The 288,358-nt window shown below is 42.0% G+C and overlaps 1 protein-coding gene across 1 annotated transcript; it reads right to left on the reverse strand.

The window, feature by feature from the left end:
• Nucleotides 1–72,627: 72,627 nt before the first annotated feature.
• Nucleotides 72,628–190,565, reverse strand: MCTP2 (multiple C2 and transmembrane domain containing 2). Its single transcript, XM_041469302.1, has 24 exons — nt 190,490–190,565; nt 175,956–176,053; nt 174,554–175,141; nt 169,321–169,383; nt 168,064–168,172; nt 156,554–156,696; nt 155,670–155,746; nt 154,449–154,560; nt 152,546–152,581; nt 144,062–144,226; nt 142,600–142,730; nt 135,953–136,139; nt 135,120–135,213; nt 131,260–131,362; nt 129,502–129,604; nt 120,401–120,502; nt 119,403–119,477; nt 118,500–118,619; nt 95,413–95,535; nt 92,522–92,563; nt 82,304–82,413; nt 79,851–79,960; nt 77,341–77,438; nt 72,628–75,138 (listed from the first exon to the last, which is right to left on the reverse strand). Exons 3-24 carry the CDS (start codon nt 175,076–175,078, stop codon nt 75,070–75,072), a joined length of 2,697 nt encoding a protein of 898 aa, XP_041325236.1. The 5' UTR covers nt 175,079–175,141; nt 175,956–176,053; nt 190,490–190,565; the 3' UTR covers nt 72,628–75,069.
• Between the last annotated feature and the right edge of the window lie 97,793 nt (nt 190,566–288,358).

Below are 288,358 nucleotides of genomic sequence, written 5' to 3' on the forward strand. Positions count from 1 at the left end.
TAAATTCAAACAAACAGTAAAAGGTAACAAAGGACTAGCAGTGACTCATTTAGGAAGATATATTGTTTGTTCTAATTTTTACCAGGTACAAGACAAACCCTCTGGTTGGGAAAATGACCATCATAAGAGACCTCCATGACCTATTTAAAATACTTAGGACAAGGAAAACAGGTAGCAGAGGTCTGGCTGCACCAGCAGTAATCCATCTACTTACTGCTCCTGGCTTCCTCCATAGTGACTCATTGTCCTTTAAAACCTTCAGAGTGTCATGACAGTATTAAAACCAAGGCTCAGATCTGAGAAATATAACATATTCAAAGAACATATTAGATACCAAAGTACTAAGATTATTATTTTTAGATGCATCTTATGAACACCCTACATCTTGTTTTGTACTTTTTGGCTACTGTTGCCTAGCGTCCAGGAAAACTCAAGTCCTTTTTCGGTTCTTTGGAACATTTTCCCCATGTTTCTTGTTATTAAAGAAAATAAACATTAGACAAAAGCAGACTTTATTGTATCTATAAATAATTTAATGCAGATGAATTCATGGAAAATACTAGGAGGCAGATTTTTGGAGAGAGAAAGAAAGAAAGAAAGAAAGAGAGAAAGAAAGAGAGAAAGAAAGAGAGAAAGAAAGAGAGAAAGAGAGAAAGAGAGAAAGAAAGAAAGAAAGAAAGAAAGAAAGAAAGAAAGAAAGGAAGAAAGGAAGAAAGGAAGAAAGGAAGAAAGGAAGAAAGGAAGAAAGGAAGAAAGGGAATGGTCTAAGGTTAGATGGTGAGGAAACAGAAAGAGTCAAGCAGCAAGAAACTACAAGATGTGATGAGTAGACACAAACAAGAAGGTAACTAATAAAGGGTAGCTGAACACAAAGATGTCTTGGAAAGACAACTCAATCTCTTTAAAAACAGATTATCCTTTAGTAATTACTTCTGCTACAAAGGAAAAGAAGGCATTTGCTACGTGTCTTGGTAGGGTACCAGAGACTTACACTTAATCATCTCTCATATGGACATGTTACCTCCCCTAAATTTTCCTTCTGGGGACAGGTGGCAGATGATGACAATGTTGTGATGATTATTTAATAATGTATCCCTCCTTTATGACCTATCACAGGATCCTGTGGACTTAGAAGAGTGTGTGGATGGATGCCTGAAATCTCGTTGATATTCAATGTTCTGTCTCATCCTAGAAGAAAGCCTATTGCATTAGAACATGGAAGGTTATATGAAATGAACATTGAAAAAAGTTTGGCTGTAGATAGGAGGAGCTGGTGAATAAATGAGTGGTAGGAAGGAATAAGAGCATTTTTAGGAGGAATGGAGCAGCTCTGCTTGATTGCAAACAGCAATTCCTAAGCCACCAATTTTTGCTGATGTTGCACCAGAAAAACCTTCCTTGAGGTATTGCTTCTGCCAGGCAAAGTGGAATAAAAGGCAGTTAAGAACTCAGCTGGAGCCATTGAAGCAAACATAAAGCAAAATCCTGTGCTGTATGGGATTCCTCCCTGCACCGTGTAAGACATACGAGGCCTCTTTGTCCAGCCACTGCTTGGACAGGGATTGCATTTTTGTGATGTGCCTTGGCTTTTGTATCTGTGCATAAGCAAAAGGCAATGGGCACTGAAGTGGAAGGCAGAGGAGCTGTAAACCAGGTCTGTGACCAGAGCTGAACGTGTCTCTGCTCCCCAGGAGTGCTTTTGGGAAAGGTGCTGCAGCACTGAGCTATCTTCTGCCAACACAGGACATCAGGGGAGGGAGACAGGGAGGTTTCCAGGGAAGAGAACCACCCACCCACAGGCAGGAAGAAAGGTTTACTTCAGACATTAGAGGAACAGAAGAAGAAGTCCAGGGAGAAATCTTCTTCTTGCCATTCTGCTGCCTTGCCACATGCTGGGGGAGCAGCACATTGTTCTCCAGCTGAACAATGCCCAGTTCCCACCACGTGCAAAGGGAAAAGAATGTGAGCTTTGCTTTGCTTTATTATCAACTTGTGCAGTGCAGAGATAACTGCACAGGCTGCTCGGTCCCCGAAAAGCAAAGATGAATTTTGATCAAAATTGGATTACAGGGCATTTCATTTCTACTTAAGAATGGTTCTGAATTGGTTTCCCATTTACTCAATATCCACAAAAATAACAAAATAAAAACTGTCAAGACAGAATAATGCTGCTGAAAAGAAAAAATAAAGCTCAAAATTTGCGAAAAAATAATTGGACTGAAACAGCTCCAAGTCAGATTAGCATTAAATCTTCTTAAGAATGATGAAGGCTCTTGCAACCAAAGGCAAGTTATTTCATTAGGCTGAATCTGCATATTTAATTCTCAGCATGCCAATTTAATGTAATATTTTTTTGGTTATCAGGGATCGTTCTTTCTTGATATATAATAATGACATTGCATTTGGTTTAAAAGTAGAAGTCCACAATCAAGGCAATCACAGACTATTAAGTGCTCAGTCAAATCCCAATCAAATTGTGTTCAAATGGGTTAAAGGGAGATGGTCAGAGCTGCCAATCCCAAAATACAGCCCAGCCCTTCAGGCCATCCTGTGGCCAAAGGAATAGTACTCTCTTGACTTCAGCAGACTCTGTGATGGAAAATATTTCTGTCCAAAACAAAATTGGCCTGTAATCTGGGTAAGCTATTCAGAGCAAACAGTGGCAAATTTAGCCTTTTCTCCTGTTCACAAATCATCCATGTACGGAGTTTGTTGTTTTAATGCCTTTGCATGTATTTGTCTGACAAATACTAAATATAGAAATAGCTCAGCAGCCTGGTGACATTGATTATATCTTGTATTATCTATGGTAGATTTTCGTATATGACTGGTCCTTTAGGTTACGCTGCAATTTAGCCATAGAGCAAATATGTCAAAATACCAGTGTAAAACGTACTAAATCAGATCCTCATGAATTTTAAAGCCTGGAGTCTGAAGCTCATCCTCAATCTGTTTACCAAATCAGTGTGGCTGCTCTCAAATTAAAGCGCAGTGCCCCATAAGCAAGATCAGGCTTATGAGCCATCATAAACCCACTCTGCACTTGTAAATGGCAGCTGATTCAGCTGTAACCTGAAAGCAGCTTGTGGGACCAGAGCATTAAACATTCCCAAAAGTTTCTTACCATTGTCAACCTTCTAGACTCTTTCAAAATCATCCAGCACGCCAGGCTGCTGGTTCTGAGTTGAGTGAAGTGTCTGTCCTCAGTAGGCACCTACTGAAATGCAACAGCAATTTCTCCTTTGTTTTAAAATGTTTGGTTTATAACAACACACGTTTGTAAATGTGTGTGTATGTGAAGGGATTGATTGAAAACAAGGTCATATACTGAAAAGAGGAAAATCTGCATTTTTGCCAAACAATGTAGAAATGTTGCGTGTGAGGGTCATATATGGAGGCAAATTCCATTTAGAGGGTTGAAGGCTCAGTGTGATGGCACAGAGACCAATGTCAGTGTTTGCTACTCTGAGCCTATTTTTGTCAGAAATTGCTGCTTAAGGACCTCAGGTGTCATCTCTCCATGGAGGACATAATGTACATCTTATGGTTTACTCTTTTTCTGGTGCCAAAAGGGCAGAGCCAGGGCTGGAAATGTCTCCAAAACCAGACTAGAGAGGACTGAAGCCTACCCGTAGGCACAGGCTGCCCAGAGAAACTGTGGATGCCACATTCCTGACTGTGCTCAAGGCCAGGTTGGACAGGGCTCTGAGCAATCTGGTCTTGTGGAAGGTGTCCCTGCCAGTTCTGGGCGGTTGGGCTGGGTGATTTTTGGAGGTCGCTTTGAACTCAGACCTCTCTCTGTGAGATGACTGAAAGATATCCTTATGCCCTGAGTGGACATTCAGCCAAGAGAGTACTTTTGTTCTATAGTTACACAAAACCTATTTATTACCTGTGAGAGATCTGATCCTCAAGTATGTGCCAGGGAAAGGAAAGTATTCCCTAGGTTACGTTGTCTCCTCTTGTCTCGGATGTTTTGCAGTATTTCTCTCCAAGAAAACTTTTCTTGCTGATGTGCCAGTCTCTTGAAAAAAAATAAGAAAAAAAACCAAAAAAAGACAAAAATTCCCCTTCTGCCGACATTCCCTTCCGAGTCTGGGAACCTCTATTGTCTTTTCTCTGGTAATAAATGATAATAATTAAAGGCAAATACACAATAATTAGTCACACTAGGTTTATCCATCTGGCATACCTGTATCTCATCACTGTGTCTTTGAAACAGATGACAAGCACCATATTGCACAACATCCTGCTAATGGGTCTGAGCAGGGAAAAAGAAGGTAAAAGGGTTACCACAAAAAAAAAAAAAAAAAAAAACAGTAAAGAAAGTAAAAGAAAAAAAATATTAGCAACAGGGACTGGCTGACATTATAAACATTATAGAACATTTAAAGAAATAGTGGCAGCTGACTCTCACGTTATAAACCACTCAGTGGCAGATGGGTTTTCAACTGGGGGTCAGGAAAACATTGAAATATGCAGCCCTTGGCTTAAACTACCTCCTTAAAATACCTGTACCTGACATACCTACTGTTGAAACAAAGATCACTTCCTGGAAGATTTTAGCTGGGCATGCAGATGGATGAGGAAAACAAGCCATTCTAAAAGCTAACTGAAAATCTGGTTTTGTTCTGAGTTCTGAGGATAAGACATTACAGACCCAGTAATCAGCTATTTTGGTCCCTCTTCTCTGGGTTGATTGATGCACACCAGGAGTCTCTCCATCGCTATCAGGGCTGCCTGAGAGAAGGCAGAGAAAAATTAATACAGCAAAGAATTTTCAACAAATATTTACTTCTTTTTAAAAAAAAATGATCATACAAGTCTGGCATTTGATTTCTGGGAACTTGTGAGAAGCAGAGATTTACTTGTATAAATAATCACAGGGAGCCAATTTCAGTCACATGCATTCAGATTTCGATTAAACCTCCACAAGTGCTTCAACTCCCTTTCACAGAAAAAACAGACCCTGGCATGCTCTGAGAGCTGATTGCCTGGTTGTAATGATTTTTGGGTTGCAGTGCAGTCATGCCCAAGATACCCTCTGTGGAGCTGGGCCCAGCTATGTTACCTAGCTGCATAAAAACAAAGAAAGCAAACAAAGGCAGTGCCTGACCAAAAGTCTCCACAACCGTGGTGTAAAATGAGCATAAAGCACAGAAGTGATTTTGTGCTTCCCCAGGTCTAACCTTCATGTGCCTTGCAGAGCTGATAGCTGAAAGGTACCAGATGGCACTCTCTAAAGCAATAATATTATTTTTTAAAGTATACTAGATTATAATAGATTTATAATAGACTTATAATAGATTCTGAGGTGAAAAAAAAGTCATTTGTAATTTTCACCAACTATCCATCCAAGCTTCAAGGCAAAATCTTCCTTCACAAACATCAAGCAGCTCTGTCACTCGCACTCTGTGAAGATTTTTACCTGGCTGGGATTTAGGGAACATCTCAGTTCTGCCTTTGCAATAAAGGTGCCTCTTCTGTAGGTGTTATTGAGCTGAAACCCACCACAAGTCATGGCTGGTTGATGTGATGCCAGCAGCTGTACTGTTTTCTGTTGAACATCCCGACCTCAGGAAGAGTAACCATGACCCTGGCCAAACTTCTGTGCACTCAGAAAATGCAGCCAGGTGTTTGTAAAAATGGACATAGGGAATGCATCATTAACTGAGGTGGGAGAACGGATTTTTTTTATATATATATACACCTGGAGCTTATCTTGCACAATTTTGCCTCCCAGAAGCATTTCAGCTAAGCTAAGCCCACTGGCATACATCACACACAATAAGCTGTGATGCTCTTGCAGTAGTCTAGAAATGCAAAAAAATGTATTGGTCTGCAAATGAATTGTCTCCCTCAGTCTGGGAAGAACCATGAGGCTCTGGGAAGGGAAACTTATATAAAACCAGAGCAAAACCATGGAGTTTGTCATTAATTCTTCCTAGGTAAATTAACTGGGGACAAGCTTTTCAAAATACTTCCTGTACATATTTTCTATACAAAGAGACCTTCTCTTGTTTGTTTCTCTCTTCCTCTGGACAGTCCCTAGTGATGATTTTCACAGCTCTTATGGAAGCAGCTCATTGTTCTGCAGAGACTTAATTAAAGTGTACTTCCATGTGAAATTAGGCTATTGTATTTATTTAATCTTTATGGTAATTGCTGTAGAAGGGCTGTGACTGTCTGCATCCTACTCTCACACCCACGTCCCTCCCTACCCCACAGCCACCACTCCCTGAAGGAAATGGCAAGTTGTTCTGCCCTGGTTGAACTCCTCATCTGCTCAAGTGATGCATTTGAACTTTAACCCACAGACAGCAATATTTGCTCACCATGCCAGCGTCGTTCACAGGCTGAAGGTGTGCTGGAAATGCTCTGCAGAGAGAAACAGGTTTGTGGCTTTCTTCTCCCAGGTATCAGCTGGTACTGCATTGACTTCTTACAACTCCACTGACTTATTAGCAGAGCTCATGTGGTATTTCACACTTTTTGTGCCAGTCCATAGGTCTTTCCTAGGCTGAATTTCATCTTGAAACTATGCACTCCATTGTCGTGGGAAAGCCTTTTCTTAAAATTACAAACTACATGTCTATGAGTCCGGTTTAATCACCTGAAATATTAAAAATAAAATGTCAATGAGCATACAATTGCCAGGTATCATTTATGTCCAAATATTATCCAAGGAAATTATAAAATAAAGCTCTGGCACTTGATTGCTCTTGTTGGGGGTAGAAGGAATTGTTTCAGTTTATTTCTACAGTGAGATGGGTCTGTTTTCCAAAGAGATATTGGTAAACTGAAAACAACATCAGGTTTCCTTGACTCCACTGTGCCTGAAAACAGATGAGTAGAGCTGCAGTGAGGAATAAAAATCAAACAAATGTAATTAAAGCCTCCAAATGGTGAGATGCCAATTTGATTGGCATTTTTTATTTTGTCCTCAAATAAAAAGCTGAGCTCCCAAAAAGCTTTTGTCCTGAGATGCACCAGCAGACAGGTGATCTGGCCCCCTCTCAGACCATACCTAAAGTTCAAGTCTGACTCAAGAGAGTCACATCACAGGAAGAGGAAAATTGAGGTCTCTGGCTGATCACTGTAAAGATGAAATTGTATTTTCTGCCATGCTCTAACATCCTGTTTAAATTACTATTGCTGCAATCCTCTCACACAGAGAGAGAGGATTCATATTTAACATAATTTTTCAGACTGGTTGAATAAAACACAGGAATCCAGCTTTTCATAAATCAGTTGTCTGAAGGACAGATTATAATCCAAAGCATTTCCAGAAATTCTCTCATCTGTCTTCTGCCAGGTGTGTATTTTATGCAATTGATAACCTCCACTTTGTTTCCATATGAACTGACTATTCTCTTTCATTCTGTCCCACAGGGCTCTGTGCTGGCCCTGGTGCTTCTGAAGCTCTGAATTGGCTTCCTCTTCTAAATCAGCATGAGGAGTGAATTATTATTGCAACATCACATCACTATCACTCAGATTCACTTTGATTTATCTGCAGGCTGATCCCAACAGCCCAGCTCTGCTTTCTTGCTGGGTTGATGCAGCTATTGTTTCAAATCTGGTAGTAGAGACACCGTATCTGTGCTCTTTCTTTGCAGTTTGCCTTTCTGGGTGGTGGGCTGTGTAACTCCATCCTGACATAAGGGACACGTCCACCACTTTGGAAGAAGATATGAGAAACCACTCACTAGGCAAAAATGGAATAATTCATCTCCACTGCACTGCAAAAGCTTTAACCTAATCCTTTGGGCACAGAGAATTGCTTCAACTCGAGGTTTTATGGCCATTCAAACTTTTAGTGTTAACCCTGACTATTCCTCTTCTCCATGTAACTATCTGATGGCTGTATCCCACTGAAGTCTGACTCTGGGGAAATCTTCCCACAAAATTAACTTTTCTGACACTAATACCTGAGCTAGTATTTCTTATTCTGTTTCATTTTTTGTTGCAATGACAACAACAAGGTAAAGAAAGGATGATTCATAACTTCTCAAGAGGCATAATATTCAAATATCTGGAAGCTCTGGATGGGGTTTGAGGATGACCCTTCATAGGTGTTGTGTTTGGATGTCAAATGACACATATTGCAGTCTGAGAGTCTTCCCATCTTAGGAAAACACCAGATTTATTAGGTACCTAAAACAACCAAAGGTGTTAAAAAATGAGTAATTTGCTCTTTTGCTTGTTTTTCCCTGGAGCAGGCTCAGTTTTTAGGTAATCTGGGGGATTGTTAGTGGGACTTCAATTTGCCTTGGTTTTGCTCCATAGCTGTGACCTCAGCTATCTGCAATCTGTTCCTACACATTCCCCCTTGTGCAGGTCTAGAAAATGTGAGCATGAGCTCAGCAACTCAAACGACCTTCCACCTGCAGCCCCTCCTGACCATATCTCCTTAGACCTCCACCCTATTTGGAATTCCTTCTTTTCTACAATATCTCCTTTCCTCAGAGAATTGCTCTTTTATTGAGCTTATTTTTGGACTCCAAAGGTGCTGTCAGGAAAGGCAGAGATGACAGTTCTCTTTGATGCAAACTGGGTAATACCACTGCACTTGCTGGCATGTTGTACCTACAGGAGTGTAGGGAAAGCATCTGAGGGGATGTTTGATCTTCCATGACTATCTCTTACAATCCCCTTTTTTATACGGTTTAGATACACTCCACGTGTGTCCAGGCACTGCAGCACCAAGGACTGATCTCAAACAGAGCATGGCTCTGTTTAAACTGGCCAGTGTTATCCTCCAACCCCTGAAAAATCCATGGGGCCACACCTCACAGGGCCTAAAGGAAAGAAACAAGGAAAACAAAACAAAAAGCCCAGTGACTATGAACGGGCAGAAACTTCAGCTCCATTATCACTCCCCTTCATCTGCTCAAAAACCCTCGCTGCAGGGGTTGTCATGGTGATGCAGGTTTGACCTCTCACTTTTTACTCTTCCAGGAGCTAAAAAGGTAAAAATGAGCCATTCTGTCTCGAATGAAAATCAACCTTCCTCAGTCAAAGGACGCCAAATTGCTTTTTCCCTTTGTCAAACCCGAATGTTTCCATAGGCGACACAGAAATATATAAATAACCAGCACCAGCATCAGGGAGCACCCGTGGGATGTGGCAGTGGACATGGTGGATGGGGCTCAGCAGGAATGGCCCATCCCTAAGTTTCCTAGAAGTCACAAGGTGCCACATCCCACATTTCCCCTTTGCCACCTCGTTCTGTCTCTACAGCCAGCTCCTTACTCAGCCACTTCAGCGTGGGGTTCCTGCTTGTGCCAGCTCTAGGGCAGAAAAATCAAATTATTGATTGAACTGTGCAGCAGCCTCATAAGGCATTATTAGCAGCCTGCTATGAGCAGGACCAGAAAGGGTAAAACCATTTATTTTTATTAATATTCTTGAGAGCTGGGCTTTAGCAAACCCACCATTTCCCTGGGTTGGCAGCAAAGTTATTGCACCATCTTCTTGTCTCTGGATGAAGCTGGCAATGCACATGGAGGTCCTCCTGTTTGTGTGAGGGGTGGCCTAATGTATTGGGATAGAGCCCTTGTCTGAACTATGAGCAGAAGTAATCTCCTTCTGTCGATTACTATTGAGTCTAAGTCCCCTGCTTTGATAACCAAATCCTTCCCTGCTTGCTCATTCCTCCCATCCAGTCTCTCCTCCCACCACTTTCACACAGTGCCAGGGTAGCTTGACATGTGAAACCAGCATGACTTCAAATCAAATATTCAGGTTAACTACAAGCTGGCCTTGAATGAAACATTTGAAGAACCTCTGATGCTAATTCCCTGATGCTTAACACGGTTCCATCAAATCTCTTCCTGCACGAGACTCTCTCTACCAGTCCTACCTTAAACAAGAGCTACTGAATTCATTTGACAGAATCAAAACAATTTAAGGTATATATATAAATACACACATACATATATATATTTTGCATGTGTGTGTGTATTTATATATGTCATATATATATATAAAGTGCCAGCCTTAAAATCCTACTAAACTGCAGCTGAAGTCTGGAGTCATCTAAAGTTCAAATATTTCCCATGATTTTGGTATGGAAGGTTCTGAGAACAAGTGTTTTTGGATGGTGCACCAATGTAGGAGGTCCTCAGAGCACCAGACAACAGGAGTTCAGCTACTCTCCAAATACCATTGTCCTCAAACCAGGAACCATCTCTTTGAAGATCCTTCACTCCCACATCCCTGCTTCCACTTTTCCCTGCTTACAGATGAATCTTTAGTAAAATTTGTTCAACAGACAGGGTCTGACAGTCCTTCCTCCCACCCCATGTGCACTCAGCAACCCCCAGACACACTCCAGTGCCCTCGAAGGTTTGATGCCTGAACCCCTGAGGTGTTTCAGCAGAATAAAGGTGCTTGTGCCTCCCATACACTCCAGTAGCAGAGCTGTGCTGGACACCAAGTGCCTCCAGGCCAAGCCTATCTCCCAGACCCAGCCATGGGACCTTCTTAGACATTCCCTTTTGCTCCTTTGCAAATCAGCCACACTCATTGAGGCACTAAGGCCTTGCCCACCATCTCAGTGAGTAACTTCAAGCATTTTGAGAGCTGAAGAATATGGGCAGCCTCTGCCATGACCCACCTTCCTCATTTGCCTCCCTGCCTGGTGTGTGTAACACCTTCCCTCTCCTCATCCACAGAGCAGCCTGGGCTGTCCTTGTCACAGGGCTCATGCTGCACCTCTTGCTCATTTCTGGAAACAGCCAGACTTTCCCTTCAAATCCATCATCTCCTCCAGCTCCAGCAGTGACCATCTCTACAGGAGCCACCACGACCTCCTGATTCATTCAGAGGAGGCATGTCACGAAGGGACACAGTAGATTGCTTCAGATGATGCCCTGAATTATGAAAACAGACAGTATTAGTGACAACATTTTAAGAGTATCTTGTGGAAGGGCATTCCACAGGTTAATTATATCTCTGAAACTTTTCCTTTAAAACAGTACAGCCCAGTGAGTCTGATTTGCCTCTATAAAAGGGGCTGTCATATTCCACGCAAGCCATTTCTCTAGCACAAACAAGCATTCTTTAAGAGTGAGATTTACAGGGAAAAAATAAATATTTTCTCAGACACACCATTTCGTCTTAATTTCGGTTATACCAAAAGTAAATGCACCTCTACTTAGACTTACTTTGGGGTGAGAGGACTGAAATAGTGCCCAGATCCCATTGTTTTTGTACTGTAACATTCTGGATATAAGTGAGGGGGTGTTATGAAGGTGTTAATTTCTGTATATTTATGCTCAGAAGTTCAGCCCTGAAATGCAAATTAAAAAGAACTTACCACCACTTTTTTCTCTCTCTCTCTGTTATCCTGCATTTTCCACAGCCTGAAAGATATAAGTCATTAGATAAATGACTGCCAGTGGAATGCTATAGCTGCAATGTAAACTATGAAGACAAAATTCATAACAACAACAACAAAAAAATAACGCCTCCCTCAGAGAAAAGTTCTGCTTTTCACATTTAAATGTACTAGTTATCAGTTATTCCTGTTCACAGGGCATTAAAATACATGCTGTTTCCTAAGCACTGGTGCAGCTCTAACTAGACTCAAGCTTGGATCTAAAATAGAACATTTTTTACCAAGGAGTATAATGTAAAACTGTTGTCTAAACATCTCTCCTCCTTACTAGGTCTCTCTAGAGTTTTCTCCAGAGAACCCTGCTTTTTCTTTATAGCACCATCATTTATGTCTTTGTTTATTAGTGGAACGAACTTGTCAGTAATTCTCTTCCCACCAGCCAACCTTTGTCCCAGCTCCCTACGTGCTCATCTCTCCAGCTTGGATCAGACACAATGGAGAGAGCTCCTGCCAAAGTCATTTCAACATCAGCTGCTCAGCCTGCTGCAGGGCAAGGAGGTCATCCCTGGATCCTCGCCGGTGGCCTCCGGAGCCCAGGGCCACTGTGGGACCAGTGAGCACTGTACAGGGCTGCAGTGCTCGTGCCCAGTGGTCCTGGTGTTCACAAGTGGCACTGTGAGGTGGAAGGGACCTTGCAGGGTGCCCTGGACACTCAGCCATAGACCCAACACAGGCATGGAGTGGGAAGGGGCATCTCATGGAATTCCCAGGACAGGCAGATTCCATGTGGAATTCCTTACTGGGCTGTAAGGTGCTGCCGTGACGCTGGAAGCAACTTTAGTGCCCCAAACCCCTGAGATATGAGGGTGATTCTCAAATTCTAGGACTCATCTGATTTCACCACTCTAATTCAGCAGTTTAACCCAGACACTGCCTGGACACATCCTGCAGATGCTCCATTCTTCAAAAAGACAAAGTTTATCTCCCCCCAATATTTTGCTTTTAACTCACAACTTCTGCTTTCAAGGATACTTGAGTCTGACTTTGAGTCCTGCCAGAGATTTCCTTCTGTGATTTTTAGGTAAACCAGCTGGGGAAATTAGTGACAAATAAACTCTTGCCTAAAGTTGGAGCAGATGAGCAGCAGGGCGCCCATGGACGGCTCCTCACCGAAGGGCAGATTCGCTGCGGGTTGAGAAGTTGCTACGTGTCAGCTGATCCATGGCAACTGCCTGTCCATGGCAAATGTGAGATAATTTAAGGGAGTTTAATCCTTTTTCTTTGCCAGTCCACATGATGAGTTCGTGCGGGGTGGTTGGTACACAGTAAATTCACACCGTAATTTACTGCGCACTAATTTCCCAAAGCTTTTAATTTCACAGTGTCTCAGTTTCCTCATCTGTAAAAGAGAGATAATAAATACTTTCCTTTCTGGCAGGAGTGCTCTAGATCCTTCAGCAGTAAACATAAAAGGAAACATTTTAAAATAGTTACTTACAGAAACTTAATTTTTTGTGTAAACAGTTATTTGGGTCTGATCTTATACTACAACAGCATGAGACTACATATAGGAGCAAATAAAATTTGAAAAGTAAATAACTTCTGTTAAAAACAACTAGGATACTGACCACAATATTATTTATATGCAAATGGAATTGCAAATATTTTATTAAAGCTTTCTGTTTCAATCCATCTGTGATTCCTTACAAAGAATAACTAAAATGATGTATTTGCCATAAAGAAGCACTAGACTGTTTTCCTTAAAAAAAGAAGCAACATGTGTCATGAAGGCCTAAACCTTGTATTTCTCAGGAGGCCCTAAAGTTCTTTTTGAGGGAGTGATGCATGATCAGACCCAGAAAACAGTGTGGTTTTATTTCAGATTTTTCTAGACTGTAATAGCCCAAGGGTATGTGCTATAAACTGGAGGAGTTGAAGGAGACCTGTTTTTAAGAGGAACGTGGTTAGGTTTCTGTTTCTGATTGGAATGTTTGTTTTAAACTTTTCTTTTAGGGGAACATTTCAGAACTAGTTGCAGTTTCAATGATGACTAAATTCACATCGCAATCCCAGTCCCTGGGAGTTGTCTTATTCTTTCTGGTGCGGCTGAGACGTCAAGAAAGGGAAATTTGCCTTTAAAAATTATTCTTCCTGCTGAAATGATGAGTATAGTATTAAAACCTAAAGAGTGTGGAGGTCAGGAAGCAAAATGAAAATCAGGAACTTTTTTTCATTAGCATCCATATACTGAAAATTCAGATTAACATATAAAAAGGAAACACTTGATACTTGTGTATATGGATATAAGATTCTCTTTTTTCCCCCCTCAGCTGCTGAAGGAAACTTTTAGATCTGTTCCTGCTCTAGTAACAAAGCAGTTTAAATTGAAAATGCTTTCCATTTCTCCTTTTCTAATTCTTCAGGTATTTCTGAGTGATATTTCACACAGGCAAAGAACAGCTAATTCCAATCAGCGGTTGCCTCCTTGAGAGAGTTACAACGAGGTGCAATCAGCTCTGCTCTGTTCCGTGGTACTCAACTGCCATCCACTGGAGGAGAGAGGCAGAGGCAGGAGCTCTTTTTAGCTATTTAAGTCGCAGCAAAAATAAAAAAGAAAGTATGAGCTTGGGCTGTACTTTGCTTATTTATCTGTTCTCTAGCGTCTCCCTAACATGAAGCACAATTGAAGTTAGTAAGTCTAAGAAAATACAGCTGACAAGAAAATCCTTTCGCTTTCTTGACCAAGCAAATGCAGTAGTGACTGTCCTTCAGCATTGTCTATAAATCCAACAATTCTTAATAGCCATATGAAGAGGAAGAAAAGGAAAGGAGTGAAGGAAAACTACGGTTTTAAGATGAGAACAATGTTTGATCCAGTCTAGGGCAAGTAAGGATACTTAGAGTACAGTCTTTTACACTAAGAAGCACACAAGAATCTCCTTTAGTATGCTTCTGTAAATGTTAAATTCTCAAAATATCACTGATTAAATAAAAAGCACTTACAATAAAAGTCTCTAATTTTTGACTGCCACGAGAGTAACAGCAGAAAACAGGCTGGCTGCAGCCAAGGGATCTTGTCCATCTGCCCGACATTTTGATGCCTCAGCTGACTTGAATTAGGAGAGAATAACTTGGAAGATTTTTTGATGCATCCAGCCCCAAGTTAAGAGAGTCCTCTGAAGCAGTGACTTATATTGCTTAAGATCACGCAGGGAGCTCCCGGTTGTGCTCTTGATGGCTTTATTAGAAACACAGTGGTGGATCTGTGAGATACAAAAACCATCCAGGGGAGACCTTCAACACCTGACCCCCCCTTTGCAAGGCACAGAAATATTTGGGTGCAAGGGGGATTAAAAAAATAGCTGCAAGTGCTTCACCATTCCTGGTAACTCGCATCACTGTGCCCTTTCCCCCAAAGACGTGCCTCCCATGTAACACATGTTGGGGTGAACTTTAGCTCCTTGGAAAACGGGACGACACAGTTCCCTGTGCATGCATTTCCCTTGGATTCCTGCAGCTCCACACTGAAGGATGCTGTGTTGGATAAGGTGGAGATCCTTGGTACCCTGAGATCCTCGGTACCCTGAGGTTGAGCTTTTCGTTTCTGGCGAGGCCCTTGACAGCGGAGATGGGCAGCTCTTGTTTGATGTCATTCTCCATCATACTCAGGGAAAGCAGGACTGGAAAGATGGGTAGAAATATCCTTCACTGCCTTCCCTTCTGCAGGAGCCTGACTTGAGCTTCACTCGTGTTCTGCAAACGCCGCAGTCCTGGCGTAGACAAAATCCTACCAACTCAGAGGTTTAGTTTGTCTGGCTAAAGGCTGCAGGATTTGACCTCTGGAAGCTCATGCTAAGTCCTCGCAGCTCTGATTTTGAGTTTAAGCTTTGGCCTGGAATAACAATGACTGTGAGGGAAGCAATAGGTTATGAGCTGGGTTAAATGATACCTGCTTCTTGCCAGAAAGTCTAACCGTATTCAAGCAACTTCTGTCCTCATTTTCCTTTAAATAAATATATAAAGATGTTCAAACTTCCTATCTGAGCTACAATAATGAAAATCATGTGCACATTAATTTGTACAGGGGTCACCGAGTCTCCCCAGCTCAACGGTTTTCAAACAGAGTGCGTAGTAAGCCCATAAAACATTTATTTTTCATAATTTATGAAGCATTACATATTGTGAGTCCACAATGCCAGCTGACGTAATACGTGATAAATTTGAAATAACAAAACATTTCTCATGTATTTTCCTCCTGATGTGACAATGTGGGACATAAATTTAAAAGCAAGTTCCCTTAGAAGACAAAAGCAAGGCAAAAGAAAAGACTGCTCTTAAATCAATAAATACTTATATTACACCAATTTACTGAGCCATTCCCCCACTCCAAGGCTGTGGCTCCCAGCTTTTTGAAGCCTCTTGCTGCCCCTGCTTCAAAGCTGGAATGAAAGGCTGCTGGGGTGGGTCACTGGTGCCCCCCACGAGTCGCGGGGGTGGCGGCGATGCCGCAGCTGCCAGTGCTGCCCTGTCCCTCCACGGCCACCAGCACGGGCTCCCAGCACAGCTGCTCCCTGTCCTGAGCCTGGAAAAACCTACCCAGGAATGATGACAGGCAGCAGGGCACAAAATCAATACCGTGTAAAGGTAATTTTCCTCCGTAACAATTATCATCCCTGTATTCCCAGGAAGAGCAGCAGTGAAAGGCTTTGCACTCTTGAAGATAACTTTCTAGTGCTAATTTAGTAGGCATGCAAATATGTAATTGCAGTTTTATAATACAGAGCACAGAGCACTGCAGAAAACACTTAAAACTCACCTATGTGGCTCTGAAAGCCAGCTGATAAATTCTCATATTACAGGAAACACCTTATGGGTTGAAGGTTGAGACTCTCAGAATCTGTAAAATTGCCAAGTGGCTCCTACCAAGAACTGAGTACCTGGTGCTGAGCACTATTTGGTTTCATTTTGTCTTGTTTTGTTCAATTCAGTGCACCAAAGCAATATCTGCTTCAAGAAAACCCTGCAATCCAAGGAAGTGAAAAAATGTGAAAGTTATTTGAATGCATGACGCAGAACAGGAGTGAAGGACAGAGCAGGGTAAAGAGGTTCAGGGACTTTGTCTGGTGTCAGTACTCTGCTTTATAAACAAACACAAAAATATCTAAAGATTGTGAAAAGGAGGCTTTGCAATAAAATAATGATCTTTCCTTTTAAGTTCAGCTTTTATATTTGTAGAGATTGATTAAACTTTACTCCAGAAGCCCAGATGAGAGGGGAAAAAATTAAAATCCATATGAAAAATACCCAACAGGAATGATGTGAAGTTCAGTGTGTTGGAAGTCAGTTTTCCCAGGAAAAGACACAGCACATCCACCACAGCCAGGCATGCAGGGACATCTACTGGCAGAGCAGCCAGACCTGGCCTTGATGAGTACAAAAATCTCGTTTCACTCAAAAAACCCCATCAGTTTTAGTGACAGCAGAAGGTTTTGGCTGATCTAGTAAGAGGAATGTGTACAGAAAAGGGAGAAAATCTACTGGCTTGTCCCAGGGTTGAAATTAAGCTTTTGCACAACCCATCTCAGGATGGGGTGTCCTCAGCTCAGCAACCCTGGCTGCAAAACCATGCGCCTGGGAGGGATGCTGGGCACAGAGTCAATCTCACCCTTTCCAACACTATTCCTGCATCCTTCTCATGCTGATTTGGCCCTGTACACAGGGGAAGCAAGGCTCAGGTCTCACCACAGAGTTCTCCTGCATTAGCCTTGGGGACAGCAGTGAGGTTTGGCTGCTGTTTCCTCCCTCCACCCCAGGCAGAACATTCCCAGAAGTAAAAGGATCCTTGCCTCCTCTCTGCCCTTTAATATAACCACAGCAGACAAGACACATTTAATCCCTTCTGGAAAGATATGTACACCAGACTGATGAGATAGAGCAGGAACCAGCCTGACCCCAACATTTGAAACACTGACTACCCTTCTTGAGACAGGGTAAGGATCACAAGCCAAGCAGCCTTACTGTAAAAAGATAAGAAGTGTTTGTTTTTCTCATCTCCAGATCAAGACAAATTTCTCAACTCCTTGTAGGAGTCCTGATTCTATAACTCATAAATGGAAATATCTCCCTACCCCCACCCATGGCATGTTCTCCACATACTGTTTTCTGCCCTCAGGGTATCTGTTCTATACTTCCAAAAAAAGTCCATCTGGTTATTTTACTGTAACACACTTACCAGAACTGTAAGATCATAGAAAAAACATTTGAGAAGGACCTCTGGAGGTTTCTAGGCCAGCCTCCTTCTTCTTGGAGCTTCATTAACATAACACCAGACCAGACCGGGGATGCTTTTTGTGTAGGTGATCCCTGAAAGTCACCAAGGAGAGAAATCCCACCACTGCCATGAATGACATGCCCTAGGGTGGTACTGCACTCCAGGTAAAGAAGTTTAATTCTAGTTTTAGGCATAAGACATTAGTCTTGAAATGAAACACTCATCCTTAGCAGCTGAACTTTGTTCAGCAATATTGAAATTCCAGCTTGTATCTGGATTTCAAACAACCCATTGGGTTATTTACATTTCAATTTTAGTTTAAACCATCGTTCCCTCCAGCATGGACCCTCAGAAAGGCCACAATTGGATGAAATTCAGATTTCTAATATACCTCCACCAAGCAGTGTGGGAATAAAAAGTTTGAGATGGGTTGACAGATCAGGCAGGAGAGCTGGGAAGCAAGGGACCATAATGATGTACACTGACAATGACATAGAGACCTAAGATGGGACTCTTATAAATACCATGGACATGTGCTACCTTTAAGTCCCATTTCATCCACCCTAAATATACTCACTTTTACTTTGATTACACAGGACTTTCAGCATTTTTTGGCTCTTCCCAAAAGCAGCTGTTAAAATCCAGCTAAGTGTTTCTTTAGAAGTAAAGCACCTACAAAATCTTTCACTTAGCTGACATTATGAAATCAGAAAATGATACATTCGATTGCATTCCTTACAGTTATATACTTCATTTAAAACATTTCACCTGCTTTTATTTTTTTTTTCTTTCCTTTTTTTTCCCAGTCATTACACAACATCTGAAAGATAAGAGAGGGAAATCATTTTGTTACTTTAAATACTTATCTCAAGCTCTCATTTTGAGTACATTGAATACATGCACTGTGCTAAAAAATGCACAAGGGAAAAAATTCCAAGGATACAGCTAAGAGATTGTGAGAAGAAAAAAAAACCAGAAAACAACAACAGCAGATCATAGAAGAAGTGTCTAAAAAATGAGAAACAACAAAAAAAGGGACAGAGCTATAGCATGGTAGAAGAAAAAAATAAATATACCACATAATTTATTGCAGGGAGAGTTCTGAAGAAAATGTCTTGTGAAATAAATATAATGCTCATGAGGACAAGAGATCTCATTCATATCCAATCTGTCTTGTGTAAAGAACTAGGCAATAATGTTCAAGTAAGTGAGTCACTGCGAGCTCTCCCAGTTCGGCTGAAGATTGCTCAATAGAAATAATAACAAGCCTCAGAAAAAAGACAGTGTAAGTACAGGTGGGAAAGGGAGACAAACTCAGAGCAATAAGTACATACAAAATATCGAGATTGCTGCACAAAGTAGAGGCATGATATGTGTCATTCTCTTCCTTCCAGACTATTCCTTCTGTGCCAGTGAAGATCTGTGCCCAGGCTGACAGCTTCCCTCTGCCTGTGCTTGAGACAGCACAGATGTGAGCAAGTTTCATAAAGGGTGATTTATTTATGGATGCAGAGCCAGGGATTTCTCAGTAATGGACCTTCAATTCCATATTCTGTTCCTCATAATGGGCCATGGATGTCCAAGTCCCAGAAAATGTCAAGTGCCCTTTGATGCTACCACTGTCCTGTTGGCAGAGGATCTGGTGAGGATCAGGAAAGGGCTAGCTCAGGATGCAGGTGCTTTGGTAAATGAGAATTATATAAATTTGCTATGAATTAGCTACATTTAAGCTTTATAAAGGGGAATAATCTTTTGTGTCCATGTGGTCTTCCACAGACAAACTGAGGACCTTTGAAGTAAGTCATGGCCAAAGGGGATATGGGCTTTATAAAGGGGAATAATCTTTTGTGTCCATGTGGTCTTCCACAGACAGACTGAGGGCCTTTGAAGTCATGGCCAAACAGGGTATGGGCAACCCTGGCAGTGCAAACTGCTCCTGGACACATCAGGAGAGCCTTGGGAGACACATCCTTGGGAGAACCCGGCTTGGGCAGGACAGGAACAGCATCACACAGCCCTAGGACTGCCCAAGGACAGCGTGCTGGCACAGTGACCTGCCAAAGGCAGGAGGGCCTGCCTGTGGTGAGAACAGGGGGCACAGCCATTCCTGTTCCCCTGCAAACTGGCCCTGCCTGCCAGGAGCACAGCTGGATCCTCACAGAGCCCACAGCCCCTGTCTGGGCACCTTGTGCAGGCAGAGGAGAAGAAACAGGAACCTTCAGCAAGTGATTCATCGTGCTCTAAAATCTGAGCCTTGTGGGAATGCTTCAAAACATACAAGTTCATTTCCTCCCAAAATGCAGCATAACTGGGTTTATTTTTTCCTTAACTGCTTCTGTCCCTGCAGGTCTCTCAAAAAAGTTGGGATTCCATACTTTTGATGTAAACCTGCTTTGGCAGGTGTGAGGTGGGAAGGGAGAGGGGATTAACAGGATGGCAGAAAGATCCACTGATGACTGCATCTGAATATGGCTTTTTCCAGCCCAGGATTACAGGTTCAGTGAAGTGATCTCCTTGCTGCTTTTAGCTGCTACAAATGTTTGCATAGCCAGGCTAAAATACAGTAAGAAAATTATTTTGTTCTGGTTTTGCTTCCACTTCTTCCTGAGTTATTGGAGGTGAGGCAGCAAGGAGACAGCACCATGTGAAAACTAGCTGTGGGGAGAAGCAGGGAGGATGTAGGGGATGGGACAGGACTGAGAGGGAAAGGGCATCACTATCCAGCTATTGGTCATCTGCAGTGAAACCATCTTCGCCCCTGGAGCAAAACACCACTGGAGTACAACTCTGCCTGCTGGGTGGTCCAGCATGTCCAGGAGTTCCCAGCAGGAGCCTGAGTTGCAAATTTAAATACTAAAAATTTCTGATAGCCCAAACTATTTACAGAGAAAAAGGCTATCAACTCACATTTGGAAAAAAAATGTCCTCTTGTCTGCACAACTCTACAGTTTTCAATCTAAATTTGGAGTTTTGGCTACTGTGATTTTTCAGGGTATGAGATGTGGGTGGGTATTTTTGTACAAGATAATGTATATCCAAAATGATACAGACTGTTGCTAGAGCCAGAAAGATGTTACAATGTCAGAATTGTGAGGAGAACAAAATATGCATTTTAAAGACTATGAAATAGAGAACAACAACACCATCTAAGTGACCTGACCGAGGTTAGAGCATGAGTCACTCACGGAGGCAGGCAGGGAACTTGCTTCTGTAATCCAAGTCAGAAGCACTTGGAATTCACTCACTGTAAAAAAACCTCAGCAAGGAGGGTCCTGGGGGTTAAAAAAACCAGAATGGTAAGATTTACCATGGTCTATAGGTGCAAACAGTGGCTTAAATGGACACCCTGATGTCACTGAAGCAGTTGTCACCAAGGGAATGCATCTACAGCTGTGCATCAGTAAACAGAACTACAGAAGCCCTGGACTTTTTTAAAGCAATTAATGGATCATTTTTCCTTCTATAACTCTATAAGATCTTTCATCCTGCTCTCCAGCCCTTGCAAATGTTTCTCTGGCAGTGGAGACATTGCTGTGCTCTACAAACAAACTTTGGCTGGTCTTACTCTTATAAATTCCAAGGATTAGGGAACATACAGTCAGTTGGTGTTGTAACATCTCAATTGATGTTACATCTCAACTACAAAACTACACAATAGTCAAGGAATCACCTGGTGACATTAAAATCATCAGCCTGACTCTTGATATCATGGAATTAAATGAGAGAATAAGCATTTGTGAGGTCTTGTTATAAAAGAATATCCCACCACCACCTTACACAAGTGACGTGAATGCCAACTGAAGAACCAAAAAACACAGCAGAAAAAGAAAATTCTTGAAATTAATTTTAAACATTTCTGATTCTTTCAGCCCGACTTCATGCTTTTAGAGAGCTCTGTGATGACAATACAAACAGTAGCTCATTTCTCAATCAAATTCCACCCACATCAGTGTGTCACACTTGTGCCTGATGAGCAGGAAAGGGGTAGTGGTGGGGTGCTACATACCCAGGGGCATGTAGATACACAGAAATACTGCAAGTCTCTTTTCAAGCTTTTTAGTGCTTGCTCTAGTCCTAGATACAGGGCTGGGCTGGCAGCAAAGCAGATTACCAACATTGTTCATAACAATACCAGAACCTTTTGAAATTTCAGAGGGGAAATGTTTATAAGTCACATATTTAATTATGCTTTCTGATTTGTCTCTGAAATGAATTCAGTGACTGTGATGATTTCTGTCTTGACAGTGGGCAAACTGAGGCTGACTGACCTGATCTGCCCCCAGCCACCCTTCTGAGACTGCTGGGACTGAGCTCCGAGCCCCCTCTCCTCTCACAGCCACCACGCCCCGCTCTTTTCCAGGGCGTAATTGCCACATCAGTAACGATGAGAAGATTTTATTTGACTGAAAGGCTGCTCTAAGTGCCCAGCCTGCAGGTTACAGCTCACCTGCAGGAACTTAGGGGCTCTACAGACATTCGATTTCATGATTCATTTAAAGCGATACGAAATGCTGCTTTGAAGCTCCCCCCCCTCCCCGTTCCCTCTGCACATCCGGCGACTGCACAGTGAAGGGAATTATGCTCAGCATGTCAGTGGACAGAGATGGTTTGTAAAAGCTGATAAGCCTCGTTAGGGTTTGCAACTTTGTATGAACTTCGGTGATAAATACTGCGTTCGTGAAATGCCAAATACTGCTGGAATGTTGGCGTGAGCACGACAGAGATTACAGCTAATGTGGGAGCGCGTAGGTACACTGTGCAGGAAATTACAGGCATGATGTGCAGCCACTTTCTGTGGAAAGTGGTGGGGTTTGAGGCAGGGGTATTTCCTGCAGCACAGTACACAGGGATCTAATAGAGCTAACAGCTTGGAGTGAAATTAATGGAGCGGGGATGATATGACGAGGATCCTGAATGGGTACGGAAGGAAGAGACAATATTTGTCAATATTTGTTCATGGTTCTCACTCATGGGTTACCTGCTCTGGTGAGGGTGTGAGTTTATGAACATACCCAGCCAATGGCTAATGGCTAAAGAGACTCCTTTTTCCTTCATTTTAACAAAGAAATTACAACTCCCATCAAGAGCAAACTTTCAAATTGTCTTCTTTTCTTTTTTTTCCTCCATGATCAAAAGGAATTTCAGAATGATGTCCCGCACTCAGATGAAAGCAAAGTTTGATGTTCTGAAGTGCTAAACTTTTCTGCTTTGACCTGCACGATTGAGATGAAGGAGAAATTTGTCTGTAGTAATTAACATGACAAATAACTGTGAATGGGAACTTGCTGTTCTGAATGACAGCGTTGTCTTCTGCTTCAGGGTGAGAAACCCAGGGCCAGGATCCTGGCGATGTATCCCTTGCTTCCATCTGACTCTTAACAGGTTTGAAAATCCCTGTCTCTCACCTGATGGAGACAAGAATGGAGGGGAGTGTCCTGCAGGAGCACAGCACCTTCAGATGCATCCTGCTACATGCTGCAAGATATTGCAGGGGTGGGGGGCAGAAGAGCTGATTGCCCAGAAAAAGAATAATCACCAGTGATTAAAGGTATTTCATGAGCCCTGCCTTTCATGCTGACAGTTCTGCTATAATCATTCCCAGCATACTGCTCTGCTTCTGTGCGTATTCATCTGTTGCCAATTGCCTTGTAGTTACTTTGTGAGTGTGTTAGTTGGGGACTCTTCTCTTGTTCTTTGTTTTCACAGCCCTCAAACGCAAGGGATCCTATGAGCAGGATCCTGGATGCTTTGAGGCACCTAATAAATAATTGCTAGCATTCCAATACCCGAACTATGCTTTGCAGTATCAGGAAGCCTGTACAGCAAGGAGATAACTGATATTAGCTAATTGTTATTGAGTGGCTTTCAGGCAATAGATCATGGAGGTTTTTCTTTGTTTTCAAGTTGGCTGCTTTTTGCTATTTTTTTTTAAATTAAAGTATGAAAATGCAATGCATTTTATCACTAATTTGATAGTAGATGGCTCCAGCAGAGAATCCTAAAACTTTCCAAGCCACAGAAAGAGATTGAGCTGGGTTAAGCTGTATTATCAGTGTGGAGGGGGACGTGTCCTGCTGTCTATGCTACACCCACTCTGCACAAGGCATTTGTATCTTCAGACATATCATTCTGGCTTTGCTCATCAGATCAGCATTATCTACAGGAGACACTCCTCAGAAATGCAGCAATCCTCACCTCATTCATTTCTCCCTTCTGCTGGCTCGTGCCTGGTGGGAAGCGAGCAGCTCCTGAATCCCTGCCCCAAGCTGCTGGTAGCGGCAGCGTCTGTGGAGCCGTGTGGGAGGAGAGCAGAATCATCCTCACCCTTCCCAATTAAAACTTCATCACCAGCACCAAGATAACAATGCGACAGAAAAAACACTGAATGCTGTTCTCACTGGTAACCGACATGACCTCCTAGCTCAAAAAAACCCAGTGCCCTCTTCTTCTCCTGCTATTCCCCTACAGCCTCACCCACGGCGCCCATCAAACAATCAGTCACGGACCCCATCTGTCAACACGGGGTCTGCAGTTCATGGAATCTGCCCGACCGTGGTGTTCTATTACTGAGACTCTCTGTAAACAGAGGTGCTTTGAATGACTTGTCGTCTCTTACAAATTGCACGGGGAGAATGAAGGCTACAGGACTGAGTGACATAATTGTAAGACAAAAATTACAAAGGCTCTTCTTTCACTTACCCTGGCAGTCTTAGAACTGAGCTAGACTTTCACACGCAGTGCCAGGGCCGATCAAAGCTGCCTTGAAAAGTTTTTTCTTTCTCGTTGGGGTTTTTTTGTTTTCTTTTTTGGGGCTTTTTTGGATTTTTTGTTGGTTGGGTTTTTTTTGGGTTTAGTTGTTTTTTTGTTTTTTTGGTTTTTTTTTGTTTTGTTTTTTTTGCTAAGGATGCTTGATGCTAAGTAAATTTGCATCAAGGTTGCTTTGTACATCACAGTCCTGTGTATTGTGATGGCCAAGTTTTCCCACTCCAATGGCAGTTACTAATTGTGATGTTTAGCGTGAAGCTTGACAAAATAAAAATTCTTAACATTATATTCTGTGGTTTGGTTGTATTTTGTGTTTATATCTTCTCACTTACATATCTTCCACCCCTTTCTTCATCTCATCCTTTAAACAAAATTCACAGTACCTTGAGGCTCTTGTCTGAAGATCCTGGGGAAACCTCTGCTCTCATATTCAGTCAAACCAGTCACATCCTGTTGAAGAAGCTCTTCTGTATCCCAGTCCTGTCCCTGGGAAGCAAAGGTCACGGTTACACTAAGTGTCCAGATGTCAGAACAAAGGGACCACATTTGTTTAATGGATTACAGAGTCCAGAGAGATATTTGGGATCTAGTGATACTTCCAGTGGGTCCATGTATTTATCGTGTTTTCCATCTAAACAACATAGAGTCTAGTTAGATGCCATTGGGATGGGTGGCTGATAGCTGTGTGAAATAAATAATTTTTAAAAAGCAGAAATCAGTTACATTACCAAAAAATGAGTCTGGCTTCTGGATGTTTTTTGTGTCCCTATATGTAATGCTGTAAAAACTTTTTTTGCTCACATGAAAAAGATTTGAGACTTTTGTAAAGTAGAAATCAGTACCACCAAAGGCTTAATTATATAATGTAACATTCTCGAAGCCCTCACATTAGCTCACTGATGCTTAGTGAAAAAAGCATTACCTAGCAACAGTCACTTACAAATCACAGGAAAAGTAATGGAGATTATATGCTATACCACTCCATAGAGTCAAAATTGTTAGCAGGACGTGCTTGCCCTTTCATTTCATGTGGAAAAATCCATTGTTTACAGGTGTGAGGGTGTAAGGGATGCACTTCAGGAGGAAAACAGGCCTGTTTATCCATCATTAAAAAGTAATCTTTAAATGAAGCCCAAAGATGGAGCGAGACACATTAGCGTGGCCAGAGAAAACAAACTACAGCACAGACACTAGAAAAATTATCTCCAGTTTTCTTTCTTTCCAAAGAAATTGCTCTTCATATGTCATTCACTCTCAAGTGCTTAATTAAAACAATTAACCCATTTTTAAGTGCTGACAGGCTTGGGTTCCCCAGCACCAGTGTCCTGCACATGACTCAGACAAGTTACTCACGTCAAGGTGTTCAGCAGTTCCTCAACCACCAAGATTTGGTGGGCATTGCCTCTGTATTTTGTTTCCATCCCACTTCTGTGCACCACAGTGGCAAAAACTCTTAGAAACTGCAGGAGAAATACATTGGTATTTAAGAGACAGAGTTATTAGAACCAGCTCCATATTGCAAATGCAGCTAGCAAAGAGAGAGCTGGGTTTTATTCCGAATTATGCTTTGTTAACAAGTTGTTAACTAAGTTCTCACTCCAGAATATTTAGAGCCAGCTAAATAATATGTGTCAAATCATTGATCTGACAAGTTTCACAACTTTTTTTTTTCCACTTTAAATTTCAAATATCTATTCAAAAAATAGCATGTTCAGTTTTTTCGCTCAGTTTTAATTACTGGCGACAGCAGGGGAGGGAGAAAGAACAAAGCTGAATGCACAGATCCCAGAGGGAGTTTGCCATCTCTGACCATTAGGGGAAAAGAGAAAAAACAGGATCTTTTCACTTGGAAACTGAGCCCACTTAGTGTGGAGGTCCTGGGAAGAGAGGAAACACACAGTCCTCCCAGTGGAAGAATCCTCCTTTGCTGTCGCTTTGCTGATCATTCCTGTAGGCGGCTGCTATGGCACAAAACCTGGTACAACAGCACTGTTGGACTGAGGCAGGAGTTCTGCAAGGGTGCAATGTTTGTTGAGTTGGGAATTATACAGCTGGCACTGGGGACAAAGGGAAAAGTTACAGCACAGAGCTGTGCTCATTATACAGAAAACTGTTCAGAGACAGGTGGCTTCAAAGGATTGTGATTCTGAGGGATGAAACTTTGCCTTTTGCATGTGTGTGTGTGTGTATATGCAGGCACACACATCGATGAAGATTCGTCTCAAAAAGCAATGAAAGTGTTTCTGGTTTCCCTGGGCAGTGCTCAGGCAGTCAGCTGTGGCTCAGAGCAGGCATGTGTGAAGAGAGACCCCCATCTCCCCTCATCTCATTCACCAGTCCAAGATTTTGATGATGATGTCAAAAGCAATGTCCGTGAGACTGTGCTCGAGATTATGCTTTGGGACTCCTCTCATATCACAGAGGGAGTAGCAGGATTTCTATCTGGACCTGAGAAATAAAGATGTCTTTTCTAAGTGAAATACCTTAATCTAGTTTGCTTGATACAACTGAAAGCCCGTCAGTGGGCACAGACCATTAGCAGATCCAGCTGGAGAGAAGTTTAGGCAAGGCCATAACTCACATATCAGTAAAGACTTGTGCTCTGTGACAATCTTCTTTTCCACTTTTGGAGATCTCAGACCAAACAGGGCTGCTGTGGATACGAGGCTGTCAGTGCATGTTCAAGTAGCACAACTGGATTCCTACCAGCTCCAGTAATTATCAGGTATACACGAAAGAGCCAATCAAGCACCCAAAAGGACAGGCTGCCCTCTGCTCCCCCCGGGTGCAGCTGGCTCCTTATTTCAAGCATAATCTTAAATTACAAGGAAAAAGGATTTGCTGCAGAAGCAATGTTGTTTGGTATCAAAAAAGATTCCTCCTTCCTTCTGCCACCTCCCCCCATCTGCTTTTCATGTTTTATACAAAACTTGCTGCTCTGAACACTCCTGGATTTTCTCCCCTTCTAATAATAAAGAAGTGAATCTGATGTCTCCCACTGATGGCTTTCTAACCTTCAAAAGCATGTGTTTATCATGAGTTTCAGCTATCCAAAATAGTTTTGACCTGAGGTTACCATGCAGGCTCAGCCTGCTTCGAAGCGGGTTAAATGGATGATAAGCAAACATTTCATTACAGACCCTTAGTTGTTGTAAGGATGTGCAAATCCCTGAGAAAGATTTTCAGCATATCCTCCTGAGCAGAGTGGGGCTTTGGATCTGGGAGGTTCACTCAATCAGAGCCCTGCTGTCACTTTGCAAATATCTGCGCTGACTGTGCCCTGCATCATCACTTTGTGAAGCCCTGGGTGAGCCGCAGGGCTGGGGAGAGATTCCTCCCACCTGATGCACTGTGAGGGATGAGATTTTTAAGTCTTAATTGAAAACACTCTTTTTTTGCTATCCTGTCCCTTCTCTGGTTTCTGTCTGAGCAGAGGATGTGGAGAGGTGCTGATGGAGAGCTGGGTGGCCCTGGGGGAGATCAGTGCTGCTCCCAGCCCCTGCCTGCTGCCTCACATCTCAGAGCCACATGCATCCAGCAGCTCCAAACCTCCTGCCAAAACTGTTTTGAGCAGCACTATTGCTGGGCTACCTGTGTCAAGTGAAAACAGTCCAGTGTGGACATAACACAGCCTCACCCCAGCAGAAGGCAAATCAGCTCTGCTCAGAAAGCAGTGCTAATTCTTAATTTTCCTCAAAATAAAAAATATTGCAGCCCTAGTGGCTAAGGACACCCAATCCCAGAAAGGCACATCTATGAAGCACCAGGTACTTTGCCTCTCTCAGCTCTAGCTCTTTCCTACTTTAATCAGCCTTTTATGAGTCACCACTTGCTTTAATCCTGAGCAGGATTTGCAGCCCCAGCTGTCCAGCCAAGGACCGTGCCCCATTTTCTTTATTCCTGTCTCTCTTCTGTACCCATCCAGCTCAAATGTTCTCAGCGCAAGAGCCTGGGCTGATTAAGGACAGGTGACAGAGAAAGGTGAAGCCTGGGAGAGAATTCACAGTGTGCACCCAGAGTGGACACATCTCACGTCTCTGGTTCCAGCAGCACAGGGGATGGAGGAGTGCAGGGCACCGTGTGCTTGCTCCATGTGCTCCAGCTTCATTATCCAGCCAGCAATCGTTGTTCTCAGTCAAGTTTCTGATAATTTCATGAAGAATACTGCACTGCTGAGGATGGAGCTTCCCAAATCTCTAATTCCAGCCTAACCTCACCAAGGAAATCAGTACCTCTGCTCGGAAACTGCATGAGTGACATGCTGACATAGCTGGGCTATGCAGCTTAGTTTCATCTGTCCTCAGCTGGTCTCCAGAATTATTTTCCTTCAGTCCCAATCATTCCTGGTGTTGGGGACAGTGTTCAGTACAGCCCCTTATTTCTATGGTATCTCTGGGATTAGCATGGATTTACCTATTTTTTTTAAGAAAAGTGTGCAGGAATACGTCTAATTATGCTTTGCTAAGTATGAAATGTCCTTCTATTTAGCAGATGCTTGGGCCCTACTTTGACCTAACACTGAGTGTTTCAAGTAAACTGCCAGCAGCCCCGTCAAACTGTTGTGGGTAATTTGGAGTATGAAATGTGTTAAATTATTCAAAGAGCTGAATAAGCATAAACAGGCAGTACAACAGGAGAGATATGCATACCCAGCGATGCTGGTGTGACATTTAATACATCATATTAGCACTCCTGTTAGTACAAAGAGCTGGATGCCTAGCACAGCAGCTTGCAAATTCACAGGCAGAGCACAGCCTAGCTGCATTTTGTCCCCCATATAGCCTTCCTCCAATGGTTTTCCTTTGAAAAGCAAAATACTGCTTGTCTATAACCAAAGGTGAAAGCTGGGAAGCAAAATCTGATTCCCTCCTGAAATGCAAAGTGCATGAGGTCCATCTAACCCACCTCTGCTTCATGCTGGTGTCAGTCATCCTGCTGAGAGCAACTGTATGATTTAGAACAGTGGTGCAAAAATCAGAATCAAGCTTAAAATTCCCTGATGCTGGAAAGTGGAACCCAAGACTCTGCTTAGCTGAAGCAGCAGAGAACACACACAGGATCACAACACATGTCCACTCAGAAATACATATAAAACCCCATGTCCTAGTAAAAGCTGACACTAATTCAACACAAAACCCCCCTTTTACCTACTGTGGAAGCAGTCCATTATTTCTTATCCTTCAAAACAAAGAGTGTTTTCAGGTTATGGAGTATTTCTGAGTTCTCAAGAGATTACACTTCAGGGGATGAATGAGAGATGCTTCTGTAGTCAGGGTTTCGTGATGGTGAGCAGCAAGGGGGAGGTGATTCTACTTTGAAAGCTTTTTCCCATTCTCAGAAAAGAAAAAAAAATCCAGCCTGTGCTGTGAAGAAGTTTGGGCCTGGCAACCCAATCTTTACTGCTTGGTTTGTCAATGAAAATAAAAATAAAACTTAAAAAAAAAATCCATACAGCCAACTCATAACAAATAAATGGAATGATCTCTCCTGAGAGCAGATGGAAGCTCCAGTGATGGAGGTAAAGTAGCCTGGACAAAGCACTCATGGATGTGAAAATACTGTCAGCAGCATGCCTGGATCAGCAAGGGATGGACTAGCTGACCTTAAAGGCCTTTCCTTTTCTTTTCATTTTTCCCCTTTTTCTTTTTCCATCTTCCTCCCTACAGTTTTAAGCGAGGGGCTGTGGGGCAGCAGAATTCCCTTGTGCCAGGGGGAATTCTGATTTTAAGTGGTTCTGGAGATAGTTTGCTAACTAGCCTAGAGCCCCAGTTCTGTCCCGTTTGGTTTATGCTAGAATTTGATTTTAACATTCTCTTAGAAGGTGAGAAGAGACATTGGTACAGTTTTTTTTCACACTTCCTTGGGACAAATACATTGCAGGGTGTCTCTTGGCTCTCTTCTTCTTGCTTACAAACTCCATTTAGTGATAACATGGTATTGATGAATCTAACTTCATGAAAAATGTTTACTAGCTTTGCTATCATGAGTGCTGAGTGATACTAAAAGGAGCATAACTCAGTTTTTAGATGGTGAAGGGGAGCTTGTAATATAGGCACTTGGAAAAACTGTATTTGAATTTATAATCTCAGCCAATTTTCATTCCTTTTGGAGTGAACTACAGAAAAAAAATTAAATGTCAACTTGCCAAAAACATGACTTCTGCCTATAAACACAATGGAGACGGACAAACATTGTGTGGGGAAATGTCAATTCAAATTCAAATCTTAATATAAATTTGGGGTTTGCAAATACTTTGAGACATACAAGTTGGCTGTTTCCCTAGGAAAATGTATCAATTATTTAGGAGTGTTTGTGAGAAGCCAGCTTAAATTCCTAACAAGCCTATCAGTTCAAGAAATATTAATCCAAACATCAAGTTCACTAAGTCAGGCAACAAAACCAAACCAATCTCTGGATCCAAACTGAACCAACATCTAGAACCTACCTAAATATGTGAGAACCATTTGAAATTATGAGTTGATACAAAGAGTTTTTTGCCTTCTCATAAATATCTCAAAAGCAAAAAGGAGGGGGGGAAAGCCTGTATTCTCCACTTCCCCTGTTGCTTTCACCACTCTTTCTGATTTAGGGAGGATCACATCTCTGAGCCAGCTCCTCTTCCTCATAAGGCAGCTGGGAAGAGGGAAACGTAGGCTGAGTCTATATTTGTATATCTGTTTGGATTAGAAATGTGCTTTTATCTCCCAGTCACCCCCACAGTCTGCACTGTGGTGCGTGTTACACAAGGTCAGATAAAAATAACAAAACTTGAGCCCAAACTGTTGAAGGAAATTCATTTGATGGGACCATAGTGGAGGAGGCAAAAAACAAACCATCCCCCAAATATGTATGGCACAGAAATCAGGCCCACAGCATCAGCTATGACCCTCCTTGGAGTAGCTCATAAGGTGACGGATGATTTATTGATATTGATGCCATCACAGGAGGGGCAAAACCATCTGGGGAAAGACTGGGAAAGGCAGCGAGGGGCTAGTTGACATAGCTTGGGAGCCAAAGTGAGCTCCCAGGTTCATCCACTTCCCAGCACCTCAGCAATAAAAATAAATCCTATTAACTTCCATCACAATTGAATTCTTGTTCAACTCTGCCACAGTAGCCAACTCTTATTAGAGAGAGGGCACGTCAAGAGCCTGCGCTTAATCCCTGCTCCCAACTCTGCATGGCACCCATCGACATCCTCTGGTAGTGAGAGACTCAACAGGCTTGTGAGATCCTGGAAATTGGTTCAAAGAGGCTGGAGAACACTTTTCTGAATCTAGCTGCCTGCACACAGGAGCTGAGTCCCTTTTCCTTGCTGACTTCACGTGCAACAAAACCGCTGCGTAAAGCGCAATGTATTTATTAAGAAATAAGTAAGTGCAAATTAGTTCCTTCTAAACATTTCCTCCTGTACCAGTTCTAGTAATAAAAGCTAAAGCCAAAACATTTGAAAAACTTCATTACCAGAGAAAAAAAACTTTAACGGTCATTGCTGTGGTTTAAATTAGAAGAATTGGGAGGGTGTGGAGAGATTGCTTTGAAGTGCCTTCATCCTCCAAGGAATATGACTATTGTTGCAATTTTTTGCTGATGTTCATTCTTATAAGCCCAGCTATTTTGTGAGTCACCTTGAACTGGTTTAAAATTTTAAATATTACAGTCTAGAAGTCTTATTTCATCTAACCTTGCTGCAGCTTTCTTAGTTCTTCCAAATGACTTCTACAGCTCTGCAGGGCTTTGTTTTGGATTGGGTTTTTACTTAATTTTTGGTATATGTGTGTGTTATTTTTCAAAAAAAAGTTCTTCCTGCAAAGTACTCCTCAAAGCAAAAGCCCCCACCCTTTATTTTTTTCTTAGATATCAAACTATTTGTGTCATTCTTGTGCATGCTACATGAAATATGATCAAAGAGAAGTCACAAAGCTAAAAAAAATGTTAACTTTCTCTTTTCTGCCTGCTTTACTTTTGTAGTAGATTTTGCAGTTCTCTGCAATAGCCAAGGAGCACTTACTGTTTTCTTTACTTTCCAATTGCTGATGTCAGTGATGCCTTCATATACACTTCATCTAGCCTAGAAGAGTGCAAGAAGAGCCAAAGCTGAAAAAAAAAATACTGAAAGCTTTCATAACAGCCTTTATCCAGCAAGTTTCAAAGAGGGTTCATTTTGCACTTTCCCTGTATTTAATGAAAACAATTTCAAAGTTGAATTGTCCTCAAGCACTTTCAGTTTTGTTTTCTTCCTCTCATTCTCCTTTCTTGTTCCCCATCGCTGAATGGATTCAATAGCAGTAGAAAGCCAAAATACTCAATCATTGTGCCCTTTCAATGGGCCATAATGATACTAAGGCTGCATAGAGTATTAGGCAATACAGTGTGAATAAAACCCTCTCTTTATATAATAATCTGGATTTTACAGGTCATTCCTGGGAAAACTGTACACTCATCTGTGCAAGTTTTCCGCAGGAGCATACAGAACTGTTATAATTTGCCAGAACTTTCTCATTTTAGTCCTAGAACTGTCACTGTCAAACCAATCCTGTGTTTCCAAATGACTGAGAGGTAGCAAGAATCCATACTGAAAGCTCTCCAGGGCCTTTAAAAGGTTTGTGTGTTTGTAACAGCACATCTACCTAATCTGCAATGGTCTGCTCATTTAAGAGCACTAACTGGTAGAGATAAGCACAGTTTTCCAGTTCCTTACCTGCAGGGCAGTGGTTAGGTGGTTTATAGTCAAGATGACCTCAGGTTGTCGCCAAATTTGTCCTGTTATTCTGGGTGCTCACATAAATGTCTGAAGTTGTACCTGTCATATTAGCAGCCACCTGAAGGCTGGATGTGCTATCCATTCTCCTCCTCCACAGAAATGGGGGAGAAAGCAGTGGGAATACATCCAGTGCTTTCAGCAAGTGCTAAAGGGGAAAGAGGAGAACAAAGAGAGCAACACAGTGACTTCATTAATAGATTTTCATGCACTAAATCAGTTTGCCCTCAAGAACCAAGAACAGAAAATCTGAGTCCATGAGCATCATGCAGAAAGAGTGCAGATCAACTGAAGGGATTCTTGATAATTTTAAAAATATTTTGTATAGTCTATTTAGATTATTTGAGAGTTTTCACCAAAGCAAATGAACTGCCTTACCTGATGTGTGATGTTTCCAGATTCTTCCCTGTTCCTCTGTCCATCCATCCATCCCATATGTCAGTGCAGTGTGGCTGTGTCAGACCACTTCTACATCCAATGGAAAGTTGTTGAATACAGAAAAAAAAACCACAAAATCAGGACAATCAGGTTAAACTGGGACCCCTAAATCTATCAGCTGGAGGATTTCATATTGCTTTAAAGCCCAAGGCAGTGTTATATATTTTTCTGCTATAATCTGGCCAGAGTCATATCAGTCTCTGGTGGCACTTCAGCAGCATCACACCACAAATGCGTGACCCTGAGGTGATACAGCCTCATGCCTGGGTGCAAGGAGAAGAGTGGATCTGACTTTAGGGTTTTGCAGCTTTAACACTTAGATCAACCCCCACTCCATTAATAAATGAAAGTTCACCTACAAGAAGACACACCCCACACTTAGTACACCAAGTGTCTGCTTTGCTAATCAAAATTAAAAAGTACTTGTGATTAATTTGGAAAAGTAGCATCAGGCAGGTGACTGTGGCATCTGTTTGACATATTTCCCATTCCTTTTCTATCACATGATGAAGACTCTCTGTACTAGTAAAGCAAGGTATTATAAATTCAATATCCAAATTTTCCACCACGCCAGCAATTGTTTTAAGCCTGCTTCTTGTGCCTTTTATCTCTCTTACAAATCTTGAAGGGAATCGGATTCATCATTACACAAATGGCCTTTATTTCTGGCTGTTAAAAACCTGATGATGAGCAACATTTCCAAGGAAGAAAAAGCAGTCAATTTCCGAAGCATGTGCAGAGTTAATGTCTGCAGTAATTGCGACTAAGTACGGTAGAGCAGAGATGCTCTGCCAGCTGGAGCCAGGGATTAAAAAGGAAACATCTGTGCTGAGATTATAGGAACAGAGGAAGCTGTGGGAAGGAAGGAAGCGAGAATGCCCATGTAGGTCCACCTACCTCATTTGAACTTCTCCTTCTCCCCATGGTTTTGTTTTCCTCTCACTAAATTCTATGTATTTACCACCATGAGTGCAAAGAGAAACCTGTCTGATTTCTCTGCTGTTTGACCTTTCCTTTAGACCACGGCCACCCATCTTACCAGAATGTCTTAAGAGCAGGAGTTGGGCATGGCCTTAAAACTGAGCATTTTCTAAAGTGATTTGCGGAGGAAATCAACACCTCAACACCTTTGAGCATTATGACTTTAGATAAAATTTTGGGCCTCAACCAACAAACTACTTATAGAAAGTAACTAACTTTAGGAAGACAAGAAACTCCCTTAGTCTCAGCGGGACTATACACAGTCTTAAATTTACATGAGTTTAATTATGCAGTTAGACTAGGAGCTACACAAGCAGGAAGATTACAGTCCAACAGCAAAGTATTGCCCATTATATCAGAACCAAAATGCATCATTGTAGATGTTGAATACTGACTGTATGCTTAATTCTGCATCCAATAAAACATGCTGAATGTAATGAATGTTGTGTTCTTTTCAGGTATCAGAATTTTAAAACCTGTTCTTCCTTTAGGAATTTTTTTCCCTTCATTCTTACTTAAATAGTGAATGAAAGCTACAGGAGATGCATTCCAATAAAATAATAATAAACTCTGGTGGCTAGGTAAAGAATATGAGACATACTTAAAAGCAAGGAGAAAATTCTATACATGCACAGACACACATTTAGCTAGTCAGCTTAAATTCTAATGAAATGTTTTATGTTGCTTTTATCCTTCCCAGTACTGAAGATTTACAAGTTTGCAGCAGATTTGCAGAAATTGCCCTTTGTACAGGAAGGTCAAAAAGAGATTAGAGAACTCTTCACATTCACAATATTTTGTTTTTATTTTTATTTCTACTCCAATTGCCTTTGAACTCGTGTTCCTCTGGTGAGGTGAAAACTCAGGAGTGAAGGAATTGAAGGTGGGGAGGAGGAGGGAGGAGAGGAAGAAGAAAAGCTAGAAGGGAATTACTCCTTTCAAAAATAAATCAATCAATAGAAAAAGCACAGAAGTATTACTTAAAAAAAAAAAATTCCCAGAGCCAGCACACACACTCCATTTCTACTAATTGGATTGTGATGTGTTTGCCTTTAATACGTGCAGCCAGCCCCTATGCCCTGCCTTGTGCACATGTCATGTCCTTTCAACATCAGCAGCCACTGGCCTGATTCTCAGTCCTTGATAACATGTTCCCAAGTAGTATCGTGTAACGAGGGGGAACGCAGAGGGAGAGGTGGGGGAGAGCAGCCAAAGCCTGCACAAGCCATTGGTGGCCTTGCTGAAATGCTACAGACAATTCTCTCCTAATCGCTGACCCTTCTGTTTGATTTCAATTCTTTGTTTCTTGTTGATATGTCGAGGAAAGGCCACATTGGCCATAAAACAAAAGGATGGATTCGAGCAGGGCTTTTCCTTAATCCGCTCTTCTCCTTTCTCCCTGACGCTGCTTTCAGCAGATTTTCAATATCATTAGTTTCTCTGAGTGTTCGCATTTTGCTGTTCTTGTTTAGAAAGGGAGGAGCTCTCAAAGACCACAAAAACTGTATTGGGTTCAAACCACAGAAGTTTGAGATGCTGCAATAGCATTGATGAAATCCTAAAAGACAGTGGAGCTATGATGGGCAAGGTGAGGACACTTGCTTGCTCCATCCTCTCTCAGACCAAGTTCCCTCTTGCTACTACACCTTTACACTCAATATTTAATCTATTTATTTTAAGCAATTTGCTGAAATAACTTGCAAAGGTCCCCTTTACCTACCTGGTGGGACAACACATCTTTCATAGAGGAGCCCTCTGTGTTACATGGGCACCAGAAAAATCAGAAGAAATTTATGAGCTGCCCTGCCATAATATTTTCCTTTCTTTTCATTCATTGACTCAGTAAAAGGCATTATAGAAAGCTTTATATGCAAGTATATATATGCTTTATATGCTTATATGCTATATATGCTTTATATATAAGCTTTATTTGCCAGTTCTTTGAGGAGAGAAGCAGGTCAGCCACTTAACTCTATTGCTCTTTTAGTGAGATTGCCCAGACAGGACATTCAAAATAAAGGATTTTTAAAATAATTCACTTGCACCATCTCTAAAAGTGAAATACACTTGAATAACACTGACCTTCTTTTAAAGTGTGTAAATGCTTCTGCACAGGTTAAATGTCAGATTAAAACCTACATGGACTTTTTGAGTGGCATGTGAGCAGAAATCAGACAAGACCCAGACACCACAGAACAGACTTTGCACTTATTCTGGGACCACATCTGAGTGCCTGATCATTTTGCCTGATTTTTTCCATTTGATTTATAAAAAGAGAGCAGTGAAGTTGGGCTGGGATACATCAGACTGCAAATTACTCCGGACTTTGAGGTCTCACTGGTTGACTCTCCAGGGCTTATCTGAACTAAGTGCACATTGGGTTTGCTCAATGGAACCTTCTCCTAAATGTAGTTTCTCACCAGGTTCCTGATGTGTCCATACTGGTGTGAATAAGAGATACCTTCTGGTTCAGTGGAGACACAAGTGTGCCTGCAGAGTTACTCAGTCAACATCTCCAGTGTTTACTTTCTGCTTTAAAGTGAACTAGCGCACTTTTTGGACTCGTTATTTCCTGAAAACTGAGATGATGCTTTGCCTAGAGATCAGCCCTTGAATATGCTGAAAAACAGTTAATAAAAGCAAAATTTCATCCAGCAGGGACAAAAAGAGAAATCAGATTCACAAACCCAAACTAGAAAAGTGAGTATATTGCCTTTCTTATTTAAGTCATAACAAATACCAAACTCTGTATATTCCATCTCCTCAAAAAAGGCTTTATGGGACTATTCTTTGTCACACAGGTGATGGTGTGCAGTGGGGTAGCACAGAGATCAGCCTGACTTTCCTGTTTTGGATTCCTCAGCTATCCCAGATCAACAGCTAGGTGACAGGTACCTGCCCTTAGCCTCTCTCATTGTGCTACCTGTTAAAAACAGAAATCCAGCAGCAGCAGCTTTAAAATTTTGTGAAAAGAAATCTTATGGTTGACCCTCTAGGAACAGATGCAGAATTTTAACCTGTAGCTTTTACTACTTTACATAGCTGAGCCATTTGTTTCCTTACTGCCCATGTCTTTGGACAAGAGCAGGTAATCCAAAGCCTTCAGTAAATGACAGACCCTACAGAGAATAAAAGAGCACCAGCACAGACCATTTCAAAGAAAACCAATGCAAACTTAAAATATTCTTGGAAAGGGGGAAATAAAGTAGCACATAGGAACTCAGCACTTTGCTCACTTTCCTTAAAGAAATACTAAAAGCAATAAAAATGCCAAACTATCGAGAGCTCCAGAAAAACCAAAAAAACAAAAACCAAACCAAAAAAAAAAAAAAAAAAAGGTTGATGCAGCTTATTTCCCCCTTGACCTCTGTTTGATTAGCACATGCACATGCTGAACTCTGAAACCTCTCCTGCACCCTAACTGTGTGCCACTCCATGCTCCATCCCAGCTCTGCTGCTGTGGGTTTCAGTGGCACTGGTACAAGCTGCTGACAATCCCTGAGCCCATGCTGTGCCATGCACCAGTCAGTTGTGCAGCTTACCAGCGTGTTACTGCGAGCAAAACCCTGTAATGTAGCAGCTTGGCAAGGGAATAGTTTCCCTTTTATCTCTTATTAAAGGGGATCAGGTGTTTGCCCATGAGAACTGCACTCTAAGCGACATGATTCCTTTTTTTTCTTTTTTCCCTGGAATATGCCCATAAACTAGATATGTGTCTGTTTAAATAAGCATAAAATTATGAGTATCCTGCAGCAAAAATGAGACAGCAGCATTCAGGAGTAATGTGGATAAAAAAGCTCATTCTTTTCCCCTTCCATGACTTTGGGGGTGAACTTTGAGCCTATGGAGAATTTTCAAGGACACAGAAGAAGGGTCCCTTCAGCTGACAAAGCCTTTTTAGAATAAGCTTTTCAATGTATTTGATTGAGAAGCAGCAGTATAAAAGCTGTGATCTGTATTTATGTGCACAGATAATCCTCAGTATGCTGGCAGCTCGCTGTGTTGAGGAGCAGCGTCTCCCTCAGGTTTGCCATACACCCTCCACTTCTCCAGACAACAGAGAGGACTTTACTGCTCTCTGAGTTGAGACCAAAGAGCTTTATTAGTTGCACTGGCTGCAGGATTCCCATGCTCTTGAGCCCTCTTATTTTAAAGCCTTTCATTTCCCAAGACAGCTGCAAGGTGTCCCTTCAAGGATTTTGCTTTTTTGATTTATACTTTTATACACTCAAATCTCAATCGAGATATCCCAGGCTCATTCCACTCCTGACCTCACGTTATCAAACCGGACTGACCCTCCATCTCTCAGGCCTGGGCTGGATTCCAGCCCAGGTTATGGAAGCATTGGGGCAGAGCTGCCAAGCAGCCCATCAGCTGAATCCCAGGGAGACACTTCACCCAGAGCTGCTGCCGGCCACGTGAGCCCGCTCAACTCTCCACCCTCTGAACTTCTGACTCCAGCCTTGTTTTCAGCCTAGGGTTCGTCCTGGGTTCACTTTGTTTTTCTGAGAAAATCCTGACCAAGCTGAGCGTGGCGATCCCACAGATGGCATGGAAGTGGATGACATGGGGCTGAGAGCTGCAGACAATACTGAGAATTGTCTTTTTTTTCTTTTTTCTTTTTTTTTTCTTTTTTTTCAAAAAAAGCAGCAATTTCAGCTAGGAGTGAGCTTGTTGGCAGTGATTTGGAGTTCCTGAGAGCCAAGGCACCTGCTTCTGGTCATTGTTCTCCATCTACCACACCTGTAAGAGTGAGGATATCCAGGTATTCGATAAGCCCCAACCTCAGCCAAGAAGACCCAGCCTGCAGACAGGCTACACCCAGGGGTTGACACTTTTGTGTCACAAATCTGCAAGTGGAACACACCCAAATGAAATAAATACCTTCATGTTACATCATCTTGCTTTTTTTAACTTTAAAAGAAAGGGAAAAAAGGAGATGCTTTACTGGAATAACCTTACTGTCAGAATCAGACTGGAAAAATGCAGCTGCTGAGTAAACCTCTTGCTGAAAATCTTTTCACTGTCAGAAAGCCCCTGTTCTGCACAATATATTTCTCTTAAATTAACACCTTAAAAAGAAAAAAAAAAAAAAACAACACACAGTAGAAGTAAGAAAAAAGCAGCTCTTATTCAGGAGAAACTGAGGCAATTTGAGCCAGTATAGGCTGGATTAGCTTCCAGCATGGAAGCCATTTAAATAAACCTCTAAACAGTCCTTAGTACTTGCTTAAATAATAAAGGGGGGGAAAATAGAGGTTTTAAAGCTGGAGGTCTATAAAATCTCTATTCCTGCCCTATTCAAGAGCCACCCTTAGCTGCTGCTGATGAGAGCAAAATTGGGAGCAAATAATACTACCATCCTGCTTCCTCAATAATGCCTTTAAAACATATAAGTGCCAGTTGAATTAGCCTATTTATAAGACTTCTTTTTTTCCCCTGACTGTAAACTCCTAATGACTCTCCGTTACACAATGCAATTCAATATGACTCAAGCTTCCAGGGGTCTTGATCCCCTCTAGATAGTGTACCACAAAAGTGATTTATAAACTACAGTCTGAGAAAGTCACAGAGACTGAAGTGATTTGAGAAAATAGTTCAGGCTTGTAAGTGAATACAAGTGCTATGAATTCCAATGACAGAATAATACCCCCTCCCCAAATCTTTTTTTAGCTCATTTCATACAACAGAGAGAAAGGTAGTGTTGAAGGAAAGAGAGGAAAGGAATAAAAAGCCCAAAGGGGATAAGAAAATTGAGAGCTGTATGGTGAGGGCTAATCAGGCACACACGAAAGTAAGATTTATTTTTTTTTTTAAGTATGAAAAAGTGTAATGAGAGCCTGTTTGCATTGCAGATCATATCTCTGAAACCAAGCAATTCTGAATGGAGAAGTCTGGCTGGAGGAGGCAGGGAAAGAGCTAATAAAAGCAGAGACCACTGATAAGCTGAACTCAGATATCAGGTGTATCACTGGAGGAGAAAAATACAAATTTGTCATCCTTCCTTCCCCCCAAAACAAGTGGGCAGCAAACCTAGGTTCTTGTATTTTACTTCTCAAGAAGGACTCAGTATCTCAAAAGTTATTTTGGATTGAACTGGGGTGGCGGGGGGAGGGGGAAACAGAAAGAATCCCAAAGCATACAGTTCCTTCTCACAACACAGATTTTCCTACCCAAATTTCAAAAGGGGCTGTTATTTTGGAGCCTGTTCCCTTCCCCCTCCCCTTATCGCCTCTCCCAGTCTTTCATATTGAGGCGTTTGGTCTAAAGACAACCAGGGAGCTAAATATATATTAATTAGAACTCTTGAGGCTGCCATCAATGAGATACAATTATCCCAAACTGTTGCTATTACAGGCTCTGATAGCTTCATTTAAATTCCTGAATAAAACATGAAATATCTTTAATGAGAAATGAATATAGTTGTCAGGAGGGAGTAGTTGTGATATTGTTACTAGTTGAGATATAGAAGATGAAGACATAATATGAATACCTCCGAATTTATATAAAAATGATGGCTGTTAGCAAAAGACAGATACTCCTTCAGAGACTCCATTTGGGCTGCATATAAAAAAACATGGAAAATAGCAACATATCTCTTGCAAGGAAACTCTGCTATCCAAAAGGCAGCTGGGACTCCTGTCATGCTGCAAACCATATCAGCTACAAGGTGTAACACTGGTCTAAAAAATTCTTTACCATTGAGGGGAATGTAAACAAATCATGTGAAGCCCAGTGAGGTATTCCTTTTGTCTTGTTATTCCAAGGATGACCAGGGGGTTCAGTGTGGAAAACTCCCACACACAACCACACACTCTGTTGTTTTTCTTCCCTTTTTTTGTCTTTTTTTTTATTTTTAAGACAAATGCCAATGAGGGAGCAGAGACACGGTTCTCTCCCTTTCAAGGCAACTGAAAGGCACAAGGCCAGGCTAGCAAAGAGCAGCTCTTTAAATCACACTGTCAGAGAGAGAGGAGCTGCAGCACCTCTTCATTCCTCCACAGCTGCTTGATGGACTGCACCAGATGTACTAAAAATTCACCCCTAAGCTGCAGCCGAGGTTTCCTCACCTGCTGTTGCTTCACTGCATTTAATGACTCTCTCCTCCTTTCCACACTTGTGTATTAGTCCCTTTTTTTCCTTAAAGTGAGATCTCCTGCACATTTTAGACTTTCCATGCAGGAGAATTTCTGAAATAGCTTACAGAGAAGGGGCAGCTCTGGCTCCACCACTGGAGTCCCTCACTTTCCTTGGTTCCACCAGATGACAAAGCTCTCCCACTCTGGCATCACTCCTGGAAAACAGTGGCTCCTGGGGTGGAGTATAGCAGCTATTTAACATCATGTACCATCACTTACACTTCAGTGTAGGTCGCAAACTGGAGATGATTACCATACTAATTGAAAGGGCATGGGAAACATTAAGGAAGCAGAACATAATTATCCAAACTGGAAATTGCCAGGTCGTTCCCATTCTTGAAGGATCCTCTAGTGACCACAGAGAATGGTCAGGACCTCAATTTAAAGTCTCAGCACAAGTTTGCATCAAGCTTTTTTACATTAAATCAATTAATATGCATGTCCTGACTATTATTTTTGAGACACTTGTAGTGTAGTGCCTCTGTTTCTTCTCCAAGCATTGGTGTTGCCTATATTCTCTAGACACAGAGACAGAAAATTATCTCAGGGATACAATTCAATTTCTCTTAATCAACACCTCCTTGCTTCATCGAGTAAAGCATGCTTAATCCATTTAAAGTTAGTTGTCAAGGAACACACACTCTAATTAATATTTTCCTGAAGATGTTCATACATGACAGTATAATAAATTAAACAAAGAAAGTGAAGGATTGAAGAGGTCTTAAGTGCCTCTTTCAGACTGGACCAGAAGGGAGACCTCCATGGATTCTGTTTTTCCTCCATGCAAGATAAGACCTTATAAGAAGTAAAGGGAATTCATACAACTAATATATCTTCTATTTTTGGAAGCCCTCAGGGCTAAGTACGCTGCAGTTAAGGCAATGAATTGCTGTGCCTCAAAACTTGCCCTTCCAGAAATGGATCAACAATTATTGGCAGATTCCTGGGATGAGAGAAGAGCTTCCCAATCTATTGCAAAGCTTATTCTGTCCTTACACTTGCCATATTTGTTATTTTGAAGGCTCACAAGCTGACATGTATGTATTCACACCCCACAATAAGAAAATAGTTATAATTCAACACCAAAACTGTCCATAAAGTACCTTGGAAGCAGAGAGGTGCAGTCACAGGACCAAAAATACAACGCAACCTCAACTGCAACACAACCAAGAGCAAAATACAAATACCTGATTCTCAGCCTGAATATTTATGCCACGTTCACATGTGTTAGATTGATATGAATAACAACCATTCCTGGGATCAAAAGCCAGCTATAAGGTGAAATATTACAACCAAAAAGCAAATAGGTTGTATTAACAAGCGAGCTCCTTTCCTTTACAGCAAATTTGGGATCCCCTTGAGGTAGTCAAACTTGCTGAAGCAAACACTCACTCCTGACTGCATAAGTCATCCTTAAGGAACAGAATTAAGGGCCTCAGAGCCTGACACCATGAACATCAAGTGCAATTTACAGCCCTAGAATCAATGGTACCAGAGCGATATCCAATTATACTCATTTTATTTATGTAGTTTATTTCCTCCAAAAATTAATTTTATGTTCCAAAAAATTGCTGGATTAATAGTCCTAGTAACTGAGGCCATCCATCAACACAAAATATACAAGGCAAACAGTGACTCTGCAGATTTTACCTTTCATTTTAAAGCAGGACTTGGCCAGAGCACGTTTGGAGAGTGACAAGAAAATCTAGAGACTTGTTCAATATTTTTGCCCTTTTCTAAGATGACATCTATGGTGTCAGCCAGCTATGACCAGCTGCAGTGGTGTTATTTCTGATGGGAACAGGCATTTTTTCCAGGAGGCAGCTGACAGCAATGACTTTTTGACTGGCCCCTTCCAGTTGCTCAAATCTTAAGCTGTGGTTAAATGGCAAAAAAACAAGGAAGAAAAAAAATTATTGTTACCCAAAAGATGGATGTTTACTTCAAAATCATAAGTTGTTTTCTCCCTGCACTAGATTTAAGCCAAACTCTCCTTTTTTAACTCATCCCAGCACTGCTGTGTTTAGGCCCTGGCAGCTTTTGTCCATATTCCTGCTATATCCTGGGCAAGGCAGGGAAGTTTTCTGGGAGAAAGAAACATGAACATGAGAAAAAAAAGAGAAGCCAGGCTGTGGCACTGTGATCTCAAGGGTGCTGACAGACATAAAAGCTAAGATATTTAAGCTGTATGCACAGCAGCAAATCTGACAGTTTACCACTGGGTGTGGTGACAATAATTTGTGTATGTTATTTGTACCAAAATCTTGGCTTCAGATCTCCTCCAAACTCAGACTTCACCTTCCACTCCCATTGCAAATTCCTCTCCCAGATTCACCCCTTGGTCCTGGGGCTCACTGGCACCAGTGGGAGGGGGCAGAGTGCTCAGATAAGACACCCACCTTTGTCCCCATTTCAGCAAGACGTTGGTTTTCCCCTCTTTTCTTCCATTGTTCTCTTAATTCTTAAAATAAAATCCCTTCTGACTGAAGGTACCTGTTTGTTCCTATATCCTGAGAAGCCAAACAACAAAGCACTTGGAATTACTTATTGTTATGGCTTGGGGACAAGATTACATCTCTAAGTTTATAAAGCAGCAGCTACATTTGCCACTAAATACAAATGATTTTAATAATCAGTATTATATTTGCTTCCTTCAGCAGGGTGCCTTGTCATTACTTTAACGATAATAATACTCGCTTTTCATTTGCTAAGTGTTATTATGATTATTATTCAGAAGCTTTACTATAATTAACTAACTGAGCCTCACAACACCCCTGTGAGTCAGGTAAAGAATTATGACTCCTTGCTTTTTTACCTGGAATTGCTGCAACAGGGAAGCTGAGTATTGGAACAGAGAAGAGGCTTGGATTAAAACCAGCAGTTCTTACCTCAAAATCCCATACACAACCCACACCCTGAATTCCCTGCCTGCAGTTCACCATCTAGTGATGCTGTCAATTCAAATTCTCCAAGATGACATTTTGGAGAGGCAAGAAAAAAAGAAGGAGAAGGAAGAAGAGACGTGGCAATCCCTAACAACGCTGAGACACTTTGCTCTCCGCAGCTTTAACAACCTCCTCTGGCAGCTCCCGCTCCCGGCTGGTGTCAGTTCCCAAATCCTGAGCACTCATGTTCAGTGCATGCATTACACACATCTGTATCTATACAGGCGACAGCTTCTGTCTATAATAGCCACCTGTGAGACCAGGGGAGGGGCATTAAAAATTAAAGAACTGCAGAGTAGATTGGAAGCCAATCTTGGGTTTTATAGACAGGGAAGCGTTTGACAGGTGGTCTCTGCAAAAGAAGTGGCCTTAGAGACACATTTCTCTTGATTTTATTTTTTAATTAACTTTTATTCTCAGTATTATCATGTCCTCCACACACACACTTCCTTCCCTCCTCTTTTTCAGCCTGAAATGCTGATTAACTCGCCAGACTCTCACCACAGTGCAATTATAGGTACCTTCAGTGCTGAAATCCAGCAGGAATGTTTTAAATATCTTTTCATCTATCTACATCCTGATGCCATCCATCTACCCAACAAGCCCAAAGACCTTGACAACCACACATAGTCAAACTGCAGTGCTTATCATCAAATTAAGGCAAGTGGCTTATCCTGTAACTCACTGTAGTGACTGTCCAGCAAAGCCTGTAATTACAGGGCTGCTCGGTGATGAGCAATCCAAGCCCTGGGTCAAGCATGTGCCTGTTAAGCTCTTCCACATGTGCCATTCAGACCCTTCCTGTTTGGGTTTCGTGTACTGGCTTTGCACCTCTCCCCTCACATAAAACCAGATGACCTCAGAGAGACCAGAAGGGCCATCTCCATCACTGTCTGCAGGGTAGACTTCACCTCCTGCCATAAAAACGCTTCCTCACCTTCCCTCCTGCTCACCCCTCGCATTCCCGCTTTCAAGTTAATTGGAATAACACATCTGCAGCCCAACAACAGAACCCAGTGCATCCCCTCCAGGCCCCCCCTGCCCTCTCCACCCCCCCAGCCCCGCTTTGCTTCATTGACTCCTCCAAACCCACCGCATTTCGACAGGAGCACTTAACCTTCTGCGGAATATCTTTATGCTCCATTTTCCTTTCCATTAGGAAGGAGATGAAAGCAAGCAGAGGATGCTTTTGTACAGCTGCTGCTGCTGCCAGCAGATGTGCTCTCCCAAACCTGGATGTGTTTTAAGCATAGGCTTGAATACTTTGGGGTGTGGGGGGTTTTGGTGTGGAAGGGATCCTTGAAGCAACTTTAAACAATGGTGCGTTTAACCCAAATGCAATGATTTACACCCAAATCGGAGTAATTTGTATTCATGCTGTCCTCCACGTTCTTAGCAGAGACTCTGCTAACCAGAACTGCTGCACTTGCTGTACTTTGAGTTCCATTTTCCAATTTCTACATGTATAAAGTCAAGACTCAAACTGAGACTAATCATAGGCCTTTACCACCTGAGGAAAAGATCTGTTATGAACCTGCTAAGCTTAACTGTGGGATCCACTTCTTTACTTCCAAATTAAAAATCACTTCTGAGGTTTTCTTCATAAAAATTAATTCATGGCAACAATGGGAATACATCCATGTGTATATATATATATATATATATATATATACATATATATATAAACCACTTTCTACATAATTTTTAGAAAGATAAAAACAAGAGCTTCTACACTGAGAGAAAAATATCCTGCCCAAGTGACTGATGAGCAGTAACTTTCTGTTCATGTGTGTTCCTGAAAAACCCTGTTGCATCCAACTGAGAACCAGTTCTGAATGAAACCTTGGGAAGCTCCAAGTGCAGGAAAACTGGCTCTAATAAAACTGTCAAAATTGTGTCCTCCCAGGAGTCATTTCACCCACCAAAGATGTAAGCACATCTGGGGTAGGCAGCAGCTGAACATAAATATAAAATAGAGGGAAATGATGAGCCTTTTCTGCACCTGAACTGCCAAATGTGTTTCAGGAAGATCCTGTTTGGAAGCTGCTCAGTCCTGTGTCTGCTCTTGCTTGTTTGCCATGCTTTAAAGCACGCCTGGATGTGACCTCTCTTTTCCATCTCAGGTTGGAGGAAGGAGAATGGTGTGGGGATGGGCAGGGGTTAGTTCAGGATCTGTTTCCCCAGCTCAGTCCTTTGCTCTGTACAGTCTTTGTGGATGTCTTGGGGCAAGTCAGTTAAACTCAATTTCCCCTCTCTACACTCACAGAATTATTGCAAGTGCAAATATTGCTGGGCCCAAGTCACCATTGCAGCAGCAAGCATCACTGTGATAATGGACTGTAAGGAAAGTGTCCCTCATTCTCTGATACCCAACCTGAGCCGGCTTGAGGTGGTGTTAATGATGCTGTAGCATACTCAGGGTTTGGGAAAGGCATGTTCTGGTTACAGATTTCAGGCAGAAGCTGTCCTGCCGCAGGCCATGGGGGGACTGTAGCAAGCAGGGCAGTCAAAGACCCCTCAAAAACCACTTTGGTGACTTGCCCAGCTCCAACAAAAACAATCACTCCTCCGTCCTTAGTGCCATCAGGACCAAATCAAAGCTACATGAATCTGTCATTCTGTCCCTTCCCTTATTGAACCAGAGGCTCAGAGAGCCTGGCTCTGCCTTACCAGTCTCATTGTATTAGCTTGATAAACCATCCATTTACCTATAATTCAACAGACTGTAAAAATCCTTGTGGCTATTGCACAATAAGGAAAATAAATAATAATATGCCTTAACAAGCATTAGTTGAAATAACCAGGATTTGATGGACCCGGCGATAAACAGCAGATTTACTTTCCCGGGAATGCAGACAAACTAATCAGATTTATTTGGCAGCTATGAAAACACAACTGATGGGAGGCTCAGCACCAGCTCACACAATCCCCTCCGTCCCTGCGAACGCAGAGGGGCATGAAAGGAAGGGACATTAAAAAGATATCATATCCTCGTGTCCCTGTGCTGCATGCAATGCCCTGGCACGCTGACAGCTGGCTGGCAGCTTTCCATCCCTGGGAAGGGGGATACTGGTCTGCAGAGCCCAGACAGCAGTTTAACCCCAGGGTCAGAGGCCAGTCAGGCGTTATCTACCGACTGGGCGCATTTCCTCCGCATCTGTGGCTTCAATATTCCCGAAAAAAAGACACTGACAGGAGGATGAAAGCTAATGGGAGCTCCTCTGGTATTTAGAAATTTAAAGGCCTACATTCATTTTTAATGACCTTGGAAACTCAGAAATAAATAAATAAATAAATACCTAAAAAACAAACAAACAAATAGTCAAAAGCAATTTATGTTTTGTGAGAGGAAGAAAATTACTCCCAGCCTGCCTTCCCTACCTGGTTGTTCAGGACTTCTAGCTGTCAGATGAGGGGAGAATTGCTGTGTGCTTTGTTAACTAAAACCTAATTTTCAGGATAACATTCTGACTACGAGATGAATTGTACAGCTGTGCCTTGCATGTACACCATTAAGCTTTTATTGCACAGGATGAAAATAATTCCTACCTTAGCAAGGTAAAAACCATCATTATCTCCTCCCTGTTCTTCTGCACAGGTAGATTTTGACAGACCCTTGTCAGTCTGCATGAGGCATCGGGCCAGTTTTTTGAGCTAAGCACTTATTTGGTACATCTCTGTGATGCTTTAAAGCCGCTCTTGCTTTCCAGCTGTCTTGGAGGCACCAGTGCTGTATAAATTGGAGCAGCCCCTAAATCTGATCACATTTATGGTGCCCGCAAAAGCAACAGGGAGCTGCTCCAATACCTCACTGCCAGGCAGGCAGACGGGGTCCTTGATTGTGCCCCATCTGCCAGGCACCAGGATGGAGAGGGCAGAGCTGTCCCCAGAGCCCTCCTGCTCTGCCAGGGACATTCTGCTGGTGGGTGTCCCACCTCCCACCGGGGTGGCAGCTTTGTGGCAGCAAGGGCCACCAAGCAGCTGCTGATGCTGCCACACACCACAGGGCCAAGGTGTGCCAAGAGAGATAAAATAAAGCCCTTTCCCATTACCCAGGTGGAGTTGAGCTCCTTTTATTGATTATGCTGCAGCATTAGTTCTAGAGGAATGCAGCTCTGGATGGAGACAAGATGACTGTCTCCAGTGGACGACACTCCAATGTTTTCAGGTGTACTGCAATTTAATCTTTTTTCTTTTGTTATCTTTCATGATGATGAAATCCAAATGCTACCTGATTGGGCACTATAAATGGACCAAATAGCTTTTCCCATGTGCTTGATTATTATACAGACCTCACCACAAAAATAGTGACCAAAAGACACGTCAAGAGGTCCTTTTTGCCAGTTCTTATGAGTCACTGATATTTACTGTCTCCTTCCCAGCCCTATCACAAAACCATCTCAACAATTAATATCTTTACTGGCATCCTCTGTGGAGTGGTAGCCAACACCAACATAGCCTCTGCATTTTAAAGGTGACAGAGATGGATGAGGTCATTTTCCCATCCCTCGTGTCATTTCCCTCTCTGTCTACAAGGATGCTCCTTGGGAGAATATCCTAATGGAGGGTTTGTCTAGACTAGCCTTTAATTGACTCTAGCAACAGGACTTCCTCCATTTCTCCAGGGAGACCATTCCACCACCCGACAGACCTCACTGCCAGGAAATGCTTCCTGATATTCACCCCACCAACTCCTTCCTCAGTGTTACCCCTGGAGCTGTGCTCAGACAATGTTATGTACAACCAAAGCTGAAGATCCCACCCATCTCACGAGGGTATTCCCACATGGACCACACTTCCAACAGGCCTGATAACTTTCTGCTTGTCAATTTTTTCCTTTCAAAACCCTAGATCAACATAATTATTTTAGTTTTCTGCCTTGGCTGCACATTAATTTGATTAGTTTATGGAAAGGGGTTTTGATAGCAGTGGCAGAGGAAATACCACATTTTGGGTAGCCATTATAAACAGTCAAATATTTTTAATTTACTACAGGAACAAAAAGGTGCTCACGTGTATTCTTTAACAAATTCCGAATTCAGAGTGCGGAAGAATGATTTTTCCAAATAAATGATTGTTTAAAAAGAAATCAGATTAATTTACTGCCCGAGCAATCACATAAATAGTGAACAACACATTAATAAGGCAATAATAGATATATCAATAATGAGTAAATCGATTGTTATGGGCTGTTCAATACTGTGCTTATTGGCCAGGTTTATATTCATCTACACTACTAGAACTGATAGGCTTTAAATAATCTATAACATGTTATTCATGACTTGGGTATTCTTCTCTATTAATAATTTACTAACAGTTTATAAACTATTCATAATTGCATTCTTCATCTCAAAATATGATCTTTGATCTAAAAGTGAATTATGACTTAGGACAGTCTCCACTGGCCTGACCTTACCACACACAGGGGAACCACCCTGGAGCTGCTGAAGCACCACCTGAGCAATTCCCACAGTCCCCACCACTTCCTTCAACTTGTGTTGTGGCTGTTAGGAAACCTGATAGGCAACACAAATTTGACTTGTACTTTTGCAAAACTCAGTAGCAAAAACTGCTTAGAGTATGGCTAAGCAATTAAATGCTCTCATTGCATTTGCAAATCCCTTTTCATCTGCTGGTTTGGAAACACATGAGGAAAACAGGGTTAAGAGGGGCTCACCTAGACTACCATGCAGGTATTATTACTATTACCATTATTATTATCATCACGGCCATGGGATTTGTATTCATCTTACCAGTTCTGTCGAGGCACAGAAAAAAGCCCTGCTCTGCCTGGAGCACAAGTTGTGCAGAAAATGGCTGAAGAGATGCCAAGAAGAAATGGAGTTTTAAGATTTCACCAACAGGAAAAGGTCCACAACCAAAGCTCTGGCTTCCTCAAAGTGGAATTTTCACATCTGTACTCTTCCAAAGATTCACCAGGTCCTGGAAAGAGAGATGCCAAAAGCTTGGAAAAAAGTAATCCAATAGGTGCCACAAAGGAAAGAAGGAATCTGGCTTATTGGTCATTCAGGAAATGGCTAGACTGTGCTTGATATGGTTTTGATATAAAGCTATCAATGCTCAAAGCATTGGTGAAAACTTGTAAATATTCCATCTAGTTCTGGTATTTAAGAAAAGACACCTTACTGGGACAAGTGCAGAGCAGGGTATGAATATGTGACAGGAATACACTGGCTCCCTCATGAAGAGGTTAAAGGACTTTGTCATATTTAAACACCTAAAGATTGAAAAGAGCCTGTGATGATTCTTCTTAAATGCATTCAGGATTCAGGATGGTGAGACCAGGGGAACAGTAAAGAAAGATTATGTAATTTGAGGGGCAGCATTTGAACTAGATCAGTTAATTATAGATCAACCAAGAATAATCTCACCATGAAAATAAAACAACACAAGTATTTATTATTTGAGTACTGAAACTCTGTTATCATTTTCTAAAATTAAACACAGGGGAATCTGAACTGAAATTTGATAAGCCTTTGAAAGAGGCTGTATTGCCAAGGAGACATGAATCCTGCATGTCAGTATAACCCCAAAGGGCCGAAAGGAGACTGGATTCCTCTTTATTTGCATTGTATTTATCTTATGCATCAGGTTTCTGTGGTTACTTCTGGAGAGCAAAAAGGATTTATCCCCTTCTCACCCTTTTTGTCTTCTGACAGGCCTGTGGGGCTTGTCTGGGTCCAGTTTGTGCCTTTCTTTGAGCCCAAATTGCTGATCAGCCATCATAATGAACAGGATGTAGAAAGATGCAGTGATATACTTACTTACAGATCCACATGTCCCCAGCTTAGATGGAGGCTGAAACTGATGGATGAACTCTTGAGAGAGGAATAAAGTTTGCTGAATATACCTAGATGACATAAACATGCTTTATTTCTTTAGATAACTCAATACTACAATATATGAGTGATGGGGCAAAATAGAAAATGGAAAGAAAATTCTTCAGGGTATTTGTAGTACCTAGATTTGATTTTGAACTCAATCCCCACATGCTTGCTAGATGGTCTGTCTTAGTTTGTGTCTGAATGACCTTTGAAGGCTTGAATATCCTGGACCCCTCAGAATCAAGTTTGGGGCTGCAATCCTCCCTCTCTGGAGGAAAAATAATTTCAGAAAGAGCTGGAACAGAAAAAAAGATTTGTTATGGCTTGTAGATTGGGTGATTTATCCAGTTTGGAAACAGCGACAAAAGCGCTATCTCCTGTTTCCCCAGAATAAGTCTGAATGGTGGAGAAAATTAGCCACCTTTTTTCAGTTCTTTTTTCCCCTTAATTATTATTATTGCCAGCTCAGCCCCATCATTCGACTACACTTAGGAGCTTAATTTTTTTTATTTTTTTTTTACCCTGCAAAGTACTTTCTAACAATACTTATTAATTTTGCCGGAGGAGTGGCCCAAGTAACTGGAGTATTCTCCTGTTCTGTCCTCCCACACACAACTCAATCTTCCCCCGTGCTCGTGGAGGAACAGCAGCCTCCTCTTTCATGCGTCTGTGCTAAAAGTGGAAAGAGGATTTGACTTAAAGGCACACTGACGACTGGTTGAAAATCTTGAGTTAATTTGGTGTCAAAGTAATTTTTATAATAAAACTTGGGGGTTTCGTTAGAGTGACGAGAGAGTGAGAGATTTGTTAAATTAAGAGAGAATGAATTATTCCCAGCCATTACTGAAAATGCAAACACAACCTGGGTTGCGTTAGAGCAAATGAAATTGATTTTAAACAAAAGTGAACCTGACCATTCGTGTTTCACTGCCTGCTCTGTAGCACTGACAGCCACGCTTCTCCAAGGTGGGCTGGCCTCTCCAAACTTCACTTCTTGTTTCGCAGAATTAAGTATTAATCTGGCCACTTTTAGAGAAGGCTGAACGATAACCCTGTTTGCTCAGACTGTCTCAGCTGATTAAGTCTTGCTTCCAAACTGATTGGGAAGACATATGATGGTGACAAGCTTTTGTCTTGCTGAGATCTTCATGCTTGAAGTCTGTAAATTCTCATCTCTCTCTTGCCACTCCTGTTCTCCATTTAAGCAGACACAAACCGAAACAACAAACCTGAAATTTAGGAACTGAACAGAAAGCTCTAGCTTTTCCCTTCCCCAAAGCCTTTCTAAATATTTCTGGCATGTTTTTCTTAATCTGCCACTTGATGTTATTCCTTTCCTGCTAAAAGATATTAGGATACAGGTTTTGTTGTTGTTTGTTTTTCAGGAAAAACATACTTTTAAATCTATTTGCATAGAAAACCGACACAGCAGTAAAAGCAGAGTGGGGGGTTGCTAAATGCTGATGAGTGCTGAGGCACATTAACCAGGTATGAATATGCTGCTCTATTTTCTGGCTTTGAAATCATTGCTAACAGGCTTCAAACCTGCTCTCTCACGGCCTATAACATAGAGAGGTGCAGAGGAATGCAATTAACTCCTCATTGGCTATTCCTTGCCTCTGTAGCTGAATAAGGAAGGATGGTGTGAGACTGATTCAGTTATTCCATTAAAAACAAAAAAAGATGGTGAAATGAAACCTCTCCTGGCAGGTGTTTCCAGCCCCAGAGGACCCCACAGAGACACAAGCCCTGCTCAGGGGGTGATGTGAGGCATCAGGGGGGCAAGTGGAGAGGCAGCAGCAGTGTGAGGCATGTGGGATGGTGCAGGACAAACCCCTGGCTTGTAACCCTACCAGCACATTTTCCATCTATCCAAAGCCAGAGAACATATCTATCCTACATAAAAAGAGAGAGATGGTCAGGGGATGTTATCCAAGGCCACAGAAAGAACAGTCAGAGGAATTCAGAGGAACTTTGAGGATGGCTTAGCTTGAGCTCATGGCACACTGCTGACATAACAACAAATTCAGTGGCCATTGCATCAAAAGAGCTCCAAGGCACCTTGGAACCTTCATCAAGGCCAGGCTTGCCCCTGACAGAAGGGAGAGCTATGCTCCCCACCTGTGACACTTCACACAAGCAGATACAATCTCTCCTGACAGGGAATTTCACAAAGCATTTTCCACCGGGCACCAGCACCTTTTTAAATATTAACCAGTGAGATCTGCTGGCTGCCCCTCTGGAATTACCATCCCTGGTACTGGTGATCCCAGCGTGGCAGCAGAGCTCAGCAGCCAAACCCTGCCTCTCAGCGAGCGACTTGCAGATGTGGATTTTAATTAAAAATATTTAATTTTCAGCTCTGAGTTCCATTGGCTGTACCTGGCATTGCAGTTTGTGGTGCTCATCACACAGACCGCTGCTGTGTTGCTGTGTGGAAAGCTCAAGCCTATGGCAGCTCCACCAAATGGCCCTGCTGAGCCCTATTTTGTGTTCAGCCATAACAACCAAAATAGAGCTGGAAAAAATGAAAGTCATTTGTGGCTCAGAACCTACCTTACACTGGAACAATTCCCTCAGAGATCAGCAATATGGAAACAGCACCTTTCTCGTCCCACCAAGACACATCCCTGTAGAATCTCTTTATTGTTTTTCATCTGCAGGAGGCTGAAAACTCCAGGCATTGCTCACTTCTAGGGGAAAAAAGTTAAATTTAAATTGGCACCTCAGGCTCATATCACATTCACATCTATCTCCAAAGCCCCCCTCATCCTGTGGCCATTTTTCCTTGAGATGAGATGCTGCATTCCCAGAGCTCCTGCATTTTCCCAGGATGGACCTCACATGGTCCAGTGGGACCTTACATAGCTCCTTCATTGTCCTATTGTCCTTGTAAAAAAAAGTTAAGACAGTTGTTGAGTAAAAAGTTGCTATTTCACTATTTATTGCTCATCACTTAATTTACCTCTTTTCAAGTCATTTAGTCAGTAACTTTATATCTATTTTCACTAGTAGGTTTCTACATCTACAGACATGTACTCAGTGAATCCTTAACTGAACATTGTGGAACAAGATTTAGTGCAGGTCCTACTCACAAAAGAGGTTCTGCCTTTGTCCTCTGATTGCCCCCTACAAACAACATACAGAGCATTCTTCCATAGACAAACACTTCTTCAGAATTCAGCAGGGAATTTTCAGCATTTTGAAAGTTCTACATTATGGTTGATAAATAACTGAAAACTTATTTTGAGTTTACTGTTTAGGTCCCAGGTTTTTAAAGAATGTGGAGGAAGCATGTGGAAAAAAGGGGCAGAAAGCAAGAAAACAGCTCCAGGGCAAATAAGCTTCCTTATATTAAATATCCAAATATAAATTTACTTGGAGGATTTTGAGGTATTTATAATTATTATTAATTTTGATTATGGAAAATATTTTTAAATATTATTTCACCTTTTATGTCCTGATTTACCTCCAATTAAGAGGTTCATGAGAGAAATAAGGAATCCTCCAGCCTCTAAAGAAACTCCTGTTACAGGGCATGTACAAGTCAGTGACTGCAGAGCCAGTGAGGGCTCATCCTCACAGAAAGACTTTGTGAACTGTTTGTGGGAAGGACAGTACAGGGTTGTATGGCACCTGATGCGAGGGAGGCATGACATATGACCCTTACTGCAAATGGAAAAATAAACATCAACAAGACAGATTGAAGAACACATCAGAAACAGTAAAAATAAAGTTAAAAATAATCTCTGATAACATTTAGCCTGGAGTGCTTTTCGCTTTGTTATTCTATATTGGCAATCCCACCTACAAACGGGTCTCTAAGACTTTTTGACTTGTAGACAGCCCGGTTTGCTCTGCAGACCCCAACATACCCATTGTCACCCATGGGAGGGCCCCAGGGCCTTTCCTATGCTGCATCTTTGGGGACGGATCAAATGGCTCCCAGACGAGAACAGAAGCAGACATTTTCTAACCAAATACCTCTCAGGTCACTGAGCAATGCTCTGGTGGCTCTGCCTCGCCAGCAAATGCCCACGCTGAGGCACGTCAATGAGCAGCTTTGCCTGAGGAACCTTCCTGCCTCCTCCAGGCTTTCTGTGCTGATGGCAGGAGCGACGTGTGCCCTGCTTTGGCCGGCACCAGCACGGGCCAGCGAGCTGGCAGAAACCTCAGACACGGGCTGGGGGTGTGCTGAGATCCCAGTCTGGGAACTGGGGCACTGGCAGCTCACACGGAGGTTCTGACCCACCAGAACCACTGCTGAGGTGGTGAGGGAGTGAGTGGAGCTTCCACTGTACGAGGAAGTTAGAGAAGGTGCAGGTGGTGAGAGAGAGAAAAGGAGGAGCAGAAAAGCTCCCCTAATTGCCACAGCTCCACAGTCAGTGCTGGTGAGCACTACCACCCATGGCAGGGCACAAAGGAGTGCCTGAAGGAGTTTCAAACTGGCCTTGGGGGTGAATTGCACCCGCCTGTTGCTGCTCTGAAGTCCCAGACACCAGAGCCCCTGTGCCAAATGATGTAAAGCCAAAACAAAGCCCAGTCCCTGATTACAACAACTTACAGCCTTGGGACATGCAATTATTCATTCAGATGAAGCTTTGTGTCAAGAGCTACCGGCTTACAAGACAATTGGGTATTGCTGCAGATGACTGCCACAGCAAGGACATTTAGGAAATCTCTCAAAATCACCCTGTGAGTGCTGCCATAGGATCCAGAGCACAGCTGCTTCATCACTCTGCTCTAGGCTGTCATGTCGAAGGATAGCAAAATAATGTCAGGTAGCTGTTTCTGCTCCATGGAAATGAGCTGTTACCTCTACAGGGGGACAAATCTCTTCTATAGCTGAACCAGCCAGGTTTTGCAGGACACCAAACCCCCATCCCCAGCCGTCTCTGTGACACACTGGGCACTGGAAGTTATGCCATGTCCCATGCTCCACACGACAGGCTCCCACGAAGACCCTCTGACAAGCACTGCTAGCTTTTCTTTCCTTGTGTCTTGAAGAGTCCACCAAAAGTGATGGATTGGGGTGGGCAAAGCTTGTCAAATGACACTTTGGATATCAGACACTTTCCCATCCCTTTGAAGTAGCTCCAGAACAGGAGCAAAGATGAACTGCCCAAGTCCCTCTACATTAAAGTCTCCAGGCTGATTTCCAAAGATCCTTGAAGCAGTCAAAAAGAAGTACACTAAGGTGTCAGAGGTAGAAAAACATTTCCCTTCCCCTTCACCCCTTGCCTGCCTCATCACAGTGATTTCAACATCTCTCCTTCCTCACCATCCATGGCATGAGGAGCAGACCATGTACCCAGCAAACCCAGGAAAGGGCAGCTCCTGTCCAAATCCAAGCAGTTTCTCCTACCCCAGTCCGAAGTGGCATGAGTTTATGGTAATGGTGTTCTGCATGAACTTGTTCACCAAACAAGGACCAGCTTGTCATCAGACAGAAATGGAAAAGGGTCAACCTTGCCTGCCCTTTCTGCACATAACAATTCCTCCTTTCAGGGGGGAATGGCTTGAAAGCTCCAGTCATTGAAGCTTGTTCTCCACAGAGTGACACCTCCAGACCCAGACTCCTCCTCTCCCTTTTTTAGGCTATGAACAAGTCCTTGGTGTTTTGGCCAGGCCACTTCTCCAATGCAGCTTCTGTCTTTAGGAAAAGGAAAAAAAAAAAAAGGAGGGGAGGGGGATTAAAAAAAAAAAATCTCTGCTTTTTTGGGGAAAGTTCTGTAAATATCGTATGCTTCCTCTTTCTTTTTTCTATTTTTTATATTTTTTCCTTTCTTACATTCACACAAGCAAAACAACAAGAGGGTCCTCTGATGAATGTGGCAGATCGCCATGGTTACGGTTCAGAGATGCAGCAAAAAGCAATTATGGTGGGACAGAGTAGAGAAAAAAAGAAACAAAAAAAAAAAAGAGAGAAACGCACCTCTTTGTCAGAATTTCAGAACAGCTGTAATAACACTTCTGCACCCCAACCACTGCAAAGTAACTGAAATATTGTGGCATGCTAAATGCCAACGCATTAAATACCAGGATTTCAATGTCACATTATTTAAAAAGACAGGAAGCATTAATTTCCAGCTGCACTTTCAGCTTGTTAAGTCATCTAGGGGGAATAGGGAAAAAGGAGCAAGTCCATGGCACAGGGCCTCACATTTTGAGGTGTGAAATAAAACACTGTTCAGCAAGGCAGTGGAATGCACTTGTAACAGATTTAATCTGACAGCAGCTGCGGTTTCCTATTTAAGCTTTGTGTGATTTATTTTTCCCCTTGGTGTTGGAGCTCCTGGAAGAGACAGCGATGCTCCCCTGACCTTTCCCAGTCAGAGGATCTCAGAACTCTTCACCCCCCTGCACCCAGTGCTGCTGCCTGTGATGGGCAGGGGAGCTGGGCTCTCCCTGTCCTCACAGAGTGGCTGAGACTTGCTCAGGTCTGACCTGCCAAGGCTCACACGTGGTTTGTCTTGGTCTGGGCTTCTGCAGTGACTGGAAGAAGAAGGAAATTCTCCTTTTACATGGTGTTGTTTTAATATTGTATTGGAAAAAATAAAAGCTGCATGTCACAGGTTGGGATTATCTGTCCCTAACATTTATTTCTCTGCAGCTAATAAAAGAGTAAGATTCACCTGTGCTCTCTCTTACTTGTATTTAATCTTGATGGTTTCCATCACTGGTCTTACAGATCTATTTTTGGTGATAACAGCAGCATAAAATATTTCCCTTCCTTTTCATACCTGTTGCATACTGCAGCCTCCAGCTGTGTTCTTGTCATCCTGGCTATGAATCACAACAGAGATGAGATCCTGCTGAATTTTAGACCATGGAAAGAGGCATAAGGTGAGAAATTACTAAAATGGATCTATCTCTCATCCTGTTCACCAAGATGTAGCAAATTGTAGTGCCCAAGGGTAGAGGGAATCATGAAAGGGACAAATGGTGCTGTGTTGGGTACACTTTGGGAGCAACAAAAACAAAGGATGGACAGAGTAATACAACAATGAACAGATAAAAAAGCCCAAACAGGACAAAGACTAAACACTTCTCAGGTTATTTACCTCTTTTCTGAATGTTTCCCTCCAGTTTTGTTTCTTGTCTCTTCACAGAAAGAGCTCTCAGGTCAAATATCCCATTCCAGCTTTCCTCCATCTGACCACAAGAGCAAGCTCCTCCATCCAGCCAACATTTACTCTGTCAAAGGACTGAGACAAAAATTAGGTTTCCCCATCATAGCAGAGGTCCACTGTTCCTCTCTTCTTCTTTCTATTCTATGCCCAGCAAAATCAGAGCTCCAGACTTGCTTCCTCACAAAAGAAATCTGAGAAAACCTGTGCATGAGAAGAAGACACTAAATTTGAAGGAAAATGAAGTATTGCCAAGTCTTGTGGTTATATATCACAAGTCTATTGATATTTTGACTTTTTTAATTGCTTTTTATAGCGCTGTCTTCTAAAATCAAAAATCATCATGAACCTCTTATGAGAACAGTGGAGAAATCATGAATAATAGAAAGAAGGGACTGCTAAAGGTTTAGCAGTGAGAAGGAGCCTAAAAAAACCCAGAGCTTGAAATTTCCTTGCTTTTTAAAAGCAATTCATGTTTTAGACAAACCTGTTGCAACTTCTCAACACATGTATACATCGAGTTAGATAATGCACCTTTCCCTTGACAATTCACATCTTTGGAGATTTGGTTTCCACCTCATTTTCTCCTATCTCAGAGCAATTCCCAAATCAGAGGTAACCAGCCCAAGCAGTGTGGCAGGCTGGATGTCTCTCAGCCAGCATGGAGCATCAAGAGTGTGGTACATGGGCAGAAACATCAGAGCCAAAGACACTGATGAGGTACCAAGCAGGAAGGGTGGCAAGGCAGGTGAAACAAGCTCAGTTTCTACGTGAGACTTCAGGTGAAACTGTTTGCAAAAATGTGTCAAATTGTGAGAAAAACTATGGTCTGGGGGAAAAAAAAAAAGGCTGGAAGTATAAACTGCTTTAGGAGTTTCAAAATCCACTTCTCTTTCCAAGAAAGGTTAGAGAGCAAAGCCTGGAAATCTGAAAAGTAATTTAGGAAGCTCTGGTTTTGAACCTGGTGATGCTTCTGCCCAGCCCCTGAACCAACCATGGAGAGCTCCAAGGAGGAAAGATCATTAAGGTGAATGAAAGCCAAACTGCAGCTGCAGACCCAGCCCTGAAAATGCTGAACTACCCCAAACCAGCAGGATCTACAAGCACACAGAGCCATTTCTATCAAACACCCTGTGCCCAAATGGGAACTCCCTAGGGATGGAAAGAGATCAGAATAACCAAAGTGCCCCAATCCTCTGCAGCAGTGAGTGGCATTGCCAAGGCATCCTTTGTGCACTTGACATTTATATGAGAGAAGATAAAAGAAGGAAGTTTAAAACAAAGGTTTCATTGCAGATTGCTACTTTCTCATTGCTTTATTATTTGTTATTTGCACATGTCAGATAACTGGACTTGCAAATAGCCTTAATTAGAAATGCAGATTACACTGGGCCAGAACACAGTGGACACTTTCACTCCAGCAATCCTGCTGGGAAAACACATGACCAGTTTGCTAAGAAACAGACTGAAAGTCAAAGTTAGATTCATTTTTAGGCTGTGTCCTGTTCATAATCCAGCAGCTGTGAATAATTCTTCATTCTTAAAGAATTTAATTGAAGAACTGTGTTTCCAGTAGAAACTCCCACAAAAAGAGATCTGCAGCTCCTTGTAGTGGTTGTATGTGTTGAGGTAGAATCAGACATGATCAATCCTGAACTTGAGAGCTGCAACCAGAAAACCATTGTGTTGTCTCAGACCTGACAACAGGCTTCAATACTTGAGAGCTTGTCTCCTTGCCCACAACTGAGATTAGTGTGTCAAATAAAAGATATTACCTTGGCTCAGCTGTTTACTAACACTCCTGCTAAGAGTCGAACTTCTCCCTCTGAACTTGATGATACATCTAAGTATGATTGCACAAAAGCTACCAGTTCCTGGAATAAATGGCCATTTAAAATCCTTCTGGCCATTTGATGTTTTGCAGGTGATTTCTTTGAGATTGGCCCATTGCTTCTTTTGATTTTAGCAATGCCTAAAATCCTCCATGTATTACTCGAGATGTGACTGTTTTCCCAGCTGCTGCTTTGCAATCATTACCAAGTTCAGAAGCAAGCAACAATGGACAAAGTAAGGGATGAAAATAAGATGTTTCATGTCATCACACACACTTCATTATACAGGACACTCACCAGCAGGATAAAAGCTGCTCCAGTCCATCACCTGCTTCTAGGCAGGAGCTCTTGGCTGTTCTACTCCTGGGCATCAGGTGGCAGAGCTGCAAGATGGGTCCACAACACAGTGAAGTCCAGCTTAACCTGAAGACCAAATCTGGAAAAATAGCACTAATAAAGAGGCTGTAGAAATATATGTCTTAAAAAAAAAAAAAAAAGGTTGCTTGAAGGGATGGTGTCTATAACTGACTAGCTTTCAGCTCAAAAAAAAAAAAAAAAAAAAAAAAAAAAAGGCTGCTTGAAATTACTGGCTTTGGATGTGGATATGGGGGATATTTTTGCTTTTTTTAAGTATTTATTAATCTTTGTGACTTTGTTCAGTGTTCACTGAATAAATGTAAATATTTCACTGAAGACAAAGATAAAAAGTATGCAATGGGTTTCAAATAAACCACTAAGCATGTGAACCTGAAAAGAAATATGGATGTACATCCAAAAACTCTGGTGTGAAGATCAAGCCCATTCTCACAGACTCACAATTATACAGAAATCCTCATCTCCACTGGTAATGTTGTATGGGTTTGTGAGTGGCAAAAAAAAAAAATCAGTAATCTGCTCAAACAGATGCTATCATGGTTACAAAAGGCCACAACTTGATCCCTAGACATGTCACAGCTGTTTTGTGTGACCTGGGCAATCTGGTCAGATCCATTTCAAGAGGAGTTAACCCTGCTGCACCTCCAACTCCTCAGACTGATACTGCAGCCCACACTGAGTTCCCACAGCAGAAGTGCAGACAATGACTTGATGCTCTCAAGTAAAGCTGAAATTCAGGTGAGAACTGGTATCCTGAGTTTATCTAATTTGCACTTGGGTTGATATAATTTTGCAGTCATGAATCAGAGTTTTAAATGTAATGGACTGAATTTCAGACCTGGACCTGGTCAATCACACCTTGTAAATGTGTCATTTAATGCAACAACTGTGAGAAGAATTGGCAGGTGGACAGGGGGTGAGAAGAGAATTAGCAAATCTTCTAAAAAAAGAAAAGGTACAAGACTTCCAGCATGGAAGAGAGAGCTGTGAGAGAAAGCTCAAGGATTCAGAATGGCCTCCACGCTCCAAAATACATCCCCTTCCACAAGGCTGTGAAGGAAATTTCTGACTTTGAAACTCTCCCCTTTATTTATTACCTACATTTGTTAATCCAGGGAGGTCTGTTGAGAGGATGTGCTTGCTCCAGAGCTTGGAAAGGAAAGAACAGAGCAGGAGAAGGGAGTGCAGTGAGCACTGGAAATGTACAGACACGTCACTGAAATCCTGACCTTTCTGACAGCTCCGTCGGAGCCAGGATATCACATTTCAGCCCCTGCATGGCCTGCAGCACAGCAGCAACTTCTTTATAATCTCTGCATTCTGCTTTTTCACTGCATCACGATGGCACCTGGGCTGATATTTTTAGAGGGGGGTGCAAGCAGAGAAAGAGAACCTCAGCTGTGGAGCTGCTCAATTCAGGTTAAATGGAACTGGTCTAGTTTATTGTAACTCAGTTTCAATCCAACATCCACCAACGACTCAACTACTCCTCTCTGCTAATGCAAAAATAAGGGGCTAAACATTTCTTCCCTTCAAGTCAATGACAAAACTCTTTTTGCCTATGGTGGGAGTAAAATGCCATTAAAGTTTTCTAATACTGCTTCTAAGAAAAGGTTTGGGTGGGAAGGATAATTGTTGAGAATTTTTTTTCTGTGATATCTTACATTGACTTACTGTCAGAACTATTGCACTGTTACAAAATATTTTCCAAAGTCTTGCAATAAAACGTAGCTGGGGATGTAAATAAAACATAAAACTAAGTTTGTGACTTTCCAATTTAGAAATGGCAAGAAGGCCTCAGCATTTCAGAGAAATGTATAAATTTGTATCACAGTACTTATTATCAGGTTATGAACTGATTTTATCTTTATAAGTATCTCCAATGTATACACTCCACTAAATTTCACAAAGCATCAGGTCTAGGTGAGGGTTTTAAACAATGTTTTTCAGATATTTCAATTCACTTAAATTGCTTCAGTGGTGCTGATGCATCTTGGGTGTTTTATAGGGTCAATTTTAGAGGGAGAGAATTTTATGTGAAGTGAGAAGATTTTAGACACTGGGAAAATATAAGCAGCCACTAGTTAACATCAGTGGCAGAAACATGACTTCAAAAATGTACTCAAGAAGCCAAAAATCTCCCCAAGCAGATAATCTCCACAAGTGAATGTTACATGAAATGCAGGTGGAACTGGCTATGAACAGCTGAAGAACTTCTTTACCTCAGAGTCCAGGACCATGACATTTCAGGTTGCTCATGAAAATCCATCAGGACAATATCTCCATGGGACATCATTTAGCATTTTCAAATGTTCATTTCACAAAGTTCTGAAAAATACTTTCCAAGCTTGATCAACAGATTATATAAAGGAAAAATCTAAATTATACTTTAAAAACTATTAATTTCTATGGACTGTGCCAGCAAACCTGCACAGGTCTCTCTTTGGACAGGACCATGAGCTCTGCCCTGGCTGGTGCTCAGTAATTCTCTTTTCCCCCCATCTGATGTTTCAGATCACCAGGCTGCACTTTGGTGGCTGTGGTGGTTGGGGAGGGAACCACTGGAGCCCTCCAAAGGACATAAATTCATTTCTCATCAGCATTGCTTGAGAGAAAGCTTTACCCCATGAAGTCAATTGTTAGATTTTTGGACAACAGGCTCCCCACCTGGGAGGGCAGCTGCTCTCAGCACTGGTATTTTAACTTGTGGAGGATGGAAAACATGCTAGCAGAGAGTTTGTTTTGGCCCCACAATACAGGGATGGCTGAGCTCTGCATCCAGCAGAAGATTGTTGTTCCAACAATGGAAAGCGGAAGGGGGGAAAGAGATGAACTCAGAGCAGGCAGCTCACACCAAAGCCAAAACACACATTGCAGACGTCTCTGCTGTGGTGGGATACACAGGTTAAGCCAAGACAATGCTCTGCAAGTCTAAAAACTCACCCTCCAACAAGCATCTGCCCTCGGTAGACCTGGGCAGAGCAAAGGTTTTTACTCTGGCAAAGCGACCAGTGGAGGGGAAGTGTGAGGTTTTTAATAAGTTGCTCCTAAGATGATTTAATATCATATCTCCTCCTCTGCTGCATTCCCCTCTCGCAGCCTGCCCCTCCCAGGAGGCTGTGCAGAGTTAAGTCATTTGGCCGCGAGACAAAGGAAGAGGAGGGTAAAGAGCAACTGAGGGAGCAGAAGATGAGAGAGGTGGGAAGGCAACGGAGGCAAAGGAGAATGCTCTCCCAGGGATGCAAGGGAGCTGCTGAGGGCAAAGACTGCAGAGAGATCACACAGGAGAAGCCACTGGCATGAGCAGCTTGTCCTCCCCCAGCTCCACACCTCAGTCACAATACAAGGATGTCTGGAGCAAGTCCCTCTGGAAAACACAGACACTCAGATTCACTGGTGGCAACGCCAGAGGAGCTGCTCGGCTGTGGCTCACCTGGCTCTGTCGGTGGGAGCAAACCCGGGGGCGTGCAGCCCTGGCAGAATGCGGGGCTGTAAATGGCCAGGGGCTGTGTCCAGCTGCTGCTCAGCCACAGGCAGGGGCAGGATTGTCAGAGCAGCCCCCCTGAGCAGGTCAGCACACCTGAGCCTCTGCCTGCCCCATTCCCCTGTGGCAGCACAGAACCAGCAGTGCCCTTGGACCGGGGTATCCCAACCTCTTCCTTCCCTAGCTGAAGTTCAGGAGAGATGATTAAAGCAGAACAGTGTTTTTTCCCCTTCTTCCTCTTCTAAACAAAGAGTGTGAGTTGAGCCTTAGATATATCAATTTCTTCAGCCCAGAGGACAGGACTGTGTGCTTTAGCACTACACATACCCTGGATTTTATACCTCACTTCCTTCTTTGCCTTTGCTCCTTCACTCTCTCATTCCATCCTTTCCACTGAAATCAGTTCTCCTTCCCCCCCATCCTTTCTCAGAACCTTTACTTTGTCCTCCATGCTGTTACCAAACCTGATCCAACATCCCAGCATCAGCTGAGTTCAAGCTAAAGCACTCAAATATACTACTGTGAATTGGATGCAAACACAAGCCTGGGAATTCTGCATATCCTCCATGTATTTAGCTTGTATAAACAGCAGTAGATATTTCTGTCCCTTCTACACAAGCACACACATGCTCCTGCTGCTCCCAACCCTACAGGCATTCCCCAAAAGCCATCTAAAATGATTGCAAATGCAACACCACATTATGGCTTCTAAAAATTAAGAAAAAAAAAAAGGAGTAAACAAAATAAAACATAAAAAAATAAAATAAAATAAAATAAAATAAAATAGAAAAAAAATAAAATAGTCCTGGTGTACCTCCAGAGAGGAAAGCATCAAATCTCAGCTGGTAAATAAGATGTTACTGTGAAGCTTGTAAAGCCAACGTTATTTCTCCTTTGTAAAGGCTCTACCTGCATAACATGAAGGGGGCTCAGTGACAGACACATTAAAACACCATTAAACTGTGAAATAGAACACAGTGTGAAAATAGATTTAACCTTCACAGCATATTGATCTCTACCCCGCGCCGTGCCTAAGTTCTTGGACAACTGTTTTATAATAGGTTTTACTTATTTTCCTGTTGCTATTCTGACTTCCTCAGAGGAGGGTGTTATTTCTAAAAGCTCCTGACAGCTAAGGGAAAAGTGGGCTTGTTTCTTAGTCATCGCTCAGTGCTCAAGCCTTGCTGCTGCCAGCTGCTCCATAAACAGAAATCAGTTTTGTGCGAGTGAAGGATGGGTCTGGGCAGCAGTGATTGCAGTGGGATGGGAGGAGGAGGAAGGGGAAGCGGAAAGGGAAGAGGAGACGGGCTGTGTGCAAGGACTCTGCTGAATAAAACTCCGCAGGATGCAGGCAACCAGGCTGAACCCAAAAATGCCTCCTGGAAAGGACGGTGCCAAGATTTATTTAAGCGCGCAGGGACACGGGCTCTGTTTGTGAAGATAGGTAAAATAATTGTGCACACATCTGCATATTCAGACGGGAAATCCTTCTGATGAATTGGCTGCCACAGATCATGCTGCTGCCAGCCAGTCCTCAGACTTTCACTGGGAGACAGGGATTTCTCACAGTGATGAGTTATGCCACAGGACCTCTGACCCACCCGTCACCTCCCTCTGACCATTCATCCATCTCCCAGAGCCTTATGCTAAGAGTTCAAACCCTTTCAAATGGCCAGGTATTTTTCTTTTTCACATCAGCTCAACAAAAATGTTCCACCCACCTCTCCACTAGGATTTCCTTTCTGACCATCCCAAAATAAACCCAGCCGGAACACAGGACAGATAATGTCCAGCCACTTCCCGTAGCCCTGAACAGGGGTTTTGTAACATCCATGCACAAACTAGATAAATTTTTTGGGGTGTGGAGGGGTTATATTTATGGAAATATTTCTGATGCCTTCCCCACTGTGGTCATCTGGCAAATTCTGGCCTGGCTGGAGATCTCTAAACACATGTGAAAGGGAGGTTGAGCCCATCCATCAGACATCCCTGACATGCTGCACAGCAATCAAAGCTCCACACTGGCTGCTGGGCACGGCTGAAGCACCCCTGGAGCAGGGTGTTGGATCCGTGTACCCAGGCCTTGCCAGTAAATTAGCACCATACCAGACACAGTTCATGGGCAATTTGCAAATTATCTGTGAGGCGACCGTGCAACTGCCACAGGGGTCACCACTCAGCAAGGGTGTCCAGGGCTAATTTCAGAAAAACAGCATTGACTTCAGCAGGACTGGGATGGTGCTCACTGAATTTAAGGCAAATTCCCACTGAAAATCTCAGTGTACTTCCCCCCTCTGGTTAAGTCATCCAGTTTTTCATAACATAGAGCATTTCAGTGTAGCATGGATGCCAACTGTTCCCCAAAAATCTGCAGTCAAACAAAAAGTATGACAATGTTAAATTTATCTCATACACCTGAACTCTAATAATAAGAGTAAAAAAATGGAAAAACTCACCTCACAATCTGGCAATAGGAAGAATTATTTCTCATAAAAATTTCTGAGGCTTTTACAGGAATGTCCTGTTTTGAATTATCTTAATCCAAGTCATACTGTGATGATGGAAATGACTGAACATGTGAGAAAACAGAAAATAATTTTGGAAAGAGATTCCCTGCAAAGAAGCCTAACACTCTGCATATGCAATAGAAAAACTGCCAAAATCCCACTCCACAGACCCCTCACTTTCTGAGCACGTTCACACCTTGCACCCCTGAACCCTTCAGAGCTTCAGGGGACAAGCAAAATCCCCCAGAACCCCTTCCCTCTGCGGAAGGAGGGAGCTGACAAGTGGAAAAGGGGTAAGACTGAATTTTCTGTTGCATGGGGTAAGCCAGGAACAAGTGCTGGGATCATCCAGGCTCTGCTGGCACAAGCAGAACGATGGTGCCCTTTCTACTATTAGTGCTCAATGCTGCAGGGGAGGACAGAACAAGCCACTGCTGCAGAATGTGACCCATGCAGGAGCTCTTTCTTAGACTGATTCTATGAAAAGAGGTTCATTCAGAGTATTCTCAGCAAGCTTTTAACCTAGAGATGCTCAGAAGCTGCCAGATCTTCTGTGCTGCCCCATGCTAACCCTGGGCAGAAGGGTTTTGGCTGCCTGACAGGAGCTGCATCACATCATGCACTGGGCACTGGCACTTTCTGTTGGTTTGTTATGTAGTAAACTCACACAGTTTCGGTCTTAATGGGTCTAAATTAAAGTATTTCCTCTCTCCTGTAGTGGATCTGGGCATGAGGTCTCCTAATCCTAACATCAGCAGAATCATTTCCATGGAACGCTGTGTAACTGTGAGGAATCCTCTTTCAGAGCATCATCATCCTCTCAGCATTAGGGGCACCTAGTTTATCAGCAGCAAATTTGGTGACTGTTTATCCCTTTCACAGAGTTTTGAATACTGATTTTGAAGACCTTTGAGCTCCACAGGCATTTGATTCCAGTGCACTTCAGGTGTAGCTCATGAAGAACACCACTTTAGTACAGCAATGCAAATGCAAAACCTCAACAGCTCATTGCTTTTTCATGCAGAGAAGTGGTTATATTTACCTACAGGAATCCTGACACTGCTTCTATTCCCTGAAAGGAATCTACTCTTTCCATGTGCTTTAGAGAGGGCAAACTCACCCTCACCAGCACAGCGGAAGAAGTTGTTTCCATTTCTGATGATGTTGGATCAGAAGGACAAGCCATTCAGCTGTTTGACTTAAGAGGAAGGGAAAAGAAGACTTTTACATTCCATACGCCTCATTCATTCACGGACATTCCCACTCTGCTTATAGAAATTCTCCAGAAGCTTCTGTCTCACCACACAGTTTCTTACACCCCACAGCTCCTATGGATCACGGGAGGGTGGTACAACCAGTTTGCCCCACAAGCAGGACAAAATGTAAAAACAATGCATTGGACAGCTGAGACTAGGAAAGCCTAAATCAAAATAATCCAGGTGGCTTTTTCTGCCACATACTTGCTCAGTGACCCTGGGCAAATGCTCCTTCAGGAAATGGCTGGAGTTTCTCCACTTGCCCTCTGGCCTTCTGATCAAAATACCAAAATCTTCAGGGTAGCACCTGAAGGTTACTCATTGTGTTTGGATCTCCAAGTTCAATCGTTTAATAAACCCATTTAACAGTAATCTCAAGTGCAAAACCTGAGATACAAACACCTCATTCAAAAACATATTTTGAAGCAACAGTCACACATGGCTATGGAAAGATGATGATAATTGTGACTGCTTACATCAAATGGTATTGCCCAAATTGGTATCATATTCTACTCAAAAGGTCTGAACAGAAGCATCTGGGCCATCACAGTAGAGTTAAAAACAAGCCCATCGAAAATGGATAAACAATTAAAAATGTATTGAAAGAAAAAAGAAAAAGAGAAATCATTCCTAATTAATTCTAGTGCCCTGTACAACCCCAGACTATTTGTAATCCTACAGGGAACATCTTTATTGATCTGGGGGACGCTGCAGCAGACTTCTGATGCTTATCTCAGCATAAAAATAGGCTCTTGTGATGAGCAGTGATTTAATTACATGACAATCACTGCTAACAATGCATGGCGAATACCAAAAATATGCAGAGCAAGAGTGGCAGTGATAAATGCAAGGGAATGGCATTGACTTTCAGTAAAGTCGTCTATTGCCAGAGCTGGAGGGAGACTTCACCCCCCTCCCAGCCCTTCTTCTCAGGTTGTAGCTGCTGTGTGGTTTCAGACACTCACTCTGGAACGAGCTGACCACAGACAGAGAGAAGATGGAGGGAGAAAGCAGACAGCCATGTTCAAAGCAAAATTTAGCACACAAGTCACTGAAACTAACAGGCTTTTTTTGTCTGTAGGAACATATGCTCTTTCCACTGTGCATCTCCTCTTGAAAATGAGGATGAGAGATATTCTTTACTTTGGAAGGTGGCAGTACTGAGCAAGTGAAAAATATGTGGTTTAGCTGTGTACAGATACAGGCCCATAAAATCAATTACCCTATCCCCATATATGAAAACCCACACTTTACTATCCCCTTATATGACACCCAGACCCATGCACCAAAACAGCACAAAATAAATAAAAACACCCAAAAAAATAGAAAGCTAAAACCCAAAGTATTGTGATAGAGATCAAAGACCAGTCAAATCTCATGTTCCACATACAGCAGTTAGGATAGAAGTAGCAGCATTTGCTCAAGAAATAGAAATAATTTTGTTTGTTTCTTTCCATGCGATCTCATTGAAAAAAATTACCCAGGGTAGAAATAAAGAGTAGTGTCCCTAGGACACCCCCCCTTATATTCACTTACCAGTACTGAGTATGAAATTGAGGTATTCACCCGCATCTCTGAAGGCACTGTAATGTTACTGGTGAGCAGACTTTGCACTGTCCTGAAGGCATTTGGATCCTTTGGGACTGAAGGGGAATCGAGGCTGATCGTGCAGTTGGAAGTGGCAGGCCCAAGTCCTTGGGTTTTATCACCTTCAGTTTGCAGATGACATCTCAACATTTAATGTTTTATCCCACCATAAGAGGAACTTACCAAAAAGCAGAGATTGACAGCAAAAAAATTAATTCTTTCATCTGCTGAAAGTCTGATCACAACAAATCCAGCACAGAGGAGAGATCCCCAGCTAAGCAGTCCCTAGGATCCCTGGGGAAGCATTCCCTAGCACAGGCTCCCTACCCATACCCATCCATCTATGCCCCAAACCACTGAGGGCCAGGACCTTCTGCTTCCTTCTTGGGCTGAAAGCCACTCTTTTAATGTGCTGGCTGAGCCATCCTCGCAGACAATGATTAAGAATGAGAGGCAAGATCTGTTGACCATCTAAACCTGACCCTGTGAGACCCAGAACCAGATGTATGTGCCCAGTCCATGAGGCTGCCCTACCTCCCTTCTGCAAGAAGTCCTCAAGAGTTTAGATGGCTGGTTGCACTAGGACATCAGCACAAATTTTACACCAGCAAGTCTTCCAGCTCTTACTTTCTTTCTCTGCAAGAGGCACACCATCATGCTCAGCCCAGAGGGAATTTGCAGGTGTTCAATCCAACACGCAGGAACCGACTGGCAACGTTTGTTCACGTAAAATTTAACAAGAATCACCAGCCCTCAGGTTAAAGCCACGCTGAGAATTTGAACTTGTGCCCGCCCAGGTGCTGGTGCTGTTGCAAACACTGAGACCTGGATGCCATCTCCTGCTTCCCTGTGCTCAGTTTCATGATTTATGTCAGTTGAGCAGGTCTTTCATGCAAAACAAAATGACCCTCTAAATTCTCTTGAAATGCTGTGTTGTTCTCAGTCAAAGCATCACAGAGAAAAGTAAACTGAAAATGCTATAATGTCAAAATACTTTTCTTTCTTTCACTCCAACAATATTTCTAAATGCTGGTGAATATTTACATTAATCATAAATATATCCTTTGCTCACATTTACCTTGAATTACTCAGTTACTGCTGAGAGTCTTCCCCTCTGATAAACTCTCAGGCAGATATACTTTGTCCCAAAATCATATTTCACCTGGCTTAATTGACCCAAATTTGAGAATGATTAAAACACTCTATCTGCAACAAACCAACAATAATTTGGAGTATCTCAGCTTCCTTCTGAGCTGGTAACTCTCAGGATGCAGAGGAGCAGATATTCTTATCAAGCCTCTGTGAGATTTACAGGGATAGAGGCACCAGGGCCCTGACACCTGGAGCCTTACAGATAAAACACACAATATTAAAATCAGAAGAGGATTCACTACTAACACATGCCATAGTCTCTAAAGCCAAAGCTACCATTTCCAAAACAGTCTAAGAGCTTAGTTAAAGGATGGAAAATCTAAAGGTTAAGGTTTGGTTAGAGTGTATTTTGTCAATTTTTCAATCAAGGTACCAGAGAAGCCAAAGTCCTTCCTGGTGTGAACCTACTGGTCTGATGGGAAAATAACTCCAGTTCCACTTGTGGTAACACCTGCAGAATCAGGCCCTCCAAATTAAAAATATAAAATAAAACATAGCCCCATATAGAGCACAGGAAATTAAATGGCAAGCCTCTGTTTTCTAGTGGGACAGCCCAGTTCAGGGAGTTGTGCTCTTACCCCAGGCAGGGAATTAGCAGCAGCCAGTTTAATTTCCAGGGGAGAACCATGCAGAGGGGTGCTGGTCTGCTGGGCAGGCTCTCCAGTGGGATCCCTGGGCAGCAGGACAAAGCCTGGGCTCTACTCTGCTTTGTGGGTGGCTCAGGAGGTGACTGAGGGGGAAGCAGAGCTGTGGCTGAAGGTTAAAATCAGAGATTTTCAAGCAGAGAAAAAGGAAAGATGTGTGGCATTTCCAGCTGTGCTTTACTCAGTTATTTGCTTCCTTCCCACAAGGTGTGCTTCATGATTGACTTTTAGTAACAATGATCCATAGGGAAGCCAAGTCCTCAGTCTATTCATGAATATTCCAAAAACCAAACCTTCAGCAGCACCTCATGTTTGGGCAAATGTGAGTAAATATTTCATTTGTACATACAAGTCAAACCCAGTTATCTATACACTGTACAGTCAGTGGACATGCTTCACATTCCCTTATCTCCATGATTCTACAACCCAAAAGACCCAAAGTTAGACTGGAATAAACTCCTGAATGGCTTCTGGCCTTAGAGACTTTAGACTTCAAATGCCCTGAAACAAGCACCTTGAAGTAAAAATGTACGTTTTTAATTTCTATGCTATACATTAAATGATTTAAAAATGTAAAACCTGATAATTTGCAGAGGAAAATGAACATAGAAAGATAGTCTTGCTTTAAGAATCTCATGACAAATCTGAATATAGAGTTTGATAAGTGGACTGTGCAGCAAGAATACGTAACCCTTCTTTCCTTGAAGTAGAGACTAGGAAATCCCACTAAAGAGTTGCAGGCAGGTGAGATGAGGCTTCACCTCATTTCCCGCTGCAGCAGGAGATGCACTTCCCCTCCTTACTCCAAGCAAACTCCAGTGTGAATGGTTACACTGCACTGCCAAGGGATGTCCTTGCTTACCTAGTCAGATACTAAATGTTATAGCACAGCATTTTGCAAAGAATGTGAAACAAATCTCCTAATCCAGACAAATTAAAAGCATCAGCTTAACCTCAAATGTTTATTGCATTTCAAACAGCATTTATCAAAACAAAGAGCTCATCACAACATATATAGGTACTGGATCATCCAAATCCCTTCATTTGGTATGTCTCCAGCAAAACAATTAACACAAATTATTCTGAAACCAAACATATCTACACCAAAAAAAATAAAAATAAACCCCCCCCAAAAAAAAAAAAAAAAAAAAAAAAAAAAAAAAAAGAAGAAAAAGAAAAAGATATCACCCTGTCTCCTGAACAGAAATCAGTTCCACGTGGAAAAACCTAAAGAAAAACCCCCAAACTACCCAAGCATCAATCTGAATTTCTGAATAAATAAACAGTTTTTCCTGCAGTTGAATGTTTTCACTCAAATCAGCAATCAGATCCCACACGCCTGCTTAAATATGCCTGACTTTGGTCCTTGCAAAATGACAAGATTACAGTATGATAAACCAGATGATAGTTTGAAGCGAGACAATGAGGCATTGTTTACAGAGAAGATTGAGAAACTGGTTTAACAAAAGGGTTCCGTGGACATCTATTGTATGTACAAGAAGGAGATTTACTGGAGATTTTGTAATTTCTACAAGGCTCTTTCCAACCAGCTTCATTAAGTTGAAGTAAATCAAATCATGCAGAGATCTGGCTCAGCCAGAGAGACATGCCGGGAAAGATACAAAATGAAGAAGAACAGACGCGAGATGATAAGCTTTAGAATCTTTGGCATTTTTCATAAACATTTTCAAGGTTTTTAAATCTGTATATTCACCCATTTTCCCCCACACACTCGCCTATAAATACATTATACATGTACTCTTTATACACAACTCTGTATATGCATGGGTACACAAGCACACGTGCAAACAAAGAGGCATTTTTGTGGCTTTTTAAACCAGGATAATCTTTCCTCAATCCTTCCATTTGCAGCTACACACAGCTTTGCATAAGCAAAATACATTCTTTAGCCAATCAAGTATATGAAAATGTGCCTGTCCTTATTCAAAGGCACAGTGGGACTTTGAAAAATAAACTTATGAAAAACTACTGAATCTGGCTAATAACCCAGTGGACTACAGTCTGCTGTCAGTTTTCCTTCTTCAAATTCCTGGAACAAGCCCACAAGATTGTGCTATGGAACCACACACAACTCCATCCATTTTACCTTTTATTAGATGACTTTCAAAGCCTTTTTTTTTTTTTATTTTTTCCAAAAAAGAATCCTATCTCTCAGGTTTCTGCATTTCTTTGTACTGTCAAATATCCCACGGAATGTTGGTGGTAATCCTTGCCTAGGAATCATAAGCAACAAATCCAGCTCTTGTGCTACCAATGACTTGTGGTGACAAATCACTCCCAAAACGTCCCACAGCACCTAAAGGACCGAGGGCTGCAGTATCAGCAAAATTAAGCAGGTTTTACACATGAGTCTGTGTTTTACTTTCTCCAGTCAAACAACCTTACTAATGCTGGTTTTCTGAAATACATAAAGCAAATGCACAATTGCTAGAAGATTGGTAAGCAAGCAAAAAATCACATTCTCCACAGAACACAAAATGGGGTCCTTTCTCCTGTCTTTCCATTGCTGTTTCCACTTGACTTCACTTTTGGATCCTCTCCTTGTGAACCACCAGGAAAGACTGCAAGAAGACATCAGTAGTGGACCAAAGCCTGCACACTATTGCACAACCACTTCTTTGGGCACATGCTCTCTTTCTGCACAAGCACTTGTTTCTTTAAGGCTACAAAGTGTTCGTTTTTGCTTTTCCTCTTGGATCTGTAGTGTTGACCCCTCTGGATTTAGACAGGAAAACAACAGCAATGCTGAAAATATCTGATGAGATGGAATTATAAAAGGCAAGCCAACAGAGTCTTTTCAGGTCACTGAGTTAGCCTTTTCTCTTAATCCTTTCATGGCATAAGGTTTTCATGCATCCATTGCCAGCAATGGATCTCCGATGATTCCAGTATACAAAGAGTTAACCACAGGCTGGGCTTAAAAAAAAAAAAAAAAGGAGGAGGAAAAAAAAGGAAAAAGGAAAACCCACAAGTGCTGGATGAAATATTGAGATACTGTTGGAGCTCCTAGCTCTTTCTGCTAATTATGATAAAAAACTTTTTAAAATGTACACTGCTTGAACAGAAGATGGGTATCAAAGACTCGTTAATTCAGAGCTTAAACCTTTCTAGGCACAGTGATTTAACTCAGAAAAGAATAGCTTTCATATCTTAATGTAAATCTGTTGGATATGTTAAAAACTGGTTCAGAGCATCTCCTCACATCAGCTCAGCTGATCTGCTACACTAAGCAGAATTATCTCTTCCTACATAACACAGGGAGTGCTGCCACATCCAGCCTTGTCTCTGCAATCAAAGGGGGGAATAAAAAAAGAAAAATAAAAGGTGCAGTTGCACCATCCTCTCCCATTCTCCTCCCCATCCCACAAAATAATTCACATTTCACCTTGCTCTTTTTTGGGATTCCGTGCCAAAAACACAACCCAGAAAAGAAACCCAAGATAGGTGTTTATCAAAAACCACATCTTCCAAGAAAGAGAAAGTCCGTGGCAGTGACTCTAGTGTTGTTCTGAAGCAAGAAGGAGGGGAGGGGTGCAGAGTGTGCACGTGTGTGCAGGGAGGGAGGTGCTGCATTCCCAAACCCTGCTGCATCCTAGAGCGCACTCCGCTTCTTCCTGATGGGGCTGGAGCTGCTGGATGGTTTCAATTCAGCCTGCTGCACCTGTAAAAACAAACAGGCATGACGTTTGCACTTAGGTAACTCTAGCTCACTGCAGCGTGTGTTAATGGCTCCCCCAGGACAAACCCAGGGAAACTAAGGAAGGTTCAAAAGTAATGAATCATTTTCTAAACACAGGAACATGGGGGATTAATTGCAGGAAGGATTTGAGAAGTCATGCATCATTTCTTGAAACAAAAATATTAAAAGCAGATTTTTCTAATGAGATACATGGGGTTCTACCTGATTTCAGCAATCTTTTTGGGTTTGTTTTGGTTTGGGAGTTGTTTTTCTTATCTTTCTGGCATTAACCTATTAGTTTAATAAACTTCTCTCAGGAGTCTCAATTCAAGTGGATCCCAATAGACAGTAAGACGACAGTTGTCAAAACCATACAGAGACCCTGGGATGCTGAAATACTTAATTTCAAAAAAGGAAAATATTCTCCCAAATAGAACCTGGACAAAGCTACCTCCACCTTTCAAAACAAATTCATATACAATATAATGATTAAAACATGTGTAGTAAACTGTCAAGGATGGTGTAATCTCCAAACTGTCTGTTGTGTGAGACAAAAGTATTCCCACAGAAATCATGGGGAAAATTTGTCTGAAAATGTCATCTTTTTCACTCCTCCTCTGTCTTTTGTCCAAGACTTGTGGTTGTAAATGGGTATTGTACAGACAGAAGTCATTTCTAACTCACTGCAGCACCCCAGTGAAATGCTGATGCATTGATAGCACAAAAAACAAAGCAGGCAGAAGAGTTTTGGAGCTTCCATGGATGACTTGTCCCTGAAGTGTGTGGCTGTGACTGTTTTCAGCACTACTGGAAAACTCCAAGGTTCATCCCATCCAAGGAACTTTTATCAATCCTCCCATAGAAAATGGTGATCATTTTCCTTGGAGAGCTCAAAGGATCCCAATATGATAGAAACCACTCAAGGAAATGTTCTAAGTGTAAATGCTAAATAAAGCATAAATAGAAAATCAGCTTATCTTTAAACATAAACACTTAAAGGGCATATGCAAACCATCACTGCAATCCAGTGGCCTTTACAAGAGCAATGACAACAAATAAAATACACTGAAGCTTAATGGATCTATGGCTGTTCCTGCTTAGTGTTTTTCCTCCCACCAGTCCACGGTGAGATCTCTTTCCAGTTATTAGTGCTGCCACCAACCAGTCTGGTTGCTTCTTGAGATAAAGAAGCTTTTTCCAACTCTGTTTCCACCAGATGCCTCAACACTGCACGTGAGCAATTCAGTTTCTGTCTCCAACAGCATAAAGTCACTACAGGTGAGACTGTGATCCCCTTATTCCCAGTGAGCAGCACCTCACAGGGAAAGTGCCACAGAGAAAGTGAAAGGTACAATGTCAGAGGGATCCTGGGCATCAGGATCAGGGCCTGGGGACAGAGATTCCAGTTAGTGAAAACAAAAGAAAGAATCCTTTATATTGTGTGGCTTCATTACCCAGCAAGACTATTTTCCCTCCTCCAACAGAAATAAACAGATCTTGACATTCGAAAGGATTTATTGTTCAAATAATTTCCAGGAAGATAGGCGAGATTGCTGAAGACAATGTTGTTGTTTCAAAGAAATGGGAGAAGAGACAAGACTTGACTGAAACTGAGGGAGGATAGATTCTGGTTAGATTAAAACTTATAATTCCATAATGGTAGAAGATTGATCTGATCAACTGTAGAGTATTTTAAACACATGTCAGGGTTTTCTTTAAAGAAAAAGATGAGCAGGGCATTGTCCAAAGGAGGCCTGGAGCTCAAGCACAATGTCACAGAAGTAATTCCCCCCACTCCTCCCCCTATCTTGAGAAAGAGGAGAATTCAGCAAATCCTTTTGGATGGTTATCTCTATCAAAGAGACTATTTTTCTCCTCCCTTTGTACAAATACCGGAGCAGAAAGGTGACGAAAACCATAGCTCAGTAACCACGCTGAGTGATTTTCCAGATCATTTTTAAGTAGGTCTTTTCAGGATAATTTTTCCGCAATCATTTCATCCTTCTGACAAAGGATTTTGGCTCCCTTCTCTTCTAACACTCTCTCCTCCTCCCTTTGTGGATTTTCCCCAGATTCCTTATCTCCCTTATTCAAAAGTCTTTGGCATTGTATTCCCAAACGGAGCGCCCAGCCGCTCTCAGTGTCACTCCTTGCCTCTGTTGGCTGTGGCCATTCATTACTTACCTTTTGAACATCAGATGGTACCCTGGAGAGGAAATCTAGTAGCTCATTATTGTCGATGGCATAGGGATTTCTAAGCTTCTTAGTAAATTTATTTATGCCTAGGATAAAAAAAAATATATATATAGAATAAAAGCAAACAAAATAATACGAGCCTTTTCTACTCCCTCCCTCTAAATTTGTTCAGGCAAGGTGAAAAAGGGAAAGGGAATTCACAAGTAAAAATTAGTGTGAAAACAGTGCCTCAGACTTAAAGCCACACACATGCTCCCTGTCACGTGGAATCACTCACAAGTGCTTCCTGGAGGAAGTGGAGGACATTATTGACAAAGGTATTTCTCTACTTTCGGGATCATGTGCTGCCAATAACATGGTGAAAAGTGATTGCAGCAAGAATTCATTCTGGGGGATACTATAGGGAGAATACACACATTGGAAAACAAATGTGCTGTTAAATCTGGTACCCTACATGACCAACTGGAAGGTTCTGAAAATAATTGAGACTCAACATTTTCCTTCCATCTCTTCAGAAAATGAAAGCTTCCCTTCCCCATCCCTCAAGGCGTATCCCCTTTTTGCAGGGCCACATTGGCCAAACTGCCCATATTATGATGCTGTGGGACAATATAAAACCTTATCAAGGTTTACTTTAGTTCAATCTTTGTGTGAATAATTAGGCTTATGAACTGCAGCAATCTCCATCTCCATGGACTTAGTAAAGCTGCAGTTGGCAGAGGTGGTCCCTAGTCTGGACAGAAGATCCATGGGAATGTAATGTTCATATTATTGTGAAGTTCAGAAGGTCTTCTCTTGCCTCTCTTAAGGTCTTCTAGGTGAAGAAAATCAGCTAACCCATTTTAAAGAATAGCAAAAAAATTCAAATGTTGGCTGCCTCTGAGGATCATAATACAGCATTCAATTCCATAATGCCCCTGTCCAAAATCCCATAGTGGTTTCCCTGAAAGTGATTTCAAACATGATGGCTGCTCCAGCCTTCTCCTCTCCCTGAAATGTACCTGATTCACATCTGAGATTCAGCTTTTAAGCCATATACTTGTAGCAAAATGACAACACAATTTTCTGTGTACCTGATTTTTAAAAAACAGAAAATACCATAAGGTCTTTTGAGGCCTTGCCACAGGGTAGTTGTTTAACATGTATCATATTTGAAGGCCCTGTCACTCCAGATGATGTTGAACGGATGTATAGTTTTCATGTACTCACCATGTCTTCCACACAAGAACAACAATATTTTGTTACTGAACTTTTTACTCTCAGCAATTTCTCCCCTTTCTTTTTGCCCTTTCTTTTGTTTGATTTAATCCTTTATTTCTTTCTTGCTCTTGCCCAAGAATGGCTTTTTTTTAATGCCACTTTCTCATTGCCTCCCTTTTCTACATCCAAGACAGCAGCTGATGGCTCAGCCCCAGGGGTGACAGGGGCTCCCTACAACTCAGAGCCACATCAGGGCTGAGCCTCTGCAGGTCACTGAGGATTTACCTGGACTATGTCCCTACAACTCAGAGCCACATCAGGGCTGAGCCTCTGCAGGTCACTGAGGATTACCTGCACTGTTCTCCACACCTTTCTGCCTCAAGGCTGAGATAAAAGTTAGCACCTAAATTAGACAGGAGGTCATTTGGAGATGTAGAAAGTCTTCAGCACCTGGAATCATAGAATGGTTTGGAGGGAATCTTAAAAATCATCTCAATCCAGCCCCCTGCCACAGGCAGGACACCTTCCACTAGATCAGGTTGTTCCAAGTCCTGTCCAACCAAGCCTTGGACACTTCCAGGGATGGGGCTGCCACAGCTTCTCTGTGCACCCTGTGCCAAAGCCTCACCACCCTCACAAGAAAGAATTTCTTCCTCATATCTAATCTAAATCTGCCCTCTTGCTGTTTGAAGCCATTCCCCTTAGTCCTATGCCCTTGAATGCCATCTCCTTCTGTGAAAGATGACCTCACATTTCTTTCACAACGCCACCAGGAAAGTTTTACTTTTTAAAAGCTCCTCTTTTAGTTCATTATGTATCTTCATACAAATACTTTCTGACCCATGACAAAAGGCAATGCTTGGTGTGTCCCACTGGGCACAGCCTGTCCTGACTGCCAGGATACTCAGACCCAAAAGGCTCCCAGGGTCCAAATCTACATGGTCCAGCTCTGCAAACACATCTTGTCCCCTTCCTACCATTTCCCAGCTGGAGGGCTCCAGCACCAGGAAGCTAATTACTTTCCTGCAGAAGAATAATAACACTGAAAGTAGCTTATCTAGGCTAATGCTCTTCTTGTGGTGCTGTTGGAAACTTATAAAGAACCCTAAGAAAAGCAAATTATCGGATAACCCAGGGGGGAGAAATGGTAATTTTAAGAAGTTCATAACATCTTTATTCACCTCTAAGCAACAGCAGTTGTTTGTCTGTGTAACAGGTCGTTTAAAGCTTGTTTGATTTCACTCTGTAGACATATATTGTGTTTATCTCATACAAATGAGACACAGTGGAGTACTTACCCCAGATTAAAACAATGTACCTCAGTGGTATAAAATACAAAATAACTGTTGCTGCTGCCAGGACCAAGCAGGCCAGGACAGAGAGGAAAGGCACTGTCCAGTTGAATGTGCTGTAAGGAAAAAACACAATCCCTCTCAACATTTCTGTTCTTGGACACTGTCTGTGCTCTGCTACCCCATAATAATTTAATGACCCCTTTGCAGTGCTCAGTGCAGTCAGATATGCTGCAAATTGCAGACCCTTTGGAAGGTGGATAAGTAGATTCCCACTGTTAGAATGGATTAAGGAAGATATCTGAGTGGCAGATATCATGATAAGGAAAGAGAAGAGGAGCCCTGGGGAGCTCAGTGAAGTTGTTAGGCATGTAAGCGAGTTGTTTTTGTTTCTTCTTCTTCATGTGGCACTTGTTACACATCTCTGCTGGCCACACAGCTCTCCATTATTCATGAGCAGATGATCTGATCTGGAAACAGGGCTGAGCCAGCTCCACGGGGTCACAGTGGAGGTGACACACGGTGTGTGTCCAGTGCACGACCCAGGCATGGCAGGTAGCCAGAGTCCAACCCAGCAAATAACTTGCATTGGATTGATTATGACGCCAAACTGTGAAAGAGCAGTTAGAGTAATTTTTCTGTATAACATTAGGGCCATAATGTTCTATAAAAATCTGTCTACATATATATACGTTTTGTCCTATATCTTTACATTTTCAGCAATTCTTTACTACACTGAATATAGGAGGCTGGCTTGGATAAATTGTAATAAGCCAGCAGCAGCCCAAGCTTCTGCATTCCAACAATCCACATCAGGTTTTTCCCAAGAGGAGCACTTTTGAAAGGCTCAGTTACTACAGCATTTCAGACTTTGGCCACATTGTAGTGAAAAACAGGATTTTATTTCACTCAGACCTCTCATCTGCAAGTCAATGGTGGACTGAAGGTAAAAAGACACTGCTAACACATCTTTGAAATTACTTTGTCCCCCTGTGCTGTTGTAAGACATAACTCTGCCCTGCACCAAATATTGAGATACCTGGACTACAAGGATGCCCGCTAGTCCACAGGTGGATTTATGGATCTGGGCATCTCTGTTTCACACAATCTGCCTGCTAACTTCATCATATGACAATGATGGGGAGTAGGAAGAAGAGAGAATCAATCTGGACCACTTATCAGGCTATAAAATAAGACAAACTTCCCTTGACAGATAAAATTAATAGGACGCTTCAAGAATTACATTTAAGCTTCAATAGACGTATTAAATATTAAGTAAAAATAGGTGGGAGAGGACCCATCATTATCAATCAATGTAGCTTAAGTTAAAGCAAAAAAAAAAAAAAAGCAAAACAGCTCAATTGAGTTAAACTATGAAAACTCCCCATGATTGTGTAACTGGAGTGACAGACGGAAACTGTAGCACAATTCAGTCTGTCACTTACAAAAAAAACTTTGATAGCAATTTTTTAATGGCACATCACTGCCGAGCTACAACAGCATCCTTCTGAAATTACATCGGGTGTCCACATTAATACCCAACGTGTTCTTTAAGACCATTGTTAGCAAAATGAATGCAAGAATTAATAGTGTTTAAGTGTTTTGAGTCTTCCTGCCATGCAGCTGGGCAGAACAGTGCCCTGTTCATAGACTGGAATACATCTTTGGGCCACTTCCACCCCAGCTGGGGTGTCCGGCGTGGCACCACAGCACATGTGGTTGCTGTATTTTTAGCTTGAACTCAGCTCTTCATTAAAGTGAGGCTCGGTCACAAACCATCACTTTGTGTTCAAAACAGACAACAATATGGATCAATTAAGTGCCAATAAAGATGGAGTTATAAAAGGTTTGTGTGTGTTTGCCTGTGGGATTTTTTTTAGGCTCTTCACCTCCCTCCTTTGTAAGGTCAGGAATACCCTCTGTGTCTCCCCCCCTGCCATGAGACCCTGAAAACCCCCTTTGGGCTTCCTCGTGGCACCAGCAGGAAGCAGACAGCTCAGAAAGGCAAAGACAGAAGAAGATCAATGTGTTGGCCAGGGACACAAGTAACTGGTGACCCCAACAGCCAGGTCAGGATGGGGAGGGCGTGGGAAAGGCAACACTGACCATCAGTACCCACTTTCTGTGATGGGACTAAAAAGAAATGCCTGATGCTTCTGTGACCACATCTTCAAGCAGTATCTGTGGCATCCATGACTCCCCACCCCATCACAAACAAGCAAGGCCTTAAATTCAGGCAAACATGAAAGCTACATCAGTAAGGAACACTGCTTCTCCTCTTCTGTGCTCTGCAAAGGTGTTTGGGAATAAAAGACTGTAGGAGAAGAAGCAGGGGTGGGACTAGCCACCTTATCCTGCTGCAACTTGCAGACATTTTTGGAGCAAGACAATTACTCCACCTTGATCCTCCTGGTTCTGCTTCATTTCGAATCATGGTCAAAGAAAAGATTATTACTTACTTTTTAATCCTCTCTCCAAATGATGCTATTTCTTCCAGGATGCTCTGAACAGCTATGATGATCTCCTGGACCATATGGATTCTCTCAATCAGCCCCTTTTTCTCAGATTCCTAATCAAAAGAAACCAGAAAACCAAGACTTTTAATAATTTGCTAGGGTGTCCACAGACACATGGTGAAACTAAGATTTCCAGCACTGCTGATCCATCCATCACCTCAAGAATTTCACTGAAGGAAAGGCAGAAAGAACACCCTGGGTTTATCACACAGAACCAGCATTATTTGTATAGATCCCTGTATTTTCTTCCTTTTCCTCAACACATGGGCAGAGGTTTCTTCATCTTCTAACACAATTTGACTGCAGGATCTCAACCAGGATTTCACACAATTGGGTGCCAAAGCACAAGAGGTGTTGAGCACCCCTGGTGTGGAGTGCTGGCTGCTCAGTGCTCCTCAAGAACAAAAATATTCTTGTGCAGAACTTCTAAATATCACATTTCTGAGCTTTGTAGGCCCCCCACAGCCATGCTGGTTTGTGTACATAAATTAGCAGCAAGATAGTGAATGCAATATTTTTTGTGCATTCTCCATACAGAGACTTATTCTTTTGCTGGGAAAAAAAAAGGATCAAAGGAAAAAATGTCATTTTCCCTTTGCAGCGGCCATCTCAACTTCATTTCTTACTGCTTATTTTAGGCAACAACATTACAGGACTTTACTACACATGTGCAGAAATAAAAAGGAAGCACAGAATGAATTAAAAATCAAAATTACTTAAATCAGGCTTGAAAACCAGTATACAATTATCAGCATTCAGCATTTCTTTGCCAGCAATCTAACACACATACAGGCATGCAAATTGGCGTGGTTGCAGATATTCTAGCAAGAAATCAGCAAAACATTCACTTATTACAAAATGCAAAGCCCTGGACACTGATTTTACATCACATTTAGACACTTAAAAATCAGTCCAATTTAGGAAAAAAAAAAAGAAACAACAAAAAATGAACCAACAAAACATTTTAAGCTGTGTTTTAACCAATCTGTTCCCAGAGAGGGGAGATAATGGCAAAGTGCATTTGGTATCCCTGTTCTCCACGCCCACACCAGCCAAGGTAGAGGAAAGGGTGGATGAGAATGAGCAAGGGCCAGAGACTTTTGCATCAATACTTCTGCAATTCTGCCTCTGTGTTGCCATCCACATTCCTCCTCCATGCAGGACAGGGTCAGAGGCTGTTTAAAGTCACACAGAGCCACAGAGGTGAGGGCTCTTACTCCAGCATTTTGGCACTACCATGCTGGGAGAGGGTCTGTATGGAGCTGAGACAGGGCACCGCTCTGCAGAGGGTGCTGGAATAACCTGTGACCCATCCTGGGATGCTGAGAGGCAGGCATGGGAATGCAGCCCTTATACCACTTTGAATTACTTACTGCCCATTTCTCTTCCCAGCAATTTTTGAGTTTAAAAAGCCAGCCAAAACCACCACGGAGTTATCAAGCTCCAGACATTTGAATATTTGCCTTTAGGTTGCAAGTCAGTGCACAATGAATAGAAGCAGCATTTTAAATAATCACACATTTGGGTGTGAAAATGAGTATTTTTACATTAATAAAACAACCAACAAAAATGAAACCCTTGGGGTGTGAAATAACCCCAGAACAAAATAAATAAATAAATAGTCAGTTTATGTGAAAATAGCACCAAAAAGTCATTTTCACACAGCTCCAGTTATAATCTCGTTAGGCTCAAATGTAAATGACACATTGAAATTATATTTAACTATTTCCTCACTGGGATGATAGAACGGTTCTTTGGCCATAGCTGGCTTTTTTCCCACCAAACTTGCAAGCAGAAGTTGGGGAGCAGCCCATGGAAAACCAGACAGTGGGAATTTCCAAATTCAGGCAGAAGGGGTAAAGAAACCACTTAAATGAAGTGATATTGCAGGGCAAGCCTACTCTTGCTGCCCAGAGCTGCAAGGCAGATCATCTGCCAGCTCTGCCTGCATCATGCTGACTTCATTTACACATCCTCGATGGAGCTCCGCGATGTGGTGATAACACAGTTTAGCCAACACAACACAACACAACTCCTGCTGCAGCCACAAAGCAGAGCCAGAAAATAAACCAGAAACTGCCAGTCCCTAAGTTATGACAACTGCATGGCCATGCTCACCTGGCTCCGTGCTAAAATCACCCCTGGACAACAGGGCTTTCAATTTCTGATGCAAAATATGGCCAACCAATGTAAAGGCAGAGACGAACTGGGATTAGAAAACCTTGTAAATAAAATCAGTTATTTGAGAGAAAAATAGGTTGCAACTTTGTGTATGCACGATGGGCATAGTTGTTTGAAAATTCTGGGAATTTGTCAACATAATTTCTTTGTTATTGTTGTTTGGTTCTGGAAACCTGCAGTCTAAACACATGGACAGGATTATTAGGTCACTGGTTAAGCAACAGAGAAGCAGACAAATGAAGTACAACAAACAGTATTTTCCAAATTATTTAGGTTTTGGAGTGTTGTTTATGCTTTGTGAAGCCAGCACCTCAGAAAACACTGTCAGAAACAGTAAGAGTCCGTCAGGATGACAGTCACTGGACCCTATTTATTAGTAAATGGGCAACTGTCATAGAGAGAGCTATATTTGAATGCTACCATGTTCGTGGAAAATGTAAAGAAAGAATCCAAAACACATCTTCCACTAAACACACTTCCTCATCCATGCAAGGTCCCACCACCCAGACAATTCTTCATATTCTTCAGGTGTCATTCCTTTCTGATTCCTTTTGGACTCCACATATCATACTGCTTGAAAACTGGATTTGGATACCGATAGTTTAAGATCACAGCTCAGAAGCTTTTGCGTGAAGTGAAAATGAAATATCCCGCCTGTTTCTGGTATTATTTCCCTAAAACCAGTCGTGATAACTTCCATTAATTCAAGGCCTTTGTCTCCTTTATTTCTTAGCTGATTACAGTACTGTGGGTGGACCAAACCTAGTCTTCAGCCTCTGGGAAAGAATTAACTCCATCAAAATGAATTTAAAACTGAGAATTAATTATATAATCAGTGTGTTACTTCAACTCTTCCTTGCATATCCTGATTTAAGAAGCCTTCATTTTTACATTAATTGCCTGAACAAAGCCACAAAAGGGGGTTTACAAAAGATTAAGCATGTCAGGGGAGGGGAAAAAAATAAACCAAACACCAACCAAGACCCAGCAATTTCAGAAATTAAGTCTTTTGTCTCCAGCTAACACACATCAACTTGAACTCAGAAATGAAGAGACCAAATCTCTGCTGTACTGGAAGATGCTCCTAGATTTTCCTATTTCCCAAATATGTAACAGCTAAACAGGACACAAACACACTTAAAGAGCTACCACAGCTCTGGGATCTCCCTTCCCCAGAAGGAACTTGTGCTGCTCTGAGACATTTAGGGTCAGCTGCAAAAGAAACCTTCACACAGCCCCAGCACGGAGGGGCTTCCAGTGCTGAAGACTTTAAAGGAGTGGGAATATGGGGCAGGCCAGGACAGGATGTCCCCAGCACTCACACAGCAATTCACAGCGGGGGAGCTACAGCAGCCAGAGCTGGTCTTGTGAGGGAAAATCCTAAGAGTTATGGGGGAAGACACTGAAGGCAAAATTCTTCAATCATCTGCTCTGGAACAAAGGCCAAATGCCACCCATTAGTGCTTCTTCTCTAGCCAAGCATCCATTACTGAATTCAAAGCCTGGATGGTGGAGATCCCCTAACTCCTTTTGATCATTTGTTTCAATGATTAATAGCTTTCATCTTTACAGAAAGCTGTTTCCTATTTTTTAAATCTATCCTTCAAATATTTTTCCTCTGGATACATCCAAACCAGCAAGCAACGCTCCAAATGCACAGACAATTTTTGCTGTTATTCTCCAAGTGTATTTCTGATGTATACTGCAAGTATCATATGCACACAAGGAAAAGTTAGGCTTGAAGCCACGGGTAAGTTGTACATAATACTTGCTCACTTGGATTTCATAGAAAACATTTGCAGAGAAAAATCTTGCATGCAACTTTCAAACAAGTGGTATTCATCAGCAGATTTCTGGCATGCCAAGGGGAACTCAATATATAAAGCTGAGGAACACTTGGGGGCAAAGATGAGGAAAAGGGGAGGAGAAAACATAAATATGGATTAATGAAAAGGAGGAAGAAAACAGGATACAGGCAGCTCAGTCAGGAATGAAAATCCTGAATCTCTTCAGGGATTGGAAGAATTAGTCTGCATAGCCCTGGGCTGGCCTAACTTTCAGGATTAGCTTTCTTACAGTAGCTGTCTCATTATGCTACCGCTGCTACAAGCACATTAGGGTGATGTTTTACCACGATTTATCTAATGTACCAGTTATTAATTCTTCAGTATATTAGCAACAAACAAGATTGATGGAAAGGGAAAAGAAAGAAAAATAGCTCAGGCATGCATTCCTTTTTGCTCCACTATTATTCTGCTTAAGAAAAAAAAAAAAAACCAACAAAACATGCTGTAGTTATTTAAGGAAAAGCAGAGCTGGGCAAAGTTGGATTTAATTTGCAACTTGCTCTCTGCTGGACTACAAAACTCAGACCTTACCGGTGTCCAGCAAAAGCTGTGCCAAAAAAACATCTTAGGGCCAAAATACTCATCCGTGAAGAACTTCTGAAACCAAAAGGATTTTATTGGGCATAAACAGCAGACCACTGGCCTCTGTTGTCAGCAGGGAACACTCCACTAACGCTCCAGTCTAGCAGCAGAACGAAGCTCTTGTGGGAGGTGGCAGCCATGGAGTGACAGACAGTCTCTTGGTAGCTAAAATGAATTCCAGGCAGAGCTTTGCAAACAGTCACCACAGCAACCTTGAACTGGCTCCTGCCTTCGGTGGGAGCCAAAGGCTGCTGAGAGGAGCCCAGCAATCTGCCTTGCTGAGTCACTGCCCTGCCCCGAGCTGCAAAGTCTGCTGCTCCTCGGCACTTCCAGGAGGACGGGCACGCGGAGGGGACGGCTGCCAAACTCTGAGCAACTGCCTCGTGCAGTCCTGAAACTGTGCATCACAGGATCTTTTTGTTTATTAACACCATGCTGCAAATGTGCCTGCCTGTGGAAATTTAGCGAATCTGAGTGTACTTGAAATAATCACCAAATAGAGGAAATGCAACACATAGAGGTCAATTTATGCTCTCAGTTAAAAAGGTGTGAAATCTGGAATAATTCCACCAGAGCCAATAGAATCACTTCAGACTGGTAGGAAGGAGAGCAGCATCAGTCTTAAGAGGACACATTTGGAAAGCAATAGCACATCATCCTACAGCTCAGGCTGGGGAACACTCCCTGAAGGGCAGAAGATGACCACTCCATGCCTTGTCCAGCCATGCCTGCACTTTCTCTGCCTGCATTAGACAAGTTTCATCCATGCACAGGGGACCAGCAAAAGTCTCCTAAGCCAAGCTCAAGAAGAATCTTATGTGAAAAACCCTTGGTCATAATTCAGTTTCTTTCTCTATGCACAGGCATGAAATGCAGGGGGCTTAAGAAGCATTTTCTGTACATGCTCACGTTTTCACAGACGTGTAAAGTAACCCAAAGTCTACCAGTATTATCACAAGTTTTCAAGCAGTATCAGCAGTCACAACAGAATAAAACACAATTCAGGTGAGGAACACATGCTTAAGAAGCAACAAGAATCAATCCTGAATGGAGACAAGAAGTCACCAGTCATCTTTCATTTAAAAACCAGAAAGGGAAAGAAAATAAATTTTGTTGAATTAAGTGCTTTCTCCTTAAAAGTGAGACTTAAGAACAATCACACATGGTTATTAGACTTAAAACTACCGGATCATCATCTATAATCTAGGTAATGATCTTCAGCAATTTGGGGTACAGGAGAAAGAAGTATCTATTCATATATCTGGCCAACTCAAAAGAAAATTTAACAACATTTTAAATAGTTGGAATTTTTAAGGGAGGAGAACTCCCTGAGGCTCATCTGCTAGGTCCAGTGACCTGCCTAGTGCTACTTAAAACTTTTCCAGAGATTTAGAGGAGTTGCAGTGTTGGCTTTTACCTACATCTAGGTAGGTAATTCTCTCTAAAAGGGAGAATTCTGGAGTGCCATAGGGCTGCCGAGGTTTCTTTGTGAGGATATCCCCTGCAAGAACCTCCTTTCAACTCCTCTCCCCCACCACCTCTAAACCTATGAATGGGTGGCTCATGGCACTGATATAGACCTGTGACAATTTATGGGATGCCTATGGATAAGACCAGCCCTGGACAATGCTGCTGTGCAAATAAGATTTAACAAGAGACCATTTAGCTTCCACTTTCTTGTACAAAGAAGGCTCCCAGGAAAAGAGCAAAGCAAAACCACAGCAATCCCTGCACTGGGTCTTCTTGCCCATAATTTTGTGGAGGACATGGATGCTCCTTGTCAGTCTGAACATTCCCTGTGTGTATCACGGGGCATTTTCAAGTCCTCACCATCACTTCTCTTCAGCAATCTTAATAGGGGATGTTGAAATATTATATTGCAATTGTTGTATTGAAGAAAAAAAGAAAAAACTAATGAAATTATTTATACTTCCAGGGAAGAAAACAATGAGATGATATTGTCTTGAATGACCTTTCCTAAGTATGGGGATATAGCATCTTACACAATAGACTCTTGGTTCATGTTTCAATTACTGACCTTTACTGCGGAGAAAATTAATGCAATTTTCATCGTAATCCACCCGTACAAATAAGATCCATACGGAAGGTTTCCACATGCTGAATCTAACTCAAATGGAAAATGTCAGCTCTTTGCTACTGGATGAATTTGACTGTAATTTGTTCGGCTGGAGTCTTTTTGAATTGTGTTCATAAAACTTTGTATATCTTTGGTACCTATTTTTGACAGAGAATTTCCTACAGTAAAGGCATTGAATTTTTACTCTTTGGTGATTTTCTTCCACTTCTGTTTTTTTTCCAATACATGAGATACTAAACATTTCTTGGAAGTTGCCAAATAACTTGGCTTAAAGCCACAGTATCATTTGATTCTTCCTTGTTACATTGCACTACCCAAGCAGGACTACACAGGCTCACCACAGGACAAGAACTCTTTTAAAAAATCCCAAAAAATCAACAGAAACCTCACACAGGAATTGCTGTTGATTTAGTTTTTTCTCTGATTTTCTTTTGAATCAGTTACCAGAGCTGAAAATAGTCATAAATTAAGCTTTGTCTGTTGTGGAGATGCAAACTTTTATTCAGACAACGGGGAAGACTCCAAGGCTCCTTTCAGTCAGGTGCTATGACACAACCATTCACAAGGTAAATGTCTGCTCTTGAAACTCTACAGTCATTATCAGAAAGAGAAAAAACAAATAAAATAAATAGAACTGGTCAACAATCAGACAGCTTAAACTGAGTTGCATGCAGCTTGTCTATACCTTCTTCCTGGCAGACCAAAGATGCTGCAGTGATGTAAGTTTAAAACAATCCTTACTCAGGCTGACAGAGCCCAGAGCTGACAGGACACAGCCTGAACTCCGTGTCCAAGATGGCACAAATCCGAGAAGGCATTTATCCACGGAAGAGCTGGTGCCAAAGGGACAGAGCACTGCTATCTTTTACAGCCCTCCATGCTGGTATGTGGGGAGGGCAGAGGGGGAAAGGATGGGGGAGTCAGCAATTAAGCCCTGTCATTTAAGACAGATAGTCTAGGTGGAGGGAGTTAATCTGCTCTTGGGTTTTTGAACTAAGTGTCTGTGTATTTATAATTTGTAAACAGTTCATCTCTTCGAGGGTGTGTTACAATTCCCAGAAGCACGGTCTGTTATGTCTAACAGGCAGCAGAACCCAGAAGGGCTCTGTGTGCAAGTATTTTGATACAGCAGGATGACAGGAAACAGAAACAGTGACCTCGTACACCACAAGCCAACTAGCAGATTTCAACTTTGGGAGCTCTTGTATTAGGGAGGGAAAAAAAATACACAGACTTCTTTTTAAAGTAGACTTGTCTGTTTAAATGTTGACATTGCCATGAGATAGTGTCATAAAATTACATTTTTCTTGCACTCCCCAGAGAGCACTGGCCACCCTCAGACTGGGAAAAGTGTCTTAGACTGTACTTAATGTAATTAAAGATGTACCTAAAGTACTTAAAGATGCAAGTCATGGGAGTGCAAGCATGGCCCATCACTGCTGCACGGGGGTGCACACAAGGCACAGTAAAGACATTAAGGCAATTCTGCACAGCACTGGCCATGGGACAAATGAAGGGGCTGGTAATTGTCTCTTCTGGCAACTCTGTGCTGGAATTCCATCCATAACAACTGTAATGCTGGGATGTAAAGTGTTATCTTCATGAGAAAGCCTGCTGGGGGTATCTGCTGTGAGAGGCTTTAGCCAGTGCTACCAGCTCTCTGTGCCAGAGAGTCCTGGAGTGTGTGTGGAATGGAGACAGAGGCAGCTCCCACTACAACATGGTAGGGCCAAACCATCAGCACCTCAACTCTGACTCCCAGGAGTTTCACCAAACCTGCACACTTTGTTAAAATAAACCAAGAAAGGGAATGACAGTGAAGCTGTCTGGGGGGAGACAAAAACCCAAAGTCATTAAATCCATATTGAAGTGACCCAGTTGTATTTGTACAGAGAGAACCAAAGTCACTGGAGTTAGATGTAGGGTAAATGTGACCTAGAATATCTTAGCAGCAATGAATCTATTGCACACCCCAGGAAACAGAGGATTTGATACCTATTTAGTACATTCTTCTCTTTTCCCACCTCACCACTTGCAAGGGCAAAACAGGAATATTAAAATAGAAAAAAGCAAATGGGATTGTTCCAGGGAATAAGTTACACCTTTAGGCATCACACAAATAATATTTACAAATGTCTAGAACCAGGTATGCATTAAATAGAAATTATTGACTTCTACAGATACACAGTTTTCTTTTGAAAAAGATGCAACTTTCATTTAGCTACTTTTGATGAGTTTCAGATATTGGTCCATTCAGTTGACGAATTTTACTATACAAAGAGTAAATTATGAATGAGAACATTTAAACAACTACTGTGTGTTTCAAGAAACCCGTAATTCAACTGGATTGCCTAAACTTCACTTTATAACTTTGACGGATTTCTGGTTGCTCATTAAAATATAAGCACAGCAGAAGAGCAAGTAAAATTTAAATAACTATTCCCATCAATTAGTCTGCTGAGCTTCAATCCTGGGGTCTGTGACTGAGAAGAGTTAAGGTGCACTTGCTAGCTGCATTATTGATTTGCTTCTTAATGATCAACAAATTTCACTGTAGCATTTTTAAAACATAGAATATTCAAGAAGAGTCTTATTAACTTAGTATGCAATTTGAAAGTTTCACATCCCCTCATGAACATTTTCTTCCTAACAGCTAATGTTCCTTTGCATGCTGTTGCTCGTTAAATAATTCCTCACCTTTTAGCTTTAAAGTATTTATAGATTATCAGATCCTCCTTCACTTACTTATGTTTTTTCAAGCTGTATACATTAAGTTCTCTTAATCTTTCTTCGTATGTCATGCCCTCTAATCCTTTTATCATTTGTCACTGTGGTTTGATAAACTTGGAAAAAAAATCCAATGAATTTTTCACAGTGAGAAGAATGAGTAAGTATGTTCCAATAAAATAAAAAACAGGCCTTGCCAATTCCAATTCTTTCCACATTTCAGCTGCTGAACTAAAACTGGTTTTTTTCCCAGGCTCTGAAAGAAATGTTGAGAAAATTCTAACCAGCCCTCCACAAATCACACCAGTTCTGGCCTACTGAAGTGGAAATGCCAAATCGTTTGGGGAAAGCCATTAGTAGGGAATGTCAACCAGCACTCAGAAGGGCAGTGAGGGGGGATTGCACATCCCTGTGTACATCTTTGCACCTCCTCCACCACACACACCCCTGCAGGAGCACTTCATGAGCGTGTGCCCACTGCAGGGCCAGGCACAGCCTGGGGCTGCTCAGAGTCACTTCTTGTTCAGGTCTCGCACAGGTACCGCCCCTCTGGGATGTTACACAAACCAACTCCTTCCTACTTTCAAATCTGCCAAGCAGCAAACTGCTGACAACCGTTTTCCCGGTTAATACAGATAATAACTGAAGATTTATGGAGAGATTATTTGTTTGTGTTCTCCCACCTACCCTCTGATTCTAGCCAACATAACCGTGAGATACGCTTACCTTATCATCTTCATCCTCATCTTCATCCAAGCCCATAAGCTCCTGCAGAAGCAGATGTCCAAATTACAAAACACAACACTTATTTTTCTTAGTGACAGGCAATGTTCAAAAAGCTTATGATACTCCCACAAAATTTCACTATACAATTTTCTCCCACTTCTATTGAAAGTCATTAAAAAACCCCACCACATTCTCCTTTCCAAAGCAGTGTTTTATATTCAAGGACCTTTCTTTTTTGTGGCATTCTGAACAAAGCATGCAATACCCTATACAAATTTTAAGTCTAAATAAAGCATTAGTGGCTGTGTCCAGTAATCTGAAGGCAACAGGCTTTCAAACACATTGCCAACTTTTACTATCTGTAAACAGCTTTGTTCTCAGTCTTGCAAATGAACCAACTGGTATGTCAAGGCTGAGGGCTCTATACTCAACTTGTTCCATCCCCACTGCCACAATGACTGCTCCCTCTCTTTAGGGCCATTACTGAAACATTAGACTTTAGAAAACACATTAGTATGAACATAATCAATCTCACACAGAATCCCAGTCAGATTTCTATGCAGCATTATTTCCTCCCTTTAACTTCTGTGCTGACAGGTAGGACAGAAAACAAAAGACTTGGCAAAGGCTTGGAATTAGGAGCACTTGGCTTTCAATTCAGGTATTTAATAAGCTGAGCCTTTAACAGGGTCCCCCAGTTTTTTCCTTGGTTATTTAATAGCTACATTTGAATCTGTGTACTACAAGTTTAAATACAGCAAACATGCAAAGAATGTGAAGAATCACAATAAAAGGATGTTTTGAATTTAGGGTTTCTTAGGGGGTTGGGTGTTTCTCTTTTGGGGTTTTTTAATTTCTTTTTTTTTCTTTTTCCCTGATAGCAGCTTCATCTAGGATGTAAAAGGTACTGAGAGTTCAGATAGCCAGATTTATTCTTTGGCTCTTTGGAATACCCTGAGCAGCTGAATTAACACTGATCATGGTTTAAATTTCTATAGAAGCTCCCCATCTGTAAATCATAAAACATTTTACCAATATTCACGAATTTAGCCTCCTGGCAAGTGGATCAGGAGTACAAGGTTAATACTGTTATTCACATTTTATAGCACAGAAATCAGAGAGAATTTGAGGTTCACTTTTGCAAAGACTCTTGCTTGCATTCCTCTGTATACTCAAAATGTGTGTGCTGGCACACAAAAACCAAAGGCAGTGAATATCCAGCCAAGGTCTGAAGAAGCAAAAAACAAATAAATGACTGTGTAAAAAGCATTGGTATTTTGAAGAAAACCTTTTCTCATCTGCAGGACAGATGTGACTGGGGCCAGCACCTGATTGTCTATTTTTGACCTACAGATGGTTAGAATCATAGACACACATAAAAAAGGAATCAGGTAATATTAAAGGCACTTTGACTACTTGTTCCATATGATCCCAATCCTGCAAAGCACTTTGGCAGACGTGTGATTTTGCTTATGCAAAATGCACCCCTGAATTTCATTGCATGGCACTGCTTACAGAATGTGTGACAGGAAAAGAGCCAAATTCTTGATGGACCTTTCTTTAGTATTACCACAATTAGCTGTATTTTTGGAAATAGCCTTTTTGCTGTGTCCATCTAAATGACGCTCTGCTCAATTTTTCTGTCTCATTTGAGACTCTCCTCACCTGAACATGCAACAAACTCACCACAGGAAGAGGGAAGAGGCTGGAAGGCACTCTCTGTGCATTTATTTTTTTTTCTGGGTAGGTTATTATTGTTATTTTTTATTGCCTTTTGTATTAAAAACAAAAACATCTGTTTGCCTGGGATTCTCCCACATGGGAAGTTTTGCTTTTCTTGATGAAATCAAGTAGTCACTGAAGACACACAGTATCTTTCTGCATTATTCTGGACTTGGCTGAAATTGAAGAAAGGCATTTCTTTTACCATGTTTTCAAATTAAGCCTCCCCTGGTCTGGATAATGCAACTTCTCCTCTTTTCTAAGAATCTTTCCACTTGGGAGTGGATGAAAACTAAACCAGGAGCAAATTTTAACACTAAAACTAATAAACCTGACATTGACTTTTTTAATTCTGGGATATTATGCCTTTGTGTAAAATCCACTTGACTCATTTAGGTAAAGGTATTCTTCATGGTTACCAACGTCAATCATCTTTTAATCAAAAGTTAGAAGGAAGCTATCCTTTGATTTCCATTTCATTACTGTATTTATTTCACTTTTAAAAACAGAATATTATGGATATTCATGAATTTACTCTCCTTTCTAGCTCTAATTGCCATTGTTAAAGACAATGGTCAATATCAAACAATCATTTCATACCCCAACAATAGAACTTTGTCACACTTGGTGATTATTTCTGTGTTTAAACCTTTCTTTCTCCCAAGTTACAACCCAAAGCCTGAATTTCTGGGGGAAAAAAAAAAAAACCCATTTGTCTTTTAAGAGCTGAGGATGGGAAAGAGGAATAAAAGCTTCTTAAGACCTCAGATCACAGGACAAGGCTTAAAAGAACTACATTCTCTTTTGGATTCTATTGACTTTCCTCTTCTGTGAAACATGAATCATTAGTGTGTTGCAGAGTGCAATGGCAGGAGGAGAATGGCTTTTAGGAACTTGCTGCTTTGCAAATCTTTTTTAATTCTACTTAAAAACGTTTGTAGTTATTTAGTAAGTGAAATCCACCTCCTACACACTCTCATCTTCTTCTCCTATTACTCTGAATGGTTTATTGCTTTAATTGAATAATGAAAATTGAGAGGGTTGAGGTTTCTTTTCAGTATCTTTGAAACAAAAGTGTTGTTTAACTACACAACCAACTTAATGCCATTAGAACAAGTGACGCTTTGCTTGGGGCAAACTGGGGCTGCCAGAAATGTTACTCTACTTGCCTGGGCATCCTGGGCATTGTTGACCTTCCCTGTTGTGACGAGGGAGAAATTGTATGCAAAGAGCACCAGCAAAGCCAGGGGCACCATGTACAGCTCCACGGTCCAGACGGTGACCACAAACACCTGGGAGAACACGGACAAGTGTGGAAAGAGAAAGACACGTAAGAAAGGCTGTCAGTCATTATCATTGTGCACATTCGTCCTTGAATCTCTGCTAACCCCACCCAGGTTGTTATTATTTTGGCAAAGAAATCTGCTCCCTCTGGTCTGTGTGAGGCTGCTGCTCATTGGCTTCTCCTCCCCTGTACCTGGGGAAGGAGAAGCCATGAACATGAGGCCAGCCCAAGGCTTCTCCACTCCTTCCTGGGATCCCTCCAGCCTGGAAGCCTTTTGTCCTTAGTGCTGGTGTACAACAGATGCCCTTAGAGAGGTAAACCTGCTCCACTCTTCAAGCTCTAACTGCCAGGGGGTCTTTCCCAGGCGAGGGAAGAGCATTTTCCTCTTGTGCAACAGGAGCCACAGAGCTCCCTTGTCACTCCACAGGGGATGATCAGCAAATGCATCTTCACCATTAATCCACCCATACTCTTGGCACAGCAGCACACAGAAAGGACTCTCACCTTGCAGGAGGCAAGGCCTCAGGCTGCACATGATTCATTGGTTTGGAAAGGGATCCAGTTAGCCTAGTCTCCATTCTCATACTCTTGCTATTTTTCAGCACAGCATATTGAGATTTCACTGGTTCTTTTTCACTCTTTTCCTAAAAACCAGTATGAGTCTGTGTGTTTGGACTGGCATCTGACAAAACCCACCAGAAGCTAAACCAGAAGCCAAACTGGAACCACAAAACACACAAATAATATCATGGGGATCTAAAAAGCACATAGGATTTTTCAAAAAAAACCCTGCATCACGCTAAACTGCAATCATATCTTACAAGTACCAACAACACCTGAACAGACTGCAAACTTGGAGGGGTTGGCAATGCAAAGTTAATAAACTAAATCCAGAAGTGCCATAAAATGTATGTTGTGATCCCATTTCCTTTTCTACTCATACATAGTGTTTCCAGAAGAACTGCCTAATGCTGATAGCAACTTGAAGCTATTTTAAGCAATCTCCTTCAAAGACAAGGCACAAACACATTTTTCTGATTTTTCTTACCCCAAAAGAAACTGGCTTGATCAGAAACAACAATCACATTTTTAGAATAATACAGGTAAACAAAAATGAGTCAGATCCAGTAAAAGTATCTCAAACAACAACAAAGGGAAAATTCTATGGGTGATGAGGAAACTAAATCTCTACCTCTCCTCATCCTCAGCTTGCCAAATACTACATATAAAGACAATGCTGGCAGTTGTAGAATGGGATATTTATGGCAATGTATTTTGTGTTACGGACCTGAAAGTTTAACCACACTGTACCAAAGAAACACTTCCCATTGCATTCAGCAGTGTGAGAATTTACACCCCCACAAGACAGCAGCTGCTTTAACTTTTTTAACAAAAAGACTTGTCTGACATCAGACAAATGGCCAGTTAATACCTACCATGGGCCAAACATAAACCAAGAAACAATGCCTGTATCCATAACCTTGCCCAAACAGCACTTGCATTTTCTGGAGTGCACCTGATTTCATGTTAGCTGTTGCTATGCAAGGAATTCGACTGTCATCCTATTCTTGGCATTTGTTGGCCTGTAAAGCAATCTTCAAGATATATTCATTTATAAAATGGGCTGACATCCAGGAAATATATCTCCATGCTATTGATTTGCAGCACAGGAATGTGGAAGACTATTTGGTTTTGGTGGGGTTTTTTTTCCCCCTTTTTTGATCCTGTTGTTCAACATACTAAAAAATTAGAAGTGATAACGATTCACACAGCCACATTTCATATGTAAGCAAGGCAACAGAAACACGTGAATCCAGGCCAAGAATTGGTATTGGATTTGTCTTATAGAAGTTTTGCATAACTTTAGCTAATAAAACCTTCAATAGTTTTGATATTCCCAGCTCAAACATCCCCCATAAATTAAAATTCTAACCTGAACAAGTTCCTCTGAAGCTATTCCAGCTCCCTTGGATGAATATATGCTTGTCTTTTAAGACAAAGTGAAGGTGATAACAGCTTCTGTCCTACCCTAAATGTTACCTCAAAGAACAAGGACCTGTTACTGCACATATTTCCATAGGTATCTTAGGCACACATAGATTAAAAAAAAAGACATACATATAAACATACATCGGATCCTTCTGTAAACTCCATTCACAGAAATTCCTATTTCCAGATATTAATTCAAAACATTTGCTTCAGCCCAGGGGAGGGTGTTGCATTTGCACCACCTCCCTGGGGTACGAGCAAACTCAGCCTTCCCTGGATGCAGCAAAAAGACCCCACCAGCAACCAGCCAGGAAAAGTCCTCAAGGAGTCAATAAAGCTCTTGAAGAACCTCTCTTCATTCACTCAGTTGCAGGACTTGACCCAATTTTAGTGCATCTGTCACCATCCCATGTGAACATCACCCTGCTCGGCTGCAAGTGCAACACAACCTTGCAATCACAGGTCATTCAGGCAAGCTACGAAGTCAAGACCTTGGTGATTTTAGATCTTACAGTACATTTTGTGTATTATTAAGTTTCAGACCTCAAATAAAACTTCATTACAAAATCTCACTGTAGGCTCAATGGGTAGCTGAGGCATGCTGTCTCCTCCTTTCTAATGCTGACTGGTTTAATCAGCTGCTGAGTTATAACTCAGACAGTGAAGCTTTGATAGAGCTCCCACATCTCCTTAACAAGAGCTGCTTTGCTGCTATTGCCACAGTACAGGGAACTTTCATTACTGTGACACGACACAGACACAAGACAAATTGATTTAGCTATTCAGAAATTATTTAGCCTCGGAGGTATGGGAAATGATTGCTGTGAACATACAGTACATAATAAAAGTTCAGAGTGTGTTTATAGAGCGAATAGAAATATTTCTGCTGTTCTAACAGCCTTTTGAGTATTTCTGCAGCACCAGTTTTCAAAGCAGATCCCAAGCCGTCATCAAATGTCCTATTTTATCAACTTTCAGGGAGCTCCCTGACACTGACCACAGCACCAGCAGCCCGGTGACACAGATACCCACTCCCCAAATGACAAGGTCCTCAATCATGCATGTTTTTACTCTCTCCTCAGTGACACTTTATGTCTGGGAGAAGTTCTTGAATTATGCTCCCTTAATTATTTTCTTATCAATATTTTTATGGCAAAACTCAAGAATGCTTCAGCTGCTGATGTAAATAACAGCTAATGCAAGGAAGGATATCATCTTGATTTCTTGTAATCTCCAGTCTGTTTTTGCCTAATGCATAAACTAGAAAGAGAATCCATTAACAGGTTCAGATCACTTTCCCAGTACCACAGAAGTCAGGGACACAAACCATGTCCCCGCTTCAAATGATCCAGGTTCAACAAACCATTCCTTTCTTCAGTGTTTCTTGTTGTTAGACCAAGTTCTGTCAGACACAATCCATTACATTAATTGATACTTTTTCTGCTGGGTTTCACAGTGTTCGTGGGAGAAGTTGAAAGCACAGCAGCCAATTTCTAAACTAAGAGTTAAAGTAGCAGAAGCGAGCTTTCTACACTACTCCTTTTAATGCAATTTGAGAGTATAAAAGCCTATTATAGAAGTGAGCACTTTAATTCACAGCATTCTAAAACAATGATCAAAATAGAAACAGGAATGGGATAGACCTATCTTGAGGGAAAGAAAAAAAAAATAAAAGAGCTCTTGAAACTAATATTTAGACTAGAGCTCTACCTAAAAGACAACAGCAATATCACAGCCTTGGAGAAAGGACCACTTGATTTCAGCTGATTAATGTGTTGCTATTTCAAAGGGCCTAATAACTACAAGTTAAAGCTCTGGAGGTTTGGGAGCCGTTTCATCTGAAAATCATTGAAGAGGGGTCCAACTGTTCCTGTCAAGAAGCATGGAGTTTGAACAACCATGAGAGTGGCCCTTTTGACAGCAGCACAAAAGATGAGAGAAGGCAGTCTCAACTGAAAGTAAAAACAAACCCTTAGAAACACGTTTCAAATCTGGTTTTTCTGCCGCTCTGGTTCCAATTTAGCATCTGACTATTAAGACCAGATTTTAGACGGGTGTCTACTAAAATATGCCCATAAAACATTTGTCACCAGCAAATCCACAGTCATGGGATAGAACAGTTTTAAGAGGCTTAGAAACCTAGCACAAGATAGGATTTTCTGCGTGATTTTTCTACACAATAATTACAATTTTTCTAACTGTAAGATTAACAGGCTCTTTTTGACCTGGCAAGCCTTTGTGGTGCAGTGAGGGATGCTGTGTTTTGTGACAGAATAACTCTTGGACAACAACAGTGACGGGAGGAGAGTGATACATTCCATCAGATGGAAGAAATAAAAGTGAAAGGAGATTAAGTGCATGCGAGGAACCTATGGTATAAAGTTATTTTCTTGGTCAGTGCAGGCTCCAATGCTAATGAAATGCCTCATCAGCAGAGCTGTGAAAAATATTGTTTGAAACTCCAAGTTTCAAAACCCACAATTTAACTGAACTCTAAACTTCTAACAGCTTCATCGAAAGTTTCCTTGTGATTTATAAACACATTCTGTGTAACTTGTGAAGGCATGAGAAAAACTTGGGCTGATACTGCTGTGAACGTCCAAGTTTGGTTTTGAACTGAACTACACTAAACCAGATCAGTGAATTTGATTTGAAACAGAAAGACGTGTTCCCCCTTATTTACAGGGGAGAGGAATTCTGTATTTTTAACTTATTTCTGGGCTACACACTTTCAAGTTGCCATGTACGCACAAATGAACACCATAAAAAATGAGAAATTTTTGCGAATAAATATTCAGGGACAAATTCTCTATTTTTGGGGGGTTTCTAGGCTTTCAGTCCCTCTGCTCCAAACAAAATACAGGATATAAGGCAATAACATAAGATACTGGCTCCCCAAAAGGGCACTCGAATCCCTTGGAGGCAATAAGCCTGTCAACAACAAATTATTTCTGACAGATACTTATTCCTGCCCTTAGACATGGAGAATACAAGAGTAGAGGAGAGAATGAACACACTCACAGAGAGCAATGCATTTGTGCATATGTGCATATATAGCTGTGCATATGGAGACATCTCTTCCAGATATGGGCAATATGGATACAGGAACACAGCAGTGCTGAGCCTCCACTGACAAAAATCAGGGTGCCTGGTGAGGGCCCAGCCTGATTGAAGTGCAGCAATGAGGCTTGTGTTTTTGGGCTGGTTTTGCACGGAATAGTGAGAGTATTTAAAAAAAGAAGTCATGTAAAATAATGGAAATTATCTTAATGCAGCCCCATCTCAAGGCACAGCAAAAAAAGGTTGAGGAAACGACATAGCATGTATTTCCCACTAAAGATCCTCCTCCAAAGATGCAGTCCAGAGTCATTGTGACTGATACTCTTCCTTCCCACATTCACCTGATGCTCCCTCACCTCAGAGCGCGCTCTTACTGCACTTCACAGCCGCAAAGCTGGAGCTCAAGGAGGGTCAGTTCTGAGCAGAGTCACTCCCTCATTGCAATGCAGTACTGGAGAACGTGGCAGGAAGAGAAATTACACTTAAATAAACCAGCACTGGCAGAAGAAACCTATTTACTTTAGATTCAATTTGTTTTTTGTGTCCCCGGCAGAAGAACGGGGAGCATCTCAACGGCAGCGCAGAACGTGCGCTGTATTGAACGGCAACGACCAAAATCAAAAATGACCTGAAGGAATGGAGGGTTTTAAATATTTATGCCACATTACAAATCATCTCTGCATTGCTCCACATACCAGCGTACAACTTACTAATTTTTTAAGGGTGTACCACAAGGCAAAAAGCTCTTTGAAGCAAGTGTGAGCACAACCAGAATTGAAAAACAAAGACACAAAAAATCCACTTCAACATCCCAAAAGCCAAACCAAAGACTCAAACTGTGCCCCAAAAACCCTCAATCTGCCTAATATGTAACTGCACAGAACTGATTAGTAGAAATAAAGGATACGTTTGCACAATTTGTTTTACCACGTGCATGAAGCTAATGGGTTTTTTCCTCAGGTAATGCCTTGGATAACAAACAACAGGCCATAGTTGCCCAACCCAGTTGTCTGCATAGGCTAAATGACACAAAATCATGTCCTGCTGTCACATCCACATCCCAACTCTTCTTTTCCCAACTCCATCTTGCTAAGTGAATGGCCCAGGATGAGCTCAAGGAGAAAAAGGGGGGCCCAGCTTGTTGGGAAGTACCCAACTAGTGGTTGACAATTTACATCACATGTGTGATTCAACAAGAAAAAGGAGTAAAAGAATAAAAACTGTGGAGGAGTACGGGAACTCTGGTCAGCATGGTCACAATTTTACAAAACATTCAAAAGCAAAAGAAAAAAAAAATGTTCCCCACTCCCAACCAAAAAAAAAAGAGATGCAAAACCAACAAAAATAGTCCCAAAAACATGTGAAAAAATTCATACTGTTTAAGTCAATATGTGTTAGGGCCTTTTTTGTCATTGCCTGATTTAGACTCTTCAGGGGGATCTCATTTTCTCTGCTGCTGGTAGGAAGTAGAGACTCATTTGTGTTTTAAATGAAAGCTGTGATTCATGTGCAATCACAGGACTCTTAAGAAATAGTGCTTTAAGAAGAAGCATGTTCTGCAAAAGTTGCAGAGAAATCAGAGGAGCTGACAATATTGCAATCTGTTCTCCACCATCCTCTTGGGACACTGCCGTCGGAAACTCCATCAGGGAAGGTTGGGATGCTACACTCAAGACTGCAAACACTTACAAAATGTCCCCACTCTGAGCCTGAATTACTGTTGTCATTAACACGTTCAATGGATTTATCCCCTACTCACAACAATGCCTGGAATCAGAAAGAGATAACAACAAAACAAAAAGTAAGCTAATTAAAAAGCGATGGTTTTCTTTTTATTCTAGATTATTTTCATTACGTTAATGAGGTTACCCAGCCTAGAAAAGTAGAACCAAGATCCGTGGATATATTTCTGTAATGAGGAGGTCAGGGAAGAGGCACTCAGTCTAAATTTATTTCACTGAACTTATCACTTGTAAAGTCTGTAAGTTAAGATTTCTATATTGCATTCCAGCACTTACCTGGCACACTGGTCAGTGTGGATGATAACTGCCAGCACAAAGGGGTGCATGCCTGGGGGTGTCACCTCTGTCCTCTAAAATATGTGTATTTAACCCCCAAAGCCAATGTCCACAAGTCTAGTGGGTGCCCCTGTCCAATTTTCTTGTGGCTCCTACTTTATCCCTAATCCCTATAAGAGGTTAAACCAAAATCAGATCCAACATGAGTTTTGGGTTCTATATTTATGTATGTACAACAGTTTTAGAGTAAAAGATTTCAAATCCTTTTAGGCGGCAGACACTGAAGAAATAGCTGTTTGCCAACATGCTGACTGGTCTAATTTTTCCCTCATGCTTTTATCTAACGTATTTTACATTTCCTGTGCCAAGTAAAATACAGTTAAGACCTTCAAGCAATAAAGCTTAAAATCAGAAGAAAATAAAAAAAAAAAAAGGAAAAAATATTACAACCGTTTTCTATGTTTTGGGGTAATCCTCTGGGGATGGGCCAGGGGAATAAATCTGCATGCTGTTTCTAAAGGTGACTGGAGAAGACCAGACCAAGGTGATTGGAGAAGATCCCAAAACAAAGAGGAGTGACAGGCAAGGAAAAAAAGAATCTGTTGTTTTATATCGTAGATAAATTAAATGGTCATTTTTAATTCTCATGTTTTGGTTTGTTTATCAGCAGGATCATAGCTCTGGAATTATTCTCACACAAAAAGTTATAATTTGTTTTCAGGGAAGACAGGCATTATGCAAGTTAAAAGCCCGATCTTATAGTAAATAATTCTTCCAAAAAGCACCAGAAAAAAAATATTTGTGCTATTTAAAAGAAGGAAAAAAGGTTGGAAAATTTTATTTATTCTGGATAAGGTGAACACATTAAAAGGGTCATGAAAAAAAAATTATCATTAGCTGAGCTGATAAATGTCCACTTATTTGGAGGAGTATTTGTTAACATTTTGAGAAACATTAGCAACAAGGGACAGATGGTGACGTAATTGCTCAGCAGTGGAAGGAGTGGTGGAGGAAGTGCTCTTAAATTTGGGCTCTCAACTGGGTTCCAATTGGTAACAAATGGGAGTCTTAAATTATATGTTTAAACTACTTTAATGACTCCTCCTTCACATTCATAATGTGAATTAGAGCTGAATGGGTAAAGGAAAAAGGGCTCTCTAATAAAGCAAGCATGTTAAATTAGACTATGTTCAGTGAGAATCACACATAAGGTTACCTCCCTGGCATCTCCACCTATGGCACAGGGGGGGAACAGAAAAAATCAAAAACCAGGTTTGTAGAACCTGGCAGTAAACCCAGATAAATGAGGAATAGATGATTGTAACACCATTGGTGCAAAACTGCCTGGTACCCTCTTTTCCAAAACCTCCAATCCTAAAAAAAAAACCACATTTCCAGACTGAAACAGAGCAAAGGAACAAAAAAAAATTAAAAATTAAAAAAAATCCCAAACCAGTAAACAAAGACCACAAAATCAGAAATCTAAAAGCACCTCTAAAGCATATATAAAGCAGTGAGAGTATATCCTTACAGGCAAAGAATTCCAGATTATTTATCCCTCATCCTTAAAGTGTACATGGGATTCCCCAACACAGCCCCATGCCAGAGCCCACAAAGCCTCTTTATCTGCCTGTGATAGATTTCTCACAGTGAAGAGGAGAAATGTAGTTCATGACTGAACCCCAGCCCTCCCCACACCTGACACACACCCAGGGCACCAGGAACAGTGAGACTACACAACACTTAAACAATTCCAGCACGTTCATAATCTGCAGTGTGACAAAATTGCTGCATTACAGAACAAATGCATGGAGCTGACTGAGGCTTACTGTAATTATACCCTGGATATGTTACCATTGTAAGCTAACAGCAGTGACACACAAAAACACCCCCTGTATATTGACAGCATGACTATGTAATAGAGATTTTCCATCAGCAGACCTGTAGCATCTTGCTTTCCAAACACAGAATAATCTTAAAAAAAAAAAAAAAAAAATTAAAATTGAAAGACTCCTGCAATTTCAGGCAGCTGTTCAGGTAAAACTAAAGCCAGAAGATTGTTTATTTTAATAAAGCTATTATATGTGCAACTCCAAATTAGGAATGGCAGGAGACTGGGGGATGCCTAAACCATCACCACCTGTTTGCCCTGAAAATCAATTAAAGTCACACTATCACAGCAATCCCTTCCTAGCTAATAAAAGTTATACAGCTTCAACATGCAGCTTTAGGTGCTTTGAGGGAATGTGCCTGAAATCTAAATCCTGAGTCTCACATTACTTCAACACTAAACACAACTCTGAACCACTGTAAAACTTGGTTTTTTGGGGTTAGAGAAGGTGAAAAGAGAAAAGAGATCCCAAAATGTTGTTTTGATGCAGTGGATTGAACTAATAATCAGTAAATTCTAACGATTCAGCCAAGAACATTATATAGAGTTTGAAGTAGGAGAAAACTGAAGTCCTTTATGACACATGCCTGTTCAACATATTCTGTGCTGCAGAACAGATCCAACTTTACAAGTTGAAAGCAAGGGCAGTAGAGACATCCCAAGTGTTTTAGTAATTAAACGAATATGCATAATGAACCATATGCCCAAAGGGCCTGTTCTTCATGTGGGCCAGATTTTTGTTTGAATTTTTAATTTTTATATACAGATGAAACATTTCATGTAATATAGCAACAGTGCAAAGGAACATGCTATGCAGGAAGGGAAGGAGGAACTACCCATCTGAGAACGATCAGAATACACTTGATGAATTCTGCTCCTCAATTTCCGATTCAGAGCCAAGAGGGCTTAAAAAAAAAAAAAAAAAGGAAAGAAAGAAAAAATCTTTTTCTCCTTTGAACAGCTGTATTACTCATCTGCTCAGAGTCTAGAAAAGAGGCATTGAATATATGTATATTTATATAGGTCATATTTATACATTTATGTGTGAAATGGATTTGATACACCAACACATTTAGATGCTGCAAGACTAGCAAAAACACAGACACTATCAAATTGAAAAGCTTCTGATCCACCAGAAAAAATAACTACAGGATGGCTCTCTAGTCGGCAGGACCTGTCATGTCATGTGAGCTGCAGTGAAACAGGACACACACATCTGTCTGTGAAACAGGAACGGGCATTTTGAAAAAGATGGGTCAAATTCCACTCCTGTTACAGTAATGTTGCCCTACTGTGAACGTGAGGATACCACAGCCTTGTTGCAGAAATATTAAATCTCCCAAGTTCTCCTGGGGTGCAGCTGTGCTTCTCCTTCCTCAGTAACATTTACCTTTTTTTTCCATCCCTTGTTCTTAAAGTACTTTCCAAGCAAAAGCAGAATCCTTTGCAAATTTAAGATATTTTAAATATCTGGACTTCCAAATAATAAACTGGTTCTTTTAAGTGGTTCTGATCCACTAGGCAAATTTCTCTTTTGCTTCAAAAAACCAGTGATGGGGTCAGGTACTTGTCAGTGTGGACATTCTGGTTCAGAAGCAGAAAAGCTTTCCTGCCTTGAGCTTTCTGAGTGCATTTTGTTTTCAGCTTTATGGACCAAGAGAACTCAAATGCTAATCAGACTTAGCGAGGGAGAGGAAGATTTTGGCAGTAAACAGCAGAGGAGTGCCTCACAGTAGCTGAGGCGTGGCACTGCCCTGGGATAACAAGCTGTGGCTGTGAGTGCCAGACTCAGTCCCACAGAGATGTGCCGGGGAAGCACCAGCCCAGCAAGAAGGGATGGAGACCATAACGTGAGCACTTCCCAGTTACAAGGGTGACTCTTCCTCAAATTCAGCAGTTAAACTTTTTTTGCCACTTCAGGAACTCCTGTAACCAAATTCAAGTGGCATGGCAATGTAGGAGCAACCCTGGACTCAGGACTTAAGAGTATTTAAAAGCTGAAATAGTTGTAAATAGCATCATTCATTGCTCTCAGTCCTAATTTGGGGTCTGTGCTTTTGCCACTGCTGGGTTTGCATGATCTAGTGGTCTCCATGGAAAGACAGATAAACTTCAACAGCTGTCAGAAGACAAAAATTGACAAGGAGCATCACCTTCCCTGACTGTTTAAATCCTTTAAGGAAGTGTTGCAGCAATTAAGAGAGGGAGTTTAATCTTTGCAGAGTGCATTAACACTCTCCGACCTCCCAGACAATAGATCAGACCTCAGACACATAATGCTTCCCTAAGGCTTTTTAACCAGAGCATTTGATCTCATCCCACTCTGCGTGTCTTACTAAAGGTATCCGTGTGTGAGACAGGATTCATTGGGCACTAAAGGACCACTGGCTCTGCCAGTATTCATACAACTTTCAAAAAAGAAAGCAGGAATTGCTTTCATTGCAAGGCATGCTGCTGCAGAAGTACTACTTCCCAGAAGAAGGAGAAAAAAAAATAAAAAGAAAAAGAAACAAAACAAGATTAAAACCATCCAGAGTAGCTCTGCAAAATGTCTTCATTTTTATTAATCTCATATTTCCTTTCTACTGCCACTGTTTATTTCCCAGCTTTGGAATATAAATCTATTTTTTGGAGGGAAAAAAAAAAAAAGCTTAGATTAGTTTTTTATTCATAGAAACAGTTATCTGATAATAATTTCAAAATACTTCATTTCTTAACCCCTGCAGAAGGACTTAAGGGAAAGGGAATTAGGAAGACAGGTCTAGTTTATTAAGGAAATTGAAATATATCATTGCAAATAATTTTCCCAAATGTGTACATGGAAGTATCTGGGGAAGTTTTCTTAACTGCTGGAACAAGTCATCATCTCATTCCTGATGGGCATGTTCAGTTAAAAAAAAAAAAAAGCTAATATCACTGTATCAATTATGCATTTCCCATTTAATATTCTAAACATTTTAAGAAAATTTGCTTAATGCAAAATTTTTAATGGAATTAGACTGTCTTGCCATCATGCTCTGACAGAAGCCACATCTCCTATGGCCAATACATAATGGGAGGATAAAAGCAGCTCACTGGATTCCCACCCACTGCTAAAAAATGGGTGCTGCACTCTCCCTAAGCACTGGTGGTTCTCCCCCCACCATGCAATGCATTTGAGGTACCCTTATGGCTACAAATATTTAGATGAGGCTATTAATGCTTTTCATTAGCAGCAGGATTTTGTTTTACTTTTGTAGACCTACAAAAAGTGCCTTTTTGTGGAGTACCTGCATTACAAAAAGGTTTGGCTGCTGTTGAAATGGGTATCTCAAATTTGCCAAGCCAAGTGCATCACAAATGACAAAAAGGTCACATATACCCAGTATATTTAAAAACAAGCAAGCCTTCAAAGTCAAAGTGTAATGCAGTTATTTCTAATCTGAACAAACAATAGAATGCATCTAATGAAAGCTGACAATTGGCTTTGATACAGAGATGTGCTGCTCTTCTCTTCCATTAAAAGATGAAAGCTGAAGGGAAGTACAGAAGACAGCGACTTCTCCCAAAACAAAAGTAGAAAGTTCTGAACCTGAGCTAGCAAAGTAGTTAAAGGCTGTTTTAGTGAAGACTTTTGCTCACCTTTGGCACTCATCTCTCAGTAAACATGCTGACTTTACACGGGTAATTCTAAAGGTAAAATAAATCAGCATATTAGACTGGTACAAAACACTACCTGTTTTACATATTTATTAACACTTCTCAAAATCACAGCACTACCTTTAAAAAAGAAAACACATAGAAAAACACCAAAAGAAACCAGCTAAGCTTGACTACAGCGTGGATGCCACAATTAAGAATAACAGATTTAATTTTCATGGAGTTGTGGGGGAAGAGATCAAAACTCTATTGATGTTATTGGTAGCAGTGCAAACCTTTACTGTGGAAGCAGTGAAACTTATACATAATTAATAGTAAAGATTTTTTTTTTTTTAAATCAGATTTCTGGGATTTTGCAGTCATCCCACTTCTCCCCATTTACTTCCAACTGAACAAAAAAAGTAATAATGTAAGGGACATGCTCTGATTTAAGGTATTTTTACTATTACTGCTATCCTCAAACAACCCAAGAACTTTCTGGTTACTTAAGAATTACCTCGAAGTTAAAGCACATCTTAGTTGCTAATAAAGAAAAGTTAAATGAGAACAGGCTTTTTAAAAAAGTGTATTTTCTCTGCAGCTTCTCTACTAATCTCTTTTTATTTCAGAACTTGTAAAGGATCCAGCTCTTTCTTATTTAAAATTAAAAAAAAGCCCGACAAGCAAACGCCTTAAGAGAAATCCCTCAAGGTGTATCTGTCTCCATCATAAAACCAAATGTTGCATTACCTTCAAATAGGAAATTTCTTCCAGTTGTCACGATTTCTGCAACTAGTGTTACATTAGCACTGAGAGAAAGGGTGAATTAAATTAAAAATAAAATAGTTCAAGCAAGAGAAAGAAAACCTGCCAGAAAAATCTGACAAAAGCTTGAATGCCATAGCTGGCTCATTCCTGAGGGTCCATCGCCATCTACAGGCTTTTCCTCCTCTCAGAAAACCTGATCATTCTATTCACACAGGATTTTTGCCCAAAACGAGGATGTAGAATTTCAACTGATGTTAAATAACACAGGTTTACTGAAGCTAATGGAGTTATAGTTATTTAATCCACCTACAGATGTGTCTCTACTTATTCCCTCATTTTGAAAGAATAAAAACTTCCTCTATGCTTCAGGGGAATGCAGTGTTGATCTAAGCCTACATTTGTGTTTAAAAAAAAAAAAATCTACATTTTTAAAACTAAAAGGAAAAAAAAAACCTGAAAGGTGTGTTCCACCAATGACATGGGCAATAATAGTCAATGTCTACAATTTTCCTGTAAAACTGAGTTCTCTAAAGTACTTTCTAAAAGGTGTCAGGTCAAAGTAATGTGAATAATGAAACAAACCCAAGCAGATGCTGACTGAAAGAAAATCAATACACCTGTGGCTCTGGGGGGAAAAAAGAGCACATGAAGTATAAGAATTTTTAATTTTAATGGAATTTTCGCTTCCTTATACATACACCTTTTTCATCCTAGATGCCATGGGTTTCCTGCCTTTTTTGTTTGTTTGTTTGGGCTGAGCCGTATGTTTTTCCCATACAGCTTGCAGAGTCTAAATCCATGCCAACTTCGGGAATTTTACAAATAAGCTTCTCAAATTCTGGTATTTCCAATAGTGGTGGGTAAGTAGCTTCTGTCTCACACTCCTGTTTAATGAGTCTCACGCAGATGCAACATTCATTCAACTCAGAATACTAATTTCATCTTTGTTTATGCAATTTCTAGTCTATGAATAAAGTGAACTTTCAGAAAAAGCACCAGGCAAATTGGGAAAATGAAAATGACTGAATCCTGACAAAAATGGAAAAATCAACTCTTTAGGATCAGATAAGGTAGCAAATTATTGCAGATAAATTTCTTTTGGTTTTCAACCTGCCACTCAATTCAGAAGAATTACAAGTCAGAATCTTGTGATAAAAATCAAAAATTCAGAAGATACCCATGGGTTTTAATCTGAAGTTTCTGTAAAGAATTTAAGACTGGAAAAATAAATACAGCACAAGAGAAAAGCAGCTTTCAGGTAGTGGGCACATCAGCCTTGTCCAAATTTTTTGTGGCAAATTCCTAAAGTCAGAACAGAGGTTTGTAAGATAACCATAAAAATCATGAGCTAAATTGACCTTTGACATAATCCAAGTTTTGTAATTTTGTTGGGAGTAAAGGAACCAGTGCTGCCTTGCTGGAGAGAGAATTTATTTCACCTTTTCTAAAACAGGTAAATAATAGCCAAAGGTTAAAAAAAAAATCGAATGCTAATGTGTGATTACTCTCACAGTTGGGAGAACACAGAATATCTGCTAGTGAGGTGTTAGATACAGGAGTTCAGCGGTGTTAAATGTACAAATAAACCCAGCAACAGGCAAGAGTATTATTTTACTGTGCTGAGCAAAGCAAAATAAATACAAGGCATGTAAAAATAAATAGGAAAAGTACAAAATAGCACAAGATCAACAACAATCTTTTGCAAAACTTCAAGACTTCGAAAGACATAAGGCATTATATATGGAGGAAAAAATTTAAAACAAAAGTAAAAAAAAAAATTAAAAGGCTTCGTAAATCAAACGAAAAGTACAACACAATATAGCAAACTCCAGCCAGACCACAAAGAGGGTTTGCTCTTCATAAACATCAGATCAGGCAGCTAAAATTATTACCAAAGCTCTCTTGTAACTGTCACCTGTGGTGGGTATAATTACAGGCTACTGCTGCAAGCACGCCCACGTCATATGGCAATAAAAGGACCTACAGCTTGCCAAGACCAGGCAGACAATGGAGAACACACACCACCTGACGAGAGCCCAAAAAGATCAGCCAGGGAGACTAATAAAAGTGACAGCTTCGAAACAAATGACAAAGCTTCAACCACAAAAAAAAAATAAAAGAAAAAAAAGGTGATATCAAATTAGCTGGAAATGCAAGCACTGAGCAGAGTTCTCCAACAGGTTGTAACTTGAGCACAAAGGGAGGAAGAAGGATTTGTGGATGCCTTTAGTTCAGGTTTTAGCTAGAAACAGCCCTTTTTCATTTGCCTTTTTATTTTTTTTAATTACATAAAACGTTCCCACATTTGACCTTGGCTTTGTGGGCTGTCATTAAATAGCCAAAGAGATGAAAACTACATTTCCAGTCTGGTGTGGGAGACTGACAGACACACGTATCTATTCAGCTATCTTAGCACCAACACCTTCCAGGGATAAATCCACACACTATAACAAAGCTGAATTTCTTTCTCGTCATCTCAATCCTCAGCTGGATGCCTGCATACACGTTCCTGCTGATCAGCTGCACAGAGGCTCATCCTACATCAGGACTGCAGTTTTACCCAAATACTTGGACCACAGAGTTGAACACACACAGCCAAGGTATTAAAAGGCTTTATCATCAATTAAACCCAACAAAATGCAATTAAAGAGTGAGAGGCAATGATTTGGGGTGTCTCTCATTGCCAGGGCTAAGGGAATCATTTTGATGTGATGCATTCAAGTTTTGAGTACATGACACAGAAAGCCTCAAAAATATCAGCACAGCATAATTTAAGAGGAAGATCCCCAACCCCAAAATCAAGGGAATTCCTATACAGGGTAAATGCCTTGTTAAGCACACGCAGAGGAAATGACTCCTCAGATGCAAAACACAGTTTTGCTTTTATTTTTATTTTGGAACATTTCACTGGTAAGAAGCAAATGCCCAAAACTCCTGAGCTGGAACATAAGGCCGTCCATCTTTTTCAGAGTTAAAAGGGATATTTGTACTGGTCTTTGCTCAGCTCCATCTCACCCTGACTCCAAAGCTTCAAACTCTGCTTTTTAAATCCTGTTTATTGTGTTGTCAAGGCTCAAAGTGGTTATTTCCCTATTAACTTTGTCCTTGTTTGTTCTTGCATTTTTGAAAGAGCTGGAAATAACATGTGTTTACTTTGCTGTGTGTCTCTCAGCATCGTCAATATCACTGTTGCTATTCCAGGAATTTTAACTGCTGCAGCAAAGCAAAGTCTGGGATCTCGAGCTTAAATCGTACTCCCCCTCAACCATGGAAGAGTAATAGTGGAAATGTAAAAAATTGCAGGGGAAAAGGGTGAAACAAACCATCCCCTTTAATTGTCTGGAGAAGCCTGTTTCTCATCCGAGCAGCCACTTGTGTCAGGTATCGTGCTCCTGACAGCTTTGCTCCAGCGCTGGTGCGTTTGCACAGGCACTGCCACGAGCAGCCAGAGGGAAGCAGGATGTAAACGTTTCCTCCTTCATTAGGAAAATACTTCTATTGGGATATAACAGCCTGAAATAAAAACACACCTCTCCCTTCCAGCCTTTCCACCAGAGTTCAAGACCACGATTTTAAAGATGTGCCTTTGCCCGGGATTTGCGGAGGAAAAAGGAGGAAGAAATGTTGGGGGCTCTGAAGAATTACTTACTAGGTGAAATTCCTGAAACCTGCTTCTTGCTGCTCCTCCAGCACCAGCTCTAGCCTGAACATGAACGAATTTCTGTAGCAGGGATCTTTTACAGCTCCCCTATTTAAATAGAAACTGCCTTCCTTCCTTTGCCGACTGCTTCTTTAAAACTGCAGCAAAACACAAGCTGCAAATGGGCTGAGAACAGCCCTCAGCAAAAGCTCTACAGTAAAGCGGATGTAAAGACCATCTCTTTTGCATTAATACTTTTTTCCTTCTTTTTTTTTAAAGTTTTTTTCTTCTTCCAAGTTCCCTATTCAGTGTTTGAAGAATACTCATTCTTCTCTCTTTAGGATTACATCTATTCATTTTATTTAGCTTTTTAATGTGGAGACATTTTAATCTACCCTTACTTTAATGCTGTTCCCGAATAGTTTGGGAACAATGATTTATATTTCATCTTCAGCTGTGAGGATAAAAAAAAAAAGGCGGGGGGGGAACAGAAAAAAGACTATACCCTTCTCATCAGTTACACATGTAGGCAAGGCAGGGTGGTTTGTGTTTTGTATCAGGGAGCTGCTTGTTCAAAATTAGCAGACCATCCACAGGGAAAATAAGAAATATTTTAGGGAAGCTCATGTGAGAGCACATCTTACTTCCCCACCCTACAGAAGAGTGAGTTATTACCACCTATTGGTAAATACTCATTTAAATTAAACCTCTCCCCTCTGCTTGGTTGGCCAGAGGTGCAAGAGAGGTTTGGTGACTCAAGTCTCTATCTTATTCCAGAGCTGCTAGTGGTCTCCCTTCTCCATAGATTTCTCATGTTCCCTGTGAAACTTTCATCCCAAGAATTTCCTCTTATTGATCTATAACTCCCCTCCCATCAAGGAAAAAAAAATACAACAAAATAAATCACTGTGTTGCAAAACAATGCAGGAGTTAAATTGGATGTTTTACCCGTATATTGTTGTCATGTCCAGGGTTGAATTATGCTCAGTACAACCAGGGCTGGAACATTTTGTGCTTTGCTCGAGAAAGCCAAACCATAACATGCAGGAGACACTTGTCCACATACAGAATGAGAGATTTACCCCAAGTAAACTCCAGAAGGCTCAGATTTTGAGTTAACAAATATCATTCCTGAGGGGATAAAGAACATTTCCCTCTTACTGATAGGCAATTAGCAATTTTAGAGGACACTGTCAACAAGCCAATGGCCTTTTGCCCGCAGTTCATCACTATAAATATAGCCCAGCTCAACAGGGATCAAAAATTGTTCATGTCTAATAAGATGATTGGTATCTTCTCTCTGAGATGAGTTTAGCTGGGCTCAGATCCAGCTGCTGTATCAGGAGCTGAAGTGGCAGAGTGCTCCATCACACGCCCTGCAGAGATGCCCAGACGTTCACAGGCTGCAGGCTCTGTCCTCTCTCTCTCTGTCACTGCCCCAGGTCAGACCCAAAGCAAACTGGCAGAGCAGTGCACACCCCTGCAGCCTCACCCAGCCAGCCCTGGGGCTCCTCAGCCTTCCAAGCTCCCACAGCCCAAGGAGCCAGTGCCCAAAACCAGGCATCCTCGACCTCCCTCTGGGTTTAAAGAGCTTTGGAGATCTCAACCCCAAGAGTTCCCTCACTCTTGCATCAGCCAGCTTTCTGGAAAGCCCAAAGTGCTCCAAAATGACCCCATGCCTGTCATTTTTCCCAGCTGCCCACCATTAAATAGCTGCAGAGAGTTTGACCAGAAGCCCCACATTTCCAACACATAATGCTGCATCACCACACGCTCCTACCTTTCCTCCCAGCACTAAAACATCATAAAATAATTAGAAGACACAGCACAATGTCACTGCAAAATAAATAAATAAATAAATACTGCTTGTGCCTGCTGCATCCCTTGTCTGGCTGGCCCCTGCTGCCAGCAAGAGCTGAGCTGGAAAAATCATTCCCACCTGTCCCCACCCTGGCAGCAGCCTGGATCAGCAAGAAGCCTGAACTTGATAGAGTGGGAAATGCTGTCAGTGCAAATGAAGTATCCTGGCATGGGTGAGTGTGCAGGGACCCTGAAGGAATCCAGCAGCAGCACTGCCAGCCACACCAGAGGTGCTCTGGTGGCTGGTTTCCCATCGTTTGCCTGATCCTGTCAACGTCTCTTGCAACTATCATACAAACTTTAAAAATATATATATATGATAGTAAAAATTCCAGTCAATATATCCTTTTAATTCGCACCAGCTTATATTTTTTAATGCAATTACTGTAATTTCATTAAATGGCATAATTACCATTAATGCAGAGAAAACTGTCAATAGAAGGTGTAATTATGTTGTATAAAATCACAAGCACAATGTGCAATGATGCATAATTCCTCATGAAAATCATTGTGACTAAAATTAACTTTTAAATATTTTAAAAATACATATAATACAGTAAGAATGATTTGGTTATTACAGACTTCACTTCCACAACCAGCAAAGGGGGAGCAGAGCAGGCAGGGAGTGTTTGCATACAGAAGAAAGGTTCAAAAATTTGGCTTAAATGTGCAACAGGAAGGTCAGAAGACAAGTTTTTGTATGCATGAGTGGGAAAAACAAACAGGTTATAATCAGACATAAAAGCTGAGTTGTGAGCAGACATTCCCCCAGGCACATTACAGGACACAACTCCAGCTTTTGGACACCAGTGATGCTGTGTGGAAGTGATGTCTCAATGGAGAAAAGTGTGGTGAGGAAGGAGTGAGGGGGACCAGGCTAAAAGTACAACACTGAGACTGCAAACTGGTAGAAAATTGTCCAAGGTAGGATATGGAGTGTGTCAGGCACACCAGAAGGGCCATACAGGGATGTACTGGACTATGTGTCCAGTATCTTCAAAATAAAGACCTTTTTGTGATGTATGTTTCAATCAACGCACAACATACTGGATTGAATACAGAGATAACTATACCAGGATTAAACAGAAAGGGATGTTTGAAGGTCTTTTTGGTCTTAAAAGTCTACAAATTCCCCCCAAGCCTTGAACTGACGGAGAAGAATACAAAAAGTGCTTAAAGGTATCTCTTGGTATATGAACACTGTCAACTCTACAGGCAACATTTTTCACATGGGATATTCCCAGGCAGACACAACCATGCGTGATCATTTTTAACACCAGACCAGTGAAGAGAGGCAAACTATGAAGAACCCAGAAATTCTATGTGTGACCCTTTCCTCTGACCCAGGATGTTTTCTCTAGTTGTGCAACACTATTTCCACCAAACCCTTTCTGCACAGGGCAAACATCACCAAAAGTGAAAATCTGCTCTTCATCTCACCTCCCTTTCAACCCTCTTTACTAAACCCTCTTTACTAAACCTCTAAGCTTGAAAAAAAATCTGATTTTACACGTGCTTCAGCAGAGCCCAGTGTCCTCTGTGCCTATACAATTAACTCAGATGAAAAATCATCAGATTAAAAGCACAGAACGCTGATGAAAAATGTGATTACATTTTTATAGCACAAAAAAATTCATCTACTCACATGTTCTTGGACTATCTCCTCTCACCATTACATCTTAATAAAGAAATTTAGCCTGGGATGATGAATCTTATAAATGAGGAAACAGAGTGAGAGCATTTTTCTCATTCACTTGTGTCCTGCCTGTGCTGTCCTCTGTTTCCTCCCTCTTTACCTGCTCCTCTTTTTCTCTTACACCCCCAAAAGCAGCTGATGTCCTTGTCACACACACAAGCTGAGCACTAATGGGGAGGGAAGACTGAAACAGGAAGGTGAAAGATTCTATGTCCTTGGCTATTGCTGTCCTCTGACAGCCTCACAAATATTTTATCTGTCTGGCAGTGGGTTTTGTCTGATTGTTGAAGAAAACAAGGCTCTCATGATTGCACTGCCTGCTTGTCTTCCCCCTCCTGCCTCACTTCATTCCCCCTTGGAAGAAGGGGCATGGGTTACCTGTAGAGGGAAACCAAGGGAAATACCAGATCAAAATGGTAATTGCCAGGGGCCTGAGGGACATCATCTGTAAGGCAAAATAATTTTTAAAAACCACATTTTTCTAGTTTGAGGGCCTAACTGGCATCGAACCCAATAAAGGGTTTCATGAGCACAGCTGAAAAATGGGTAGAGAAGCTTTGTGCATCCTCCTCACCTCATCTTTTAACCAGCACATGAGGAGTGGATTTTCCACACAGACTGGGCAGAGAGGGATGCTGCACCTACTGTGCTGTGCGTATTTTCAATACTATGAACACTCACGCTGGAAATAGTGAGAGAGAGAGAGAGATATATAATTAGCATTTCATTTTTAGTGCCAGAGCTGAATTATCTCCATGTGAGAAAAATCAGATAGACTTAAATTTTGGGTTGTAGAAGAAGCCTGTGGTAATTATTCTTAGAGTTGAGTATTTTTATTCCTTTCCCATTACCCACTTCCTTTCAGGAAACCAGGAGTATTATGGTATCCAGTAAAGATGCTATCAACCTGTAACTTGTAACCTGCTCATACTCTTTTTCACTGGGAATAAATTCCTTTTTCTGCAGACCCATTTTCCCACCTTCTTTTCTGCCTCTCCATCTCTTCAAAACTTTTCCTAGGTTTGGAAAACTGAACTTGACAGCTGTACTTCACAAGCACCTTGGTGGAAAAGAGCCATCCTTTTAAATATGTGCTTAGATTCCTGCTGGACAGTGATGGTAGGACATGGACACTGGGATTTTACCCTCTCTTTCCAGCCCCAGCATGAACAGCTACCTGATTCCCTTGGACACAATCACAGAACTCTTTTGCACAGCCACTCTCACTTCAGTGAGGTACCAATCACTCTGCTCTCCAGCCATTAAATATATATAATATATATAATATCTACTGAATGAGCTTCAAGAAACAGGAAGACAAAAAATTAGAGAAAAGACCCTCTTCATCCTACCCACTCATCTGTGCGAGCCATCCCTCTGACCTACAGGGTGAGGACAGCTCCTCTGCCCTTATTCTGAAGCTTCTTTCAATCAGGATTGGTCTAATTTACCCATCTGTGGCAAATACACTGAAGGGTTTTCCTTAAAAAATCCTTTAAGTATGTTACAATTCACAGACAGAAAATGCAGGAGAAAATCTTAGCAATGTGGATGTTATATTGCTTAATAAACACTCAACTCAAAAACTTTTTTTCTGCATGCTGGACCACCACAAAATGATTTTTGCAACCTTTAATGGCACGCCAAACATTTCAAGCATGAAGAAAATGTCACACCGCAGAATAAAGAGCAGGCAAAATCTTTTTGTGCCTGAATGGATTATGAGAAAACTGCAAATGGGGTGTTTACTACCAAGAGGAAAAAGGAGAGAGATGAAAAGCGGGATAGGCAGGTGGAGAACTTGGCTTTTGGTTTGCAGAGCGCCGTAGAACTTGCTGACCAGCCTTCTCCTATTTTTTTCTTTCAAACAATGTATTATTACAGTCAAGAGAATAAGTTTGCAACAAGCAATGCCAACACAGGCAGAGCAGGAATTGATAACCTGCAGTGAAGTGATGCCTCACTGCAATGGAAGATGGAAGGCACAAAACCCATCAGCTCACTGCACCACTGACATCAAAAGCATCTCCCTACATCAGCCTCTTGGCCACCACCCCCTGCCTTTCCTACCCCCCAGCTGCCATGTTGCAAATTAAAAATAATTCAAAATCCCAGAGTCGCCACACAGTTACAGCCTGTGCGTGGCGGCATCACCCACCACAGGCATGGGCATCCCCAGAGCTCGGTGCAGGAGGTGAATACCTCTGCTCCCAGCCAGGAAAGGCTGCTCCTGAAGGTCTCATTCCCATCCCCACCAGGCCCAGTGTGGCCCAAGCTGCCCTGCAGCCAAAAACAGCAACAACAGCCAACGAGAAAGGGCTTCGTGCTGGTGGGGAGGAAGGCACGGGAACACTGATGGGGAGGAAGGCACGGGAACACTCCAGATCCTACATCACTCAGCCCCATGCAATAAAAGAAGAAATCCACTTACCACAAATGCTATCAGGCTCTTCACCGTGGACTCCCAGAGAAAGCAGCTCCAAAGGAATTGTATTGTATTCCATATTGCCATGGTGATTTTTTTCACGCGATCAACATTTCTTGATAAGATCTGATAAATATTGAGTGGGAGGAGAGGAGGAGAAGAGGAGTTTAATCAAACACACTAATATTCTACTATTGCTTCAGAAAAAGGGATAATTTAGGCTACAAACGCATGCCAGGGTACATATTACAAATAAAGCCTCTATTTCAGACACATTCGCCAGCTACTGTCTGCTTTCTGATTACACCCAAACCTTCCAGATTTTCCTCATCTCTTACAAAAAAAAAAAAAAAAAAAGGCACAAACTGATGCCAAAACTAAATAAAACAGTTAAACAAACCTACCTTTATCGTCATTCAATTCTTAAAATACATCAGTGTCTCAGGGAAAGGGACAGAGAGAATGTAGTCTGCTCCTCTATTCTACATGTTTTGGACTAATCCATAGAAATAAATAGGGATTTTTAGACTTATAATAAGGCCTCTTGATTTTAAAAAGAATAATGGCCATTGTTCATAAATCCTGTGGACTTTTTACATAAGGAATTTAGCCTTTCTTCACAAAGAATGGAATAAGGCTCTCATTGAGCTTTAAGTGCTGCGAAGTGTGCAAAATCCACAGCTATCATTTTCCCCAGTCTGAAGCACAAAGCAGAACTACTGATGCAAGCCAGATCAGAAAGCAATTTCATGTTAACACAAACAAACCTTTTAATATATACAGAAATACACTGAATTTACATGTGTTCAGCATTTTATGCATAAATAGGTTTTGTTCTTGCAACTGTGCTACAGCAATTCAAATCTTTCCAAAACAGATGCAAAAGCTTAGCCCAGACCCAATTTTCACCTTTTTAGAAAATTTGCGGTTCTCCTCAGTAAAGCGCTTTTCTCGGGGCTTGAATGTTCTAATACTTGCTTTTATCTAGAAAGAAAAAATTTAAAAAAATAAGACCATGTAGTTTTAAAGGAGTTGTTTCATTTTCATAGCATCAGGAAGATCAGGAATTTCAGCATCTCTCAATCTTTCCAGACTCTGTGACATAGGAGTTGCTTTTAACACATTTTTGCTACAGTGAGGATGGTGAGGCACTGACCTCAGGCTGGCCAGAAAGAGTGGATGCCTCATCCCTGGCAACATTCATGTGGGCAGGGTTCAGACCAACCTGGTGTAGGGAAAGGTGCCCCTGCCCATGGCAGGACAGGGTGAATGGGATGGGCTTTAGGATCCCTTGGAAACCAAACCATTCTATGATTCCGTGCTAAGGAAAATGCAGACAAGTTAAATTGGGCAAGGCTGGACTCACTTGAGCAGGAGCAGAGCTGTGGCACAGCCCCCAGTGCCCTTAATAAATAGGAGTTAAACTCAGTAAAAGACTGGAGGGCATAAAGGATTGAGACTGACTCAGCCACCTAAAAACTAAGCACTGTGTCCATGCCTCATTAATTTTCCTGTCAACACCCTGGGAAGAGAACATCCTGGGTCAGCTTTTTAGGGGAGAACTAGGTATTAAAAGTAATGTATAATAAAATGAACCTGAAGCCCTTTTTTGGCTGTTGCAATAGAAGCCCTGGCTGCAGCAATCAGCACCTCCTTCCTAAGGTGCTTGCGGTTATTTGTCCCTCCAGAAATGCCCCTTCTCTGTCCCATCCACCTGGAGGGGCCACAGGGATAGTCCAAATCTTCCTCACTCACAGCATCAAACATCCCTCCATCACCAGATGCAATGGGGACAGGACTTTTCTGGCTTGGCTCCTGGTTTTAAAAGCATCACCTCCACCCTCGTCCTTGCAGATCTGCACTTTTCTTACACCAGTGATATGCAAAAAGAAAATACTTCGACTTACAGGATTAAATAGGACATCCAGCTCCAAGTAAATTACTCCTTTTGAAGCACGTTCCAAGTCTTTATTCTTCAGTGTGTAACAACTTTGTTTACCATTTCTAATCTATAGTTTGGGTAGGGAGGGGAGAAAAAGCATCAATATTTTCCTGGCTGTAACCCTCAACATAATTTAAAGACACTGAAAACAAATAAATAAATAATTATAACTCAAGCACAAAAGAATATAAAATAAAAACTTCTCCCAAACCCTGATAACATACTCAGATCCTGAAATACAAAACAACTGTTGGATTAGAGACCTATAAAATTGCAGATTAAATCTCTTATGGTCCAACTTTAATTTTCAGACCTTGTACTTTATAGTAGAGCATTGCACGTAATAAACAGTCTGAAAATTCTGCCCTGGAAGCCAGTGAGTTGATGGGAAGTAATCAGCCTCTGTTATTACAAGTTTAAAATGGGATTTTTCTTCCAAAGTTTAGGAAAAGAGCCACAAACAACAACTTTACCTACCTATTGCACACTCCAGTACACGAAACCACTTCTTAATGCTTAGTTTATTGCAACGTTATCAAATTATTACCCAGCAAACAAATGCAATCCAAAGAAATGAATCAGCTGAAGTGGAGCGAATGCTAATGTAACAAATGTTCAAAATTAACTAATTCATGTAAAAGACTTCTCCCCCCACCCCACCCCTGAATTTCAATACCACTTCTCTGCTCTGATCAACGCGTTGGCCCTATCTCATTAAGCATCTATTAAAAAAAAAAAACAACCAGCCCAAAACCAAAATACCTTCCTTGCCATTTTGTAAACTATTTGGCTCAAAGCAAAAGCATTCTCTCCTCAAAAATGATGGCAGAAATGTATTTATTACACACAGTGGGATATGTATTGATTAAACATTTGGCTTTTTAGGAAGCAGACCAGTTAATTCTAAACAGCAGTAACATAAAAAACTGCAGCTTACCAAAAAGCTATATTGAGGGGCTGTAATGATCAAAGATTAAAGATAACGGAGGAAATTTGGGGGCATGAAATTGCAACCATATTTAAAATGGCTATTGCTGCTCTGGCATTTAGAAGAGGCGCTCATATAAACCATGGTAGAAATGAGTAAGGAAAAAAAAAAAAAGGTGTAATAGGAACAAAGTGATTTCACAAGACAAGGGAAAGGTCACTTTCTTTCCCAATGCTGCTCCACTCTTTCTATACCAAAACAGCTTGTCAAATGATAGATGGGATTTCTGCCTATGGGTTGAAAGGGAAGAGGGATCTCACAAGGACCAACTCTGCATCCTCAGTGGTGTAGAGCCAGGAACTCCAGCTATTTCTTATTTTCTCACCCAAAGCTCTACAGTTACAGAGACCTATGTGGAATTCATTTAATACTAATAAATAAAAGCAATAACACTAAACCGATCACAAGGCACCTCTGCTTTCACCACAAGACAGCACACACAGTGCTGGAGCTGGCAGCAAAGGATGCTGCAGGAAAGGGGCAGGTAAAAAAACATTTTGCAGTCCTGCAGGCTCAAAGCAGAAGAGCTGCCAAAGTGATTAAACCCTTTTCTAGGGCCAAATGGACTGGCATCAGAAGGTCCTTGGGCCAAATGCCACATGCAGCATTGTCAACCCATCACAAAGGTTTCTGCTCTCTCACCAGTTTGCTTTTCCCTCCTTCAAAAAAAGGCCAAAAAAATTGAATTTACTGAATGAAAATAAAATTTTGTTTGGAAAATAGTGCTTTTGTTAAATTTTACAAATTAAAGGATAAATGGTTTTACTGATGGCAGGAATACTGAGACAGAAGGATTTGGTTTGAGGTCCTTGGTGCAAGCAGCAACAGGTTTAGCCTGAGCTTTGATTCATGGATTCTGCTGTGAAAGGACAGAATGTACTTTATTTCCAGCGTGTCTGCAGAAATGCAGATGTCCAGTATATATCACAATATCCTAATTCTGGATTCCCCATGGTTATTCATTGTGGAGCTGAATTTCCTTGGATTTCAGGTACATATACTTCTCATCACATTTCAGCCAGTTACACCAGAAGCAACAGATAGTGGGAAAGCCTCTTTATATTCTTTGGGATATATTTCTTTCTTACATCTTTCAAGAGCACAACCCACAAGGAAAAGAAATGTGACACAGAGCTAAATTGATAGAAAAAGAAAAAATAAATGTTTCTGAGTATTTGAGCCAGATACTGTGGTGTTCTGTGCTCAAAAAAAAAATGCTTTGGGGAAAAGACTCTTCATTTTAAGAGCTGGAGCTGAATCAAACATTTTGGGTGTGTCTGCAGGTGTTTTCAAACAGTAAGTTTTAAATCAGCAACAAGTAATTTCCACCTCTGTATTTGTAAATAGGGGTTGCTTGGGAAACTTCTTGAATGGTGTCATTGTTATTGTTGCTGCTATTCTTAAATTGAACAGGGCAGAAAGTAATGCAGTGCAAATAAAGTTTTAGAGTCAGATTTATTTCGCATATTTAATTCTAAGTGTTCAAACTGTCTGGAAAAAAGGTGTGCAAGTATAACGCAAGCTAGGACTAAACATTCATACAGATATTTTAGCTTCAGACTTTCTTTAGAGGGAAAAAAGCACAAGAGAAGAATGGCAGGCTATGAAATGGCCTGTCTCCACTGCATTTTCATTTGGATAAAAAGGAAAAAAAACTGAAAAAGAAGCCAAACAAAAGACTTCTTTGCAGTTTTGGCACTGTGCTAGGGCAGCGTGGTTCAACAAAAGGTACAGGGTAATTTTAAGACCCATGACTGCATGGATTACACTGCTGGCATGTTTCAACTGTGCCCACAAGAAAACATGTAAAAGAGCCTTAAATACTCCTCATTTTCATTGCATCCTGTTCTTGGGGCAGATTCTGTTCAGCTTCTCCCCCAACTTGAGAGACAGACAGTTATAATAATTTCATTTTGCATCTATTTCTTTCTGCTCTCTGGGTACTTTCCCCCAGTCTCTGCTGTCCCCAAAGACTGCTGAAATGCTTTCTCCAGCTGTGGAGAAGAGCAGCCAGAGCTGGGGTCGTGGGATGAACCTCAGTGTCAGAAAGATCAGGTTTCTTCTGTCACCCAGACACCTTTCGCTACAAACCTGATGATGTCACATGGATTTGTCTAAATGAGTGGTTCTGATAACTGCATCTAAAACAGCTTAATATCTACTTATGGGAAAAAGAAGGGAAAGGAATATTTAAAATAAATGTGAAAATATCTGCAGGTAAGCACCTTAAAGAGACATAATCAATATTATTCCTTTATTGATGATGCGTTATATCCTCACTGAATACTAATGCCTGCATTCTCTGAAAGCTTCTTAATAGCTTGCTGGGGCTCAAGCACCAAGCAGGACTGCCCATAACCCTGGGATTAACACCAGGACAGCAGTGCCTACCACACCCACATGCTGCATTTTGCAAGGTCACCATCAGAAACATAGTCTGGATTTTCATCCCATGGGAATTTCTGATATTTGGGGCACTTCCCTCGTCTGAATCAACACAGAAGGACAAAACCACATCCATATTTTCACAGAAAGACCTGTATATTCTATATCACATTCCTTCTCCATACAGGGCCACGAAAAGGAAACTATCAGTTGGAAGACAAGCTGAAATCCTTTTTTGCAATAAATATTTCAACCTACAGAGGTATTTGAGGCAAAACACTCCCTGAAGTTGCCTCTAACTGAAGGAAATGTTGAGGTACATGAGACCACCATCCAGTCAAGGTCCAAAGTGCACCAGGTTCCTCTCAAATGAATGAATATATTTGCTAAACTCTTCACACAGATGTCCCCAGTAAAACAAATGTGACTAAACACAGTATTGATGTAGCCAGCCAATGCTAAATCTATTAAGCAACAACCTTCTGACCGCTTGGGAATTTTAATGAAATAGCAAAAGCCAAGATTGATATGACACAAAACACGGAGAAGACAGGACCCTTACGCAGCAAAGTGTGTTTTTTCATTGCTCTTGTCTTAAAGAAATATGGTTTAGAGGCTTTTTTTTTACATTGATTTTAAGAAAACTTCACTCTGTATCCAGCTTTGATGCAGATTCAATGTCATATATTGATGACCTGACAGAAGAATGCTGGGTTAAACCTCTGTACATCAACAACTGTGACGTGTGGAGAGGGTAATGGCTACTCTCCAAGGGTAATTCATCTAAAGCATTTGGGACCTCTGATATTCCTGCTTGAGCTCATTGCTGATGCACAATGTCATCCCATTTGCCCTGCATAACATAAAGCTGTCTTGTAATAGACACACACCTCCCCTTATCAAAGGACGAATTTCCCCAGGAAAAGACGAAAGCAAGCCACGTATTTGATCGACCTGCATGTGAATAAAGAGGGTTTTGTTCCTCCCCAGTCTTGCCACGTGCACCAAACCAATTTTGTACAAAATGCTTGTTCCTTCATCCCAAAAGTCTTTATGCCAAACACTTCACTTTGAATAACCTTCTGTGGGATCCGAAGAGGAATGGAGATTTGGGTTTTTGGCAGAGGACTGCTATCCAAAGACCAAAGAGATATGGAGCTGATGGACTGAAAGAACGCAGGCAGGGCTTTCATAGGAGGGCTTCGAGCCAGTCTGAGGAGGAGCTGAAAACCCTGGAGTACAAGGATCCTAGGTGATACTTGAGACAACCTCCCTGCTGGTACTGTTTCAGTGAGCAGCAAGTGGCTGGGAGAGAATCTAATGTCAGCAACAAGATGTTGTTTTCCCTGGAAGAGAGGTGGGGGATTTTTCCCCATTCCAAAAATCCTGGTTCATGATCAGGATAAAAGTCAGAACAGATAGCACACTTCACAGCTGCCTCCATTGCATAAACACAGCAATTTGACTTTTCTCAAACTCTAAAACTTTCTCCTGGAAAGGACTGTGCACTTATGGTCAAGTGCTAAGTAAGTGCAACCATCAGGTGTCTGCTCTCTGAATCCAGGCCATCCTTTAGACAATCAAGCTTGCCAAAGGCACACTCCCTGTTTTCAGTGCATCGTTGGCTACTGACCTTGCCTGGCACTTGAGAATATTTCATAGACCTCTTCCTGTTGGCTGGAAAAAACGGGTGCAGCTGAGGACTACTCTGACCTGATAATCCAGCAGATAAAAAACATTCCATTCTGCTCTACAACTTCTCACTCAAAGGCCTTTCTACATGAGGATATTTGATATACTCTGCTTTCAATTTCATTGAAGCACACTATATGCTCCCATGTCTCTAATAACTTGCAGCCTTCTAGGAGATAGGAGTCTCTTGAAGCAGAGGAAAAAAGACAGACCCTCACAAAGACACACGGTTGCCTTTACTAAGATCTAGGACACAAAGGAACACAGAGACAGAAAGGACTTCTTTGATAATTAGTTCAAGTCCCCCAGAACCTACAAAACTTCTAAAACCTATCAAACTTCTTTCTTCAAGTAATAAAGTTTTTGCCCTACTTCTCCGTTGCCCAGGTTCTTCTCCAGTTTCTGGCACACAAGCTTGCTCTGCTCAGGGCTCGTGGGCTTCCCTTTCACTCCCCACACCCCAAAATCTCCCTCCCAGCCCAAGGCTAGGCCAGGCCATGCTCTATGGATCACCTCTGGCAAGAGAAAGATCCATTTTGCTGGATACTGTGGTAGCACTGAACTGTTTCTTTTCTAGTGTAAATTGTGAATGTGGCTGACCAGAGCAGTGCTTGAGATGAGGTCTCACACTTGCTTTAGAGGAGTAATTTGACAAAAAGTACACAAGAAAAAAAGTACAACAGGTTGATCAACATGGAAAAGTTAAAGCTAAACTACAAACTTCTCCCTTTGTCTCCAAATTCAGTTTATTGCTCACAAAATGTGCATTTATCCAATTCTGCTTTATCACCTCTACCAGAATGTGAAGTTTGTAGCTATATTCACCATTGGGCACCTTAAAACTCTTCTTATGCTGCCCAGCTTTTTATTTTTCTTATGTGGTTCCTGTAATAACCCTACATCACAGTCAAGGATGAACGGAAAGAATACATAATTTCACCATCCCTGAATTTTTGTGCTGTAAGGTTATTCCTGTGTTAATGTGATGATGAGGGTGTAGTCATGTTTGCAAAATGCCAGTGTGGGACTACTGAACACATTTAACCCAAAATTCAGTGTGATATTAATTAAACATTTGATATCCCTCCAACAAATACTTTACTAAAGGCAATTTTTCATTAAGGAAATAATCTAGTCATCCATGAACAATTCCTGAAGTAAACTTACTTCATGTGCTGACAGCTCACAAGTCAAACTTGTGCATTTTTAACAGGAAAAAAGAATGGCAAAAGCACATCTATTTTCAAAAGACAATTCAATGCCAGGCAAATATTAGGTCTGATTACATACAGAAATTAAATCTATATGGTTGTGAGGCTTCCTTGAGTCTTTAACTTTTGTTCTCTTTTAGTATATTTATCTAAAGGTTCAAAGTATACATTCAAAGTTACAGTCAAAATGACAACATACATTGAAATTCCTATTTGAGGAAAAAGAGCTTAGAAAATTACAGTTCTCTGTCTGAGCAGACCAAGTTAATAGGTGCAAAATGGTTTTAATCAGAAGCAGAGATGAGTATATTTACACTAGATTTGACTGAAATAGGAGGCAGAGAAGTTTGGATGGGAAGGAAGAAGATCAGTTGGCAAGGGAAAGCATAAACAATTTTTATTTTATTTTTTTTGTCCCAAACCTTGGACACAGAAAAACCTACACTGAATAGTTTGGACATTACCACACACACACACTCCTCTCCTCTGCCTTGTTACATGCTTCCTAAGGGATACTTGACAAATGCCTATAAAATCAACAGAAAATCCAAATCTAACATCTTCTCACTGTGAGCCCACACAGCCTGCTGCCGATCATGCAGGCCATTTGGCAAGCACTGGGTCTGCAGGAGAGCAGCTGCTCCAGCCACTCTCTTCCAGTAACATCAGAGATACGAGGACTTGGGGAGAAATTAACAAAGTGATCAAAAATGGAATAAAAGATGTTAAGAGGTTTTTCCTCCCTGTAAACATCAAATAATCCTTCATGCCCAACTGACTCTAATATTATTCTAAAATAGAAGATATTGACAACTCAAGCTACAAAAATAGATGAACAATCTAAAATATCCACAAAAAGATCACGCAGTTTTAGGGAAGAGCATTGTAAAGCTCACAACAGCGTGTGGGCCACTGAGAGCTCAGTATTTACTCCTCAGATCCTTCATATCCACAGATTGCTGGGCTTCTCCTGTTTCAGACCCCAGTGTGAGCAGCACAGGGTGGATGAAAGCATATACACTTTTGTGAAGAGATTCAGAAGCCACATTGGTTTTAATTCACATATACAAGAAATACATTTATTTAGACAAAATCACAACAAAACTGGAGCGTATAGACCTATTTCCCTACTACTGTAAAGCATTCTTTAGTTTGGGATCATATCCTCAAAGTCAGTTCAAGAGTTTTCTGGGCAGTTTGCTATTTATTTGGAAATACCAAATATTTCAGTCCCTCTCTCTGATCTTGACTGGCCCCTTACTGAAATTGTGCTGATGCTGTGAGGCTTATATGGCCTGCCTTGATCAGATGGGACCTTTGCTTTCCCTCTAGAAATCTCCCATTTCTCCAGTCTCTGCTGGGACAGAGCCTCACAAACCCATCACTGTCCTTCCTGCAGCAGCCAATCTCTAAAACTCAAAGACAAACTCTTGCCTCAACCCTGGAAGATGTGTGCCAGCCTTTCTGCAGAGGTGAATCTGCTTTCACAGGGATGTTTCAAAACAAGACTGCAATTTTGTACTGTGCAGTTTCAATCAGGATCCACCATCTGCCTATTTGAGAGTGCTATTACCCACGGCATCACACTGAGCATTACTGAAAGCATCTCACCACAGCCTGTGCTGATGTGGTTATCTATGGAAAGCATAAATGTCATCATAGAATACCCTGACTTGAAAGGGACCCACAAGGATCCTGGAGTCCAACTTCTGCACAGGACAACCCAGAGAATCACACAGCGTGTTTGTACAACAAATCATCACCTCACACTCCTGCGCAGGGCTCAACTGAACAAATATCTGTCACGACATCCCCTCGGCACAGGGAACTCCTGCAGAGCATCACTGCCTCCCAATTCACAGCAAACCCCATGCTTACAGCTAAATGTGTTTACACAACTTGCCTAATATGACACAAGAGTCCCATGATGTTTCAAGCCTCATCTACTAATTGATTTAATAAGTCACAGCCTAGAAAGTTCTTCCTACACGTTACTGTAAAAACTACCAGAACCTTCTGTGACACTGCACATACACATGGAGCTGTTTACGTCCTCTTGATCCGGTTTGCTCGCTAATACTACCAGTCTTGTTTCAAAATTAAATCAGTCTTACCAAACACAAAGCTGCTTTTCCCCCATTCCTCTATTAAAGTCTTTTAATGATCCTTTCATGTTCCACTCTCTTTAGCTTGGCCTTTTTTTGGCTGTTTCTGAAAAAGCTTCAACTCTCCTTAATCTCCAGAGCAACCACTTTCCCCTGAGCTCGCTTTGTTTCCAGTTTTGATTTTACACTCCCATGGTAGCGCTCACTCCTCACGTATTTGTTTACAGAACAAAAGCCACCAGTCTTTAAAAGCACTGTGGAGTGGAAAACACCCCTTTTAGGTAATTTCATTCAGCCATGCCAATAACAACAGCTATCTCTACTCAATCCGACTGCGATGTGCAATTACTTTCTTGGAGTAAAAAGAAGCAAGACAGAACAAGGACAGGCTTAAAATGTCACCTTCAGAAGATGATGTGGAAACACACAGAACAACTCAATTATGTTCTCCGACCTACGTGGCACTGATGAAGTAGAGACATTTCTGCAGTTTGCTTTCCAATCAACCAAATTTGTACTAAGATGGGTGGACAATGCTTGTTACACTAAGGAGAACTATAAACACTGCCACCTAAGGCAGGTATAGATCACAAAACCTGTTTAAATCTGTGGGGTTTTGTGCTAAGGGGGGAAAAAGGCAACGTATTCCCAGCCAACCATGATACATGTGGTAAAGGTAACTTACAGACAGCAAAGGGATGGCAACTTTTCCAAGGAAATCAGGGGGTTTGTCTCCATCTTCATCAAACACTGTCACTTCCAGAACATCATGAATATCTTTAATAGGGCTGGAACAAAAAAATGCAGACACATAAAAAATAATATTCAATACACATACACACAGTCTCCTCCACAAAGATCTGAGACTGGTGTTGTACTAATTAAGTCTGTATTACCTTGGGGTATATAACTAGCATTTAATTAAATTCCCCCCCAAAATGAATCAAGTGATGGGCATTCCCCAAGCTTTTCCCTCACATTTCAGTTGCATAACTAGGTCCAGACAGTGACTTTTTGGTATTTTTGTATTGGTGATGCTATCAATGTAAAACTCAGCTCTCCAACAGAGAATGCTGGTGCTGGAAGAGGTCAAGGGCTGAATTCAAACCCAAGTTTCATTGCATTAAAACTGCACAGTGACACACACAGGTAAGTGTGTTGCAGAAAACCTGGATATAATGGGGACGGCTTTGTAGTGGTACTGAAAGGTCCAGCTAAAATGGACTCATCCACCCAAAACAATCCACACTGCCCCAAAATAAATCTAAATCATCAATAGCTTTTAAGGGGCTTAATTAATTTCTTTTTTAATGGACAAAAATCTAAGGAGAGATGCGAGTGCCTGACTGGCTCTGCAGATTTGGTGCTGGGACCAGCCAGGCAACATTAGTAAGAAAGTTAGAGAAAGTCCATAGCTGACATTTCTGAGACCCACAGGAAGTACAGACACAAACTTTCTTTTTAAATAAAATAAATTTGGATTGCTTTTGGATTTATTTTGCTGGCTGAACATCCGACAAGACTCATCTGCTGGCACAGTCTCAGAAAAAACAGTCATGAGTGGAAGCTTCTTGAGAACAAAGTATGAGAAAGGACACCAAGACACAAGTATTCAGCTGCACCCCTGAATTAAACAGAAATACAGCAAAGTATTTCTATTAAAGAAATCAGATAGTTTTTCTTGTGTTCTCATCCAGCCTAGTATTTATGAATGTTGCTTTAGCAAGAAGTTCATAATTTTCAAACTGTTCTTCCAGTGGACAGATGCAAATGTCAAAAATGCTTCACTGCCACCCTTTGCACAGACTGCTGCAGTCTTGGGAGACATTTATCTCACTCACTTATTCACAGAAATCTTTGTCAGCATAAAGCAAGATTTAAAAATTGGGCTGCCTAAAAGCAATACCAAAATTATTACTTATATTATTAATAAAGTGACAAATAAAATAATACCGTGATTTCCATAAAAATTTAAGCATCTAATTTGGAGCATTTGACTAGTTTAAATTCAGAAGACAGACCAACACCAACATGAGCTCTAATTCTCTGCTTACTCCAAACTAAACAAGGATTCCACCAAGGTTCAGTGAAACATATTTTATTTTAAGTTATGGAAAATGTAGGCGTGAGTATCTGGTCTCAACTTTCTGTTACATTATCTCTTGGATCAAACTATGACTCCATTATGTCTAGTCATGATTCTTCCTATAAATATCACAGTAATTTTTCTTTTAATGACTTCTATTAATAAACTCCATGCAAGAACTAGTAAAAGGCAAAAGGCTTTAATTAAGTTATATTTGAGATTTCTCCAACATCCTCTCTGACTATGAAAAAAATGACATATCTTAAACTTGACCTTTGCATTTTCCCAAAGTCAATAGCTTTCCTAGTTAAGCTGATAAGTGGAGTTGCTGCATGGTTTCCAAAGCAATCCACTTACAATGTGAAAACTTTGTTCCACTCTGGGTTGAGGTTCTTGTAAACGGTGTGTGTTTGAAGCATGTCATTTCCCAGCTCCAAGACACAGAAAGGATCACTTTTGCCTAGGGAAAGGAAAGGAAAATTAAGTGGACCAGTTATGGTATTTAGTATGCACACTCTTTCTTTGCAGCCCTTGCAGGGTGGAGGAAGTGACTCGTTAAATAAAATTAGATCCATTAAAGCAAGTGTGAAGTGTCCCGTTCTGTGGAATGACTTGCCCAAAAAAATTGCATCTCTGATCATTCCCAGTTCTGGAAACTCCAACACTTACCTTACAGCTCACTCAGGAGGCTTCACTGTAATACCTGAAATCTAAGACCTTGAGTGAATCATCCCTCAGTCCTTACAGCAAGAAAGATCTGTTCATGGTGACAATGACTCAGCTGCGCTTAGGAAAGCAGCGCCATTGCTCAGAGCCAGGGAAGGAGCAGCGCTGCAGTTCCACTCCCTGTTTGATCCTCTGCTTAGAGCCTGTGGTCTTCTTCAGTTGATTACAGGATTAAGTATCCACATCATGAGAAAAGAAGCACAACACTGACTGAAATCAGAAGTATTTCTTCAATTAGTTCCATGTGAGCAAGTCCTTGAAGCAATGAAGGCTCTACACTGTGCCACAGTTTAAACAAAACCCAACATCAACTGGAGAATCCATGCATGATCCAAGTATTGTACTTACAGCCAACAGAGTAAACCCCCCACAACAAAACAAAACAAAACCAACAAAAAAAAAAAAAAAAAAAAAAAAAAAGGCAGAAAAACTCCTCCTCTCTAAAGAAGGATGTCAACATGGAATCTATTAGGTGAACACATGTTTGCTAATGTATTTTTTGATCACTCACATTAAATGAATTTGTAGTTTTACCAACTCATTGCAGCTCAGCAGTTTCCTTTGTGAGCAGAGTGGCCCCTTATCAGCATGTCTGGCTCAGCATCTGATTTAATCTCATCTCCAATGATCATGTACAACTCAGCCACAGACACTCCAGCCTAACTTCTATGTAGTCAACTAAATATGTCAGCAATGTAGGGATTTAGATATCAGACAAACAAGCTATTTAAGCAAAAGCTGTCCTTTTCTAAATCCTTATTTTCTGTATTATTAATGCAGAGCTTTTAAGGGTCTTACTCTCAGAAGTTTATAAACTAAACAGGAATCTTTTAAGTATGTAAACAGTGGGTATTAACTAGTCAATATTGGTAAAGTTTAAAGACCATGTGTATTACTGGAATCTATTTGTCTTCTCCTTTTCAGCTTACATGCCCATTCCCTGATAAGTGTGGAAAATGCATGTAGCCTTTCAGAGAAACTGCTTGAAATGCAAACTGGTATATGCCAAAAACAATCCCACTGTATAATTTGGTATTCTGAATGCTATTTTTTGGTCAGTGAGCAAATGCAGTGTTTGAGAAGAACTCTCATGCGTACACAGAAAACATCCAACAAAGCAGAAAAAGTCACTTCCACATCAACAGAACTATTATCTAGGAATATAAAAGTATGGAAGGCTCAAACTGGGCTAGCTGTGGGTGAAGAGCTTCTACATATATGATACAGCTGTCTGGAAGCCAGCCCAAAAATTTATGTCCAAGAGTAAAATATGGATTTCCAGGATACTGTTCGAAACCAAAGCAGATAGTGTATGTTTTCTGATCACTATTATTACAGCAGAATAAAAACTTGCAATTAAAATCCATGATGACAACACATAGAAATCCCAATCACACCAAAATCCAATCTTTACTGTGGGAATAAGGTATAAGGTGGCATTACATCCAGCATACCCACCGGGCTGTGGGAACTGGGGGATTTAAGACTCATGGCTGCTATGGGAAGGGACACGGAGGGGACACTACCTGCTCACACTGCTCTTCTATTAACCCTTGGAAATCTTTGTACCTCTGATTCCCTCTGTGATTTTCCCTTTATTAGATTTTTAGCTGGGACTTAGAATTTACTTTTATCAATAACAATAAATCTGAGCAGTCTCCTTGGCAATGCAGGAAATATGGCACTGCTCTAGGAGGGCTCTATTATGGAAGCCCATAATTGCTGCACTAATCATTTATGAATGGCTCAGAACAGATAATTAATCTTTATGTCTCTCATTTCATGATCAGAAATTATGCTATTTTTACCTAAAATGGCTGCATCCTTTTGCAATTTGGTGGGTCTATTACAGCATAATACTAGGATATTTTCAGCACTGCCATTGAAAAACAATTTGTCATTTGCTTCATGAATCAGGCTCAAAGCCTGGGTTATTTTGAATATAATGACAGACTGAGTAACCTTTTACTTAAGCAGAATTTCATTCTGTGCTATGCACAAGGAATGTGTATCACATACTCTGTATGAAAAGTCTTTGAATTGCAGAATCAAGAACCTGCGTGTCTCTTCCAATGTTCATTATCCACCCACAAGCTCCTGTTTGAGTACTGAGGGAGAGGGGGCCAAATCCATCACTGATGCAACTGCTTCAGCATCAGCAAAGTTTTCCAGAGGGGAAATAACCTTCTGGGCTCAGCTTTTTCCAAAAATTCTGTCTATATTAAAACTCCACCTATTTCTAGATGGAACTTTTGGCACATGGCAAAGCTGGGGCTACTCTGCTGTGCTACACTTACCAAATGAAATTAGTCAGCAAGGTGCAGTTACACTCCTAATTTCATATAGACCTATATATTATGTCAATTTAGATATGGATTTCTTTACAAGCTACCTTTCGTTATTGACAAGTTTTGGGTTTTTTTTTTCTTTTTTTCAAATTAAATTCTTCAGTTCCTTAAAGTATTGCTCTCTGCAGTAAACATTTTTTTCCAATTCAGGGTTAGCAGTGAATTGAATATAGCGCTAAAACAGTACCATGATTAATCGTGGGCTTTCTCCTTTGCTCCTTTTTTTAGGAGCAGCATTCTCTTATGTAACAATGCCTTCACAAAAACAAGGGAATGGAGCAAAAATGTTTTCCCTCTACCATCTTTCCTGCCTTTATCAACAAGTTATCTTTAAAAAATGACTGTGTCAGCAAATACACAACACACAATGCTGTGCCTGTGAATTATGAGCTGCTGTGAGATAGAGAGGGGAATTAAAAGGTCTCCAGAATCCTGGAGAAGATGATAATAAAAATAATAATATCCAGGCAGTCACTACAGAGAAGTATCAACCTCCTAGACTTTCCCCAGAGGTACAATATAAAGTTGTGGTTTTAAAAGGTGTTAGTGTCCACTGCTGTCAGGATCGAGCACAACCTGAGGAACAGCTCAGTGGAAAATCCATACTTTTCATGGAGTAAGAGCACCAAAAAGGTCACCCCAAAGTGAAGCCTCAAATAAGCTCTAAGAGAAAGCATCGACTCGCAGCCCCATTGCTGACAAGTTTTTTCAGGTGACAGTCTGCAGCACCACCCAAACCCACACACCCAGCACCACATCAGACACCCCAACATCTTTCAGTCTCGCTCCCAGCTCACAAGACACCTGACAGAAGAGGGAGAGGCTTTGCTTTGCAGGTGCTCTGCAAGCACCATCGCTGTGTATCAACTCTTACTTTACACATTCCTGATGGCAAAAACACTTAGCATGATGTGCTGTTGTAAAGTTACCTGTCAGATTGCTCAGGTCTAATGGGAAATTAAGATCTCCATCTACTGGACCTTCCCAGATACTTTTGGCAGTCAAAGCCATTTGGTATCTCAGTTTCCTGAGGCAGGATTCAGCGCTGGAGAGATGAAGGGTTGATTTGCTTTTCCTTGATCAACTGATCCTTGCAAAGCAATATATTACAGCATCATATGTTGCAAAACAGAAAAAAAATACCTGAAAAATCTGCTGCCATCAGGTCCACTGCCTTTAAAACTTTGACTTGTAAGAAGCCAATGTCCTTCATGTCCCGAAAGGAATTCTTTATACACTGCAAGGAGAAAGTGTAAAGATGTATTTTGCTTGTAATTCAGTAAGAAACAGAGACTATGGACCACTAAACAACTTATCACAGAATCAGTTAGGTTGGAAACAACCTCTAAGATCATCAGGTTCAGCAACTAATCCTGCACTTCCATGTCCACTCCTAAACCACGTACCTAAAAGCTACATCTACCCACCTCTTAAATACCTCCAGCACTGATGACTCAACCACTTGTCTGGGCAGCCTGTTCCAGTGCTGAAAACCCTTTTGGTGAAGAAATGTTCCCTAATATCCAATCTAAACCTCCGCAGGCACAAATTGAAATACACTTATTCCATCCTGACCAGCTTTTGAGGACGTAGAAGCCATCACAAAGCTTTATCTCCCAACATTTAAAGCCCAGAAAATAACCTTCCCGAAGGAGGGAATAAAGCTAAGTATATTATTATCTCCTCATGATATTCAGTGTCTCATTCCCCATGATAATCTCCTAACACAATTCAAGTTTGCAAAGAACAGCATTAGTTTAAAACTCAACAAATACAAACAGCCAAATTGCTTGGGTCTATCTGCCCTGCCAATCTCCCTGTCATTCAACATGCAACTACTCCATTTAATAGGTTACTTTGGTAGAGGAGATGTCATTATGACTGGAGAATTTTTTTTTCTGAAGTTTTGACTATTTCAAAACAAAACAAAAAAAAAAAATAAAAAAGAAGAAAAAGGAAAAAAAAGACAAACTCACATAACGTCGAGAAATCTGCTGCCGTTCATTGGGGTCTCCCAAAGGACAGACACACAGATCAGAGATAGACACTCCTGTACATGGGGCAACAGCAATCAGCATCAGCAGGGACCCTGGGTGTTTCTCCAGAGGCAGCTCCAAGCAGTTGGTCTGCTTTGTTGGCAGGGCAGTAATGTCAACGTGGCACCTGGAATGACATTGCCAAGGGTTAATAAAAAAAAAGAGGTGGTAAAAAAATAATAAAGCAACATTATATTGATTTTAGCAGCAAGCAGGCACCAAAACTTTCTGCTTCTTCAGTGCAAAAAATAAAAACATCCCAAAATTAAACATAGGAAACTAATTAGGCAGATTCTGTTGTATTTACTGTCAGGTTTTGCTTTCTGGTCTGTCTACTGGTAAGGGGAAGTAAAAGGTTTGGACTGCAAGTACAGGTGGAAAACTTAACTCTGGCCTGCCTCACTTCCCCTCTAAAATCCCCCAGTGTTTTGTGATGGATTTGAAACACAATTCAATTTCACCTGGGGGAAAAGAAAAGGGGCAAATGCAAAATTTAAAACATTAGCCTAAAATAGATTCGTTTCTTTAAAGTCACATACTCCATTTTATGCTACATTATACTGTATGCCCCAATCTCTTTTACAAGCTTTACTAGAGCTACATTTTCAGTGTAGTGTTATATTTCCCAAAGGGAAGGATTGTCTTAAAAGTCCCCCACCCACTCCTTGCATGTAATATGTATCATTAACCTGATGCTTCCCCCAAAAATAAAAATAAAGAGGATAAAAGAGAAACATTCATAAAGAGACAACAATAAAATATGAGCACGGTCTAAAGCAGAGAGATCACCAGGCAGCCAGTTACACACAAAGGGAGTGGTTAAATGCAACAAAAAGTCTAATCACTTGGCTCAGCTAAATGCCTTCTATTTAGAAGTCCAGTAAATGGAGTGGAACTTTCTTGAACCTCCTTGGGGCTTGGCTCGTAAGAACAGGCTGAGCAAAAGTTACAGATGAAAAAAGGGCAAAAAACAAAACAAACAAAAACGAAACAAACAAAAAAATTTTTGAAAAAAGGAAGGAGAAGGTTTGCTGCCACGCTGCAAGAGGAGGAACATTCCTCAAAGGGAAGGGCAGTGGCTGATGGAGAGCAAGGGGTTTTGCTTCACTTAATGCCTGCCGACAAGTTTTTATTTAAACTAAACTTGTTAAGGTGTTGTCTTAATAGGCTAAAATTCCACAGGGTTCCCCCAGGTGTGTTTCTTCTGGGTAAATGGTGCATGTAGTGTTCCTGATTGATCCCATTCCAGTAGTAGAGCTGGAGCAGTTTATGCCCATCTGCTATAAATTGCATGCTTTCCGCTTCTTAACAGCCTATTTTCTGTGAATGCTAAAGGGGGTGAAAAAAAGAGAAAAAAATCTCAAAACATTTCAGCCTGAGAACCCAAGAAACCGTGTTATGAAGTAAAAGCCACGGCTCTGATGAGTTTCTAAGCTGTCCAGTAGCTCTGTGTATTAAAACACAACTCCTTAAGCTTCCTCTGACCACAATCAATGGGAATGACTTTGCCTTAAGTGTGCTCTTTTCTCTCCACTGCTCTGGAGGTACAACAGGTTTCAAGTTTACTCTTATTAACTGCTTTCAAGTGCTTTGAAAGAGAAGGAAAATAAACCAGGCAGAGTACCAAGACGGCTCAGCACGTAGGCTGCCTCTCAACACCATTTCCAAGTGTGAGAGGTTGCATTTAAAGCTCATTGCTACACCTAGACTCTTCAGAAAAATATGACAGGAAAAGTTACAGCAGGAATGAAAACAAAACAACAACAAAGAGAGAGAAAAAGACCTTATTTCTTTCTGAGAAAAAGCCCTTATCACTTCCACACTGGAGGTCAACTTCACCTTGGCTGCATTAACACCACTGTGTCTCAGGCCTGCAGCAATTCCAGTGATACTTTGGGTATCAGCACAAAAGGGGGGACGTATCCTTATCTTGGAGTTTAGTTTGGTTTTTTTTCTAGATGCAGCAACTAAAGGAAGGAGAGGGGAAATCTCAAGGTCACCCAGCTGCTCTGTGGTTCAGCTGGCAACAGAGGCCATGTCTCCCACATCAGCATTTCATACACCACCCACTCAACACAGTCCACGACTGGGAAAAGCTGCAGTTGATTTTTATGTTTAAAACTTGTTTTTATGTTTAAAACTTTCCGTGGAGTAAGACAGAAAACACAACTTGTTCGGACAACAGTGCATCTCCCATCTAACCTCGAACTCCACCAGATGTCAAAGGCAAAGTTAAATATAATTCTATCTTGTTTTGGCAAACTGGAATTGCTTCTCTTCTTAAAAGAATTTCATTCGCATAAGGTTAAAGAAAAGATGGAGTACAAGGGTGTGGAGGTCAGAGGGATGCACATGTGGAGGGGAAACAGCAGGAGGTGGAGTGTAAATATTTCTTCCTCAAATCATGTCTGATTTCTGTGCAAACTAACTTTCCTTAAAACATCTGTGTTCACTCAAGGTATGCCTATATTTTCTTGTGAGAAAAAAAATCTTGTGAGAAAAGAAAATCCACATTTGCACTGGCAAAAGGCTTAAGAAAAAAACAAAAAAAAAGACACTCTGTTTCATTTAGGTTATATAATCAGACTGCAGAGAATGCAGCTTAGTAAAACAATTAGACATTCAATTTACTATATAAATTCAGCAATTTCCACACTAACACTTCTACACTATTAAAACGAGTCTAATGATTTCCAAACTACTTCCCTCATTCTCTTGAAACAGAAACATTTCCTTTCCTTCTTTCTCAGCCTTCTATCTGCAAGATCTTACTACACATAATTATTTCACAGGAAAGTGGTAAGAGACTTGTGATGGGCACAGAATCAAACAAATGGAGGTAATCCACTTTTGTTTAAAGGTTGCCTGCTCTGAATGCAAAGGGCAAAACTCTCAGAACATTTGTATTTTAGGTGATACAAATGATCTCCTGAGTTAAATTCTCAACAGTAATCCTGTCTCAGGACAGAACAGCTCTGCTTGTTGCCATCTTTTGCTATATTTTATATTAAATTCAGACATAATCTTTCACGCAAGTGGCTACATGCACAATCTATAGGGGCTGCAGTTCTGTAAGTTAAGAATGCATTGTGCACACAACCGTATCACTTTCCTTTCTTTTAACCACAACTAATTAAATGCTTACCTTCCTACTCCTGATCAGTATCTGGCTAATATAGAGGTCTACACCTCTATATTAGCCTCCAGTCCTGTACAGCTTTAGTTTTGATTTAAGACTGTTCTTCTGATTTAAAGCCCTCGCCTGTAGCTTCCCTTTCCTCCATTTTTTACTAATTTTGCAGAGAAATAGCACTTGAGAACAGCATACACAAATTTGGGATTAAAATATTTGTTTATCAGGGAATCACATGTTAAAATTTCACTAAAAGGTGCTGAGGTTAGCTTCTTACTAGACATGGAGTTGTATTTTATTTTCCCAATCACAGTTAATCAAATTATAACAAGAATCTTTAAATATATATAAATACATATAGAAAAATCTGTACACAACAGTGCCACTTTACACCCTGCAGACTTCTTGAAAGCCCTTCACAAAAGACATCAGAATCATCAGAGAGTACAAAAAGATGTACCTATGATTAATACTTGAACTTTCATATGCCACAGGTGTCAGGGAAACAATTAAAAAAGTCTTATTATGACTTATTCAATGGACAAATTTTGTTTTTTCTGATTCATCCTACTGTCTGGTGAGATTTAAGTGAAGGTTTTGGTTGCAGCCATAATGGGGATTTTACTGCTCCATCCCAACAGCACAGCCTTTAAAACATGGGTTGCTTCTTATTGCAAAGACAGTTTCCTGGAGGCATTCATCATAAAGATATTGGATGCACTCCAGTCTCAGAGCTCACAGTCTTAAGTTTCACAATTTTTGTAAAATCTCCTTCTTGAGGTAAATATGTGAAGGAAAACACCTTCAACATTCTGCAGCATCTCTTTTTCCAGAACATATCCCCTAACGCAGAAACACTCTCTAACAACCTGGCATAAACAATTTAACTCTGCCTGGACAAATTCTGCACACGTTAACACCTTTGTTTATTCATATACATTAACATCCTCTCCTGTTTATAGCGTGCCTCTTCTCCCACAGGACACAAAAAGCACTCAATAAACGTTACTAACAGTCCTGTGCAGACTAAATAGAGGGATTATTTCAGCCAGCACCACAATGCAGCCAGCCCTCAGTGTCAGAGCCTGCAGCTGAACCACTCAGGGCTGTGGGATTTTTAAGTGAGGAAGAGAAATTGGACCCAGCTGAAACTCTGAGGAGACTGCAGGTAGGCTGAATGTAATAATTTAGCTTGTGATGTGCACTGACAGTGAGGGTTTGTTTTGTGATAGAAGGGTGACATGAAATGTTTCCTCACTAATTCAGAAGCAGACAAACACCCCAGGTGTTTGTGCTCAGCACCAGAGGTCCAAGGCATTCCTTATTCTACACGTTCCATGCTCTTCACAGACACTTCAGGTCCTATTTCAAGAACCATATTTTACCTTGAAAACAAATTATGCCTGGGAGAAGAACCATATTCCAGAGTCTTAAGGCATTCATACTATCTGAAATTCTGGGTCTAAAGGAATTAACAGGAGTCTTTGTGCCACAAAAGTTTATCAGATTCGACTCCGCTGTGAGCACCTCCAACTTCATTGAAATATTAAGAACATATTTAAAGGTTCAACCAACACAGCTGGAGGTTGAGCAGGGTGGAAGGGACCATAATGAATTCTAACTCTATTCATAAATTGACCACAAAATTATTAAGTCTGATCCAGAAAATTTTGTTTTCTCCTTAAAGCCATGCAAATTATTTGAGGGCAGTTGGATGCACTGCTGTGTGTAATGACCGAATATAACCCACAAACATTTTAATAAAGAATATTTTTTACAATGGTGTTGTGAAATCCAGAAATCTCAAAACTCAACTTAGAAATCATGGAGACAATAAACATGGCACCTCATAATGCTGTTTTTCCAACAGAATCCTTCTCCAGATTAGACTGCATTTGAACCCTTCATAAAATATTATTTATAGGGTGTCAAAAAGTTTCTACACTGTAAAAACAATACTTGTTATTATGCACTTAGTGTTTACCTATTCTTGCAACTGCTCTTCATAAACTAGAGCATTTTTTCCCGTTTTGATGCTACAGCCAATTTGCTGTGCTTAAGAGAACAAAAGCAAAAATTTTTTTCTCCACGTAGACATCAAAAATAAATTCAAACATGGAATCAGGGAATTGTTTGGGTTGGGAGGGATCTTAAAGGTCATCTTGTTCCAACCCCCCTGCCATGGGCAGGGACACCTTCCACTAGACCAGGCTGCTCAGGCTCCCATCCACCCTGGCCTTGAACACTTGCAGGGATTTACCCTGGAAGATTTGCCTTTTCTTTAAGGTAAATCTACCACACAGACCTCACCAGTGCTGAACAGAACAAACATTTCACTGATTGTTTTTGCCACACTAAACACCACCTGCCAGAAACCAGTAGGAAAAAAGGCAGGGGAAGCCTAGGGAAAAATTAAAATAAAGGGGAAAAGCCTCAGGAAGAATTGCTCCAGCACTAGAGACTGACCTGAGGCAAGCTGCAAACACTGCTTTATTTCTTAACTCTAAACAGAGTATCAGAAGTAATGGAAGTAACTGTGAGAATGGAAGGAACAGATTCATCTTCAGCCACTTCTCCATGTGATGAGCAACAGCACTCAGCCAGAAAGAATTTCCTGCTCTGCAAAACCACAAACATTTGTAGAGCCAAAGGGCATTGTTCTTCTCAGTGAATAGTCTCAAACTATTTGAATGCCTAAAGAGACTGTTCTTATGAGTTACTGTTATTTAGTCAGCACATTGTGAAACCCTGGCCAGGTGAGAGCAGCAAACAACTGCAGGCAGGGTCCCACCCTCAGGAAATTGAGAGTTGTGGCAGTGATCCTGCCAGCAGATGAGCGTGGACAGACCAAAGAGGGTGTCCAGTGGAGTGAATGGTTCTTGGTGCTGCTGCACATCCCCAGCAGCACAGATGTTGTCTGGGGAGATGGGTCCACAGGACAATGCTGAAAGCAAAAGCAAGGAAGAGAGAGGTACTACTAAGAAAACAGCACTGTACAAATTCAGAGAGAGTGGAATGGAATTAAAGAATCTTAGAAGAACACATCATCAAAGTGCAAACAGAAAAAAAGGGACACCGCCCTAAAAAGGAGCACAAAATCCCTGGGCTGTCACCAGCAGAGCATATAAAGATGTGGAGCAAAATCACCACAAAAATACAGAAAAATCCTGCCTCTTGATGCCACTGAGCTCCCACAGTATTTCAGGTTTTAGAGACAGCTTAGGTGTCTCTGCATTCAGATTTTGGCTAGTTGATTACCCACTAATAAGTTTTAATAAACATAATCTAAACATAACCTGGAAATGACTGGCATAAGGACAGAAAAATACATTATGATGCTAGTAATGAAAACAAATTGATTAGTTTTAAAAAATAATCAAAAGAACTTTATTTTTGTACTTACCCCATTTTCCCTCCCCCCAAAAAAATAAAATCTAACTCAAACCCAACTTACGTTCCCAAAAGCTCCTCGTGCTTTTTGTTATCCTTTCTCCACACCTCAATGTCCAACATATCCTTCCTGTCAGAGAAGTAGTGAAAATCAAACTGTTCCCTCCACTGAGGATTTGCACTCTTACACAGTGTCTAGAAAACATGCAGTTATAATATTTACTTTTCTTAAACAGTACTTATTTTCACAGTAAATCAAAAAGAAGAAAAAATAAATCAATTCTACAGAACAAGGCTGGATGTTAGAGCATCAAGTACTAATGCCATTCCAACCAAAGCTCCCAGCCCATCACATACAGTCTCATCTTCCTAAATATTCTCTTTCCTCCCTCTCAATAACAATAAAAATACAGTTGTTATCTGAATGAATGGCTGGAAAAATTCTGAAATACAAGGTAGACCCCACCAGCTCCATGGTCATCATTCACCATCACACACTGGAAGAAATCAGGAACAACCCTTTTGAGGACAATCACCTGGAAACAGGTTTGAATGCATTAAGGAACCCAAAGAAGTATTTTTTCACCCGTACATGTTAAGCAAACAGCTCAGCCTTGCAGATTCACAACACATCTATGGGCCATTAAAGAGACACATAAAAAGGGATTGTGAGGGGGATAACATCTATTTATTCTAAAGTAACTAAGCCATTTGTTATTTTTCAAAACTACTTTTCTAAATAAAAAACATATCATGACCTTGGTTTGAGGTCTGATGTGAGGGACAGAGTGCAGGTTTCAGATGCGCCTACATCCAAATGTTATGTTCTGTGAACTTGCTCTGTACATTTTGTACAGGAGGAGGTTTGTTTTCTCCTCCTCTGCACTTCCAGTTCATGACATGCAGAGCTCTTGCTCTCTCTCAAAAGAGTATTATTTTAATTATAGCCTTTCTTCTTATTAGATTTTCCAGATGAAATGTGTATCTTTGGGAACTCATTCATTTCTTAGACTCTTATACAACTGAACTGTATGCAGATAAAAACAGCCTAGAAGAATAAAAATTAATATCAAAACCATGGAGCATTTTATCTGTTTGGGAGGCAAGTTCTGCAATATTTAACATATTTTTCAAGAAAAGTACTTTAAAAGACTAATAATTCCCCTGAACTGGAAACCATTTTAGGTCTACTTTTCAGCACTGAAAGCCCAACTTCTGTATTGGCAGAGAACAAAACACATGTGCGATGCATGTAGCTTTATTTCATTTCATATTAATGTCAAACATCCATCAACATGATAAATATGTTAAATGCACAAAACACTGATAACACACAATATTCCTAACTTGCTCTTTCTCTACTGGCATCAAAACAGAGCAAAATGCTCTGGTCTGGTCTCCTGATTTTGAATTCACTTATCAGAAAGAGTATCAAGAATAGTTCCATCTGAGGTAGAAACATCAGTAAAAGAAACACCAAGCCCCTTATTGACTTCAGACAACTTAAGGAAATCCTTAATACTTACCTTGCTCTTGTATCTTTGATCCCCCAGTTTGAGGAGAATAAAAATCTCTGCCAAGCCCCCTCTGGGCATGTTCTTGCCCTCCAGGAGGGTGATGGTGACCAGCCCGTTCCACAGCTGGTTCTTGCGCAGGGACTCCGAGAGCCGCAGGTTCCGCGTGAAACTCGACTGAAAAGCAAGGCACAACACGGAATGCTTCAAGACCCAAACACATTTTCATGCTCAAGTTAACTGAGCTATGAAAGCACACCAGGAGTGAGAAGGACACCATGGTTCCCTAAGGGTAAGCAGGCAATGGAAGGCAGTAGGATGCTATGGATTTTCTGCCCAACTGTCCCATGGTCCCTGTGAAGGGACGGTGCTCAATATCACAGCAAAACCAGCAGGGTTTGCTTAAACCACCAGAGAAGTCAGCTCAGCTACCCTGGCTGAGCTGTGGCAAGAGCAGACCTCGAGCACTGAGAGCAGTCTGGTACCTTGGCTCAGGGAAAGGCACAGGAGAGCCATGGGAACGGAACAGGGGAGAAACTAAAGTAAACTCTTAAAACCTCTCCAGCTACCTCCATAAAATGCAGGTCTGTCCTTTCTGGGGAGGCAGCCCAGGATCGTAAAGCCCATGGCCAGGTGAAAGGCTGAGCAGCATCTTCCACCTCCTCCATCACTCAGCCTCCCGCCTTAGCTCTTTGCTAACTTTGCTGTTCCTGCTTCCAGAAACTGAGCCCACGAATCAAAAATACTGATGCCTGCTGAAAAAACACTGACACCACCAGGCTCTTTATCTGGAGTTATGGTTACCTGGTAGCCACATTTGTTACCTTCGCAGCTTCATCTTGTGCAGCACGGCTGCGCTAACAGTTTGCTAACTGGCAATATTTTATTGGACAGAGGATGATTAAATAGGCCTTTATTTGGAGGGAGTGAGCTGGAAACATTAAAACTCAAGGCTATACTCTTCTTCCCGCAGTAAAAATCCTGCCATATTTTATTCTCCTGAAGCAACTTTTAACTCGCCACACTTTGGAGCTTCAATCATGTCATGTACAGGTGGGAGCAAGACGGAGGAGAAGATTTCACAAGTCACTTTAAAACAGGACGTGTTAGCTTTAAAAGCAAGTAAGAAATGTTGTTGCTAAATAAAACGATTGCAAAAGCACCTGATGTCTGAAGATTACTTTTTATGGATCAATTACCCGGCAACAAAATTCTTAAATCATAGGTGGTGAACTCACAAATTTTTTACTTGCTTTTTACTGGTTAAAATATCGAATTCTGAATCCCACAAGCATATTAATATACTTCTATTTAAACACCCCGTTTGGCTGTCCTGGCACAATGGGTAAAAATTCCTACCTTTAAAAAGAAAACGAGATTTTGATTCATAAATCCAGCTGCAATGTAATTTCTTTTCTCTTTTTTTTTTTTTTTTTAAAGTTCGTCTTTTGGGCCAAAAAGCTAAAGCATGACTGTTCCCATGGACATACTTCAAAGTCCCAGCAGATATACTCCTCCCTAAACACTGCAACTATTTCAAAATCCTTTTTATAAAAAAGGGAGTAATGTCCACAAGGGATCAAAGGGCATTCTACAGTCTGGCAATCGCCTTAGAAAAATGGCAGTGCTTCCATGAAATATGCCCTAAAATAATTTTGCAGCTTGGTATGTCCTAATTTCGAATTGGATGTTTATCTTGGAAAGGCTTCTATCTAACTTGTCCATAAAACAGCTCCACTTAGCTCTATGAGCCCTGTGAAAATGGAATCCAAAGCTGGCTATTAAGGGGGCCTGGAGATTGCTTCCATATGGCGTAACAGCATGGGAGTGGAGGGCTAAGGCCTACAGCAGGCGCTGCTTGGCTTGAGCTCCCCATCTATCCATGGACACTCATTGCATTACACCATAACATCTGGATTATTGCTTGTAATGTCCCTGGGAAATATCCACTTCCCATCAAAGCCTTTATCTATCTCGCTTGTACTTTGAACATTTTAGTATTTAACATAGTCATGTTTGATGTGATGTACTCGCTGCTTTAGGAGCAAGGATTTTCCCTCCCCCTCCTTCTCCTTCCTCGGAGGAGGAAGAGGTATTTGATGTTAGTTCACAAAAAAAAATTTAAAAAAATAAAAAACAGATGAAGTTTATTATCCACGTTACAATTTCTTCTAAAAACAAAGCATCCAGCTCTCTTCAAAGCTTCCAGGCTGAACACGAAAGACAGTTGTTATCACTCAGTTTTCAAATCAAACTTGGATTCTTTTCTTTTTTTCATCCAGGCCAGTATTTCAGGGAGTCACTCAGCGCTGGGGACCTTCCTACCCCAGCTCTACAGCACACATAACCCCACCCTTGTAGCTGCTGACTTGACAGTTCAAAGGACTGTTGGGAGGTACCCAAACCAGCCTGGATCCCACACAGCCCCTGGAAAAATCAGCACCTGCACTCAGGATTACTGGAACACATTGCAATGCACCAACCCTGACCTCCCAAAACAGGTGGCCCCAAGCAAAGAGCCTCGTGCACCCCCTTCTCTGGCTGTGCAGCTGCTCTGTGCTCCTCTCAGAACAGGGCTGTGCTGGTCTCCAGCTAACAGGACCTGCATGAGATCCAGCATCACTTGAGAGCATCCCACTGCACAGTGGAGCCAAGATGTTTGCAAATGGTTCAGGGCACCGTGCTGACCTGCAGCAGCTCCACACAGGCTCCACGGCTCCCACAGCTTCCCAGTTCCCCCATTCCAGCCCTGCCACTGGCACAGGGCTCTCTCCAAACTGAGCATGGGAAGGCTGCTTGTCTTACACCCCTGCAAGACACAGCACATGAGGAATGCTTTGGATTTCCTGGACATGCCCAGGTCGCCCCCACAGAGTCTGCTCAGCAGGTCTGGCACATTTCCTGTGCCTCGCAGCACCAAAGAGCCCCTCTGTGCTTGCTCTGTGGCCACCTCTCCAGCCTCCCCAGGTATTTGGCAGGCTGTTCCTCTGACCACCCTGATGGAAACCCCAGTGAAACAGGCAGTGTCTCAGATTCCACTCACAGTTTCTGGAAGGAAGCACGTCTGGGGAAAATCAGATGTGTGGTAGACCCACAGACCCAGGCCTTCAATGAGTCAACTTTAGTGCTGCCTAGGGAAGTCTGCACTATGGAAAATGCCTCCCAGGTGACAAGAAAATGATATTGCCTTATTTATTTTAGACTTACCTCCTCTCTGATACCCCACACCTACTCATTTCAAACTGATTTACACAGAGCTAATTGATTCAACTTCACAGCCTCCCTCTGAGTTGGCAAAACTATTGCAGAGCAGAGCACAGAGGAGCACAGCCTTTAGTCCAACAAAGTTACTCAGGCAAACAAGCACTGAAAAAAAAACCCCAAATACTCTTCCTTGCCTCCAACCAGCCTCCTAACCTGCCTTCACAAAGAGACCAGAAAAGCCAAAGCTCTGGTCCAAACTGGCCAGGAAATGAGGACACAACTGCTTAATCAGTAACAATTTTGAAGTGTTTTATCTATTCAGCTCTTCCTTTTGCTGTTACCTCCCAGGCTACTGATGCCTCCAGACTTGGGTACTGCAGCTCCTCCCCAGCTGAACCTGAGCCCTTTCCAGCTGGGCTTCCACACTGGATGCCAGGTCCTTCAGGCCTCTCCTGCTATATTTTCCTGTAAGCTCCCTGCTCACACTCTGGCTACATCCCAGACCCAAGTAAAGGTGCCTGGAAATTAAAAAACACATGATTTATGAGGGAAGCTGGCACATGTCCCAAGCACAAGGCATTGGACAAACTTGCTTATTCCTTCCCCTCATCGTTTCTGAAATCGAGGTAGCCTTGAGAGCAAAATTTGAGGGTTGTCTCTAGACATCCTAGAGCTCTGATTTTGGCTGGGCTCTGTGTGCATATAAGCAGTAACACCATAAAGGTTGCCTTTATGAGCAGTTCGCTGCTGTAAAATGGATAAAAACTGGAACTAAAGACATCCCTCAAACAAGCCAGCCAGGGGGAAAAAAAAAAAGCAACAAAAAACAGACAATAAGCACTAAAATATCCAGAGATCCTTATTCCTTAGAGCTAACTACATGATTTTTCAGTTTAAGAACCCATGTCCACTGCAGATTTTGGGACTGTAACTCATCAGATAGGTAAAGAGTAATCTCTGAAGCAAAAGTATGGCCCGGTCATAGAACAGGATCCTGCCACAAAAGGACCAGAAGATGGTTCTTCTCCCAGCTGCTTAGAAAGGGAGAAAAATTTACCCAGAAAGCATCCCATAGCTCTCAACAGAAAAATTAAAAATCAGTGTTCACATCACCACTCTCAAAATCTTGTTCCTGGTTTCAAAATGAATATAAAAGTTTCTCACATCAACTTTTAATTTTTTATCACTTTCTGGTTCTGGTTTAAAAAAGAAGAATGAGCAGGTGGGCTATATTCTGCCTTCACAGAGCCAAATACAGGAGCTGAACAAGAATGACAGAGCTTTGGAGGGGAAAGAACCGGCTCATTGACCTAGCTTCACAAAATCCTTTAGGAGCTCCAGTCTCCCTGATAACTCCATTTGTCCATAATCTCCCTCTATAGGCACCAAGCAAATCCCCTTTGGTGCATCAGGGCTGCTTTCAAATCTGTCTCTTTTCCTGACGCACACATACATGCCCCAAGTTCAAACTTGTTTTTGAAGCAATAAAGAGATGCAGAAAAATTGTACATTTAAATGACACGGCGAGGTGGCCAAGTGTGAAGTGAGCCCATCTCTCCCATCTTTCATTTAAAAGGATGAGACAGGACAACAGAAAGCCTGCTGCAATCCCTGTGAAGAGGTCAACGTCAAAACTGGGCCACGTAATTTGCCATTTGAGAAAACAACAACACACAAATAGGAGGACTCTTTGGACCTCTCCTCATTAGGCAGAGAAACCATTTCTGCAGAGGCAGTTTCCCCCTGGGAAAGAGGAGAGGGCAGTGGGAAAGGCAAGTGAACCAACACGAGATTGGCACCACGACGTGTGACCCTGTGGCGAGCGAGTCCCCGCGCTCCGCGCTGCCCACGGGGGATTGGGGGAGAGAGCCAAACACAATGAGGCAGACAAAAATGAAACCTAACAGCCCACACAGGAACAGAAAAAAAAAAATGAAAGGAGAGTGAGGGATTTTCCCCTGCGATGAGATGCTTGAGGAGCCCTTGGGTCCGGTCAGCCTTTCAGCCAATTTATTCAATCAGCTTAAGCTATCAAGGTGGCAATTCCGTCGCTTTTGTTTCAGGACTGAACTGCTGCAGGTCAATCCACCCCAAGCAGACCTGCTTATCTGCCTCCTGGATGTTCAACACTTAAAGGTTATTCAGCTGTACAAATGCTGGAAAGAGCGTGCAGGGCACTCAGGGTGAGACTCAAGCCACCCAGGACAAACAAGGGTACTGAGCATCAGCATGCTGGGCTGCAGCATAGAGCTACCAACTCCCTCTGTGCCCCAGAAAGGAAAGCAGAACAGAGAGGAGAGCATGTCAATACACAGATATGAGTGAATATATTAATGCTGCCTAACAGCATCCTCTTCCCTTTGCAATGCCACCCTCCACGAGGAAAAGAAGAAAGCCATGCTCTTGAAAACAGCTCCCACGGAGGACAATGCTGTTCTCAGCTCCCATGAAAAATGAGGGATCTGAATGTGCTGCCCATGTCTGGGGAATCTGCCCAAATATGCAATGATTCCCTTCCAGCAGCAGTGAAAAATATATACTGTGTAATAATCAAGAGACACCTAAATCATGCAGTTCAACAGCTCTTGCTCCAAAATGATTTAAAAGACCATACTGAGTTGCTGGAATCCTTCCTGCATACTCCCTGTAATGACCATGAGGCTACTGGAGCTGGACTGGAGATCTTGTGCTGATGCTGTTTTTGCTGCTGTCTGAAATGCAGCTCTTTCTCCAAAAAGCAAGGGAGCTCAGAGAACACACATGAAGAGAGCACAGTATCCACAACAGCTCACATGAGCCCTGCTGCCAGTCTGACATGGAGCTGCAACAGGTATCAATGCCATCAACATTTGGGGTAAATTTGGGAAGTCAGCAAGAATCCCGTGATTAATGTGAAAAGACTCATTTAGGACACTGATGTGCCAAATCTGCATTAAGACAACACAAAATGGTCAAATTAGAGGATAATCAGATTTCTTTCATGTAGGCAATACAGATTAAAAAACAGCTGTGAAAGTTATATTCATTTTGTCCATCCTTAAAATAAATCATTTTCCCTGTATTTATAGAAGAGGAAAAGCTAAATATTACAATGGGGGTCAGCTGCAGTTCAGCACATTAAAAAAAAAAATCCAGGAAAACTATTTCCAATAGAAAACTTTTATTTGCCTAAACCTGGAGAGAGGAAATTTAGCTGTTGCTCAAATGGAAAGTATACTGTGTTTTCCCCCTACAACACCCAACCAGAGTCAGCTCAGGAGCCAAAAAACAGCCAAGACTGTGTACCCATTACAGAGCTCTCTCCATTTCCCCTGCACTCCTTATTCCTGTATCTTTATCTCGTCCAGCAACATTGTTTTCTACCCCATCATACTCTCTGGCTATTCTTCCATAACCTCTTGTGCCTTCCCTAGACACCTATATTCCCCATGCACACAATTTTTCTTCCTAGCCTTTATGTTCTGCCACAAACTGCTAGTACTGCTTCCACAGAGCAGAGTTTCCTAACTAAAGATGGTTATTGATGTACAGTACTAGTGTTTTAGTGCAGTAGCAGAATCAATAAACCAGGAAATACTGCTTTGTCAGATTTTTTCCAGCGCATGCTGGGAAATATTTTTTACTGCCTTTGGATGGTCACAGAGGTTTTCTTTAGAGATCACACTGGAGCATGAACTGTGTCTTCCCTAGGAAGAATTGAAGCTCTCCTACCCTCTAGTGACTGGAACAGAACAGAGCACAGGGTTGAAGATTTTTTCCTTTTAAACAATACTTTCATGTCTCCTAAATCAGCACCACACTTCAGCATCTCTTAATTTTATTTTGAAAGGTGGTAAGGCACAAGACAGAGCCTTGAGAGCTGAAAGGCTGACAGCTAAATGTCCAAAAACATGTATGCAAAAAAAATATATAAAAGGCAATGAGATATTGTGTAAAAGCAAAAAGAAAAACCAAACCAAAAAACCCTAAACAAATGGAAAAACAACCACCCCAAAACTTCCAGTAATAGCAACCAAAACAGAATTTTGGCTGTTCTGAAGGAAAAGAACCTGAGTTTAAAAACCCAACTCTCTTTCCCAGGTCCGAAAGCCAACCGGCATCCAGAGACAGCTGTGGGAGAAAATTGGGGATCAAGCAACACTGACCGAGCCAGAGCACAGTCATTTCCAGAGTTTTAGTTAAAAACTGAAGTGATAGGCTCTTCAGTTATTCCATCAATATCTATCATGTGGCATTCAGGCATTCCTGGCAGCTCTCTGCTCCAAGCACTGCATTATCCCTGCAATCAGGGCTCCAAAGGCTGTACTTTGCACTTCTTCTATTGACAAAAACATTCTTGCTGGCACAGTACCTGAGATGGTTGGCTCCTCTACACAGCACACCACAGTTGTAATGAATAAAACAAGAGGAGGTTAATGATTCAATTTATTTAGGCACAAACCGATAGTTACAGAGGGAAAATATCATGAGAACACACTCATCTTAAGAGCCAAATTCTGCTTTTCAGAGACTGAGACTATACAACTCTCAAGCTGGGTACTGGGGCTTGCAGTGTCTATATCATTGTTATTTACTCAATAGCAAATTAAAGCTTTACAGAACACATAAAAAGCCACAGTCTGTTTCCTGAACAAGTTAAAATCTAATGCAAAAATGATACAGGAATATAAAAGTAATGGAAGCCTGCAGGGATCCTACAGGAGACCAAGGGAAGCAAGTTACACGGACATGTGGTGACACACAAATCTTGGAAATCCTGTTACAATGGAGGTAATGAAAACTCCCTGCTCAGCCTCCATCCCAAGAACAAAAGGAATTTCAAAATCCACAGGGGCAACCAGAAGAAATACTGCCCCACAAAATTCCACCCATGGTGAGAGGCAGCCCCAAAGACAGACGGGGATCCAGGAGAGCCTCGTTCAACTCGCACACCAACCACCGTCCAGGTGTTCTGAAACAACTCAAACCCTCCACAACTCCTCTCATTTTGGTTAAATTTACACCCCTTTCTTTTGTACAGAAAGTTTTTCTCTCTTTCTACAGCTCTTTGTGAATGGGGTCTTACATTCACTTGCCACTAGACCCTACCACGGCACCTACAATTAGAAAACAACAGCAATTTCCCATCACAATGAATAGAAAAATCAAAAAAGCAAAGGTTACCACAGCCATCATATTGTGACAGGTTGCCTCTACACTTATGAGTTTTCCTTTGTTTAGACTGTTTCAGAGGAGGGCACAGATTTTGGGAGGGGACCTTCATTTTCTTTAAGTAAAAAAAAAAAGTATTACCTTGGATGAAGTTCTTTTCTTTCGACTTGACCATCTCTGTTCATGAGTCCCCATTATTGTACCAAAGAGAATCCAGGGAAAGGGAACAGGTAAGGAACAAAATGGGGAAAGTGGTTAGTTAAATAATTCAAACAGAAGCTTGTCAAATGAGTTAGAAAAACCTATTACAAAATAGAGGGCTAAATCTACAACTACATCTCCATCTACCTTCCCTGCTTCATGGAACATAACAATCAACAAACTCAAAATACCTGCATTGCAGCAAAAAAAAGAGGCAATAAAAAAAAAAGTAATTGAGAATAAAAAGTGGAGGGACCCAGAGCCATTAGTAAGAAACATGGCTTATACTTTTGGTGCCATCTGGTTCTACAGTAAGCTAATTTAAAAAGGGGGAAAAAATCATCTTGCTGTTAAGTGCTAATGTGGACAGAGCTATTTCACTGTTCTGACTCCTTTGGAAATGGCTGAGCAATCTGCATTTGAAATATGAGGGCTTAAAACATTGTCTTTTAAAAAAATTACAGTGTGAACCAGCTCTTCTATCATCTACATTCTGAATGTTAACTAAGCACCCAAGAGTACCAAAAGCTGCTACTTAAACCAATAAGTTTTGTTTCACTGGCTAGGTCCACTTTAGCCCAGGCCTTAATAAAAAGTCATAGAATTCCTGAGGTTCATCTGACTAAACTGACTTTTTTGCTAAAGTAACTTTACATTTTTGCTTCACCTCTTCCTGCAATTCAGTAACACATGCCAACAATGCTTATTGTACAAGTTAGAGGGGAGTTCACATTCCAAATAAAACCCACCTCATATTATAGACATATATAAATATACCATTATTTTAAATATTGTCATTAAGCTTTCAAATAATCACATAGTGAAGTAAAATTAACTCTATCATTACTTTGTTATTAGTTAAGGCTTTACAATTCTCAAAAAGGCATCTATTTGAAAAATAAATAATGAACAGCAGATATTCCATATTAGCTTCTTCTCATTTTGCTTTCCAGCCCCTTGAAGCATTTATGTTTTTATAAATTATCCCATTCAGGCTGGAATTCCATACCTATAATTCACTAAAGTGCTGTAAACAGCAAGTTTCATACTTGACTTTGCAGAAAACTTGTAGAAATATTTTCTCTTAATATGTATTACACACATTTAAAACTAGGTCTGGTTTTTAAGACAGTCCAAGTAACTGCCTGATCTTGGGTATTCTCCACCCCTTGCTGGCCAGGAGCAGGATTAGTTCACCAATATTTGTGTGCTGTACACGCTGTATAAAACACTAGGAGAAAATTTTAAAAATAGAAGCAAAAAAGGCACATGTAGGACCTGAAATTAAAAAAAAACTTTCAGCTTCAGTTATAGTATTCCCAGTCTCCGCCCAGCTTCTCTGCATTTCTAACATCACTACATTTCTGCATCAGGAGCCAAGTTCAATTAACTCAGTGAAGAAACTGTCAGTGGGAAGATCAGGGTTTTACAAGCAACCACCTCCTCTCAGCCTGGTGCTCCTCCACAGGACTGGGGCAGTTTAAGTCTTATAATTCATGCTCAGTTTTTAGATTTCACATGGATAAGTTGTTTCATTGTTGCTAAAAAAAAAAAAAAAAAAGGAACTATAAAAGCTTTTCTTCAACCTGCCCATTGCAGTGCTGGACACAGAGCACACCACAGTGACAAGACAGAAGCATCCAGCTACAAATGTCTACACAACTATAACTCAGCTAAATACAACGCTTTTTTTTTTTTGAAGTTATGCTCTATCTCGATTTCAATATTGAGTCTCAGAGGATGAAAATAAAGGTGGCATTTCCCAGTAAATGAGATTATGCCAGCTCTTCTTTTCTACCCCCTACAAATTCCAGCTATAAATTTGATTTCCTAAGCCACTTACATTTCTCTTGAAGTCTCCTTGCTTGACTGCTAGACTCAAGTTTAATACAATCACTCCCATGTCATCTTCTAAACTGTTGGGATCTTCCAGTTTTAAAACCTGTTCAGTAGTTCTACAAGGCAACAAAAAAAAAGAAAAACAAAGAAGTTGTGCATTTATTGACTCCAGTTAACTCGAGTTGATTATTAAAGGTCAGGCTGAGCTGTGCAAATTTCAGCTTCTTGTCTGAAATTCCCAATATTGAGTTTAAATGTTAAAATGGGAAATCTGGAGAGTTCTTTCTTGGTTCTGACAAAATACACCCCCCTTTTAATAATGCAGCACAGTGCTCCTATAGCACTGCTCACTACTCATAACTCTCCATATGCAGGTACACACTGAATTAAGTTACTACTACCTCCACTACACAGAAAAGAAGAGTGACAGGGAAACTCATCCAAGTGAATCTTCTAATATTAATGGTTTGCATTTGACTCCAGAGATATTTATTCTGCCTGCTTTTAAACCCCCTCCATGACTGTTCCCTTGCTGAAAACAGGAATCCTGGTATTTACCTGGTGGCACTATCTCATGGACAAATTAACATTTCTAGAAATTCAGATACAACAGCCACGGGAGCTACAACACCTCCCACACAGGGAGAACTCATTTTCCCCCCCAAAAAAAGTCATCGCGCAGCAAGGGAGTATAAAAGAAACAACTAAAACTTGAATTCCTGGCTTCCAGCTCCACAAGGAGCCCAAGCAGCAGCAGCAGACAAAAGGCACAGGGCTTGCCTCGGCACTAAATCAGGGCCAGATGCAGCTGCTGCAGGCAGGGATGGATGAGGGGGAGGCTGGAAAAGGGGCACTGGCAACCGGGCAAAATCTCCTCAGCCCCAGAGAAAGGCACCCCACGGGGTCCCAAACCTTCTCTTCTTCTTCCTTCTTCCACCTCCACAAATTGTCCTGGCGTGGCTCTCCCTAAGCAATGCTGCACACCGAAATTCTTAGTCCCTGAACTGGGCTCTGTCCTGGCTGAATTTGAATCCAGTGCATAACGCTGGATAGAAATGTGTGCAGAAGATTTATCTCAAATGATTTCTTTTGAAAACCCTACTCTTTTATCAAAAATAAGTTTTCACTAATTGAAAAATTCCAAGCCAGAAAAAAAGCATTTCACCCCTTCCCTCTGTTTCTCAATTAAGCTGCATTAATAACCTTTAATTAAATTAACTGTTACCTATTGAGTTCAAGTTCAGTGAGCGCCACAGATGCCGAACCCATGAAGTCTGAAGAGGTTAAATCACGATCGTACACCTGGTGGCAAAATAAGACAAATATTTCCAATTTTCACATCATAAGCCAGTTTTATCCCAAGCGATGAAAGAAGAGATATTTTAAGCCCTTTCAGTTCAATTTTGTATTTGAAAGATCAAAGCTTAGATATAATTCAGGGATCACTTTCCATCTCCCTGCTTTAATTTGTATTTTTAGCTAAATATTTAACCAGCATTTTGAAAGTATCTTCTTAATATTATGTAAACAGAGACATGTGTGCTGCTATGGATTGTGCCTGCTCCTTTATACTCCACACGACAGCATAATGAAACGCTGCACAAAAATCAGGTACTTGTGCTTACAGATGTTTTAGCAATTAGTGCTCACAACTGGTAGCTTGTGGTTCTGGTAACTGTAACGTAACTCATAACCAGAAAAGGCTTTGCTACTTGTCACAGCTGCATCCCAGGTAATAATTCTGCGCAGCCTGGCCAAATTGCACTCCTAAAACGTGCTTCTGAAAATGCCCTTGGTTTCCCTGAGTTTGCACAAGCACGGGGGGAGAGAGGGAGAGAGAGAGCAGAATTCAGCTCCACGGCTTTAAACAGATCCAGTCAAGGAGTTTTATTTCAAACTTAGGTTTTTGCAGACGGAAAGCAAAACATGCAAGTAAAATCTGGGAAAGACATATGTGCATTTTAATTTGAAATTGCTGAAGCTCTTAAACCGGATTGTGTTTTATGCCGTGCTGCTACAGCGAATAAAAATCAGTATGTTTCTAAAGTTGAAAATAATTGCTTAAAAAAATATTGGGCAGTCTTTCAAAAATCTGAGACGGAAACTTACCTTGATCCAGAGGTTTTGATCGAGGGTCTGTATGGGCAGGACAACAGTTTCATCCCAAACTGGGTTGAGGTTCTTGTAGACTACCTTACTTTTGTAAAGAGTTTTGCCATTCAGTTTAAACTTCACATACGGGTCACTTGTACCTGTGATAATTAAAAAATAAATTAGCATCAGCACCATATGCAATTCCATAATCTTAAACTATATTTTCATAAAATAATTAAGAACAGTTAATTGTAATTACAGATACATGTATATACTTAATTACCTATATAAAAACTGCTCATTCATACAGGAAATCTACAGACAGAACCAGAAAGTTGCCTGAAAGCAGGCAACAAAAAAATCTTCATTGTTTGCTTGATCTCTGCTGTTTTATTCTTAAGAACATTAATTGTTGTTTAACAACTCTGTTAAAATTTTAATGTGGTAAAAGAGCAAACAGAAGCAGCACTGAAGCACTATTTACAGGCCAACTAATGACACAGTAGAAAAGAGAAAAAGTGATCCTGTGACTAGGAATATATTCAAAGGACCCAAACTCCAAAGCATCGTAACTGGGATAGGAGCTCCAAGGAAACCAGTAACAATAGCTAAAATACCCGTCAGGATTTCATCACTGGTGTCACTTTGCCAATTTACTTAAAACACAATTTGAGGTTTCAGTGAAAAAAACAGCAACGTTATTCATCAGCTCAGGACAAAAACACACAGAGAACAGACTCTGTAAAAACAAGCACTGTCCAGGTATCACGTTTTTCAATCCAAGTGGCACAATTTGCCACAGCAATAATGTCCCCTGTTTTTATGGAGCAGATGTCCATGGACAGAGCATGAGGCTCGTGCCACTCGGCAGCAATAGAAACACTTGCATCTGTCAAAGGAAAACAGAAGAGGGAATCAACTTTTTATTATTGTTATTAAACTGGTGGCATCTGCACTAACACCAACCACCGTGCAGGACACCGGGAAAGAGGGGGAACAAGGCACAGGGAGGATTTAACTAGAGGACGGTTGATTTAGTTATTTATATGGGCTTTGCAGGGGGGTTTTTTTATTTTTTTAATGGGGTTTTAAAAAAAAAAAAAAAAAAAAAAAAAAAATAATCTTCACAGGCTGAAAATAAAGGGGAAAAATCAAACTAAGATATAGCAGCATCTACAATTAACTGAGCCTAGGTGCCATTCACCTGTCATATCCAGTATTTTCTGTATTGTACGTGATAGTTGGAATTAAACTTCCCCCCTAACAGTTCAATTTCACTAGAAGGGTAACAGCTAAGGTGGTGGTCCTGGCTGGCCCCAGCCTGCAGCGAGGGCTGCTGGAGGAAAAGACTGATTTCTACAGCAGACTTCAGAGTCAGAAATAATCTGAACCTGTCCTCCCTGGTTCCCACTGGCCCGACAAACACACGGCAGTCCAGGATAACCCAGCCTAAGAGCAATACCCAGTCTTGCCAATGATTTGGTGCACCTGTGAGGATGTGAAAAATCCATATTTAAACATCCAAAGCTCTCATCAGTGTTATGTGAAGACAGACTTAAACTCAAGAAAAAACAATCACGTGTAAGCATCTATTTGGAATTAGGCAGCACTGTAAAGAACTGTGCTCCTGGGAGACAGACATATTTCTAAGAATTATAGAAAGTTTTTATTCTGCATTAATTTCAAAAGGGAAGAGTTGTAGAACTTGGTCCATTCTGTGCATAAAGTGTGCTTCACTCCCAGAAGGAAAATACCAGTTGGCTTTCAAACACTGTCTGCAGTTGATCCTTTTTCTGAATAATAATTGTTGAAAAAAAACCACCTTTTTTTGGTTAAAAAAAAAAAAAAGCTGCAGACTTCTTAAACAGAATTTTCTTTTTCTTCTCCTCTAAGAGAGACTAATAATAAGGGCCTGATCGAAAGCCAGGAAAGTCAGAGGGCAGCTTTTCATTGTTCCCAGTGGGTTAGGACTAGACCGTTCCCTAAAAATTTCTCAGAACTATGATTATACTCTTATACAAAGCATCCAGCTTAAAACCAGCACAATGTCCAGGAGTGGGAACACACAGATAGATCACAGCCCCACAGTGTGGGGGGGCAGCAGTCCTCAGAAGGTGCAGAATTAAGAAATAACAGCACTTGAGTTCTTTAGTGTCACTTCAAAAAGATTTTAAAAAGGCAAAAAATCCTCTGACTTTTATTCACAGGGTAAGCTGGACAAAGCTGCATAATTAAAAGTAAGAATAATAATAATGCCCACAACCTATTCTGTGCATGAAATAGCAACTGGCCAAGACAAGGAAAGCAAGTAATGAAATGAAAGCATGAAGAGACGATGGAGGCAGGTGGTTTATGGCCATAACTCATCTGCTTTTGGCACAGAAAACCCATGAAAAAGGACGAAATCTGAAAAGAGAGAGAGAAAAACAGGAGATACAGAATAAAAGCAAACAGCCAGCAAGTTCAATACCAACAAGCAGAAAACTCCAAGCCCTTTCTCTGAGGATGGGAAGCAAGAAGACTATAGCTAAGTAAGCCTCCCAATTGCATTACGGCTCTGAAAAGCTTTCCAGGTTGTTATACAGTAAAGGAAAATAAAAGGTGGGGGAGTAGGGAAGGGCTGCCCAGCATTGCTCATGCGAGCCAGGCTTTAGCGATTATTCTCACGTATTTATTTTTAATAAATTCTTCCTTTATATTTACATGTATTTCTATATGGAAACATACACATACAAAAGGAATATGTGTAAAAAGAATATATAAAAAAGGAATATATATAAAATGAAATATATAAAAGGAAAATATATTTTGTTTACATAAAAATATATATTGAACATTTAAAAAAAAAAATTGAAATGGGGTGGGGGGGAGCTATAATAAAAAGAGGCCTTTAATTAAATAAGATTGCCACTCTGGGATCTGGCCTTCATGCTTGTCAGCTTACTCTCAAAATAAACATCTCAAAGCGGGGCCTCAGTGGTGTCACTTACTCCAGCAAGGCAGCCTGGGTAATCCCTCGCTATCTTGACAGCTCCATAATGTTCCAGCGGCTTCACGGGTGAGCGGTGGCACCCGCGCCGCGGAAAATATTAATGCGGCGAATTAACGGCGAGAGAGAGGGGGACGGCGGCTTACAAAAGCCAAACAAGGGAAAGGTGTCAAGTTAGCACCGGTGTTAATTGTGAGGGAAAATAATTGTGGCGGGGCAGGGGGTCCTGCGGCGCTCGCCTGTCGGGCTGTCACGGGGGTGACATCTCAACTAGGCGGGTGAGGGATGGGGCGGCACGGCTGCCACATCCTACAAACGGCCACCAGCAGCTGGATTGTCACCTACGTGGGGGACACAGAGAACCTGGGAGGTGGTGGTGGTCACTGGGGTGAAGCTGGTGGAGAAATGTCAGCATGGATGTGGCAGCACGGCCCTCACAGCCTGCCTGAGGTCAGTCCCCAGTGGCACCGGAGCGCGGCTGCCAGGTCCCACAAATGATGGATTGGCAGCTCCGTGCCACCGAGCAGCTGGATTGTCAACTGGGTGGTAGGACACAGAGCACCTGGGAGGTGGTGGTCGTCACTGGGGGGAAGCTGGCAGAGAAATGTCAGCATGCATGTGGCAGCATGCCCCCAGGGCCTGCCCCAGGTCGGTCCCAAGCGGCACTGGAGCGCAGCTGCCAGGTCCTACAAACAACAGAGTGGCAGCTCCGTGCCACCCAGCAGCTGGGTTGTCACCTGGGTGGGGGGACACAGAGCACCTGGGGGTTGGTGGTGGTCACTGGGGTGAAGCTGGCAGAGAAATGCCAGGGATGGACGTGGCAGCACAGCCCTCACGGCCTGCCCCAGGTCGGTCCCAAGCGGCACAAGAGCATGGCTGCTGCGTCATACAAACGGCAGGATGGCACCTCTGTGCCACCTCTGTGCCACCCAGCAGCTGGACTGCCACCTGGGTGGGGGGACACAGAGCACCTGGGGGTTGGTGGTGGTCACTGGGGTGAAGCTGGGTGGCTGGTGGAGAAATGTCAGAGATGGACATGGCACCATGGCCTCCAGGGCCTGCCCCAGGTCAATCCCAAGATGCTGACGTAGCTCTCTGCTCACTGTGTCTGGTTCTGGTTTCCTTTAAGACACCCCAGATTGCATCCAGGTGACCAAAATAGTTGACAGGGAATGAGAAATAGGCCAGGTGGGCAAGCCTCTCCTGATGGGATGAACAGCACAGACTGCAAATTACTGACTGCATTTGAATTCAAGGCTTGAAGCCTTCTGGATCCAAGCTCAGAAAGATGTCTGGGTCTATTAAAAGCTATTTATAAGAGACAATCTACAATCTAGGCAGAAAAATATAACTTTTTTTGAAAAGAGCCTGGTGATGTTAGAGATGAACCAGTCTAAAAAAAGAGGTTTTTGTTTATAATCTTCTTTTAACTGCAACAGAAATGGATAATTTTCTGAAAAAGCCAGACCAATTAAAAAAAAAATAAAAAAAAAAAGCTTTTTAGCATCCATTTCCTGGTGAAGGCAACTGAATCAACAACTTTTAAGTATGCGCATGCAGGCTCTTCTGAAAGCAAGGTCTCGCTCACATCAGCTGTAGCAGTATCAACAGAGGAATGGATTATTGTTAAAGCCAGTTGAGAATTTTTCCCCCTGAAAATATCTCTGTGATGGGAAAAGCAAGGTGCTCTGAGGTTAATTTGTATATTGTGCAGTGCAACAAGCAGGTTCTCACACAATAAAACATATGGACAAAATATATATAAAAACCCAAGATAATCTATCTCTCAGCCTAAAGCAAACCAAATAAGAGTAAAAAGGAAGGTTGACCTCTTAAAAAAAAAATCATTCCATCAGCTAGGCGTCTTCCCCCATGAGAGAAAGAACATTAATCTTGACAGTGATACTCCCTGGAATTCCTTTGCATAATACCAATTTCATTTATATTTTCTTCCAGTAACACTAAAAAGCAACGAGTACAGGCAGACCAGACATCATCTAAAACCTGAGGAATTTTCAGTGAGCAAAAAGTTGTTGGGATAGAGCAGCAGAGAAAGGTTTAGTAGCCCAAGAAACTAAACTGTTAAAGGTGTTTTTAAATGGATACTGCTGCCCTCTAGCAGCTACCGAGAGGTGGATCACATCCACTGCTTCAGAACGAGGGAAAAAATAACCCGACAAACCCAGAAGACCCAATATAATTTCAAGCCACACACTGTTTTATGGGAGCAAACTTACTGGAAATGTAGCATATGAAACAAGTCTCGTTCCATAAATAAATAAATAAAAATGACCACCAAATTGCCTTAAAATCTTGAAAAAATCAAAGAGCAGTGTGAAATATAACCAAGACCATCTTAAGTTTTGGTTAAAAAACTAAATTTTAATCTGAAGAAGGAAATTAAGGATTTATTTTATAGGCATGTAAAGAATAAATATCTGAAAATCTTCCTAGAAATAGAATTACTGGAGTTATTTACGACAAGGAGTAAAAGACATTCTAAAATAGAACACACATTTTTCTTTTTAAGTGGAAAACCACTACATCCTAGCAGAGAAACAGCCGAGATCCAGGCTTAAAGGGGAAATCAGAAAAAAAAGTATTCTGCTGGCAGGAAATTCAGGTGATTTTGGAAAGTTTTGTCCCCAGCTAGTTTTACATGGCCAGATGGAAATGAAACTTTGCTTGGAAACAAGCAGTCCCAATAGGTTACAAGGGAAAATAAAACCAACCAGAAAAAGAAAAATACACACAAACATAAAAAAAAAAAAAAAAAAAAAAAAAAAAAAAAAAAAAAAAAAAAAAAAAAAAAAAAAAGAAAAAAAAAAAAAAAAAAAAAAAAAAAAAAAAAAAAAAAAAAAAAAAAAAAAAAAAAAAAAAAAAAAAAAAAAAAAAAACACCACAAAAAACCCAATAAACTGAAAAGACCAAAGAAGTGTGAAGAAAGTGTGCAAACAGTTTAAGGGAAGGTGAAGGAGGGGAAAAATCGCCTGAACTTAACAGAATGAAAGATGCAGATATAGCACTTTCTATTCAAGACATTTCAGAAACACCAAAACAAAAAAAAAGTGAAGGAACTGAGAAGAACCTATCAAAATGCCATGTGACATACATTAGGGACATGTGATATAAAGCACAGAATTGTCTTTGGTAAGAATTAGTCCAAGTGAACACTGCTTTAGGCACTGGCAGAGGCTCCAAGATCTCCCTGGAGCTTTCTCTTCTGCATGCTAAACAACCCCAACTCAGCATTGTTTCTTGCATTCTGAGTCTTCACCCAAATAAAATCTTCTTACAAGGTCCCAGAAAGATGCAGTGTGAGCTGCTAATGCAGACAGGTGCCCCCCAAGACTCAGCACTGACAACTGAGGGAGCTAGAACAGTTTAAGAAACCTTTTTTTAAACTACAATTCTGACACAAGAAGAGTCACAGGGTGCTCTCTGGTTCCAAGCATTCTCTTCCTATGCTGCCATTCCAACATTTCCTAATTTAACATTAAAAGGATGGCAAGACATAGAAATTGCTTTTGTTTGAACTCCTCCAGACACATGAATTTCTTTTGTTTGAACTCCCCTTTTTCTGAGGTTCCTATCTCAGTGCATTCCTTTCCCACACCAGCGCAAGCAGGATGATCACAGGTATCACTGTGCCCAAGGGCAAAGTTTCAGGCACACACTTTGCACTTCCAGAAACTGGGCTTGGCACAGACAGACACTCTCAGCACAAGCCCTTGTTCACATCCAAAAAAACCCCATGCAAAACATCCAAAAAACATCCAAAGTAAACATCCAAATGAGTGCTCAGCACCATCCAAACTCTCACCATTTGTAAATTAGCCATGATTATGCCTTTCAAAAAGAAGTGTGAGAAGTTGCCTAATACATGGCAATAATTAATAAATCTGAAGGCTTAATGATCTAATTGCAGATACCCTGAAAACAGAGAAAGTCTAAATTAATCAGAGTGTTTGCAGAGAGCAATTCAGCCTAATTGCTGTGAGCATTTGCTTTCCAAACAATCACTTGCTCTAAGCTGACAAATACCCAGCAGAGCACACACACATCCCTTCCTCTGGCACTCTGGTATCAGCACAGACCCAGGCAGTGAATCACAGAATGATAAAACACCCTGACTTGGCAAAACCCACTGGGATCACCAAGGTCCTGGATAGCCCAGAGCTATGAGTGTGGGTTCCTGCAGGCTCACTGCTGCTGGAAGTTAAAAGTGTATGTTATTCTACAATTTTCTTTCCTTTTATTTTGTCCTTGGCAGGCTGATCTGTGGCACAGCTCACAGGAGCCCCCCAGGACCCTGTGGCAGTGGGAGCTGTGAGATGTGAGAGCAGAGGATGATAAGCTGAGCACAAGGACAGCAGGATGCACCCACAGAGGTGTTGCATCTTCTTCCCTTGCTCCCTTCACACTGCCTCCATCGTGAGAGGAAAGGAAGGAGAGGAAAACCAAAGTGCAGCAACAGGAAACAAATGAAACCTGAAAGGAAGAAACAGAGACGGGGCACAAAGGTCCCGTAAAAAAGATCTACGAAACACAAAACCAGGTAGAAAAGAGGCACACACAAAGCTCAGGCTGGAACATGTGGTTAAAAGGAGAAGAAAAAGACACCAATCACAGCCACATCAGAGAACTGTGTTTCTTGTAACTACACTGTTTAACAGATGAAAAATGAACTTTAAAAGCACAGGATTTGGAAATGGGAGGGGCTTCTCACCCTCACAGGCACTCAAAGCCCAGTTTCTGTTTACTCTTACAGCAGCAGAGCTGGGTTTGCCACCTGAAGGACGGCAGCGCTTCCTTACAGCTGTGGCATCACTTTGTTCACTGCTCTGGAAGCGTGACTCGACCAGGAGCAACGTGCACAGCCAGAGCATCCCAGTGCCAAAGGGCAGCAGGACCTTGGAGATTTCTTCAGGTTGACTCAAACAACCACAAGGCATCACCCTGCCCTGTGAAGATTAACTAGCAGGTGGAAATGGGCTCCAGCCTCTCCCAGCTCAAAGCATAAAGCTGGACTTCACAAAACAAGGTTCAACAAGGCCCAAAAACCACTAAGGGTGCCACAAGATGCCAACACTCAGAGCAGCAATGATTTTTTTTTAATGCCAAATGAGGTACAGAATAATCATCTCTCTGTTCTGCCAAGCTGCTCCAGTGCTCCACAGATTTTAATTTTAAAAATACATTTCTGCTTTCTTACTACCTGCAGCATTAAAATTACACAGATGCAAACTCCTTGCCATCACTGAAACAGATCTAGTAACAATAATACTATAAAAAATACATTTAAAAAAATCAAACTTCTGGTGCTGTGTATGTACACACATACATAACCTTCAATGTTTGGCTCATCCCCTACAAGAAGTATAAATGTAAGACCCATGCACTGCCTAATATTGGCCCCAAAGGCGCACACAGGTAAGATGCCAAATTTACCAGCTGCTTAGGCAGTTTCTGTTGTGTGAGAATGTAAGCAAGTAAATCACACTCCAAGCAAGCTGATGACCAACAGGTGACACCTCTCTCATCCTGCATCCCTAGACAGGACACTGATTTTGACCCAAAAAAAGGAGTTTCTGGAGCTTCTCTACTTTCCACCAGAACCAAGATCCTTCTCCAGCAGCACTTGGACTCCTTGGCTGGGGCACATATGTTGGGTCTTGCTGTACAGAGGCTTTTTCTTTCACTTAGTCTTCAAAAAAATAGATAAAAGAGAAGAAGAAAACACTGAAACTCTGATTTATTTTTCTTTTCTGCATTGTTTTGCAATTTAGAGGAAGCACATCCATCTCTGAACCAGTGTCCTGGGCTGATGCAGCCTCTCTAAAGAGAGCAGTACAAGGAGAGGAGCTGCACAAAGTCACATGAGAGACACAAGAGACAGATAAAAAGCAATACAAGAAGTAAAAAGTGAAGGAAAAAATAGGAAAGAGCAGATGTTAACAGGATTAATATTATGAAGGGGAAAAAATGTAATAAAAATCTGGTAAAGTGAAGGAGGAATTTATATCACACCAAAGGGAACATATCCTGGGAAGAGCAGTACATAGTGAGGCAGAGTCAGAAAAAAATACTGGGAAAGCTGGAAAAAAGTGAAGTTGGCAGTTCTAAATGGAACTCCTGCTCACCTTTACTTGGCCCAGCATAATTATTCCCTAATTAATAACTTAAGCATACAATGAGTAAATTCAGGGAAAAACCTGTGAATTTGATGAGTAGTGCCAGGATGATTTTTAGCAATAGCCCTTCCCAATGTCAGAAATTTCTCTCCTTGGTCACACAGCTTAGATTTATTTTTACATGTACACACAGATAAATACTTCTTACAATGGGACAAAACAGAGGCAGAAGCAGACTGAACACGAGCACAAGAGACTTTACTCAGCTGCCAGGAGAGGGCATCACCCACCCACACTGCAGCCCCTAAGCCTGAGCTATTTAAGCTGTTGTAAAATAAAATTAAGGGGAAAAGTGCAAATATGAGAAGACAGCAGGACACCATACTTAAAATACCATTTTCTTTATCTTTATGTAGATAAAGAAACTCCTTCAAAAAATGTAAACTGATGGGTTAGATAACCGCTTTGAGATTTTTTTGCAGATAAATCACTGATCGCACAATAAATGAAAATTAAAATTTAGGAAAATTACAGGACTTATGGTAAACATTATTTAGGCTAAAGATGCTGGGACACAAACTCTCCACTCAGTCTGTGTGTATATTTTGCTAAATTCAAATTATTCAGAGCAGACTGATACACCCCAGCACAGCAGCTCTAACCAGCACCAGGGTGGGGGCAGAGGAGGGAAGCCACACACTCCCAGCCCACAAGTTCTCTGGGGCTTTCTCACACTGAAGAGATGAGCAGAGCTGACAACCTCCTGCATTCAAAGGCACGCTGAGAAAGCCCAGTGGCTGTAGGTCAAGCCCCAGCATCACACAAGGATGTCACATAACCAGAGTGACAGCAGAGCCCTGTAACGATGGGCATCCATTGTGGGCTTTTTATTTTTTTAAGGAGCCACTACTGCAGCATGGTGGTGACTGATGAATAATCATTAAGGCACTGTTTCCTCCCCTCCTGCTGCCTGTGCAATAAAAAGCAGCAGTTTTACTGAAGGAAGCATCCCCTCACATACTCGGTTTACTAAATGAGAGGTCATTTACCACAAAGCAAAACAGACTCATCCAAAGGGATTTTTTTACCGCCTTATGTTGTTTCCCTGTGCTGTCCAATGCTTCACTAAGGCAAGCATTTGCTTTCTTACAGAACAAAACACAGCCTAGAGCAAAGTATGCTCTGTCTTCTCCAGAAATACTACTTTGCTGGAATTGCTCATTTCTAGCATCTTTTTCCTAGGAGCAGTTGGATGTGTCCTGGCTTGTGCAGCCTGCTAGTAAAATCTGATCAACTGCTACACTGTTAGGAAATACAGGCTTTTGTATAACCACTAAAGATCTTAATCTATGTACTGGTTCACTCCTTCCAAAAACTGGTAGGAAAGACAAGCATACACTCAACTAAAAGTTACTGTTTTGTGAAGCCATGGAAAACTAGCATGAAAAAAGTTAACTGAGGTACCAGACAACAAAAATCCCAACAAGCACCTCATGTGAAATCAGACAGGTCCCTCCAGGTGCAAACCTTCACAGGCCTTTAGGCTGTGCAAGCTGATTTTGTTTAAAACCAAATGAAGAAACCCCATGGCCTCACCTCAAAAGAAGCTACTCAGACATTTTGCAAGACAAAACTACCAGAACTGTTTCCACATGCAGGAAAAAAATATGAAATCAAGCCTGGACATATGGAAGAGCTCTCTGACAGGTTCAGATTGAAGGTCCTGCCTCAGGGTCCTACAGGCTGCACAGAGCCTCTGGCAGGACAGTTCTTCCCTCCACAGCAAGTGACTGGCTGCTCACAAGCATTTCTACTCCCGCTTTCAACATCCCCAATAAAAGCCAGGTAAAGGGAAGGTATTTTCACTTTTTTTTTCCCAGCAATTCCGAAAATATTTTACAATTTATTTGATATGTCATTTGAGGGTGGGGTTTTGGGTTTTTAGGATGCTGTCATTGCTCAGTCACATCCCAGGTTAGAGAGGATTGTTGGCTTACAGCCCTGCTCCTGTGGTTCCCTCCTTTTATCAACATCTTGGCAGATAACCCCAAAAGCACTCCTAAGAGCAGCTCCATCATTTAATAAACCTCCAATTATTCTCTGGAGATTTTTTAAGTTCAAATAGAATTCCTTGCAATTCCTGAATGGGTACAGGTGCTAAGGGCTGCCAAGAAGGAGCTTTGCAGCTGCAGAGGCAGAGGGCAGCTCCCTCCCCTGTGTATCCAGGGTGGATAAACCCAACCTCTGAGTGCTCTGACCTGCAGGAGAGACACAAGCCCATGACTTGCTGCACTGCAGATAAGCAGCCAGCTTGCTGCCAAACTGAGATCAGTGATAAAGGAGTGAACAAAGTGATAAAGTGTGTGAATTCTGCAGGAAGCCAGAGGGAAGGTGGGGCTCACCACAGCGATCCCTGATAACCAGGTTCCTGCCTTCCTTCAGGTGGATGGTCAGCAGGTAGGCAAAGGGGCTGGGCAGCTCACTCAGGCAGTCGTTTGCTTCCTCCAGAGCCTAAGGAGAACAAAGGAATCAGTCACACACCTATTGAAGCAGATCATAAATGAGGCAGGTGTGCTCCACAGTGCCGCTGCAGAGACAAAGTTCTGCTCTTTCCTTAGGGCAATCTTTGACAGAAAGGAAAAAAAAAATAAAAAAAGAGGGAAAAGAAAAAATATTTCTTTCCCAGGCTTTACTTCACTAGGCAAGTAGCTAAGTATCAGCATCAAGTATGTTCAACAAAGCACCTGAAAATGAGTGGTGATATAACAATCACAAATGCCTGCACAGGTTTTCCAAATCCTATCAGCTCATTTTTTTCTGAGCTGTTTCTTGTGCATTCATAGCATCTCTACAGTTGGAAGAGACCTCTAAAGATCATCAAGTCCTTTGTAACCACCTGATAACCTCAGGAGGAAGAACACATTTCACACAGCTGCTGAAAGGAGAGCACAGCACTTCTTTGTGCAGCTCCAAAAGAGAGAAGGCCAGTGGCAGGCAGTGCTGGTTGTGAGCTTCAGCAGAAGCAAACTCGAGAGGATTTTTGCTCATCAGAGGTGCTGCCACAGGGTTACACAGCTCAGCATCATCCTCCAGCTGGAACACTTGGTGAAAACAGCTCTGGACAGCACTTGGGAGGTTATCAGAGGGCAAAAGTAGAGAAGTTCATTCACAAAGCAAACATGTTTTACATGAGAGTAACAAGTCACAACTGCCAGGGCCTCTTCACACTGCCCTAAAACTCATTTTGCTACCTGCCAAAGCTTACAGTTGTGTTATTTGCTGTATTTACTTTAATTCAGTTTGTTCCTACACTGTCATTTGAGTATTCACACTGCTGCTCTCATCAGTTACCAGTACAATATAGATATTATAGAGTACTTGAAAAAATCCAGAACATTTGGGTCTATTCAAAATTAGCAACCACTCTGAACGACTAAAAACCCAACAACAAAAACACAAACCCACCACTAAATAAACAAATATCCCACAAACTAAAACACCCACACACACACAAAAAAAAACAAAAAAAAAAAACACCACACTGGGGAAATCTCTAGATAGGTTCTTCACCGGATGAGTTTTTGAATTTGTGAGAAGCAAAGAACCTAAATCTAAAATAAATTGTGTTTCTGATCAAGCTTCAAAATGACAGGACTTACCATTTGGTCATCAAAGTTTTGAGATGATAGGGAAGAGTCAAAATCCATTTCTCCACATGGGTACTATAAAACAAAAGATACAATGAATTGGACAACAATAGAGGAAAGAAAATGCTCCTAGCATCACTCAAGAAGTTACTCATACATACATGTAATGAATGAAATGCTCTTACTTATGCTTACAGATAATTTAAATATATATTTCTTTTTCCTGTTTTACAGTAACTGCTCTTAGTCTCTTGAGTTTAATCCAGGAAAAATAAGTGCCTGCTTCCAGCTAGGAATAAATTTCTTCTTCTCCTCCCCAGCACTGGGTGCTGAAGGTTCTTATCACAAAACTCTCCTGATGTCTGAAGGTTGTTGTGTCTGCCAGCCGGCTGCTCTCACTTTACCACAACTTCTCCTTCACCACACAAAAAGCAAGTTCCACTTAAAGGTTTTTAAATAGTTTTTTAACTTGGTTTGGTGTTTGGGGGGTTTTTTTGTTGTTTGTGTGGGGGGTTTTTTTTGTGTGGTTTAAAAAAAAAAAATGCTCATGGGGAAAGTTAAACAGAAATTGTCAAGGGGAAAGGTGTCCTTGCTTTGGATGAGTTAATTTTCCTTGTAGTAGTTGGTACAGTGTTCTGTTTTGGATTTAGGGTGAGAAGAATGTTGATAACACACTGATGATTTTAGTTGTTGCTGGACAAGTACTGTCCCTCTGCTGAGGAACTGGCTGGATATCAGTCAGCAGGTGATAAACAATTGCACTGTGCTGACTTGTTTTGAATATTTTAACTGTTGTATCATTTCTATAAAAATATTAATTCATTTTAAATATTAGATAAAATATATAATTAATATAATTAAATTTTTAGACTTTTGTGTTATAATACCTTAATATTATAATACACAAAATATTATTAAAGTAATTACTTCTTCCATTTCTGTCCTTATCTCAACCCACAAATTTTACCTTTTACCCCCAATTCTCTCCTGCATATGATGGTTCCCACTGAGCAAGGAATAAGAGAGAAACTGTGAGATATTTAGCTGCCTGGTGGGTTAAACCCACCAGAGAAAACAAAACTAAAACAAACATGTAACTTCCCCCAACTTGCTGCAATAACTGGAAGATCCAAAGGATTTTTTAGGAGAGGAAGTCAAACATTTCTTCCTAAATACTGACTCATGCAAAACCTTGAGGGTACAGTGGCCCAGCATGGAGTCTGTCTGAAGTGGTTCATCAGCCCGGACACCTCTGATGCTCCTCTGGCTGCTCCAGGAGCCCATGACCATCATCTCAGCTGAAGAGGACCAACGTGCCTGGGAAACTCCTCTGGTCTGATGCAGGGCAGCCGCAGCCCATTCGAGCACAAAGATTTATTTATTTATTGCTAAGGGCAATCTGGGTCTGCAGAAATGCACACAAGGTGGAATTCGATCCTCATGTGAAAGTGCGGGAACATCCAAACCTCTCCAATGAGAGCAGCATTGTGTGCAGCACTACAGAAACATTTAAAAGGCAACCAGCTCCTGCACCAAAGTACATAAATCTTAGCTGTACTGACATGCTGAAATAAACATAAATACCCTTTATGTAATTCTTTTCCTCCTCTTCCTGCAAATACATATTACATATCAGGAAGTACAGTAATCCAGCATTGCAAGTAAGATTTCCCTTGCACGACAGACAAAATCTAACTTTATGGTTCCCACAGCAATCATAACTTGGCCACCTTGCAAAAACACATTAAAAGTGGAAAAATTATCATCATAAAGAGCAGCAGAAGAATTTTCTCACACAACGGAGCTGAGTTACAGCTGCTAGGGGAACCCTAACTTTGAATTTTCTGACTAGTATGCATAAAATCTCACTCATGTGCATTAAACTTAGTGTTTCTTGGAGTCTCTGGCTTCACAGGAATCTCCTTCAGGCACCATCATTGGCACTGGTAATGGTCTCTCTTTACAGCTTGTTTTACATAGCTCTAACATGAGATCAAAGAACTGCATTGAAATTATAGTAATTTTTAAAGTGCTGTCTTGGCTAGCTTGACATCATTTATAAAAAAAAAAATTACCTTCTAAATTATGATTTTATTCTGTTTTTTGTTTACTTGCATTACATCCACAGATACTGAACAATTATAATTTTAAACAGAAAAACTAGTTGGTTTTTTTTTTTTAATTTCAGCTCCACATTATATAAATTACTGTTATTCTAGGTAGCTAACTGCAGTGAGATCTCTGAATATAGATAAAAGTCTTGGTGAAAACATGGTCCTGAAACCTTGATTTTATCGAACTACAGTGACACTTCTCAACTTTAAACAAAAGTGGCCACACCCAGGGGGGTCACAGCCCCAAATATATTTGCATGAAAACAAATCCAGCAAGAGTAGATGCATGAATATACATAAATTGAAAGTTCTTCTTGACAAGCGTTTCCACCTCTGCCTCCCTTGTTTTCTGCAGAAGAATTATTCAAAATACAAAACCACTGAGAGCATCTGCAACAGGACAAGGCCTTGGGCTGCCCAAATTTGTCCTAAACCAGGACAGTGACTCACTGCGAAGTGGTGGCAAGGAGATAAAGAGATATCAGAGCACTTCAGCAATGGCACGTGGCCATGGACAAAACCCAATTGGGAAAAAAAAAAAAAAAAAAAAAGAAGGCATTGCAGGATTCAACACAACTTCACCTGCTTCTTCAGCCTTGTCGTGCAATGGGGAACAGAAAGAAACCTCTGACAAATGGAAAGATGGTACCTGTGGGCAGAGCCTTGGTGAGGATGGGCTGTGCTGAGCACCCCCAGCTCTGCAGGGGAGTTCAGACAAGTGACAAAACCACAAGCACATGCTGATCTCACCCGTGAGGATCTCACAGTATCAGGTGGCCAAAGACAACCAGGAAATGCGTAGGTGGCATGTGACAAGCAATTCAGGGGGGAAAGAAGCTCAACCTACATTTCTGCTTTTTGTAGTTTGTTTCGTTCCAGGGATCTGCCTTCCTTCGGATTTACCTCCCTGGGCAGGGAGTGATGCTCACACGAGAACAATGGGAATTATTGTGCTCCCCGGAGCAACCCCACCCAGCACTCAGGAACCAAAGTCCTCTGTAACAAACTATTCCCATCCGAGGCACACACAACACAAATCCGGTTACTGTTCAATTAAGTACAAGCAAAGCTGAATATTGAAGTTGTCATGGAATCATAGAATACTGAGGAGGCTTGGGCTGCTATGGACCTTACACATCATTTAGTTCCACCCTCCCTGCCATGGACACCTTCCAATATTGAATTTGTTTTTCACCAGATTCAATATCATTAAATTTGCTCAATACTCCTTACTCATTTCTACTTTCTTTTGCTTCACTCTCTCCTTTTATTCTCGAGGAAAACGATCTTTATAAGTTGCACTGGAGGCTGATTACAGTAAGGGAGCATATTCACACAGAGAGATGATTTGCCATACAAGTAAATACCAAATGATTTACACACACCAGCAAATACAGAAATACACATTTAGGGAAAGATGTAAGTGCTGCAGAAAATAAGCCAGACTCAGACTGTGCATCTGGATGAAACTTGACTTGAGGTTAAGCTATTTCAACACTATACAGGTACTTCATTCTCCTAGAACACTCAGTTCGCACAAAATCAAAGCAGGACTTAGTATTAACTTCGTTGTGCTGAGGTAGATTTTAGATTAGGGTTTCTGGCATACAACAGCGGGAAAAAGCTGCTGCTGGAAAAACTTCCGAAATAACAAGAGGCCACATATTTACCATATACCGAGTGATGTGCTACAACTTTTGAGCAACGTTTTGAGCAGAGAAACAAAGCACTATACTATTTCAGTCGCTTTTCTTAAGTAGCCCTCAAAATAATGAACACTCCAGCAAGATGAAACCAATTTGTGAACAATTTAGCAACCCTAAACCGCAAGTGATGGTCAGTAACTACCAGTCTGACACTTTGCATCACAACAGACTGAGAGCAAACACACATTTGGTAGGAATACACAGGCCTCTGAGATGCAAAAGAAGCAGTTGATATCAGAAAGGACCACTTTCCCCACATCAATGCTAATCATCCTTTTGAAGGTGCAGTTAAAAACCAATTAACCTGTGAAATCCCTATTCCCAAGGGAGGACTTAGGAAAAAAAACGCTCAGTTCCCATTTTGGCATCTTTGATGACTACAGAGGCAGCTCCCACAACTGCAATAATCAGGTAATGAGAAAAAGGCCTCAGAAAGTTCAAAGTGTAACCTTCCCAGAGAGGACTCAACAGGAATAGACATACTTCCACAAAATCTAACTAAAACAAATTTTGCCTGAAGTGTTTCCTGCAGCCACAATCTTCACCTGCTGTCGATATAATGAAGATATCATAGAGCTCCTCAGGATTCCCAATTTGCTCAGGCCAGGCAGGAATTAGTTTCATGACAGTATTGGTCTCTGATCCTCCTGGGACATTATGCCCAGACACAAATACTGGCCACAAAGCAGGGGGAAGGAAAGGGGGACAAGACAGTGCAGAGAAAACATTTTAGTTTTTCACCTCCTTCAGTCATCACCACAAAAATCAAAAAAACAGTCTTGAGAATGATGCTACATGTTCTGTTCCCCATCATGTTCTTGTTTTCGTTAATTCCAGGAACAGGCAGAGCTCACAGCCATCTTTCACCTATTGCCTTTATCAGTCTTGAGTGGGTGGATGGCAAATTGACTATACTACATAGAAATCCTGGTAACTATATTAACTAGAAAGCAAATGTATCAGCACCTCAATTCAGAGCTCAGAGAACTGCAACAACTTTTGATTTGAGCAAGCAATTCCAACAGATCTGGAAAAATCTGAAGTGTCATTACAAATAATAGAAGAATTATAAAAGAACTAAAAAATTTGAGCAGCGTTATTTGCAGCCCCAGACTGACAGGAAGGACAGCTGAATTAGTCTTGAATAATGTGTATAAAGTTTAGGCTTATTTGCATTGCTCATTCATTCCTTGAATGGAGCCCCCTCCTCACAGAATAGTTCAGGTGGGAAAGGATCTTAAATCTCACCTCATTCCAGCCCCTGCCATGGGCAGGGACACCTCCTATTACACCAGGCTGCTCAGAGCCCTGTCCAGCCTGGCCTTGGTTGGATCCTCCATCCCTTTATAAGCCACAAAATTAAGGAGACGCACAAGGAGCCCACAGGAGGTGGCGACTGAGCCCCACTGCTGCTCCAGCACCCACCTCTGTCCCCTCCTCGCTCAGCGCGGCGCTCAGCCGGGAGCTCTGCAGCAGGTCAAAGAGGTCCTCGCTGGATCTCCTCTTCTTCCCCTCAGACACGGGGCTGCCCCCAGCCTCAGCTCCTCGTGAGGACACCAGGTGAATGCCCACAGCTTGCGTGTCCGGGGGGGTGACTGTCACCTCCATCCGCGTCCTCTGCTGTGACGCCCACAGCCAGTCCTCTCCCTCTGCCTTCACCGAAGCGTTTCTGCTCTTCAGGGACACCACAGACCTGGAAAAGCTCTTGGGGGAGCAGCTCGACAACACCTGAGCACTCGAGTAAGTCGTTTCTTCTTCTTCTTCTTCCATGAGAGTCTCCACCTCCAGCATGTCAGGCACTGACACGCTGAGACAGCGGTCCAAGGAGTGGCCCTTCCTCTCCAGCATCTTGCCAGACCTCTTCTTCGTCTTCCTCACGCTCAGGTTCCGCAGGAATGGCCGGGTCTTCTGTTTCAGGGATCCCCACACAGATTGTTTGTCCAAGTCCATGGCTGCAAGGGGAATCTCAGCAATGCCTCCTGCACAGAACAGCTTCAGCGATCCCCAGGGTGACTAAAAGGAACGTAGGAAGGAGGCAAGTCAATCACAAAAGTGAACAGCCGCTCAAGACTATGATTCATGTTGTCTCATCTTAAAACTTTCAGTCATTTCTCTGAACAGTTAAAACAGAGCATGTCACATTAGTAAGTGCTTCCAAATACAATCTGGTGGGTAGGTTTGATTATTTAGGAGGAAAACAGCCAGAGCAAGTATTATTCCTACACAAAAATGCAATGTCTGCCCACTACTTCATTATTTCTAAGAGGGGACATTATATTTCTTCTTCTGTCAAGCCCTTATTTGTGAAAACTTGAGATTCATCCAATTTGAAACTGTTTCTGTACAAAGCTTACTGACGGGAGTTAGATCGTGATAATGCAAGCACACAAAACTTCCTGGCAAAGCTGGCACTGACATTTCTGCTGCCACTTTCCCAGGCCATGCAGGGCTTTGTTGGTTATTTCCAAGGCTACACGGCTTCTTACAGGATGTGTTGTTTACAGATATGTAAAACAGCTCCACAAACTAAGTAGCTGAGGCAGAAGAGAGGACATGGAACTTGAGGAATCCCAACCAGGACCCCAAGTTAATGTAAGGGAGTGTATTGGGATCCCCAGTACACTCCCTTACATTAACCCACTGCAAGTGAAAACTGCAGAATTATTTTTTCTTGTAAAGTAGGCAATTGAGAGAAAAATAATACAAAAATGGATGGGTGGGTCACTTTTGAAAACCAACTGGTGGGCTCATCTTTGAGCTGATTCATAGTGAGCATTTACACAGCAGAGAGGGTCAGGAATAAAAGAGCTAAAATAAAATCACTTACTGTATGTGCATCGTAAGGGAACAGGGACACCTCTGTGCACAGGAATATCCTCACAGACAGACTCTTCCGTGGTTAACAGCTGAGCAATCATCCTTACTCTGTGAAAAGAGGTGGTCAAATTCATCATCACAACCCTGTAAGGAAAAAGCTGGCGAAACCTGCAGATTTACTCCTTTACAGTCACACACACAGAGGTTACAGTACATACCCACGTCCTCAGAAATATACACCCATTAACTACATGAGGGCTGTTCCTAAACTCACAGCATGTTTACCTTCTAACTATTGCATAATCGACAAAAAATTACTTCCCACTGCTTTCCTGATTACTAGGAAAAACACCAGGACAGGCAACAGAAACACAATTGTCAGATTAATGCACGCAGAGAAATTACTGCCTGCTTTCAAAGAAATCTACTCTTGCATTCATTAATTTGAATGAGGCTGTATAACCAGTTACTTAATAACTTATTTAAATAACTTTGTGACTAACCTCACCACACTTGCAGAGTGTTCAGGAATCTAAAAAAAATTCTCTAACTGCATTGCTGTCTAACTAAAGCTGCACAATCCTCCCCTCCCCATTTATACTGGCAAATAAAGAATATCACTATTATTATATTCAACACAATAAATGAATAAGCTCAATGGCATTGCATGCATTCACAAGTCAATAACAGGTTTTGCCCAAACAGGAAAGCGTGTTAGTATAGATGTATCAGCTTAACATAGCCACAATATCAAAGTGCACATGGACAAACTGAAATTGGGTTTTTCCCTTACAGCACCACTATGTAAAAACAGTTGTCTGGAACCTCACAGAGGAACATTTCATGCAGAAAGACCCACCATGCCTTTGTATTTCTCACTGAACTCAGGCTGAAGAACAACAGATTTACAGAGGGAGGAGAAAAGCCATAAATGCCAGCCCAATTTGACTGGGGATGGAGGGAGGGATGCCTGTGCTGGAGCAGCACCCGATGCCCTGCGCAGCCCCGCGAGACATGGCTGGATTTGCTCACACCAGCTGAGAGCTTTCACTGAGGCCCTTCCCAGTCTCCATAAAATCTTGACAAGGCAGCCACAGCCTCCCTGGCAGTGTTCACGTGCCAGGAACAGAAGTTATTGGGCTAAACACATTTGCACAAAACATTATGAAACACACTGCTGGGAGTCATTTAAACAATTCATCTTCTGCTACTGCTCTCTGCATGACTCGCCTACTTGTACTGAAACCTGCTGGAGCCAAGATGCTGCAAATAAAGGCAGAGCCCAGCTCAACATCCACTTCCCAAGGCACTTACCGCTTCCCATTCCCTTCCTGTTATTCTCCACCCCTCTCACTTTGAGGACCCGCTGCCGCTGTTTTTATTTTGTTTGCTTTGAGATTTTGTTACCAAGGAGCAGACTTATTCCTGTAGGTTTTTCCAGTTGCTTTCCCCAAGTCAAATGTTCTTTTTCCCAGCTAGATTGCCTCAGTTGCTGATTAGAAATGCCCATTCCAAAACAGACCACACTATGTCTCTGGTATCTACCTGCATTTAACCCACAGTGGGCAGAGTCCTCTTCAAGCCCAGCAGCAACACAGTGAAATCAAAATGTTAAAAAAATTTTAAAAGTGGTTTTGTCAAGACAGCAGGGATGGCTCCACTGAGCTGCCACCTCACAGCTGTCACACTGGAGCCAACACATCGGTGATATTTGCTGCACAGGAAGCAGCAGGTTGTCTGACTGAGGCCACAGAAGAAATAAGCCCATCCCTGGTCACTGGATTGCCTGGAACTTTAACTGTACTCTGCCCCTGAACCTCTGCCCCCACGTTCCTGCTGCAGCTACAACTTCTCTTATAAAAGTATTGTATTTACAAATAAATCAATCTAAATGATGGCTATGATACACAATTGACAACAAATGCACAATGTGCTCTCATCTGAGAAAAGGGTAAAGACCTACAGTCTGAAGGGCAAATGCACTCTGACATCAGCCATCTGCTTTTTCACTTCCTCAGCTCAAGCAGAAGACACAGAGATCAGCACCATGACAAGAAATGTACCCTAGGGAGATCACTGGAAGACTGGGAATGGGGATCACCCTTCTCTCCAGTGGTTGCTGGGGCCAGCCCATAATCACACATTCAACTCTTCTTTCTTCCCACATCAATTTTCTCTGCTTTCCTCTTCCATACAGAACAGCATCAATAGAAATACTTATTTTGAAGAGAGAGAAATTCTCCAATGCATGTAGAAAGTGTGCCCTTGGTACCAACATGTTGTTATGTAGTCCTTATCCTCCACAGGCCAGACATTTTCTCTCTTCCTTCCTCAGCCTCAGAAGTTCACGGCCAACTGTATTGCCAAATATTCACTACACAATCACAGGGAAAAAATGTATTTTGCCAAATTCTTGGTCTAAGCTTGGCCTCTATTCTTCCCCTTTCAATGGCACATTGTAGCAAAAATCTGCAAACAGAAAACATTCAAAGAGACACACTTCCTGTTATTAATTTAACTCTGTTGGTTTTGATTTAATTGAATGGCTCCTTGTTCTGAGGTATCAAGAAAAAGATCATGTTTTTAGTCTATCTCCTTCAGCTTTCTCTTTAATATGCTGCCAAATCTCAAATGCTCAGAAGAATCCACATACTTTAATCTCTTCCTTCAGAGAGACTGCTTTTGATTGCACCTGTCATTTTTGTTATATCCTTTTATTTTGCCATCTCCTCCTCTTTTGGGGGCAATAGGGACAAGACAGAAAGGATTACTGACAAAAAAGTTGGTCACAGCTCACTGTGACTGAACAAATACTTCTAGCATTTTATCCGCCCTTAAGTATCTTCTAATTATGGTCCTTGAGATTTAAAAAAAAAAAAAAATGTTATGTGCTTTGGTTTCTTTCAGTAAAACACTCCATATGCACTCCCTTAAATTCCTATAATATTTAGAGCTAAATGATTTTTTAGATGTTCTACCAGGTGGCTAGAAGAGATATTTCAAATGCCACTGAAAGCCTAGAGAAATCATCCTGCAATTCTATTTCACTTAGTGACTTGACAGGAAGCCAGCAAAGCCACAAGTGAGAAATACTGCAAGACACTCTGAAAGTATTATAAAAGCGCCCAATATAACCAAGCAAATAAACTGAACAAACCCAAATTGATTTACATTCTGGAAATTATAGCAGAAACTGTCTTTCTTCACTATGGAACCGTTCCCTGCACACGTGGAAGTGCCCCGTGTGCACTGAAGATGCTCCAGGTTAATATATTTAAATATCATCTTCAAAGTCAGCCAAGATGACAAAAACACACCTCAGCACCATGCCAGCACTATTACAGCTCTAGATTAATTAAATCTATTAATCCTTGTACTCATTTGTTTATCCAATGAAGATGAAAACTTTGAATTTGAACTTAGAGATGGCTGGCATGCACAGTGACCCAATTAGTGTGTTTTCAGCTACAACTAAATGCTAATAAACACTTAAGTCCATGGCAGCTGAAATTACCAACACATTCATCAGAGGCTGTTAGGAAGGAGCTCCTCACTTGAATGCATATTAGCATAGGTTCAAATTGGAAGGAACTAATGGAACTCCCTCAGTGTAAAACCTCTATTGATTCTGGCTGCTCTGGAATAGGATATTCACCCCAATCTCTGCCTGTCTGGTACATTCACTGACTTAAAACCTAATGCATGAGACATTGTACAAATTACAAGAAAAGATAAATACATTTCTCTTATGCAACACAATATTTGGCCATGGAAAGTTCTAATATGAGTTTATAACCTCCATTAGGTTTATAATGTCTGAATTCAGTGCACTGATAAACAAGGCTGACAAGAAGATAAGGGAGCAGGGGGAAAAGGGACTGAGGACTTTTTTTTCATATTTTACTTTTATCTTTTTGTTATAAATTGAGTCTTCTGGCTCTAGGAGCCATAAATGAAACGATTCCTCCCTGGGAGAGAAAGGAAAATATCAGGGAAATAGCTCTCTGCTGGCTGAACAACCACTGCATGTGCTGCATGGTTATTTCTATAACAGAACACACCAAGTACCCCAGGTTTTTAACATCATTGTAGCTCAAACAAAGCCAAAGACAAACCATTACTAGGAATGGAATGACTTTTTCTAAAGAAACCAACACTTCCTTCTCTGCAATGGCTTCTTTCAGTCCCTTATCTGGCAATGCTTTATGCTAAGCACCAACAGCCACAGAGATAAGAAAATATCATCCAAATAAAGTAACCCTGTGTTCAGCATTACCGGTTTGCCCTGGAGCATCCCAAACCCAGCACTAGTTATTAAAAGAAAAGGGAATACTTTACCAAGGGCAGGATGTTCCTTGGATCACCAACACCTTCAAGCAAGCACTGTGCAAAAAAAAAAAAAAAGAAAACCACCAAACAAACAAGTCCCAAGTGGAAGGCTGAGCTGGGTGTGATCCCAGAAGGCAGCAAGGGACACTGAATTCCCAAAAGCACAATATGGACAAACTGAGACAGCCTTTTCTCCCTGCAGCATATGGCAAATACCTGGACTTAAATTTGATAAGGCACCAGAAAAAAGAATCTAATCTCAATCTGAGTCTGCACAGGCTAATTACCCAGGGGAAATCAGTGTTAGAATTATTTTTAGCAGTAACAAGCATCACAGACAGTGCACTGATGCAGTGCAGGTAAAATCTTCACTGCACAGGTGATTTGCTGCTAAAGCAGGGTCATGGCTTGGGCAGCTTCCAAATCTTCCCACTGAGCTTAAGCTTCCCTGTAGGGCTTCAAAAGATGCCAGTCTGTGGATACAGATCCTGCTCTTCTGTTGTTCTGCTGTAACAGATTCATTTGCAGAGCGTAGCGGGATGCTAAATTCAAATATATAAAATAAAATAGAGACTTGACCTGTTGCTGTCAGCCAAACTAGAACAAGTGCTTCGTAAGAAACAATTTTACAACCTTCAATGGAAACAAGAAAACCAAAACAAACCAGCTTTATTTTCTTGATGTAGGATGAAAGAAACCAACAGTCTCTGCAGAAGATCACAAGTAACATCCAGGGTAAATACAAAGCTTAAAGAAAAGCCTGTTTGTTATATGCAGATAATAAAGGCATCTAAAGTAATACTTTCTATTTTAGGTTTGGGATTGTTGTTTTCCGCTGGGTTTGGGGTTTTTTCACAGATTCGTGGGGTTTTAGGCTCTGGGCTTTTAGATCCCATGCTTGGCTTTTTGATTTTTAATTGGCTCAAATGTGATGAGTTTCATCTTTCACAAACACATGAAACAAGCGCACATCCTCCTCCACTTAGCAGCAAGAGAGGAACAGGGCCACTTTAACTCCTTAGAGTCTCTTTTGCACAATCTGGAGGGCTTTTTTCTCAACATTTATGAGCAGACAGTAACTAGGAGAAATAAGAGAACGACCAGCTGCTACAAGCATCTTAAAATAGCATCTGATAGTGAAAGTTACTGAGAAAATACCGTGCACCTGCCTCCAGCTTATGAAAGTATTGCTTTCATTTTGCTTCTGTCTTTTCTAAAACAGAAGAAAAATGATGAGTATGTATAGAGGAAATGAAGGAGGAAGTCTTCGGGTGTATTTTTACAAACATATTTCACAAGTTCCTTCCACTCTTTGAGCTTCCTTCAAAATACTGCGGGTTGCAATTGTACCTGTGCAAGCAAAAAGGCCCTTTCAACCTTTCCAGTTGAATTTGTGGGATTGTACCAGAATGGGGCAATCAGGTATGATCTTTACAGGGCAAACAACACCTGCTGGGCAGAGCTCTCCAGGGACACCTGTGCACAAAATCTGCTTCCTGCAGTGATGATGTGCACCTCAAACCAGACTCCAAGGAAGATCCTGGAGGGGCAGATCCTTCTCCTGGAAGGCACTGTGCCATCTGCTGAGATCACACCAGCAACTGGGACACTTCTTCCCCACTGACTGAATCTGGTTTATCATTTGTCTTGTTGTTCCCAATCCCATCAGAAGATCCCTGGGAATGCTGGCACCTGGAGGAGCAGGGGGAGAGGGAAAGCTGGTGAGCAGCAAGGGGAAGGAGAGGTGTATATACAAGCAGAATAAGAATGAGATAAAAAGAGCTCTAAAGTAACTGGGCTCACATGAGGGACAACACAAAACTAGGATGGAAGCAGGTACAGACATGCTGAGGGAGCTGGTCCCTGCTGGAGGAGCTCTGTTGGGAATCCAGCCCTGCAGCCCCCTTCCTCCTCACGCTCTCCTTCCAGCCCCTGCTCACCTCCCTCATAACAAAAGGTTTATTTTTATAACAAGAGGTGCACAGAAATAGATCCTCCCTTTCCATAACTCTCAGGGAAAACAAACCTAGGAAGGAAATCAGAGACTCACTTCCACTGGAGGCCAAATCAACTCATGCCTTTTACTAGCACTTAAATCATATATTTCAACAAAAGCAGCTTGTGACTATACGCAAGTTACTCGTCCATGTGCCAGCATTTCTCCCTAAATAACTACTATTACTGTCAAACTTTTTATCAAATTTCAGTCACTATAGAGGAGAGGTCTATTAAAAGCTCTGTATCATTCTTTATTTAACAATTTACCAAAATAACTCAAACAGAATGCTTTTGATTCATAAAAATGCCCTGATGACAACTTGAGCATGACAAAAACCTACAGGTTTGCCTTTTATTTTTCCTCCTTACTAGAGGATGTTCCTCTTTCCAACAGTAACATGGCACAAGCCAGGCACAGAGCTTCGGTGTATCTACAGGTGAAGTGAATCAGTGTTTTTGCAGTCTTAATTCCCAAAAGCAGGAGGCTGAAGAACCCTAAAGAAAAGAGTTTGGAGTGTTGCAGCACAGCACTGAATGAGGAAACTGCACCAGTGGCAGCCCTGATTTTCTGCAAGAGCCACAGGTCTCCCTAAGGAAAAAAAAACAGCACTTAAATATCTGGAGTTGTGCATTACACTGAGAAAGCTGGAAGGGACACAGAGAAAGCCCTTAGGAATCTCTTGGTGGAGTCAAGCATTTGAGGGTCTCACCCTGGACAATAATTTAGTACTTTAAATATGAAGAAGCCAATGCATACCACTAAAACCAGTCACGCTGCTCCCCTGATGTCATGACAGCAAAGGGCTCGGCACGCAAACGGCAGCACAAACCCAAAGACTCCTTTAAACTTCCTTTTTTTCCAACTGTAAGGACTGAACATATGCCAGCACACATCTCTAAATGCTAGTCATTTTTCACAGGTAAGAGCCAGCTTTGAAGTTTCTCTTTCCATTCACCATCTGAGTTTTCAGCCTCCTGGCACTCCAAACCTGCACCTCGTCTCCAGTTTCTGTTACAGCATTACTTTCCTCACTTTACTGAGCAGCTCAGGTAAAGTTTGCAAATTCAACTCACATCCATTAGCCATTATACTTTGGCACTTCCAAAGTCTTAACACTGGGGTTTTGGTTTGCTGAAGATGAAGTCCCTACATACAGCCAGCAGCAGCATCATAAGAAAACCACAAATTATGATTCCAGTAACTATTTTAAGCTTGAATAAAAGGGACAAAAAATAAAGCACTGGAATACTCTGCTGGGGTGAATAATAAGTGACCTGTTCAGGATTTTACTTGCAGAAGTTCAGAGAACCTCAACTATAGCAAAGCCTGGTTTTGTTAATTCTGGTTCCTGGAAGTGATCCAATCAGAAAAGCTCCACAAAACAGGAATATTGTCATTGCTGAGCTAGGATGACACCTGATGAAGCAATTTAAAATTCGCTTTCAGTTTGTCTAGGATTCAATATGACAAACCAGCTCCGTGAAAACCTGCAGACACATTATGCAGTCCTTAAAAAACTATCTGGGCCTGATTCATCTGTGGCATATTTGCCATAGGCAGGGTGGGGTAGAGTGCTAAGCTGTAAATTCTTTCCCTTAAATATATTTACAGCTCTTGCTGCCCAACCACACTGGCTTCTCCTTTGTACACTGCTACCACCGTGGGGTTTTTTGTATGTTTTTAATCCTCCTTTATGCACACATAGCTCCAGGCAGGATAGTTTAGAACAGATCAAGCTGACCACTTTGTCATTATCGTGTCCCATTCACATATTCTCAAAGTAAATGTTAAGTGCACAAATTATGACTACTTAGCCCCTAATTAACCAATAAAACACGAGTTTATAATCATGGATGTTTAGTTCTGGTGAATACTGACTAAAAGGTATTTTAATTCAGCTGTCGTAATTACACAGTTTCCTGGTTTGGCTTGTGGATTAAAATCACATAAAGCTCAAATCCAGAACTTTTCAGCAGGTGTCAATAAACCCTTTAAAGATGTCGTAGTGTTTTTTTAATGGATTTAAGAGCTATTCACATTTCAGTTCCTCTGTCTAGCAGACATGGACAGGAGTCACCAATCTGGCAAGTGTCTTGAAATGCAAACTGCTCACAGTCAGCTGAACAGATCTCCAGGTTTTCTGGTTCAAACAACTTTTGCACCCAAGTAGGTGAATGTTTCAGCTTTCACTTGCTTACTATCAAAGACCAGACAGATTATTTGTTAAATGCTACTATGAAACATTTGGTGAATGGAAGGAACAAGAGGCCTTGCTGAACTGAACACAAATCCCTGTAGTGAGATTTGTATCTTACAGTTTTACAGAGTTGAAGAAAATTCAGCCACTTATACAATAAAATAAATTAAAACCGCACCACAATCACAAAGGCATCATTCCCACTATTTGAATTTGAGTCGGGATCATTTATCCTAAAATAATTACAAGCAGTCCCAAATAGCAGGACTTCTACAAAATCCACTAGAATACATAACTGGAATTAGATGTTTGCATTCAAAAAGGAAAACAAGACAAAATAAAACTCTCCAGTTAATTGTTTCCAAGTTGAAGAAACTGGGAACAAAGCCTGCTATTGAATGAGCATTAATGATCTGCCATTTGGATCCGCAGATGTTTCCCATGAGGGAAGACAGCAGAAAACATTCCTCTTCAAACCCAGGAAAGCAGCGACAAGGGGATGAGTTATGTTCATTCATTTGGATATTTTTATTTGAAATTGTCAAAACCATTAGGTTCAATAAGATTTTACTTCAAGGGGAACCTGCATCCAATAAAATTTCAAAGCACTGAGCTCTTTATCTCTCCTCACTTAAACCTAAATGAGTCAGACTTTAAAAAAAAAAAAAGAACTTTCACAACCGTGATAAAGTGAGCTGAGAGACTGCCCCATCCTCGCTGACAGCTCCTGATCATCACCACCTCCACATCAATGGCAACACAGACAAATGCCTGCTCAAATAAATTAGCATGGCCCCCTCATTTCCATTCACCCCCATTAAAAGATTATCAAACAATATAGATTATATACCCTGCCCTGGCTAGAAACTTAACTTCTAGAGCAGGCCTTATCTATTTGGGAGGAGAGAATGAAAGTGCACACTCATAAATCCTAAAAAGACAGAGCTGCTTCTGTGTCTTAATTTATGGTGTTACTCAGAAGCAGAACTGTTTTATTTCTAAATTGGCTCTGATCTCCAGGCAGTAAAGCTACACAATTCCAAGAATTCCCAAAACAGTGAAATTCTCCCAAACCTAAAGTTTCCAGTAAAGCAAAATTTACTCCACAGACTACATCTATAGTTCTAGGAGTGGGCAACAGGAAGAATTGTCAAGGGTACAAGTGCTTCCCAGAAAGGAAGGATATGAATAAGATCTCCTTTTATTTCTCCCCATCCCAAAAGGCCAACAAAACCAAACAAAGATCTCAAAAGCTACGTTAGTATTTAGCTTGCATTTTAGCAAGTTGATTTTGTGGGAAAGTGAAAACAAGCCAGTGAAGGAGCATCTGTGTAAATACACAAGAACCAGGCACCCACCACAGCAGGAGAAGTCACCCCCTGCGTCACTGCGCTCCAGCTCTCACCACCACTGACCAAAACACCAGGAGCAGCAAAAAAAATAATTAGTTTGAACTAAAGACCACCAGAAATTGTTACCAAGAGGCTCTCCGTTAAGGCCAAAGATGGTCACAGAGTACATCCAACCTACCCAGCATGAGGGTCCTCTATGGTGGTAGGAAGGGTTGGACACCTACATGATCAGACTGGAAGATCCAGCTTCAATTCCACAGGCTGACTTGAAGACTGAGCTCTGGGGTCTGTTTTCCTCAGAAATCAATAGGAAAGCACAGACACAATTTGTCCCCATCAGTCCCCACCTAGGGTTTGACAAGAAGCAGTGAAAGAATCAGAGCAAGGGTTAAAAAAATGCCTAAAGGTCAGCAGGCTGCTTATGTGAAGGAAAGAACGAAAAAAGACTTCTTAGAAAAGCAGTGTGCATTTAAAAAAATAGAAATTAAAACTAAAATTATTACATGTTCCAGATTTTCCCACAATAATCCAATTATTTCACAATGGAGATTTGTAGCAGCACTGTAGCCTTGCAAAAGGTCAACTCCATCTGTGTTCTTTACAGATTACATTTATGAATAGCCAATTAATCAAAACTTAAGGAAACACAGCATACTATTTACTTGAGGTTTTTTTCCCCCCAAGTGTGGAAGTTGAAGTTGCATCTAATGTTCACCTGTTTGAAACTATTCCAGACAAAACAACAGTGATCCCAGGAAACCCCATCCAAATTTCCATCACGCACAGGACGCAAGGGGACCACATCACTCCAAATATCCACATAGCCCAATAAGCTGCCTCTAACTCTGACCAAAAACAGATGCTCAGGGAAAGACTATAAGGTCACAAAATCATACTGGGATTCTGCCTGCAAAATAATCTCCTTGTTTCCAGGAGATTTAGGAGCCGCTTCAGCTAGAAATTGTACCTACATCTTTGTGATTAACAGCTCCTGGCATTTTCTCTCTTAATTTGCCAAACAACTTTTAAAATTCATTTATATCTTTAACAGGAAGATATTGGAGTAATGAACTCCACAGATAAATCTTGCTTGTGTGAAGCAGAAGCATAATTTAGCTATGGAAGAATTTTTATTTTATTGAAGAAGATCTTAGGAAAAAAATATTTGAATCTTGTTCATTTATTCTTACCTCTTTACATCTTGAATTATGTGAAATTATAAATAATTGTTCCCTGTTTATTCCACATCACTCAGATTGTTCCCACTTCTGCATTCTCCTCTCTAATGACCTCTCTTAATTGAAAGAGAGGTTCATTCAAGGAACCTTGTTACTGTTACACCATCCAAACATCTGACCTGGCACACACCACAGGCTTTCCCCCCTCCCCCCAAGATAATTGATTTGTCTGAATATATCATGTAGTGCAAAACAACCTAAGTTCAAAACCATCTAGGAATGTTTCAAGAAAGGTAATTAACATCTAATTTTCTACAGTCCTTACAAATATTTTACCAAGTAATTTCTAAGTTGAAAGAATAGTTTAAAGGATTTGAAAATTACCTCTGGCTGTGTAGCTTTTTAAAGGACTGAAGTTTTTGACTAAGAAAAATTTGTAATCCTTTAATATTTCAAAAAAATTAGAGCAAGACCTCCTTTGTATCACTCCAGAGTAGGTTTTTGATGAGTTACTGTAAATACAATTATATTTCTGCAAGTGTTTACCCTGGCACAGCAAGGCATGAAGCCACAGGGGTGCCAAAAGTCAAATGTGCCTTAGGAGGTGACATCCTCAGGGCAGGACAGACAGATTGCACATCCACAGTGCCTTGAAACTCGTAAGATACCCAATATCCAGCAAAGACAGAGAACAACTAACAGAAAAAGTCTCCATCAACAAAGCTTTCTCACTACTGATCCCTAAACAGGACCAAAACCATCTGCCCACGGAGCAATCAACCCACTCCGTGGCTATGCTGGTGAACCTGTAGTTACACCCAAGCTAATTTCTCCAAGGCAGAAATTGCCAGGTATCAATCATTTGATCTAACATGGGAGACTTGGCCCAGTTTCTCTTATCACTCTTGGTCTTCATTAGAACCCTCACACAGAAGACAATGGCAAGTTAAATCTTACGTGGATCACAGAAAATCTTATGTGGATTACAGTGGGATACACAAAGAAAGCCTTGATATTAAGACACGTAAATTGTCCAAATATGAATATTCCATCTGGTTCTATGATGATTTTACAGAATCAACGTCTCAGGAAACAGAGGTGCACTCAGGATCAGCTGTTACTCTGATATGTGATTTAAAATCAGAGTTCAAGGCACTTGTGGTTCCAAGATCCTCACAATCCTGAAAAGACTAAGAAACAGACCCCTTGAACCCAGGGAACATTTAACTGCTTATGTTAAATAGGAAGAGATAGAAATGTTCTTTCTCTCATAAACAAACTCCTATGCAAGCGTGTTATCTAATAAGTACAACTGGAAGTAAATTGGGAATGTGGGAAGAGTGCCAATGTAAATCCTCCAATTCTGAGGAAATCAGGAGCAATTTTCCACTCAAGGGTGGAAACAATACAGAGGAAATGCAGAGCATACTTGGCATGCTTTGCTCTCCTCTGCTGAGGTAAAGCTTCCCTCTCCCCCGTGCCCAGGCAGAGGGACCCCAGGTGATGAGACCCCCAACTCTCTGCACTCTGGGAGACTGGAATTCAAAACCCCATACTAGAATTAATTCATGGTACAGGTGATGGGTGAGCAAAACAGTTAAAACCCAAAATTCTCACAATGAAGTGACAGCACAAGTTGTTACACACATCCTGCCTGAATTTGACAGCCACTGGTGGGGGCCTCATGCCAACATTCTGCTGTCTATGAGAAATTAAAGATGGGCTAATCTGCACAGTGTAGACTAAAGAAGGAGATGCAGACACTCAGTATTGCCTGGAAATGTCAGTGGGACCAACCAAGAAACTTCTGGAGTGAGGTTTATCCCCTGTCCCAAGCCCACTCCAGCCACACACACATCCTGACTCCAGCTCCACCAAATCCCACTGAACTTCAACATCCAAGGTGCAACCACTGTTCTCCTCAGGAGTGTTCCTCGCAGGTAGATTTTTTAAAATAATTATCTGTTCAAGTAAGGGGTGCAGTTAGTCCAAAAGCAGCTGCTTACATTACCAAATGCAAAAGACACTGGGGGAGTAGGGGGAAACCTGCAGTGAAATTAGTGAAATTGAGCCAGTTATGGTTCTGATTACCTTGAATGACATGATAAGCAACACCTCTAGCACTGGTACAGCCCCATGCACTGTCCCAGGAGGGGATGATTACAGGAATCCCTGGGCTGTTTAGACACCCACCTTCCTGTCAATGACAGTGGTGCCTGTCCTCATGCCCTGGTTTATAATTGACACCTTAAACCCACACATCTACAAACTATCCCAGAGCTCCTTTAATATAATCAAAGTTAAACTTGTCTAAACTGCACAAAATTTACCATTCTTATTTTTTAAAAAGCACAAAATTGTTAAGAAATAAAATGAAAATTTCCTCTCTGCACTATTTTTGGTTTTTTCTTTCCACAGGCAAAGTGAAACTACACATACTGAATTCATCTTCAGGCTACAGCACATGCAAGTTTATTTGTTTTATGATAAGCTATTTTATGGTGGCATTGAACAGCAGCAAGAAATCAAACAAGTAAGATTATTACTCAAATACACTCATTCATCTTGACAGCTAAATCGACTCACTCAACAGTATCATTTCAGAGAATTACTGCAAAATACATGACAAATTCTACAGTTTAATCACAGCAACCTAATAGTAAGATATCCAGGTGAGAACTTCTATTTTCTTAATGCCATGTAGCAGCAATTCAGCTTTCAGTGTGCTTTGAGCAAGCGACTGTCATAAAACTAAGGACACCAGTTGGATCCCTGCCAGTTGCCATAGTTGTGCTAGGCAAATATCAATGAAAATTCACACTACTTCTCATTACAGTCGTATGAACAGCTCTTTCAAAAACAAAAACAAAAAAACACAACACCCAACAACACCAAAAAATAAACAAACAAAAATCCCCAAACAAACTATGCCTTACGCACTACATTTCCCTCAAAGTTACCCTTAAAACAACTCCGCTATGTCAATGCACTTGTGTGAACGTTCCACTTTGTTGTTTGTTTTTAGTTTAGGGATTGTTTTATTATTACTGTTAAGTGGCTTATTTATTTAGTCAAAGTCAACAGCCAACCAACTCAATTTCAGTCAGCAAGTGCACATGGGGATGCGTCGGTTCAGTGAGAGTTGGCTGAGGAAGCAGAGAATTTCCCCAGCATCATTTTCTCACACCAACGGCGACAAAAAGCATTATTCACACAAGGTGCGAGTCCCAGGAGCAGCATCACTAAAGCGCCACACAGCAAAAAAAAAAAGCGAAGTAACCCCGAGCGTGCCACGGCCACGTTCGTTCTGCGGGGTGCCTGGGGAAGCACCAGCAGCGGAACAGCGACAGCGACCGAGCTGGCAGAAAGCAGGCGAAACCCGCCAGACCTCAAAAAGCAAACAAACAGCAAGGAAAAAAAAAAAACAAAACAGAACTACAGAACCACCTCCCCGAGCCCGCCGGGCTGCCCCGCGCTCCCCTCCTTTACCTGCCGGCCGCGCCCGCAGCCGCCCATGGGACTCGCTCCGCCGCCGCTCCCGGCCGGGCACGTGTGGCTGTCGCCGCTGTCACCGCAGCCCCGTGTGGCCCCGGCCCCGTCCCCTCCCGCCTGCCGGGGCGGTGCCGCCGCCGGCGCCTCCCTGCGCTCTCCGCTGCCCGCCCGCCCCCGAACCTCCGCGGCTGCCCGCAGCCCGCCCCGCCGGCATCCGCTGCGCGCCGCTGCCCGGGCATCCCCTTGGAGCATCCCCCGGGGGCATCCCCTTGGAGCATCCCTCTGGGAGCATCCCTCTGGGAGCATCCTCCTGGGAGCATCCTCCTTGGAGCATCCTCCTTGGAGCATCCTCCTGGGAGCATCCTCCTGGGGAATCCCCCTGGGGCATCCTCCTTGGAGCATTCCCCTTGGAGCATCCACCTGAGGCATCCCCTTGGCGCATCCTCCTGAGGAATTCCCTTGGAGCATCCCCCTGGGGCATCCCCCTTGGCGCATCCTCCTGAGGCATCCCACTTAGAGCATCCTCCTGAGGCATCCCCCTTGGAGCATCCCCCTGGGGCATCCCCTTGGGAGGATCCCCCTGGCAGCATCCCCCCTCGGGTCCTGTCACTCACAGCATCATCCTCCCCTCCCAGACCTGGATCCTGCCCGCCCACTCCACACCAAGACCAAAGTATCAAACTCCCACCGAAGCCAACACCACAGAGACATCGGGGATGGTGGTGGTAAAGGGCAGGAGACTGGCAGCACTGCCCTGGAGAGCCCTGGGTGAGGGTGGAGCTAGGAAGGAAACTACAGAATGACGACAGGCCAAGGGAAATATAATCAACAGCAGCGCTGCTGCCACGTAACACTTGTTCTTGGCTGCATCTCCAGGTGTCTGACAAGGGAGCCAAGGACTGCAGCCGTGTTGCAGGCAAGGAAACTGAGGCAGGATTGGGTAAGATGCTGAGCTTACCTGGCGTGTCTGCCCCCGAAATGTGGTCCCACATGTGTTTCTTCATGAGTTTGCCACAGCGTGAAAAAGCAAACGCCTCCCAACAACGCCTTCAGTGCCAGGGTGTTTCTGGAGCACGCTGGGTCACACACCTTCCCGGAGAACTCACCCAGTCACCACTCCCACCTGCGGTGTTCAACATCCCTGGAGTGTGGTATCATTGCAGGAGGTGCAGAACAATGAAATGGGGAAAGACAAGCTCGGTGGTGGAACATATTTACATTCCATACGTGTCATTCTGATCAGAACTTGCACCTTGCAGCCGACGTAGTGACACCCATCTCACACCATCGAGTGAAACTTGGTGATGTAACCGCCTTGTGTCATTGCAAAACAGAAATGGTCATGGACCTGTGGGAAGGGTTTGTCACAGTGCAAAGAATTTTTCTCTAACCACTGAATAAAAATGTGGGGAAAACATAAAAGCCATTATTCCAACAAGATCTGGGGAGGAAGAATTCACACCTGTGCACAGTCCCACATGGTTTCACAAAAAGAGGATCAGGAGCCGTGGGTTCAGGAGCTGGGAGCTACACATCAGGAAGATTATTACTTGAACTCGCAAGCAATTTTAGAGGAACTGGAAAAAAACCTGGCAATGCTTTATTTTGCCTCCTGACTTAAAGGTCATGTTTGAAGGGCCAGATCCTGATGTTCCAGCACAAGCTCAACAACAACACTGGTTACTGCAGACAGTGTTATAGGTATACAGCAACTCCTAAATTGCATAAACCTTCCCAAAGTTTGCTTACATGATGAATAGGACAGTTTTATTCAGCTCATGCAATCAAAAATCTAAGGGGAAGTTGGCTGAGATCAGAAAACTAATCAACGATCTCAGCTGAAAGCAGAGAAGAAAGGAAACTTATGGCACTAATGTTTTTGTTTTCCTTTCATCTAAACCAAGAAAAATATCAGCTTCAGATAATTAGATAAGTTTAGAACAAAAACAACACAACCTTTAAAACACTTTTCTCTTAGGTGTGTGATCCCACAAAATGTGTATCAAATATAGTTCTGTGCATGTTTTGTCAAAGGCTGCAGCCAAGAGAGAAAAAACTGTACACATGCCCAAAGGCAATCTAATAAAGGTGGCTGCTGATTTAGGGAGTAGCAAAGGAAAGCAGCTTGTGTGTGCCTCTGCCAAAATGAAATGTAGCAGTGCTCCTTGGATGCAATAGGAGAAAGAGATACAGAAATTAAATTCTCACAGCCAATATCCACCCAAATGAGAAAAGCTTGCCACGACTTAGTGGCAATAAAGAGATAAATTGATTAACTGTTATAAGATTACCCAAATATGGGCTCTGCAAAACATGAGCTTGAGAAATTTTCTTGTCTTTGGCATCACATAGTTGTATTAAGGATGCTGATAAGGCCACAGAATGCTGAATATCAAGTTCTTTGTTACTTCACTGCTAACTAAGAGGAAAAAGGAGGACAGTACTGGGAAGGAAGAAAAGTGAAACTTTGGAAATGTCACCAAGACATCAATCTGAGGGTATTCTGTGGTTGTACCTAATGTAATCTGAAGTCATCAACAGCCAAGATAATGACTTATTGTTATAATAATGCATAAGTATGACTTAAAATGAGAACTAATTAAATCCCCCTGTAAAACACTTTGTCAAAAAAAAGAAAAAAAAGGCACAGTTGAAAATACAGCAAACAGAAGCATTTCAGCATGAGAAATTGAAACGTGTATGTCTAAACAAGATTTCTTATTAGCTTTCCATACTCACAAAGAGCCCCTTTGGTGTACCCTTCTCTTCGTGCACACAAATGTTTTTCTTCTGGATTTTATTAAGGATGTCATTATCAATTCCTGTGAGGGAAGAGAAAATATATAATTGAGAACCATAGTTGGCGTTATCAAATCCTACTCATCTTTTGTGTGAATATCTCATTTTCTCAGGAGGGAAAGAAGACCTGTCTTCTCAGCAAAGAAGAAAAAAACCCGCAACTTTTCTTCTTTGCTTGTGTTTTCTTACCCTGTATTCTGAAATGCTGCATGCATACCCTGTATGCTGAAAGAAAAAAGTTACCTTCTCAGCCTTTACCAAAACCTGGCCAATGTGGATCAGTGTGAGGCTGCTGAAAATAATGGGTTTAGCTCCTTTCCTAATTCCAGGTTCAGCTGCAGCCTTTCAGAGAGGCAGCAAGTGAAGCATTTATATCCAGCCCACCCCTCTGCACAGCCTGTTTGCAGCAGCAGTTCTCCAGGGTTGTGAGGAAGAGACACGAGGGCACGGGGCACAAGGAGATCAAATCACAGAAGAAAACAGTCACAGAATGGTTTGGGTTGAACCTTAAAGCTCACCCAATTCCAGCCTGCTGCTCTGGGCAGGGACAGCTCTCACTAGAACAAGTTGCTCAATGCCCCATCCACTTCAGCCTGGCCTTGGGCGCTGCCAGGGATGGGGCAGCCACAGCTGCTCTGGGCATGCTGTGCCAGGGTCTCACCACCCTCAGAGGCAAGAATTTCTTCTGTATGTCTAACCTGAATTTCCCTCCCATGTAAGTTAAAACTCCTTTTCCTGACCTTGCTGGTAGTGTATCTGCTAACAAGTCTTTGGAGCTCAATCAAGTTAAAAGCTTGTCAGTAATTCCTCCTCTTATCTCACCTACAAGTGGAAGGTGGTCACTGGAAGCACCACCAGAAGCTTTGAAGATGCCCTTATCAGGATTTTGAGCTATTCTGTTTGCACTCACCTGTTCACCACCAGCTTTGCTGACGTGTTTACAGCACTTGGCTTGACAGATTGCTGGGGACATTTGTGAGCCTGGCACACAACCCCTCAGCCATGCAGCTGATAAAGGCTTTTCAAAACCCCAAAGTGAAATCTCCTGCAAGACTTGAGTGTTGTGTTTCATTTCTTTTGGACAAGTGGGTCCCAGAGACCTGGTGACCCCAAAATACAGAATTACAAGTCTCTAAGCTGCAGCCCATTTTCCTTGCAGCTGAGCACCTGGTTTACAGGCAGAATTTGGAGCAGGACCAAGGGTGTGTTTGCTCCCAGCTCATTGAATGTTAAGCCATTCCCAGAACACAAACTAAGCCAACTGCAAGGTTTAAGTCATTCTTTTTTCATTTGTGCAATTGCACAAATAAATGCACTCAAGACTTTAGGAGACTTCAGCATGTCAGTAAGTCTGGGATTAACAAATTAATAATGATAATTAGTTATGGCTTGACTACTCACTTTCAGTTCCAACAAGTTACCTTGAAAAACCACATATTTTCAATCCCACTTAACATCACTATGATTCAGCTTATCAGTTAAATGTGTGATACATTCTTTAGGGCTGGATTCTCTGCTCTGAAATGTCACTGACCATTTTTTTGTCTCAACTGTGGAAATGCCACATGGGCAAACCTGAGCTTAAAATTGACAGAAATGAAACCATCACAGCCTCAACCTTCCTCCTCACTTTTTCAGTCCCATGCCCATGTTTGTGTGCAGCTTCACCATTTGAGCAGCACTGACAACATTTCCATCAGCTGTACGAGGAGAGAAAGAACAAAGATGTGAGACAATTGTTTCAACCACTCAGGATTCATTATTAGCTTTTAAATGCCATTTAAACAGGCTGTATTTTGTGACAGAATTTATAATTCAGAATCTATGCAGTCATTTTCCTGACAATCCATTGAGCAGCAATGTTGGGGACTGTTTCTTGTGCAAACAATGAGCTTTTAGAACATTTGAAAATTCAGCTTCTGATTCATCCCAAGAGTAGAGCAGAGCTGAGCAGTGGGTCTGTGGGCTCCTGAGACCAGCTGAAAACTTCTAGAACAAAAGTGTAGTCAGGGATTTAAATAAGGGATTGTATCCAGGAATCTCCCAGCATTAATCAATGCTTCCTCATACATCTCAGAAGTATTGTCAGAAAAAAAGGCTGATACAAGCAAAGGGGTTTTTTTTGGGTTTTTTTTATGATTGGCTCAGGATTAGACAGGAAACCAGTAAGAGTCAGGGATAAAATATGAAATCTTGATCCTTCCAGTAATATCCAAGTGTTTGGTAGGGGAGGAAATGATGAGTGACTAATTTTGGTTGGGGTTTTCTGCTTGTACTTCTTGAAAAGGGAAAAGTCGACCTCGGTGTTTGTAGCTCCCAGCCCCAAACTCTTACCAGAGCTGCAGAAATATTTGGTCCTTTAAAGAGGGGAGGTTAGCACTTCACAAGCTATGAAGAGTCTGAATAATGCAAATATATTATGAACACAGGGCTGGAAAAATGAAAACAAAAAACCACCACAACAAAACAACAAGAACAAAAAAACCAAACCAGTCTTTCAATATTTTTGTAAAATTTCCCCTGAATATCCCCTCCCCATTCCTTCAAGTACAGAGTTGTTACAAGCTGATTACTGGTGTTCCATTACCTCTGCTTTCTCACAAAGTGATCCTCCTGGGAAGAAGGTACAAGCACAAACTAGAGATTAATAGTGTGCTCCAGACCTAGCCCTGGATTTAGAGAATAGAGCATGAGGCTGGAAGAGAATGTAAAAAAGAGTTTTATTCTTTTTCAGACTCTACCAAGTAAGGTATTAATTTCCTTTATGTCTATTTTCAGCAAAATGCATGTTCAAGAAAGAGTATTTTCCTACCTTGAACCATGCCTGTTGGAACTGGTATTTGCTTGTAAACTGTGATCTGGAGTAGCTGAAGGAAGAAAGTTACACACACAGGTTTTAACACAGCAGTTTTCAACTGTGTTTTCTAAAAATTCATAGCTAAAAGTCAAGGTTTACATTCCTCACAACTGACTTGAATCAGGAAAAATTGCTATTTGCTTTTTTATTTTTGCTAGTGTTAATGTTTTGGGGGGTTTTGTGCTATAAACAAGCACAAAACTCTCACTAAGCTGAAATCCATAGCCTAAAACTGGAGCACAGCGGACCCCATCCCTGCTGGTAATACATATTTCCAGTGCATTGTTTAACCAGAACAACACAGAACTACTGACACTAAGGGTTAGTCTTGTACATGCTCCTAGATTTTGAATGAGTTTTTCAATGTTAAGGATCTGACAAGTGTTTCCATGTAGGCATGGCCACAGATCTACTTGGAGCCTCACCTACTGTTGCTCTCCAAGTGTTATCCCATGAGCAAATAGAAAGGCTTTGTTTTACAAAACACTGACCTATGGACTCTTCAGTCTTTTAAATTCAATTACCTTTTAATATTAAAGACCCAGAAATTACCAAAGGTGAGCTGAGAATTACCATAACTAAGCCAAATTTGGTTTGAGAATGGCAAGCTAAAGGTGACAAGCCAGGCCAGGTGTCACATACATCCTCAGAGCCACCAGCAGAGAGATCCCTGAGGGTCTTGCTGGAATTGCTAAAGCCTACCCTGCTTCCCATGCCAAGGACAGCTGCACTTGCCAGGGAGGTTATCAATTCCATCTGCACACTGCTCCCCTGTGCCAAACATTATCACACACAGACCTGTCAGCAGGGCTGCAGCTGCGAGAGCTCATTAATCCTCTTCTGTCAAAATAAACTGCACTGGCAGAGCCCGGTTAATTAAACTCCTTCACCTTCCTCCCTTGGCTGCTGCAGACATGTCCTAACTACCTCGTTCAGGAGCATCTCCAGTCCCCACATCCCTCTTCTGTCCTGGGCTGCTCCAAGGAGGCTGGAGATGACTAAATCTGTAGGAGGGCTGATAAAACTCACCAAGCAAAGCACAGTTCCTGTACTTCAGTGTGATATGATCAGAAATGCTAAAACCCAGCAGTGCCCACGAGCAGGCCCCGTTTGAACACGGGCCAGGTGTGATCAAAGGCTGCCCCTCACCCTGCTCCCAGCCATTGTTCTCCAGGACAGCAATTCCTAACAGGAGAGGTGCCCTGCAGAGACAGGCTTCAAAGCAGGTCTGTCATCCAGGCAGTCTTCAGAACAGCCTGAGAGGAGGGCAGGAAATTGTGTCAGAACAAGGAAATGATAAGAATAACTGCCTATTTTTGTAACTATGGATTTGTTGGTACTGGATCATCCCACTGATCCATCAATTTCCCTGCCCTGCCTCTGTCAGGGACCAGTATTTGTCAGAGCTGAGGAAAGTGGAAATCCCACAGAAGGCATAGGGGCAATTGCACAATGCTGGAAGTTGAGGGAATTTGTCCTCAGCAGCTTCAGGAGTGGTTATGTTTGTAAATGAAAGCACAATACCCAGGAGCAATTATTCTAGCCGTGTTTTTCCTACTTCGTCAGTCTGCGTGCTCCAGAATATAAACAGGAATACTGAATTACAGTAACTGGTGACTGTTTCCCAGCAAGGCCAGTGGGCTCTGTTTCTCATTCTCTTCGCTTGTTGTGAACCAGATCTGATGATTTCCCAGCCTACCTAGGAAAACCGACCAGGGATGCAGAGCAAAGAGTTCTCCCTGTGAAAAGGTGAAGATCTGAGGTTATTACAGAGAGTGTTGGTGGAAGAGACACAGGGTGGAGTGTGAAGTGCTGGGGTAAGGCCTCAGCTGCTATGATTTAAAACAGCCCCTGAGGCTGCTCTAATTTACTTTGGAACCTTTCCTAGAACAAGGTTGAACATTTTACAGAGAGGACACAAAACACAAAAGCCTTTTGCACAGGCAAAACCAAATGAAACAATCCCTAGGCACAAGGGTCTAATCCCCCCTCTTTAAAAGCCCAGGTGTTTTGACTGGGAGTTTGAACCCTTGCTTAAATCAGGCCAGGTGGAAACCCCACCTCTGTGTACACAGCTATGTTCCCTTTCCTCTGGGTTTGACAGAATCCAGCTTGAGTGTAGATAATTAGAGGGGAAAAAAGCACAGAGCAGCCTCTGATATAACATAAAAATAAAAAATGGGTGAATTTGAGGCGTAGAAGCAAGAGGTAGCACTTAGCTTTGAGAACACTCGTTAAAATTCATCTTCCACATGTCTGAGTTGTTTATGGAGGATCACCTCAGCCACTCAGCCCTGATAAACTACAAGAGCCAGTCTGGAGATTTATGGCATTGCAGCCTGAAAAACCCCACCTAATACTTGTCTCAGCAGTTTGAGGCTGATATAAAATAGATATGTATAATAAAAGTACTTTGAGCTTGCTTTTCCCCCTGCCTCCCTGATAAACCCGAAAGGTTACTGTTAAGGTTTTTAATACAAAGCTAGGAACCAGGTGGGTGAAAGAGCACTAAAAGTAGAGTGATGTTTCCAGGTAACAGCCAGAGCTGGCAGCCAGGTGCTTTATACATCCAGCTTCAGCACAGCTGATAAGAGACAGGCAGGCATCAATAAGTTGAGAAAAAAGTGTATTCTGCTTTGAATGAATGGAGGTTTCAGTACAGAATGACCAAACCCATTTATGTCTGTACATTTACCATCCTCAATATCTAGAGCTAAGATGCAACAAAAGAAAGCAGAGGAGAAAAACAACCTGTTGAGTGTGGGTGTTTTAAAGGGTTTTAAAACCACATGGCAAGATGTTCCAAAATGATGTATCCTTTAAGCATCTTGTTGTTAATTTTCTTTATAAATCTCTAATTGATGCAAATAATTCAGTATTGAGAAAGACTAAGCAGCCAAGTTGGGAGAGACTTTGTTCTTCAAAAATCAGGATTTTTACCACTATTGTAGTGCAGCCTTAGCACCAGAATTTCCTATTTTTTCTAAATCCTGGGGACAACTGATGCAATCCCATTGTTCATCTAATTCAGTGGAAACCAGGGCTGCAAATCCCCCAAGATTCTGGGGAAAGTATTCCTGCATGTTAACTTTTAAAACTTTCTTTCACCACAGGCAGCATTTCCATGTTACAAACTGTGATCTAGCAGCCAGTGAAGGAAGTTGTGACATGATTCCTCTTGCACCAGGGGGAAACACCTGAGCATTTTACTTTCCTTTTAACCCCCTTTAAGTGCAGTTTTCCAAGCCCCTTTCTGGGTGATGGGAGAGGATGAGGAGGAGGGAAGGGGAAGAATTGTCCAGCAGTAGCACAACAGGCTGAGGGCTGACAGGAGGCAAGCAGATCACAGCACTGCCCCTGGCTGGAATCACACTGCAATCAAGGCTGCATTCCTGGCAGCCAGCTGCTGCTACAGCCTGCCTCCACCTATGTTTTATGAAGGACCAAAGAGAGCAATCCTCAGGGATCAAGGAAAAGGGAAACCAACCGAGACCATTTGCAAATCAAATCTCTACAGGGAACAAGGAAAGTTCATGAGAACTTAAACATCTTTTTCACACAGCAAGACAAAAACTACACTGGTGTATGTCTGCCTGAATTTAGTGCTAGAAAGAGTCAAATGATGCCAATGAAACATCCACATAAATGCCAATCAGCATGTACTATACTCAATATCCTTGAACTTTGAACAGTATAATTCACCAGGCACCAGCTGGTGAGTGCTTTTATTTGTTTTCCTATGAATATTCCTTTCAAAGAGATGAGACACTCTGTTCTGCTGAAGGCCAAATGTGAAATTATAATTGCAATGATGCCTGAGTGGAGCAAACTGGGAATCCTTCCAGACTCTTATTTTGAAAACATGTAAGTAAATTGGAGAGTTAGAAAAGGAACCATGGAAAGAAAGGGAATATGGACTGGGTAAAGGAAACAAATATTTGTTTGCTTGTGAAGTGTAAGTTCTTCTCCCCACCACCATCACCACAGGTGATCAACCCAGGGGGATGTCCATGATTTTCCTTGATATCCCAGATGCCACAAAACACTCTTGGTACCTTAGGACCAATCTACATCTATTCCATAGGAGATCAGAAGGTATAGAAAACAAAGTTCTGCAGAAAAACATCAGATAAAAATATCAAGAATATTTTTCTTTTTTCCTAGATTCCTTCAACAGAAGATATTTTATACATGAAGATGGTAACTGTAAAAATAAGAGGTAGTCCCTGAAAGCAGACCCTTGTGCCACATTAGAATAGAGACTCTAAAGGTCCATGCCAATAATGGTACCAAACCCTCCATAAATGAGCAATATTCTCTGGTCAGTCCCTGAATTATTTCCCATGCCCAGCCTGGCTCCCATCATACAATTTCTCTGCCTGTGGCCAATACTCCAAAATGTTCCATAACTAGATGGGGAAGACACATTCCAAGAGTGATATAATCCTGATGGAAAAGCAAAGGTACTCTGACCAAAAAAAACCTGAAATGAGCAGGGATTCAGCATGCAAACACTTACCTGTTCCACCTGGGAGAGGAGAGAGGACACAGCTCTGAGGACCCAGGGTGTGGGGTGACAGGGACACGCAGGAACAGAGAGCTCCACTGCTCTGGGGCAGCACAAGGGGAGTTACTGCAAAACATCTCAGTGCCTTTTCATATGGGTGCAGTTGAACTTCATTAATTAGGAGATGCCTTCAAGGTTACCCTCCCACTGCCTCTAATCCTGTACTCAAGCACCCAACACGGATCTTCCTGCCCCCTTCACTGCCTTTTGCTAAAGAATTGCATCCTCCAGAGACAAAAATCTGCTCTAGAGCCCTTTTCTTCTCCCAGAGTTCTCACAAAACTCTCCCCATGAAGTCTGACCTTTGAGTTCTACTCTTCATTCAGCTCTGGAAACCCTGAGGTTCAATGAGACTCTCCCACTTTGCCTGGTTTTGCATCACTTGGAAAAACCTAAACTGCTTGCATAAATTCAAGTGGTTAATTTGGCTGACACAAGCTGACAATCAGGTTTGCCTGAACCCTTCTCCTCTGTAGCTGTGACAGAGAAGTTGAGCTTCAACAGCCTTTTAAACACTGGTTTTGTAGGTCTGGTCAGCAAGCAGAAGGGGACTCTGTCTCCTCCCCAGCCCCTTCAGAGGCTCCTGCACCTTGCTGCTCACTCAGCTCAGCCCACCTGGCATCAAATCCCTCTGCCAAAGCCCCCAGAAGGGTAACCAGCACTGAGATGTGACATGGATCACCTGGGAACAGGAATGTTTGCCAGCATCTTAGCTCTATGGGGATGACCCCACAGGGCTCATTATGGTTTCTTCAGGTCACACCTTCTCAATAGAATTATTGGTCTTGTCCTGGTTCCCAAAGACAGAGCAGATTAACTGGTTCAGATGTGGATTCTTACAAAGCAAATCACTTCCCACCTGAAGAGAATTTCCCTTCCAAAAACTGCTGATTAATATTTGGGTTGAACTTTTCTGCCTAAAAATGGTACAAGATGAAAACATTTCCCCTTTTTGGTTCTCAATGCACAGGAAGAAAACTCACATGAGTGTGGGCTATTGCTTCATTTGCCTTTATGAATATTTCACATGGCTGTATTTAACATACCTTTAAACTTTTGTGAGAAGGAGTGGGAATGCTGAGAAAGTCTGATACAGCATAAACCTTTTTAAATCTTAGAGACAGACTCCAATTTGTGGCCTATCCAAAGAGCAACTGTTGCACCATCACCTTTTGTGCTTTTAGAAGAAATAGTGAATACTTAAATAGGTATCAAATTTAGTTCCACGATTTTTACAGAGAAATTAAATTTAGGACTGTTTTATTTAAATGGTCAAAATTTTACAATTCCAGAAGGAAATAAACATTTTTTAGGAGTCTGAATTAAAAAAAAAATAGGAAAGTTCAAGAGTAAGGAATGAAGTTGAATCTAAAAGTGAAGGTTAGTACACATATTTTCAAAATTGCAACACTAAGAATGAAGGAAAGTGCTGCTTCTCTACAAGTCTATCACTCCTAACAGCTGATATATCAATGATGTACACTGACAATCTTGTTTCTAAGACTGGTAGTTAAATAGAAAATATCTTCAGGAATTTGCCAAATTTTATTACATAAACCCAAAATGATCTTTACGAGGACTCAACATAATCAAAACTGGGAAAGTTATTTTTATACCACTAGAAGAATTACAAACATCCTGTACAGACTCCAATATTCATTTCCTCCAGTAGCTGTAGCAAGTCAGAGACTTCAAGGATAAACCTTTAAGAGCAGGGAAAACAGTTTCAGGAATAGTGCATGCCCAGAGTTTAGCTGTGCTTACAGTAAAACAGATCGACTTTTGAGTCATTCTTTTCCTCCATGCTATTCTTTATTCAGAGCCTGATGTTCCCATATGATTTAGTAAAGTTATAAAAAAGCATGAAATATTTCTCTCGGGTGTTGACAACACTAGACAGACTTGATGGAAGTCTCTCCTTCTCCTCTGCCTGAAATGAATATTTCCTCTCTCTTCCTTTGCCTCTTTCTGACAGGGAGAAACCACATCATAGCCCTGTTACAGAATATTATTTCCTTCTGGTTATAGAAGGCCATGGCTTCTGCTGCACATAAAAGTGGACGTGTCAAGTACATGTTTTCACCATTAACTGTATTTCCATTTTTAAATGGTCACATTTAATCTGAACTCTACAGAAAAGAAATAGCTGTTATGGTAATAAAGCTCAGATCCTCTGTTTGTCTTGCATAGGAATTGCTCTGTACCTGAATTAAATAAGGTTAAAAAGATTTTTTTAGGCTATACTAATAGGCATCACCACATTTCTTCCGCTTTCTATACCACTAAACTTCATGCCATAGCACTCAGAACAGCACCACTCTTACATGAGGGAGCTGAATAGAAACACACCTGGAGCATCTTCCATCAGGAGGCTCCAAGGCTGGTTTTTGGCTGCCTCTGTGTTTGGCCAAAGAAGGCCATTCCTGCAGCGTTCAGGCAGCAAATGGATTTGTGTGCCCTTGTCTCAGCAGCACAGAAACGCTCCTCCCTTCTGGCTGAACTGCAGGTTTTACCCTCAGGTGAGCTGGAAGGTCCCAACACCAGAGAGAGCAGGTCTGAGGACAGGAGAGACAAAAGGTACAGTGGACGAGCAAAGTGCATTGTGCAGCTCTGGTGCCAAATGGACATTAAGTGTCAGCAACAGAAATGGCAAACACAGGAGGAAAAGCAAGAATGGTCTTCTGGCTTGCTAGAGACACTAAAGATGATCAGTTGACACTCAGAAGATAGATGGCTCGGGGGAAGAATTGTAGTCTGCGAGAAATCCACACTGAATCTGAAATCAGATGGATAACAAATGGGTGTACAGAAATATCAAAAACTTGAGCTCAAAGTGCATTTGAGGCATTATTACTGTTCAGACTCCATAAATTATTCTAGATCCTGAAAACTTGGCTTTCAAGACAGTCTCAGTTTACACTTGCCAGGTGAGAAGGTGGATAATGTTTAGAAACTTTTGAGAGGAACTGAACTAGGCAATGTGGTACCAGGCATTTTCCCTCAGATCAACATCAGGATCACATCTGGGAATCTTATCTTTGTACAAATTCCAACTACAGAGATATTTGGGGTGGGGGAGAGGCCAGAAATTAGATCACAAGGTGACTAAATGAGACAAGGAGTTAAGCCTCTGAGATGCAGTGCATGCAAAGCACAAGCCCATGGCTTTGAACACCAACTCACCCTCCTGCAGGATTACTGCTCATAAACAGATCCCAGGGCCACGTGCCAGCCAGGAAATACGCTCCTGGTTACGCAAACAGCCAGCAAAAGTTCAGAGAACGTGTGCAAGCAGGAATTACACCAAAGAGCAGGATCCAGGCACATTCAGGGAAAAAGCTCAACCTCAGACGGACTGAGCTGATGGAACTGGGCCCTGGAGAAAGGGAGGTGCAGGGACAGCTCCAAAGCTGGCATTGCACTGAGGGGCTGGAAGTCTGATCCCCAACTGAGCATGGGAAATAAGAGATTTATCATGGAAGTTAAGAGTATACATAGAAGAGGAAGAAAAACAGTGAGAAGCATGAAAATATATCAGGTGCTATCCAGAGTATTTGTGCCACATCCTGCAGAGGTGTTTGTACCTTCCCAAGAACAGCAAGAGGCTGGTCAGGGACTCATCAGGCTTGCCTATGAATGAGGTTGTAAGGATTCTGTTTCATTCCTTTCTCTAAAAGAATACATCAACCTCCCAGGTTACCTTCATGGTCAGAGTAGCCCTCCAAAAGCTACTTGCAGTGAAATAACTACAGATTCTGTGTTAGAACACTCATTTGCAAAATATAGTGGAAAATCATTAGGAGTCTGCAGAGGCTGTGCCAGTGTTCCAGCCTTGTATTCAGCCTTGAACACAGATAAGCATTAATTTTGATCAATAGCACCTTAAAGAAATTCCTGTTTTTTTAGATAAGGAGAGAAACCATAGAGATTTATGAACCAGAACATAAAGATCCATTTTGGGTGGCACTATTTTTCTTTTATAATTAATGGTTACTGATCAAAAGGAAAGTTTAAAAGTGCAATACACTCTTTATTGCATCCAGCTGCCGTAAGCTGCAACATAATTTATCTCCATCTCAGCTGTAGAACCATGGAATTGTTAAGGGTGGAAAAGACATCTTAAGATCACTGAGTCCAAGCACTAACCCACCATGGTGTTGAAGGTTTTACTGCAGTCTGGGTAGATAACATCCCTTTCCCTCAGCCCCTGGGCAGGTCTCAGGAGATCAGGCTGGTCAGGCAGGACCTGCCCTTCACACCCTGTGCTGGCTGGGCCTGATGCCCTGGTTCTCCTGCAATCCCCCTCAAGATGAGCTCTCCATAAAATTCCTCAGCACCCACATCACTCTGACAGGTGTGTGTACCTCATTTCTGGCAAACCTGAAAAGAAAAGAGGACAAAGGTATTAAACAGGTCCCTGGGACATGCAAGAGGTACAACCCGAAGTGACAGCCTGTGTTCTGGGGGTACAGCACCTTGAGATACCCCTCCCTACAGGACAGGCATAAACCAGAGGGCTGAATCAGCCTTACACCCTTTGATGAGTCATTTAAATAAATTGCACTCCATTATTTCCTATTTAAACTAGTAAATTACTCCATCTATGGGAAACGGTGTTAATTGAGGGAAGTATTCAAGTTGTCTCTAATCCATTTACAAGGAAGGCAGAAAAAATTGCTGCAGAGTTCACACACCTGGTGGTGCTTTGCCCTGCTTTCCTGTATGACCACATTCCTTCCAGCAAGTGCTGTCCCGTGCTGCTCCCTCACAGCTCACTTGGTGATGGCTTAGCAAACAGCTTCTCCTTTAACTACTGTCCCATACTAATTATGGCTGCAAATAATGAACAAGCATTTCACTTCTGCTGAGCTGGGCATGCTGCAGACACAGCCAACATCTTTTTTTTCTGGTTGCAAAGAAATTCTTGTCCCTCTAGACAAGCAGAGAAACCATGAAGATTTATGTAGCAGGAGGCAAAAATCCATTTTGAGCTGCACTATTTTTCTTTTATAATAAATTATTAGTTATGGCTCAGGCCATGGGGCAGCAAGTGGTTTTGGAACCAGAGCTGTGATAAAACTTTGCTTTCCAGTCACTTCCTGAGGTATTTCCAGTGTCATTTTAGGCAAGAAGCATTCAAACACTTGGAGACTTTATCCCAAGGGAATTAGGCTCTTTATAAAAGCTCAGTTTCTTAGTTGTCTCTAGCGAAATCCTTAGCCACAAAAAGGAAGTTTCCTCTGCCTCCATGCTTTTGTAACTTACCTGTAAGAGAAGGGTCCTTTTCTTGTTGCTTTTTATTCAGGTTTCAGTGATTGGTTAGGGAATGGTTTCATGCTGTGTTTCTAGAGCCTAACAGGACCCTGAAGCTGTCATGACAATATGACAGGACTGAAGTAAAGCACATATGCTCCAAAGCCAGACTGATTTCTGCTGTGCCTTTAATTCATCCTCAGAGAGACGCTAAAAAAAAAAAAGCCTATTAATTTCCTCTAAACACCATGCAACTCAACCAAAATTTACTGGAAATGTCTAGAAAATTTGTGTCACTCCCACCCAGCCCAGTTCCTCCAGAAGCAAAGCACAAAAGGAATCGAGTACTGCTGGGGTGAATCCCCACCAGCCTTTCCCCGCAGCAGGACTCAGCTCAGCGGAGCATCACACCTGGCACAGCTCTCAGGGACTCGTTCCTGACGCTGCTTTAGGACAAAATCCTCTTTGGATTTTGCTGCCTCACTGTGGCCATGGGCAGCAAAGATCTCGAGGCGAGATGCTGCAACTCAGACAACTCCACAGCTACACAGTCTTTGTATTTTCTTACACAAGTGGCTTATGTCTCTTATTTTCAGGCAAAATTAGATACTATCAAAGAAATATACTTTTTTTCTGATGAGAAATCTGAGAAATTTGGGCCTGAGCATGAGCATCCTGGTGAAAATTAATCAAAATATTATATTGGTGGAAGTTCTTGGCATCCCCAAGAAACAGTTTTCTGCAGCCCTCAGGTGAAAGCGGATCCTGAGGGACCTAAAATGACCACAAAAAAGGGGGTGGGGGAAGTCTTCTCTTTACTGTCCAGTTCCTAAATAAGAGCCCTTGTGGTTTTCCTGTAGCAGTTTCTATTCTGTATCCCCTAAATAGTTCAGTATTATCATTCAAATACCAGCAAACCCTCTGCCACCCTCAAGTATAACCATCTCTGGATTAAACCACATGGAAATTTTGAGCAAGCCCAAAAACCAAATCAGCTGAGCGCAAAAACAGTGCAGAGGCAACAAAAAACAGAATATAAAAACTCCCATGTTCCTTCCCAGTGAATATTAACACTGATGTATATAAACACCAAAAATCTTCTTTCAAATCCCATTTTGACTCTGGCACAGAGGCTTGTCCCCATGAAACTGAAAGCAAAGCTCACTCACAGATAACTGCTGACTACAGAGGAGCAGCACAAAGCAAAGGCAGCTTCTCCAACCCACCCAAATCCCAGTCCTGGGGGCCTGCAGGAGGTGAACTGAAACGCAGAAAATTGCAGGCAGTGAGAGCAGCCAACCTGAGACCTTCCAAGGGCAGCTGCTTCCATTTGACTCCTGAACTTTGGTTTCTGTTTTAACAGCAAATCACAGCTGTGTGTTTTATAAGCAGCCAGAGCATCCTCCACCTTTGTCAAGCTCGCCCAAAAGTTGTGCAACAAGAGTGTGCATAAGATGCTGTTTTAAATCCCCCAAACACTGGGCCTAAGTTGCACCCCCATCCTTCCCATGATTAGAACAGCCTGAAATGCCCTTTAAATTACACACTGAAATCCTTTAAATGGCTGTGATTCTCCATCATTTAACCCTGCCAGTTAAACATCATTTTAAGATGATGACCATTACAAGGTCTGATCACTCAAGTATTTCTCCATATATTTTTTTATTCATTGACTGACCTAGAAGAGGTGACAACATCCCTGTGTGACTGTCCCAGGACACAGAAACACATCCCCTTGCAGATATTCAAATTATCTGTAAGATGGAACTGAAAAAGTTCTGTTTTAAAGCAATCTGGTCCCATTAGTGCTCCCAGCTTTCTGGCAGTTTATCATTTTTCCTGAAAACTAATCAGGCTGCTCCTGTCAAAACAATGGTTTGCATGCAACCTGCGAGCAAATTTTAGGAAAAAAGAAGGAGAAAATAAGACCTTAATTTGCAGAGATCTTCTTAGACTTAAAGCAGCAATTCTGTGCATCCTCTCCCACCTGGCCAATGTTAAAACGTGAAAAGTGATGGATCTGAAATAATATAGAATGCAAATTGCTTGATCATGAATTCTTTTATGTTAAATACTGGCTCAAATTCAAAATGGAGGCAGTATGTCAGCTACTGCTGAGTATTTACACTGCATTTTTCAGAGGAAAACTTTCTATTTTGTAGAAAACAACATCTGCAACTTCACTATGAATTTGCTCAGCTCTTTTCATCCTACAGGGATGTCAGAATATCTGCAATTTTGTATCCAGTGAAAGTCTCTATACAAGGAGATATTTCCATCCAGTAATGCGAGGGCAATGCTTTTTGCATCCTGTCATTTCCAAAAAATACATGCAGCCCATCAAGATGTCTACAAATGCTTTTTAATGATAAATATTCAGTATTAATTTGAGTAATTTTGATAAACATGACAGTGAACACAAGTACCAATATCCCCAGCACAAAATCAGGTGTTCAAACTCAGAAAAACTGATTTATACAAGTGCAAGATAGAGAAAACCACCCTCGAATGTAGCCACTTATTGACCAGTGAGGGGGAAAAACCCATTTCCACTACAAGGTTATAATTCTGCTTTGACATTAGCTATACTAGTAATGGGCTGAAGATGGAGAATTTCTTTACAATATTTCCCCAATTAAGAGCAAGAACTCTGGAAGATCTGTCCAGCAGGATTACTGGACTCACTTGGTAAAACTAAATTACTTCATTGATCCTCACAGACATCCTCCTTCCTTTTAAAGTCCATGTGAGAGGGAGGCACAAAGGCTGAAAAATTGAAGCCTAGAGGTAGCTGAAAAACAGACTAGAAGGCCTGATTACATTTTCCATCAAGTTACCCTGCTTTATTGCATTGCAGCCCTGGAGAATTTGATTAGCAATTTCTCCTCTTCATTCATCCTCATGTCATCTGGATTTCAAACCTCTGATCTGTATCTGCAAACATGCTAATACAGATCCCAGCTAGGTCTTGTCACTACCCACTCCTGACATACCAGAATTTAAGTGTCAGAAACTCCACTTTATTTGTGGTTAACTGGTGCAATTCCCCGTGGGCAGAAATAAGGGAGGCCCTGGGCAAACCTGGACTGAAGTCAAAGCAAGGTGCATGAAGTAAGTTTATATATATATTTCTTTTATATGGTGATTGCACAGAATGATATATTACCTCTAAAAATAGAAGATTTAAAAGTGAATCGATAACTTGGCTTTGACACACGCCCTGTGTTTAGGTTTGTGCAGTGCACATGGGCACCATCAGGACCCTGACACACAGCAAAATGTTCTTCCCAGCAGCAGGGAGGATAAAGAGATCAGTGCCCTTGCAGCACACACCATCCCAGAGCAGATGCTGTGATGGAGGCAGTGAAAAATGCAAATTTAAAGTGCAAATTTAAAGCATAAAAACAGCTCTACCAGGTTATCTGGAGTGCTAATTGCAAAAGGCAAGGAATATCACCAATTAATGATGCTATCACAGCTCATCTTTGCTTGGACACATCCCTTTTACAAGACAGAAAAAGGAAAACTTCCCTACATGGATGGGTTTGGTTTTGGGTTTTTTGTTTGGTTTTTTTTGGTTTTTTTTTTTTTGTTTTTTTTTTCCCAGGCCATTTCAGAGATTTGTACAAAAGTAAATTTTCCACTGCTCTGAAAGCTTTCCAGCAGTGTCTTTGCAACCCTACCTCAGCAGTAGCACTGGTGTCACTCTGCACCGAAGACAAACCCTGTCCCTCAAAACCACACGGATTTAGAAGTTCAGCCTGCTAGCTTACAAAAAAAAAAACCCCATCTGCAGTTCCCCTTGGATCTGGAGCTGCTGCCATGGAGCAGACAGAATTCCAGCAGCACAAAGAGAGGTGGAAAGCCCAGGGGGCTCCGGCTGAAGAAAACCCAGGAGGGACCATGAGCAGAGCGGTTCTGCAGGCGCTTGGCTGCAGGGAGGATTTGCTTTGCAAAGCCCAAGGAATCGCCCAGGAAGGGTGGATGGGGGTGACACCACCTGCCCAGAGCTGCAGCATCTGCTCGGGAGAGAGGAGCTGGAGGGTTCCCTGCACATCCAGTTCTGCTGACTGAGCTCAGTGCCAGCAGATGGCACCGGGAGCCCATAAATCCATAACCTGCATCCTCCAGCCCTGCAGCCATCCTCCGCCCAGCCAGGCTGCACCGCCTTGGATAAATGCACCGATAAGCGGAATCATTCTGCGCTAACTCCTGCCCAGGGTTTTTTCTGCTGCAGAGCCATTTATTTACTTCCCGCCCTTGCTGTGGGAAGGCTGAGAATAGCTGTGTACAGAGAGGGGGGAAAAAAAGGAAGTGGGAATTCAGTGGGCTGCCTGTTGATATGTAGAAAAAGTGGCATAACAAGGGAAAAAATTCTCCTCAGCTAAGCCAGCACTCTGCTCACTGTCTCTGCAGGAAACGTGATGTGAGTTTGGTCTTGGCATACCTGCATATACAGGCAGGTGGGGAGACTGGTAAATATTGTGGTTGAATTTTAATTCAATTGTTTTGCTTTATTTGCACTGTATCTAGGCACTTCTTCATGAGAATTCCTCTCCTGTTTACCCTATCATGGAGCACCTGAAACTCAGCTCACATTTCCACAACCTTCTCAGAAAAATGACACCAGTTACTGACAAAAGGTGGGAGGGAATCACATGGCTAAGTACAACAAATATTTTGTTTCTAACTTTTTGTGCCACAGCAAGAGGCCAGCAAAGTTTGTCCAGCAAAATCTCTAAAACTGTTCCCAGCAATTGCTTCAGAGGCTGAGGTATGGGAAAATGCTGCCTTGGTGACAGCAAAGGGAAACACTGGGGAAAAGAAGAGAGCAGCTGTGATTGCAGGGCTAAGCCTTGGCCATGAGAAACTGTACTTGCAATATCCCTGAATTTCTGGATTTTATCCATTCCAGGTACTGCTCTGTAGTCCTCACCTCCAAATCATATAAAGTTTCCTCCAAATCTAAGGCCTTTTCCTCACGTTACTATTTCCTTCTATAGATTGCTCAGAGGGCTTCCAGTTTTAAGAACAGCAATATTTACATTTGCTGCTGCATACCTCCTTCCAGAGCCATGTCTTGGGGCTTTTAGGAGTGTGCCTGAGCAAACATGACTCTTTATATAGACTTCAAGAAGAGGTAACTCGAGTAAACACTGTGCAACTTAAAACCTTGAAAGCTAATATTTGGCAAGCTCTTGTGTTCACAACTTTGGAAAGGCTCACCTCTGGAAATAAAGCAAGAATACCTTCTCCTTAGAGAAAAAAAAAAAAAAAAAAAAAAAAAAAAAAAAAAAAAAAGTGGCAAATCCACGCCCAGGACTAACAGTGGAATTCCTGACTTCGTACATTATCCTGTGCTGGGAACAACCATACCTAGATGCTGGTTTGATAGACCCAGGTTTTACAGATGCAGACCCCCAGGACAAGACTTCCAAGAGCAGCCTTTGTACCTGCCTGATCTGTATGGGCAAGCTGCCCCAAGGCTTGTGAGAAAGCTGAATATCAGCACAGCAAAAGTGAGAGGAGCGGAAGCAGCCAGGGACTAATTAACAAAACAAAGCAAAACATACAAAATGAAACAAACAACCAAAAAATGCCAACAACCTTCACACCAAGAGAGCCCAAAACTGAGCACTTGACTCAGTGGGGAAGTAGCTGTGAATGTATTGTGGGTTGTAAAGAGTGCCCCAGCCCTAACAACCTTGCTCCCAGTAAGTTAATTCAGGTCTCTCACAGCTTTAGCAGATACTCTAGGAAAGGCTGCGTCTCTAAAGGCACTCCTGAGCTCTTTTGCAAACTCACATGATGTCATTTCTCTTCATGTTAGCCCACCACTGCAGCAAAGCTCTCAGTTCCATATATTGGTAATAAGGAGGGAGGGTCTCACATAAGCAACGCTTAAACATTTCTTGCTTCTTCCAGACAAAATAATTCAAAGATCACCATCATCTCCCACATTTCAACATGAAAACTAAGGCACAGAGCAGGGGATGGGCTGTGCCAAGCAGGCTGGCCAAGTTTGATTAGCAGATCTTTCCATTTTACATTATCTGCACATTGGCTTGGCCCCGCAGACACTTTGAGAAGAAGCAAAGCCCAGTTACCATTCTTCTGCCACTGCTTCAGAACTCCTCAGCAGAAAAGGAACACAAAAGTCATTTTCCCAGGAGGATACTGATAGCAGGATAGAAATAGCACAGTAAACACAATTATCTTGAGCTATATGGCTCAGTGTAGAAACCAAAGGGGGCAATTTGCAAAACAGCTGTGCTCAGCTCCGTAGAGGTCTGGGGGATTAATTTCTCACACATACAGGACTGAATATTTATCTGATTTTTTCCCTGCTCTTCAAAAGACTTTGAACACAGTTCCAGCTTTCCCAGTGTCTATTTAGGAGCTGCTCTCAAGTTGCAGGTGGTCCTTGCTACAGTGAATGGCACATCCATGGGGACACTGTCTGTGAGCTACCACAGCCAAGAGCACTGCTGAGGTCTATACCAGGGCAACGCAAACTATTGCAATGCCATGTCTTTGACAGGCTCTCCAGGGACCTTCACTGATGTTTTGGAAGCTATTTTGCAGCAGCAGCTTCATTAGAAGAACTCAGCAGGAACGCTGTGCTCCCTTCTCCTTGCAACCTCCCCCTGCCACATTACAACAAAGGTAAGTCTTAATTTTCTTTGTTGACTCTGTGACACCAAGAGATGCAGAGATGATCATGTGGAAGTATTGCTAAGAACCCCTTGTGCAGCTTTGGGAGGTGAGGAATGATCTCCCACATCACAAACAACCCCACACCATTTTTATTTGGGCACTGAAGATCATGGTAGCACAACCCTGCTCAGAGCAGAGGCTTTAATCCTTTTCAACATGCAATAAGGAAGCAATGAAAGAAAAAAATATCTCTGCATGCAGGTATTTGGTTAAGCACAAAAAGGTCCTGGCATCTCTCCAGCCCAAATTGCTCTTTCCTTTGATGCAGGATTCCATCTACCTCATGTAATGGCCCATTGGTTTGGCTGTCAGCAAGAACTGGACCTGAGGCACATACCTCTGGAGGTAGCTGACTAATCCAATTAAGTGGAAGCAACAGAAAGGTGAGATCCCTCTGTGTTCTGGACATGAGCATGAAAGAGGCATAAACAAGGGGTTTTTATTTACCAAAAGAAGTTAACTCAAGAGTTTAATTTGGGAAACTTGCCACAGACAATCATGGAAATGATTTTACTATTATAATTAATAACTTTCCTTCAGCTTATCTCCACATGTTTTCATGGTAGCTGGTATCACTGCTTTGATGTTATAGGAAATCAAAGACAGATGAAATATCCTCTCCAAATTTCTTCCTTCCAGGCCAGTAGCAGAGCTTGGAACAAAACATGGATCTCAAGAAATACCTGAAAGTTTAGATCCTGCCAGGCTAGCCTTCTAATCCACTTTCAAGTTTGTGTTCAGACAAGCTCCTCAGAAGCTCTTAACTAAGCCCAAAGAATTTCTGAATTACATCCCTTATCCATACTTGTTCTGATGCAATTCCTTTTTGCAGGCCAGTTTGGGATCCCTTTTTCCCCCCATCTTTCTTTCTGCAATTACTGCAAAGCCACCCACATGGTGCCTGTTCCATGGTGAACTGAGCTTTCTTAGCTGGCCCCACTTCCTCCCTAACCAAGAGCAGCCAAGCTCCAGGTGTGATCTCAGGTTCAGGTTTGTAAAATCACAGAATGGTTTGGGTTGGAATGGACCTGAAATCTCATTCCACACCCCTGCCATGGGCAGGGACAGCTTCTCTGGGTAATATCTGCTAAGAGCAGTGATTGGCTCTGAAAAAACTTAGAGGACAATAGCAGTATCTGCTTTTTTTGGATGTATTTTTTTACCATTTTATTAGAATACAAGTTGTCATTGATACACTTGAATTTCTGCCTGCCCATTCCTTCTGGCTATTCTAGGTCCAGTTTCCATCCTCCTCCAGGCACTGGAAAGGATTGCAGGAACTGGCTGAACAGCAGAGCAAGATGCATTGCTGAGCAGGTACCCAAAGGTACCTGACACCAGCTGCAGTGGCAGCTGACCTCTCCACTGCATCCTAATGGAAAACACTGGGAGCACCAGGACACACCAGAGCAGGCCTTGACCTGCCACATTTTTCTGAGTTAAAATAAAAACAGCGTCCCAAAATCCCGCACAGCCTCACTGCCCCCTTGGGGGCAACAGGGTTTCAAGAAACAGCTACTCCACCTCAAACATAATCATAGCCACCTTTGTCACAGCCTACCCCAAACACTTCCATGTTAGAGTTCACTCTCGCCAGCTTTTTGACAAGTTGACTTTTTTTCACCTCCCACAGCAGCTTTGGGGCCTGACAATTCCCACTCTCTCTACAGGATAACTCCTGTGTGTTTGTAGGCTTGTTAAAAAGACTTATCAAACTTGAGTGAAGCTTCACCATAGGAAAAAGAAAACTTCATATCAGTAAAAGCTTCATATCAGATCAATAAACAGTAACACAAGGCCTGAACAGGAAGTCCCTTTCAATAGGGACTTTTGATAGGTAACAAAAATTCACATAAATCAATCAGCATCTTTATGCCCACGCACTTCTGATTCTGCCAGGGGAGCCCACAGCCATCACTGCAAATACTGGGCTTGAACAATCTGCTCCAAAGGATGGGGAGATAAGCAGCAACCACAAAAATCTGCTAGCACACACAGGTAATCTGAGAACTAAACTGCCAGCTGCATCTGCAAACCAGATTTTAAATTTTCCCCATGACCTACATTTTGACATAAACCCCAGAAATTTAGAGAGGATTCTTCCAGAGTGTTTCTGAAAAAATTCTGCAACTACTTATTCAATCATCCTTGCCCATAGTCCTGACATTTCTGTTCAGAGTTTGTGCACACGTGGAAGAGCTGCACACAAGGGCAAATTTAAATTTCACATTTTGGACTCTGGAATGAAAGATTCTTAGGAGGAATATCACAAGATTTTCATACCACCAGCCTTTCTCTCAATATTTATAGCAGAAAAACTGGGCATGGGGTTGGGAATAACTGATTAATTTCCTGAGTGGACTTGTCCTGCACTCCTTCTGCATTTATTCCTCCAAATAGCTACATTATTTACCTCAAAACAAATAAAAATATAAGCCTTAGTTTCACCAAAAGATTTTCTGTGGAATTTCTGGGGTCTAGGCAATCATCCCTCAATTGAAACTCTTCCAGCACGTTGGGAATGTTTGACATTTCTGCATGAGGAACAGCTACCACTGCATGGGGGCACAGGGCACCTGACTTGGCAGAAATGTTCAAATTTCCCTGAAAAATTATACTTGAAGCCCCCAGCCATGTCTCTGAGCTCACCTTTCACTCCAAATCCATTCTCTCCAGCAATCCCAGCTCCCTGAGAATGACTTGGCTTCTGGGTTGGGATTATCCTGTTTGACCAAAACTTTGTTCAGCCTCTTTTGGGGATATTGCTCATTAAAGAATTTGTTTAGAGAGATTGGAAAGAACCTCCCATTCCTTTGTTTTTAAATGGAATAACCCCAAGCTCTTTTCTGTGGCTGAAACCAGCCAGCACAGGTAGCCAAGATGTGCTGGCAGGCAGCAGATCACCACTCAGGAAATACACATTACTCACCTCACAGCAGCCAAGCAGCCCAACTCTTCATTTCACCGCTCAATCACTAATTAATGGCAACAGCGTGGAAATGTAATCCATGATCCCTCTATAAGCTGTCAGGTGTTTACAGAGGGGAAAAAGGAAAGTTTTAACAGAGCTGGGAAAAGGCAGCTCCCACTCCACACCCAATTTTCTGCTCTGCCTCACAAAAAATCTGCTTTTATTTCATTTTTATCATCACCACGTGTTCACATCAGAAATGCCTTGGTGGGAAGTCAAGGACAGAGACAGGGCAATAGGAATGGGCTCTAAAACATTCAGATTTCATAGATCCCTACTTTGGATGAGCCATCTCAGTGCCTTTGTTTCCTCTCCCTGCACAGCCTGAAGGGGGAAAAGTCATTGAAAATTCAAGAGAGGAGGAAAAAGTACTTCTGGCCTTGCCTTTCCCACAAACAGCTGTGCCAATGCATCCCTGCCTGGTCCAATTCTCAGCAGACAGGGATTTGGAGCAGACAAATCTCCTCCATCCTGGCACTTCTTGGCAGCCTCATCAGGACCAGCAGCCCAAAGGCTGCAACGAGCCATCCCAATTAAACCACTGTCACCCCTGGAGAGATTTCTTCCTTTGAAGGGAGAAAGCAGGCTCCAATTCCACTGGCAGCAGAGCTGCCATCTTTGCCACAAATAAGCAGCCAGCCTTTTTCCCTGCAGGTGCCAGCTTTGCCCCTATGCACTCAAAATTCAGCTTTTTTTCCCCCCCTTCATGTTCTGTCATCACAACTCACTGCCAGTGGCACTTTATCTCATCCCATTTTATGGGTCACATGTGCAGCATTGTCTTGTTCAAATTATGAAGGCACAAACACCACCTGCCACTGGTTTGTGGGTTGTTAGCATGCCTTATCTGGGTTCAGGTAATCCATGTGCCATTTTCTAAGCACCAAAATTCCATGATTTCTATTTGTTTTACCCAAAACTCCATATTCTGAAATCTTGAGGTTATGAGAACCTGGGTTTGATTTAAATTAATAGTATAATCAGCAAATTACAGAAATTACTTTTAGTCACGTTAGTGACCCTGTGATAAACCAAAAATAATTTAAGGCAAGAGTCAAAAGGAAGAAATGGGGAGAAAAAAAACCCAGCACCACCAGAATAATACATACTGCAGACCAAACTACAAGGGCAACAATAAAATCAAGATACAAGGTACTTCAGCCTAAGGTTAATTCCCAGTTTCCAAATTACATTTGCCTTACTTTCATATGAGCACAACTCCTATCAGGGTGGGAATGGTATCACTGAAGGGCACAGGATCAGGCCCTGAAGGAAAAATATATAGTATTTAACTGTTCAGAATTCCTCTTTTTTTCCTCTGCCTGGATTTCCTATGGCATGTGCCTTGGATCACTGCAATATACCCTGATTTCCAGAAATGTGTATTGGACACCAAATACATGCATTTTCTTCAAGGATTTGGTAATATCTTGCCTAGAGAATTTGGGGTCCATCCCCTTTCCAGCAGGAGTGTTCCCTACCCATGGATCCTCGCACACTCCCTCTGTGTACTCCACTAAATGTGCCTGCAGCGTTTTCAGACACCTTTACAGGAACCAGTCCTCCAGCTGAGCACATTTCCAAAAAGGAACAAAGACACATTTACCCAAGCAAAAGAAATATTTGAAAATTCAGATGATTAAATACAGCCTGCTGTTCATTTTACCTCTGTGGTCTCTGCTAAGTACCATAAATCCTGGTTTCCCTTTGAGACAAATTGTCACATTATAGCCCTGCTATACAGGCATACACACATTCCTTGCTATAAAGAGAAGGAGAGAAATCCATGCCAGATTAGGACATATGGAATCTCTGTTTATGGATAAATCATTTTTAAAACCCCTCTCTCTCTCTCCCTCCATGAGTCATGTGTGAATTGCTTAAAGTGTCCTGTCAACAATGGTTTATTTACATACAGAACTAATTAGCATTATTACGGCAGATTGCAGAAGCAGGATTGTAGCTGGGAGAGATCATCAAATGATTGATGCCATTTTAGGAAGGTTCTGGAATGGAGGTTTCCAGGTCTCCAGCCCAGAATTTCATAAATTGGCCACCTTCCAAGGATGTCAAGATGAAACCCATTTTTAACATTTCTTCCATTACTGATAATATTACTTCACAATTAAAAGCCTGAGTCCTAATTTGTATTATCTTGATTTTTTTGTAATATGCATTTCAGAGTAGAGCCTGATCAGCTTCTTTTGCTTGTAGCCCACTTTCTCAGTTCTATATCTTAGCACCACAAAACTGAGTTTAGATTTCCAGTACTACAGATCCATTAATAATTTTTTAAAGCTTTAAATGCCCTAAAACATTTATATTCTCTATTTGAAGATTATTTAAAGTCAGCAACTAAATTTTAAACTAAATTAAATTTATGTAGCCTCTTTAGGTTACTGAGCATAGTACATACAGCTACTCTGGGACTTGCATGGACCTTTCATCATTAATAAGTGGAACAAGATAATTACATGCTCCAGTAGCTCTTAGGGGTCTAGAAGTTATCACCACATAACCTGCTTTATAACGCAGGAAGAAATCATCTGTGCTAGAGCCAGGGTATAATTCAAAGAAATTTCCATAAATATATAAACACTGTGAAATGAATTCGTGTGATGTGCAGGCATTTCACTTCAGAGCCGCTAATGTGTTTGCCCATTAATTTGTCAGGAATGTTCACTTTGATTTGCTCCATTTACCTTAGGAGGATGTTCAACAGCAAAACAGTCAAAACTGCAAAATTAGTCTACAGAAGGGCATCTCAGGTGAGTGCTGCTGAATTTGCTCTGAAAGGTCCATGCACAGATGTCTGCCCAGGCAGAGGAGCCAAATGCAGAAAGAGCAAGGGCCAGAAGCTGCCCTGAGCTCTGGAGAGGATCTCTGACTCCACACACACACTTGACTGAGGGACATGCCTTCTCCTTTGCTCCACAGAGAGAGGATCCCCCCTTCTTTTTGGCAGGATGACTCCCCAGGCAGACACCCTGCTCCCAGCTCGCTGCCTCCCTTCTGGGGCCAGACCTCCACAGCAGCCGGGACAAAGCACTCAGAAAGCTCTGGAAAAACTGTCACATTATTTGGAATTTCAGTTAATAAGTGCTTTCTGGCTGGTTCCAGATTTCCCTGGGATTATTTCCAGCAATATTCAGACTGTGATAGACAAGTTTTCCCTGCAGAGCTCTGCAAAGCTCCCTTCACAGGCAGCGGCTCTACGAGAGGGCGCAGCCTCCCTGCCCTGGGATGGAGCTCCCTGGGGTCAGCAGGCAGCTGCCTCCTGGACCAGGAAGGAGCCCTTTGCTGGGAGATGCTTCACTTCTCCCCACAAGCAATAAAACAGTGATTCCTCAAGCCTTCTGCACCCTTCTGGATGGACAGAAGCCCCTACAAGACATGTGAGCTCTCCAGCTGCTGCAGAGGCTGGCACAGCTGTGGCAGTCATGAACAGCTCTCTTTAGTGTCTATCACCCTTGACTTTCACACAGCCCCTGGCTCAGGGGGGTTGCAGAGGGACCTGCCAGGTCCCCACACAGCCAATCTGTGCAGGCAGGTCCACACAGCTGGCTTGGGAGCATCACCCAACCCTGGCACAGCACCAGGGGCTGGAAAAGCAGAAAGCATGGCCAAGCTTAGGAACAAGCAAGTGGAAACCTGCACAGCCTTGGGCATCTAGAAATGGTCTGAAGAGGTATTAGACAAGCACAGGTTTTGTCATCTGAACAACTTCTCTGTTTCTGTTTGGCACAGATGTTTACATTTTGGGGTGTTTTGTTTGAGGGGATTTTTTGCAAGCGTGCTCCTAATATTTCCCCTTGTCCTAATTTTTCCAGTTTCTGACCATTTTTAACAGTTAACAACAGCTGAGCAATTACAAGATTTGGATCTGGAGAAATTGCATTGCTTAGAAGCCAAAAGAAGAATTTTTAGTCTTGCTAAGAACTGAACTTGATAGCAGTGAAGGACAGAGCCCATTGCAGCACCACGAGCATTTCAGTGGGCATTACAGGACTACACTGCCTTTTCCTCAGTGAAAGAGCACTGATACACAAGCCCTGGGTTGGAGGCAAGAGGGAAGAATACTGAGGAGAGCATTGCCAGTCCTTACTCACCTCCTTTGGGATCTAGAAGGGGATGCTGCCATTGGAGATGGGAATGGGAGCAAAGAAAATGGAAACAAATACTGGGGACCTCAAGAAAGTATTTCCAAAGCCCACCAGGTGGGATTTCCACACAAATTGACAGAAACAAATGCCCTTAAAAGTTACTTCCTTCACAGCAGCACCCCACAGATCTATTTGGAATGGCAACCCCCTCAGATTCTCCCTCCCAAAAGGGGAGCAGCCAGATCTGCTGTGCAGGTATCAGGCAGATGTGCTGGGCTGGGCTGCCAGCAAGGACCACTGCTGTTTGCTTTGCACACTCCCCAAGCTGATATTTGAAACCTCAGCTTCCACTTATTCTCATCTTCAGAGAGATACCTTTGTTCCCTTGCTCTTGGCATTTTGATCTCCAAACACTTGAATAAGTAGTGTTTTGATTGTGTGAGGATGAGGGCAGCAGGGATCCTCTCCTGTCACTACAGCACATGCACTTAGTACACGAGAGGCTCTCAGCGAGTCAGGTTTCACTCCTGACATTGGGTTTTCTGTGTGAACCATTTATTTTGCTGAGTTGGCATTTATACACCCTCCCCCTTTCACCATTTGAAATCCGAGACAAATATAAGCTTGAAGCCCTGACTTCCCCCCCCCCAAGAAATCTAAGCTGGTGTGGCCACCCAAATTCCAGACCAAGCTGCTGAAACCCCGTTTCACTCTTCATAAAGCGTGTAAGGTCTGCCTGGTGCTGGTTCCCACATTCCTGATCCAGGCAAGCTGGATTAAAGCTCCTCCCTCACAGCCTGCACCTCTCCTCCATGCATCTAAACTTACAGGGATGAATCCACACAAAGGAAAGCCTGGACAAGTGCAAACTAATTTTTCCACAAATTTAAGTGCAGGACAACCTCCCCTCCCTGGCTTTCTCCCCATCAACCAGCTGTGCCCATAAACCAGAGTCTGACCAACCAAGGAAGGAGCTGAAGGCAGCTATTAAATCTGCTCCCTGGAGCTTTAACACTTGGAGCAATTTGTAGTGGAATTATTCTCCCAGCTCAGCTTGCAAGCCACCTCCACACAGGGTTCAGTGCTGGGGTTGAGAAACCTGCTCTCTGGCAATCCTTCCTCTCCAGAGGAGGGGCTCAGATGGGCACACATCCCCACACTGCCATTCCAGCTGGCAAGGGAGCCCAAGTCCAGCCTCTTCTCCTTCTTGAAGCACGTTATTGTTAGTGTTAGCTAATCTGCCAGATATGCCAACTGTCTGGCAAGCAATTCCAGGCAGCATTGTTTGTTTAGGATAGGACTGGGCTCTATGAATCCAAATTAGACATGGGTTTTTTATAACTACCTCAGCCAGGAATGTCTGAAGGTGTGTTGGGCTTGAGGAGGCAGGGAAACAGCAAAACAGGCCACAAGCCTAGAGCTTTATAAGGGTTTGTGTGTGTTTCTTTTTTTAGTTATTACCTTGCCTCCACTTTAGATTCTTTGGGAAACCAGAGTGTACCTGTAGACCAAATTCTCATTATCACCACAGAACAGAGGCACTGATTTGTTTCTCAGCAATGGACTGCAGAAACCAAATTGTTTATTGTTTTGGTTCTCTTGTTTGTGGTTTTTTTTTTTTCCTCCCTCTCTCCCTCTCCTCTGGAGGGCCCTCAAGCACTTTACTGGTGAGCACTGGGAAAGTGAAAAGAGGAGTCCCTCAGTACTTCAGCTCCCCCTTCACTGGCACCTCTGCCCCAGAGGAAATGCAGACCCTCCAGTCTCAGTAGTGACCAGAGGATGAACTAGCTGGTTCCTCAGCAGAGCACGGAGCTGTTCTAGAGCCCTGCAGACACACCCCATCCCACTTCCACAGCTCCCAGGTGTTCACGTTCAGATACCTACACAAAGCATCACGGAAGCTCACAAAAAACCCAGGCAGCTGAAGAGCTGTTGCTATTTCTCTCTAGTCCCAACATTGCCAAGGAAGGGCAATAAATGGGGACTAAGTTGAAATGAGCTGGAGCACTTCTTGCTCCATCCCCATGCAAAGCAGCCAACCTGGAAAACCTCTTGCAGCCAAAAAACATAGACCAGACTTCAACTCAAGGACTAGAAAGTGGCTCCATCATAGTTATACAAGATGAACATCATATTTAATCCTCAAAATTACTCACCTTTAATAAAAAAAAGCCATTGTCAGCTTCTTCTTGAGTGCAGCTGCCCTTGGGATGGAGCAGGAGGGCTGCTGGTCCCAGCCCAGGAGCCCTGCAAGAATTCCTGCAGGGAGCACAGCCGACAAACTGCCAGGCAAACCAAACCCACCTTTTGCCACAGCCCCTCTGGGCCCATCCCTCTGCCTCTCAGATGCTCAATTGCAGATTTCTTGGTGCTCTTTGGCCCTTCCCAGGCTGGTGCCAGGGGGGTGGGGATCACCAGCACATCTCTCCTGCCCACAGGTGGGCAGATCCAACCATTCTCCAGCAGGACCATGTGTCCCTGCCTGCAAATCAGCAAAGTGCTTTAATCAATTAATGGGGTGTAATTTCCCCAAACTCAGCCTCAGCCTTTTTGCATTCACATTGTTCCCAGGCATGTGCCAAGGCAGTAAAAACACAGCTTCAGTTGCTTCCTTCACAAGCCACAGCATCACTGTAGGTGTTTCTCTTAGCTTAAGGAAATCTCTCTGCAAGAAAACTGTGTGGAATTATTGAAGAACTTTGTTCACCAGAAGAAGCATCATAAAATACAAAGCACCAAACTGTCCCTGAGCAGCCCAGTGCCTTGAAGAAGTGAAGCAGAAACTCACATAAACCTTAAGCAAGCACACACCAGGGAGAACTGCCCTGAAATTACCCTCTCAGATCTGCCTGCTGAGACAGGGTGAAGGTTCTGTGCAAAATGAACTTGCATTTATTTTGAAATAAATGACAAATGGCTCCATTTGTCTTTTATTCTCCCGTTAACGCTTGAACCTGGGGATTATTATCCCTGCAGTGCCTAAGGCTTGCAGATGAGGTGACCTCTTCATCTGGACAGGATTTCCTTCATTTGGGGAATACCTTTCACCAGCCCATCCAGCCTTTTCACCTGTACCTTTGACCAAATACTTCTCAAGTAATTTTGTAGAGTTTGCCAATTTAGTTCCATGGCTGGGGTTTAGCTACACAGCTCTGGGGCAAGAAGAACTCCTGTGAATGGTGCTTGACAAACAGGATCTACAATATATTAATTAATTCCATAAGCATGAGCTGGAGCACAAGCTCCACAAGGAGACAGTCTGAGTTATCTTTTTTTTGCTTTAGCCATTTGTCGGCACCTTGAGCCATTTATCTGGTGTCTCTGTTTACCTTGTTCCCTCAAAGAGGAAATGATTGGCAGTATGAACAAATAAAACAACCCAAAAAGAGCATAAAAATGTGATTTTATATATCAGTGATATTTGTTATGGATTTGTTATGGAGTTTTCACTGTATCTTTAGAAAATCTAGATATTTAAACTCTCATCACACACATCTGGAGAAAAAGTAGGCAATTAAGATTCTCTGGTATGTACTTTATCTGAAATATCAAGATTTCAAGTAAAAATGGATACTTTGGAGGAGAAAATTATGGTGAATAAAAATTCCAGGCTGCTGTCAGCAAGAACATATACAAAGAACACAAGTGCATACTCTTCTCCTTGCTACCTCTGCAGCAAATGTGGTTATGTGTATTTTTCCATTTCATTTCCTCAGGCTTCTCCCTTTTCATTACTCACTCCAGCTGTTAATTTTTTCTCTCCCCTCTTACATTTAGCTTGTGTTTATAATTAATTGTTTCTGTAGTAGATTATAAGTAAAAAGAAATGGAGACTGCTTTCTAATATTTGACCCTCAATAGCGAATATCGCATATCAGTGGAATAATTTATATGCTAATCCTAAAAATTCTGTTGTCCTGTTTAAATCAAAAATTATGGGATGGCTTTGTTCCATCCCATTTTTAATAATGTGCTCATGGCTTTATTTTCCAGTGAGGAGCAATATATTTCCACACTCAGCCTGGGGAAAGTGGGAAGGTTGCTCCTTGGGTGGGATTATATTTGTTTCTGTTCTGTTCATTGTCCTGGTCATTAACTCCAAAATCCAGTCATTTAATCCCAAAATTAGCTGTGTTTCTAGTAAGTTTTTTGCCATGTACCTCTTACCCCCAGGCTGAGGTCTTTGCAGAGATCTGGAGATGTGTTACACCCAGAAAATTCACACCAGTATTTCTCCAGTACTGGACCTCCACTGCACCTACACCTGACTTATCCTGCAATCAGCAGGAGGAAAAGCCTCAGGTACAGCAAAGAAAGGAGAGAGAGAGGCAAGAATAAGCTCAGGAAACACACTGAGTCATCCAAAATGCTGCAGATAATGATTTAGTCCTGGCTGAAACGAGATATTCATTTCTCAGTGTCCTTTTCTTGCTTTCCAACAGATTGCCTTAACCTTGGGCACAGACAGAAGAATTGCTTCCTTCACTGCCGCTTCTCTTCTGCCAGAAGGAGGCAAAACCCCACAAATGCTCTTTGTAAGAATCATCTGAATGAATGGACAGGACATTTATAGTTCTGCTTTAATATATGTGGCTGCCTAAGAGATTTTTTCTACCCAGAAATATCCTCACACTGGCATTTTCTTTTCTTCTCCCCCAAAAAAGCCTAAGATGTTGGATCAAGTGACTTGTAACAACTCCAGGAAAGACACACCTGTCAAAAAGGGGCTTGTATTGCAATAAATATAAATACAAATACCAATATCACCCTTTATTTGGTTTCAGGAAACATGTCATGGATTTTTTTTCTTTCCCAGTGCAAAGAACCACCAGCACCAAGATCTGTTTTGTTTTCTTCCATTTTCAGTCTTCAGTTTTTCCTTTCCCTTTTCTTATGTTGAGAAAGCAAAGTGCACACAGACAGAAAACCTGGAGGGAAAAAAATGGAAAATAGGGATTGAGAAAACTTTAAAAATTACACTTGAAATGAGTCAAGTTTCAGAAGTTCAATTTTGATTTTTGTAGGTTTTTTCCACTGGAATATCAAAATACATGAGGACAGTAAGTTAATAATGTTTGGACTATAATAGAATATTGACCTATTTTGCCTCTGAGAGAGGGAAGGAATAAATCTAGCAATAAATCTAACTCACAGTACATCCTGTTGCAGTCAGCTCTTTTCTTGCAGCAGAGGTGGGAAACAGTGGCCATCATTATCATCAGCTTCATTATTATGATACACAGAAATGTTGATCATAATTACAGTACATGCCAGAGAGAGCTGTGAAGTGCATTTTATTTCTCACAAAATATCCTGGAGGTGCAAAATAGACAAAAATAGGATTAATCAAGTCTCTTTTGTCTGCACATTTCCATGCTGATTTTAGGCACTTTTAAATGTGTTAGAGAAAAATCATCAGTGATAGCAAGACACGTTTGTGACATAAAAAAATATATATTTTTAATGAAGTTGCTTTCAGCAATGCCTTTCATGCTTGACCTAGCAAGGATGTTCTAGGTGGTCCAGAAGAACTCTGGACCTGAGGTGTCCCATGCAAGGCTTTGTGTGTGAGAAACAAGCACTGAACCAACACAAAGTGATTCTTTAATGAACACAAACATCTGTTAATTGATATAAGTTCGATGGATGTATTGGCAACTCCAGATCCAATCAAGGAGGGGAGATAAGCTCTGCTTGCTGATAACAGCCTAATTCATGCACACAGAGGATACAGAGAAACAACAGGTAAACTGAATTTCCAGGTATCAAACCACAGAAATCAGGGGGTGGGGGAAGCCTTAGAGGTGAGGAGATGCTACTGCTTCCTGCTATGGCTGTACATACGTGTGTCACACACTGACACACAAATATTTTACATCACTGCAGTGATGAAGGGTTTTCTTGTGAAAATGACTGGAGAGGAGCCCAGTACCAAAGGAGTCTGGAAACAAAGACAATTCCATGCTCTGGAAGCACTCTGAGAGAAGAGGAACCAAGTATCCAGGATTTTGTCATGAGCAGGGTTTATTGGGACAGAACTGCTCAAAATGCTGCCTGAGAAAAGCAGTTTATTGAACTGGGTCTGAGATGTGTGGATGTGTGAGTGCCCAAGCTTCTGCCTCACCTGGCTCTGTAAAATGGACAATAATGTCCTGTAACCTGAAGAGACACTGAGACCCAAGTGTCTGACTCACAATGCCCGATGTGCCCCCTTAGCACACCTCTTGCAGCTGCTTTGCCACTCTGTAGAGTCAGCAAATAATCTTCTCTTTCACCCCCTCCCTGAACCCATTCCCCACATTTCCTTGGCATTCTTTTTCCTCTGTTGAAACTCTTGAGTCCAAGCCTGGGGAAGTTCACACCACACCTTTTCTTAGACTTTCCATCCAGTATCACCACATTCAGGGTTCTCTTGTCCACTGGGGTGTTTGTGATGATTGAAAGAACTTACCCTCAGTCAGCTTTGACTTCATCTCAGCAAAAAAGACCCAGCAGGCCTTCATGAACCAGACTTCCTTCTTCTTCTCCTCCACTTCTTTCTGAGTCCCTTCTGACAAAACCAAGGACCCTTGGGCCATATTTCCTATTTATTTCACTGTCTGAAGTTAATTTGAACAGATGCACGGAGAATGACAGTTAAACAGCCTGAAAAATAGGTTTCCAACCCCTCAGGCAAAGTTTAAACTATTCTCTTTTTTTAATTTTTTTTTTTTTTGCCTCTATCAAAACAGCCTGAGACAACCCTGCTGCTGAGGTAATGGCTAGTTTAGAAATTGCTGCATTCTCTTGTTTTACTCTTTAACCAGGTTTAGACTGAAAGCTTTGTGTTTCAGATCCAACAGAAGAACTACAACAAGAAGTAATTGTACATCACTGTTGGGTATCACCAGTCAAAGAAGATGAAACCATTTGTGAAATGCCCCTATTTTCCAGGGCTGCTGTAGCTTGTAAGCTGTTTTATTTCTTCATTACTGCTCTCCTTAAAGCTCACTCATGCAGTTCAGGCAATTCACAAGCAATAGGAACTCTAATCCTGCTGCCTTCTTTAAGATCTCATGGTACTTTCTGAAAAGAACCCTCACAAATCAAATTCTTCCCCTCCATCCAATTCTTCTCTCTTGATTTTTCTTTTTTGTCTAACAAACAGATCTGCTTTGCTTCTGGGCTGGAGTTAACCAGAAGTATTTAAACCCAGAGGCAGTTGCACTACAGCAAGGGACTGCTTTGTTCCTATGGAAATCACCTGAAGAAGAAATGAGAAAAGGTAAAATATCCTTGAACATAGATTATGCCGTTTAAAGTGAACTATAACTTCATCAGAATCTGAAAAAAAAAAAAAAAAAAAAAGAAATTCAGAACACCTATTCCTTCCTAAAATCATGCTGGGTCATGCTGTCTACTCTTGCATTCTTCTAACAATTTAGGCAAATGCTTGTGTGATCACCTAGGAAGCTCTGATTTTTCATGCTCTGTTTTATAGTGTTTTCAGGTCTCCAAGTATAAACATCTACTTGGATACTGAATGTCACACAAATGCCTTTAACAGCCCTGAATACAGCTAAACAGCACTGTACTACCAGGGTGTTGAAACATGTTTATACAAAATATGTATACAAAATTTCAAAGAATATAAATCTGTACCAAAAATGCCTACAAAAATAATTACAGGATACCAAGAAATGCTAGACAAGTCTAAAACCAAACATTTGCCATGAACATTTAAGCAGTTTTACTCCTAAGCACCAGCAAGTGAATAGAGAGGCTCCATCAACCCATTTGTTTTCTTTGATTGCTTTGTTTGGCTTTTATTCTAATTAAAGACATCCAGAAAACTTCAGGGGGTTATTGGTCTTCAGAATATATTTAGAATTCAGGTGCAATATTGTTATCTATTTGTGGAGATGAGAAGACAGAGCTGTTAGAGAACCAGAGCCATCCAGGAAATGCACTGATAAACAAACACATTCATGTTACATATGTGTGGCATCCACACACACACACACACATACGTAAGTGTGAATGAGAACATCTGAATATTAAAATAAATATTTCTCCTTTAGCTTTCCCACAAGCTGTTGCAGAGCAGAAGCAAGGAGCAGTGGGTAACTCGCTCTTCTGCTTCTGCCAAGGCTGTGGCTTCTCCCTGTGCCCAAAGGAGCTGTGTGTGACACCCTCCAGGCTGCACTGGCATCTCTGAACCACCAAAGACCAAACCCCACCAGGCATGGCACGGATCAGGTGTCAGTGCCTGCTGAGGTTCTTGGTACCACTGCAAATATTCCTGGATCTGGTCCTTTCCAGACACTCAGAACTCACAGGACTCCTGTGAGTTTTGGAAGTTAAAAGGACACAGCCTGCTATTCTCAAAGGCAAACTCCTCCCAGGGATGCTGAAATCCCACTCCTGTCACCATGCACAGTGCAGGTGATGCAGAGCAGCTCCCTTTGGCTTCCACCTGTGTGCAGGTGTGAGCCTCTAGGGCCTCTGCAGTGGCCTGATGGAGGAGGGGTAGCAGTGTAAATCTATCAGGAATACCTGTTCTCCTTAGTGACTCTCCAAGTGCCTGGTGTGAGCATTCCTGGATTCCCAGCAGCGGGAATGCAATCCTCACTGCTGCAGAGGCTCAGGTGAGCCCTCCTCTGGAGACCAGGCACTGAATCTCTGTGCTGGATCAGCCTCTGTCAGCTCAACAGACCTGACAGGAGATCCTGTGACATTCCTTCCAGTGAACACCAGTGACCAGCCCACTCAGCCTTCACTCCATTTACTCCATTTCTTATTTTCTTCATTCCTTGCAGCATTCTGCTCCCCACACATCTTGTAGCCACACTCCTCTCCCACTGCAAGTCAAGACCATACATGCTCAGTAGAAAAAAAGACCTGTTCTGTTAGCTAGGTACTGTCTGTGACAGGATAGTTTAGTTCCTTCCTCGTGCCCAAGCTTGTGCTCCTATAGCTAAATATCTGACAGCATCACAGGAGAAACACTGAGGCCACCAAGCTCCAAGTCACTTCAGAAATAAACTGTGCCTGAGCCAGATGGCTGGAGCTGGTGGAGGAAAGTCCAGGGCCTTGGAAGCAATCCTGAAGCATTATTTCATCTGAACACAGCACACCTGGCAGTCCCTGTGGCTGGGTAAATGCCTTTCAATCTAAAGCAGCTCAGTAAATTCAAACACGTCATCTCTACGATAGGAAATCAATGCCTACTTTTAGTGTTCAGCTTCCAGATCAGCTTTTCCTTTTCCCTCTCTCACTGCCAAGCCCCTGCCCTTCCAGTGGCTGCCCTCTGCTTACCCAGGAGAGTTGAAGAAAGGGCTGATGTGGAGGAAAATGACCATTGACATTTATGTCACAGTGAGGAGATGCAGGTTAGTGACAGATTGGTGACAGCCCTCAGGTGACAGGTTTCTGCCTGCACTGTCAGCCTGTGAAGGGGATGCTGTCTGTGGCACTCACTGGCCAGCTTTGCAACCTGAAACACTTTGCAGTTGAAAACACTGTTTTCAAAATCTTTCAAAATGCTCAGAGCCAACAAAAAGAAAGCAGGGACTCAAACACAAAACGTCCACAAGGCTCCTGACAGCAATGTCTGTGCCAAAGAAATCTGGCATGTCTGAACTCCTCATCCTGAGAAGTCTGCCTTTTCCCCTTTCTTCCCCACTCTCTTTCTTTTCCTCTCGGTTCCCCACCACATCCTGAGGTTTGAGTCACTGTGGGTTGTACTTTTATCAACAATGAAACACAGAGACACCTTTCACAGCTGCTGAGCTCATTTCTTGCTTGGAATTTGGCTTTCTAAAGGTGAGTTGTTTGCCTTTGGAGAGTTCACACACGTGTACACAGCCTCAGACTTGCACACAAAGAATGCTCCTTGCTGTAGGAAAACAACAGCCTTACACAGCTGGGTCTGTCACTGGGGGTGGTGGCTGCTGCCCTGTTACCCTGGGGCAATAAGGGGATGCCAGATAAGCACTGCCAGCCTAATTAAATAACAAAATGAATAATAATTTAAAAAAACCCAATGGATGACGAGCCTTTTACAAGATACAGCATCAAGATTAATGTTACTGGTTTGGGATTCTCACATGGAAAAATCATTTTAGAACTGCATTTGCAGCCTCTCATTTCATCCTGCTGCATTCCTCAGTCACAGGGGAATGTTATCACCTGGGCTGGACCAGTGAGTGGGTTGAGTTCCTCTTCCAGAAGCACATCCTGCTGCTACCTGGCACAGTATCCCATCCCCACAAGTGCTGATACCTTTCAACCCTGGCATGTTCCTGTGGCATGAGAGAACTTAACTTTCCTTCTCAGTATCCCCTCTTCCCCCTCATCCCAACCCCAGCAGTCTGTTTTACATTCTATCTCTGCCTCTGCACTTTCTAATTCCCTCTCCTACCAAAAATTTTGAACTCTGGTGAGAAAGGCTCACTGGATTGTAATTTCCTGCCTGTCAAACAAGAGGAAGCATCAGCAGCCTTGTGAGAAAATCACTTCTCATGACCATGAGGTGGGTGAGCTGGGTCCAGATGGCTTGGAGAACTTTGGAGAGCATCCACATAAATCTCTAAGTGTTAGGATGTTTATCTGAGCTTTTGATCCTGTAACTCTTTCACATTCCCTGTAAACTTTGACTCTGCCTTCCATGGTTTCCCTGGCCAAATGCATTCCATGAGGAGGGTTATTTATACCTCCTGATCAGCTCAGGGTATGCACAGTGCTTCAAATTGCTCTGCTTGCATAAAGATACTTCCTGCTGGTGCTGCTTCTTTTGCTTTGCTCCAACTTGTGGGGCTTCAGCTCACACATATCCTGACAAGTGGGGATCTGTGTATGTTGACAAACCCCTTTGCTAATCCCTTTGACATGAGCTAAAACTCTTCCAAGCAAAGAAAATTTTCTCCTTCATTGTGTTTCAGTCATCTAAAACTGGGAAAAAGAATTATATTTTGTGGTTCAGTTCACTCATTATGTGAATTGAAAAGGAAACAACTGATTCAAAGAGTACACACCATCCAAGCCTGTTAATGAATATTGGGAGAAAGGACCTGAAGAGTATAGGTTCACTTTCCAAATAATTTATGAAACAGAGAAGGAGCTATGGTCCTGCTTGGAAAAGCAGTGGGTCCTTGCTGGATTAAACATTTACCCTTAACAATAAACACATGCTTAAATCCATGTAAGATGAGTGAGACTAAGGAGTGCTGAGCTGGGCCTCCATGGTAGAACATTTTCAGGTGTTTTCAACCCTGGAATTTTTTCCCCACATTTTGCAGACGCTGCCGGAAATCCCCAAGACAGCTGAGGGTATTTGGGTATTCACTTCTGCATGTCAAAATTTCCCCGTAGGCCGTGCAAAACTTCAACCAGCTCTGCTTTCTGTTTGTCTGAATGACAATGTTAGCTACTGATTTCTGTTGGAGATGGTATAGATCCAAAAATCAAAGGTTCCATTTTGCTGTAGTGGTTAAATGGAAATAAAAAACAGGCAAACTACCAATTTCCTGCCTGAAGTGAAAGTAGCTACCAAGATGTAAAAAAAAAGTCAAAGATTCAAACTGTGTTATTGAGCAGAGTTTCTCAGGACACACCTTAAAGTGACTCTTCACTTTATTTTTCTCATCTATTTCCAGGTAGAACACTCTTTCTTTACTGCAATGTGTTGGCAGCAAATAACATTTCATGAGACAGATACAGTCTGCAATGTCCTGTCTGCAGTTCTTATTAACAATTTTTCCTGCTCATCTATGTCTGTGTCATCTGAAGCAGAGTCTACATGTCAGATGTTCATTATATTGATGATGTCCCAATGACAACCAATTTATTTTCCTGCCTGCACCTCAAAGAATTGTATTAGTAATGATGTCTATCTGCTCTAGAGATGCTTTGTTAAAACTGATGGTCTGCCATGAGGATACTTAATTATATCTTCTTAAAGGAACACAATTAAGTTTTCAGGTAAAAGATGGCTCTAGAGTTAAAATGTATCTTCAAATTAGTTTTCCTGGTGGATAGGATGTTTAATTTTCATTTTGGTAGTCAAACTGGAGAATTGATCTGAGTGATCTAGTAAGATGAATGCTCTTGAAAGCAGAGCTGCCACTCATCATAATTCTCTTTTAACCTTCAGCAAATGTGATATTTGGTGGCAAAAAGGGAAACAACAGACACACATGGCAGTGCACAGAGTCATGAGAGACCCTCTGTGGTAGGGACACTGCTGATGGGGACAGGGCAGGCATCCCTTGGGGCTGTCAACCATCAGACAGGGCTCTGCTGAAACTTGCAGAAATTTCCATTTCTATCAAGAAATGCAGAAATTTGCATTTCTATCAAGGCTTCCTAGGACAACTTCAAGAAACCTTTGTTCCCAGCCCAGATCGCCAATGCTGCTCCTCCTGTAACAGGAAGCTCATCCTGCACACCTGCGTGTGTTTGGCACTGGAACTATAAATATTCCTTGCTTGAACAAGCCTCTGGGGGACACTTGGCCATCCCATAATGGGGTACAGGGCTTGGGGCACCACCCACACTGAGATCCTTTGCCCAGAAAGTGTCGATGGGTTGGCCAAGAACCAACTCATTGACCAAAACCAGCAGAAAGTCTCCTGTTCTCCTGAGCCCTTCAGAGAACCAGGGGTCTTTCATCTGTGGTTTCCAAACTGTCCTGACACTGGTAGAAGCAGGACTTTCTGTAATAGCTTCATTTGATTCCTTTTTGGGATCATTTGTCCTCCCACTTCAGTCTGCTCCAAAGTTTTCCACATCACCTCTGACATATTGAGTTTCCACATTAGCTGTACCATATTCATTATTTTTAGCTGAGCAATTACTTTCTGAAAGTAAATCACTTTTTTTTTTTTTCATAGCATTTTGGAAACAACCCCAAAAAGATGCCTGAAAGGAATGTCATTAAAATACATGTAGCAATACTTTCCTGCAATACAAAACAGAACTCATTTAACATGCAGATCTCTGCAAAAGTTGGAAGCCACCTGCCTCCCAAAGCACATAATTTCATAGTCCAAACCAGAAAAAAAAATAAATAAAAGTATCGACATGCACACACACACTTCTATGGACCCTTATCCAAGTCTATTAAAATAGTACAGCAGAAACCAGAAACTGTGGATGTAAAAAAGGACATAAAGAAGAAAGTCCTTTGTGCACTACTAACATAAAAATAGTCTATCACAATTATTTCCAGAATATGTCAACATATAATTTAAAACAAATGTTTTGGATGAAAAAGTAGCTTTTCAAATTACTGGTGGCAAGTAATATTTATAATAATATTGATTTTATTTGTGGTCTTTCCTCTCCTGCTTTCTGGTAAGCCACTCATTACTGGAATATATTTACCATACAGTTTGGACATGAAATTGACAATCTGTTGTCTTTTTGCAAATTGTACAGTATGATATTTTGTTAGTTAATTTTAATAATGATGATAATACCAGCTGGCTCAATCACATGCTAATATTTTTGTTTATTAACTGGGGAGACAGAAAAACTTAAAACTAAAACAAATTAATATTAAATTAATATTAAATTAATGTTGGAAGGGACCTTAAAGATCATCTTGTTTAATGGACAGGGATACCTCCCACTATCCCAGGTTACTCCAAACCCCATCCCGCCTGGCCTTGAACACTTCCAGGGGTGGGGCAGCCACAGCTTCTCTGGGCAGCCTGTGCCAGGGTCTCAGCACCCTGACAGTAGAGAATTTCTCCTGCATATCTAATCTCAATTTTCCTTCTTTCAGTTTGAACCCATTACTCCTTGTTCTATCATCAGTTCCTGATGGAGAGTCCCTCTCTGATAATAAATGATAACAAATGCACTTCCAGGTGCAAACATCTGGTTGAAATCAATGAATTTAATTAGTTTAATGAGTTGCAACTCATTGAAAGAAAATAATGCAGAGAGCTGGCAAGTATTAATCACAATGTGACCAAAGTCTTCATGCTGATTAAACTTTCTACGTTATTCATGAGTCAATTTTTGAATCAGGCTTTAAGTACTCTACCTGCAAGAAAAAGAAAAAAAAGGAAAGGAAAAGAAAAATAAAGAGAAAGAGGAATTTTCCTTCTTTCAGTTTGAACCCATTACTCCTTGTCCTATCACTACAGTTCCTGATGGAGAGTTCCTCTCTGATAATAAATGATAATAAATGCACTTCCAGGTGCAAACATCTGGTTGAAATCAATGAATTTAATTAGTTTAATGAGTTGCAACTCATTGAAAGAAAATAATGCAGAGAGCTGGCAAGTATTAATCACAATGTGACCAAAGTCTTCATGCTGATTAAACTTTCTACGTTATTCATGAGTCAATTTTTGAATCAGGCTTTAAGTACTCTACCTGCAAGAAAAAGAAAAAAAAAGGAAAGGAAAAGAAAAATAAAGAGAAAGAGAAAAAAAGGAAAAGGAAAAGGAAATTAAAAAGAAAAAAAAAGAAAGAAAAAGAAAGAAAAAGAAAAAGAAAAAGAAAAAGAAAAAGAAAAAGAAAAAGAAAAAGGAGACTGTTCTGAAAAAAAGCCAGATGAGACATTTGAGCAGGGCTGTGTTCAGGAACACTGGGAATATTCTTTGTTCTCCTGGTTCTCATGGCTGGAGATCCCTCTCCCTCACAGATGCTGCTGATGCTGCTTAAGCCACGCTCTTCCCAGGTTAAAAGTTTCCCTGGAGCACCAGATCCAACAGATCTTATCCACTGAGGAAACACAGCACTCCAGCATTACGGATTTTCCATGCAAGTACAAGAGATTAAATCAAACCTCCAGATACAACAACCAAAAAAAAAAAAAAAAAATCCCTCCTGTTCTTTAGCAAAGCTTGGATCAAGGTTTAGATCCAAGCTTCATGGCTTGGGATCGTTTCCAGTTCTGTCGTGTCTTTCCATTCCTCTTTCTGGACACGATCGATAGCGGCCGTGCCAGTAGAAATGAGTGTTGGAGGCTGTTTTTAGAACCCTGGTGATTTGTACAAAAGCAAAAAAAAAAAAAAAAAAAGAGCAATACTCCAAGTGAAGCCTCACTTCACGAAATTTCCATCTCCATCCTGCAGGCTCGGGGTTTGGATGAGGTTCAGGTTTGAGGTGCTTAGCACTCAGCCCGCCGCCTAACGAGCGCCGCGCCGGCCAAGGCCCCGTTCTGCTCCGTTTCAACACAGCTTCAACTCGTCACCAAATCAATGGATGGACTTGAGATTTCACCATAGTTACGCACAAGAAAAATTCAAGAGCCCTGGGAATTTGCTCCTTTTGCTAGGTTTTGAATGCTTTAGTCTAATTCTTTACTACAATGCACTGACCGTGGATTAAACCTCTTGAGATCAATGCATGGACCAGCTTTGGCGAGCTCAGCATTCAGCTTATTCTGAGAAAAACATCAACCCTTCATATTACAAGAGGACTGAAATTGTGTGGGTAGGTGTCCCTGTGAGAAAAATGTTAAAATTATTCTTGTTCTCTTACACATTTCAAACACCAACCACAGAATTCGTGTACTCTTTATAAACAAGTCTTGTATGAGACTTCCACATAAATATTGCATTCAGTCAGGCTCCTGACACATTATTAATAGGTTTTCTGTTTTCACCCAACAGATTTGATAGAAAACATTGTCTGCTCTGTGAGGAATACACAAGAACTAGTTGGCATCCATGCAATATATGCTGCTTGATGTAAATTGCTTCAGAGCTAGACTTACAAAATGTTTATTCAAGGCCTTGCAGCAATCTGTTTGGATGCATGGCAGCTAGGGAATGTGTCACCTACAATGCTGCTGGGCAGAGTCTCCATTTAAATCATTTTAATGGTAATAAAAGCCATGCTGCACAGAACCCTGGGCAGAGACTGCCAGCCAAGACATGTTTAAGTTGATTTTTTATTTATCTTTGTGGGGGGCTGATAAACTGAGGCGTTTTCTGGATACCCTCAGCAGAAGCACATGGGGTCTTTTGGCAACATTGCATCCCTTGGAGTGAAAAGCTGGGTGTGACACGCCCCGATCACCTCCCCATGGTAGTGCCCCCACCTGCATTCAACACTACCACTTCATCTACAGTTTCATTTTAATGGTCTTTCAGAATGTTTTTTTAAATATCATTGCGTGATACTAAATTACCTGCTTATCCTGAGGCTTGCAAATCAAAAACTTTTGTGGTGCACAAGGACTGAAAAGTCACCCTCACATTTACAAACCAGCAACAGGCTTTGCCATCTGAACATCCTACAAGGAATGTCACATGTGAATGACAACCCACACTGGTTGCTTTGGTAAGGTAAGCTTTCCGTCCTCTGTTACTAGATGTAGTAACATCTGGGGCATCCTATTCATTTGTTTTCTCAGTGGCAATCTCACCAGGGTCTGACCAGAGCCCAGTGGAGTCTGCAGGTCAGGAAGAGATCCTGACTCCAGGCACTCGAAGCCAGGCGCTGCCCAGGACACAGCCAGGTCACACAGAGCCAGGGTGACAGGAGCACCGTGTCCCCACCAGGCTGTGCTGAGTGGTGTGCTGGGTGTGTGGCCGGTGTTGTGCCACGCTGGTTGCCAGTCACAACCAGAGCAAGCTGCTGGTGAGGTGCAAAGGGAAGAAGCACTGCTCCATCACAAGCCCTGGCTGTTCCCTGAGAGCCACCACAGGGGCTTTGCTTTGTTCCTCAGCTTGACTCAGCATGGAGCAGGTGCAGAGCTGGCAGCCAGGAGCAGCAAATGTTGAAAATTCTGAGCTGAGCAAGGAGGAAATGATTGTGACCCACCATATAATTGCTCTGAGGATAATCTTTCCTCCCCAAAGGCCCTGCAGGGCTGTCTGCAGGCGAGCCCTCGCTTCAGTCGCTCACACACCAAGCTCACAGGGCTGGAGAGGCTCTCACAAACCAGTGCAGCCTCCAAGTTTTAGGTAACAGCAGTACCTCTGATAGCCCTACCCCACTCTGTGCAGCTGTCAGATGCATGGTTGTACAGGGCTAGAGCCACATCTATCCCCTCATCTGTTTTCTGTTCAGATCTGCGGATTTTTCTATTCCCTGCTGCCTTCAATTCATTGTCTCCTGTTAAATTGATTGACAGGCTTGGCAACCATGCCCTCTTAAAAAAAAAGAGAGTAATAAAAAAAAAAGCAGTGTCTTGCCAGACAGAGTTTAGAGATGGCTCTGCATACATCTGGAATGCAGCAAACCATGAAACACTGGTGTCCTCTTAAAGCTCCCCTTTACCCAGCCAGAGGTTGCATAAAGACAGTGCTGTAAAGGTCCAGCCCAGCTGGCCTGTAGGTAATGTACCAATGTTGAAGGAAGAACATTTTAGGAAGGCTGGATCACTCTGCTCCTTAAGCTCCCTTGTATTCTCCCTGTAAATCTGGCCACACTCACCATGACTGATCTAAAATATTCAATTTTTAATTAGTTCCAGGCTCACGAATGTGATTGCTACATCTGCACGACATAGCAGTGCCAAATCAAAGTCTGAGGCTGATGAACAAGTACTGCACAGTTTCAAGACCTGTTGAAGGAGAAAATAGAGCTACTCTGCATTTGGAAAGTTCAGAACAGCCAGGTCTCCACCTCAATCTCACAGGCCCACTGAAAATGAGAAACTGGGAGATACTCTTTAACTTCTCCCAGATTGAAAAAAACAGCTCTCAGAAACAGTGAAAATTTATAAATGTTGTGCCGTTCTGAAGATGTCTCTCTGCAGAGGTACCACCAGGACTTGTTTCTGGAAGCTGGGGAATACCTTGACTCACTGCTGTCATGTTTTAAAGCTGTCACTGACAGTGTCTGTGTTACTTTCTCCTGGGGCATCCCACAGCACAGGGGTGGAACAAACATCCCATCTACTCCCAGGTGACACAAAAAATTTCCTTTGCTCTGGATCTCCACTTTCAGTGTCCTCTTTGGTGCTGTCTAGCTTGATGCTGCTGGTTCTTTGTCAGAGACACAAGAGGTTAATAATGATGAGACCTAAATGCTGATGGGAGCCCTGCTGTCCCAGCAGCCAGGTGCAACCCTTCCTCCACAAATACAAATCCTTCTGCTGTGGAGCTCTGCTGAGCAGCTACTTGAAATGCAAGGCACTTGAGGGGGAAGTTAAAGAATTCCTTGAGAAATTATCTTATAAGGAAGACAATAACTTGAGAAAGAATGCATCACTAATAATAAAGCATATGAGCATGGCTGATAGACAGAGAGACAGATAGGCTGAGAGATAGTCCCAAGTATTACCCTGTGGAATTTTATGCCAACTGAAACTAACATTTCTGTGGTTCACAGAAATCATTGTTGTCCCTAATTAGATGTCATGACTAAGCCACCCTAAGTCTGTGCATATGGGGGTTTTTTTAATTTTATTTTTGTAAATGTTCTGTGTTACTTTTTTACTCTCTTGAGAGCAAGACTGAAACTCTCACAAGGACTAGGAGGTGAAATCTAAACCATTACAAACTGTGACTTACATAAATCTAACCATATGCACTTTTGGAATGTCTCTATGTTTTAAACTAGAGGTCTGTGTCTAACTGTTTCTGGCTTTCGAGTCTCAAAGCCAGGAAAATGGATGTCTCTGGGCTCTAGTAATATCTCTTGTGCAAGGGTACTAGCACCTGGCTTCCCACTGCAGGATAAAAAGAGATTTCCTCCTCTTCTCTGCCTTTGTGAGACCCTGTCTGAAGTTCTGTGTCCAGCTCTGGGCCCCCATCACAAGGAGGACATGGTCTGATGTAAGTCCAGAGGAGGCCACAGAGATGATCCCAGGGCTGGAACACTTCTGCTCTGGAGCCAGGCTGAGAGAGCTGAGACTGTTCAGCCTGGAGAAGAGACGGCTCTGGATAGACCTTAGAACACCTTCCAGTACCCAAAAGGGCTTCAAGAGAGCTGGAGAGGAGCTGTGGGCAAGAGCATGGACTGACAGGACGAGGGGGAATGGCTTTAAATTGAAAAGGGGGAGGTGTAGCCTGGGTTTTAGTAAGAGATTGTTCCCTGTGGGGTTGGTGAGGCTTGGCACAGGGTTCCCAGAGAAGCTGTGAACATCCCTGAAAATGTTCACAAGCAGGCTGGATGGGGCTTGCAGCAACCTGGGACAATAAGTGGCATCCCTGTCCATGGCAGGAGGGGTTGGTTCCTTCCAACCTAAACCATTCCACAAAATCTGATCACACAATCACTTTGTTTGCAACTTCTTACAGCTCCCGTGGCTGGGGGCTGCTCACAAGGAGGTGCTGAGGAGATGAGACTGAAGGGTGAGTTCCTGAGGTCCAGAACTGTCTGGAGGCAAAATGCCTTTGCTTCCTGAAGGTTTGAGCCTCTGGCTAACTGGAACACAAGCCTGTCTGTTTCTGCCTTGCCCTGTCAGGATTAGCAGTACCTACCTGGGATCTGCAGTGTTGACCATGGCTGTCAATTAAAACTAAACACATTTCAGTGTGGCTGCCAGCCAAAAACACAGAACCTGCCAAATAGTAAACACAGAAGATCTGCCTAGTTTCAAAACAATTGTGCCACCTCTGCGAGAAGAGAGTGCATATAATTCCTCAGTAATCCAGGGGCTGCCAGTGCCAATTCCCAAATGACAGATGGGGTCTTGAAAAGGAGCCCTCCAGAGATGACTGACTGCTACCTTTCTTCAACGTGAGATTTTTTTTATTTTGTCATAACCTTTCTTAAAATATTCACATAGGAGTGCTTTTGTTCAGTAAGCAATGAGGACATTAAAATGCATCAGACACAAGTAAAACCACAGCACAAGTAGATTTAGGTTTGTAGAATGGATATCTGTTTGTGATGTTCCATGAAAGAATCCATTGAGCTTTTGTAATTAAATAACACAGGAAACTATTTTGATAAAACTGTTACTGAGGATGAAAATGTCCCATAAACTCTGTTCTGGAGGGCACATGGCAATCATCACATGGTAGTTCAAACTAAAAAAAAAAATAAATAAATAAAAAGGTGTATCAAGTTCAAACTAAAAAAAAAAAAAAAAAATAAATAAAAAGGTGTATCATCTATAAAAAAAGTCATCCGAAACTTCTAAACTGCAAATGGATACTCACTGAAAGAAATATTAATAAAATAACAGTGATGACTGAAAAAGATCTCAGAAGATGGAAAGATATTGAGCTGTGCCTGAAAGCTTTGGGATATTTTGGCCAGTCAAAGAAAGTGCCTCAAAGCTGCTTGTGCTTATGGCAGCAGGGAAGAAATGGGGCTGCTCTCATCCCACCTGCATGGGCCTCCAATCCAAAGCTTGGCTCTAATCCTTTGGAACTTGGAAGCAAACAGTTTCTGTTTCCTGAACTATTGCAGAGCAATAGGAAATACATAAGAAGATGATGAGGAATGGTGACAACTCTACATGCTGCCCATAAGGTGATGTGTAAGGCAGCCTGCACAAACTCTTGTGGAGATGATACTGTGGAGATGAGGAGAGACTTATTTCCTGGCATCTCAAGGGCCAGACCTTGGAAAGCTGTTATTTTTTATTTTTTTTTTTACGTTTGTAAATCATCCTTAAAACCTACAACAGATGAAATATGTTTTTAATTTTATATTTAAAATGGAAACCAAACAAAGATGCCAGCGCACATTCTACTCTGTTTAACTGAACTTGGTAAAGCCTATGACAGCCACGTTTTCTTTTGCCAGAGAAACCCACTTGCCTTTTCAATTAGGCTTAGATTCACTCCAGAAATATGATGGTGCTGGGTTTAAATAGGGCTCACATGTTCCAGCTTTCACCATTATTGCCTCAAACCTCAACCGTGAAGATCTGACAACACGATGGGACAGGTAGATCAAGGGAAAGAAATATGGAGACACTAATAACCAAATACTCTACTTCAATCCCTGCCTTTCATTCTGAAAGCCCCTAAAGCACATTACAAATTGGGTTCTTTATCTCCCAAAACAATTTAATTCACTCACAAAATAAAACCATCTCAGGAGGAGGGGTATGAAGGAGGGCAGAGAAAGAGGCAGATGTTTAACATCAGCCCAATAAAATAATTTCCAATTTAAAAAAAAATAGGAAAAAATAAAACTAGCAAACCCAAAGACTTATTTATGCAAACACCAGATACTGTGTGTCTCACCTCTTTCCTTTGAGTTTTCCATAATGCAGGTAATGGAGCGGATACTCAAAATTTACAAAGTTCTCAAAATGTTTTGGCAGCGCACAGGGAGTTAAATATTACATAGGACTGCATGCCCTTCTGCCTGTCCAGGAGAGGTAAGTACTCACTTGCTGCTACAGCTTTTCTCCAGGGAGGTACTGCAATGTAAGCCCTCAATCCAGACTTCATCAAAGCATAGCAAGATGCCTTGGTTATCCTGATTTCTCTAATTTTCTGAGTATAAATATCTTCACTGGGAAGGCAATAGAAGAAGAATCACCAGTGTATTATGAGAGCACTCATCATCTCTCTTTCCATCTGAGATGATGGGCAGCAGTGGCATGGAATTTTTGGCAGCAAAGAGAAAAACAGGTTTGCTGTCTCTGGGCTTGCTTCTCTCAGCAGCAGCCTCAAACGCTGTTTTGTTTTGACACGTGTTTCCAATAAAAACACAAGGTTCGTATTGACAAGAGGAATGCTGGTTCAGACCACTAGCATTTCAGAGCAGCCACAAATCCTTCTTTCTTTGAGCCCCCAAGGGTCAATTCCATGCAGCAAGAATCCTACTCTCTAATTATTCACGTTCCTCCACTGCCAGCCTCATTATCTGGTGAACTACTGTCAGCTGAAGCAGATTTTTTCAATTATTTAAAGAGACATTGTCAACTCAGCTATGCTCTATTTACATACATAGAATCAATAATCTCTTTTTCATTACCTCTGCTGTGTCTGCTTTAAATATTACTGAAGTTTGGAGAGGGCCAGTAGAGGTTTTCTTCTTGACAGTAAATACCCCAGGGAGATATTCTGGTGACCCACATAAGGGCTGGGCTACTAAGATGTGTGAATAAAAACAAAACGTTGCCACTGGGATATGTTGCTGGAATGTCCTTAGATGCATGCCTTAGCTAGAAGGTCCAAGATTTATTTTCTTAGGTTGCCATCTCAGAGTTTGTGATCTAGAGGGTATTTTCCTCCTGACTTAGAAAAGGGATTTTCTTGTAACACAGCAAAGGACAGAAATTTGTCAAAGTGAGGGAAGTTGCTCCCGAGATCCATGGCTCCTGGCTGTCATCAAGTCAAGTGATCAGGGTATTAAAGAATCAAAGTCCTAATCTGTGTTTCTGCCCCACTTCCTCTCACACATGAGAGAGGAGCAGGAAAAGCTCTGAGAGTTCATCCCTTTGGAGCAGGGATGTACGAGCCCCACATGGTCTGGGAAGACATCAAATCCTTCTCTATCCTCAGGCTGGGTGAAGGGCAGTCCCAGCTTGCTCCAGCTATGCACCTCTTCAGGTACAAAAAAATTCCCTTCACAGCCCTCCAGCAAGAGCTACAGCACCAAGTCTGCAGATTGTCATCAAGTGGACTGAGAAGAAATGCAGCCTGTGTGAACTAAATGTCTCCAAGAATCCCACACAATCCTAGCAGAATAACTGGGAAAAGGGCATTGGCTCCTTTTCATCTCCTTCAGGGGCAAGAGGGACATTTTTAGTGAGCCTCCTTTATTCATCAGTCTCAAAGACATGATCCTTGCGTTAAGAATCCTGTCTACATAAGAAACAAGGAGTATAGCCAAAACAACTGATACCACAGGACTTTTGCTTTTACCTCACTGACAAGTAAATATGGTGTGACATTTTTTTTTTTTAACTAAATTCTACTCAGATTTCCAAAAACAACCAAAGGAAAGCAATCACAAAGAACACAGAAAGAAAGAGAAAAAAAAAAAAAAAGCCAGTCCTGAGACACATTGCTCTTACATGCCATGAATTGCCATGTCTTCCCATTTCACCTCACACTGGCACAAACCATAATGGAAGCTTGAACAAATTTCTTGAACCAGCAAGTCAGGCTCTCAGGAGAACAATTCAGAACATTTGTTATCTTTCTACTTTGATGTGCTCCTACAATCTCACACGAAATCAGGCCAGGCTAGTGCACCAAAGGCAATGGGCTCCCCTCCTAGGGAGCTAATCAAAACCATCCAGTGTCAGCAGAGGGAAGGCAAAAGCAAAGCACCAGCAAATAACTAAATAAATGCAATTGCTACCCCTTAAATAACCTTGTCACTGAAACACAGAAGTACACTGATAACTCCATCCTTCTTCTGAGCAAACACACTGTGTGTATTTAACTTGACAGGTTTTCAAGACTCATATTCCATAGCTTTCCATATTGTCCTCAGCAGGACACAGGCAACAGTCTGGAAAATAATGTCTTCTCTAACTCCACTATTCCCTCCCCCACTTTTTTTTTCTTGTAATCATCCATATTATTAATAGGAGGCAGCTGGTTCCCATTAATGTTGGGAAAAGTGGTCTATCTCAGGAATTATGGTTTAAATTGGCTTGTAGTCTGGGGGAATTAGCCATCTGCACCTGGCCTAACATGGATATTTTCAGCCATACTAATCATAAACAGGGCTTTGTTCTAGTTATGTCCACTTGGGTCTCTCACTCTGTCTTTTTTTTTCCTACTTAGAGAGTGGGGAAAAAAAAAAGAAAAAAATAATCCCATTAACCCTTTCACAGAATTAATCAAAACTTAACTACTTTATTACCGTCCTGCATTTTATTTTGTGTTTGTAACTGAGCACATATTTATGTTTGAGTGGGGCCCAGCACAAGTCCTGTAGCTTTTCAGAGGCTGAGCAGAATTGGCAAGAGGAAGAGGCAGTTGTTTGGCAAGCCAGCTGTGATTTAGCAATAATTTCATGACGTCCACACAAAGCTGAATACCACGTGGGAAGGAAAGGCTGAGCACCAGGACAAAGCTGCAGAGAGGGAGGGTTGAAGTATATAAAGCAGGAACACCAGAACATTCCAGATAATTCCAAAGAATGTACTATAATGTAAAGGGAATGTAGGTTTTGGGGTAGCTTTTCCCCCTGCCTTCCATTTTATGCCTATATTTGGCAAGATGGTTGTGTTTTCCAGTGGTTTGGGGCTGAGAAAAGAGTGGATTCAAAGGTGAGTGAAAATAGATGACATCATCAGGTCAGGGGACTGCTCTCTTTGTCTCACAGACTTGGCAGAGAAGGTATAAGCTCTATCCCACCTCCAAACTCTGTAGGGAATCCATCCACAACTGCAGTTATAGGAATAAGGAGTTATCATGCAGATCCTGTCCAAAAGTTTGACAGCTTTTTTTTGTTTTTTAACGGATGGATCTTTACAGAGATTTATAGAAGGCAGGGTTTTCTCTCTCTCTCTCTCTCCCCATCAATCTTTCTGCCTTAGTGATTATAAATGTACAGTGCTAATGTGTTTAAAAACTGTATAGACAAAGTCTGCGAGAAGAGGTTCATCAGTGGCCCTTAATGATCTGGACAAGAGTTTTGGCTTGAAAGCCACTGAACTACTGCTGAGGCTCTGCCAAGGAACTGCTCAGTCTGATCACGTCCAAATCTCCTACTCTCCCTCCAGACAGGATATTGCATTAGCCATGACACTGTAGCTGTTTGTACACACACCGTTATGAGGGCTTGTAGTGCAAGCAAAAACACACTCTTTAATCTGTCAGTCACAGCTTTGTCTATAGATCTGGGGTTTTGTCTGAACAAAGCCAGCTCCAGTGGCCACTTTTTATGGTGCAGCATCCCTGTTCCACCCAGACCTACCCCTGGGCTACTGCACTGAGGTGCCAAATCCAACGTCGTGCCAATGCACATTCACTCCATACCCCACTCTGCCAAATGCCAGCAATCCCTGGCAATGCACATCTCAAGTAGAAGGAATCAGAGAGCTCCTTACAGCTGCCTCATGTTTCCACCTGGTTGATGGGACCACCTAGCTCTAAATGGGCTTGTTTCCTTGCTCACTCCTTTTTGAGGCTCCAGCTAAAACACGCAGCCAAAACTCTGACCTCTCATGCAAGAGCCTGTTGCCATGCTATCTGCAGCTTCTCTGGGATCAGGAAGTGCCAAAAGCTTGGAAAACAGCCTTCCCAGCTGGTCCTCCAGGCCAATTTAGACTCCCAAGAGACCCAGATAGTTTGGATAACCTACAGTCAAGCATTACAATTTATGGGAGCTTATCCAAAGCAAACTCCGAATCAAGTCACTCACCCATCAGTAACTGAAACACCTCTAAGAACAAGGTGTGCTGCCAAGGCTGTGAGGTAGGGCCAGGCAGCAGGAGAAGGGACAGGGTCAGCTGGGGATGGACTGCTGAAGCCAGGCTTTGGAGGGCAGGGAAGGTGCAATCACCCCTCTGTGGAAACATGGGCAAACAGCTGGCAGCATAAGGAAACAGAGCATAAGGGAGGGAGTTTTTAATAAGTGGCTTTGAAAAACCAATTCAGCTGCCCCCAGACAGATGTAAACCAGGAGGAACTGGTTTGGGAGAGTAGGGGATAGTGCTGAAGCCATAAAGGGGAAGAATGGAAACTACATCCACAGTGAAGATCAGTGTAGGTCCCAGGGGACTGCAGCTGAACATGAGCACCTTGACTGCCCCAATGTAGGGTATGGTAAAAAGGAATGAAAGGAAGGAGGCGAGGGCAGAAAGACATCCTTAATCTTGGTGAGCTCTTAAGTTTACTGAGATAGCCACAAATTCCTGGAAATGAGAGTTCCCACCTCTTCAGAGAGGAGGATTGAGGCACAGAAGCCAGAATAATGAACCTTGCACAAGAAAGGTATATTAAAAACAAAGTAATAGAAACTACACAATGTAATAACTGAGAGAAAAGGCACCTGCAATCCCCAGAAATGTCATGCTGGAGGTGTGCACAGTATCCATGATTCAGACACAGCAACTCAAGAGAAATAGAAACCAAAAGCAAAGACTCCCCTGTGGCTTGCTCCTTTGCCTGACTCCACCAGCAACAAACCAGCCCACAATTTCCACCTGCTCCAACTCTCCTCCTCCTCCTCCTAATTGAGGTCCTCAGGGCCCATCTTTGGAGTAATTGGTGCAGCATCTGGTACACTGCAAACCTGCTCTCCATCTCTGCTCTGGCTGGACAGTTAAACTTATTTCTTCTTCATGACAGCGCTGATCACAAAGTCCAGAACAAAAAGTGCAAAAGCCAGAGACAAAGTCTCCTGGCTGGAGATGCAGCTGTGTAACAAACTTGCAGAGGAAATGAGAGAAATCCAGTTAGAGCACCTTTGGGACACAATGAAAAACATTTTCCATCACAAGCAGGATGATGTTCACAGCATCACCATCCCTTCACATCTGAGGAGAGAGATATTTTTAACCATAAAAAAGACGATAACCAGAGAAATCCCAATCTTGCTTTTGCTGACCTCTGTTTTCTCTCACGAGCAACAGTTCTGTTTTAAATTGCTGTGATAACCAGGAGGACAAACCATCAGGAAGCTCAGTATAACAGCAAGGAAAATAGTGATGGAAAACTTCAGGAGGTTGTGGAGAGGCACAAACCTGTATGGGAGATGAAGTGAGCCTGGGGATCTTCCAGACAGTGGAACTATTAGCAGAGATTGATTTCTGTACCCCAGGTGTGTAAAGAACCCGTGGGTTTAATGCAGGACATGAGGATTCACAGAAAGCAGAACAGTGACAGGTGAAAAGGGCAGCAGCAGCATGGTGTGATCTGGAGTGTATCACACGTCCTTGCTGTGGTCACACTCATAATATTCTTTCCCTTTCCATCCCTCCCAATTCAAAAGATACATTTCTTTCTAGGCATCTCACAAATCACCACTGCTTTTGGCTATGTTTTGTAATTGCCTGTAAAGCGTAATGAAATTAAAAATCCTGTTGCCATCATCAGTCCTGTCCAGCTACCTACAGAATGCTTCTCCTAAGATACCAAAAGTGCTTTCTTTCTTTTCCCCTGTGATGTTACCCTCAAGAAAACATTTCCTCAAACAGAGTTTCCAGTTTTGCAGGCACGAAAAAAGGTGCCAGACTTGTGTGTATCCACCCAGCCAGGGTTCCTCTGTGTTCCTCTAAGGAAACAGAAAATAAATGGCTGATCCAGAGAGGGAATGTGTGTGGTACTGCCCAAATGATAAAGCAGAGATTTCAAATTAGGCTTAGTGGAGATGGAGATGAAGAAGGGATGAAGGAAAGGAAATCCACACACAGATGGCCCATCAGCATTTTTACTTTTGGTTTGTGTTTTGGGTTGTTTGGGTTTTTTTTCATTTTGCTCTCTGTTCAGGAAAATCTTGAAGTAAATAGGTAATAAGCTGACAAATTCATGAAGACCAACATTTATTCTCTGTTGTGACATGAATATCTGGGCTTCAAAGAAAAAGACAGATGGTTCCCAGCACAGAAGCAATCAGAGCTTGCCACAGAGAAATTAACCCACTGAAACTAAGGCAGAGAAATCAAGAGCCCAGAGAGTTGTTGACTATATAAGGTCTTGGAAGACGTCCTGAAACTTATTTCTTTGTGTTGTGGTGACCAAGTAGAATGGGAAAAGCTCTTATGTGCATTTAAAGATGGGGGGAAAAACAAACAGCTGTAGGAGCTGGGAACACCATATGTGACTTCCTTCCAGCTTTCCCTGCCTGCTGCTCTCAGAGAGCCACCATCACCCCCCCAGGCCCACAGATGTTTTTGTAGTAAATAATCTACCTGCAAAAAAATGTGTTTATTTCCATTCCTTTCCTGAATTTCTGTGCACATCCCAAATAATCCTTCTTGGTGCATTCCAAAACCAAACCTTGTGGAACACCCTGGGTTTTGGAGACTGATACCCTAACCATAGCTGGTCCTGCAAGAAGTGAGATCCATGCCACCAACCTCATCACATGAGCACCTCTGAAAATCGAAGCTTAACATGCTGCTTGACTCCAGAAAAAATGCAGTCTTGTAACAAAATAAACACAAGAAAAACCTCTTAACAGCACAAAGACCTAATTCAGGGAGTAGATTTCATTATGGGAATAGCACATGTCTGTCTTACAGACCTTAAAGTATCCCACATGCTTCGCTTATTTCAGAACCTGACTCCACAAAACAAAACACTGCACGATAATCATATTTATTTGTTTGGTTTTCCACTTTGTTCAGTTATCCTAGCTTAAATCTAAGCCAAATGTTACACTCCAAAAACCCCATGGATATACATGTTTTTTGATTTACCAACAGAAGTAACAAAATAGGTTACGAAAGCCAAGAGCAGAGGTCCTCATTTGTAACCATTTATCCTCATGTAGTTAAAGGTCACCCACAAATTACAGACTGTGGGTTCTAGCACTGTTTTATATATATAAATATACATGTATATTTACAACTGCTACATACTTATTTTCCACGGTGTGGTGCCCAATGTTTCTGCTACAGCCTGAAAGGAGCTGCCTCACAGGGAGGCTGTGTCTGGTGCTATATTTAACACACAAGAACTGTTTTCATTGCTTACCAGTGGGAGGAGGAGAGGTAGCTTGGTTAAATCAGTTGTGCCTGAGACAACCAAAGGTAAGTGTTGTGGTTTGTGAGCTAAATGGCTGCTCATGTCCCACATGAAATAGAGAAACAAACGTAGGAAACCATCCCATTAAGAAATGACTCATTAAAACAGAAAAAAAAAATTGTTTGCAAGTATCCCTATCTTTTCCTTAAATAAAGGAAAATTTAGAATGACAAGCTGGAGTTTTAAACAACAGAATGGCTAAGTAGCAATAAGATTAATGAAGAATTATAGAAATGATGGAAGAGTACTTACATTCTCATTTATGATTCTTTAGGCACGAGCCTTTCCACATTTCTCTGCAGCTCCTGCCACTTGAAAAACTGAAAACCTGCATTCTCAGGGAAATACATGAATCAGGAAATCAACACTTCAGGAAAAACTGCAAACACTGTGGGAGCAGCACTAGAACTGTGAAAGTGGGCAGCAAGCCTGTGTAAATTGATTACCCAGCAAGTTTATAGGGCCAGTGAAATTATTAAGGAGTAATTTGTAGTCACCTACAAAAAAAGAGATCTCGGGTTAAGCAGATGGTGTGTTAACATGCAGGAACACATAAGCCAGTGAGATGGAGCTTCTACATTATTTACAACTTGCTATTTAAATTAGACCTCAAAGATGTCCAGGCTTCTACAGGTCTCTTCCAACCTGGGACATTCTGTGAGTTTTAGATTTTGGCATATATCTCTCTTCAGTGGGGGTGAGGAGGAAGGCTTTTCAAAATGCAGGAAAGAGGCAATCCTAGTTGAAAAGTCAGAGGTGAGAAAAATGAGGGGTTTATGCTTGGGCTTTAAATAATGTCCTTCCTGCAAAATGTGTTTTGAAGTTTTGGCATTTTCTAAGTGGTTCTTCAAGGAAATTATACAGACCCTTCAGTTCTATGCTCTGGGTGAGGTTCAGCACAGTGTTGTCACTACTGTAAGGGATTTCACACATTCTGCACTATTAGACTTGGTGCAGTCTGTACAGACTGATGCTCTCTCCCTTTGAATTCCTTCAGCTCCTTCCCTAAGTTTCTAGTTTTATTTCAGATCAGACTTCCCATGAAAAGTCCCCACAAAGTTCCTAAGTCTCTAAAGATAACTTAGGTTTTCTTGCAGACTCAACAGCCCCACATACTCCACCTGGGAATAATTCCTGGAAAAATTACCTAACCTTGAGTTTCATACAAAATATGTTTATCTCATTAAAAGCCATCTTTTATATCTCAGTTTTAAATGGATATTTCTCACTTTGCTTTCTTCTTCTTCTCACCTTCCACCCCTGTACAAGCACAACAGCTCCAGGAGACAGTCATGGAATTGTTGGGTTTGGAAGAGACCTTAAAGTTCATCGAGTTCCACCTCCCTGCCATGGACAAGGACACTTTGCACTAGACCTGGTGGCTCAGAGCCTCCAGGACAGTCCCCATGAACAGAAATGGGACAGTCCCCACAGACTGGTGCTGCTGCCTGTGCCCCAAGCTGTGCCTCTGAGTGCTGTGCCAAGAGGGCACAGAGGTAAACACATGAAACTGCACCCCAAAAGTGGGAAGTCCAAGCACAGCACACACAGGGCAGAGGGAGAAGAAACCAAGCCCTGCTTCTCCCAGCTTTCTGATCCCTTAGAGAATCACACAAGTACAAAACCATGAAAACAATAACCCCAGCTGCAAAGGCAATGAAGCAATTTGTTAGGGAGATGACATTTTTAATGAGAAACACTTGCTGGAGGAGAACAAAAGGCTCTGTTTGGTCAGAGAGATGCTCTTGATACTCTTCTGAAGTGCATGAAAAAGTAATTTCATTTAAGCGTCATACACAGAGCAGCTGAATTTCCTGGGGCTCCAGATGTTGTCCTGTGCAGATGCTGAACAAATGGAACTCTGTCTTGATGAAATGAAAAGAAAAAAGCAAGCCTTCCTAAACCAAAACCCATGCACCAGAGTATTTCATGTCTTAAAAGAAGAAAAAGAGAAGACAAAAAAAGAGAGAGAAAACCATGCAAAGTGGGTGAAAAGGAAGTACTTGAACCCAGCAGCACTGCCCATAGGATGGACTGTTCTTAATCACCCGATGGATAATTGAAGGAGACGACAATCTGGATTTGCAAAATACCAAGATCTGGCTCTGTCGCCTCCATTTCTTGGCTTTGTTCCGTTTCTCTTTGACAGTTATCTGGCTGTGATTACACCGAGTTTGTTCCCTAAGAAGGGACAGATTCTGCAAGCTTTCATTAGGCCAGAAGTTACTGGAACATTCTGGGGTGAGTGACAGACTCAGAATCAACAACTGCAAAACTACAATCAATATTTCTCTGTATTGACAAAGGGCAAAAGCTCCCAGTTGAAATGACACAAGTTTCCTTCCTGAATTTTGGGGAGGGCAAAGGGTTTGGTGCCTCAGTAGTAAAAGCTTTTGAAATAAGAGATCAGACCAATATCAGCTCTCACGTTAATGAAGACTAATGAAGTATAATGACCTTGATATTCAGACACTTCATTCCTGAACTTTGGGGTGGGTGACAGAAGTAGATGGAGATGATTCCTAGGCTTTGTAAGCCATACAGGGCCTATAGAGATCCTGATGCAAATCAGAATAGCCTTAGGCCTGCTGGCTTATGCTCTCATTTTTTTCTTCTGCCTTTTTAGGCTCTGAAAAAAGGGGCACTATTCACTCTTTCTTCTAAGGCACAAGTCTCCTTCTGACACAACATTATCCTTCTGCTAAGTGGTAGCAGATGACAGAGTCCAAAGCACCACGAGAGCATTCCTGCCTCTTACACAGGGCCCCTTCCCAAGAAGGCAATGCTGTCACAGACAACTCTGCCTTTGAAAAGAAAAAACCCAAAACAGTAATAAAAGCCAGGTTTGTGATGCTGATCCATCAGCAGGTGGTACTGTGTAGTCAGTTTATAGTGAGCGAAGTGAGAAGGATAATATTGTTTTAAATTGGGATTTGGAAAGGTTAGCATCACATCTGACACCTCCCTGAAGGGCAAAACTGAAGAGTGACACACCAGAGTACACACCAGAGGAGGGGCAAGCACGCAGTGGGTGTGGTAAGTAGATCTGAATAAGAATAGAGAGAAAATACTGAAAAAGAAAACAATGTGGTGCATGCAAGTTATGAGAAACTGAGGACTGACCTTTTGCTTCTCTCTGTTGAGAGGCAGAGACAGGCAGAGAGCAGCTGCTCTCCTGCTCACAGGGAAGAAGCTGCTTCCAGTAAGCCTCACCAGTCAGAAAGAAGTGATCTCAGAGTTCAGGCAAGAAGCAGATAAGAGGGTTGAAAAAGAACATTTCTTGTTATTTTTTAAAAGCAATGCATCATAGGTCAAATGAGCTGGTTTTGTCCAAACTCAGTAAAACCTAAATCTTAGATGACCTAATGTAAACATCAGCAAACCAGCCACGGTGCTGGTGGCTCACAGAGGAGCATTGTGCTTTGGAGAAACCTGCTTGAAGCAATGCAATAAAATGAATTGACCTTAGGATGGAAAAATCAATTTTTACAGAATTATTGGGTGTGATCTAATGACTGCACTGAATAACCCGAATTCCAACAATGGGTAATGCTTTTAAGCACGTTACCAGGTTTTGTTTCATGTATATGTTGCCAAAGTAATCCCTTTGCACACACAGAAAGTAGTCAGAAACTTAACTTCTGGTGAGCACTTATGAGAGCCTTCCACAAGCAAGCAATCTGTTACTTTATATTCTAAAGAGGTTTGCCTTAAGGCCTGCCCCCACCAGCAATCAGCAGCACACTGACAGTCTCCAAGGTCTGATTGCTAATGAGGAGAAAATAATTACTGGGGAAGAGGGAAACTAGAGATAAATAAGATATTTTGCCCTCATTTTTTTCTCCAAGCACACCCTATAGCAGAGCCATGCTTGAGCCATGTGGGACACAGGTTTGATCCCACTGAATTTTTGCTGCGAGGATTTTGGGGCAGGGAGCATTTTGGAATTTCCAGAGCAACAGCAAATGCTGCCACATGAGCCAGCATAAGGGAGACAAACAGGGAGTGGTGCTGAGGGGCTGGGGATTTCAGGGCAGTGAGAACCAGGGTATTTTTAAGGGTGTGTTCTTAAGGGTGACCCTCTTATTAAGGATAACACCATTCCAGAGCAGGCACTCTTAAATCCTGCTCACGGGAGCAGACAATGCAGAAGGTCACTGCCACCCCGTGTTGCCTCTCTCCTGTGCTATTTTACCCAGAAATCCAAGGATCATCTGCATGGCAGATGCTGGGTCTTCATCTGACAGAGAAGCCGGGGGAAATGGGCTGTGTGCCTCTCCTTAGAAGCATGGAATTATCTCTCCTTGCGCATCTCCAAGCAATGGACAGCCAGGCAAATCTTTGGTAGTGTGGCAGTATCTAGAGTATCATTAAAAACAACTTGGATTCAAAATCCAAATTGTTCATATCCATCTTTTTAGGGACTTCACGGCCTTCTCTGTATTTCTTTTGATATTTTAGAATAATTTTTTTAATTCCCCTAGGTGTAAATATAAAATAATTTCTTAAAGTCATCTGGAATACCCAGTTTCCTCACAGATTGCTAAGTGAACACACTTATCCCCTCAAAAACACCGGGGAATGATGATTTCCTCATTCAGGAATCGAATGTTCATTTTCATGGGTCATTAGAGATGGATGGCTCTAAAGGTAGTCTAAACCTTTAAACTCCCCTGTCTTTTAGTAAGGGGAGAAAACCAGGAGAAAGACAAAGAGAGAGGAAATAATGAACATTTGCAAAGCCACTAATGAGCTATTGTGGGTCATTACTTTTATTTCCAATAGGAATTTAAATTACAAACTGTTTTGAGAATCACTTGCACTAGGCATTTACTTCATAATGAATGTGACTGCAATTTTAAAAAGCTGGTGTGCAGGATGGTAGAGAGGCCATAAAAAACCCAAGTAACATATTGAATTCAGTGTACACATAATGACCATATTATTTCTAGGGAATTAACTTTTTTTTCCCCCTAACTTTTCCAGACTCTGAATCATTTTCTAATAGGATCTCAACAGGCAATAGTATTAAAAATGTGTTAGATGTTAGCATCTGGGCCAGGAAAAGCATGACAATCTAATATAGAGGATCTAACTAGGGCATTCATCCAAGCCTGCCATCCATCTTTCCATTCTCTGTGGTGTCTCTCCCACTTCAGGGTACATAGATTGAGCAAATCCTTGGAATAATGGCATTTAAATGAGGTAAAACCTACCTGATGACATTTCCTTGCCAGGCAGGTTGCAGGTCCCAGAGAACTGACACCCAAACTAGAGTTGTCTCCCTGTCAGTAATGCCAGTTTGAACACAGGAGTTGCTTCAGTCCATGGAAGCAGATTAAAACCAGCAAGCTCATTCCATTAAAGGCAAAAAGAGAGCCCCAAAGCCCCAGCTGTCATGATCCTGAGACTTGATTTTCACTCCACAGCGGAACTAAAATGAAACCTTTCAACAATTCTCATGAAAACTTTCAGGGGAGAGAGACAAGCCAGAGTAATGAACTTGCTGGGTGGGTAAGATCAGCAAACTGGAACAGCCACGCTGGGATAAATTTGAAAAAAGGGGCTGATGCCACCTTTCTGTACTCAAGACAGAAGATTCAGTTTCAAGATCCTTGTTTATATTAAACAAATCTAATAATGGCTCTAAAGCAGTCTGATCCACAAAACTCATTATTTTCCAGTTTCTGATAAAATGGCTTCTTTGATAGAAATATTTTTAGAAAAACTTTTTTTTTTTTTTTTTTAATCCTTAAATCCTTTTTAAAACTTAGTGGAAAAAACCAAAAATCTTATTTTGACTAGCATGAAATTCACTGTCAAGATTTAAGATGTCCATTTACCCTGTTCCTATTTATCACAGTAGAACAAATGAGATAAGGTTGGGAAAAGAACAGTAAATACCTACATGAAAAATACTTGCATCTTTCCAGTATGCCTACTTTTTCTGAGGTACCCAGGAAGGCTAAAAATCAATCAATCAGCTGCAGAGTGTACAGCTGCACATCATATTTGGATGCTAGTAAGCTTGATTAAAGTCTTACTTCAGTAGGGCAGACTGCTAAGAAACTGTAGCTGTCTTTGAAGGCTTAAAATTGCCCAAGGCAACATAAAGAGAAAGAAGAAAAGGCATTTTAAACAAATTAGTCCATTCACGTGTTTTAGCTTAGCAATCTTTGCAGAGAATACAAGAAAGCAAATTATTCAAATACACTTCCAGTGAGTTCAGTATGCAATGCTTATGTTCCCTCCCTTTGGGGTAGATTTGCATAAAGGAGCAGAACTCAAGTTTTGTTCAAAACTTATAACTAAAGCTTTAGTTATAGTTTAGAGATATTGTGTTTAGAGATATTTTGTCTTCCTCCTCATACACACAGAATGTGGGCATGACAATGGACAGGACCTCTTTGAACACTGTGTCCAGTCCCTTATACTGCAGGCGACTTACAATTTTATAAAATCATTCAGAAACAATCTTTCTTATGAAAAGCAATTTTACAAGATCAATAGAACATCAAGATGCTGCCTCTCTTTCTAACGTGGACACTACATTTATGCCAACCCACCTGCCTGCATTAAAAAGCAAATCTCTTGCAATCATTAATCTATAGGGAGATGTGTGAATTTGGCAAACATTTCACTTCCAATTGCTCAGCTTCACTTATAATTTGCATGTGTGCTTGAATGACCCTATAAATACCTTCATCCAGTTGAACTGGGGTGCTCTAAAGTCAAAATCCATTTAACTGAGTACATTTTGTGTTCTCGGTACCCCATTGTCAATGCCCCAAGAACAGAAACATTTCTCTGTTTCTAATATCTCCAGTGGCCAATAGAAAGTAATTTCTCTGCTTAATTTAGTACTGACTCAGGAATGCCTAAACAAGACAAAATGGTTTTTGTTGTTATTATTATTATTATTGTTTTAAGCAAAAGTCAAAACAAGAGGGAACAAAAGTTGAAGCCATTGAGAGTGAATGGTGTTTATTTTCATTCCAAAGGAAAAAGATTTACTTCCAAGGCCTGAGTATTTGCAACGTCCTCATTAGTGAGAGCGCATAAAAACAACAGAGAGAGGAAACAACATCTGAGCTGGAAAAATGGGCTACCCAGATGTTAAAGGACTTTCACTGAATTCCTACCTGTGTGTGGTTATTACAGACACTAAGGTAAAAAGCAGAGCAGTGCTCATTTTTGTTGCAAGAGGGACTACATAACATGTGCATTATACTCTAGCATGTTCCATCCATTATTCACTGATATTTTTGATGTACAACTTTGCTTCTGCCATGGATATTTACATCAAAACAACTTTTGAAGAAGCTGCTGCATAAAGTACTCAAATTACTGGGAATCCCAGGAAACATCAAACATTCGTTTCTGCATTTTGTTGAGAGTATTTTCAGAAAAACTCCAATTTTGGCCTGGCATTCTCATCTGAAAACATTCAGGCTCATAATATTTCATAAGAACATTTACACAGAGCTGCTTTGAGGAAAAATAACTTGAAAATGGGCAATAGAAACTTCATTTTGGCTTTAATTATAGTTATTATTGCAGATCAAGGGATATTAAAGTAGTCCACTGCAGATGGACTCACATATATTGAATCAGAGGTTCGAAGTGAAATATTTCATTGGCAAATTGCTCATAACTCCTTATTGCACCACAGGGCAAACCAGTCAGTAAGACAAAAATTATTAAAAACACTTTCTAAAGTTTTCACTCTGGGAGTAAAGAAGAGCACTAATTTTCTTATATTAACATTTTATAAATACAGACTGAAGTCTTCTCCCTAGATATTTACTAAGGTGGGGGTGAGTCTCTTTACAGAACATTTTGGGAGTGTGATGTTGTGTTCACACTTTTGGCAAGGAGAGGAGGAAAGGGAAAAAATGGTTTTGGACAACTTTTTGGACAACCTCCTAAACTATGCAGGACTTGTACAACTGGAAAGTAGAACAAAACCCTACAGCAGAGTAATAAATTTCTTCTCATTGGGGTCTTTCTACTAAACATCTCTTACAGGAGGAAAATTCTCATTCTCACAGATTCCTCTGTGGTGATTTATGGGGTTTGTCTCCCAGCTGAGAAATCCCATAGCAGAATAAAGCATTGCTTCATCAAGTTCCTTGATCAACTGGTCAAAAATCAAAGATCTGGCTCTTAGAACCCCTCTCAAATTTAGATTTCATTACCAATGTGGAAGACTTGAGACACAACCACAGGCCTTGCTCACACATTTTTCTGTAATCAGGTTATCTGCCCCCACAAAGAGTGAACATTTGTGTAAAGACAAAGATGAGCAATGGAAACCACTCCCACACCTGGAGAATGGCATACCTCATTTTAAATTGTCTCCTACAAACTTCAGTACAGGATCAGTGGATGAGTTAGGTGGGTAAGTTTGGGATAAGAGAAGGAGTTGCTGAGATAGATGAGGATTTAAAGGAAAACAACTTGATTGAGAAGTTTGTTCTGCAGGGAGGGTGCAAAGATAGGACCAGAGCAACAAGTTTGGAAAGTTGTTTTAACAGATTGAAACAGCCAATCCAAGTCCTTCAGCCAGCATGAGCAGTCAGATAGAGCAATCTGAGAAGATAAATAGAAAAAAAAATTACATTTTCTCTCCTTCTGTAACTGCCTTGCTGATGTGATTTTGCATGTTTACTGTCATGCCCAAGCACATGTGGAGTGCAGCCAGAGGCAAAGAGGAGGAGGGAGAGGCAGTAGGAAATCAAACAAAAGTCCTATGAAAAGAAAGTCTGGAGTAAAAATAGCATGAAAGCTCTGTTCTGTTATCAAGGGCCAGATGTGGCAAGGCAACATATCTAGAAGTAGTGTGGGCCTCAGATGGTGTTTATGTGTCCATCTCTGTTTATGCTGGTGATATATTACCTTTATTACTGCATTCATGTGCTCCCACAGTGCAGTCTCTGAGCTATAGTGCAAACCTGAGTAATTACATTAATTTATCACACACACCTTTGGCTGCCTCAGCACCTCCTCCCTCCTGAATTATCTTAGCCTTCCAAACAACACTTTGTGTGAGAAAATTTTAAAGTGTTTAAGAGGGAGGAAACCAGTGGGCTTCTATAAAATCTGAAAAAAGATATTATAAAATATATCTTGGAAATATGTTGGCTCCTTCCTTCATCTCTAACAGTGCAAATCAAGAGTAATAGCAGTGTAGTCACACTACTGCTCTATAAGAGGACAGCACCACAGGCCAGACCCAAGAACCACGGGGTGAAATTGCCTCCAGCACTAATAAAGCTTAATATCTCTGGTAAAATTATTAACCCTAATTAGAGTCATTATAGCTCCTTAGCACTAGCACCTCGCTCATTCATCTCTGTTTCAAAAGCAGTCCAGGTTTTGTCACCACTGTCTGTGTTCAGGGGTTACTGCAGAACATCCCTCTTGATGAAGAGCTCCCTCAATTTTTACAGCCTAAATTAACCATTGTTTTTTCTGTTCTTTAAATTGTGATTAAAGAGTGAGCTAATAAAACGTTCACAATAAAAAAATCCCACTCCAAGCAGATCAACCTTACACTTGCAACACCTAAGGACAAATAGCAGCACTGAGCTTTCACTGCCATGGAGTTTGGGCAGTGGAAGCCACAAGTAACTGGAACACTACACCAGGAAGAACAAATAAAATTTTGTATTTTCAAGCATCCCCCCTGGCCCCCCAACTCTTTTGTGTGGCTGCTGGTACTTACAGCTTCTCCAAGGGCAGGACAATGAAATAGGTTTTGCTATTAATTTCACATCTGCCCCACAGAGGCTTCCTGGACATTGGCAGCAAGAGAAGAGCTTCTTTTGGGTCAGGGATCCTCATATTTTGTGGCTTTCCTTCCACAGCCATCAGGTGAATGAGATTTTTCAATTGTCCCCCATCTCACAGAGACCTCAGCACACCTGCAGAATCATGGCTTTTACCTTTGTAAATCACTGATTCTGGTGAAGGTCCCAGGTTGTTCAAAGCAATTCTGTGAATAAGGTATCTTGGGTTGATACATTTACACACACAGATCCCAAAGAGATTTTTGGGTGCAAGGGGGAACAATTCATCTGTTTCTTTGAATGCAAAATTATCTACAGACTCTTAGACCTGCTTTAAATGTTCAGGCCACCTTCCATACAGATACATCCTAAATTTCATTTTCCTCTGAATCAATATAAATTGCCAAGAATCCATAGTTCTGCCTGTAGCATTCCATCACTGACCAACTTAATATTTTATACTTCAAAAATCAAATTAGAAACTTCCACAGATATCATTATCATTTTCCCTATTTTCCTCCTTCATCTCTCCTTCATCCCTTTTTGAAAGTCCTTTTATCTCCTCTTAACAATCATGAATGCAAGCACAGAGAGAGGATGGTTCAGCTCTCTGTGCTCATGCCAGTTGAATTCATCCCACTTTTAAAGAAGTTTAATTCCAGTTCTAAAGAAGTTTAATCCTACTTTTAAAGACGTTTCTTCTGCTGGTCTCTATCTGCTTCAAGGTTACGTGACTGAAATCCTGAGATCAGAACCAGACACAGGAGCAGCTTACTCAGCGAAGCAAGTGAACTATTTTAATATAAATCAAATCTAACAGAGAGTGCGATTAGGTATCTAGTTTAATATCACACAGCAGGAAAGAAGATTGAGTAGTAAGGATTTTGCATCTGAAATACACTGATAATTCAAATTCTTTGGGTTCTGATGGCTGGGCATGTTTGTGTAGAATTTACCTTAGTCTGGCAGTCTCAGTTTAGGAAGAAATTAATGAAGTCAGCCTGTAAGAAACTAAGATCTTGTGATTTCCATCATCTTAAAGGGGAGATAAGGCCTCTTTAAGCTACTGGTGACAACTTGACAGCTCAGAGACAAGCAGGCACTTGGTTTAACATCAGTGCACAGAGATCTGCCTCAGCTGATGCTCAGGGTCACCCCCGCAGCATCACCCAGCCAGGAGATTCCTCCTTGGGGACTTTTAGGAGACAGGTGCAGGGGCCAGCTCAGCTGTCAGTGGGAAAATGCCCACATGGGAGAAGCAGGCTCTACAGGATGGCTCTCAGTGCTGCCCACAGCAGAGCTTTCAAAAACATAAAATTTTAGCATCTAAACACTTTTAATCCTGAACAGTAACTTTCAAAGCTCATCAGACCAAGCCAAGGAGTTGTTTGATGCCTGAAACACCTGGAAGAAATTCCTGCACCCCCATTTGGTCATCATATTCAAGATGTTTCTCCCCTTTTCTGACTGTTTAGTTGTTAACAAGAGAAATGCCCTTCAGTGATGCCATCACACTGCTGCTGGATAAAACCTGGCCTCACAAATTCTAAGAAATCAATTTTGCACAGATGAATCCTGCCACCTTTGATATGCAGAATTTGTACATAGCAGAGGGGAAGTCTGGCAATGAATTCCTATTGCTTTAAATCTGATCTCGATGCACAAAGCGAAGTCTTGAGATTAGAAAAACGCATTTGCTTCTGGGAAATATTCTTCATGCACGAACGTGTTCAGAAGGCAGCTTTTCCTAGCACAGGATTGTGATCTCTATCTGCAGCCCTTTGTTCAGAAGCAGAAAAAGGAGGGAAAAGTGGAGATATCTGGGTAAGAGGCTTCAAACTTACTGATACAGCTCCAAAGCTTTCATAACTTGCTCCCACTCCTGCACAGGCAGGAGACCCACAGAAGCAATTCCCCAAATGAACCCTCAGAAATCATTTCTTCATCTAATTAAAATCTCTTATGATCCACGTAATCCAAGAATAGCAGATGACAGAGCATTACTGTCCACCTGTTTTAGTGTATAAGCATAAGTGGAACAAAAGACAGTTTCAAGTGAAGATTTCCAAATACAGAAACATGCCCAGGTTCTACCAGATGATTCCTAAAGGTTGATTTAATCAGGGCTGACACACTTTTAAGGACCCAGTCAACCTTTCTTAAGTGATGCAAAATAAATGGGGGCAAAACTCACATTAATCTGAAACTGAACTCATAGGCTTTATGAAAGCTGACATCTGCATATGAGAAAATTACACATGGGTGATCAAAGTTTCCCTCTGACATGATCTATTTCCACATTTACAGATTTGAGGATTTTATGTCTGCCAGCAGACACACATTCCTCACACATACTGGGCACACTCCTCAAGGCCCGTCCTGGAAAGATGCTCTGCAGACTCCAGGCCTGAGCCTCCTGCTGCTGCGTGGACTGGGGAGCAGGATTTGGGGAGGGAAGTGCTGACATTTGCTTCATGACTGTGTCCATCAAAGTGTCCATGCAGATCAGAGCCACTCTGATGGTTACACAAGGGCTCAAGGTGCAAGGGCAGCATCCCCCAGCAGCTCCCCTCCTCCGGGGGGATGGAACAGCAAACTCAAACTGTTGCCTGCAGAGGTTTATATTCATGAAACAGTGGCCAACTACTTTGAATTGATGTAAGTCTCCCAGTGCAATGAAGATATTTAAGCAACCAAACCCCTGCAGCCAGGAATTATAGCTGTTTTCCTTACCCTGGGGACAATTAACTCCCATTAGCTGAGAAAGAGCTCAGGGAACAGGCAAGCTGAAAGGAAAGGTTGTCCTGTGATGATGGGATTTATCTGTCTCTTAGGGCATGATGTCCCACCAGCAATGCACAGAGCTCATCCCAAATTCCCTGAGTGCCAGAAAGACACAGAAAGGAAAACACCTGTATTTGTATCTATCCAGATCCTCCTGAGCAGACACCAAAAGTCCTTCCAGCATCTTGATCCTGAATTCTGAACAGCCTCAGGAAACACACACAGTATCTAAGAAATCTCCCAATATCCGGCCATCCGCAGGACAAGACAGAAGCATCCTGATGAAACACGCTCAAACTGGTCTTTCCAAAGTGTGCACAAGCACAGATGTTCTGACAAAAATGTGCTGCAGCTGGCAAAGTTGTTTCATCTGCCTTCAGTATCACTGGATCCAGAATTACTTCCATATTATTTTCTTAGACCAAGACCTTAAGGGAGAAATAGAAGGGAAGAAGTGAGGGGAGTGTAACAATCTCTCTGTTAAATCCACCTCATGTGCAAGCACATGAAGCCAGAGGAGTTTGCTGCCTCATGCTGTGAGTGTGAGGCTCAGCTTTTGGCAGTGGAACAAAACCCTGGGAGCAGTCTGGAGGCATTCATATGTTTTGTTGCTTGCTTTGGCTACTGTCGAAGCAGCCTAAGCCCTGTGTGCTCTTTACAGAAATATGTTTGCATGGCATTTTTCTGAAGAGGGTCACAATGAAAATACCTGCCATTTAGACTCCTCCACCCCCTCCTTAAAAAAAAAAAAAAAAGAAAAAAAAAAGAAGAAAGTTATTAAAAAAGCTGATTTTCACATTTTTCAAATAACAATGGCAGCCTTATCCATAAGGAAAATCAAAACAACTGGTTAAAATGATTCTTTTCTAGACTACCCTCTGCATGCCTCATTTTTTATTCATCACAGCACATATTCTCTCCTCTGTGAGATCTTAGCAGGATATAAAATATATTCAGACTTTGCTGCCTAAGGAAGGCCTGAAAGCCTTCAGAGCTCTTCTAAGGCCATGCATTTGACACAGGAGGGAGGCAGCACACCTGAACCAGCTCTTGCAGAAGTTACAAGGCAGCAGCAGATGGCTGTGGGGCATCAACCCAACACTCACTCTGCTTCTGAAGCTAATTTAGCAGCCTGCAGTGACTCCTCTCCTGCCTTGGCTGGGCAGCCCCCAGTGTATTTTCATGTTGTACTTTGACTTTTGATGCCACACAGAACACATTTTGTTCCAGCTCTCCAAAGCGCCTGGATTGGAAGTGGAGCTGTGATCAGCTGCCTAATTACCCTCAACAGCTGACTCTGCAGCTCCCTGCTTTGTCTGGGCAATTCAGGGTTAGGAATGGTCACCAGTTACCTGAGTTAGATCCCCTCAGGAATAAGTGCTGAGGACAGTGGGAGCACATGGGAGAGGGAGGACTTTAATCATGGACCAAATTACAGCCTGGACCACGAGCCAGTTGCTCTGAAGAGCTGGCCCAAGAGGGGCAGAAGAAAGGAAGCAAATCAAGAGCACATCACTTTGGAAATTTCCATCATGACTGAGATCACTTTACACCTGAAGTGAGAGGAACTAAATTATCCTGCTGCTATTCCCCCAGTAGATCACACAGAGCTGTTAAAATGTCCCCATGAGTCCAAACCCAAATTCTCTCAGACCTATTCATTGCTGCAACTCTTCAAGTTTGCTCCAGCTTCCACTGGCTCAAACTTTCTCCTATTGCTGTAAAAGGTGTGAAGTATGGCATAAAGAGCTAAGGAGCTGAATTTGATTGTTCTGAGTCTTTGCTCGTGGTCTGATTGAAATATGAGGCATTATCTACTTTTCCTTCACATCAGAGGAGTCTCAAACCACTAGCTCTGAAATGAACCCCTTTGAGGCTCTCTGATAATGCACTTCTGCAAGTATTTCACAATCAAAATGAGTCTTGGTATTTCTGAAAGAAGCCAGCATCAGGCCAGCACATCTGCTTAGGCTGGATGGATGACTGACTCATTTGGCCAAGTTCTGTTGCCTCTGTTTCCCTTTCCCAATAAAATAAGGATAAAAATTAAACCCTCAGTTGACTGAAGTTCTCATCCCAGTTCCAAATATTTTTTCCTCCATTTTTTTAATGGCCTTCAAGAAAGGAGAATGCTTGGGTTTTTTTCACTGCTGTCATTCTCATCTGTTGTTCATCACAAAACAGATTGAGGGATTTTATTGATACTGATATATGTCTGATCTTTACATGTCAGAAACCAAGGCAGAAAAGCATTTTGGAATGTGAAAAATACAGGAAATATAAGGAGGGAATGGAATGGAATAGAAAAGGAAAAATTCTACATGAAATAGAGATTATTAAGAAAAATGCTGAGAGAACTCATCCTAAACTTGAGATAACAATATGTATTAAATAAAATAAAGTGGCCTCTGCAAGTGGAATACTATGAGGAACACTCTAGGAACTTTCCTGAGGTATCAGCTATTTAGGAAAAGGACTGGAAGATATCACTCAATGAAACAGGAAGGAGAATATATTAAAGGGACACGTAACAGAGTTTTAATTTCATTAGATCATGGTCTGATGATGGGCACTGGCCCTTCTTCTACATGGTATCTTGGTTTTAGCTCTCTCTGGAAGGCAGAGAGTAGGGAGAATGGATTGGGTAGGTTGTCTTTAAGGCATAGAACAGAGAGAGCAATGTCATCTGTAAAAAAAATCACAAGTGCAACAACCGCAAGACTGTCTTTGTTTCCCCAAATCTGTCGAAGCTGTGGTGTGTTTTACACATTAACCTCTACATCCCATGGGCAGCACAGGGCCAGATGATGCTGAGGTGATAGGTCACTGAGGCAATAAAGCTATGCCTTATTAATGTCTGTGCTCCTAAAAAATGCACCCCCAAATTCCTTCCAGATACTCAACCGCGTGATGGAAGTTTTATTTGTGGGTTAAACCATAGAGCAAACTGCAACCCTCCCACCCTCTTAAATCATGCAACCTCCTTGGAATGACTAAAATTCCCTCTGAGTTGCATTACCCAGAGTTTGTAAATGTCTGGAAGGCATAAACCACTAATGCATGTAATTTTTCTTTTCTCTCCCGCCATTCCTCCAGCTTTCCCACACAGATCGCCCCTTTTTCCCAACCACTTCAAGAAGGGGATTGATTTCTGTCTCAAACCCCATGCACTATCTCTCCTGATCCAGGGAGTCAGATTTCACTGAGATTCAAAACATACTTCCTCGCTGAACAAATTGGACATTCCTTTTTGCCCTGCCAGGGGCTGCCTGCTCCAAACCAGGTGTGACTTGGAGTGGGCACCCCCAGGGTTTCCTTCAGGGAGGGTTGGAAAGCCTTGAAGAGAAGTTATTGATTGACTACAGCCAAGAGCAAATACCTCAATGCACGTGCAGTGCAGAGCACTGAATCTCCTACCCTGTTTCTTTGGATCCTCTCCTTGGATGAGGTGTTCCCGTGCAAAGCTGGCTCTGCCTCTTCCCACGGCCCTCTGCAGGCTTCCTTCTGCCCAGCACTGAAGGTTTCCTCCTGCAGAAGACACACAACAAACCTGTTCAGCAGTTCCACTCTGCTCCCCATCACTTCTGCCAGGTTCACTTTGCATAACGTCTAGCACTGGCTCCCAAGGATATTTTTCACATACAAGGAGTTTCTATCCCCTCTGAATACTCTCAATTTATTAGCATATTCAGAAGGCACTTATTTCTGTACTCTTCTTTCAAAGTAAGGCACTCAACAGCCTCAAACATGAAAACCAAGGTGATCTGGGCCACTTCACCTTTAATTTTGTGTCTCTCCAGCTCACTGAGATGACATGCTCTGTATCAAAAATGTGTTGCTTGGGTTTGAGCACTTGGATTAATTTTTATGCATAAGCTTTACCTGGATCTCTCTCAAAAATAATTTTACAGTCATCCTGTAGAGGAGCTTAGCATGAGCTCAGGCATTGCTTCTCATCCTTTCTTAATGCAAACTCTGTTACAATCTCAGACCTGTGTGCACCCAAGGCCTTCTCTCTTAGTCACCAAATCCCTGCTCCATGCAAGAGTTGTTCACAACCACCACACTAAAATTACTCTCACCTCTGAAGAGCACAGCTAAGAATTCTGGCATAAAATACCTCTAGTAAAAAGCAAAGGGAGAAAAAAAGTCCCTCTCCTCTCAGTTTTATACACAGAGGGATGGCTATAATAAAGTAATAATGTTTTTTTTATAAATCTGTGTGGCACTTTAGCTGCAGTTTTATACACAGAGGGATGGCTATAATAAAGTAATAATGTTTTTTTATAATCTGTGTGGCACCTTAGCTGCCTCTGCTACTTATCTTTGAAATTTAAAACTCCACTTTCTATCCTATTCCAGGCTTAACCTCCAGAAACCTTTATAACAAGAAAATTACTTTCCTTGACTTCTTGTGGTGTTTACACCTCTGCAAGGTGATGACTATTAAGTTGGCAGCATCTCCAAGAGTCAAAAACAGACTAATCACTTAACATACACAGACAGGCTGAATTCAGATAAGGATATGAAAATCAACTTGCTTTTCAAAACTCACATTGACAAGTCAAAACTTCTTCCATTTATGACACTAATTCAGAACAACAGGGAGGTTCAGACAGCTTTTGGTTGAGACAGAAATATACAATTTTGGCAGTGTTTTCCAAAAAAGACAAAGATGATACTAAAGAAGGGTGAAGGAGGAAAGTAAATGAAACCCAAGATTTCTGATGCTGAAGTAGGTTGATATAAATGTAACTTGGTGAATCTTGCAGGAGGCTGTTTTCAGCATGTGTTCCTTTGCTCCTGAACCTTTTTCCCATCTTTTCAAGGTCAGTGATTTGTAACCACACATTACAATGTTAGCTTTGAACCTCAAAACCCCATCTTCAAGATTTTAGTTCTTGTTTACTTCAAAGGCAGGAACTATGCACATCACTGCAGCTGCTGCCTTGTTTCTCACAAGTCTCTACCACCAGCTGACAAATACCTGTGTGCCAAGGAGCTCCTGTGTCTGTTGTTGTATCTGGGACTCCTGCAGTGGATAAATAAACACTGCAGTGGCACAACTAGTTCTGCATGAAATCAGTGAATAAGCCTGATTTGGTATATGCTAACAAACCTCTGCTCTGTTCATTTCCCCCTCCTTCCTTCTGTTAAGAGGATTCCTCTCTCCCTGGGCTCTTTTTTTTAAATTATTATCCTTACTTTTTAAACAAGCTAGGATGCTTCTCAACCCTGTGTATTTCTTTGAACCTCTGATCATTGCAGCTAATCACTTAATTGTGGGTTGGTTGGAGATACCAGGCATTCCAAATGAGCTTTTCCATGCACCAGGCAATCAAACCCTGCCAGATTTCCCAACTGTGCTCAGCTGGGTGGAGCGAACTCCGGTGGGTTTGGCAAGTCAGCTGCTCCCACCACCCACACCTGCACACCCCTATTGGTGCCTTGTTCCTTCTTTCTTCTCCCCCTCGTCCCACCCACCGTGGCAGCTGGGCCAGGAGGGGAATTTGTAGTTCAGCAGTTCAAACGAGAGCTCGCTCATCCTGCACTGAAAGCGGTGTTGGGGCACGGCTGCCCTGTTCTGACTTGCCTGCAGTGAGATGCTCCAGCTCTGAGCTCCCATGTGGGATCCTCCTGCTGTCACACCAGGCAGTGCCTGGCATTCCAGGGCTTGAGCTGCCTCCCCAGCCTGCAGATGAGCACAATGCTGACATCTGAAGGAACTTCGTGCTGCCAGGCAGATGGGAGCCAAGGCATCAAAAAATCCACCCTCTCAGCTTTTCCAAAGCAACACAATAATACCACGCAGGCTCCATGGCTACATAAAACTCCAGTGAATGTGGGATAAGAAACAAAATAAAAGCAAAGGCCTTCAGCTTTAAAAGCACCTCAAACAATGTAAGGACTTATTTTTCCTGTTGTATTATTTTTATGACTGCTTTTATTCTCCTTACAAAATGCTCAGCATTCAAGCAATATTAAAAGCACCTGAACATTAAACATTCAAAAGGACACAGCCAACACTCAAAACTTTTTTCCTTCCCTTTTATCTACACCTATGAAAGAAAAGGAGAATGAAAACACAAGTTAATATTCCTGGAAAACCTTAAAAAAAGAAAAAGAGAAAAAAAAAAAAAGGCAAAAAACTTTTCTGTTTTCTGCCTCTAGACTCCCAGCTGCCTTTCAACACAGCTATGGAAATGTACTCCCTGAAATCCTGCTGACACTATTTGTTGATCATGGTGCACAGGGATTACCTGACCTGATAAATCTGGGTTTCTTCCCCTCCTAGTGGGGCAGTGCTCATTTCTGGATGCAAATAGAGTTTTTCAAGAGAAGCACAGCAAAGATAGGAAAAAAATTTGAATGGTATATTCCTTCCTACAGAGCATGGAAAATACACAGGATATATAAGTGGAAAGCCATTCTTTCCTTCTATTTCCTTGCAAATCATCTCTATCTGCTGCAAACTCAGCATTTCAGCTGGCAAGCAGGCAAAAACCTGCCCAAGAAAATGTGATGCCCTGGTCCCAAGGTCACTTGGGCCATTTTCCCCAGGAGGTTCAGGCATTCATCTAAGGTCAGACACGTCCTGTGTGAAACAAATACAGGAAAGTTGGAGTCTCGCCTATTTCTACCTCACCAACCATGGTTTGGAAACAAATATAATTAAAACTAAGGGAAGAAGCTAATTCAACTTTATTGTTAAATGTGATGGTGTTTGTTTAGTGCTCAGCATTGCTGCTCCCTCCAAAGGACACTCTCCCTCCATCTTCACAAGCCCATGGGATAAACAGAGGTCCAGGGATGGTGACAAATCAGACTAAATCGAGCTTGTGTTTGTTATGTCCTCATTTTACCCCCTGCCTTATCTGTAATTAAAATCTGTAAAATGTTTTGAACTTTCCCTTTCTCTTACCTCAGCCATGGCACAGCCCCTGGATGTGATGAGTTGAAGGAACCTCTTGGAGGGATTTGGGCTGGCAAAAGAGAGGAATCTCTACCTGCTTATCATTTTTGTTTGGCAGGATTAAAAATGATCGTAGCCAAGCACTGCTTGCAATCTTTCATATTAAAGTGGTTTATTTTGGTCAGCAGGGTGAGTCTACTTGGTTGTGGTTCAGATCAAGCTGTGATTTTCCAAAGTGACTGACCAAGTTTCTCTCAGCACTTTGCTTCTGCAATGATAAGTACATGCCTGTGTAACCCGAGAAACTTCAGGGAGGTATGAGGAGGGCTTTATGACCCAAACCAATGTGAGCAGTGCTGCTCTTGGCAGTGTCAAAATACGACCCATGTGGCTGGTTTGATTCCTTGGTACGTCCACAAATTCCCTTCCGTGGGGACTATAAAGCACAAACCAACATTTTAATTTGTGACAAACAGTTGCACAAAGTAATTTACTGTGAAAATGTCCAAAGTAACTCAGCACCAGACTTATTCTGATTTTTTTTTTTTTTTTATTTCTACTATCTGTAATTACAGGCACAAAATCCAGGTAATAAGTGGGTTATATGTTCTGCTAAGAAAATGATGTCTATAATTACAGGCACATGTTCAGCTGAGATACTGTGGTATCCAGTGCTTCCACAAAGATGATAATTGTCAACCTTTGCACTGTAATTAAGTCTAAATGGGAATCCTAATCATTTTCCAAATGAGCAAACAGTAAGCCTATCTTGATTGGCTCTGTTGTGGCAATGAATGAAACTGATTTATTCTATGAGTTAATTAAGTTTTATGAAATCCCATGCCCCCCTCTCCTCAAAACACACGTTGTCAGCAAATATTTGAGCTAATTAGCTCTGTATTGTTTTAGTGCTGTGTGATAGTATTACCTGCGTTATCCCATTAATTATCCCTTGGTTTTCTGCAACCTTGATTTCAAATTTTCTCCCTTGGAGCAACTCCTTTGCCTTTGATTCACCTGTTCCTTGGGTTCACAGCCTTCTTTTGCCTTTGAGGCTCACAATTTCAGCATCATGAACAAAAGGGGATGCTGTGCAGTGTGGTGCTGAGCTTTCCTAACAAATGCTCTTTATGCCTCTAACAGTGACCTAAAGGCTCGGTGTAAGTGATCACATCTCCAGGCTGGCTGTGCCCTCCCATCCACATGGGACACTTTTTCCTATCAAATGCCAGTGCAGGCAGCCCAGCAGGACTCTGCTTGGCTTGGACCACACGGGGAGGGAGTGTGGATGGCTGGAGGCAGTGTATCATCCCAGCAAAATGTTATGTTACCTGAGCCAGCCAGAACTACGGGAACCTGCCCTTGCCCTCTGTTCCCACAAAAAACACAACATAATTGTTTTGGAAGTGTTCAAAACTTGGGTGGATGTGGCACTTGGGGATATGGTTTGGTGGTGCTGGGTTAACAGCTGGACTCGGTGACCTCAGAGGTGTTTTCCAACCATAAAGATTCTATCATTCCATATCATTAAATAAGCTGCAGTTGAAGAGGCCACTGGGTTAACAGCTGGACTCGGTGACCTCAGAGGTGTTTTCCCAACCATAAAGATTCTATCCTTCCATATCATTAAATCAGCTGCAGTTGAAGAGGCCATTTGGAGGCTCAGGTTGATTTGCTCCATGCCTAGCAATTAGCATGTAACTGTGCAGAAGAGTCAAGAAACTCTTCCACATCACATCCTCAGTCTCCCAAGAAAGCCACAGACAGATATGGGTTCAGGTAGAGCTTTGTGGGAGCTGCCACAGCTGGGGGTGGAGAAGAAGAGGAATTTTGGATCCCCTCACCAGCCAATTCAGCACAGGCACACTGAGGCAATACATGTACACTGATTTACTATCTGTGAAGACCAGGTTTTGTTTCCCACTATCTCTGCTCCCTTTGTTTTCTCCCCTGGTTTTCCCAGAAGAACATGTCTTCCTTTCACAAAGGACTTGAACTGCAGAATAAATGCAGAGTAAAGTGTTTCCAATGCACTTGCTCAAATATAAAGATTTGTGCAATTTAGTGGAAAAAATCACAGAGCTGAAAAAATATATGTGCTTCCTGTGGCAAGAGCACCTGAAAGGCAATGAAATTCCATTACCTGAAACAAGTCCATAAACAGCATTACATAGCAGCCACTTGTCAGTGCTGGATGCTGTTTGTGGGAAGCCACTAATTGCAGCTTTCATAAAACGGTTTGACTCCCTTCCAGGCTGATGCACAGAGCATTCCAAGTGGGTGATTTAGGAGCTGCAGAAAGCCAAATGCCCCAGCCACAGGGCAAAGCTGCCACTTCCAGCCTCCCTCAGGAGAGCTCCCCAGCTGAGCAAGGTGTTGGCCACTTCCTGCCAACTGCCTTCCATCCTGTCAGTGTCTCCTCCTCCAGCAGGGCCACCCTAAAAATCAGGGATCTGGGGGAGCAGGAATGGTAGCTACCATAACGGGCAGCCTGTGTGTCCAGCAGATTCCTGGGATTTAATATTATGGGAGAGCTAGGCAGAAAGACTAAGATTGCCATCTATTTGCCTAAACAGAGACAATTAATGCCCCCTGAGATGTGATTCTCAAGAGTTTGTGGTCCTAGCACAGAGAATACTGGACCTACAGAGACATCCTCCTTCCTGGAAAGACAGCTGGAGGTCAGCTGGGGCACGATGAGCATCCCAAGAAGTTTGGGATGGTTAGGCAACACCCATGGAACAAATTACTTTCCCATGGCCATACAATGAGCCTGCAGCAGAAGTTGCTTTTCCAGTCTAATGCTTTAGCAAAAGACCTTTCTTCTTGATTATCTTTCTTCTTATGTAACCTGGGCTCCCTTGGAGAACAAATGCGGGAAATGAAATTTAAGTCAACGCATTATCTTCATTCTGAATCCAAAACACACAAGCCTCACCCCTGACCCCAGGATTGCTTCACACCTTGCCCCCTGAACCTACAGGGATGACACAATAGGACATGCTTGACTGGCAGGTGGGGAGGCTGGCATGCAGCAGTGTGATTCATCCATCCTTGCAGAGCACACACAGAAGACAATCTGCTGATGTTTGGATAGTTTGCATGTTCTTATCTCGGTGGAACTTGTTCACACAAGCAAAGTTTGATTATTGTGTTATCTTAAGCCTTGCCCTATACTTGTCCTAGTAGCTGAAAACAAGTTCTTTTAGCCAAAGGCTCCAAAATTCTCACCCTTTTTAAAAAAATAAACTGATCAGTGAATTTTAAAAAAAAAATTTAAAAAAAAGAGAGAAAGGGAAAAAATAAATAAAAAGGAAGAGAAAAAAACAGAACAGTATTTTCAGTGGCTCATGAGCTGGAAAAACAACATTTTTTAATGAGGGGAAAAAAAAAGATTAAGGCCACTCAGCAGCTGAAAAAGCAAGCACTTATTAAACCAAAATATTTAATGTTCACAGCCGTTCAATGGTTGGAAAGGCATGTTCTAATGACCATGTTTAATAATGTTTAGAGCCACCCAGGGCCTTGAAAAGCAACTTCTTGCCTAAATTTACAGAGATGCTGATCCTAATAAATAGCATGCATGTTGAACCCACATGTAATGAATCAGATTCCCTGGCTCTTCTGGGGAGAAAAGGGTTAAAAACCTGAAGCAGAAGATGCCCCTCTACTTCAGAGTACCTGGTAGAGAGAGGAGGGGAAGGAAGCAAGTGCTGCAGAAAGAAGCTGGAATTTTTGCTATTCTTCCAGTGGGGAATACCCAGGATCTAGAGGGTCACATGTCTCCATGTGAGAAATTGTAGAATAAATATAGGTTTTGTACTGCCAGGTTTTGGTACTGCAGACACCCCCTGTGTTTTCACAAACTGGGAGCACTGGGGATTGCAACTGGGCAAAAGAGGCCAGGGACAGATTTTTATCCATGTTTCCAAAGCAACCTATAACATAAAATTCTTCTTCAGTTTGATAATCTAATGGCTTGTCCTGAGGCAGAGTCCCAGGTTCATTCCAATTTCATCATATTGGCACAGAGGATATTTACTGGGGAATGGTCCTGCTTTAACTGTTCCTTACTCAGAAACAGCCTGTGCATATTGAAAATGGACTTAATTCTGCTGCTCTGAAAAAATACTCAAGGTTTGAATATGAGCTGAGGTGCTGTGGACCTCTGAGCCTTTCAGCAGCATGACTGCCCTGCATTTGAAACAGCGCTGCAATTTCTTGTCAGTATTTCACACTCCTCTAATTTTAATTTGCGGAGAATGAACGCTCAGAGCCATCTCGCCTTGTTGACAGGGGGTGCAGGGAGTCATTCCCATCCCTCTGGGCATCTGGAGCCTTTCCAGCAGCTCAGCATGGTACCTGCAGAGCAATTTGTCTTTGCAAATATATTTTGCCATTTAAAGCCACTAAGTGGCAGGGAAAAGCAAGCCCTGAAATACAGAAATGCACGTTGTGCTTAGCACTGGTTCACACTGAGGGTTTTAAATGCAGTGCAGAAACCCCTCCCAGAGACACCAGGCTGCTGCTGCTCAGCAGCAGAAAGAGGAGAAATCAATGGGTGTTAATCAAGGTATCAGATGGGAGGGAGATCTATCAACAAATAGAAATTGGACCGGTCTGCTGGCACAGCCAAGGCTCTGTGCAGATCAAGGCACAGCAGAGGCTCCCAGCACAGCACCAGGGTGACAGTCAGCTGCAGGGTTTCAGCTCATGCCCACCCCACACCAATGACCAGCCCTGAGTTCAGCCTGTAACTGAGATGATGACAAGAATTGCTCTGAACATCTGACATCAGCTGCCTCAAAGGAACTGACATTTCTCAGGCAAAGCTGGAATGTTTCATTTTGGGTGGCACTCATTTGCAGTGTCCCAGCTCATAGCAGTGACTCCAGCTGAAAGAAGTCAGCTTCTTTCATTAGAGCTGGTGTCCATTAAGCACAGGACACACTCACCTGAATGCTTGCAGTGGCACAGCCTCACCCTCCAGCCCCAGGGACACAGGTTTTTATTCAGAGAGAAAACACACTGGCTAGTTTTCCCATGCTGAAATGCTGGGTTTGTGTTGCCAGCTAAAAGGCACGTGCAGCTTTGGTGGAAAGCCATATCTGTGAAGAGGCAGCAAGCAACGTGAAGGCAGTCAGTGATGGGGCACCCCCATGGCAGGATTTGGGGTTCCAGGGGTTGGAGAAGAGGGTCACAATAAATCAGCAAGTGTGCAGCTGAGTGAAGCTTTTAGGGGGCAGCACACTGGATGATCACAGCTGGGTGTCACAGATCTGACACAGAGCCTAAGACGTTTACCATCATTTACAAAACTTGTCTCTACATCACCCTGTCCTGCCTGGTCCCCAGGAGCCCTTCACAGCCCCCTCAGCCCAAGGGGAACAGTTTTCCCTGTGAACAAAGAGTTTAACACAAATCTAGCTGGGTCTCACTGATGCCAGGATATCACACAAAGGAGTTCTACTGCTCCACAGCTGCAGACAACAGAGACCTTCAAAAATAGGCTTCAAGTCTCTCAGTTCCTTCCAGAAAAGGGCTGCAGGTGATCCCACCATGTCCACCTCCATGTCCACCATCTCACATGCCAAGGGTGACAAAAGAAAAGAACAAGGTCCTTCTCTCTCCTCAGTGTTCACAGATGGAGATTTCAACCATCTTCTAGGTCCTGCACCCAGCTGGGTTGCCCTATCCTTTGTGCCAGGCCCAAACTTTTGAGATTTTCCTAAAAATCCTGAGAGCTTTCAATACTGGAATCACTTAATGTAGAACTTTTTAATTTTTTCTGGATAGCATGCAATGAAGAAATTGCCCTTTCCTCCCTCCTCTTCCCCCTACAAATTATTATGAATTAGAGCTTAAATGGAAGTTAGACTGATGCTACAACACCAGGCAGAGAGGGTTGCAAAAGGTAAATGTGGGGAAGGTATTGATTGCTGTGGATCAGCCCAAAAGAAGGATCCTGGAGGGAAAAAAAGAAAATCCAACACAAAGGACTGAAGGTAGCAGCTCAACAGGACACATCTGTTCCTGCTCCCAGCAACATTCGAGCATCCTGTAAGAAATTTGTGGTCACTTCTCATGGGATTCTTTCCCATTTTCTGCAAACATCCTGACAAAATCCTACAGCTTAGCGTCCCCAGCAGCTCCCACCACCTGCTCTCTCCAGCCTCCAGCTCTGGGCTTGTCCCAGCTCTCACAGATACTGTGCAGATGAGAACAGGCTGCAGGAATCCTGGGGAGGAAGCACATGTCTGTCTGTACATCTAAATGAAAAATGCCCCGGATCCAGTTTCCTCCCGTTAAGACCGCACCAAACACTGGTGCTGTTCTCTCCTGAGGAGCTCTAGGGAACCACCTTAAGCCCTGTGACAGTTTTGACAACAGCTGCAGCAAGATTAATGTTCTAACTACATTAGTATCCTTAGTGGTACTAAGTGGTTTTTCATATATTTGCTCTTCCACAGTGGTACTACAGGATATTTACCCACTGGGAATGCTCCACTTTAAACAATAAAAGGACATGAGGCTGTTTTCTCCCATACCAAATTTTCACTCACGATTCACAATGAATTTATTGGGATTCGTCACGATTTAAAGTAATGCAAACAATGCAAAAGAGAAATAAAACTCTGGATCTGGGGAGTAAGGATGTTACAGCAAAGAATGCTCTGCTGTAAAAGGATGCCCCAGCACCCTCCAAATTTCTCCTGCTCCAGGAAATTTTATAGGGTGAGAGCTGATGAGTAAACTGTATGGAGCAAGTTGAAAATCTCATGTCAAGAGAAAGAAAACACAGTAAACTGAACTGGCACGGTTAAGGGAAATGGAAGGAAATGGAGGATAGATGGGGCTGTTGGTGTGAAAGCTGCACTTGTGCTGAGCTCCAGTGGTAATTAATAAAGGAAATGAGGGTGGCTGCGGTGGGAGATGAATGGAAAAAAGTAGGATCCATATTGCCCCAAGGAACAAGAAAACAGCCTTAGAATCTGCAAGTGTCATTACAGTGCAACAGGGGCTCACAAGGACACAAGGAGTTAAATCTTCCATTCGGTTGACAGGACATTTTTTTTTCTTCTCTCTGAGAAATAACCTGGTTAGACTCCTTGGAACAGCTGTTTTCTACCATCCTTGTCATCTATTTTTCAAATTACCCAGATATTAAGTGATTATTTCTTATGATTTCAGCTCGAGAGCATCTGGATTTCTTGAAAACTCCCATCACTTCAGGTTTCCCTTACACCTTCTTTACATCCTGTCTTCCTTTCTTTGGTCTCAAAATTAATTTTTCCCCTAACAGGCTGATATTCTTGAATTCTGGCAGGATCTCAGTTCCAAGAGTACAGGCACACACATAGAGGAAAGGGTGTTAATTATTCATCATGAATACTGACTATTTCAAAATCTTGTCCTTCTAGTTATAGTTCCAAGGGAAAGGACTATCTGAGTCAATTGTAAAATTTATGTTGTATGATCATTCCTCAAAAGTGTTTAAGGAACATAAACTATGCAACCAATGCTCAGCCCTGTGCTGAAATGAGGAAATTGCTCTCCTTCCCCTCCCATCTGCTGGATCTCTGTCCTAATGGTAAAATCCAAGACTTTGCTAACAAACCTGAGGCATATTCCAAAGGTGAGTTGCTGTCCAGGATGCAGAGCACAGGCCTGAAGAGCTCAGTGCTGGAACATTTACCAGTAAGTGTGTGACCTGAAATATAACATCAAACAGGGTGGGCAGCATCAGCAAGGCTGTAAAGGAATGAATGATTATATCCATTACAGAAATGAAACACGATCTCCCAGTTCACAGCGTGATGCACTTTCCAGGTTTGTAACAACATGGCGTCTTGAGACTTTAATTGCAGCAAATATATTTTGCTAGTTTTGTAACAAGATATTGCATCTTCAGTTTGCCACCTGCTGCCCACGTTACTCCATGTGCATCCTAAATCAGGAATCCCTCACTACAGCTGCACATTTCCTCTCTCCCCAAATCACCAAACACCTCTGTTCCCCAAGCTAAACTGACTCATTAGTTTACCACATTCTCCTCTGCAGCACAGTGATAAAAAAGGACTTGGGATTTCCCATTTGGTTTTCCAATAAAGATTCTTTGATGGAATATACCAGGGACTCAAAATGACTTTTATTTGTCTGCCTCCAGGTCATTTGTGGTGATTGCTTGGTCTCTGCAGAGGTTCCAGCTGTCAGCGCCGTGCTGCTGGGATGCAGCAGCCTGGCACCCAGAGCAGCACACCGAGATATTTGCAGTGCCTGCAGCTGTCACATCTCACCCTCATCACATCACCAAGGCTTAGCAGGACCTTATCTGGCAAGCCAGCCTTTCTCCCTGTGAGCAAACTGGGTTTTGTGGCCTGGGTTGTCACCTGCCACAGGAGGAGCAGAGGGGTCTGGGATCCCACACACAGCATCCCCAGTGCTGGGTCCCACTGCACAGCTCCCAGAGCTGAGCTGCTGGGCACCTGACAGGTCTGAATCTGCCTGACTGAGAGCAGAATGCGGGAGTGATGTGCAGGGTCTGGGAGTGCTGCTGTCTCACTCACGCTCACACAAAATCTTCACTAGAATCAGAACCATTAGAGTTGGAAAAGACCTATAAGATTACTGAGTCCAGCAGTGCCATGTCCACCACTAAAACATGCCCCTAAATACCACATCTGCACATTTTTAAATGCTTACAGGGATGGTGACTCCACCACTTCCCTGGGCAGCCCATTTCAGTGTTTTACCACTCTTTCAGTGAAAAAATATTTCCTAACATCCAACAGAAACCTCCACTGGCAGAACTTAAATAAAGATAAAATCCTCTTGTCCTGTCACATTTATCTTGGAGAAGAGTCTGATCCCCACCTGGCTACCTCCTGTCAGGTTATCACAGAGATGAAAAGGTCCCCCCTGAGCCCTCTTTTCTTGAGGCTGAGCCCCCCCAGCTCCTCCTTATCACACTTGTGCTGCAGACCCTTCCCCAGCCCCACTGTCCTCCTCTGGACACTCCAGCACTTCAATGACATTCTTGTAGTGAGGAACCCAAAACTGAGCACAGGGTTTGAGGTTTAGACACCACACCCTCAGCACACTGTGGCCTGTGAATGACCCATCAGTGGCAGAGAATCTGGGCAAAAACTGCACCAAAGCATCCACACATATTTCAGGGTCTAAGGTGGGATCTCTGTGGGGCAGGTGGGCTGGCTTCCTTGAAATGAGGTTTAGCACCTGTAGCACATCACTGCAGACAGCCCTTAATGGGACTGCCTGGAACCCAGGGTCACCCTGGGCCATTGACTCATGAGCAACTAAAATGAAATATCCAGTGAGAAGGACCTTGAGAAGCATCTATTGACCTGATTGATGTGGACTGGACCACACTGGAATTGGGAAATAAACTCAGGACTGAAGTTTTGCTGCTTTCCACAGCTACCTGACACCATTGCTGCTGAACTGGCACTACTGAGGCCAGTGAGTGATGGGTTGAATTTTTGTCCCACCTGGATTTTGAACACTCAGCAGCTCGCAGGCACCAGTGCCCTTCCTCACAATCACATCCATCATGACTGGCATTGATGGATTAGCCAAGGACTGACTGGACATGAACTAATGAGCACCACTGGGGTGAGGCAGACATGTGCTAAAAGGGCAGCATAATGGGAGCTTTCATTCCACAGGATGCATCTGCACTGGAGCCCTTGTCCAGCCACAGCCCTGCAAACCCTCCAGCCTCTGCTCTGTTTGGGATGCAGAACCTTGCACAGCTTCTGACAGCAAGTGTAGGCAGTGTCCTTGCCCCATATGCAGTTAAATGAACACATCAGCCTCTGGGGAGGTGTCCAAACCCACCCACTCTCCTTGGGCAATGGCAGTAAAATATCTCTGATGTTGACACCAGGACCAGGGTGGGTGGAAGCTGTGATAGTTGGATCCTGTTCTGAAAAACAGTTTAAGTGACAAGCAGGCAGCAGAGACAGTTCCCAGGACCACAGGGGAAAATGAGGCTCAAAAGACACCCAAGAGCATCTCAAGCCTAAGAGCAGACCACCTCTAGTGTGTGGGGGTCTGCCTGGAAGGACAGGTCTGTCCCACTGGGACCAAAATCCCAGTTACCATGGTCAGATTTGCTCCAGCCTTGCCTCATTCCTTATCTGAACTGCCTTGCTGTCCTCTCTTCGAGGTCTGCAGTCATGGATCAACAATCTCCATGTGCTACAGCAGAAATCTCCCTTTTCAAAAATATCTCTGAAGTAGAATTACCTAGAAACCTCAGAAACACCCACTTTTATCTGTGAAAGGCAACATTTTCCCTCTCCACAAGATGCTTTACAGAGTATTTTCCTTAACACCCTGGAGGCTGCAGCAACTGTTTCCCATTTGTAGCATCTTTTATTTCCCACATGACACGTGTGACCAAAACCCTGCTGTAAATACTGTGGTGCTGCATATCTTCATGAGTACACACTGACACATTTCCTTTTGAAGATAACTGGCAGCATTGCTGGATGCAAAGAGCAGCTGGAAGTAGGGAAGTAAGAGGCAGATCAGATGAAGCTGTGAGTAAATACCACAGAGATTGTGTAGTGTGGGCGTGAGCTGGTAGATTCCTAGAAAAGAGCAATAAAATAACAGCCCTTGCCTTTAAACATTACTGACTTATTCATCTAGACAAAGATTTCAATGGGTAGGGAACAGCCAGGGGCAAATAAGGATATAGCCAAAGCAGTTTTGATGGTTGATTTGTCATAAAGGTCCATTTCACACCCATCAAGTATTTAATTACCCACACAGCTTTAGGAATCCACCACAGGGTTTCTCCTCCCAGAGTTTTAAATGGGGAGAGGCACGTGACAGCACAGATCTTCCTCAGTGCAACATCCAGCAACAAAATGGTAATTGATGTTGTATAAAAAATAGATCATCTGTCTGCTGTTTTCCATCCTCCTCAGGAGGGAATCTTTTAATTGGCTGATAATGTCCCCCCTTTAGTCTGTCCTCTGAGAGGATTATATAAATCAGGCATATAAAAGGTCAGGGGATTCCCATGGGAGGATCCATAAAGAACAGAAAGTTTGTGTTGCAGCCATCCTACTGTCTCCCCCCAAGATTCACAGAGCAGCCACAGAGCTCGAACTCTACCCCTCACGTGGCCAAAAAGCTCCTGTTGAGCAAAAGTGAATTCATGTCTTCCACTAAGGAACATTTGCTTCTGTCTCAGTAGGAAAATCCCAGTGAGTGGCACCAGTGGCAGCCAGTTCCAGTTCCCAGTGGGTTAGTGACAGAACCTGACAGAACCCACAAGTCAGATCAGTTTGTGGGTTTTGCCATCAAAAGGGAAATTTAAAAAAAAAAAAAAAAAAAAAAAAAAAAAAAAAAAAAAAAAAAAAGAAAAAGAGCATCTATTTGCCTTCATTTGCCACATTGATGAAGTTGCTTCCAATACTTGCAATTATTCTCTTCTTGAGAAAGGAATTAATTAGCATCATAATGTATCTTCAAAGTTCCAAGAAGAATAAAGGAATCTGGCACAAAGCAGGATTCCTGGCATGGAAATCAGCCCCTCATCTAAGCAGCAGGGGTGATTGTACAGGCATATTAGTGTAAAATGGGGATGCACTTCTATTTGCTGCTGGAAAAATTTTGATGAATAAATCAAAATCTTTATCATGTCTGAATGCACTAATAAGGGTTCTGGTGTTGGAGGAGGATCAGCAACTGCTGTGTGATAAGGGCTTGATTCAGCTCCTTGGAAAGCTACAGGAATGTTGTCCCAGAGTTCAGGGGGACAGAGATGAGGCAGAGAGAAACGTGCTTCAGAAAATGCTGCCTTCTCCCAAGGACTAATTCAGCAGCCTTCAGGCAAAACATGCAACTCTCTTCTGAGCCACCCAAGTAAAACTTGTTCTATGTTGGGCAAAAAACATTTATAACCTCAGATAATTTCAGCTTCTGGCATGGCTGTTAAAATATGATGTTCTTTATGCCCTATTTATCGAGGCATTTCGATAACATATCTGGAGACAGTGTGTAGACACATTTTAAAAAGGCATCCCTGTGTCAGACAGCACAGGCCACAGAAATGAAAGATGATGTAACAACAGACGAAGGCACTTCATCACAGATCTGCTGCTTGCAAAATTCAGAAGAGTAATAAGGTGGTGGGCAGCAAGACTCACAAGCTGCCACACATCCAGATGCCACTGCAGGAACAGGAGTTCATTGTAAATCACGGCAGGAGATGGCTCAGAGGTGGTGCTGAAGGACAAATAGCCATTGCTTCATGGGCCACTGACACCCAGGCAAGCCATGGCCCTGGTGGGCTCTGATACTCAAAAAATGATGGACCAGATAATGAAAGCATCAAATGTAATCCTCACAGTCCTACCTGACCTGAATGGAAAATTCTGAAATAAAGACATTGGAAAGAAAGAATGATTTTATATGTTCTTGAAAAATATTGACTGGCATCTGTCAGTGCATCTCACATTCTTCCTTGAAGATTTTCGCTGACATTAAGCTGGAGTGTAAATAATTCCAATCTCACCCCTAACAGAAGGGAGGGTGGAAACAAAAGAGGTGAAGGTGAAATGCAATTATTTTCTGCAGGGAGGATGAGCAGGCAGGTGCAAGCAGCTCCTGAGCAACCAGAGCCATTCGAGATGGCTGCACTTGTTATCTACAATCTGTTTACAGAGGGGTAATTGAAAGTAGAGATGTCTGCCAGGCCAAGTGTAACAGTTTGTTCATGCTTTTCTGCCCTTTCAGTGTAGCTGAAACGATGGCAGGAGTGATAAAGGACGAGGATCCAGGAGGTGTGAAACCTATCTGATTGGCACCGGAGAGGCTGTGATGTGTGTCAAGTTCACCTCCACAGCGATGTTGTTTTTACAGCTTGTGACTCATTTGGGTTTGTGCAACTGCTACAAAGCTGTTTCTGGCCACTGGGACATGGATTTGATCAGAGCAGGACTGAGGATAGATTTTGTGCAGGTCACCGTGTCTGTGTTTTAAAAAGAGAGCCCTGGGAGCAGAGCCCCAGAGCTGGTGCAGGAAAAGGGGCTTTCTAACTCCATTTTCCTACTTCATTTACTCCATTTTACAGTTTCCCTACTGTTTTCTTAGTGCTGTGACAGGAAAGCTCTGTATTAGGCACTTTCAAACTAAAATTGGTGATGAGTGAGACATGCAAGTTGCTTTTATTTCCCCTCTTTCAGACCAAGAGCTGTGCACTGGGCAGATTTTCTAGAGTGTGCTGCGGATTCCCGGAGTGAGAGCTGTGGCAAACATTCCTGCAAAAAAATGTGTGCTGACACAACAGATTTCATACTGATACATGTAAAAATGTGTGAGAAGAATATTTCTGGTATATGATTTTTTTTTCTAAAATGCTGAAACTTTTCTCCTTGGATGATTTCTTGGAGCCAGTGAAGATAAAGTCTCAAAAGGAGAGTGCAAGGAAGCAGGCTGTGCTTAAGCCCAGCTCAATCAACATGCAGCTCCTCTATCAACACTTCTCACTGCAGACAGGAAAAAATATTTCCTATTCCTATTGTGTTTCCCTCCACACCATGTGCATAAATTGCTCACAGCAATTTACCCCGTGGAGAAGCAACAGGCAAAACCCAAAATGCTAAATATTCTCCTGTTTGATGCTAGTCAAGGACGAAAAATGTGAGGAAATGGCTGGAAAAGCTGGGAACAAGAGCATCACAGGGTAGTGGCAGCAACAGCCAAGCAGAAAAATAAAATCAGCACCTGTCACCTGATGGAAAGTGCCAGCCATAAGGGAAGAAAGAGAGTATTTGGAAAGGGGTGACACAGGGAGGGTAAAACTACTGCTCTGGCTGCAGACTGCTAACTGCCAGGTGTTTGTTCAGTGCCATGATTACTGGAGAGCACCACTCAAAGGAAAAACTAGAAAGTAGCACTGAATCCTGGTAGACAAGGAAAATTAGACTATTCCACATCCTTACCAGATTTAGAGGGAAAAAGTCAGGCACAGGAAACGTCAATCTTCTTTGCAGTGTCTAACCCATGGCTAAAAGGGCATTTATAAGGTTATTTATTACATAGAAGAAGAAGAATAAAATCTGGCACAAAAGAAAAAGGAGAAGAGCTCACACTGGTCCTGCCTGGGCCTAAAGAAATAAATCCAACAGCACTTGAGAAAAGGAGGTGAAGTTTAGACTAAGCTCCAAGTATCTCTTTCCTTTTGAGATGATCTTGTCATATTTGATTCTAGGCTGTGTTTAGTAGAAAGCACCTTAAAAGTGAGAAAACACCATGCTATGTCTCAGAACTTCCAAGTAAAGTTTCTTAGACTTGCTTGAATGATTCAGACCATGCACACATATAAAGCAAAACCCAGCATGCACACATGTAAAGCAAAACCCACCAGCCATGTTGCCCCCAAATCCCATTTACTCCTTTTCATGCTCTGCTGTCCTTGCGCTCCAGCTGGCACCAGCAGTGGCCACAGCAAGTCCCAGAGCATCCCCCTGCCTCAGCAGCTCCAGGGGAAGGCTTGGGGGAAATCTCAGTAGGAAGCCTGCACAGCAAAGATTTTTTTCCACCCCTTTTTGAAGGCACAATGTGACTGAAGAATTTAGATAAGGCTCCAAATGCATCTGTCCCTTGGGCTGAGTACTTGCAGCCAGAGCCTGTTTTACAGACCAAGGCTGAAGATTCCCTGTCTCAGATAGGAACTGGATTAGGCTTTGCACATAAAATGCCTCCCCTCTCCTTTCCATGACTAAGAAGCAGTTCCAGCTACAGGGCTGCATTCTCTGCTGACACAGATGCTTGTTACTGCACCGCACTGCCCCACAGTCAGAGAAAGGAAAGTGAAGAGAACCCCTGGAGTTTTTAACCAATTTAAATAAAAACCAGCGTGGATGAATGTGACTCCTTGTGTCCCATTAAACAAACAATACAAAACACTGCCAAACCTACCAGAGGCTTGAATCTAGGGCTGAGATTTGTGGCTAGCCAGAACCCAAATCCAAACCCAGACCTGGCTTCCACCCAAGCGAGTCTGAATTTCACATCCAGTTTTTCTAACTCCGTTGCTTATGCAAAGCCTGAAATAGTCAACATCTTCACAGTAAGTTTGGTTTCCTTCTTGCTCTGAGGGCCAAGGAATGGCAGAGCAGAGCACAGAGGGTTGTTTGTCTTTTGCAACCTGTCTTCATCTCCGTAGATCAATTTGGCAAATTAAATTCAGGGCGTGAACGGCCCCGCCGCCCAACGGCTCCGGGATCGATCCGGCGCTGTCTGTGCCCCTCGGAATATTTATGCCAAACAGCATTAAAAATAAATAATTAAATGCTGCTTCTTCAATATACTCTGACATTCAGCAGAAAGAGAAACGAAGGCGAGGTGGGGAGTGGGGAGGAGAAGGGGAAGCAGGCAGTTCCCAGAATGAAGAGCACAAGGCTCGTGTGTCAGATGATTTTTTCTGGAGCAGTGGGACCAGGTAGCAGGAGGATGCTGCAGTGGGGAAAATCCTCAGCTTTCCTCCCTAGCAGGCAGATCTGCGTAATTGCAATTTGGGAGGGCAGTTTTGGTCCCCTACATGCTTTGCTGAGGCAAAATTCACTCAGAGGTTAAATTATTTAGCATGGCAGAAATGAAGGGAAGAAAATCAGGTTCAAAGTTACCTGCCGGAGGGGAGTTTGGTAGAGAGGAGTTGATCAGTAGGGAAATAAGTATAAATAAATCACATGCCCAAATTTTTTCTCAGGGTCTGGATGCTAATCTCAAATTAGCATGGATTACATGGATAATCTGAGCAGGCAGATCCCCAGCTGAGTGTAACAAGGCTGCTCTCCACAGGGATTTTGAAGTTTAGCCCTGCAGTAGCCACACATGGACTCCCAAGAGCTGGAATCCGCATGAAACCCAGAGCTGGTGGGCAAAGACCTATGTAAGTACCCAGAAACCAAACCTACTGCTCACAAAACAGACACGAGGTAAATCTTTGCAGGATTTGCTCTAAGGTTGTAGCTCTGAGCCAATGTTCACCAGGATATCCAGCAGAACAGGGAAATACTGTTATATTTCTCATTTACCCACCCACATCTCATCAGCTGGTTTTACCAGGGAAAGGAAACATCAAAGGAGCTCCTTGCCCAGCCCAGGCAAGGGCTGAACACATCCCCTCATAAGCTGGGTGGCACTGTTATCTGTGTTTTCCCTCTTGCCCTCCATTTGCTGTCTGAAATATTCCAATTCACTCCAATCTTTCAACCACTTCCCCTTTGTTCACCTCTCTTTTGTGTTGCCTTTTCTGCAAACACTCCAGCAAATGAGGTCCCTGGAAGGAACAAAGGCGTTTAAGGATAATGTTGCTATCCTGCAGGAAAATAGCTTTCAAATTTATCATCATAAATACAGCTAGGAAATATTTTATAGACTTGACTTATTTTTCTTTTTTTTTTTTTTTTCCATCCAAAACATTTCACAAATTTGGGCTGATTAATGTGCAATTACTTTGTCAGAAAAATGGGGAGTAGTGGTGGGGAATAAAAATGTTTGTTTTTAGCATTTAGAGAATAAAACACTGGCTTTCAGCTGCACTTAGAGGTTTTTTCTGCAGTTTTATACAGCAGATCTTTTAAAGCCTCTGAAATTAAAAAGAAATCAATTTTGGTTAAAAAAAAATCTCTTTTTTCATCTGACTTCCATTTTTCTTAAATAATGCAAAAATTATTTCCAGTTGAAAGGAGTTCTTCCTATTCTCATAACAGTTATATATCATTAATGCCTTGTAAGAGCTACATTTAGCCAATGAGCTAATACAAATAAACCATGTGATTGGCAAAGACAACTCTAATTAGAAGGACTTCCAACAAATTGACCACAGATGAGATAAAGGGCAGGATAAGTAAAAGTGCTATATAAATTACTTGCCATGAATTATCTACCAGCTCAAGACAACTGACAGTAATAGACCTGGGCAGCACATTGTGTCACCTTTCATTTCAGATCCCAATTTTTCCAGTGAAATCAGGAGCAAAAATCCTGCTCTGCTCACTAGGGAAGCACACAAGACAAATTATAGCAGGGTATTTTTTTTTGTGTCAGAGATGGTTCTTTGTGGCAATTGCACTCCCCTTGCCTTGAACCCAGAATTCTGAACTCTTGAGGATTTTGGTGTGGTCCCTAATGGAGCCAGATTCAGGTTTTGGGTAGGAGGGAGCACAGCAAGCATTTCCTCAGGGATGGGGGTAAGAGAGAGAAAATCATCACCCCCAGATGTGTCCATCCAAGGAGACAAAGACCTGTCAGCCTGCTCTCCACTGAAAGCACAGCTGGTGTGCAGGAAAAGGCAGGAAAAGATTCCTAAGGTCGGTTTGCAAGTCTTTGGTTTTCATGTAGCCAAGAACATTTACTGCACTGGACAGCAGGGTGTGTACAGCATTTTAAACAAAACCCCGTAACATCTCTCTGCAGGGATTGATTTAGATGGCATGATAAATCATTTCAAATAAAGGTATGGGATGATAGCCAGAGACTTCAGGCTTCAATCTAATTAGGAGTCTGGGAGCAGCAGAGAGCTGCTGGCTGAGCAGGGCTTTGTGCTCAGATCCACAGCCCATGGCCAGCACCCTCATTTAGGGCACATCCAGACCTCCCACCCCACACGGCTCTGATGCTGCCAGCACCCACACTGCATCCAGCTTCCCGGCAGATCAGTGGTCATGGTGGTCTCAGTGGGAGGAATGAATGGCATAAGTGCCCTACCTACCCTTAAATCAGCCTGCAGGGAACAAAAATCACCTTGTAATACAGTCCCAGCACCAGGAAGCTTGTATTTCTTCTGGTGACACGTCAAAGCCCATGACATCATGCCTCAGTGTCACGGCCCCACATCACTTCATCATGAGGTAATCAGGTCAGCACCAGAGTAAGGACCCTTTAAATCAAGCCACGAGAGCCAGAGGCTGTTTCTGATCCAAGGGCAGCCACGGGGAGAAGGTGCCATTCACAGCCTCAGAACGCTCTCTCCTGCAGCTGCAGAGCTCAGGCAGGAGAGGGGAGGAGAAAAAAAAAATCCCCAACACCCAGGTGTTTGTAGTTTGTCCTTGCTTGGAGGCAGCCAGATGCTTTAGCATTTCAGAGAATAGGTGGAAGGAAGGGGAAGGGAAAGAAATCCCCTTCGCTTTTCACAAGGAGACAGAAAGAAATGAGAGAGTCCATTAGATGTTAATAAATTATCCTGCAATATGCTGGGCAGGCAAGGCCAGCTCCTTAACTCCAGAGCTGGCAGAGCTAGGCAGAGATGCCAATTTATCCGTGCCAGACTGTGTGATACTTTCCCCTCCTGCACCAAATGCTTCCTCAGGGCCCATCACCAGCAGCACCGTGATTTAAGACTGGGGTGAGTGTGTGACCTGCAGGGCCAGTTAAAGCACTAAAATAAATTGCCAGAGGAGGGTATGGAACCATCAGCAGCAGCAATTTCTAACAGCAGGTTTGACATCCTGCCTGCAGCCAGAAGGATGGAGCAAAAAAAACCCCAGCAAAATCCTTTCCAATGTGGTTTCACAGGTTACAGAAGCAGCTTTGAGAGTTCTGAACCTTATTCCACATTTGCTGCTGCCTGACCAGAAAAAAACCCTTAAATATTATAAAATCTGCTGGACTTATTTTTTCTTAGTCTTGGTTTATTAAATGGCCTTCAAATCCAGTTTTAGAGGCTCTTCCTTTATCAAGAGAGATGTTGCCAATTGCAAAGGACTGTCCTCTTTCAAATGCACCAGATTCAGAGCTAAATCCTGAAAAGGACTCTTGCTGCTTCACACAAAGACTGGTGGGGTTGAGAGCCTAAGTAACAACCTGAATGGATAAATTAAAAATAGCTTTAATTGTTTATCAGAACGTCCCTCCAGGCTTCAGAGCCAGAAGGTGAGATGCAAGCCAATCTTCTAATCATCTCAGAACTTTTAAGTTCAGCACCTGACTTTTGCAGGGTGAGTGTCTGAGATTTGAAGGTCTGAGTCTGGCAGAATTGAGACAGTGCCAGAGCAGAGCCCAAAGGGTGAGGTACAAAGTATTTCCCTGGAGGATGCTGAGCACCTCACCTTGGCTCTAAAACACTTCACTGTCTCACCCTGTCCCTGGGTGCACTCAGAGCCTCACAGGACTGAGTTGAAAGTTCATCAGTTACACCACTTACCCAAATGAAGATAATGACATGGCAAGTAAAATCAATTTTCATATGGTTTCTAAGCTGAGAGTTGCTTCCAGAGGTTAAAGACACCAGGCAATACCCTTCAGTGAAGCTAAACAATTTATAGCAGCTAAGGATCTATCCTTCAAAGCTTAACTGCTAAGAGCAGGGAGAAATTAATTTCTGAATCCAGTGCATGTTCAGCCAAGCTTAAAATAAATGGGGATTATTATTCTTTTCAGGTGAAAAGCAGATTATAAAAATAAATATACATTGCAAGTTTAAAATCAAGACTCCAGGGAGACAGCTGGACTCAGAGAGAAATTAATCAGAAAGCAACTTCTGAAAGCATTGAATATTCTTTGCCATTTCCCAATCGATTCTTAACTCAGAGAGCAAGAAACCAGCCACTTCTAATAGCTGCTTTTGGAAGTGCAGTCTGCCCAGCAGCGTGATTTGTGGGGCCTGCATGAGTTCCTGGCAGGCACTGCAGATGAATCAGTGGTTTCTTTTTTAACATCATCTGTGATAATAGTCTGGCAGTGAGGAGAAGCGTTGCTTTCCTGCAATCCAGCTTTGCAGGATGCTGTCCTCTTTGGTGAAGCAGGCATTAAGATTCAAAATCTGAGAAGGCCCTAATGTAGAGAATATGAGCTAAATATATCCACTCTGCAGATCGATTTTTCCCTTGCCAATGTGTTTTTCCTTTTTATTTTCTTTTCCTTTCCTTCCCATTTTTTTTTCTTTCATCTGAGATCAGTGCCATATTCTCAAGCACTTGGCCAAATTAATAATACCCGTTCATTATTTCAGGTTCCTGCAGTTTTAACTCCCTGGTCTGCCTTCTCATAGTAAATGCAGAGAGGCTGCATAAGCACAGGCTGCCTCTGGGTTAAAAGAACCTGGGAATCAGACCAATTGTCTCCCCCACTTCAGCTCCATCAGGGAATTTTCAATCCGATCTCAGCTTTCTTTGCCACCTAAAATGGGTAATCTGGGCCTTGCTGTTGTTATCACTCCAGGAATATAAATAAAATAAAATACTAAATAAATACTTCTGTGAGATCACTGCTCACCAGCAATCTTTCCATCAGCCAGTCTTCCTCTCACAGTCTTCTCGTTAATTAAAAGCTGCACAGTTTGGACCATTGATGCAAATCACAGTGTAACACCCAAAATATTACCCTGGGAATAGCTTGTGAAAGCTCCCACTAATCTCTCAGGAAGGGGCTCACAGCAGCCCAAGCAACCAAGCCTCAGTGATTCCTCAACAGCTAATGAAATCTGGCAGGGAAAAAAAAAAATTAAAAAGGGGGAAAAAAGAAACAAAACAAACCATTGCCAGCGTGCAGGGAAGTTTTTTGAGGTCTCTGCATCAGGAGACAAAAGCCTGTCACGCTCAGCTCAGCCT

This window comes from Pyrgilauda ruficollis, unplaced genomic scaffold (genome assembly GCF_017590135.1).
Source record: "Pyrgilauda ruficollis isolate IOZ18807 unplaced genomic scaffold, ASM1759013v1 scaffold23, whole genome shotgun sequence".
Classification (NCBI taxonomy): Eukaryota; Metazoa; Chordata; class Aves; order Passeriformes; family Passeridae; genus Pyrgilauda; species Pyrgilauda ruficollis.

Excerpts from the sequence above, each read along its gene's own strand:
- MCTP2 (XM_041469302.1), bottom strand. The coding sequence starts at position 175,078 with ATGGACTTGGACAAACAATCTGTGTGGGGATCCCTGAAACAGAAGACC. Across the intron at positions 169,384-174,553 it reads TGAGCGAGGAGGGGACAGAG|TACCCATGTGGAGAAATGGA; the intron begins GTGGGTGCTGGA and ends TTTGTTTTATAG. Across the intron at positions 142,731-144,061 it reads ATCAAAGATACAAGAGCAAG|ACACTGTGTAAGAGTGCAAA; the intron begins GTAAGTATTAAG and ends CATGTTTTCTAG.